At 41.6% G+C, this 288,358-nt stretch overlaps 9 protein-coding genes, 1 long non-coding RNA gene and 1 pseudogene across 14 annotated transcripts; 6 read left to right on the forward strand and 5 right to left on the reverse strand.

Moving 5' to 3' along the window:
- Nucleotides 1-2,173: 2,173 nt before the first annotated feature.
- LOC102528606 (olfactory receptor 9K2) lies at nucleotides 2,174-3,124 on the forward strand. Its single transcript, XM_006203161.1, has one exon. The coding sequence runs from the start codon at nucleotides 2,183-2,185 to the stop codon at nucleotides 3,122-3,124; it is 942 nt and encodes a 313-aa protein (XP_006203223.1). The 5' UTR covers nucleotides 2,174-2,182.
- A 1,529-nt stretch (nucleotides 3,125-4,653) lies between these two features.
- LOC140700097 (uncharacterized) lies at nucleotides 4,654-50,566 on the forward strand. Of its 2 annotated transcripts, XR_012078306.1 has the most exons (4): nucleotides 4,654-4,777; nucleotides 15,618-15,661; nucleotides 49,384-49,789; nucleotides 50,028-50,566. It is a non-coding gene; the product is annotated as an uncharacterized lncRNA (long non-coding RNA). The 2 variants fall into 2 exon arrangements; XR_012078305.1 differs by lacking the exon at nucleotides 50,028-50,566 and having other exon boundaries at nucleotides 49,384-49,895.
- Nucleotides 17,134-18,085, forward strand: LOC102528348 (olfactory receptor 9K2-like; annotated as a pseudogene).
- LOC102532008 (olfactory receptor 9K2-like) lies at nucleotides 27,173-29,943 on the reverse strand. Its single transcript, XM_006203107.2, has 2 exons — nucleotides 29,862-29,943; nucleotides 27,173-28,195 (listed from the first exon to the last, which is right to left on the reverse strand). Exon 2 carries the CDS (start codon nucleotides 28,184-28,186, stop codon nucleotides 27,245-27,247), a length of 942 nt encoding a protein of 313 aa, XP_006203169.3. The 5' UTR covers nucleotides 28,187-28,195; nucleotides 29,862-29,943; the 3' UTR covers nucleotides 27,173-27,244.
- Nucleotides 38,194-39,167, reverse strand: LOC102531772 (olfactory receptor 9K2-like). Its single transcript, XM_006203106.4, has one exon. It carries the CDS (start codon nucleotides 39,165-39,167, stop codon nucleotides 38,226-38,228), a length of 942 nt encoding a protein of 313 aa, XP_006203168.1. The 3' UTR covers nucleotides 38,194-38,225.
- Nucleotides 50,567-53,074: 2,508 nt separating the features above from the next.
- LOC102528087 (olfactory receptor 9K2-like) lies at nucleotides 53,075-54,010 on the reverse strand. Its single transcript, XM_006203159.3, has one exon. It carries the CDS (start codon nucleotides 54,008-54,010, stop codon nucleotides 53,075-53,077), a length of 936 nt encoding a protein of 311 aa, XP_006203221.2.
- A 2,344-nt stretch (nucleotides 54,011-56,354) lies between these two features.
- On the forward strand, nucleotides 56,355-167,205 carry TESPA1 (thymocyte expressed, positive selection associated 1). Of its 3 annotated transcripts, XM_015238032.3 has the most exons (17): nucleotides 56,355-56,563; nucleotides 57,937-58,082; nucleotides 100,016-100,115; nucleotides 104,367-104,475; nucleotides 111,863-111,966; nucleotides 118,541-118,700; nucleotides 132,077-132,230; nucleotides 141,194-141,400; nucleotides 142,300-142,342; nucleotides 149,340-149,389; nucleotides 150,268-150,321; nucleotides 151,069-151,105; nucleotides 151,382-151,480; nucleotides 153,143-153,351; nucleotides 155,088-155,899; nucleotides 157,002-157,095; nucleotides 166,424-167,205. In XM_015238032.3, exons 8-17 carry the CDS (start codon nucleotides 141,238-141,240, stop codon nucleotides 166,630-166,632), a joined length of 1,770 nt encoding a protein of 589 aa, XP_015093518.1. In that variant the 5' UTR covers nucleotides 56,355-56,563; nucleotides 57,937-58,082; nucleotides 100,016-100,115; nucleotides 104,367-104,475; nucleotides 111,863-111,966; nucleotides 118,541-118,700; nucleotides 132,077-132,230; nucleotides 141,194-141,237; the 3' UTR covers nucleotides 166,633-167,205. The 3 variants fall into 3 exon arrangements, with proteins under 3 accessions (XP_015093518.1, XP_072828790.1, XP_072828791.1); XM_072972689.1 differs by lacking the exon at nucleotides 132,077-132,230; XM_072972690.1 differs by lacking the exons at nucleotides 111,863-111,966; nucleotides 118,541-118,700; nucleotides 132,077-132,230.
- Nucleotides 95,819-103,427, reverse strand: NEUROD4 (neuronal differentiation 4). The gene is made up of 2 exons (XM_006203105.3): nucleotides 103,157-103,427; nucleotides 95,819-96,823 (listed from the first exon to the last, which is right to left on the reverse strand). The coding sequence occupies exon 2, from the start codon at nucleotides 96,812-96,814 to the stop codon at nucleotides 95,819-95,821; it is 996 nt and encodes a 331-aa protein (XP_006203167.1). The 5' UTR covers nucleotides 96,815-96,823; nucleotides 103,157-103,427.
- Nucleotides 167,206-180,394: 13,189 nt separating the features above from the next.
- On the reverse strand, nucleotides 180,395-184,181 carry MUCL1 (mucin like 1). The gene is made up of 4 exons (XM_072973905.1): nucleotides 184,072-184,181; nucleotides 183,560-183,595; nucleotides 181,823-181,945; nucleotides 180,395-180,655 (listed from the first exon to the last, which is right to left on the reverse strand). The coding sequence occupies exons 1-4, from the start codon at nucleotides 184,127-184,129 to the stop codon at nucleotides 180,621-180,623; spliced, it is 252 nt and encodes an 83-aa protein (XP_072830006.1). The 5' UTR covers nucleotides 184,130-184,181; the 3' UTR covers nucleotides 180,395-180,620.
- A 79,196-nt stretch (nucleotides 184,182-263,377) lies between these two features.
- On the forward strand, nucleotides 263,378-267,711 carry LACRT (lacritin). Of its 2 annotated transcripts, XM_072973906.1 has the most exons (7): nucleotides 263,378-263,482; nucleotides 264,710-264,742; nucleotides 265,863-265,976; nucleotides 266,364-266,471; nucleotides 266,709-266,798; nucleotides 267,036-267,124; nucleotides 267,574-267,711. In XM_072973906.1, exons 1-6 carry the CDS (start codon nucleotides 263,425-263,427, stop codon nucleotides 267,062-267,064), a joined length of 432 nt encoding a protein of 143 aa, XP_072830007.1. In that variant the 5' UTR covers nucleotides 263,378-263,424; the 3' UTR covers nucleotides 267,065-267,124; nucleotides 267,574-267,711. The 2 variants fall into 2 exon arrangements, with proteins under 2 accessions (XP_072830007.1, XP_072830008.1); XM_072973907.1 differs by lacking the exon at nucleotides 265,863-265,976.
- Nucleotides 267,712-284,476: 16,765 nt separating this feature from the next.
- On the forward strand, nucleotides 284,477-286,708 carry LOC102531280 (glycosylation-dependent cell adhesion molecule 1). The gene is made up of 4 exons (XM_072973908.1): nucleotides 284,477-284,580; nucleotides 285,250-285,294; nucleotides 286,072-286,302; nucleotides 286,538-286,708. Exons 1-4 carry the CDS (start codon nucleotides 284,517-284,519, stop codon nucleotides 286,669-286,671), a joined length of 474 nt encoding a protein of 157 aa, XP_072830009.1. The 5' UTR covers nucleotides 284,477-284,516; the 3' UTR covers nucleotides 286,672-286,708.
- Nucleotides 286,709-288,358: the final 1,650 nt, after the last annotated feature.

A 288,358-nucleotide genomic window follows, 5' to 3' on the forward strand; every position in this document is an offset into this window, starting at 1 on the left:
CTCCAGTCTTTCCAAATTTCACAGGCCTCAATTCACCCAATAGATACTTTCCTGTATAAAAAACCTAAACTTCTTTCTCTTTCTACACTGACCAGATTTTTAGTAATACTATATTATAAGAAGGAGAAGCTCTGGCCTCATATCATTTTTCAATTTATATCCTGAAAAAATTCCAGATAAATTCTAGAAATATTTTTTTAATTAAAAAGGGATTTTCTAAAATCAAGATTACAATTAACTTATGGAAATATTTAGGAAAAAATATCATCCTTATTCTATTAGGCTTGTTAAGTCTCTGGTTTTAATCTAACCTTTCAGTCACAAGTAACTATTAAGGAATGTTTAAATATAAGTCCTGATCTCTTATAAAATATTTCTACTAGAGATTTTAAAAATAATTTTATTGAATGCTATCATTTATTCCATTATATTTTCTAACTGATTAGTATTTAAATATAGAAAGGGGGCAGGTCAGTGGTAGAGCATGTGCTTAGCATGCATGAGGTCCTGGGTTCATTCCCCAGTACCTCCATTTAAAAAAATAAAGTAAGATAAAATAACACTAGACAAATGGATATTTTTAAAAATAAATAATAAATTTAGGAAATCATAAAATTAGCAAAACATCATCTGACTTCAGGTTTGTGATTTACAGGGCATTTGTGTACCATGAAATATATCTGTATCAAGAAATACAGGAAAACCAAAATTTGGAGTGAATTTTTGCATCTTAAAATCATAGCAAATAGCAATTTACTACATAATTTAAAATGTTTATTTATCTAAAACTTTTCTCAAATAGTACAAACTTTTCAGTCTATTTCTCTATGCTTATCAATTCACCTGCTGTGACAGTTATGACGAAGTTTTTCTTTGTCAGTGCCCTCATTGACAACAGCCCTGGAGCCCACACTTAAGTCTCCATAATTGACTCTAAGATTACTCCTCTCCCAGTGGGATCCCTCACAGAGGATGAGCAAAACTTCAGTGCTGAAATACCCTGAAGAAGGTTTCACAGGAGTACAAATAACTAAGGCCATCATTAACACCACTGTTGATGCTCTAGCTCATCTTCATGGACTCTGGATGACACAGGGTTGCTATGGTCCTTGAATAGCCATGGCTACACTATTATCCTTATTAAGACACATAAAACATACTAGAATTTACGAAAGGAACTTTCCTGTAGATATTTTCCTGAAGTTTGCTTGCCCTGACTAAGGAGCGCCATCCCTTGAATTGATGCAGCTCTGGTAGAAAGTCAGTCATTGCACTGTAAGGACTGGAATGTTCACCAGCTTCTCTCTCTGCTTCAAAACGAGGGTGAAATGACTATGGCATTTTTTAAACAATTACTAATGGAAATGAAATATTTGTAATGAGTCATAAAAATGCATTTATTTGGGGGAATGGCTTTGATCTGAGAAAAGGAATGTGTATTTGGAAAAAGCTTTAGAGGGTTTTGTTTTACCTCGGCTTAGTGATTTTTTTATGTAATCAATTTTAACGTATCAATATTGTCTATTTTATTCTATTTTCAAAGATGGATACAGATGGGTAATGAAAGCTAAATAAATAGAGGTATAATAAGGTCAAAATATTTTATAATATTTATTACCATTTTGTACTGATTCAAATATTGATTTGACTAACAACAGCTACAAACACTCATAGATACTATTATGCAATACTCTTTTTAATTAATATTACTCTTATTTTAGCATTTTAAAATCATAGCAAATAGCAATTTACTACATAGTTTAAAATGTTTATTTATCTAAAACTTTTCTCATATAGTACAAACTTTTCAATCTGTTTCTCTATGCTTATCAATTCATGTGATGTGACTATTTTATATAAAGATAATTTTTAGCAATAAACAATACTAGAAATTCATAATGTGAGTAATTTTAGACAAAAAATATGCTAATATCTTACTGAAGTCCTTGCAAAAGTATTATTTAAATAAAATAACCAAAGAACTTCTTTCCCTATTTAATAGAATAACAGTTTCAGAAACCTAGTGGTATCTGATACAAATTCTAGCTTCTTTTTGACATTAAAATTGCTTCATATGCATTAAGCTGTAAATAATCTATTTTTACACTTGAGGATATTTATGTCACTGGAATCAAAGCCAGGATTTGTTTATTTTGCCTGTGTGTTTCAGCAGGTTTCTGCCATGGGAGACAGGGGAACAAGCAATCACTCAGAAGTGACTGACTTCATTCTTGTAGGCTTCAGGGTCCGCCCAGAGCTCCACATTCTCCTCTTCCTGCTATTTCTGCTGGTCTACGCCATGGTGCTCCTAGGGAATGTTGGCATGATGGCCATTATCATGACTGATCCCCGGCTGAACACACCAATGTACTTCTTCCTAGGCAACCTCTCCTTCATTGATCTCGTCTACTCATCTGTCATTGCACCCAAGGCTATGGTCAACTTCTGGTCTCAGAGCAAGTCCATCTCCTTTGCAGGCTGTGTGACCCAATTCTTTCTTTTCACCCTCTTCATTGTGACTGAGGGGTTTCTCCTGGCAGCCATGGCTTATGACCGTTTCATTGCCATCTGCAACCCACTCCTCTACTCTGTCCAGATGTCAGCACGTCTCTGTGCTCAGTTGGTGGCTGGCTCCTATTTCTGTGGCTGCATCAGCTCAGTTCTTCAGACCAGCATGACATTTACTTTATCCTTCTGTGCTTCTCGGGCCATTGACCACTTTTACTGTGATGACCGTCCACTTCAGAGGATTTCGTGTTCTAACCTCTACATTCACAAGAAGGTTTCTTTTTTCTTATGCAGCATTATCATTCTGCCTACCATCATTGTCATTATTGTGTCCTATATGTATATTGTGTCCACAGTTTTAAAAATACGCTCCACTGAGGGGCGTAAGAAAGCCTTCTCCACTTGCAGCTCTCACCTGGGAGTCGTCAGTGTGCTGTATGGTGCTGTCTTTTTTATGTATCTCACTCCTGACAGATTTCCCGAGCTGAGTAAAGTGGCCTCCTTAGGTTACACCCTAGTCACTCCCATGTTGAATCCTTTGATTTACTCTCTGAGAAACAAAGATGTCAAAGAGGCTCTGAGGAAGATCCTAGAGAAAAAACACACTTTAAGTTAATTCTGTTTGAACAGTGAGGTAATAGAGGGACCTGGGCATAATAACAGATTGATGAAGATTGACTCAAGAAGTGCTCTCATTGATTATAGAAATATTTAATCTCAGGAAGTTTATTTTTTTTTTTGAATTCCATATGCTTACAGCCTAAGAATACATTTGGACTATGCTTTGTCTGGCTGTTGATTTTGGATTTGAATGACTTTCCCTGTGTTTCATCTTCATTTTAAGTAAAGATAATGATTGCCATGTAATTTATTTTTAGGGATCGTGTATTCCAGGTTTGCTCCTGGCTCTCTGAGATTGTGGTTTGAGATGGATTGTTTGTCTTGAGTCAGTAACCTATGTTATGTGGACATGTGTGTAACTGATAGAGGTAACAAAGTCTAATGTAATAAGCAGACAAAACAGAATATCAGATTTACTGAAAAAAATCTTTTTGGAAGCTTAGTGACAGAATGAGATACTCTGTAGTGCAGAGTTTGAACGGTGACGTGTAAATGACTCTAAACTGTCTAGAGGCTAAATGCATGACACAGTTATTTCATGGTTTCTCTGCCTTGAATCATTATTAGTCCCTCGCATTTGAATATCTGCTAAGCTAATCAATAATTTTTGAAACTTCTCCCTTTTCACAAGAAAACTGTAATAAAAATAAATGAGAGTAGAGATAATTTGTATTTTATTACATATGCCTTTGTGAGAATTCATTTATCAAATTAATATTCATTGAATTTTGATGTACTCCATAAAATTCCTAGGTATAAACAATTTCTGAACTTGAGCTCACAATAAAAAGGGGAAAACAGCTGGAGAGAGAACTAAAATGTCATATGGTAAACCCAGTGAATAAAGGCATATATAGAAAATACAAAGAGAGTGTAGCTTCTGACGGTGAGTGATCTAAATGACCAGGGAGAACTTCATGGGTACGTCTAAAGTGTAGGTGGAACTAAGCAAGATGAAATAGACAAGCTTCTGTCTAAAGGAAAACAAATGCCTATATGTTAAAGTGCCTGAAGTTTAATATCTGATTTTTAGTGCTCAAGAGAGGGAGTGAGAGATTAGATAGAAAGAAATTCATGGAAATCATGCAGACCTATATGACAAGCCAAGGAAGATGACCTTTATTCTCCAAGCAGCAGGCAGATTTTTTTTTAAGATAATACTGTGTTCAAATTGGCATTTTATAAAAATCACACCCATGGCTTGTGGTGGGTAAGTATTCATGGGAGAAGAATAGTCACAGAAAGTGTGTGATTGTCCAAGTGGGAGGTTCTGGTGGCTTTAAAAATGGCAGTCGTATTAGAGATAGTGAAGAGACGGACTGTCCTTCAGTTACAGGTAAACTAAGCTGAATATTGATTGACAGTTGATAAAATGAGAGTGAGGCAGAAGTGAGTAATGACTTCTAATGTTTAAGCATCTCTGACTGAGGACATGCTACCTCATAAAATGAGGAAGAAAATATGAATAATTGTAGTTCATCATTAAGAGGTAAGAAAAGAAGCTCAGGGCTCAGGCTGAACTCTCAAATTCTGGTTTTGCCTGTGTGCTCGACGGTCAACCATCTTGACTTTACAGTAATTCTTTTTTCTCAGTTTAATATGAGATTCCTGATATCTACCTGGCAAAGACCCTGCACCTGGGATTTAGGTAAGCTGAATTAAAAAGAATTGGGAGCCTCGTTCATTGAAGGCTTGTTCCATTGCAGGACTCAGAGTGTTGGCTAAAGGATTCTGTAGTTTACTCCCAAAGGAGTGTTAGTAAACTATGCCTAATAACTTAAATAGCACACTTGTCTAAAACATTATTACTTCTTTAAACTCATCTTGTGACAGCCTGTTTAACTTATAATTATCGGTGTTTGTAGACTCATGATTAGTAAGGTTTTTTAAATTTAAATGATGGTGTTCATGGTGTTGGATCCTCGTCAGCTGCTCAACACTGACAATAGTTACATTAAAAAATTTTAGCCTATGTTTCACATCCAGATTTTTATATTAGAAGTATCTAAATAAATCAGTTTATTAATAACAATAAATATTCTTTTATTATAAATAATAAATATGTAATTGTTATACATAAGTAAATAATAAATTTTCTATTTCCTTGTGTAGCTTTCTGTTTTGTAGGTGAAAATTAAACTTCTATTCAAAAAAAGATATTTCTGAGTCATTCTCTAAAATGAAAACCCTTGGATCTAAACAAAGATCTGCTCATTTTTTTCAAAACACTTTACTGAGAAATAATTAGTGTGAAATAAACAGTATGCATTCAGAGTGCACAATTTTGTGAGTTATGACAGTTTTTACATCAATGAAAAAATCATCACGGCAAGATAAAGAACATTTCCTTCATTTCCAAAAGGCTTATTGTACCTTTTTTCAGTCCATGCCTCCCTCCAAGCCCATTTCCAGATAACCAATGATCTGACAGATAATGGAGTCATACAGTATGTGCCCTTTTCTCTCAGACTTCTTTCACTGAGTAAAATGATTTGGAGATTCATTCATTTGTTATGTATATAATTAATTCATTTTTGTATTGCTGAGTAGTATTCCATTTTCCATTGCACTCTTTAATAAGCAGGCAATTGATGTGTGTTCAGTTTTTAGATATTGTGAGTAAAGCTGATAGAAATGTTCATATGTATTTGCCTAGACTTGTTTTCCTTTCTCTTTGATAAATTTTGAGGACTGAAATCCTTAGATCTTACAGTAAATGTATTTTGACTTTTGAAGATACTACCAGGGAAATATCTGGAAATAAAGAAAGAAAGAAACAAACAAATTTATGCAACAAAATCTACTGTCTTGCTGGAAGAATAGCGAGAATCTGTGACATTTTAGCCAGGGCCCAGTCCCTCCCTCCACTCTCTCATTGCAGCACAAGAGAAAGTCCTCTCAGGCAAGTGCAGGCAAGAACATAGAGACCCGTCTGCCCCTAGATCTCTGTCAAAGGCTGCCATATTCCCTTGACAGTAGCAGCTGCAAACATTTCTTAGCCCTCCTGCTCCATGTTGAAGAAGCTCTATTCAAGGCAAGAGTAGCTAAAACATCTGGGGGTCTCTACTCAGCCCCTAGTCATAAGGTAAAAGTTCTGCCCTAAGCATGACAAGCCAAGAATCTTGGGGCCCCAGTTTCAGCTGCTCCAGTTCTCTCAATGGACAGAAGTTCTGTGCTAAGAGGCATAAGCTCAGAAGACCATGGGCTACTAACCTCACCCAAAAACCTGCTCCTAAAGTAAGGATGTCATTCTGAGAGAATTCCTGCTCCAATTCCAGAACAGTTGAATGTGGGTTTTACCCAGAATGAAGGCAAAAAGCTAACTGTAGACCAACTAGAAGTTTATAAGGGAGAACCGAGGAAGGAGACAGCTAAGAAAGGCCCTCTTGGGATTGGAACAAACCTCAAAGGCTATCCTTTTCATCCATGGTCCTGCCACAGTCAAGCGAGTGCCCTGCCTCTCCCCATCAACTCCCCCCACTCCCCAACCCCCCTGTGCTGCAGTGACAGCCCCATCACAAATGGTGATCACAGGCATTTCACAGGGGACATCTTTTGGCTCTGGTGGCCAGGGGGAATTTCACTTCTAGGCCCCACACATTATCTCCTACACAAGGCCACTCCTTCAAGACTGGAAGAGGTAGCTGCTTCACCTAATACATAGAAACAGAAAGTCAAGCAAAATGAGGAGATAGAAGGATATGTCCCAATTGGAAGAACAAGATGAAACCTCAGGGAAAAAAAGACCTTAATGAAACAGAGATAAGTAATCTACCTGATAAACAGTCCAAAGTAATGATCATGAAGATACTGACAGACCTCAGGCGAAAAATGAATGAACACCCTGAGAACTTCAACAGAGAGATGAAAAATATAAGAAACTACTGAACAGTAGTCACAGAACTGAAGAATATAGTAGTTAAACTGAAAAATACACTGGAGGGATTCAACAGCACACTAGGTAAGTAGAAAATTGAATCAATGACCTGTGTCAGTGAAAATTCAGTGAACAAGCTGGTGAAGAACAAAAAAGGGAATTTAATCAAGCCAAACAGGATTATAATCAGAGAGACAGACTCTCAGAAAGCTCTGAAAACTGTTCCATCTGTTAGAAGTAGAAAGCACGGTCATAAACATTTTCGAGACAAAGTCTCATACATCAACAGAAATACTGATATTTACTAAAGTTCACCAAAGATGCATAGTCCAGGTAAGCATGTACAAAGCAAGCAGCAAGTCACAATAACCCCCTACAGAGTTGGGAAAGAACGCTATTCTTTTAAAAAGTTACATTGCTAGCATCAGAAGAGAGGAAAAAGATGATTTTTATGGTCAAGCAGGCATTCCTATCTTTGAGGAACTCTGGGTAGTGTGAAATGCAGATGCACAGTGCACGTTAGGGAGGGAGGGAGAAGGCAAAATGGACACGGGGAGAAAATTTTATGTTTAATTTTCCTTGGTAGAACTCAGTAGATGTAGCACAAAGCAGTACAGCTCAAAATGTAAGACTGACAGCGAGCAGCACAGATCAGAATACAGCAGCTCACACTGCTGTATTGCAGGCCAAAACAAGAAAAGAAGGATTCCCAATGGTAGCAGTCACCATCTCGACATCTTTTTCACAGCACCAATTATTGTGAACACCCTCACTCAGAATGTGGTTCTACTACTGAATTAACATTTGAAGAATAAAAAACATATGATCATCTCAATAGATACAGAAGCAGCGTTTGATAAAATTCAACACTCATTTGTGGTAAAAATTCTCCAGAAAGTAGGCATAGAAGGAACATACCTAAACGTAATAAAGGCCATATATGACAGACCCACAGCTAACATCATATTTAATGGTGAAAAGCTGATCATTTCTTCTCTAAGATCAAGAACAAGACAAGGATGCCCACTCTCAACCACTTTTATTTAACATAGTTTTGGAAGTCCTAACCACAGCAATCAGAGAAGAAAAAAGAAATAATAGGAATCCAAATTGGAAACGAAGTAGTAAAACTGTCATTGTTTGCAGATGACATGATACTACACATAGAAAATCCTAAAGATGCTGCCAGAAAACTGCTAGAACTCATCAATGAATTCAGTAAAGTTCAGGATAAAAAGAATTAATATGCAGAAATCTGTTGCATTTCTATACACTGACAACAAAATATCAAAAAGAGAAATTAAGGAAACAATCTCATTTACCAAAAAGAATAAAATACCTAGGATTGAAAGGAATAAAATTGAACAAGAAAGAATAAAATACCTAGGAATAAGCCTACCTAAGGAGGCAAAAGGTCTGTACTCCAAAAACTATAAAATGCTGATGAAAGAAATTGAAGATAACACAAAAAGATGGAAAGACATACTGTGTTCTTGGATTGGAAAAATTAATATTGTTAAGATGACCATGCTACCCAAGGCAATCTACAGATTCAATTCAGTTCCTCTCAAATTACCAGTGGCATTTTTCGCAGAACTAGAACAAAAATTTTAAAATTTGTGTGGAAGCAGAAAAGACCCTGAACAGCCAAAGCAATCTTGAGAAAGAAGAATGGAGCTGGAGGAATCAGGCTCCCTGACTTCAGACTGTATTACATAGCTACAGTAATCAAAAAAGCTTGGTACTGGCACAAAAGCAGACACATAGATCAATGGAACAGGAGAGAGAGCCCAGAAATAAACCCACGCACTATGGTCAATTAATATATGACTAAGGAGGCAAAAATATGCAATGAAGAAAAGACAGTCTCTTCAATAAATGGTGCTGGGAAAACTGGACTGAAAGACTGTAAAAGACTGAAATTAGAATATTCTCTAACACCATATGTTAAATTAAACTCAAAATGGATTAAAGACCTAAATGTAAGACAAGATACTATCAAACTCCTAGAGGAAACATAGGCAGAACACTCTTTGACATAAATCCCAGCAATATTTTTTGGCTCTGTCTCCTAAAGTAAAGGAAATAAAAGGGAAAATAAACAAATGGGCCATAATTAAACTTAAAAGCTTTTGCACAGCAAAGGAAACAGTCAACAAAATGAAGAAACAGCCTACTGAATGGGATAAAATATTTGCAAATGATATGACCAGTAAAGGATTAATATCCAACATATATAAACAGCTCATGCAACTCAACATCAAAAAAACAACCTGATTAAAACATGGTCAGAAGAACTGAACAGACGTTTTTCCAAAGAGGAAATGCATATAGCCAACAGGCACATGAAAAGATACTCAGCATCTCTAATTATTACAGAAATGCAAATCACATCACAAGATATCAGCTTACACCTATCAGAAGGACTATCATCAAAAACAACACAAATAACAAATGTTGGTGAGGATGTGGAGGAAAAGGGAACACTTGTACACTGTTGGTGGGGATGTAAATTGATGAAGCCACTGTGAAAAACAGTGTGGAGGTTTCTCAAAAACTAAAAATAGAACTATGATGTGACCCAGCAGTTCTACTCCTGAGTATATATCCAAAAACCCCCCACTAATTTAAAAAGATACATGCACCCCCAATGTTCATAGCAGCATTTTTTACAATTTCCAAATATGGAAACATCCTAAGTGGCCATCAACAGATAAATGGATAAAGAAGATGTGGTATATACAATGGAATACTACTCAGCCATAAAAAAGAATGAAAATTTGCCATTTGCAGCAACTTGGATGAACTTGGAGGGCATTACGCTAAGTTAAATAAGTCAGACAGAGAAAAATAAATACCGTCTGATATCACTTATATGTGTAATCTAGAAAATAAAGCAAACTAGTGAAAAGAACAAGAAAGAGGCAGACTGACAGATACAGAGAACAACCTAGTGGTTACTAGTTGGGGGAAGGAAGTGGGGAGGGGCAAATAGGAGTAGAGGATTAAGAAGTACAAAGTATTATGTTTAAAATAAGCCACAAGGATATATTGTACAACATGGGGACTATAGCAACTATTTTATAATAACTATAAATGGAGTATAACCTTTAAAAATTGTGAATCACTATATTGTACATCTATAACTTACATAATACTGTACATCAACTGTAGTCCAAAAAATCTTTTGTAAAACATTTTAAAAATACATATATAATTTTTTAAGAATCTATCAAAGAGAGTTAATGTACTGAGAATTTACTCATCTATGTATAAATACACGAGGGAGAACCACCTATGTAAAAACTCTCACAAAAGGCAGGGACAAGACCTACAAAGACAAAAGTGAAAAAGATTCACAAGTAAAGCCCATAGTTTGATTATAACAGGCCTTGATTTACCCATTTAGGCTTGTTGGTTGCAGCAGAGCTTAGTGGGGGAGGAATCTGACCCCAACTCCATTTGTGTTTTTCCTGGTAACTGTGTTCACCTATCCAATTTATTAAGTTAGGTTTTTAAGAACAGCGTATGTAGGATGCCCTTGCTATGGCTGCTAGCAGTGAAGGCAAACCAAAGCAATAGAATAATTTTAATGTTATACAACCTCCTCTTCAGAATTAAAAAAGGAGAAAAAAACTCCATCTTTTAATAATGTTAAGACAAACGAATTCAAAATGTGCTGTAATTAACATGGGGAAACCACATAATACTTTCTTCGACTTGATGATGAACATTTACACAGCAATTCTAAATAAAATCCAGTAAAACCCAGTGAAAATGTATCTTAAGATAAGACAAATTTAGACATAATTGGCACATATTTTCCATTTTCTGTTTTTCCCTTTTTTGAAACAGGATGAGATCTTACAGGACTTATCTTTGGTGAGGGAGGGAACAAAAGATAGGGATGGAAAACAGGGCTGGCAGTGCTGACAATGCCAGAGACAACTTTATCTTGGGAGATAGGGAAATAATGGGGAGCTTTGCACCTTTCTGGTTATTTCCAACCAACTTCCCCTCCTCAGGACCACATGATGGGGATGAAAACAAGTAACTAGGAAGTACTTTGAATTGCTAATCATTGTTCTGGAGGTTCCATTCTGTCACAGTAACAAGGATGTCTGCCTTAGATGCCTTAGAACAGCCACCAGATGGCAGCAAACTGCAGCTGCCTTTGCTTTTGGAGCCAGAACCCTCCCAGAATCCTGAGCAGCTCCACACATCCTTGCCTGGATCATATCACTGACTTCACAATAATTAGGCATTTAGTTTTGGGGAAAAAAATATTTTGAAACTCCTTCTATCAAGTTAAAGTAGGGTTTTAAAGTATAGGATAATTGATTGAGCAGCATATAAAGAGCATACCACGTTATAACAAGGTTGACTGTATCCCTGGAATACAAAGGTGCCTTAATATTGGGAAAATCAACTAGTGTAGTTTACCACACTCTTATAAAAAAAGGGGATAATCATTGTATCACCTCAAAAGCACTTTACAATGTATGGAAGAAAGTTTTACCTCTACGCTCTTAGGGTTTTAGCTGGGCCTGATAATTAAATTGACATGAGATAGGTTAATAGAAGAAAGCATGCAAATGTATTTATTATAAGTTTAAAGTGACAAGGGAGCACTTATAAAGGCATAAGGACCCAAAGGAATGGCAAAACCTAAATGCTTCATAGTAAGTTGAACAGAAAGAGTCAATTGTGAAAAAGTAACTAAACTATTGGGGAGGCTAAAGGAAGTTAAGAATTATTTTCAAAAGGTTGGTGTTACACAGAGTTCTCTCAGTCTCAGCTCCCCATCCTTGATGATAAGGTAAGATAGAAACAAAAAAAATTTGAAGAAGGACCTCAAGCGGCATCATATAGAAAAAGCACTTTTATATCAACTAAAAATTTAAAATAACATCCAAAAAATTAACATTAAAAGTATTTATCTGATTTTCATTGGGTAAGTATATACAATAAATTAAAAGAGAAAAAGACCGATAAATTAAATTATATGGAAATACTGTGCTTCTCTATACCAAAAATGTTGAAGAAGAAACACAGAGTGATATTTGCACAAATGATAACAGAAGAATGGTCAAATTTATTAGTTTCCACACTGGCTCAATATCTACACCTGCATTCACAATGGTTATTTCTACATTGTGAATTTACATTTTTAGAATATATCAAAATATACATTTAAAAAATATTCCATTTGAGAATATACCACATTTTAGAAGATATATTTTGATAATAAAAATTCTGGAGACATACTGATACAGAGATTTGGCTAAACCAAGTTACTTAATCTCAATTTCCTCATTTGAAAATGATGATAAAAATGATGTATGGCAGCAACCAAAGTAATAAAATATCTCGGAATAAATCTAAACAAGGAGGTGAAAGACTTATGCATGGAGAACTATAAAACACTGATTAAGGAAATTAAAGAAGACTTAAAAAAAATGGAAAGATATCCCATGCTCCTGGATTGAAAGAATCAATGTTGTTAAAATGGTCATACTGCCCAAGGCAATCTACAGATTTTAATGCAATCCCTATATAATTACCCAATACATATTTCACAGAACTAGGACAAATCATAATAAAATTTATATGGAACCACAAAAGAACTAGAATTGCCAAAGGATTACTGAAGAAAAAGAAAGAGGCTGGAGGAATAACTCCCCCAGACTTCAGACAATAACATAGAGCCACAGTAATCAAAACAGCATGATATTGGTACAAAAACAGACATATGGACCATTGAACAACAGAATAGAGAGCCTGGAAATGAACCCACAAACTTTTGGTCAACTAATGTTTGACAAAGAAGGCAAGAATATACAATGGAATAAAGACAGTCTCTTCAGCAAATGGTGTTGGGAAAACTGGACAGCAGCATGTAAATCAGTGAAGCTAGAACAGTCTCTTACACCATACACAAAAATCAACTCAAAATGGATCAAAGACTTAAACATAAGACAAGATACAGTAAACCTCCTAGAAGAAAATATAGGCAAAACATTATCTGACATACATCTCAAAAATGTTCTCCTAGAACAGTCTACTCAAGCAATAGAAATAAAAGCAAGAATAAACAAATGGGACCTAATTAAACATACACGCTTCTGCACAGCAAAGGAAACCATAAGTAAAACAAAAAGACAACATACGGAATGGGAGAAAATTTTTGCAAATGAAACCGACAAAGGCTTGATTTCCAGAATATATAAGCAGATCATACAACTTAATAAGAAACAACCAAGCAACCCAATTCCAAAATGGGCAGAAGACCTAAACAAGCAATTCTTCAGGGAAGAAATACAAATGATCAATAGGCAAATGAAAAAAAATGCTCAATATCATTAATTATCAGAGAAATGCAAATCAAATCTACAATGAGGTATCACCTCCACCAGTCAGAATGGCCATCATTCAGAAGTCCACAAATGACAAATGCTGGAGAGGCTGTGTAGAAAAGGGAACCCTCCTACACAGTTGGTGGAAATGCAGTTTGGTGCAGCCACTGTGGAAAACAGTATGGAGATTCCTCGAGAGACTAGAAATAGACTTAGTATATGACCCAGGAATCCTGCTCCAGAGCATATATCCAGAAGGAATCCTACTTCAAAATGACACCTGCACCCCAATGTTCATAGCAGCACTATTTACAATAGCCAAGACATGGAAACAGCCTAAATGTCCATCAACAGATGACTGGGTAAAGAAGAGATGGTATATTTATACAATGGAATATTGTTCAGTAATAAAAATCGACAACATAACACCATTTGCAGCAACATGGATGTTCCTGGAGAATGTCATTCTAAGTGAAGTAAGCCAGAAAGAGAAAGAAGAATACCCATATGAGATCGCTCATATGCGGAATCTAAAAAAACAAACAAATACAAAATAGAAACAGACTCATAGACACAGAATACAAACTTGTGGTTGCCGGGGGGATGGGGGGTGGGAAGGGACAGACTGGGATTTCAAAATGTAGAATAGATAAACAAGATTATACTGTGTAGCACAGGGAAATATATACAGGATCTTGTGGTGGCTCACAGCGAAAGAGAATGTGGCAATGAATGTATGTATGTTTATGTATAACTGAAAAACTGTGCTCTACACTGGAGTTTCACACAACATTGTAAAATGACTATGACTCAATAAAAAAAAAGCATAAAAAAAGAATATATTAATAGATAGAAATTTCCCGGTGTAGGCTAAACAGAATTCATAATGTACATTAAACAGGAAACCAGAAAGCTAGTATCAAGAATGAGAACATATTTCGTCAAGTATAAATTCTCAATACTGACTTAACAGTATATAGGTTATTTTTAAATGCTTGCTATACATCATGTTTATCATTAATCAAAGGTAATGATGCATAGATGAAGTATATTTCATTATTAATTGGTACTAATTTTAAAAATCAAGATATGCTCAAACATATGGTATAGATTAGTTGTTCAATCAGCAAACACTTGCTGAGAAAACATCATTTGAAAGACTCTATGTTGTATCTATATCTGAGGATACAGAGATAAATAAAATACTAGTTTCATTATGGAAAGTCAAGTTTGTGGGGAAAAAACAGATGAATATCAAGCAGTTACAAAGTGTTAAGTACTAGAAATAAATATGCATTTCCATTGGGGGAAAAAAAGATTTTTACAGACAAACAAAAGCTAAATGGGTCACCATCACTAAATTGGCTTTACAAGAAAAGTTAAAGGAATTTCTCTAAGCAGAAAAGAAAAGGCCACAATTAGAAATGGGAAAATGATGAAAGACAAAAGCCTATTTGTAAAGAAAAACATGTAGTAAAGGTAGTAGATCAACCATTTATTGAGCTGGTAGAAAGATGAAAAGGCAAAAGTAGTAAGTCATCTATACCCACAGTAAGTAATAAAGATACACAAAGTAAAAAGATATAAAATATGATGTCAAAACCATTGAGTGTAGGCAGGGAGTGGTTAGAATGTGTTCAAACTTAAGAGATGATACTCAAAAACTAATAGAAAACACATTCTTTTCAAGTGCATGTGGAACATTTTCAAGTGTATATGGATACACTTCCTCGGGATAGATCATATGCTAGGCCAGAAAATAAGTCTCAGTAAATTTAAGAAGACTGAAAGCATATCAAGCATCTTTTCTGACCACAGTGGTGTCAGACTAAAAATCAACTATAAGAAAAAAATATAAACAAACAAATAAAAAAACCACATGTGAAGGTGAAATAATATGCTACTAAATAACCAATAGGTCAATGAAGAAATCAAAGAGGAAATCAAAAGTACCTAGAGACAAATGAAAATGAGAAAAACAATGATCCAAATTATAGGGAGCAGCAAAAGAAGTTCTAAGGGAAGTCTATACTGGTACAGTTCTACCTCAGGATAGAACACAGATCTCAAATAAGCAATCTAACCTTATACGTACAGGAACTAGAAAAAGAATAATTAACAACAAAAAGAAGAATAAACTACTACAAAGTTAGTAGTAATTTTACTGAATGTTATCACTTCTTCCATTATATGGTCTAACTGTTCAGTATTTAAATATAGGAAAACATATCTGACTTTGAATTTGTAACTTCTAGGGCATTTGTCATATCATGAAATATACCTGCATCAAGAAACACAGGTAATGATAATATAAAGTGAATTTTGTATTTTTAAAATCATAAAAAAATGTAATTTACTACCCAATTTTATGTGATTTATTACCCAATGTTTTTATTTAAATTTTTCTCATAGAGTACAAACTTTTAAATCTCTTTCTCTGTGCCTGGTAATATGTGTACTATGATAATAGCAGAAAGTTTTTCTTTGTCAGTGAAGAAAATAAAGTCCAAGAGAAATTTTCCCAAAGCATATACACAACCAGAGAAGGAAAAGTTCCTTGTACTTAGATCATTATTAGACAATTTTTTTTGTATCTGAGTTTCCTGCAGTCCTAATGGACAGTGACCCTGGAGCCCACACTTATGTCTCCGTAATTGACTCTAAGATTACTCCTCTCCCACTGGATGAGCAAAACCTCAGTGCTGAAATACCCTGAAGAAGGTTTCACAGGAGTACAAATAACTGAAGCCATCATTAACACCACTGTTGATGCTCTAGCTCATCTTCATGGACTCTGGATGACACAGGGTTGCTATGGTCCTTAAATAGCCATGGCTACACCATTATCCTTAGTTTAGGATGCATAAAGTATACTAGAATTCAGGAAAGGAACTTACCTTTATGTGTATTACTGAAGTTTACTTGCCCGGACTAAAGAGTGAGATCCCTTGAATTGATGCAGCTCTGGTCATTCATTGCACTGTAAGGACTGGAATGTTCACCAGCTTCTCTCTCTGCTTCAAAAGAGGGTGAAATGACTATGGCATTTTTTAGTGAAACAACTGCTAATGGAAAAATATTTATAATGAGGCAATAAATATGCATTTATTTGTGAGAATGGTTTTGATCTGAGAAGAGGAACATCTATTTGGAAACAGCTTTAGAGAATTTTATCTACTCTTACTGATTTTTTGATGTCATTAATATTAACATACCAATAACATCTATTATTATTCTGTTTTCAAAGATGGCTACAATAATACTGGGAACTAAAGATACTGAGGTAAAATAAGGTAAAAATATTTAAAAATATATTTATTACTGTCATGTAATGATTCAAACACTAACTTAGCTTTCATCATGGTTACAAACACTATCATAGGTATTATATGCAACACTCACTTTTGAACTAATAGGCAATACTCCTATTTTATATAAAGATCATTTTTAACTATAAACATATTAAGACTAGAAATTTAGAATGTGATTAATTTTAGACAGTAAACTATGCTAATTAATTTCTTGCAGATATCCCTGCCAAAGTATTATTTAAATGAAATAACCAAAGAGTTTCTTTCACTGTCTAATAGAATAGCAATTTTAGAAGCCTAGTGATATCTATTGCAAATTCTCACTTCTTGACATTAAAATTTTTTATATGCAATATGTCATTAAGCTGTAAATAGTTCATTTCTGTATTTGAGAGAGTATGCCATTAGAATCAAAGCCAAGATTTGATTTATTTTGCCTGCCTCTCAGCAGGTTTCTGCCATGGGAGACTGGGGAACAAGCAATCACTCAGAAGTGACTGACTTCATTCTTGTAGGCTTCAGGGTCCGCCCAGAGCTCCACATTCTCCTCTTCCTGCTATTTCTGCTGGTCTACGCCATGGTGCTCCTAGGGAATGTTGGCATGATGGCCATTATCATGACTGATCCCCGGCTGAACACACCAATGTACTTCTTCCTAGGCAACCTCTCCTTCATTGATCTCGTCTACTCATCTGTCATTGCACCCAAAGCTTTGGTCAACTTCTGGTCTCAGAGCAAGTCCATCTCCTTTGCAGGCTGTGTGACCCAGCTCTTTCTTTTTGCCCTCTTCATTGTGACTGAGGGAATCCTTCTGGCAGTCATGGCTTATGACCGCTTCATTGCCATCTGCAACCCACTCCTCTACTCTGTCCAGATGTCAGCACATCTCTGTGCTCAGTTGGTGGCTGGCTCCTATTTCTGTGGCTGCATCAGCTCAGTTCTTCAGACCAGCATGACATTTACTTTATCTTTTTGTGCTTCTCGGGCCATTGACCACTTTTACTGTGATGACCGTCCACTTCAGAGGATTTCGTGTTCTGACCTCTACATTCACAAGAAGGTTTCTTTTTTCTTATGCAGCATTATCATTGTGCCTACCATCACTGTCATTATTGTGTCCTATATGTATATTGTGTCCACAGTTTTAAAAATACGCTCCACCGAGGGACGTAAGAAAGTCTTCTCCACTTGCAGCTCTCACCTGGGAGTCGTGAGTGTGCTGTATGGTGCTATTATTTTTATGTATTTCATCCCTGATGGATATCCTGATCTGAGTAAAGTGGCCTCCTTATGTTACATCCTAGTCACTCCCATGTTAAATCCTTTGATTTACTCTCTGAGAAACAAAGATGTCAAAGAGGCTGTAAGGAAGATCCTAGAGAAAAAAATACTTTTATGTAATTCTATTTTAACAGTGACATAAATGACAATCTTGGGCATTATAACTGTTTGGGAAATGCTGATGCAAAAAATGCACCCATTGATTTTAGAAATATTCAGAGAGTTTATTTATTTGTTTGTTTGTTTATTGAATTCCATGTACTTAACATCCAGGGTATACTTTTGGAATATATTTTGTATGGGTGTTGATTTTGGAGTGGAATGACTTTCTCTGTACTTATCCTCATTTTAGGAAAAGATAGTGATTGCCATGTAATTTGTTTTTAGGAAAATTGTATTCCAAGTTTGCTGCAGGCTCTCTGAGATTGTTGTTTGAGATGTATGGTTTATCTTGAGTCAGTAACATGTGATGTGGCTATGTGTGTCATTGGTAGAGGCAACACAATCTAATATAATAAGTAGGCAAAACAAAATATCATATTTACTGAAGAAATCTTTTTGAATGCTTAGTGAGAGAATCAGATACTTTGCAGTGCACATGTGAGCCACTCTTAATTATCTGGAGGCTAAATGAGTAGCACACTTAATCATGATTTCGCCGGCTTAGGTAAATTACTTTCGAAAACTCCCTTTTCACAAGGAAACTGTATTGAAAATAAATCAAAATTAAATTCCTTTATATATATATGCCTTGATGAGAATAATTCATTAAATTGATATCTATTGAACTTTAATACACTCTTTGCCTTATGAAGATTCCTAGGAGTGGATAATTTCTCTACCTAAGCTTGTAATTAAATGAGGGAGAAACAGCTGAATAGAGAACCAAATTCCATATGATAAACCCAGTGAATAAAGATATATATAGAAACACAGAGGGAGTCGCCCCAATTGCAGTTAAGTGGTCTTATTGGTCAAGGAGCACGTCATAAGGGCATATTTTAAATGATAGGATTGGGCATTTGTGTAAAATGATAGAGTTGAGCAAAGTGAAATAGACAAGTTTCTGTGCAAAGGAAAGTAAATAACTGCATAGTAAACTGCATGAAGTTTGATAAGTGATTTTAACGCACAAGACAGGGAGTGAGAGATGAGACTTAAAAGAAAATTCCTAGAAATTATGCAGACCTACATGAGAAGCCAAGAAAGATGACTTTTATTCTGTAGACATGGTGTGAGCATTGGGGAGTTTTAAGAATATAATATAGTGTTCAAATTGACATTTTACAAAAATCACATTGATAGGTTTGTGGAAAATAAATGTTTGTGGCAGAAGATGGTAGACACAGAAAGTGCGTGGCCATCCACTTTAAGAAGTTTTCATAAAATGAGAATAAGATGGAAGTAAATTATGCCTTCTAATGTTTAAGCATCTCTAACTAGGGTAATGTGGCTGCATAAAGTGAGGAAGAATGTGTAAGTGTAATAATCATTGATCCGTAACTTGGGAGTTAAGGAAATGAGCTCAGGAGTCAGACTAAGCTTTGAAGTTCTGTTTTTGCCTATGTTGCTTTGGGCAAGTTAATAATATCTCTGCCTTTTTGTTTCTCATGTAAAATGGGGTACATAATAGTATCTACATCTTTGGGTTCGTTGAAGGATTAAATTATATAAATTTGTTAAATCTATATATTTAACAGCTGCCAGATTTGTTTTTTCCTCATGCCCTCAATAATATATCATGTTAAGTATGAGAGAGGAAAACAATCATTTACTCTGCCCCTTTCCCTTGACCCTCTACCATGATGCAGCCCCAATTCTTCGAGCTTACCTGTGTTTTTATTTCCACTGACAGTTCTTGAGAAACTGCTTACTTTGTTATTTCAGTCTTTACCTTTCTTTCTGCCGAGAACTAACACAAAAGATTGAAAAATGACCAAGGAACAGACCCCCCCATTTGATGCAAATTAGTATCTCATCATCAAATACTATGTCTTATTTATCTCTCTACCCATGTGTTTCTTTAAGAATCTTCTTATACTTTAACATATGTCTCCTCTTTTACCCACGTTTAAAAAAATACAGATTACTAGGGGAAATGGGGACTCACTAGTAGAAAAATTTTATGAAGACTTTGAGGTAAGTGGTCACTGTGCTGAGGTGTTGTCTTTGTTCTCCTGAGAAGAAGTTGAAAGAAGCATATGTTACAGAAACTCCTCTGGGAGTGAAATACAGAATTCTGAGTCCTGTGATGAAAGAAGCCCCTAATTCTTTATAATTCCAGCCCACCTAAGTCCCAGACACAGGGTCTTTGTCCATTGGATATTAGTAATCCTATATTAAAATGAGAAAAAAAAGACTCTAACAATAGAGTTGACCATCGGGTTAGGGGGTGGGGGAATATTTCTCCAAATGCAGCATGTGCTGTACCACCCCCAACCATCAACAGACCCCACACATACACATAAATAAAAACATAATCATAGTCCCTCTCCTCCTCTTCTCCTCCTCCTCCTCCTTCTTCTCCCCTCTCTCTCTCTTTCTCTTTCTCTGTCTCTGTCTCTGTGTCTCTCTCACACACACACTCACACCAAGATACCTTTGAGAGGAACACCAAGGATGGTCACTACTGTGTTACCGTCTAGAGCAATATGCTGAATGTCATCCAGCTGGCTCAGAAAAGAATCTTCAGGCCGAGGCAGAGGCTTTCAGGTCTCACCATGAGAGAATAGGAAGAGCAATTTTTTCAATGCTGACTTTTTTCCTTCTTTTCCTGATGTCGAGTAAGTGCTGTCACTTTTACAGGAATTAAATTCGGTTATATTCCATTTCTCGCTCTTGTTTGGAACTTACTTTTTTCATTTTACTTTTGACTCAAGGAGGATAGATATGCTGTGCTAGGTAAGTTCTGAAAGCAGAGATGAGACTGCAAAATAATAACTAGCATGTTAATATAAATTACTCAAAAGTACAGATAAATGCATGTATATATATGTATATGTATATATAATTCTCTAAATATGACACATGTATTATAAAACTGCTTACAAAATAATCAAAGTTGCATTACAAATTATGTACAGAATCATTTAAATAATATCTAGCTAATTATTTTATTTGGGTATTACTTTTTTCCTAATAATATCATCGGCCAGACCGGAATAATATCCTTATCTAAAACATTAGGCACAGAAGAAAGCTCTTCAAACTCAACTAGTGACATCCCATTCAATTTATAATTGTAGCTGATTGTAGTGTCATAATTATTAAAGTTTTCTTAATTTAAATGATAGTGTTCATGGTGTTGAATCCTCATCAGCTGCTGCTACACTGACAACAATTACAATAAAAATTTTAGCCTACTTGTAACTTTCAGATTTTTATATAAGAAGTATCTAAATAAATTAGTTTATTAATAATAATAAATATTGTTTTATTGTAAGCAATAAATACATGATTGTTTTAAATAAGTAAATAATAAATTTTCTATTTCCTGGTCTAGCTTTCTATTTTGTAGGTGAAAATTAAACCTTCATTTAGGAAAAATAAAAGATACTTCCCAGCCATTGCTCTAAAAGGCAAATCCTTAGATCTAAAAAAAATCTGTACCTAATCTCTCTATTGTGTTCGAGTGAACTTTTAAAAAAATTCTTTCACCAATACAGCAGTGTCTTGATTACTGTATAATCAGTCTTGAAAGGGTGTGGTGTCAGTTCTCTGATTCTGTTCTTCTCCCTCAATATTTTGCTGGCTATTCTGAGTCTTTTGCCTTTCCGTATGAACTGTAGACTCAATATCTAAAGTTTTCCAAAATCCACAAGATAACTTGCTGGGATTTGGATTGGGATTGCATTGAATGTATACATCAAGTTGGGAAGAAGTGACTTCTTGACAATACTGAGTCTTTCTCTACATGAACATAGAATCTCTCTCCATTTTTTAGGTCTTTCTGTGGTTTCCTCCATTAGAGTTTTCCACCTATAGATCTTGTGCATATTTTATGAGATTTATTCCTAAGATTTGACTTTGGAGGGTGCTAATATAAATGTTACTATGTTTTTAAATTTATATTGTACTAGCTCATTGCTGCTGTATGGAAAGTGATTGGCTTTTGTATATTAACCATATATCCTGCAACCTCCTTATAATCTGTTAGTGTTTTGTCAATTATTTCAGATTTTACACATAGACAATCGTCATTTGTAAACAAAGACAGCTCTTTTTTCTTTCGCATTCTGTATACCTTTTTGTATTAGTTTACTAAGGATTCCATTAAAAAATACCATAAATGGGGTTGCTTAAACAGAAAATTTATTCTCTCTCATTTCTGGAGACTGGAAGTCCAAGAACAAGGTACCAGCACATTTGGTTTCCTCTGAAATGTCCATGATGGTGATGATGATGATATAAAAATATCTCATACAGTACATAGTTCTCGCTGTACACTTATTTGAGGTTTATAGAAAGACGCACAAACACAACAGACAAATTTATTAACTGTACAGCATGGTGATTGTTATTCATTAAGTGAAATGGATTACCATAAAGGTCTTCATCCTCTGTCTTCATGTTGAATAGGCTTAGGAGGAAGGGGAAGAGGAGGGGTTGGTCTTGCTGTCTCACGGGTAGCAGAGATGGAGGAGGTGGGGGAGGTGGAAGGGAGGCACGAGAGACAGGCACATTCAGTGTAATTTTACAGAAATACATTGTAATTTCTGTCTGACTTCTTTGTTTTTTTATTTCTCTAAAAATGTTTCTATACATTATAGTACCAGTCCTTCTTGCCCCATTTGCTTTAGTTTCAGTGCCTGTATAATAGAAGTAGTCGTGTCACAAAGGAAGTCAAAAGCCATCTTAAATCATTGGAGCCCTTCTGCCAGACTGTCTAATGTGCATTTGTCTTCTGGCACTGCTTCTCTATGTCTTCTTCCTCATCATCTGGCACTGGCTCGGAAGCACTCATGTCCATCAAATCACCTTCTGTTGATTCCTCTGGTGTGGTGTTTATTAGCTCTTAAATTTCTCCAAGATCCATATCTTGAAACCCTCTACCCACCGCACTGCCATATCCTCAGTATCTTTCATGATTTCCTTGATTGGCTCTGTCATAAATCATGCACAACTTCTGGACAGTTTTCTCCAGCAGGAATTTACTGTTTGGGCTTGATGGCTTCCACAGCTTTTTCTATAACAACCATGGCATCTTCAATGGTATAATCCTTCCATAAATTCACGATGTTCCCTCTATTGGAGTTCTCCTCCATAGGATTGACAATCCTTTCCATAGAGCACTGTGTGTGATGAGCCTTACTTATGATCCAGTGATCTAGAGGCTGAATTAGAGTCACAGTGTTTGGGGGCAAGTAGACACCTTTGGTGTTTAAGTCCTGTGGTTCTAGGTGCCCAAGGGTGTTGTCCAATGTCAAAGAACTTTCAAAGGCAGACCCTTAGTGGCAAGGTACTTCCTGACTTCAGAGAGGAAGCATCCATGGAACCAATCCAGAAAAAAGAGTACTTGTCTAGGCCTTCTTGCTGTACAAACAAAAGACTGGCAAGTGGAGTTTATCTTTTCCGTTGAAGACCTAGGGGTTAGTAGTTTTATGGATAAAGGCAATCCTGATCATAAACCTAAATGCATTTGCACAAAACAGTAGAGTGAGCCTACCCATTCCTGCCTTAAATCCTGGTCTTTGCTTCTCATCCTTACTAATAAATATCCTCTATGACATTTTTCCCCCCAAAATAAGACACTTGTTCAAGGGTCAACTATATAGTCATATACTATAGTACTGGGGTTAGGACTTCAAAGTACGAGTTTGGGAAGACATAGTTCATAATACATAATTTATTTCCTTTTCTTGTCTATTGAATTAACTAATACTTACATTTGGATGTTGAAAAGGTGTTGTATTGGGGGCATCCTTGCCTTGTTCCTAATCTTAGCAAGAAAACATCTAGTTTCTCATTAAATATGATCTTAGCTCTGGGTTCTTGGTAGATGTTATTTTTCACATTAAGGAAATTCAGCTCCATTCCTAGTTTACTGAGAGCTCCTTTACTTTTTATGTGTTCATCACCACACACAGCATTCAAATTCAGATATGATGAGACATACCTCCTTTGGTACACTCCTCACATACTAATCAGTTAATATGTTCTGTGCATTTTACCTACAGTTTTCAAATTAGCCTTTTCTCATTTACAGCAACACACTTCAAACCTCATCAATAACATAAACTGAAACAGCAGGTCCTTGACTCCAATTTTATTCCCTTTAAATGTGTTTTCCACATAGCCCTAAAGACTTTCCCCAGTTTCCAACCATCCACTCTCAGGTAACTTACAGTCTTTATGTTTATTGTTTGCATACGCATCTCTGGATTTTAATTGTCTTTCTGAGGATGTCATCCTCACATTAAATTGTAAGCTCTCCGAAGAATCAAATCGTTTATACGTGAGCCTGCCACAGGGTCAGAACATATTACACAGCTAGTAAATAAAATTAATTATATAAATATTCAGAGGCGTAGTAAGTAAATTTCAGATCACACTCCAGTTTGATGACTGCCTAGTTTCTATACTTTCGTTAAATATTTCTTAAATAACTAACATAGAAAAAAATTATGAAGATCCAATTGAGGTAACAATTGCTCAAAAATGTTTGCATAGCTCTACCTCTCATTTTGGTTCTTTATATTAGGATCCAGGGCCTCAGTGTACTGCACAATGCCTGACACAATGTGCAATTTCCCATGTTAATGTATATAATAAAGATTGCTTACTGTTTACTTCTTATTATTACTTTCTCTTGATATAACACGTATAAAATACTTGATTCAGGAGAAAATTCAACAGTAATTATAAAAAAGTAATAAGCAGAACCCTTGATCAAGTAGAGTTGGAAGATCAAAAGAGGGAGCTCTCACACCCTACAACAAAAGCAGTGCCCAACAGGAAGAAGAAAGAACTCCTCTTCTTTAACATCAAAGACTCAGCCATTGGAAAGCCAGGGGCCCTTTGTTCATATTGCCCCTGACCCTTCTGTCCCCATCCTTTTTTTTTTTTTTAATAGAGGTACATCCCTCTCTTTAAAAAAGTTCTCCTTTCCTTGCCATTCAGGCATTTGTCTCACCATGGTTGCAACCCTGAATTGCTATTCTCAGTTACTCCCAAATAAACCCGTATTTGTCGGAGAAATAGTTGACAGTGTGCCTGTTTCAGGTCCACATTTTGGTAGGCAGTACAGGGACCAGAGAAAACTCCTGGCAGTTCTGGGGCTGGTGAGCTAACAAGTACAGCACCCATATTTGAGCCCATTGTTGCTCACTGCTTTTCTCACCAACCCTGGAGTCTTTCTCCTGTACCCAAGCTTGTACCCTCTGCATTTAAAGCTCTCCAGGCTATGTTTGGATCTGTTTAAAGATTTTTGTCTTTCTGGTCAAGGCGTTATTCTTTAGGCTAGTGCTCATTTGGCACTTTGGTATGATTTGAGATCAGACTGTTCCACTGAAACTGGCTAGCCTTCAGCCAGTTCCCTGCAGAAAAGGGGCTGCTTCTCCTAAGGTGGCTAACCTGCAACCCATTCTTTCAGGAACAGGGTTTTTTAAATTGTTCTCTGAAACAGTGCTGGGGTTTTCAGCCTTTAGTCTATTCTTTTGAGAGGGAGGGCCATTCTCTAGAAAGTGGCTAAAAAAGCCTTTGTCCTGACTGCTCTAGGACCAAGATGTTTCCTTTGCATTGGATAGGATTGGCTTGTAAGCTATTTGAACTGAGTGATTTGTCCGTAAACTGTTTGAGTTGTTTGAAAATTGTTCCTTACTCTAGAAGAAAAACCTCTAGGAGGTGGGATGTCAGTTATCTAAGGATTTTGAGGGTGCCTCCCCACTTGGGCTCTGGCCCATTTTATGTCTAGAGACAGTAGTCCTCCTTCATACACATTTCTAACCAAGTGGACTGATTACTCAAAGGCAATTTAAAATATCAGTGACCATTGTGGGACACTTCTGAAATCCCCAAACTTAAATTCCTTAAAAGCAAATTGAACTACAATAGCTCAAAAATTTTTCAGAACTGGGTGGAATTGGTATTTGGAGGCTTCCCAATGTCATCAGGAGTCTAAAATTGCCTCTCTGCCAAGTAAGATTTTAAGATTAACTGAGGCCAACAAGTGATTAAAGACAGATAAAACGACTCCCAAAGCCTCAGCTCTTCTTCCTCGTCTTCTTTATTTCAGGCTCCATCCTAAACTAGTGGCTAGTTTCCACTGTTATTGCAAAGAGCCAGACACTGGAAAAGATTTTGTTACAAATTTAAGTGTGTTAGGTACCTTCAGGCCTCTAACCAGCCTTTCCTCCCAATTCTCCATGCTGGGGCTCCTAGGCTCTACAGTAACTCTCCCCAGTTCTCCCTCTTAAATGACTCGGAGAAACATTTCTCTAGATGGAGATGAATCTCTTCTGGTCCTAACTGACTCCAGAACCAGACTCTCAGTGTTCAGCCCCACTACTATAAAGTGGTCCCTTCCTCTGAAAACTAAAACAGTTCAAACAGTGGGATCTCTAATGAACCTCAGGAGGTTCCTGTCTCTGAACCTATTCCCTTTGTTTAGGCCCTCTGAGAGGTACTCACTCTTTTCTCCTTAGTTCCCTCTCCCACCCATTTACTAGGCTGAGGTTTCTTAGAGAAATAGCATGCTGAGATGGCTAATTCCAAAAAAGGAAAACAATTCTAGAATTTGACAGTAGTTATCAAAGTAACCCACCAAGTGAATTAAATGGCCCTTTGACATCTTTTATTTGTTCTGTGTCCAGTGGTACTTCTTCACATATTACATCCCAGGTATCTTTTGTTGCAGTATTTTCTCCACAGTAACAATGCAGACCCAATTTCATGGTTAAGAAGTAGACAACATAGCTTTCAAGGCCTTAAAAAAGAATTTGATGAGCCCACCTGCTCTTGGCCAACCCAGTTATCAAATTCCCTTTTTCTTTTTTGTATATGAAAAGAAATGGAATGTCCTTGGGGTATTCATCTAAAAACACAGGGACCACCATCAACTTATAGGGTGTTATAGTCAGCAGTTACATCCTGTGGCAGAGAGAGACACCCTTTCCTTAAAACCATTATGGCCACTGCTCTTTTGGTTAAAACCACCAGGAAAATCACTGTGGAATTCCTTTAGTCAATTAGTACTTCATGCAGTAGAGGCTCTCTTGAGCTAAGTTTCCTTGATGGCCAGAAGGAGTACAGAATAAACAGCCACAACATCATTAATGGAAGAGTAATAATAATCACTGAATAGTACTTTCCTTCTCTAAAAGTTTGTTTATAGCCTCTTTGACATCTTTGTTTCTCAGAGAGTAAATCAAAGGATTCAACATGGGAGTGACTAGGGTGTAACCTAAGGAGGCCACTTTACTCAGCTCAGGAAATCTGTCAGGAGTGAGATACATAAAAAAGACAGCACCATACAGCACACTGACGACTCCCAGGTGAGAGCTGCAAGTGGAGAAGGCTTTCTTACGTCCCTCGGTGGAGCGTATTTTTAGAACTGTGGACACGATACACAAATAAGAAACAATAATAACGATGATGGTAGGCAAGATAATGATGCCAGATAAGAAGAAAGAAATCATTTTATAGATGAAGAGGTCTGAACAAGATATTCTCTGAAGTGGGCGAACATCACAGTAGAAGTGGTCAATGGCCCGAGAAGCACAAAAAGATAAAGTAAATGTCATGCTTGTCTCCAGAACTGAGCTGATGCAGCCACAGAAATAGGAGCCAGCCACCAACTGAGCACAGAAATGTGGTGACATCTGGACAGAGTAGAGGAGTGGGTTGCAGATGGCAATGAAGCGGTCATAAGCCATGGCTGCCAGGAGAAACCCCTCAGTCACAATGAAGAGGGCAAAAAGAAAGAGCTGGGTCACACAGCCTGCAAAGGAGATGGACTTGCTCTGAGACCAGAAGTTGACCAAAGCTTTGGGTGCAATGACAGATGAGTAGACGAGATCAATGAAGGAGAGGTTGCCTAGGAAGAAGTACATTGGTGTGTTCAGCCGGGGATCAGTCATGATAATGGCCATCATGCCAACATTCCCTAGGAGCACCATGGCGTAGACCAGCAGAAATAGCAGGAAGAGGAGAATGTGGAGCTCTGGGCGGACCCTGAAGCCTACAAGAATGAAGTCAGTCACTTCTGAGTGATTGCTTGTTCCCCTGTCACCCATGGCAGAAACCTGCTGATACAGACAGGCAAAATAAACAAATGAATGCTTGGCTTGCATCCTAGCTACAGATAATTTCTTACAGTATTAGGATTTACAAAGCTATTCTATATGCATTGTTTATTTTAACCTTAAATATTTCCATGAGTTAAATTTAAGCAAGTTCCAATTGGTTAGTTTCATTATACCCTATTTCATACAAGTGGTAGGATTAGGTCTTTTTCCTCATAGTTGAATGCAATGCCTTTTCACCCAAATATCTTTCACATTTTCAAGTATTACTTCTGCGTACCTTCCAACTCATGATTTATGCAATAAATTCAATGTCAGGAAGCAGTGACTGGAAAAGAGAACAAATATTTTAAACATGACATTTTGGAAGCAATTTCAATGTCTGGGTTTGGAGATACTTGGGGCTTCAGTAGTCTAGTTCAGGGAAACTTAGCTTGGAGGGTTTAATTTAGAGTACCAGCAGATATAAAGGAAGTAACAGAATTTTAAAACTACTTAAAAAGTGCAGTTATTTTTGTGGATAAATGAAACTTTGAATTTTGATGTAAGTTTATACTCATAAAGAAAAAGTTGTACACAAACAAACAAAAATTATTAGCACTTGCATGGTAGGATTTCTCCAGATGAGCCTCCAAAGCCCTTTTATAAATACAGCTTCCCTGCATTTCCTCAATCAACAGTTCATAGATTTTTTTTAAGATAACACATATATTTTTAAGAATAAGACTTACACATTCTCTAGATAGAAGAATTACCTTAGAAATGGATACTGGACAAAAGATACATATGAAGAAATTGTTGATTGCGTTCTTATATACCCTGGATATAACTTTCACAGCCATCACTAGTTCATCTACCGGACACCTCAACTATGAGTTTGACCTCATTGTCACTCTGTCTCTCCCCTTAGGGCTCTATATGCACAGCTCCACCTAGACAGTAATGATAATAGCAAACATTATGTGGCACCTTTATATGCCACTTTTCTACATGTGCTCATAATAGCTCATTTAATACATACAACAATAATGTGAGGTGGATATGTTTATATTCCCCAGTTTAAGGTGAGGAAGATGAGGTACAGAGAAATGAAGATGCTGAAAGCCACCTATTAGTGTCAGAAGTGGAATCTGAAGCCAAGACACCTGGTTCTAGAACCCATGCTCTTAAGCACTGCACAATACTTACCACCTTTGATAAAGAAGCTGAGAAAAGTGCAATATTTTACCTGAGAAAAAAATGATTCCAGGGAAATGACACAATGTCTTCTTCTTACATTTTTGTTACTCACCAGCTCCACCAAAAATTAAGTATGCAAATAATTATAGTATAAAGGAGCTAGATTTTAATTAGATCATACTTAGGATCTGAGGAACCGTAAGGTATTTAGGCAGAGAAAAGAAACACTCAGTAGTTGTGAAGTGTTTTTTGAAAAATAATACATTTCATTTATACTCCTTTAATCTTACCTAGGGGGAAAGGAAATAAATTGTTTTAATTTCTGAGATTTAGTCTTATCAGACTCATTCTAATGTTAATAAGTTTATAAGTGAAAATATTTATACCTGGAAAAGGGAGGGTTTTTCCCAGAGTAGCCAATAAACAAATAGTCAGTTTGTGATTGAGTATTTGTCAAAAACTCACATGTTTTGAAGTTTATTCTTACCTTATATTGTTTGGTAATTTGTCAGATTCTGTAAAAGGAAGAAGCAGAATTCTGATGTTTTTGTCTTGTTACTGTTTGAATTCTAGAAAGGGTAAATTTAAAGTTAATTAATGACTGTGTTACACTATGAGTACTGAAAAGTCATTATGTCAAAATAAAATGAACCCCTCCTCCTCAAATATCCAAATCCATATTTATTATCCCAGTTTTCTATTCTTCCCATGTAGAAAACTGACTTATTTTTCCTTTTACTCTATTTAAACTATTTCCTTTCCTTTAGCAGTTGATATTGGAAAATGTTATAGTCCTTTGTAGAAGAGAGACAAGTGAATTTTCCAAATGATGCTCTGCTAACACTGAGATATTTCCAGGAATTATATTCTGTATTTCAGTAAAGTGAACCTGAAGGATTCATCTGCAGGACATTCTCTCTTGCAATCTTGGGTGCTTGAATGCTTTTTAGAAGGAAGATGGATTGTCTTGATCTCTAAGTAGAGACTGAGCCGTCTAGAACCTCTGTTAATCTGCCAAAGTATTGGCAGCCGTTGTTCATGATGGTTTTGGCAAAACAGTGTAACTTTTTCAGGTAATTGCAGCACTGAGGTTTCCCTCACCTTCTGGGAGATAGTCCTCCTGAGAGAGAAGGAAGCACAAATTAGTTATTAAGGTTCTCCAGAGCCAAGGTCCACGAGGAACACAGAGACTCTAGATTTAAAGAGAAAAGAAGAAAAGAAACAAAGAAATGGGGTGAAAGGTTCCTAAGACTAATAGGAGTCAAAATACATACAAGAGTTTTTTCCTGCTTGTTGTGAGAATCTTTGCGGTGAGACCAAAAATTTCCTTCAATCTCGATTTCTTCACTGAAAAAGGACATTTCAGTTTATCATTACAGCAAAGTTTGGGGTAGGCAAAGAGAAATAGCATGAAAGGAAATATTATATTATGAAATACAACATAGGAAAATTTTGTTCCCAGCCATGAAGTTCATTTCATTTTCACTCAAAACTCTCCATATTTCTTCTTTAGATACATTGTATCAATAATAATTGATAATAAACAGTACAATAGTATGACTAAGGTGGTGAAAAGCCCAGCCAGTGCTCTCTGATTAGTTATGTAGAAGGTAAATAGTGACTGACTAGATCTAAAGATAGGTTTACTTTGTAACTTCACTTGATTCAAAGATACTGATCTAGGTGTCATGCTTTAAGTTAATAATTTCCCAACAGTCACTTCAAGATAGTTGTTTAAACTGTTCTGTATCAGTCAAAAAAAAATCCCAATCTGTGTATGATATAAATTAAACCCTTAAACTAACTGCCATAAATGATCTTATATAACATAATAAGGGAAGGAGTATGGGTAAAAAGGAAGAAAATAATGGTGGTTCATAAAGTCCTCATCTGAGCAACCTACTGAAGGCAATAGTTAGTATTTTCTTTCCACATTCTCCTTGGTCTCAACAGTAACTGCAGTATCCAAAAGCTGTGTACCTGGTGGGGTGATGCAAACCTTCACTGAGGAAGGATATGAGCCCTTGCAGTCTTGTTGTGTTGAATTGTTGTTTCTCATCAATATTAGTATTAGGAGGCATCCTGGAAAATTCCCTGAGTGACTGTGATACCCCTCCCTGACTCCTTTCTAATCTTGCTAACCGGTATTGGTTACCCAAAAGAATACAAAGTATTTTGTTTACCTGTGGTTCAGTGAGATGTATGCCCAGGAGGCAGGAGCAACTGCTGTGTTTCCCAGTAAAATCACCCCTTTGTTGGGTAGTGAGTATACTAATTCAGCAAAGTCCGGTGTCTCAGGCAGCAAAGAAAAAAATACTGAGTGGGTTACTAGGTTTTATCGTGGTGGTTGGCATTCCGACTGTAACCCATTGTACTTGGAGCAATAATCTCATTATGAAAGAAAAACTAAAACTCACTGTTTTGCAGATGACATAATACTATAGTATCCTACAGATGCAACCATAAAACTACTAGAACTCATATGAATTTGGTAAAGTTCAGAATATAGAATTATATACAGAAATCTGTTGTGTTTCTATACACTAACAATGAATTATCAGAAAGAGAAATTGAGGAAGCAATCCCATTTATAATCACATCAAAAAGAATGGAACACCTAGGAATAAAACTTGTACTCAGAAAACTGTAAGATAATGATGAAAGAAATTGAAGACAATACAAACAGATGGAAAGATATTCCATATTCATGGACTGGAGGAATTAATATTGTGAAAATGACCGTACTACCCAAGGCAATCTATACATTCAATGCAATCCATTTTATACCACCAGTGGCATTTTTCATGGAAGTGCAAAAAATAATTTTAAAAATCGTATCAAAACACAAAAGATCCTGAATAGCCAAAACAATTTTAAGAAAGAATAGAGCTGGAGGTGTCACACTCACTGGCTTCAGACTATTCTACAAAGCTACAGTAAGCAAAACAGTATGGTACTGGCACAAAAACAGACATGTAAATCAAAGGAAGAGAATAGTGCGCCCAGGAATGAATCCACACTGATATGGGCAATTAATCTACAGCAAAGGGACCAAGAATATTCAATGTGAGAAAAGACAGCCTTTTCAATCAATGGTGTTGGGAAAACTGGACAGCTACATGCAATAGAATCAAAGTGGACTACTTTTTGACACCAGGTACAAAAATGAATTGCAAATGGGTTAAACACTGAAATGTAAGGCATGAAAATCTTAAACCTACTAGAGAAAAACAGGCTATACACTCTGACCTCAGTCTTAGCAATACTTTCTGGACATGTCTCCTCAGGCAAGAGAAAGAAAAGCAAAAATAAACAAATGGGACTACATCAAACTAAAAAGCTTTTGCACAGTGAAGGTAACCATAAACAAAAGCAAAAGACCACCTACTGAATAGGAGATTTTGCAAACGATACATTCAACAAGGGGTTAATACTCCAAAATATATAAAGAACTCATGCAATTCAACATAAAAAAAAACCTGGGTTAAAAATAAACCGAGTACCTGTGACATTCTTCTCAAATGCGTTCTCTGCTAGAGCATCTTTGTCTGGCCTACTTCTTCATTCCCTGCAGTATATTTGGTCTTACCCTGTGTTAAATCTGAAACTTCTGCTTTCCTATAAATTCTGTGTGTCAACTAATACCCTTACCCTTCTAATAACTTTTGCCTAGGTTACTTAACTGAGTTCTGTTCTTGCACCCAAAACTTTAAACAAGTATCCAAAATCAGTACCAGCGAGTGCATGGATGACATTGCTTGAGGGAAAACTAGGGTTTGGGAATGGCTTGCATGGCCAAAAATATGATATAAGAAAAAGAAACTTCCTTTTATGTTGGCGATAAAACCTAGATGTTCACATAATTTGTGACAAAATTATCTACTAACTTATCCCATGATTAAATGGAAACTTATACCCACTGAAAGCAAGAGTCTAATGGACCAATACAGTCACCCTTTTGAAATATCATTATAGCATGGTTAATTCAGAGGCTGCAACATACCGTGAGTGCTTCAGATAAGTTATAGCAAAAATTGAGCTCAGATTCTTAAGTTCTCATCTTTAGGGAATTTCTGTCACCATAACAAGGTAATCTCTTATATTTTATAGGTGCGGAAATGAAATTGCAGAAAACTAAACCAGCGTGTCAGCTTTTGGTTTGCTGAGCATACAGATATGTTGATTCATTCCTCCAATATCTCTCATAAAATTAACTCAGGATTCCTGGATGTGTAACATTACTTAAAACATTTCAAAATTGTGATATTTTTGAAACTCTCCCTCAGTCACATTTGCATAAGGAAGTAAACCTCCCTGTTGGGGCCATTCCCTGCTCAGTTTAAGATGCTGCTACTCCTTTGCCTGGGGATGTTTCCTTGAAAGAAAAATTCATAATTCCCCTTTCATCCCACTCCTTACTTTCATTTTATAAGCTCAGTTACTGGCACCAGAACCCAGCATGCTGAGACATAAATACTGCTCCAATGCAGATGCAGAATTTGTGGAAGACTGGCTTAATATTTTGAGTATTTTGTGGGTACTTATTGGCAAAAAGTGAAGTATTTTGGTGTGAATGAGTTTGTAGGGCTCTTTTACTTGAGGGGGAGGGAGATATTGGGCAGAATTCTTACTTATCAAAGACTTGAAAATTACGTGCTAAGTCACATATCTAGAAGTCTGATGGTTGGGTTCACAAATGCAATTCATTAATGAATACTGGCTCTCCCAAAAGGAAGCTGAGACACTAGAAACACTGGGAAAATTGTAGAAAAAATAAATACAATATGTTTAGGAGACTGTAGTGCTAAGGAGTGGTAACCATGGATGTTGTGGTCTCATATATCCTGGTTAAGTGCCCCTGAGATGTCACAAAATCTTTCCTTCACCAGCGACAGAGCAAACATTGAGCAACTTTCCAAGCAGTTGTGATGCTTCTCACTAAAGATGTTTGATTAAAATTAAAATGGCCTTCCTGATTCAGTGAGAATTGGTGTGTGAGAGTGTTGATATTGTGGCATCTGACTGAGAGAGCAAAGGAAGATTTGGTAAACATGATAGTAGCAGCTTTAGCTTATTAGTCCAAATGGGTGGGTATGGTTTGGTGGTCCCCACCTACAGTTATTTAATTATGAGGTGTCTAGGAATAAGTGGACACCCTTCTGAGAGACTGAGATAAAGATAGAGAGATAGATAGACAGGTAGATAGATGGATGGATGAGTAGATAGATAAGTAAGATCTAATCAACAGAGACCTGACTTGAGCCACCATGATTCAGATTATGCCCCATCTCCCAGTTCTTAGACCTGAGTTGGTTCTCACAGAGTCACTGGGATGAAAAGAAGGCTGGACACTCTTGAGTAAGACGTGAACTAAAATGCTTCCGATATGCCTTCTTTGAATGTTTTGTTGACTGATTTTAGGGTGACCAAACACTGAAGAAAACTATATACCCAAACATTTTTGTGGACTTTTGGGGCTATTTAGATCCTGTCTCAGAACTATCCATCAGAGGGACAAAGAGCCTGAAATTTCTTGAAGTAAATATTTCCAGTAGTTTGTATCCTATTTGAAAGTTCCTTGTCTGTTTTTCACTTTCTGACTTCCTGGAATGTTGCCTAGGGACTCACCCTCTGCAGCCTTCCCATCGTATATGTGCAGCCAGAGCAAAACAAAATGTATAGATCTGAGTATCTTTTGGTTAAGTCATCCAAAGTTTATTTATGTAAGTTTCCACAAAAGAAACCTAACTGTAAGATATTCAGTTGAGGAAACTGATACTGATCATCAGTGTCAAACGATGTGAATAAATGAATGATTGTTTAAAAGTTGATAAGGGAAGAAGAAGCTATTTTAAAAATCTAGAAGTCATATTCTGTAAAACTAAGAAATATGAAAATCAGTCTTTGGTTCAAGTATTTTGGAGGGGTTGTCCTTTTTTTTTTATAAAATTAGAATAATTAAGAAATGACATTGAGATGGATTCTTTTGTCACGTTGCTTTCAGTTGCAGGATTCCTTGCTCTTTTCTTATCCCATCCTTTCCCTCTCCCATCCCTCCCTCTCCCTCAGCAGTAAGCAGCTGTGTCCTCCCTGAGATCACTAAGATAATGGCAGATACACACCCAAATGTTTTTATTGATTTTCTGACTTACACTGGCATTATGGGATAGGGCAAGGTGACATCACATACTCACTGCACAAGAGTAAGAATAACAGTCCAATATCAATTCAAATGTCAACATTTTTGCAACATCTACTCAGTTCAGCTCCTCTAATCACCACAACAATTTCAATCTTATAATACACTAAAACTGTCTTAAAGGAAAACAAATGGAGCAAGCTCTGGGTCCTTGTCCACAGATGTTTAATTTGGTAATTTTAACTTTTCCAAGTTTTTGACTTATCATTTGCAATCATCTGAGTCAGAGAATCTTGGCATTCTGGCAATAGAAAATATTATAAATGCCCTCACCAAGGTTCTGCATCAATACGCTAAACATTAGGTAAACATTAAAAATACATTAAATTTAAAGACAAAATGCAGCACATGATGTCATGGGACAATCAATATTCGTCCATGTCTAAAAACTTACAACCAGGGACAATAAGGCAATGCAGTACAAACAAGTTAAGAGTGTTTGAGATGTCTGATGCAATCTTCAGCTTCTCAAGACCATATCACTGTTGAAAGACTTCTCCAGGTGGATTTTTAAGTACAGTTTCAAAGTCCCGTCAAAGTAACAACTTATATGTGATGCAGAACACAATCTTCAGACTCCTGGAATGTGACAATGTTTCATAAATAATCCATTTATCATTGAAAAAGAAAATACTTTCTGAATAAAAGCCAGTGAAAAGCTGGTCAGACATTGGCTTCTTCTGATGGAATCCTGATCCCACACATAATGAGATAAATTAGGCACTAGTTTTCGTACAGAGGCCTGTGAACCCATAAAAAATTTTTTACCAAGGAAAGTGTTTATGGCAGTTAAAGGAAAATAGGAGAGAGCTTAATTTAACACCTTTGAAAGCATTCTGTGTTGATTTTCAATTTCCCCAGATTCCTTCCAACATTTGGATTGGTCTGTGCAATGCTACTTTTGAGGTTATGCACTGCACGGAATACTGTAATCTGTTACGGCTGCAAAACAGAATATAATTCACCACACTAAAACGTAAAATGAATGAATCTAGGCTGTATTCTTATTCAATATTATATTGCCTTTTCCCAATAGTCCTAAATAACCCACGCTTGTCAAACACATCAGAGTGACATTCTAAGGCTAATGGGCATGAAAAAGAATTAAGTAAAACCTGGACTTAAAAAGGGTATTTTCCAGACTTGTAGTAATCAGTGCCAAAGATCAGTTTCCCAAGCTGATTTGGATTCCTATTTTGCCCTCAAATGGTATTTTTCTGAATATCAAGAAGAATGTTAATATCTGAGCACCAAGGAAGATGGTAGGTTACACCTTTAGGGAGGAGATAGGTATAACCTTGGTTTATTAAGTCACTTAGCTTCTCTCTTTTTCTATTAAATAAGAATAATTATTTCTCAAACCTCTTACCCTAATAAACATTAATCCATAAAGATGCATGTTATTGTGCATTCATGGAAGGAGGCTTTGCTAGCTAAACAAAAACAGAAAAATAGAAGACCTAATCAAAGTTCCATATTTTAGGTTTTCACAGTGCCAAATTTAATGGGCAAAACTGGTAATTATATTTTATCCCTTAGCTTTAGTTTTGGTCTAGAATTTAATGTTGTCTAGACTTAGGCACTTTAATTGTTTAGCTAAAGCATTACTTAATTCAGTTGAAAAAATGGTGAACTCTGGCACAACTTTCTCTGGAATTTGGTTTCCTTTAATACCTGTCAAGTCTGGGGGATACCGCGTAACCACTCTTTCCTTCTCAACTGACATCTGACATTTAGGACTAATCACATTATAAGATTACCACGTATTTTAATAATCCAAACACACTCATCCATAGACAAACACACACGTGCATGCACACAGACATGTACTTAGACACGTAATCCAGCTATCCATAGGGGTTATTGTAAAGCCTTGTGAAGTTTTTAACTGCAATTTTCAAATTCACTTCATTTCAATATAGTGATTTCATTAATTGCAGGCCAATAAATTGTATTACCCCAAAGATAAAGAACATGAGCTGCAAACATCATAAATATCATCAAACGTTCTCATCATACGAGAGCATAGTAGGAGGATCATGCCATTCAAGGAGAACCAGACAAAATGTCATAACTTCAACCAACTCAATGCAGTCTTCTCATGTTTCTTCTTCTTTGGCCCCTTTAATTCACAAAAGTCACTGGTTATTTTACCTTTCCTTTTCCTGTTCATCATATGCACATGTTCTCACATCTTTGGCGTGACATCAAAAACAAAATACAACACTGGCATTTATACTGACTGTTGTTTGCGTATAAGCCAATTGGGTCACACGGTTTCCAAGTTAATCCTTATGCTAAGTATTTTCTAAATTTTATTTAGCCATACAGGGAGGAGAAATAGTAAAATATTGTACTTCTGCAGTTACATACATATTATTACCTGGAAGGTGAGAAATACAGAAAATTTTCATGGGTGTCCAGACCTTTAAATTTAACATAGCCTTGAGGAAAAGGGAAAAGTAAATAGTGAAAAGTGAATCTGCAGCTTTCTTTATAGGACATTATGAATGCCGTTGAATAAAATAGTTAAGGTTTTTGGTTTTGCTTTTTTTTCCCCCCCAAAAACCCTGAGCTTTAAATGCCTAAGTCTAGGAGATTCAGAGGACAAGAACAAATGATGCAAGAAACAGTAAACAAGTAGAAGCACATTTAGAGTAAAACTTTTTTCTTCCAGAGGACTTTTCTCATGGCATCTTTAACATCCTTATTTCTTAGAGAGTAGATTAAAGGGTTCAGCATAGGTGTGAATAAAATGTAACATACTGAAGCCACTTTACGAAGTTCCGGGTTATTTGGAGGCGTGAGATACACAAAGGAGACAGTCCCATAGAGCAGACTTACAACCCCCAGATGGGAGCTGCAGGTGGAGAAGGCTTTCTTCCTGCCTTCACTGGAGCGGATCTTTAAAACTGTGGACACAATGTACATGTAAGATACAACAATCACAACTATCGTGGGCAAAATAATGAGGACGGCCAAACTAAGTGACACCATCTTATTGGTAAAGATATTGGAACAGGAGATCTTCTCAATTGGGTTTGAATCACAGTAGAAGTGATCAATGACTCGAGAGGCACAGAAGGACATTGAGAATGTTACACTGATTTGAAGAATGGAACTGACCCAGCCACAGAGGTAGGAACCAGCCACCAGCTGGATACAGAGGCTTCTTGACATGCGGACAGTATAGAGGAGAGGGTTGCAGATGGCAATGAAGCGGTCATAGGCCATGGCTGCCAGGACAAAGGCCTCTGTTACCATGAAAAGTGCATAAAGGAACAGCTGAGCAACACAACCTGCAAAGGATATGGTCTTTTTCTGAGACAGGATGTTGACCATGGCCTTGGGTACAATGACAGTGGAGTAGGCGAGGTCAATGACGGAGAGGTTGCCTAGGAAGAAATACATTGGTGTGTTCAGCCGGGGATCAGTCACAATGATGCCAATCATGCTAAGATTCCCCAGAAGGACCATCCCATAAACAGTCAGGAACAGCAGGAAGAGGAGAATGTGGAGCTCTGGGCGGACCCTGATGCCTGCAAGAACGAAGTCAGTCACTTCTGAATGGTTGTCTCCTCCCTTGTCCCCCATGGCAAATTTCTGCTTAAAGACATAAGAGAAAGTCAACAAATAAAGATTCTACTCTCTCTGCTATCACAAATAACACTTCACATTTTAAAAGGCCTTATGGTTGACATAATACTTCCATACCCATTATCCCATTAAGCTTACACACATGTGCAAAGAAAGGTAAGAGATAGTTTGACTTGCCCAAGGTAACATAACTCATTAAAAATGGAATTTGGACTCAAGGGGAAATATTTTGAATTCAAGTCTACTGTTAATTTCAACACAACATAGTTTGATACTTCTTTGTATCTATCTTGTCAAATGAGATGTTTCATGAGATATCCATGTGTGATATCAAAATATTAAAGTCTGATAAACTCTTCCTAAGAAAAAGACACTTTAAATTTTAATTTATGATTTAATACTCATTTTTTTCTCTGTAATAATACTTTGCTTCAATGCAGTAAAAAAAGAAGGAAGGAAGGAAGGAAGAAAGAAAAAAAAGTAAGAAAGAAAGAAAGAAAGAAAGAAAGAAAGAAAGAAAGAAAGAGAGAGAGAGAAAGAGAGAGAGAGAAAGAAAGAAAGAAAGAAAGAAAAGAGAAAGAGAGAAAGAAAGAAAGAAAGAAAGAAAGAAAGAAAGAAAAGAGAGAGAAAGAAAGAAAGAAAGAAAGAAAGAAAGAAAGAAAGAAAGAAAGAAAGAAAAAGAAAGCTAAAGGTACATTCCAAAATAATATGAACTTTTCTACTAAAAAGAGCTCTTACAATTGCAAGTAAATTACTAAAGGACTAATTGTCTCATTTATAGAGCTTTTACAATGAAATCGGTCTTCAACTTCTGGAACTAGTCTAATTTTGTTTAAATACAAAAGTAAAGTGTGAGTAATACCTTTATTTTTTTTAATCCTGTGAAGTTTATTGATCCTGATTTTTCTCTACATAAACCTGTCAAGATATCCATGTTATCTCAAATTTTCTACATAAGAGAAAAAATTAGAAGCTTCAAAGTTAGGAACCAGTCAAAATGTGACTGTGTAAAAAAATATATTAGTTCACAAATTCTGTTGAACCCGTAACCTGATGGTTAGTACTCAGTAGTTTTTAAAACAAGTAAGTATTGATTTTCTGGACGCATCCAAGATAACCTATTTGAATTTGAGTGACCTGTTAAGCAATCAAGACAACTTTGGTTAACTTGAAATATTTCTGTTATTTCTCTATGAAGCAACAAACTCGTTGTCAGTTAAGTTGTCTAGCAATTAAGGATAACTTTACACGTCTTTTCTTCTTTGGTGGCATTTAAACCAAGTGTCATATATCCTTCCACGGAGTGGTATGGAGAACAAAAAAACCAGCAAATGATCCACAGAATGTCTTTACCAAAATCAAAATGAGTGATTTTGTAATTGTCAAAATTAGAGAGTATGCAGAGTTTCTGTTTGACTCTCAAAATTCCCTCAATTATAAGAGATTTTAATTTTTGTTTTTCTGTGGTCTACAAAAAACCCTTAGATCCGAAAGCCTTCATGACCTTCTTTGCCTGTTTCATTTGTTGCTTCTCCTAACAAGTTCCTCAAAAAAGGACATGCAGTTAATTCATATAAATTCAAATCAAGGGGAAAACATGACAACAAAATAATAGTATTATCCACAATCTCTGTCCTCCCTCCACAGCAAATTTGAAATCCATTCAAATAATAATAATTTTTATGAATTTTTATGGTTTTATTAGGGGATTAGGGAATGAATTAAGTTTGTATACATGACATAACATACATGAAGACAGTTATATTTATTCTAGACCTAACAGAATGAAACTTTTTAGGCACAAAGCTGAATGGAGCAGTTTTGAACATCAGTCATCATGCATTGCTTTGCAGCTGGAAAAAGAAGCCTTAGAATAGGAAGTACTTTTAAAACACACTAAAATCATTTCCCATGTAACTGCTTTCTGTAGACTCACAAGATTAACAGGCCTTTACTTTGTTCCTATTGAAAAAGGAGGAGGAGGAAAAGAGGAAGAAGAAGTAATAGAAGATTTATAAGAATAAATTTAGTTCTTAAACCAAGTCAAATGTTACTTTCTTGATGCAATATCAATAAAAGTAACATGTTACTATTTCCAGGATAACCTAACCTAGAATAATAGAATATAGTAGAGTAACATTATTTATATTGCTTTTATACAAAATTATAGAATATGGACTGTGAAAAGGTTCACTTCTGTTCATAGAAGAATTAGAAAGAGTCCATATTAGGCAAGAAATAATCAAAATAGAGATAATGGAGAGTTTTTATAATTTTGATTTCTTCTAAGAAGTGGAACAAGAGATAAAAAAGAGATAATAAACTACATATAATTAGTATTATATTTTAAACATCAGGTATCATATTACCAGTCTGATTTAAGCATGATCTTCCTTCAAACAATGGAATATGAATTATCAAAGTTTATTTTCATCTTGATATTCTTTCATTCATGGCACAGCACATTGTGAGATATAAGAAAAAATACATGTTTATCATATAGAAAATGTTCTTGGTTGTCTTTATTATGTGACTAAAATAGGTGTGATTATTTTGTAATTATTCTTACCTGAATTTATGTTTCTTTTCTATCTTGTGAGCTTTTTCCTGTGAAATTGCAGAGATCCAAATTCTTTTTATTTCAGTCCAAGTAAAAAGATGTATTGAAGAATAAAAATTATCAATGACAATATCAAAAATTAAAACATTTTTGATGTTTAATCCCCAATAAAATAACACCCTCTTAAGCAAGGCGGGACCAAGTTCTTCATTAGTGCCGTAGTCTACAGGCCCATAATTTTCCGTTACCTATTAATAACGTTTGCTCTTTCTTTAACAGAATTTTGTGTGAAAACCTGTTGTATCTGTCATCCTGGTCACAGAGTGAAAATGAAGGGCTAGGAACCTCTTTAGGTTTTCTTAGAGAATTATGGATATTTTGCTACCAAATTGAAATAGGTGCCTATGAATCTATGGAATCAAACTGCATGAAAATCTCTTGCCTCCATGCTGACATATTTTGCAGGCCTTAGAATGAAGATGGGAGCAAAATGGGAATTTAAGACAAGCCACAAGACTCCCTGGTCCCTTGGGACCAATGAAAATAGAAGCAGCCAGAATCCATGGTAGTGAGAGTTCCTCCCAGTCCCATGAAACTGATTCAGAGAATTGCAGCATAAAGTTTTTCAGTTTTGCAGGAAGAAGTCCCTCCGAGAGGGGACTGACAAATAAGTCAATTATAATTTTTGTAACAAAGGCAAACTCCAGGGCTATCCCGTGAGGACTTCAAGAGGAACACTCAGTGTGATTTCTTCACTTCTGGAATGCTCTTGGGATATCACAGTAATTTTGGACACAGTAATCTACTCCTTGGTAGAAAGGTTTTTTCTTTAAACTAAAGTTAGTTTCTCTGTAGCAAACTTCCACCCATCTGATTTTCAGAGCCTCTTCCCAAATTTCTGCTTTCTGAAGCTATGCTGAGTATCTCTATTTGATCCTCTAAATGACATCCTTTCAAAATGTTAAAGACAAATACATTATTGCCCCATAGTTTTCTCATTTCTGGATTCGGTGTCCTTATTTTCAATTAGGGTCTCCTTTTAGCAGCAATTGAATGATTTCTATCTTGCTAGTGTCCCTTTCAAAAAATCCATTGCCATTGCCAATATTTGACATCAGGCTGGATATAAACTATCCCCTTGAAATATCACTGCCTAATTGCTTGTGGTTTATTCTTCTTTTAAGACTGAAAGTTATTTTGCATGTTGCATCTTATTAATCTTATAGTCAAAAGAAACCTTTAGTGTTGCTTTTGTTTTTGTTTTGTTTTGTTTTGGCCATATGTGAATTGCTACTAAACCAAATGTTCCCTGTTCTTATTCTGTGGATTTCTCCTATGTCTTCTATCCCTCCAACTATTTCTTCCCAATTTGCAGTATTTCATATTTAAGCTCTTTTTGCATTTTTGATGTTGCCTCCATCCTATATTTCTAAGTTGTGAAAAATCAGTTTAAATATATTTGAAGACTCTGATATTAGTGAGTGCTTCATGGCTTGGGACACGTGGGAGTTATATTTTATAGCCTTCTAAGTTTTCACTGAAATAATATTTGAACATGAATGATTCAAGATTGCTTGATAAAACCTCCCGAAAGGTTTACAAAGATCCATTAGTTAATTTAAGAAATGTACAGTAGTTAAAGCACTGTAATTGAGCCTCACTCTCACAAAGACTAAAATAGTTCGTTCAAATAAAGATGTCTTACGAGATAATCTTCTGAATTACTATTACCTTACCCAGAAGAGTTTCAATTTGTGAAGTCTAAGAAGATATCAGGGCAAACTGTTAGATATATTCCAAGCCTTGCTGATATGTATACATAAGTACAAAATTAATGTGTAAGTATATATTATATACTTTATATCAAACATAAATAAAATAATTAAAAGATAAATCAAATTAAATATAAACAAAATTTAGACATAGTATATGTATCTCTCAAACCGTTCCTCCCTAGTTGGCAATATTTTATATTTAACCCCTTTTTTGTGTTAAGCTTTTATGTATGAGTTATTTTGTCTATGGGTAGACTCGTCGTCACCTCAGAAACTGTTCTTATGTGTGAGTTAAATGTCATGGCTCTAATTTGTAAAGCTGAGAATCCAGACAACGCACATATAAGCGTTCACAGTCTGGCTCCACAAGTGTATTTCCAGCTTCAAGCATCCTTACTGTGTGTATCCTTAGCCTCCGTTATACTCCTCCCATTGCCTGAAAAGACCCCAAAGTTTCACGGCTCCCTGTTGTTAACTCACGCTTTTCTTATTGACCTGAATTTCTTTCCTACCCCTGTGTTCTCACTTGTGTGCTGAAATTTCTTGTTAATACCATCATAAATACCTCTAACCTCTTCCCTTCATGTGTTAATTTAGCATTATAACTTTAAATATCACCTTTAATACTCATTTTGTATATAGAATTTAAAACTCAGGTGCCCACTGGGATGTCCTGTTATCATACCAAACAAACTCATGCCAACTCCTCTTTCAATTCTGACTTAATGATGTAGAAATGAATAGGAAAGAGAAGGAAACACTGAAAATAATTGCTTCTCCCAAAGTAAAGGATTTTCATCAATGTAAGGCATCCTAGTGACATGGTGACCATTGGGAAAATCATGGGGAAAAAAAGATATTTTTAGAGTAAAATCAAGAAACCATCTTGATTGAAATACCAGTGTTGAGATAAATGAACTTGTCCAAAAGTTGAAAACATTTTATTCTTATGTGCTTACTCTCTCGGCTATCACACAAATAGTTCTAGCTTCCTGTTCTCTGCCTCCCTCTTATCATACACACACACACACACACACACACACACACACACACACACACACAATCTGCACTGGCTCATGGTGACAACTTTTGATGAGTTCTTGTCCTAGTTGTCAAATTTTTGTGATAAATTATATGATCTTTTATCTAAGAAAATGTTTTTAATCTAATACTTCAAATAATCCTCAGATTTATCTTGTTTTATTTTCACTGCTACATTGAAATAGGGCTTGAGATAGCTTCAGGGAGAAAAAAAAAACAAGTTTTATCATTAGTTTTGGGTCTGTTCCAAAATATAACCAAGTTTTAGATTGACTACAAAGTTTCAGAGCAAAATTTAGTAGACATTTTTTGAACTTGGAAACTTTACAAGTTCATGTTACCGGTTCCTTCCTCTGGTATGTCTACCTTTCTGAGCAGCACGCATTTCTAAATGCCTCCTTGAATGTTAGTTACCAAAAAAAAAAATCTGCAGATGACAGAATGGATGACATTAACTTAAATTTAAAAGAAATAAAATAATTCTGTTCGATTATGTTTAAGATTAAAATCTGATGTGACAAAGGACCCTGAATTGTAGTTAATATAAAATACAAAATGAAGACTTTGTAACAGCATAAACACCATCTCTGGCACATAGATGTTCAGCAAGTGTTCACATAGTTAAAAAAATTTTTTTAAATATGTTGAGATCATGCAGCTTGATGCACACCTGAAGTAAAAGATCGATGAAAAGTCATAGAAAACTGACCATAAAAAATAACATAACTAATAAATAAAGCTAATAAACAGGTGAAAATTGAATTTAAAATCTATTTATGCTGTGTAATCCCCCTTAAATACTAAAGAATAGTATTTATATAGATACAATACAGAAACATTAATGTTAACAGTAAATATCTCTGGAAAATAAGCTTATTTGTGTAATATGTGCTTTATGTTTTGAATAGGAATAGCTTTTACACAGTATACTATTCATTTAATTGTTACAATTAAAAATACTAATTATTTAAAACAGTAACGAATAGACTGGGAGTTCAAAATTTGTAGATACTGATAAGCATATGCAGAATAGATAAACAAGATTATACTGTGTAGCACAGGGAAATATATACGAGATCCTGTGGTAGCTCACATCGAAAAAAAAAGTGACAATGAATATATGTATGTTCATGTATAACTGAAAAATTGTGCTCTACACTGGAATTTGTTTGACACAACGTTGTAAAATGACTATAACTCAAAAAAAATTTTTTTAATTAAAAAAATTAAAAATTAAAAAAACAAGAACCATCTGAAGGCTAAGTCCTAATGAAAATGTCTTCCTTTACACTGTGACACAACTCTGTGCCAGTAATGAAATATTCATTTACATTGGCTAATTCATTACTTATGTTCATAATAAATTAAAAATACATATTTTCAAACGAATAAATAAATAATAAATAAAAAGGCAAGGAAAATTGTAGACTTAGACCCTCCTTGGAAGATATCTCCATGATATTGTATTGTCTAGGTTAATACAGATCTGTAGATTAAAAGAAAGGAGTTTTATATGAATCTAGTGTAATAAATATTTTAGCTGGAAGTACCCACATGATGTAAGCCACATATCAAAGTATGTTATACCATGAGGTAAAATTCACAAAAGAAGTGGGTAAACATCTGTCTCGTGACTTATAACACATCAGATATAGAGAGTTTGCCCAACAGAAGACTCCTGCAATAGCAGATGAGGGCTGAGCTTCAGTTTGGAAATCCTGTGATACCACCGCTTCTCTCCCCTGAAATCTGGGTCCCTCTCCCCCAAGAAGCTGTATTGAACAGCACCTCACATCTAGTCTACAGGAAAAGCCTGTATACCTTGCCCTGAAAAATTGTGGAGGCAAAAGCTGCCCATCTAGTCACATCAGCTTCCTCCACCACAAAGTATTTAGCTTGCTAATTTCTTGCCCTTCAAATGATAGGTGGAGTCAGAAACCGGTACACTGTATCCTAACATGTGTGGGAGATGTATTAGGAGACACATACTGCGCTGTCCAAGTCAATAGGACCAAACTCAATCTTGACTTCAGTTGAAGATGGAAGCACATCACACTTCAAACCCTTGTGGACTGAGGGAGGGGTGCACGACACAGCGCTCTCCTTTCCAGTGCCCTCTCAATGTTGTATCACTTGGCTGTTTTATAGCCTCATCACAGATGAGGGGTTAAGAGCTGTATCACTAAGTTTTAGCCACCTCCTTTTTGAGGTCTGCAGTGTGTGCCAGAACTGCCTTTGGGATACAATATTCTAATGGTGTTTCACCTGAAAGTCAACTTCCACGTCCTGCAACACTGGTTATACGGAGTACATATACATTCCTTGCATAATTCATGAAATTAAGAGTCTTAATATAACCCACGGTTTTAAATTAAGAAAGATAGTGAACCTTAGAAATTATCTTAAGAAATGATGGGATTTCTTTCTCTAATTATGAAGAAGAAATAATTCTACACTTTGAATCTGGGGTCTGTTATCTACATTGATAATAAATTCTTTAGAAATAATATCAGAATAGGTGGCTAAAACAAACAGTTGTGCAATATATTCATTAAGTAGTTTTGGTGTCAAAAGAGATTGTCCAGGAGCTTTTTCAGTTTCAGAAGCGAGAGGAGTTGAGTTAGCCCCCAAAGAGGCACTCGATGCCTGTGTGATAGTCTCCAGTCCTTTGTGACGTCTGAGTTGAAACTACACGTACAGAAGAAGCGTCCTCCCAATCACCGTGCTCTTCCAACTTCTCTTCCTTAAGTTCTGCTGCCTGTAACTACAGCACAAAAACTGCCTTCGTTATCGGTCCTATCAAACAGACCTAGAATCCCCCCCTGGGATTTATTATGCTCATGTTGTTTTCGGGCAGAGACTAGTTCGCAATAGATTTAAATTTAATGAAGTTCTGAGAAACTTTTTTCTGCTCCATTTGGCATAGTGCCTTGAAGGCCTAGTCAAGTTTTGGTGATTTTGTTGTTATTGTTATAATTGTTGTTTCTTAATTGTCATTATGAAAGTGGAAGCAAAGAGTCAAAGACCATGATTAAGTAAACATTTTTTTAGAACGACTTCTCTGACGGCCAGTAACTTTTTCATGTTGTTTTCTTTTCCACAATGTAATTGGGGAGGGGGGAGAATCACACAATCTTTAAATAAAAAGATGTTTCTTTTGCGCTTAGAAAGCACCACGTTCTCATTATTTTTTATCCTCAGGCTAGGCATGGATGCAAAAATGCTTAAGAACAGCTATGTTGATTAAGAATTTACCAGAACTACATATATAAACAATTTGAATCCAAAAAAGAGAAAGGCTCACAGAAGACTAAACAATACTTAAGGAGAAAAACACAGATACATACTATAGTAAAATTTAAGAAGATCGATAATACATAGAAATTTCTAAAACCCTTTAGAAGGAAACAAGAGATGATCTTAAGGGAACCTGTCTACTGTATTTCACCTGTAGGGGCCCAAAGCTCCAAACAGCCTCAGTGTCTGACCCTGACACCCTGGCCTGTCAGGCATCATAGGGTCTGCTGGATCCTGTGGGCCGAGCAGTAGAGCAGCTGATGCAAGCAGCCTGAACCTACTATAGAGCCTTCTGCTCTGGGCCCCACACAAAACTAGCAGCTTTCCGGGTCACTCAGTAAATGGATCACAGTCACACATCCAGATGAAGAATATGTTGTCTCTAAAGTCAAAACAAAAGGCCCACTAGGCTTTGTGCCGCTTTGTTGGTTGCAGGAGGGGCCTGAGGCAGCAGCGCATCCTTCACCTTAGAAGGAATGTCTAGATATGCCCCACACCCTAGAAATTTCACTGCAGTAGAAGGGCAGCCTCAATATGCCCATTCTCCAACGTGTATTTCTGTTTCTGACATCTGAGCAAGCAATTATTAGTAACAGAAACTGTTTCTCAAAACAGTATTTGAATTTTCGTTGGTTTTATCTCCCACCTTCTACCACACAAATGTTTTACCAATAAGTCAAGGGCAGTTGCTACTTCTTTCTCACTACATCCAGTCAGCATAACCTTCTCAGTGTAATGGACCAGTGTGATACCTCATGGAAAGGAAAGCTGGTCAAGATCTCTGCAAGCTAAATTATGGCAGAGAGCTGGAGAGTTGATATACTTCTGAGATAGACAGAATATTGAAGATACATTGCTGGCCATTTCAGCTGAAAGCAAACTGTTTCTGGTTCTTACTAAGAGCTACAAAGAAAAAGCATTTAACCCACTAAATATGTTTTTAAATAAGCTAACCACATTCTTCAGACTTTGTTACTGGGCTCTTCTGGTCTAGTAAATCCAAAAGAGCTACAGCTTTTTGTAGCCTATCGATAGGCTCCATGAGCCAATGATGTGTGCCCCGATAAGATTTCAAATAAAAAGAACCTCAAGTTTGAAGCAAAGTTTTATCTCCCTCAAAAATCAAATACTATTTTGAGAAAAAGTTGCTGGTACTAATAATTGCTTGCTCAGATGTCAGAGACAGAAATATATGTTTGAGAATGCGCACGTTGAGCTTGGCTCTCAAAGTGTTGAACTATAGTGGATTTTTGCGTTAATTTAGTCTGCCTGGTGTTAATTTCCACTTCCTAAAAATATGCTCATTTAAATAAACTTTTTCCTTAAAATAATTTGATATTTACAGAAAAATTGCAGAGATAGAACAGAGAGTTTCTACATTATTTCTTGCCAGGTTTCCCATATTGATAACATCTTACATTACTGTGGAGTATTTGTTACTACTAAGGAAGTAATAATGGTATATTACTACTAAAGGAACTCCACACTTGATTCAGATTTTATTAACTGTTTTTCCCCTAATGTCTTTCTTCTGTTCCAGGATTCCATCCAGCACACCGAATTAATTCTCAGGTCTTCTAGACATCTCTTGACTCTGATAGTTTCTCAGACTTTTCTTCTTTTGGATGACCCTGTTTTGAGAAACATTGATCAAGTATTTTATAGAAAATCCTTCCATTTTGTTTTGTCTGATGTTTTTGTCCTGGATAAACTGACCGTGCATTTTGAGAGGAAAGATCACAGAGACGTTCGCATCACATGAGCAAGTGCATACTCATAACATGACATCATTGATGATATAAACTCTGATCACCTTGCTATGTTTTTCAGATTTCTCCATTATGAATTTACCTCCAACACTTTCCATACTTAAATCTCTGTAAGCAATCCACTAAGAGCACCTCATACTCGAGGGAGTGGAAGTTCCACCCCCTTGAAGTTGGAAGGTATACATATAAATTATTAGAAATTCATCTGTAAAGAAAATTTTTCTCTTCTCTCTGATTTACTCATTTCTTCAACTATTGTTTTTATAAGCACCGTATACTTGTTTTATACTTTGAGTTATAATCCAATACTATGTTCTCTCTGTCTTGCTCAATTTTTTCTAGCTTTAGTCATTTGGAGTTCTTTCAAATTGATTCCTGTGTCCTTTCTAAATGCTCTCTCTCTTTTTTTTTAAAGGACTCTCTTACTTTCTGATACTAGAAGATTCTTCGGGCTCATCTTGGATGGCCCTTGCCTCAGCCCTAGAATCCGCTGTTTCTCCAATGATTTCTAAGTCCTTTTGTTAGAGAATGGTTTTAGTAACCGGGGTTGACTTGCTAGGTGTGCTTGTTACTACTGAGGTATTATTACTCCTAGAATCAACAAACAGCTGGAATATGTATGTAAATGTACATGTGTAAATTTATCTGTGTGTATACACATATCTATAATTATTACTGCATGTACCCATCTGCATCTACATTAAGCTAAAGAGGAGTTGACACTGATGTCCCCAACTCAAATCTCAAACCAGTATGTTCATTCTAGCCTTCTCCTTTGCTAATCTGTCACCCCACCCAATTCCGATGGTGAACAGTCTGGTGATCTCTACCATTCACTGTCCGTTCACTTTAATTTGGTAAATCCCAGTATATATCCATACAATTTTCACAGTTGTCAACCTGTACCCCTGTGAGAAGCAACATTACCAATAAAGCTAGAGTGGTTATGCTCTGTTCCCTTTGTATTTATTTAGTCTCATGGTTTCCAGTCCCAAAGCTATTTTCTAAAGTTACTTGGGCCACGACCTTCTCCCCACCACCAGCCTTTTCAGTGATATTATGTCATATATTTGTAATGCAGTGTGATTCTTTTATCACAGTCTGCATTTCATCTGGGGATCCCCTTACCTCCTAGTTAATTTTTTTTAATTTCTATATGTAAGTTTTCACTCTTTGTGCCATGAAGGTCTATGAGCTTTGACAAATGATAATGTCATGTGTCCACCCCAGCAGCACTGTATGAAGTTAGTTTCACTGCTCTGAAAATCCCCTGGATTTTCATGAGCAGTTTTTACGTGGACGTAAGTTTTTAAATCAGGTGGGTTAATACCTAGGAGCACAAATTCAGGTTTGTACAGTTAGTCTACTTTTAACATTATAAGGAGCTGCCAAACTGTCTGCTGGACCATTTTCCATCCTCATGAGAGTCCCTGTGTTGCTCTGCATGCTCACCAGTATTTAGTATTGTTGAGTTTTTGGATTTAAGCCATTTATTAGGTGTGCCATTATGTTTTGAAGATTCAGGGTTTTTCTGATTAAATAGTCATAGTTAAGGGTCCAGCCACCCTCTAGTAAAGGGGCAGACGTATACCCAAAACCTGGCCTGTATAGTACGTTGTATCAGAAATTAAATTTACAGGAAGGGGAGAAAACTTTGAAGATGCTTGGAGTTTACGTGTTCCAGGTGTAGCATTAAGCGAGCCTGATTTTGGCCAGCAGACTGTTCTATAGCTCTTGTTTCCTCTTTTCTGAGGATGCCTGGGTTCCTACTCAATTACAAAGGCTCGCTCCCTATCTTTTCTATTCCGCATACCCTTCTAATAAGTTCCCCTTGCTTATGTTAGCCAAAGTCATTTCCAGATAAAGCTAACTAGTATGCACTCGATTAAGCAAATAAAAAATGGATGTATGTAGTTGAAGTGTGGAAGATGGTGAAATAATATTTGATTTATTGGAAATATTAGTAAGGAGTAAAAGAATTATTTTTGAATTCTAGAACCATATTCAGAAGATTACAAAAACACCTTTGTCCTGTGGGGAAAAACAAAACACTGATGTAGACTTTGGTTAAGGAATTTTTCTAAGTTGGGGTACCTAAGAATTAGAAAAGAAGCCTATTTTTATTAGTAATACGTTAAATACCAGGGTACTCTGCTCCGCCAGTCCCCATTTCTCCCTGTTCTGCCCTTTCTTTTCTAACCTCTGCAAGGGGTTGTGTTCTAAGACCAGGGGCGAGGCTCTTTCAAAATTATTGGCTTTATTGATACATTCTGAAATTGCAGAACTAGGCAAACACACATCAAACAGTACATCTTATACAATGTCCCCTCCCTTCTGCCTTCTGCATCTTCCCGGCAACAATTTTATCACATAATTCACCAATGAAAGAGATACAATAGGAGCCAAACCTTGACGCTTTCTTCAGCAACATTTTCTATTGGTTTTATCACATGTGGAGAATTGAATACCTACAGTTTGCATCTGAAAGCACAACCTGAATCAGGAAAATTGTGACAATGTGACAACAAAGATATTACTTTTAAAACGGAAATAGCTTCATTAAAGTACACCACCAATGAAACAAATATTAAGAAGACAAAAAGACCACATGTAATTAAAATAGCAAATACAAAGCAAGCAAAAATTGTATACATCTAAATAGCCATTATCAAAAAGAACAAAATAATCCAGTAAACTAATGAAAGTGGTTTGAAACATCTAATGCAGTTTTTGACCCCTCAAAATAGCACATCAGTACCAAAGACTTTCCTTTATGGATTTGTAGTTCCTGTTTTTAGAAGGTTGGATACAGAATTTCTTTCTCCATCTCTTTGATATGATAATAAATCAATAACAATATTTAAAATAAATAACAATAAGATACAATTAAACATCAGTGATTTATTGAGTTGTTCTGCAAACTCACTATGGCACCGACAAAAAAAATCTTATACTATGATTTTTATTCAAAGCCTATAGGCCCAAAATCAAGTCACTGTGAGTAAATTTTATAAAAGAATTAAATATATACAAGTCAGAATCATCCTGCCTTGGGTTGACACTTCTTCCAAATATAAAAGATTATACATTCTGAACTTAACATCCTACCAAAGCAATTTTTCTGCCCACCGTTTAAACAGGGCCCAAAGGAAAAAAATAATAAAATTAAATCCTCTTTTTCTCACTGTCATAAAGTTATACCTGTTTTTTCTGTTTATAGAAAGAGTGTATTTCTGTTTATAGAATGACTGTAAATGTTACTGATGCACAAGATATTACACTGCACTTAGGGAAGAGTGAATGATGGATTGGTACCATTCCTTCACTGAAACTAACTCATCTGTGGGATGATCAATTTAAAGGATCTTCAAGGGACTCAAGTTGATCCTGTATTGAAAGCAAATCAGGATTAAACTCTCAGTGGGCCCAGCCCATTAATGAGAAAATCACAAGAAAACAGAATCAGGATAAAGCTTTTTTCTTCCACAGAATTTTTCCCAAAGCTTGTTTGACATCCTTGTTTCTGAGAGAGTAGATCAGAGGGTTTAACATGGGTGTGACCAGTATGTAAAACACTGAAGCCACTTTACGAAGTTCAGGATTGCTTGGAGATGTGAGATACACGAAGGAGACAGTCCCATAAAGCAAGCTGACCACCCCCAGATGGGAGCTGCAGGTGGAGAAGGCTTTCTTTCTCCCTTCACTGGAGGGGATCCTCAAGGCTGTGGTTACAATATATATGTAAGATACAACAATCACGACTATTGTGGGCGAAATAATGAAGGCGGCCAAGCTAAGAGATACCATCTTATTGACCAAGAGATTAGAACAAGAAATCTTCTCAATTTGGTAAGAATCACAGTAGAAGTGGTCAATAACTCGAGAGGCACAGAAGGACACTGAGAATGTGACGCTAACTTGGAGGATGGAACTGACCCAGCCACAGAAATAGGAACCAGCCACCAGCTGAGTGCAAAGGCGTCTTGACATGTGGACACTGTAAAGAAGAGGGTTGCAGATGGCAATGAAGCGGTCGTAGGCCATGGCTGCCAGGACATACCCTTCCGTTACAATGAAGAGAGCGAAAAGGAAGAACTGGGCAGCACACCCTGCAAAGGAAACGGTCTTTTTCTCAGACAGGAAGTCGACCATGGCCTTAGGCACAATGACAGTGGAGTAGGAGAGGTCAATGAAGGAGAGATTGCCTAGTAAGAAATACATTGGTGTGTTCAGCTGGGAGTCGGTCACAATGATGCCGATCATGCTTAGGTTCCCCAAAAGGACCATGCCGTAGATCAGCAGGAAGAGGAGGAAGAGGAGAAGGTGGAGCTCTGGACGGACCCTGAAGCCTACAAGAATGAAGTCAGTTACATCTGAGTGGTTGCCTGCTCCACCCATGGCAAGAACCTTCTCAAAGGCACACGACAAGGTTAAAAATGGAAGCTTCTGCGTATTTTCTGGAGTCACAGATATCCTTTTCTCTTGAAGAATACATTGGAATTTGTGCTGTGGTCTTCTTTGTCCCATCCTGTTGTGTTGGGTATGATTCGCTGCACCCTTTTACAGGCACTGACTCTGAGCTGTGCTGTAATTGCCCATCAGTACGCAGCACGCAAGGTGCCTGACTCACAGTTTGCTAATGAAATTCTCCAACTCCAGTGCTCTTTCCATTATAACACAGGTGCCTTTCACACCTAAAGCATTGTGTCTTTACACCGGTTGGTTTCTCACTTAATTTACACCAGAAGTCTAATATAGCTGAAGGTTTTGAGAGATGATACGTATTTGGTCTCATTTTTAATTTGCAATTTCAAATTCATTTTATTCTCAATAATACTTCCATTTTACAATAGAAGGATCAAATTAAAGAGTGATTTAAAACTCCATGAATATGCATTAGAGATTAATACAGGTCAATAATGAAACAGTTTGTGAGTGTTTAAAGTAGGTTAGCGAGAGATTTATTGGGGCATCCAAAATGAAAACCTTGAGAAATGAACGCGTCTTCAGTTTCTTGAAGTGGGCAAAGCTCTGACACGCTATCAGAAAAATTCACGGATCCTACAAATTTCTGTACAAATCTGTCAAGAAGTCAATTTGATCTTAAACATCTGTGCAAGTAGGAAAAAAAAAGGAAACTTCACAACGTGTTGACTAAAGTTAGGGGTTAGGAAAGAAAAATATCCATTTTAAAAACAAATTTTATGATGTCTACATTTAAAGAGATATCCATAAACGTATTAAAAATTTCAAAATAATTGCTTTGACTCAGTTCAGCAGCCTGATTTGTTTAACCTATAAATTTGGAAACTTTCTGTTTTCTTCAATGAAGTGACACAGCCTTTTCTTTCTTTTACTCACTTTAAAATCAATGGTTACTTAAACTCACCCAGTAGGGGGAGAGACTGGGTAACTATCAAAAGCAGCAAGTGATCTAACAAGCATTCGTTTTTTTGGTTTGTCATTTGGAGCAGGCTCCCCACGGTCTGGCCTCAACCTCCCTGAGACATGTGACCACCTGTCTTCTTCATCCTCCCCCGAGTCCCCCCACCCCTTTTGTTCTCATCATCTCTTCACCGGATCCTTCTCCTCTCCACCCAACACCAACTTTTCTTAAAAAGTCAGCAACTTAGTTACACTTATTTTTGAGGAGGACACTGGGTGCCCATGTTAACTTCACTAAGGATGTTTGCACATAAATATTATTGTAAAATTAGAGCTAAAGGCATGAAGATTTAACAGTGGAATTTCGGGCATCAGAAGTGTAACAGAATAGAAAAGAAATTAGAGATTTTTAGAGAAAGCAAAAAGGCCTTGTCAAAAATACCAAATTTGTATACTACAGCGAAATATCTGGCAATATTTCAGCAGAAATTTTGTTTCATTTGTAGTTCCCAATTTTATTAACTAAATTACATTGTACTGTATGAAACTGTATCAGCCAGTATGCAGTGACCAGGAAGTAATTATTTGAGATTTTTTTTTCAAGAAAAATATGAATTCATCCAATCATTCATTAAGTCACTGAACACTGTGGGCCGCCTACTGTATACCACCCAGAATAAGGACATATACAAGTATTAGGAAAGAACTTTCTTCCCAGAGTTCAGATACATTGCATTTTCTGCTTTGCCTACCTTCAGTTTTTTATGAAAAAACCAGGATGTTGTGGTTTGTCCTTCAGGAAATGGAATATGATTTCTAAGGTGCATACTAATGTATTTTATCATTTGTAACAAAAATTTTACCAATCATAAAATAATTTTTATACATTAGGGCTCACAGAAATACTCATGGATGACTAATTACTTGACTGAAATAAACATAAATTTATTTCATCTCTTACCTGACTGTTTTTTACTCTACTTCTCTTGAGCAGTTTGGTAACGGTGCATACAAGGATACAAAAGTTATTGTGTTTACTCCTGGAAGTGGATAAAAAGGTTGTAAAACCATAGAAAGAAAATTAAAGACAATGCCCAAATTAAGCATATTTTAAGAACCAAATTTTGCATGAGTTATAAAAATTTTATTTTGAAATACATAACTTTATTCTCCATTTTTAGGCCTGCTCACAGATTAATACCATCCCATTCTTCAATTAAGAATGTCCTTTTCATTTCCTTAGTTGTGGTTTTGCCTGAAAATCCCCTGTAGTTATACACCTCTTCTCTTTTCCTAGAAAGAGGTGATCTGGTGAGGCCTCTCCAGCCCTGTGTGCATTTCTTTACAGAAACTGAAAAGAAAACACGCCCAAACCTGAAGAATCGCACTGCATGCACAGGCCTCCGCTGCCTTAGGACTTACCTTACAGGATTTGGGATGAGAAGGATGAGGCCAGATGGAATTTAAGCAGGGCAAAGATAAAATCACCCGTGAGGAGGGGCAGGAGCCCGGGGGACGCAGCAGGAGTCCCGATGCCCTTAGTTACCTCTATTGCAACGATTTCAGGTAATTACGACATGGATCGGGGGCAAAGAGGTCCCTCTGAGAGAGGCTGAAAATAAGTCAATTATGGGGTGGTAACAATGTTGAGTTCTAGGTCCATCCCATGAGGACCACATAGGGAGAAACAAGAGGAAAGAGTAGAATCTCTTACAGCTCAACTTGAACCATCTCTGGGTATTTTTGGACATGACTTCGCATTAGGAAAACTTGTTCTGGGGTTGAGATAATGTATTTCATGTTCCATTCCTCAATTTGTTCTGCCGTCTCAGTCACACTGAGTTTATCTCTTGACGCTGTTACATGTCACGGTCATGTTCTCCACGTTCATTGTCCCTGTTTTCTCCTGGGATCCTACTCTCTGCTGGATGATTTCTAGTTTGCGTGTTACACCATGAAGTATATTACAGACCATGTTACCTTCTCCCTGCACCGTGGGCTAAAGCTCTCTCAAACCAGTAATCTGGGGCAGTCTTGTAACACTCCCTGCCAGGGACACATTCAGAAGTATTGTTTCAAAGATTTTCTCTAGGTATTTTGGGTGTTTCAGATGACAGGCTCTTGTTACTTTATCTTGGCTGGAAGCTAAAGTTACTGGATTTTTAAATATAAAAGAAAGAAAGACAACTTTCACTTTTTCATTTGTGGATTATTATATATATTGAATGGGATCCTAAAGAAATCTTAGCTGAAGAACTCATTCTTCAGCTGAGAAAAAAAATACATATACATACAATATTATAGCCCATAAGTCAGAGCATTGCTTAAGTAACTTAATAGACATAATCCACACTGCATTCACAGGGAAGGTAGCCCCGACGGACAAGCCAAGGGCCTTCCCATTGGAATTTATTACACTCAGGTTATTTGGGGTTAGTAATTATTTTTGAATAAAATTCAAATTAATTAATTTGGGGGTAACTTTTTAAATCCTTTTGTCTTGCTGCCATGTGAACATATCAGGTTTGATGATTTGATTTTTTTGGCCATGTTCAATGTTGTAATTTTATATTAATTTTCAGTGTAAAACCAGTAACTAAATGGAACCTCAGTTATTCAGCCATGAGATAAACAGGACATTTTAGTCTGTCAGTATATTGTTCACAGAAGCCATTGGAAATAGCCTTTTTAATATGCTAGCATTAAATTATCTTTGAACCAAAAAAGGAGGGGGCATGAACAAACAGCATACCATTTCAGCATTTTTTAAAACTTCTAATTTAGGTATCAATAGAAACAGGTTTCAGATAGCTAAAGTGAAGATAAGAAGGGGAGGGGAAAGTACATTCTTTTTTTTCATCACAAGAAAGATTTATTTATTTGTTCATGTCATGGACTGACGTGGGGTAAACACATTAATCCTTCCATCTGCTCTCCAGGCTACACAGTGGTGAGCAGGACGGCCTATGAAGTATTCCATCTTTCGGACTCAAGAGTGGGTGTCCAACAGTTTGCCATTTAGCGTTTACGTGGTCCAAGTTGTCTTTCTTTAAACCTTAACAATTATCCTTAGAAAAACCCCTTGGTGAGTAATCCTCCTATGCCAAATAACAGCCTCATAAGAATTTCATTGTACTGTTTTTATTATACTATCATTGATTCTGTCACGTAGGCCTCAAAAATGTGTACGTTATCAGAGGCAGAGAATAAATAGAACGCAGAAGTGACTGTCAAGGAACGTCGTAACCATTTCAGTAGAAAGTCCTATCAACATGAGGGTTTTTTTTTTCAATTCTGATTTTAATTATGAATATATGTGTTTATAAATGATTAGCTTGGGAATTAATTAAAATTAAAATGGGCAGCCTGCCCTGGTTCTGCCCCAACTGAGTGGCCCACCCCTGACTCTCGGCTGCCTGCTCAGCTGCTCTTCCTACCTTCCTTTGCTCAGTTGCTGGGGAGTCATGCCCTTTACCTGCCCTTCCACAGCACCCTCAGCCTCCCAGAGGCCGTGGGGGTAAAATTCCATTATTGTAAACCAATCGGGATAATTTAATTTCACTTGCCAGTAACTAGTTTATGTCTCAGTAGATGCTATAATTCTGTCCAACAAAATGTAAGAAGAAAATTTACACTATCCCTGGGAAAGTTTTCTCAGCTTCATAACACCTAGGACATGTGTTATGTTGATTATTATTATGAAAATTAATAGTTAAAGAGGAAAGTTTTAAACATTTATCCTGTCTTTCTGAAAGGGACTCTGTTTCAGGAAAACCAAACTGTGCCACCAAAATAGGGCAGCTAATAACTGTAGAAGATTCTGAAGAAATAATTTACTCAACAAAAATCATCAGTGATGCCAAAGCCATTAGGTGAAAGAATGAAGGGGAATGAGGTATTCACATGGTGTCAAAGAATCACACATAAATTATTCACTGTTGTAACTGGGGGAGAAAAACCCTCACATAATTTCACAATAGCAAGATCAGCTGATATCAGTGACAGAATCTAGCATCACTATTGGAGTATGCACAACATGACACATCTCTAAACTGATGTAACACAAACTTGCCTCTGATGTACTCTTGGCAAAAGGGTTTACACTGAATTGAGCCTTTAGATCTAATTTCCAGTTCACAAGAAATACAATAGGTAGAGGAAAAAGTTAAGAACTGCCACAATAAAACAATTAGACAAATCCAGAATGGGTCATTTTACACACACAAAAAAGGGCCTGGCTTTTACAACAAATCAATATCATGAAACTGGTCAACTGTTAAGATTTAAAAAAAAACAAAACAAAAAACCAACATACTAAATGCAATGAGTGCTCCTTGGTTGACTCTTGGTTAACAAGCCAGTCATAAAGTACATATTTTCAGAAGCCAGGAATTTTTTTTATGAGAAGAATATTAAATGCCATATGAATTATTAGTAATCTGTTTAGCATATAATGAATTGCTTATGTAAGGAGAACACTCAGTTTTTGGAGCTGTGTGTTGAGGGGTTAGGAATGATGTGTTAGAGTTACGCTTCTCATCCTATGTGATAAAGTATGGCAAATATTAATTAAAGTGGTCAGTATATAGATGTGGATTTTACTATTTTTTCCCTCTACTGTACAGTTGCCTGTGTATTTGGAAATTTTTATAATTAAGATCTTGTTTTTTTAAAGATCTACAGGATAGAAAATTCATAGTTTCTTCCTTTAGACAGGAATAATGAATTGATGCCTGGAGTTACTGCAGCCATCATGTGACCATGGGTGGGATAACTGACCTGCTAGGATGGCGGAACCGACAGTGGTGGGGACCTGTGTCCCTTATGAGGCCCTCATGCCAGTGAACCCACCCTGGAATCACAGTGTCTCCAGCAACCTTGTTATGTGAATTACCAGACCTCAAAGTTTAAGCTACTTTCAGGGCTAAATGCTTCTTATTTGATTCAGCACATCTGACTGGAAAGAAAGATGGGAAAGAGTGATTTGAGCATGTAATCTAACAAAAGTGAGACTGCTTGGGGATAACTGAAGTGCTCACAGAGTCAAAATTGGAAGCAACCAGTAAGGTTGCCAAATGCGTAAACTCTGCTTCTGTCTAATAAGTGAGAATAGCATAAAATTGAGGGAATCCACACAAGACCTGAAATGATACACACACACACGAACACACATGCACACACGAACACACATGCATTTACATTTTAAGGCTTAAGCCCACTCAAAATGCTATCCTGTTTACCTTTAAAGCTATTAGGTATAAGATAAGCTACAAGGATATATTATACAACACAGAGAATATAGCAAATATTTTATAATAACTATAAATGGAGTGTAACTAAATTTAAAAATTAAAAATTGACTCACAATGTTGTACATATGTAATTTGTATATTCTGCATCAACTGTACTTCAATTAAAGATTAAAAACAATTTTCAAAGCAATGTGGTAGGCAGTTCCCAGGTGATGAACATGGAGCACTGATCTGGAGTTCCAGACAATTCAAGCTGTCTTTGAGGCCTCTCTTTTCTAGCCTCATCAGAACCAGTCTACACACATCTCCTTTCTCTTCCCCATTGGCTGAGCTAGTTTTGCTCAAGATGCAGGTTTTTTTTAAGACACAGAATGTCTCGGGTTTCTTTTCCTCTGAATGGTGCCGTTAGAGCTCCAAGACCAAGACCCAGGCTTGAAAGGGCAGCTACACTGTTCCAGCTTCTCCAGGACCCACTTCTGCTTTATTATATTATGGAGAAGAGAGATAAGAGATAAATGTGATAGGAGTAAATACGCTTCCAAATATATTTCTAAAGTGCTTAGACCTATTGGAACTTTGGGATTGACAGATACACACTACCATATATAAAACAGATAAACAACAAGGACCTATGGTTTAGCACAGGGAACTATATTCAATTTCTTGTAATAAGCTATAATGGAAAAGAATCTAAAAATATATGTATATATATGTATGTATATGAATAACTGAATCACTTTGCTCTGCACTTGAGGCTAACATTGTAAATCAACTACACTTCAATAAAAAAGTAAAATTAAAGTGCTTAAATCTATACGTTAGTATCTAGATTTTCTAAAGTGATGTTTTTAAAGTAGATAAATACCAGCATGTAAAAAGCACGTAATTCATGTTAAATCTGTTCATTATTGTTCAGACAATAAATACTGATTGCCCACTAATGGCAAGGCCCCATGCTGGTGTAGCTCTCTGTATGTGTGTGACATGGTGCTGAACAGTGTATTTTCCAAAAACTAGTCAGGAAAAAAATCAGCTTATGTGTGTGACAGAAATACTTTGTATTCTAAATTTAAGAAATAACTGACTTTAAATCTCATAAGTTCACAAAATGGATTGATCTTTTTTAATTTCAAAAAAAATATGTTTATAGATATGGTGTGTGATTACTTACAGAGTAAGTCAGTAGAAACAAGTTCATGTGTAGAGTATTGTGTCCTAAAGTTTCCAAATGTTAAGCAAATAAATGCATTCTTTTAGGAGAAACCAATATTAAAATACAGTGTTAAAATAAATCGTAAATTTTCCAAACGCGTGCAGGCAGACAACCCAAAACACCACGAGGTGGCAGCACGTCCCCGTGATATCCCTGCTTACACATTGACCTGTCAGTTGTCAGAAAGAAAACCTTGAGTGAGATGTCCCCATTAAATCCTAAGTGTTAGATTCAGGAAGAACTTCAGGATCAGTTTAGCCTAAGTTTCCCTTCACCTTCCAAAGAGGAAACCGAATTTTTTTTTAATTACGGCATTTTCCCAAAATCAAACAAGCAGTGGACGGAACTGGGATCAGAAACTTACCTTCTAGCTCCCAGGGTGCACTCCCTAACCCTGTGAAAGCCCTTATCATGTCTTTTCTCTACCCTACAGCCTCTAGACAATGTGTCCAGCTAGGAAAAGTGATTATATATAATAAAATATGTAAACTGAGGTAGCAAGCAGTGTTTTCTTGGGTCCTTCTCTTTCCCTAGTCCCAGCTCTCCCTGACCCATGCATCTCCTTTCAGTACCTTCCCACTTTCTAACCCCTCCCTGCAACTAGATGGGAGAGAATCAAATGTCAATTGGCTTATTCATCTTCTGGCTGAACCTCATTTGTTTACTTAACTGTAAAATGAATGTTGCTCATGGTAAAGAAATATTGGGCTATAGAAACAGATAATTTTTTTTTATTGAAATACAGTCAATTTACAATGTTGTGTTATTTTCTGGTGTACAGTATAGTGATTCATTTATACATACACACAGACACACACACACATATATTCCTTTTCATATTCTTTCTCATTAGAAGCTATTACAAGATATTGAATATAGTTCCCTGTGCTATATATTAGGACTTTGTTGCATATCTATTTTATATATAGTAGTGTGTATCTCCAAATCCCGAACTCCCAATTTATCCCTTCTCACCCCCTTTCCTCCCGGTAACCATAACTTTGTTTTCTGTCTGTGAGAGTCTCTGTTTTGTAAATAAGTTCATGTATGTCTTTTTTTTTCTCTTAGATTCCACATATAAGTGATACCATATTTTTCTTTCTCTTACTTAGTGTGCTGATCTCCAGGTCCATCTATGTTGCTGCAAATAGCATTATTTTATTCTTTTTTATGGTAACCTTTAAGCGGACTTTACAGTCAGATTCTTCCTCAGGCTAAATGCAGTCAAATGACTAAACTTCCTGGTTTGCCTGGGCCTGAGGGGTTTCCCAGGAAGCAGGACTTCTAGTTCTAAAACAGGGCAAGTCTTGCACAGGGAAAACGAATAGGGCTGGTCACTCTGGCTCCTTTACATGGGGCTGCGATTTGTGGTACTGTGAACAACGGGATGGGCTAGAAGAAACACAATGCACCCCACCACCCCCTTTTCTCTCTCCTGCGGTCTCCCACTTCTGTCCAGCCCAGGTACATAGAACTCCTGGATGGGAGGCATGATGCCAAGCCACAGGAATCCGCAGGCTAACGGCCTTGAATGAGGCAGCAAATATGCGCACAGATAAGATTCCTAGATAACCTTTTTACTGTATTCACTTCAGGGAAGCTCCCACACCATAAATACAGCTCCAGTTATAAAATATCGCTCCAGTAAATAAAACATGTACGCACCATTTTTATGCTTATTCCTAACAAAACCTAGTCACTTTCTTAAACCCAGAATGTGTGTAATAGTAACTAATTCTTTTCCCCAAGTGCTTGCCAATTTCATGGAATTCTGCTGTTTGACTCATAATAACCCTTTGACAGAAAAATCTTTTATTGTTCTCATGCTTCAAACCGGTGACTTGAGGCTTAAAGAAGATACGTAAATTACGCAAGATTATACAATTCATCGTGGGAAAGCTAGATTTCAACCCAGATCTGTTGGTTCTTGGAGCGTATGCCCTCATCCTTGTCACCACCCATTTCTCATCCAGAGGGAATCTCGTTCCCTCTAGAGCTTACTGCATTAATGAAGTGTTGTGTATCTGCTCTGTCCAGTAGAGTAGCCACTGACCACATGTGACTATTGAACAGCTGAAATATGGCTTATGTGACTGAGAAACAGAAATTTTATTTTACTTCATCTTAATATCCGCATGTGGCTAATGGCTACTGTGTTGGACAGCAAAGATCTAGATGTGTTACATCAACATACAGGCACATCTCGGGGGTAGCGCAGGTTCAGCTCCAGACCACCACAGTATAATTCAAATACCACAATGAAGCAAGTCACACAAGTTTTTTGGTTTCCTAGTAAAAATTAAAAATTATGTAAAATTATGTTTACACTATGGTGTAGTCTATTAAGTGTGCAACAACATCATGTCCAAAAACCACAATGTATATACCTGAATGTTTAAATATTGCTTAAAAATGCTAACATCATCTGAGAGTCAGCAAGTCATAATCTTTTTGCTGGTGGAGGGTCTTGTCTCGATGTTGATGGCTGCTTTGACATCGACACTTGGTTGGTCAGGGTGGTGGTGGCTGAAGGGTGGAGTGGCTGTGGCAATTTCTTAAAATAAGATGACAATAAATTTTTCCATACAGATTGACTCTTCATTTCAGAAATGATTTCTCTGTAGCATGCAATGTTATTTAATAGCATTTTACCCATAGTAAAATCTTCCAAAATTGGAGTCGGTCCTCTCAAATCCTACCACTGCTTTATCAACTAAGTTAATGGCAAGTTGTAAATCCTTTGTTATTTCATCTATCAATCAAGTTCACCGTCTTACATGAACGTGATTCGTGGTGCCCTCAAACATACTAATCATGAAAAAGTTTGAAATATTGTGAGAATTACCAAAATGTGACACAGTGACACAAAGTGAGCATATGCTGCTGGAAAATGGTACAAATAGACTTGCTTGACTCAGGGTTGCCACAGACTGTCAATTTGTGAAAAATGCAATGTCTGCAAAGCACAATAAAGTGAAGTACAGCAACACAAGGTGTGCCTGTGGGGTGATGAGAGGAGAAAGGACCTCGGAGTCAGCCACTGGCTGTGTGAACTAGAGTAACTTTTTTTGCTTTAAATCTGAGATTCAGTTGAATCACATGTAAAATGAGGATGTAATTATACCAGACCATTGTTGTGTATTAATTAGATATATAAAATATTCAGCACGAATAATCACTAAACATGTTCCATTTGCTCCTTGAAGATCTACAGTGTTTGGGAAGGAAATTGCATAAGCTCCACTTAGCACTTCATCCAATGTTTGACAATTCATGTCAGAAAGCTCTTCAGTGTCTCTGCCATTGAAATATAATTCAGGTTCTTTCACTATGTTCTCTTTTAGGGTTATTGTTGGGTTTAAACTTTTAATGACAAATGTAAAGTACCCCACAGTTATATCAGTGAACAGAGCACAGTAACGTACAATAATACTTCTTTTCCTCCGTGCCTCCCTTAGGACTTGGAATAATTTGTCTTTTAAACCCCACAAAACATCACTGATGAAAAGGGTGGGGATGTGGGGAGTGAATAACCTATCTCTACTTCTCTGAGGTCAAAGGATAATTGAATTGGCACTTTGGACTCAGGCATGTTTGAGAAACAAATGCTATACTATCATTTGATAAATGAGTCCAGTTGTCCTTCTGAATCCACAGGGGATTGGTTCCAGGACCAAAATCCATGGATGTTCAAATCTCTTGTATAAAATGTAGTCGTATTTGCATATAACCTACACACATCTTCCCGTATACTTTAAATCATCTCTAGGTAATTTATAATACCTAATATAACATAAATACTATGTAAATAGATGCCAGAAAGGGGTAAATTCAAGTTTTGCTTTTGGGAACTCTCTGGAATGTTTTTGGAATATTTTTGATCTACAGTGGGCTGACTCCTCGGACGCAGAAATTGCAATACAGAGGGCCAACTGTGTATATTGGAATGATTGAAAAACAATGTGATAAGTCTAATTTCATTTTGACCCTGACTTGTTCTGTGGTCATTTGGCATGTTGTGCCTCAGGTTTCCCATCTAGAAAGTGGGTAGAAATCTCAAATCTCCCTGAGAATTATGTGAGGATTAAGATCCTTAATTATATAACTCCTCCTGTTAGTCTAATTTACATTTTCGTATCAGTAATCTCTCGTGACATCTACCATAGCGCCATACATGATGTAAGTTGTAACTTCCGTAAAACACTTTCATAAACTGTAAAGCACTAATTCTTCTAATCATTGCATAAGGCAGAAAATATCATCTTCATTTTACCAGTCTGGAAATGGATGTGCAACAGATTAAGTACTTGCTCAAGTCACACTCAAGTCCAGTATCCTTGACCACACAATCACTGACTTAATCACTCTTTCTCATAAAAAGATGCTTAAATCAATCCCCAGTGTATTGAATGAAATTAATAGGTTTAGTCTTTCACAGAAGTGATGTGATGGGTCCTTGAGAAGAACTTGCCTGAATGAGATGTTGTAACACATTGGCCTGGTGAGGGTGAGATGGGTGACGTCTCTTGTCATCACTCCCTCCTGTTCTCTCTTCCAACATCCTAAAGAGAAGGTGATTAAGGAACACGGCTCTTCCAAGCTGCTGTTCTCCTCTGCAGCCACTAGGCGGACACCGCGTCTAATCCCGCCGCGCTGGTGTAACAGGCTCAGGAGGTCGAGGATTTGCAGAATTCATGGCCCCAGAGGGAGGGGCTCTCCCCAAGGCTGCACGTGAGTGAACAGACTCAACAGCATGGTGATTAAACCCTGAGGTTTAATCACTTGCCCAGAGAGAAACTGGAAACGACATCATAGCAACCTTGTCCAGCCCACACCCTGGCCGTTCCTGCCACGCCAGGGCCTCGGGCCAGGCGTTCACATCTCCGCGGCTCCCTAGCATCCGTCCGGCCCTGAGAGTTCAGCGTTCGAGAGCTCTAGCCCCAGAGCTCAGGTGGCGGGTTAGGGCCTCAGCCCTGGGCTTGAGGAAGCTGTTGGCCTCTTTCCAGAACCTGTTGAATCAGGAAAGGACCCTGTCTGAGGTTACACAAGGAGGCTGACCAGCAAGAGACAGCAGGGAAAAGTAACCTGTACAGAGGCTTCTGAAGATGGTGGGGAAAGTGGAAGTTAAGTCAGTGTTGCCCAAGAAAGAAGTTTTCTGTTTTGTACTTGTATCCTTAGTCCAAATCTGGGAAAGCCTTTCTACAAAACAACCCCTGGTATTTATACCCCGCTGGGGTCTTGTCTTCTACCTCTTACAAAGGCCCTTCTCAGAGTCCCCTCTCTGACTCCTTCCTCAAACTGTTGCTGCTGCCGAGCCATCTGTCGCCTCCCAGCATCCGCAGCCCCTCCAGAGAGCTGAGCCCCAGCAAGCTGGGGCCGGGCCGGGGCAGGATGCCGCAGTCACAGCAGGACTCCTGCTAACTGGGGAGGGCATCGAAGGAAAAGAGGCTTGATCTGAACTTCACAAAGCAAAGCAGACTTTAGGCATTTGTTTATGATTCAAATAAACAGTTATAAGAGAGATTCTGTAAGACACTCTTTTTAAAGGCTAGTCTCTGCCCTCTGACGATCAGAAATTATGCCCTTAGTGAAGGAGGTAGAAAGGATTGTAGAATCTGGAATACTTTGTCAATCAGTCATACGTGTTAAAGATCATTGAAACACACCCCTTTAATTTTACTTTGAATAAATTAAGATCCAAAGCTGGAAGATGCAGAGATACTGAAATTCACTCACGTACACACACACAAACACACACACTCTCTCTCAAAATATATATAATTTGAAGTATATATTATCTCTCCCCTAACTAGTAGGAGAGATATATTCTTCACGTATAGGGGTCTGGTGGGATGAGGATGGGGGTAAGGTTAAGGGGAGGCCACCCACTGCTCTAATGAGAGTCTGGACTACACTTGGGAAATTAATAAATATGGTTTTTAAAAAGCTGTAAATAACACCAGTGAGGTAAGAACTGTCCTGAAGACTTAAAGGAAGGAACCCAATCCCATCTGACTGATTTTAAGAAATCAGGCATGATTATGACAGGTTTGTAGAGACAAGAAGAGAAGGAGGAAGAATACATGAATTCCCAGCACAAGGATGCACAGGAGCAAAAGCACTGTGTGAGCAAGTCCAAAAGCAGAGTCCATATTGATGGAAAATAAAACACGTGGTCCGGTTTGGCACGAGTGTTAAGTCTATGATCAGAAAGTATTTGGAAAAATGATTATAGTGGTAGATTAAGACTGGTGGAGGCTTTGAATGTCAGACAGTTGTCAGTGTTACTACTTAAATTCAGTAAGAAATGGGGAATCCCTTATACTTTCCAAAAAAGGAAGTGTTTTAGGGGGAGGGTATAGCTCAGTGGTATAGCCCATGCTTAGGATGCACAAGGTCCTGGGTTCAATCCCCAGCACCTCCATTAGGAAAAAAAAAATGAAGCCTTTTTTTAGTTAAAAATTAAAAATAAAATTAAAAAGGAAGTGTTCTAGTAAGATGCTGTCAAAAAATTAACACTAGGTAAACTATAAAACAGTCCCTGGTATTTATACCCGCTTTGGGGTATAAATAAAAACTAAAGGAAGGGCAGGGTTATTCTGTGTCTAAGAATCAAATTCCTCAAATCAAATAGAATCATCAAATCAAATAAAAACCTCAGCTGTCTGAGTCTGTCCATTCGCTCACCCTCTGGTCCCACTCCCAGCCCCCATCGCCACCCACATTGCCCCTTGGGGAGAACACCTGGGCCCTGGGTCTGTCTCAGCTCCAACTGATACAAATGTCTCAGATGGGCAGGAATCTCCCTGATTTCATAACATCAAAAGTTTCTCTAATAAAGACAGCAATTGGGGATTTAAAAAAAAATAGTCTCTTAGTAATTCATGTTTGTTTTCTTTGCAAAAATTTGGAATGGGGAAGTAGAAGGTAAGGGCTATGGACAAGGTACACTTAAAATTTTGGATGTCTAACAAGATGTCTAGGAGATATAAATATGATAAACAGATATTGGTGGCTAATTGCAAAGTAATTCTAATTTAGTTTGAAAGTAATGCTGAAGTATTCAGAGCCAATATCCAGATGAAGTCTAAAAACAATTGTCGAACCTGCAGACGTCTTGTCTGCACAACACTGACATTCTGGCAAACATCACTGAATAACCAATTTAAAAGAAAAAATAACTTTATCCATCTCTGTCCAGCAGGACAAAAATAAACAAATGACCAGTAACTTTACTTGGTGTTCCGCTCGCTTGGGGGGTTCTTGATGTAATAGTAAAACAAATGAGGTGTCTCTTTATCCCACTTTCAAGCTACACCTTCATAAAATTAACATGCTAATAGTCAGGATAGCTGGATATGAAGTTGCCTCTCAGTTTTCAGGACCCTCGAAATCTGACCTTCTCCGCAAAAAAAAGTGTCTGTGATGTAGGCAAGCGCTTCTGTTGTTACTGCCTTAGCCTTTTCTACCCTAAACCACTCTCAGTCCCTGTGGGTTTTGGGTTTCGCCTCTCTTTTCCTGTCTCTTTCTCTCTCAGGCATATGCGAAGGACTAGCCCTCCCCAATCCCCGTCCTCCCTGGAAGAAAATGAGTATAAGAGAGCAGAGCTCTTCCCCCGGGGGCTCCACACGCCTGATTTCCATAGGAAACAATTGAGGGGACTCTGGCCCGATTGTTTGGGTGTCGAGGCTGGGTGAGAGGGAGGTGGAGGTAGCCCTGAAAGGGGCTGCCCACCACTCTAATGAGAGTCAGGGATCATGACAGATGGGGTATGAATACCAGGCTGGCACCTTGCAGAAGTTTCTCATGAGCCTGCGGAAGGGTGGGAGAGGAGTCCAGGTCTGCGGACAGAACATCGCTGGGCCCTCTCTGCCTCCGACTCCCCATTTATCAAAGAGGCTCTGGGTCATCTGTGTCTCTCTAAATCCGATTCAGAGAAAATAGACCATCCTGAAGACTGAACAAAAATTCCTCCGGAATACATCGGTTTGTTAGGAACATCTTCTCCAACATGGACCAATCCCAGGGCCAGGAGACCAGCCACTGACATGGAATCTTGCCACTTCTCTGTGTGAAAATGCCAGTCTCCCTATCACCAGCAGGCCCAAGTCCAAACACTTTTAGGCTGGCCACTTATAGTTTACCAGAACTCATCCTTAACCCGTCCCCTCCACGCACACCACCACCCAGCGATGCAACTCGCTGATCCCTTAGAATGTTCCTTATTCCCAGGGCACCTAGATTACTTTCAAGCTTGTCTTTTGCCCTGGCATTTCCTGTTGCTTGGAATGCTTCTCTCTATTTTTACCCCTTAATGAATGCCTTAAATGTCTTTATAGCAGTCTCCATCTTCTCTCTGTACCAATTTCCTTGCTCTGCGACATGCAGTACTGGGTTGATACTTTTATGCTAGCAAATACCACACATTTTTGTGGTCATGTAAAGTCTGTCTCTCCCTAGAAACAAATGCCCCTGAAGGATGGAACCGCGTTTCATCCTTTTCATTCCAATGCTAGATCCTGGAGGCACTTTTAAAAAAGCGCCTGTGAACTTGATAATTCCCACACTGCTGCCATGTCTGGCTCGGATGCTTTCTGTGTCTCTTCAAGTTGTGTTTTCATCATGCCTTGCAATTGCTTTCTTTATAACCAGACATGTTGTGCTGGGTAAAAGGAACGGCTGCAAATAGACCTTTAGTAATGTGGTTGTGAGGGATGGGTGTTACCGAACCAAACTTGGGTCTGCTCACCCACGCACAGTGAAGCCAATCTACTGACACCGGGTTGTGGTGAAGGGAAGTGCAGGGTTTATTGCAGGGCGCCAAGCAAGAAGTCCAAGGCAGCTGGTCCTCAAAACACCTGAACTCCCGGGTGGGTTACAGGGAAGCATTCTTAAAGGCAAGGTGAGGGAAAGGAGCCCCAGGGTATGTGAGTGGCTCATGTGCAATCTTCTGATTAGTTGTCGGTGAGGTAACAGGGCGGTGTCACAAAGGTTAACATTGTCAATCTTTAGGCTCCAGGAGGTCTGGGGGCTGCAAGCTCATGGTCAGCAAGTACGTAATTTCTTCCATTTGATGGGGGTTTTGGCATCTGTAAAACAACTTGGGAAATGTGCATCAGATACTAATATCTAGGTACTTCAAAGAGGAGCTAAAGCAGAGGGTCCGGGGGAGGGGTCTCTCCCAAGAGAGCCCTGTAGGGGGCTGCTCAGTACCTGGGGGGAGGGAAGCCTCTGTAGTTCTGTGATCAGGTCTCAGGCTTTTAAGAAGCCGATGCCTCTGGACTGTGAACTTTCATAAATCCATCCTACTTATCAGTAAAATTGAAGGAACTGAACTAGAAGAATCCATAGTCAGTCTAGATGTATGATCGCATTAGGTTCTAGTCCGCTTTATTCTAGTGTTCTCTCATGTATTGTAATGATTTCCCAGGGGAGCTTGGAAGTGCCTGGCCTGTACGTCCTAAGAACTACACAGAGACGTTTTGAGTGACTGAAAGTGAAGTTATCAGCATTAGCAGTTGCTCCAAGTAGGCTGAGCGGGCTGGAAAGCAGAACCGACTTTGCTGTTTCCTTTCAGGCTTAAGAGGAGTAAAGGAGCCAACTGCAATTGAAATAGTCGGGGTTAAACATCTAGGAGGAGAGGATGGATAAAAGGTAACCGGAAAGTACAAAAACTCAGAAGGGACAGGGGAAGTGTGGACTGAAGGAAGTGCTTTATTTCAGAGCTGCCAAATACCTGTAGATCCAATGTTCCCGTCCCCACCCTCAGCTTCTCAGGATAGGAAAAAAAAAACTTCACCATAGGAAAAGAAAAAGAAACTGCCTCATTCTTAGAGCTTTTGAAAAACAAAGATAAATAAAGGAGGTTAGAGCCTCATCTGAGCCCGATTTTCTGCAAAGCTGGCTGCATTAAATGCTAATCCTTCAGGCCTTTGGGGGCTGCCCGACTCAGTCTATGACCCCTAATCCCCTCTTATGGGTCCCCTAGAGGAAGTGATACTGTGCTAAGTGCCCGGATGGGACCCTGGCCGCATCTGGTCCCAGGACCCTCTGCTCTGCATGGAAATAGAAGGATGGATAAACAATTTGGACTTGTCTTATTCTCCCTTTGAAGGGTGCAACCTTATTACCCAAAGTGCTGAGCTCCTGACTCAATTAGTCTGCTAATGTGATTATATGCTAATCTGGGTTTTATTTTGCATCTGATTTTCATGTTATTTGCCTGATTTTAAAATAGAAGCCCTCCCATGCATGGTTCCCACTCCCTAATAGAGTGATGAATTCTTACTCCCTACACGCCCCAGGTGTTCTTCAGTGCAAGTTAGATCAGTCTCATGTGAGAACCCATGTAAGCTCACAAGTCCAGCTCTCTTTTCTGACATTTTATGAATCCTCAAAATATTCTTGGTTCACATATGGACACAAATGTAGCCATTGAAAGAAAAAAAAAACTTTTAGCCACTTAAAAAAGAAAAATTCTCCAAAGAAATCTGGACACATGGTAATAGATTATGAGTGACTCTTATAGATATATTTTTAATTTTGCTTCTTTGTTTTTAATTATTTTTGAAAATAAAAATAATAAACACAGCAAATACTTAAATAGCATTTGCTTTACCGCACAATGTTTGCACAAAAGATCTTTGAGGAAGGTCCAACTATTATCCTTGTTTTAAAAATAAGGGAACTGAGGCATTGAGAAATTTTGTTTGCCCAAGATCATATTACTAGTAAGAGAGAGTGCTGGGATAAAGGATACTTTTATTACTTGTTTAATGATAGGTTAAAAAAAAAACACATATATAAAGAATATTGCCACAATTCCATAAACAGTCTTATAACTAAGTTCATACAGCAAAAGCCATATATTGCTCTGGGACTCCCCAAAGTTATACTTTAAATTATAACATTTCAAGTTATAATTCAAGTAGAAGTCAAATTCAGGTATAATTCAAATATTCAAGTAGAATAATTATAATTGAGTCAAGGGACAAGGGTCTTCCCTTCCATGCAAGGAAAAACAAGACACTTCATTTTTTGTAAAATTCACTTTGTTTTTTTAACTGGCTTGCTCGGTGTTCCCTTTGGAAAAGGAAATTAAGCAAAGCAGGGAAGAAGGGCAGCAAAGAGGTAAAGGAGACAGAGAAGACAATCTTTCTCAAGTATGTATTCTTCTCAGTAAGCTTGTATGTAATGAATATTACATGCTAATTAAAGATGGGCTCAGTGCAGAGGATATAGGGATTGGTGGGGGAAAAAAATCCCTGAAATCAAAGATATTTAGCACAGTAAAGAAGGTAAGAAGAATGAGTAAAAACAAGTATGCAAATATCTCTAATGCAAGGCAAAATAGGACAGATTTCACTGGGAGAGTTCCACCGTGTAATGCAGATTTAGGAGAGAGAAACAGATATCTATCTCTGAGAGTCTTCTGAGGGTACATCCTGAGGAAGTGCAGGAAGCTGGACTTTGAAAGATAGGTATAATTTTGGACTAAAAATACAGGAAGAATGAACGTCCCGGAGGTTTGGGGGCAGGGTTTGTAAGGGTTCCAAAAGAATGAGATCTTTCTTTCTTTTTTTTTTTTAATTTAATTAGAAAATCCATAGTTCACTAAAGTACATATATTTTATTGATAGCTCATGAGGACATTATTATAAACTTACTTAAGACACAGAACAAAATTCACAGTTAGCTTGACATTTAGTACCATAAACCTTTATGCTGAATCCACTGACATTTTTGTTGATGAGGTACACTTGAAATAATTCAGACTACCAATCAATTGGCATTTAATGTATAACCAAGAACTATTGGTTTTACAGTATGTCTAGTAACCGATTATTTCACCAACAAGTTAAATGAGAGAGCCGGTTGGAAAAGACTGCTAACATATATCCTTAGTGAATGAGATCTTTCTTAAAACCCAAAGGACAGGCTGTTCCATTGCCTAAAGCTTTGCCATTTAGGAAGAGGCTGAGAGGTGAGGGTCCAGGAGTCTTTGATAGAGAAGAAAAAGCCAAAGCCATGAAGATTCTGGGTATACCTGGGCTTTATGTGAGAATTTAGTGTAAGAAAACCAAAGAAAACTTTCTTTCCTCTCTGGTCTTGTGCTGAAAGAAGACAAAAATCTAAAAATACTTTTCTCCCTTAAAAAAAAAAATCATTGATATGAGTTCTGTTCTCTCCTCATTGTGTTCAAGAAGCTCTGGCCCAGCCCCTAACGGCAGACCTTGCTAGCACAGATGGGGCCTTTCAGCCTAGCCTGAGTTTCCATTCTCTGGCTAGCGCCAGACTCCAGCCAACACAAAACTCCCTTCTAATTGTAATTGAATCCACACTTTTATAGTTCATTACCTCTCTGATAGATTAGATTAGATTAGGATGAAGCTGTGGCCAGCCCAGCCATCGCCCAGGTTGGAGCACAGAGGACAGAAAAGCCGGAGGGCTGAGACAGAAAGAAGGCACCTGACAGCATGATCCGTCTTTCCTCCCAGCTATTAACACATCTCTCTCCACTACAGCCTTCCCCAGCTCCCGTCCCTGCCCAGCGCACGCACTGATCCACCCTGTAGGGATTAAAGGTTGAGACCCTGTAAAATCAGAGATGGACAGAGATGTGTGGGACCTAAGGTCACCTAGGCAAGGCCATTTTGTTTTTCACACGAAGCCCAGATAGGGAAGGAACTTATTCAAGTCACACAACAGAAAACCCAGGTGTGGTGCCCGAGGAAAGAGGCTACTGGGATCTTCTGCAGAAGAACCTACCACAGGGAGCGTGGCTGGCTGACAGCCCCAGCTTTCATCCCTTCAGATCCACCACCATGTATGCCACGCTATCCCTGGGGTGCTCCCAGCTAATGACTAAGCACAGGCCAGGTCCCGCCACATGCAGGACTCCTCCCACAGACCATCTGGGGACTCATCACTGACACAGCCAGAACTTTGTTAGAACTACGCTGCAGTTGGAGTCTTTTCTTGCACGATCCTGCTCCCCTCCTCTCTGCTTTCATAGGTACCAGACCTGCATCGTGGTCTGAGGGCTTTCTCCTCCCACCCTTGTTCCCTCCCCCCAATCCCTCATAGGCATCTCTCCCCATAAAATCCCTGGCTTGTCTAATCATATCTCAGCATCTGATTCTGAAAGATTTCAAATTTAACATACTTGGTCTCTTGGCTTTCAGTTGAGTGATGCCCTCTTCCCCACACAAACACAATTCTGTATTTACTCGGTGGCACTGTCATCAGAAGGCCCCCTCTATAGGCTTGTGTTAAAATAACCCTTCCTGCTTTTATCAGTTCTTTCTTGGAGTAAAATTCTCTAGAGAGTCATGATGGGCTTTATTTTGTTCTCTTTTCCCAGGGTCGCACGTGGTGTAATTTCAAATGTCTCCCTAGACACAGGTGGAAGGAAGGTGACTGTTAGACCCTTTCCACCACAGCAGCCTTAAGTTATTCAAGAATGTTGATCAGAGCTCTTGCTGGGTTCTTTCCTGGGACTATTTCAGCCCTTTAAACTCCGTATTAACACACTGTCTTCCAAAGAGCACCGCTCTGATTGCAATTATTGGAGGGATTGGGCCAGAATTTAAAGAAAGGATTATTGCTGTACAAATTCTGATTAAAATGGGCTCCCTCAACCTCAGCTGAAAAGATTAACAACTGTCCAATCTCCCACAGCCAGCAAGTCTTCGTAAATAACTCCCAATCTCTCTACTGTGAGTTTATCTGCCAAGGATTAAACTGAGAGGCTGCTCCCAAACCCTGTATTAAAATAACCACAAAATATAACCCTCTGGTTCCTGGCAGCTGTTGAGTTCAAAGTGAGGGACTTAGAAATCTCTCTCCAACTGGGTCTAGAGAGATGGGGGTGTGAGGCAGGGCCGGGAGGAGAGGAAAAGGGGGCTGCCTAAACTAAAAGGTGTCTGGAGGGATGTAAGTTGTAATTCGTTACAGGATACAATCAGAAAGATCAGGAAAGCTCTGTCTTCACATTGTTTTAATGGAAAACATCCCAGCAGAGTGGAAAGGATAGGAAACTTGTAATCAAAAGACTCGTCTGATTTCAAAGTCAAAATTGGCCGCTTGTCACGTTTGCCTATTTTCTCACCTGAAAAGGGAACTAATACTGACAGTGTTCCTGGTCTCACACTGAGAATACCATACGATTCATCTGCTAGGTTTTAGGAACTATAACTGGCTGGTGGGGAAAGCCATTGAAACTCACCAGTATCCGCCTTTCTGCTCTGACCTAGACTGTAAGGTGAAGCTGGCCATGTGGTTGTTCAGCGTCCTCACAGCTGCGGGTGGCGCTGTGACCGAGCTCAGGTCGCTGGTGTCTGTAACTGACAGATCGCACTCCCGTGCCCACCTTTTCCTCTCTCTCCCACACCTCCTCCCCACATTCCTTCTGGCTGGAAAGTGACTATGATGGGAGGAGAAAGAGTAACCGTCTTAGAGCTGAATGAGAGCTGCCTGTTTAGGATGGCAGAAAAACAAGACGGAAGGATCCTGAGTCTCTGATAACCCAGTAGTTACCCTATTGCTCCTGCTCACACTTTCTAGACTCTTTGTAAGGGAAAAGGCAACCTTGTCTCTTAAATCACAAATATGTTGGATGTATTGATATAATAACAAAACTGATATTCTAACCACTATACCACTCTATAAATACAACTTGTTATCATTACTATTATTCCAGTAGCTGGGTGTGAGCAAGGGCATCTCAAAGCCCGTACGATCTACATGGTCCTGAAGGTCCAAATTTCAGGCTCTCAGCTCAACAACTTCCATAAACCAGGACTGTTTTCATTTTAATTCTAGTTTGGTCCCCGCCCCCCGAAATTTAAGAGTATTATTTTGAAATGGTTCTGCACCCTAAGAACTTTCGCACTAGAGGGGGACTGCCAAATTCCTCCACCTCAGCCTTCATCTTCAGGTTTCCAGGACTTTTTTTTCCCCACAAGTCATTGAGCCCTTTCATTCGCAAAATCCTCTTCTTTCTTCTCTCATTTAACTGCACTTCTCTTTCCTCCTTCCTCTTCCCTCCATTAGCAACAAGTATTCCAAACATTTCTCCCTATTAATCACCCCCAGTATGTTTTTTAATCTGCTAAATGAATAGCCTCAGTCTAAAACCCTAGGAAATATTTTTCAATTTTATTGTCACTGGAGTTCTTACCAAAAATGCACACATTCCAGAGTACTCATGGCTATTAAATAAGAATCTAAGGTTTTAGCCCTAAAATTGGTATCTTAGCAAGCTCTTCTACCCTTCACACACACACACACACACACACACACACGCAATTCTGATGGGTGCTGAAATTTAAGCACCACTGAGCTCTCTGAAAACTCTCCATGAAGTACTGCCCACTTTCCAGTATCTAAAATTAAAAATTCTAGTGAACAATCTTAGGGGAAACTATTGCAGCATTAGGGTGGGGAGAGAGTGTATCAGAAAAGAAGAGTATGGAGTAAAGAAGCTGGTTTGATTATGAACCAGTTTGAAATTTTTGAGTTCATTGAGTCATATCTAATAATCCTTATATTAAAAAAAAAATAAAAACACTCCACATCTAATTTTAGTGACTCTTTTGAAAGGTTAATCTTGTTCCTTCGCTGTAGCCCTTAAAGCTGACTGAGAACAACAGGTTACTCTTTGGGCCTTAAAGGAGTGAAGGGTGGCTTTCGGGCCAAGGGATGCGATGGAGAGAGAGCAGGGGTGCCTTCTGGACCTGCACCTAGAGGCAGATGCGATTTCCTCTGGAAGTGAAGCACGTTTGCTGGCAAAGGGGATCTCCCTCCAGGGCAGGAAGGGAGGACAATAGAGCCACGTCACCACCCACCATCTGTCGTGAAAACAGACACCAGCTGACAGAGAGGGCAGCTCAAAATCCTGCCGCCACCCCCACACCCACGTCAGCACCCTCACGGCCTGACCTCCGGAGGGGGGGGGCCGGGAAAGAGAGGTAGGGATTAGCCCGGGGCTGCAGGGATCAAGTTCGGGGTCACCCTGCCCAGATTGCTGCAGGTCTGTCACTAGGCCCTCCAAATCATCTAATCTTCACTCTCGTCTGGGAGATGAAGGGGAAAACCACGGCAGACAAACAGAGATCCGTGAACTCGCGCCCAGAAAACAGTCCCGTTCCTGCGTGGCCAGCCTGCCCTGTGTCTGGGCAGCCAAGGCCTCAGTGGGACACGGAGACACGGGAAAGGGAACCTTGGATAACTGGCAACAGGAGAAATTTCCCACTGTCAAAGCCTCAATCAGACAAAAACGGAGGGGCACGTAAAGAGAAGTCCCAGAGTAAAGGTGGCGTCCTATAGAGGGGGCCTGCAGAGCCGCTCCTGAGGGAAAAGGCTTGCTCTTTTGGTGACCATTTTATGCATAACTGTGTAGTGAATAGAGGCGGGGGGCCCTAGGTTCTGCTATGACTGAGGTATGGCCAAGGGCAAGTTCCTTCCTCATTTAAGAACTAGGTCTCCACTCATTTAAAACTATGAGGTGGACTGGGAGATCTCAAGGTGACCGCTCTGATTCACGAGGGACCCAGGCAAAGGCTCCCGTAGAAGCTTCCATAATGCAGAAGGTACTTGAGGGTCTGTGACAGAGCCACAGAGCTCCCAAATCTGAAGAAAATAGACAAGTTTCGGCCCCCTCCTCCCAGTACAACAGTGCAGCGCTGTAATTTACAAAGCGTTCTCGGATCTGATGCGACTAGATCCTCACAGCGGACCTGCCAAGGAGCTGGAACCGTCACTGGTATCCTCGCCTGGCCCGAAGCCTGCTCAGAGAGGTTAAGTGGCACGACCAGAGCCACAGAATAACTTTCAAAGGAGCTGTGTCTAAGAGCCAGCAGGGCAGACTCTCAAAGCAGGGCAAGTTCAACTAAGTCATGGGTTATCTGCGACCTTGACCAAGACAGCCTTAACATTCCCATCAGCCTGACTGAAGTTTGGACAGGCATCTGCTGACCCTGGGTCCCTGGCCTCCATTTTTTTTTTTAGAAGACTTGTAATTGTAAATTCTTTTTCTGCCCTTTGAGATGCAGATACTTGTAAAGGCCTCTTACCTAGTTTTACAATCCAATACTGTTTTTCTTAAGGACCCAGAAGCCATCTCTTTGAAAGGCAGTCATCAAGGAAGAGAACGCCCCCTTTCCCAGTCCTTGGAGGGAGGTAGGAGCCTTACTTCAGTGGGAGGCTTGCCTGCTCCACGTTGCAAAACTACCGTCTTTTCTTAGAGCTAGGAGAAGCTTGCTTTCACTTTGGATAAAGTTAATTACCGAGCAGATGGTTTATGACTTCCCCCCTAATGTCTCCCTGTACTGTTCCCCTAGATCACCCCAATGTTTAAAAACCCTCCCGCTCTTTGTTTTAGTAGAGTTGAGTTCAGACTGAGATCTGGCCTCTCTCCTCTACTGCAATACCCTTGAATAAAATCTTCCTTGTCTGATGAACTTTGTCTAATACAGTTGTTGCCTTGACAACCTCCTCAGCACATTTGCTACAACCCACTCCATGTCCCCTAGTTAGAGTTTATGATTTGCTGTACTAATCAAACGTATGATTGAAGTTTTTCATTTACTGAACAAATACTTATTAAATATCTAGGATGCATTAGGCATTGATCTAAGTTCCAACTTGGGTATTTTTCTATTGCAATATAGTGTTGCATGACGTTATGGCAGGTATAATCTATGACAGAGTCTTTAGAAATTAGACCAAGATTTTCTCCACTTAGCCTGCGTTACCAATGCCTAAGAGCCCATTTAACCAATTATCTACTGAATTCATAAACTACACATTGCATCTTCTCTGCACCAGATTTTGTACTAGATCCAGAGAAATATAAAGATACAAAAAAAATAAATCATATCTCTGCCTTCACTTTAATCCAAGGAGAGAGACTAAATGCTAAATGAGTTACAACAACCTTTTCATTACCATCTGGTAGAACTGATTTCATTCTAAATGGGGAAGGCTCTGTATGCACAACAAGCTGTTCTAAACCCTGTTCACTGAGGGTTGGGAGAATACAGAGCACACATACACACAAAATAAAAACGTTAAACTCAGTCTTGGATAGACATCAAGTTGTTTGCCTCACAGAGAATTCAGGGGCTAGAGTAGGATTTGAAGATAAGCTGAAGGAGTCTTGTGTATAAAATGGGCACAGTGTGGAGAGAGAGGGATATCCTCCTTCACCTATGACTTTGTAAATCTGACCTTTCCACAGAACCTGTGGAAGCTGAAGTCATTGTCATATCAGTGTGAGGCAGTAGCTTCTCCACAGATGGGGAAAAATCCAGGATTGGACCTTAAGAGTGGCCAAAAAGAGCTAGAGACCAAATAAAGATTACCATGGGTCAGAGATCCCAAACTCCTCAGCCAAAATTGAATCAGCAATCTTAAACTAGGGAAACTGGTAGAGTTATGGGAAAATAATTATTGATAGTCAGTAAAGGGGAGAAGAGAAGAGAGAAACTTGGCTATGTACAAGACAAAGTGACCTGCCAAAAAACAAACAAAAGGAACCCTGAAATCATCATTAGAAATAAAGAAGTAATGCAAAGTTCCCTTAAATATTAGACCGTTATATATAGACTGCTTTTGATTTCACACACACACATCAATGAAAAATGTATTTGAATGGAACTAAAATTCAGCCTATAATCTATTCATTTGACAAGTATGATTGAACACTTAACAGATATCAATTACTATGAAGATGGCTGGTAATATCAAACACTGTTGTTAGTTGCCGCTACATGCTTACTGACATGGATCATTAGAAGCCATCTCTTGCATGACTTCAAAATGTGATATGGATATTATTGATATAGGTGAGCAGATTGTTTGGAAGCATGAAGGCAGCTGGAAAGAGTACCACAATCTTTTCTTTGAACCTTAGTCATTTTCCCTGATGTAATTAGCTGTCCATCACTAGGATAATAACCACCGCTGACTGCCTAGGAAAGCAGTTGGGAGCCATCCTTCCCCTACTCTAGAAAAGCGCTCAGTTATTATTGGACTAGTCTGCCTTGGTATGGAGGAACAGAGATTCATTTCCCTCCTCCTCCATTTTCCAGGATGGAAACCGAGGCATTGGGAAATGGTGGGATACGACCAATATCACCAATTATTGATCACAGAAGTTTTAAAAATGTGAAGTCATGTCAGAGTAATTACATATATACAGGTCTGACTTATTTTAAGGAAGCTCCAGTGTACAATTAGCTCTTTTAAGAAAGGAAAAAGAGGGAAATAAAGAAGGTTGTCTTTAGAAGACTCTGCCTCTTTTAAATTTTCCAAAACATTTGTCATTCAAGTGACAAATTAACTACTGCTTATTGAAAGTATAACTTGGTTTACAAAACTCCATTTGTCTACAACACCCTGGAGCAGGAACAGGGAGCACCTGGGAAGAGAGCCAGACTTGGAGACGGAAGGCAGAGGTGAGGCATTGGCAGGAGAGGAGGTCCTAGCTGAGAGCAGGTCGTATGTCCTCCTGATCAGAATCCCTAGCTTCCAGCTATTACCTGTCTTCAAAAAACTGTTCTCTTGCCCCAGGGACCCAACAAGTTGTCCATTTCTCAGCTCTGGGTACAATTCAAATGCAAAAGTGGAATCTGAAGATTTAATTGTGTAAGCCCCAAGTGAGGCAGCAGCCTTCCCCAGAGAACAAATTATTGAGGAATTACCCTATTAATTGCGTGGCTGCCTCCTTGAGCCACCATGAATATGCAGGCGAAACTGAGACCCCACAATCCTCTCTGTTGGGAACTGGAAGCGAACCACCATGCTCAGTTCCTTGTCTTCTTTATTTCCAGCAGAAACCCCCTCTTCTCACTTTCCCCACAACTTGATGAACTGGTCAGGATCCCTTGGTGACAGAGGCCGGAGCGGGCAGGGGGGCGAGGGAAAAGATGGCTAAGTCTGCAGCCAAGGCTAAAAGTTTAGAGTTGAATTTTTACTAAAGATCTTATTCACACATATCAGTGCCTTGAGGAGGCTTGGAGAGCATAGCTTATAAACCAGACCCACTTCAGGGACTAAGTCCACGTTAGTGAGTATGTCCTCTGCCCAATGAGAAGGCCTGTGAACTTCAGAGTGCGGGCTGTAAAGGGCAAGATGAAGGCAAGACAAAAATCAAGCGCATAAACACTTCTATTTAATGGTGAAGGTCTCTTGCTGAGTATGAGGGCCATTTATTACTCGGCATTGGTATGGGTGTTATCGGAGGTGAGGATAAGGCACGGCTGTGAAGGATTTAAATGAGGAAGTGAAAGAACCTAAAAACTGGTCTTTTCATAAATCTCTCTACCTTCTTAGGTCTCTACATAATCCAAGCCCAGGTAAACACGGATTCCCTTTTCCTTTCGTGGAATCCAGGGAGATGAAAAGCCTTCTCTTTTAAAACTGGGAACATTCATCCTATTATCTAAAGTTCTCTGTTCTCCCTTTCAGTCTGTGTCCCTGGCACTTGCATTATCATCAAAACTTAACAATCCATTAATCAAATTTAATTGAATATTTAATAAATTTTAATAGACAGATCATATAATGTAAAACCACAAAAGCCAAGTCTTGGTCCTACCACCTGTTGGCTGTATAATTCTGGGCAAGAAGTGCAGGGTCTCAGTTTCCTAATCTGTAAAACAGGGATGGTAATATCCCTGCAGTGGGTTACCGGGGGGCTTGAGCTAAATGAAGTTATGAGGGTAAGCTTCCTGAACTATACGTGGTACATAGCATCTACTTCCTACGTGTCAAGCCCTGAACTAGGTTTGTTGGCGACACTCCGCAGACCACTGTCTGCAGAGAGGAAACGGTGGATCCGTGATGTGGGGGAAGAACATCAAAGTGCTCGAAGGGGCCGCAGGAGAGAAGAGAGATGCTGGAATTGGGAGAGGCTATCTTGTGGGTAGCGCTGAGGATAACTTCGAATGATTGAACCAACATTTGAAGGTCTCAGATGATGTGGTAGTGAGAGTTTTGCAGAGGGAGGTGACCAAAAAGTTCAGAATTGGAATTGGTACTTGGAGATGATTTCAGCTAATAGCACATAGGAGGTCTGACTGGATAAGGATACACACAGGACTGCAATAGCCCAGAGGAGAGACCTGAGGGTTTTTCAGAGAAAAGATGTGACTATTTTCTCTGTTTAAGCCTCTGTCCAGCCATGCTGATCTTTCAGGCCTCCACAGCTCCTGAGAAAGGGGGTTGAAGCCTGTGGGAGGGGGCCGGGGACCTACAGAAGGGGTCGGGAGTGGTGACATCAGGCCTGGCTGTTGAGTATTCCAGCACCTGCCAGGGATGCCCTCGGGACACCAGGTCTGCCCTGCTGGGGCCCAGCTGCCACCCGGGCCCTCCTGATACGTAACAATGGGCGGTTGAGAGGTCAGGAGGGAGGAGGGCAGGCAAGACAATGAGATTCCGATGCTATAGAAAGAGGAACAATTGGGGCAGAGGGAGAGAGAAGCCAAGTGTTTTGGAACCATGCGTGATGGGGGGCCAGTGGAGGGGTGGAGGAAAGGCAACTGTGAGGATAAAATTAGAATGACTGGAATTTTGTGGGGGTGTTGGGGAATGAGGAGGCGAGAGTCTGTCCTTGATTATTCTGTTTAAAATAGAAAAGGTCAGCGCGGCCGGGGAGCAGGCTCCCTTGCTCCTGGCCTGGGGGTTGGTCTGTCAGTAGCACTGAGCTGCTCTGCCACACGAATCTGATCGTGTCTCTAGCTCAGTCACTTGTTCTTCTGTCCATCCAACGAATATGTATTAAACTCTCGCCGTATAGCAAGCTCTTTGCAAGGTACCAGGGACAGAGGTTTGTAATTTATCTTCCTACTATTGATGAGTCAACAGTGTCAGGGGAGAAGGATTTAGGAACACAGCAGCGGAGTGAGTTAGACGCTCCGCAGAGGTGGGAGGAAAACACTTGGTGGGCGTGGGCAGAGGAGCTGTTGGCTCACAGAGCAGGGGGCCCTCACCCAGCCTGGGAGATAAATGTGTGTGTTGGGAGCAGGATCAGAAAAGCTTCCCAGGGCAAGTGACATTCAGGCTGAATCTTGAAAGGCAAGTAGGAGTTTGGCAAGCCAAAGACCGCGGGAAGGCAGGGGAGCTGGGAGATCCTTCTGCCGAGAAAGAAGCAGCCAGTTAGGAATCAACTAGGAAAATACTGAAATGTCAAATAGGAAAACGTCATAAGGCCTTGAAGCTTCCAGAGGCTTAGGCTGATGCCAAGGTAGGTGATTCAGATGATTCAGGCTCAAAACAAAACCCTGGTTTGAGGATTACCTGGAGAGCTGTTACTTTCCCTGGGTTTGCAGGAAATAGCATCTCCCTCATCTCAGATCTGCTGATCTCTTTCTGGTGTGCAGAGATGCACCGTGGATGCTGGTAGACGACTTCTTCAGCAATGCATTTAGAAAGAAAAAAAGGTTCCTTTGTCTCCATTCATATTTGTTGACAAGAGACCAGACAGCTAGGGCAGCAGAAGTAACTTGGATTTGGCCGTTAGAGAAAACCGGTTAAAACCTTGAGTACACTGCAAAAGTTGGGCCCCCCAGATTTAGACTTACGGAATGGGAAAGATTATGTGGGTGAAGAACAACTTTTGGGGGTACCACTGATGGTGAGGAAAGGAAGCAGTGCTGCTGGAATGCCTAAGAGCCAGAAGAGATGTCTTCTGTCCCTCCAGTGCCTAAACGTGGTACTTCCTTTGGGTGCTGTCTAGAGCCTAGAGATGGAAACCACATTCTTCTCAAATGAAGAGCCGGAGTCCTTCACAGCGACTGCCTAGCGTCCTGTGTTGTGATGGATTCTGAGGAAGGTCCAGGCTCAGTAGGAAAGAGAGCCCTGCTTGATTAATGGCATCCATATGGACAGGCATGGAGGAAATGGTGGAAATCCCGTCACACATTCTCCATCCCTATGTGCAAACCCACAAGTTGTAGATGGGAAAAAACAATAATAACTAAAAACCATAGAGCTCTGTCTCTCTAGAGAGACAGTATAAAGCTGTGCTATCCACTGTATAGCACCAAACCGTAGGAGGCTATGTAAATGTAAATTAATTATAATTAAATAAAATAAAAAATTCAGTTCCTCAATTGCACGAGCCACATTTCAAGTCCTTGATATTATAGACCATTTCCGTCTTTGCAGACCGTTCTATTAGAAAGCTCTGCTAGAGAGTGAGAGAGAAAATACAGGCTCAGATGCCAAACTGTTGGGGTTAAATCTCAGGTCTGTCACTTGCTTGTTACGTGACCCGGTAGAGCTGCGTTCCCCTCTGTGCCTCAGACTTTCATCGGTAAAATGCAGATAATGTTAGCATTGGTTTCATATTACTGTACTAAGATTTGCATTACTTCATGTATGTAAAAAATGAAGACCATTTCCTGGCACCTGGTTAGCACTCCTTTGGGGTCAGCTGTCATGATTGTTATCTGCCCTTTTTTATGCAACAATCTAGGAGCAGAAATGGCCAGAAAGTTCTTGACCCCCGATCTAGCTCTCTCTACTCATCCATCAGCCTGCGTCCGACTGAGCATCATTTCACACAGAGCGCCCTCTCCTTGCCACCCCAGACCCCTCATTTCTGTGCAGTGGAATCTCCCAGCCTGGGAACCCAGGGCATCGCCCCACGCTTGCCTCTCCCTCCCATTTGCTTTGCCTGATGCCCACTTTCCCTGGGAATCCAGGCTTCTGAGAACAACTGCAGCTGCTCTCCCTGCTTGCAGCTGCTGCTCACAAACAGGGCAGCATGGTTCAGCGGTGCTCCCTCCCAGGACTGATTTTTTTTTTTCACTTATCCTTGAAAATCTTGTTGGACTGTGCCAACTGTGGGCACAGTGTCAGCTGCCCCCTGTCTGTCCCTGATGCTTCTGCTTAGGGACCCTTTGTACTCAGGCTCCAGCTGAGTCACACACTCCAGACTGCGACCCAGTAGTTCCTCCTGATGGTTTTAGCCATTACGAACACTACTTGTACCCCCCCGGGTCACCTGTTCTCATTTCTCTGCCTCTTCTTGGTCTCTCTTTCCATTAACCCAGTGTGATGGAGATCTCACCTGTGCAGCAGGGAAGGATGCTGCTGATGATAATGATGACAAAGTACCACTTATGGATCACTAATAAGGTGGCAAGCCTCATGTATGTGTATTATAAGAATTATATTTAATGTCACAAAAATCCTGCAAGATACTGACATCATTTTGCAGATAAAGATTTTGAAGTTCTAGGAGTTTATGAATCATGTCCAAAGTCAATGATAATATGTGGTAAACCTAGAATTCACACAGAGTTTGTCCAGATCACAAGCCCAAAACAGATCATGAGACCTCCATGGCTGTGTGAGCTAGAGAAATTGATTCATCCACAACATCGGTAACTCTTGTTTTGTTTGCTGTCATTAAAGAAGATAGATCCAGTGACCAAATGGAAACTCTCCTGTTGAGGCAGAAGTCTTCTGGTGAATGGGTGCACTTGGGAGACCTTTTCCTATCTTATTCTGCAAAATGAGTTATGGTGGCAATATTTCTGTTGCCCTGAAGACAGATAACCAGGGGCAACCTTCAACGAGGTTTGATGGCAAGTGTAGTGGTGCCCAGCGTGTTGGGTGGCAGGAACCAATACATACGGCTCCTGCCTGAGACACACAGAGACAGCAGCTGCCTGTTTCCTGAGGTGGACCTCACCTTCCTCAATGCCATGGAGCCCCTGGGCCCTCTGGACAGTGTCCAAAATTACTTGAGATATGCCACTGGAAGAATTTGCACCCTCACTCCTTTTATCTTGCCTTTATTCTGTTCTTTTAGACTTTCTCCCTCAGCTTCCTTCTTTCTCAGACTCACTCAGCCTTTATGACGGCTCATTTTCTTTTCCTCTGGTTTTGCTGGTCTCTAAAACTCTCCTCCTTAAGCAAGTTTTATCCATCTCTGTATTTCACTCCATACTATTTCAACTGGCCTGTCTGGCTTCGCCTTATAAATTTTTTTTATAGTCAAGTTTTTGTTCTGTTCCATGGCATAGTAGACACTGGGCAGACAAAACTCATGAAGTGTTTGCAGTCTTTTTCACTCACACGAATATTGGTGCAAAAATCACTGACAAAAAGCCATCACTCCCTTCTTATGAGTTGAATAGATTTGGACAATATCTGAACCTCCTTTCCATCATTTGTAAAATGTAAAGAAATAATGCTTTTTCCCCCAGAGTTGTATGAGTTCATGGGAATGTAAAGTTAACATCACAATTCCCAGCACATGATCAAGTACTCCGCAAAAGGGAAAACAAAATGATTTATCTTCTACTTACTATGTGGAAAGGACTGCACTGGGGGGTGCTAATGTAACAAGAGGATGAAATGGCCTCTCTTCTCAAGGAGCTTATAAACCAATAGAGGAGACATAGGTGGAAATAGTAACTTTACTTGTAGAATCAATTATCATGATTCCCTAAACATCAAAAAGAGGGAGGCAGAAATTAATATAAAGAAAGAACAGGCAATAATATAAAATAAACATAAAGATAAATAAATAAATAAATAAATAAATAAATAAATAAATAAATAAATAAAATAAAGAAAGTTGCAATAATTATTATAGGGATATTCAGTAAAGGCTTTATCAAAGAGGAGTTTCCAGTAGGCTTTGAAGGATAAATAGAATTTCCCTCAGTCAAGATGGAGGAGAGAGCCCTCCAGAGAAGGGCATTGCCAGGAACAAGGCAAGGGAGCAATTTCACTTCGTGTTGATTAGAGGAACAGTAATCTAGAGAGGCAACACGTGTAGATGGGGTGGCTAGATGGTGGGGAGAGTGGGACGGGTGGCTTCTGAGGAACTGAGGGGAGAATTAGTGATGTGTATCTATCTATATCTATATCTATATCTATATCTATCAATCTATCTATAGACATACCAAGACCAATTTTGGTTGACGGAGTTTAAATGTTAGGCGGGGAAGTCTGAACTTCATTCTATAGTGGTTGAGGAACCAATGCAGGATATTAACCAAAGACATGACATGGTAGTCATGACTAAGATAGTCAATCTGTCTATCGGAATGGATTTCTGAAAGGAGGAGTCATTGCGTGCAAAAAATTTAAAAGAACACTATTGCACGAGTCCAGACAGATGCTGAGGGCCCAACCCGGGGCAGCGGCGGTGAGGGTGGGCATGCGTGATGGGAGAGTGAGGAATTAGGAAGGGGGACCCGGTACGCGCAGGCTCATGCTGTCTTGCTCTCTATCTCCGAGTCTGTGTCGCCCTCTCTATGTGGGCTTTCCTGGAGCTCTGACTCTCCCAGATTCTGTTTCTTTCCATACTCATCTTTACTTGCTCTTGTGGAAACCCAGACACTGGGTCAGTGCCCTTTCTCAGAGTGTGTGCTGGCAGTGAGGGGGTCTGGGTTCTTTCTCCCAGAACTTCTGTTCAGGTGAGGAAACAGCTTGCCTGGGAGCCGCTTGAAGAAAAGGAGACTTTAGAACTTCCTTTTAAGCCTGGCCCATTATCCAGACCCCTTCCAGCGCTTATCTCCTTTGCTCCTCCAATGCTAAACAGCTCTGAATCCCCCTGGTCCTCCATCTGTCTGCATGTGTCCTAGATCTCCCCGGGCAGGGATTAGGTAATTGTGCCATTCCCATCAGCGTGCCCAGGGGTCTGGCAGGAGGGAAGCTGCCGGCTGGCAGCAGTGGGCTGAGCGGGAGCCAGGGGAGCGTCTGCTCCAGAAGTCCCTGAGCAGCTTGCGGCTGTGCCTGGCCCTCCGCGGGGCAGCCACGTGCCCGCCTGCCCTGGATCTGCCTCGGCTCGGAGGCCAGCTCTCAGAGGAGAGAGCACTTACCTTTATCGGGCTGCCCTTCCAGGACCAGCCCGGCAGAGACACTAGACCCTCCCCCTCTTCCTTCCTGCCGCTCTGCCTCGCGTCCTCTCTCCAGTGCCTAACCTTCTAGCTCGGTTAGTAACACGAAGTTAATGGAGGAAAGAACTCAGGCTACAGACGTGCCAAAAATCAAACGATCCAAAAAGTGTTTCTGTTTGACTTTAGAGTACGTTCAAATGTGTGTGTGTGTGTTCTCAACATGTACCAATATGTATGTGTTAAATATACATATCTTTGGTAGGGGAGGGATAAATTAGGAGTTTGGGACTAACAGATACACATCACTATATATAAAATAAACAACAAGGACCTACTGTATAGCACAGGGAACTATCTTCAATATCCCGTAATAACCTATGATGGAAAAGAACCTGAAAATGAATATATATATGTATATGTATAACTGAATCACTTTACTGTACACCTGAAACTAACACAACATTGTAAACCAACTATATTTCAATTAAAATCTATATATACCTTTAAATATATATACACATACATACATATATATCTTGATATGTTTATTTAAATATAGATACATTAATATGTGTGTATAAACACACGGCACCACACACACACACCCGCACACACACACTCACACACACCTAAAACTTGGAATATATTAACCGTCATAGAGAAACAGGCTTCATATGAAATATTTTTCATCAGTCGTCTACAACAGGAGTTATTCATATGGATAACAGAGAACATGCTATATTTGCAATCAAGTGAACAACATGACAACATCTTCCTACTCTTTCCCAGTTAAGGGGGAGGGGGCAGGGCATAACTCTAAGAATAACACAGTTTCTCGGTTTGACTGTTGATTACTTTACCTTAGCTCAGGGTAGATTCTGGGCCTTTCAGTTGCCAGACATGTTGCAGTAGTTGTCTCTAGAGAATAAGTTCATTGCCTATAAAATTGTCATCTAAATGGATAAATTGAACACCCAGTTCCTTAAGACATAAAGCACCAACACAAGCTTGATTTTAATGTTATGTAGTCCACTTTGGCTTCATCTATTAGCTTTTATTCAATCACCACTCATTCACTGTTTTTCAAAATATACATAATCTGTCAGAGAAAATGGGCATTTGCTGCTCATGAAAATATTAAGATGAGAGAAACTTCAGGTGTCTAATGGCACAATCATCTCATTTTACAGATGAGAAAAAGTTCAGAGGGTTTACATGGCTTGCCATGGGCTCATGTTTAGTTACATATTTCTACACAGGCTTTTATCTGGAACTTCCTTCAAATGGCTAATTTTGAAGACTGACTTAATATTGAGAACCTAACTTTGAAATGTATACCTGGTTTGTATGCCCAATAAACAACAATTTCTTCTTCCTTTCCTTGAGTTTTAGCCATTGTTTTCAAAAATTTCTGTTCACATTTAGCAAATTAATCCATTCATTACATACATACGAGATACTGACCATTTTATTTTAACGTGTATTACAATAGCCATAAAGAGATTCCTTTGATTTTATAATCAACCATCTCCCTATTTCCTAGGCATCTCAACCTAACCTTGGCTACAATTTTCTTTGCTTTATTTAATACTTGTAGTAATTAATTTTAGCAATTTTAGCAAAGCGACTGAGGCTCTGAGGGGGTAATTCATTTACCCAAGGTTAGTCAACGAGTAAGTTATCCAGAATTGTCATAAAAATCCACTAATCTCATCCCAGAAAATGGGTTTTATTTAACCACAAATAGAACAGGATGTTACTTATCTAAAACAAGCCAACAAACAGAACATTGTAATCAGATAGTCTCTGTCTTAACTTCGAACTCATTGCTTGACCTAGCTAATCAGTAAATGTCTCAAGTATCAGCTCCTTCCTCTGCCAAACAGCGTCTGTAATATTTGAACTGCTCGCTCCACATTGCTGTCGATATTGAATGATAATAGGGTAGAGATGCTTTATTAATTTACACACTGTCAAACTATAAACCTACAAAGCACGGTCATATATTCATTTCTGGATTCCCAACACTTGGCTTAGTGCCTGGCCCATAGGAAATGCTCAATAACTATTTGCACAATTGAATTGAAAAGAAATATATGTATGTACATGTCTGACTGAAACATGCTGTACACCAGCAATTGACACAGCATTGTAAACTGACTATACTTCAGTAAAAAAGAATGTAAATTTTTAAAAGTAATAAAATAAAATAAATAAATAAAATAAAATAACAAAAAAAGAAAAGAAATATGTAGTACTATGTATTTGGGAGATAATAGTATTCTTTTCCTCCATAGTCCTAGGTCAGATGACAGCAAAAAGCTATACCACAAGTCTTCTTTTAGCTCTATGCCAATTTCTAGAAAACAAAGAAAAATACAGTGCTGCTTCTTACCCAAATTCAGGAAGTTTGCCTTTGAGGGTTTCTGTGTAAGGTGTCTTTATGATGAGTTAGAAAATAGCACATTCCAGTGGAGGGAGTTTTAGTCAAAAGCCTTGGATTTTGATATTGGCCCCAGTCAATGATTTACTGTATAAATTCGAAGGATCTTCTTTGCTCTCTTGTTCTCAATTTCCTCATCTCTTCCCAGCTCCTCTCAGTAATAAAAATTATAACAGTAGTAAATTTCTTCCCTTGTGCCAGAACCTGAGATAAACCTTCACTGGCATTATCATCACCTCTAATTCTCATATCAACTATGAATTTGGTGGAATTTTTAAGCACTTTTTGTAAAGAAAAAAAACTGAGACATTGTGATGCTGAGTAAATTGCCTAGTTAGCATCTAACTCAGCCAGTTAGCTTCAAACCCAAGTCTGATCGACTCAACTCTCTTAACTAAAGAACTCTGTGGATTCCCTAAGCCTGCTGCAGTCCCCATCAGCACCCCCTAGGCATACATTGGAGACAGAGAGAAAAGCCAACATGAAGGTAATCAAATAACAATGAGTAGTCACATGGATGGTAATAAATACCACTTATTAAATACTTACTATATGCTTTGGGCATTTATCTCAATTAATTCATCAGTATAACCCTGTGAGAAGTCATTACTATTATTGCCATTTTAAATTTGAGAGAACTGAGGTTTTGCAAGGTTAATCAATTTTACAGAAGTTATTCAACCAGTAAATTATATAACTAAAATATCATTTATTAGCTCCTGAAGTCAATGCTTGCCATTAATGCACCAAACTACACTCCAAAGTTAGATAGAAAAGAAAAAATCTTGAAATAGGATGCTCCTATGTTGATAAAAGATTTTACTTTCATATTTATAATTCCTTGTTAAATTTTTTTTTCTAAAACTCTAAAGCTATGTGAGATGACAGCAGTGAAATGGATTTAAGCTTTCTGGTAGATGGGCACTTTTAAGGAACAAAGCATTGATCTGTGAGCTAGCCTGTATTTATATAGTCTACGTAGGCAACATACAATTGAAAGTTGAGCTTTTGTCAATAGAAAGAGGGTCTTCTCTCAGATTCTAATTCAGAGCTTGGGTATTGGCCAGACTGGGTCATACACACCACAGGGTGTCATATGTCATATGGACAATTTGAGGGGTGTCAGAAAGTACCTCCACTTCCACCAGCTCTAGCCTTGTGCAGATGTGACATCCTTATGTCCCTACCAGGCAAACGACCACTGAGATTCATTTCAAACCTTTTGGATAAACCAACTAGTTCAAATCCTGGCTCCACGATTCACCAGCAGTGTGACTGTGAACAGGTTACTCTATACCTTAGCTTCATAATTTGTAAAATGAGAATGATAATAGTGTCTCTCTTATAAGGATTGTGTGAGGATTAAGACATGTAAATCACTTAGAAAAGTGGCAGAGCATGGTAAGCATTCTTTAACAGCTAGATGTGATTGTTGTTGGTACCTATCAGTTTATCTTTATTCCTCTAGAATGTTCTCTGCCAAGTAAAGTTTCTCTTAATACACATAAATGACATGTACATTCAGTACTGCAAAAGATCAGAAAAATCTAAATTTTGTCATTTAATACCATAACTTATGGTTTTTGACATGGAATTTAACCAGCTATAACAAAGAATTAAGAAACTTTGTATGACATATGAAAATACCTAAATGTATGTGTTGAGGTAAACAAAGTATGCAGAACTGTGTTATATTATGCTACCAGTGATAGAAGGAAAAAGAAGAGGATAATGTAACTTAATATTGTTACCTACTGTACCTAATGTTAATATTTGCTTATATATGCATAAAAGATCTCTGGTAACTAGTAAACTAAAAATTCAAAAGTGGTTTCTAGTTGGAGAGTGGGTTCTGAACAGATGGAGGATGGGGTGGGAGGGTGACTTTCATTCTGAGTTTTTGTTTCTTAAATATTTTAAACCAATTTTCTCCCTTGATTAACCAATTCTACCTTATTAAAACTTATTTTTATCATCATTATTATTATTTCTTTATCATCATCAGTTCATGCGTGTAAGAAGGGACCCTAGAAAATTTTAACTAGAGAAATCTGAAAGAAAGAAATCTAGAGAAAAAGATATTAAGAAGCAGTTGCCAAAGAGCATGCTTGAAAGTTGTTTAAAGAGTTGGCTGGCCCACCAAAATTTTGGATAACCGTTCATCTTCCTGTGGTTCAACCTCTCTGTAAGTCATCTAAGTAATATGTTTGATGATTTAGAATGCCCATAACCCTAGATTTCTGTAAATGAGAAGATGTTTTTTTCTCAATTCCAGATTTCACGGTTGATTATGTGAGTGGCAGAGATCAGTGTTTCTAGGCCTCTAGCTACTTGGTTTAGGCCTTTCAAATCTTCTGGCAGGATCAGTTGAAATATGAGATGTGCAAATCCTCCTGACGGGCCAGCTGGTCTTCTGCTGCTGCTTATGGGACTCAGAGTCCAAGAAAATTAATAGATGAGAGTCAGAAAAACTTTGAAGACTGACAATGCAACACAATGTCTCGTAAGACTCACAGCTTTATTTCTGCTAGGAAAAAAAAAGGAGGAAAAACTTTTTTTTTTTTTTACAAAATGTTTAAATAATTGCTTTGCATTATCGGAGAAGGTCCCCCAGAAGAATAAGACCACCCTGGGTTGAAGAGTGGATTCTCTCCAGTTATACAGCATTCCCAAATTTCATTCAATTATAAATTGTCGCTGAACAGTTCCATGCTGGTTCATGGGTACCATACTCCCCACAAGTATAAACAACAGATTCCCCCAAAATAACTGGCTCATCTTAGAGTGAAGGAAAAATATCTAAAAATATTAACTTGCATAGCCGTTCAAGTTATTGCTGTTTTTTTTATAAAATCATTACAAGTAACTCTGCACTAACTTTCTCCTTTGCCCTCACCCCACAACTCAGGAATTCCAAGCCAAATGATGAGCTACTTTTCAAGTGAAGTCTTAGGGAGGGTTTGCAAGCACATGTGGAGAACTCAAGGAATTTGCATGAAAGGAAGGGAGAAATAAATTAAATAAATAACATCTAATAAATAACTCAGACAACACTCATTATCTACACACTTAAATGCCGGAAAATGGTAGCTTCAAGGAGAGATACCCCTGGTAGTCTCTAACAAATGTGAGTGCCAGTGTAGACTCAGAAAGCACGCAGGATGGCTTCATAGATCATTTTACTTGTCTGTTCCCTCTCTAGGACAAGTCATGGTGAGGAGAACCACTTTGACGCCTGAGGGGGTTTAAGATCTCTCTGCAAGGATACTTTCAAGTGGATTTATAGACCAAGGGTGCAAAATACAACATGGTTAGTGCTGCAAGCAAAATGGAAAGAAAATGGCTTAGACTATAAGGAGACAATAAATAGGAGGGTAAAAAAAAAGTCAAGATACACAGATAGTTTGGCAGGTTTTAGGGGATAGCTGAGCTGTCAAAAATGACATACTAATCTGCCTTATCAATTTTATTCATTGGCCTATTTGTGTACCCTGCCTGCTTCCTAAACTTATCCTTTCTGGCAGGAGCAGGATATGATCTACTATCATGTAAACCATTTAGGCTTTTGGTTTGTTTTAAATAATTGTCCTGGCAGATTGAACAGGACAGTGAAATTTCTCAGGTCATATTTCCCTGGAAAAAAACAAACTTGACAAAATGATTGCTGTTATAAACGAGAGAGGAGTTACATGGAGAAAAATAAACATCCTGCAAATCAGGATAAACCTGGGATGAAGACATAACTTGGTAAAAGCATTCACTGACCTTGAACTGGATTTCTGCATCCCTAAGTCTGGTCAGTTGAAATGTTACCTGCAGTTTGTAATAACGTATTTCAGAAGTGAGGAAGAGGTAACAGTCAGCAGGGAAGGAGATAAGTGTTGGATGTGTGTAGGAAACATTCAAGTTTGGTCCATAAATTGATTGGCGCTTGTGCTTCTAGAAAATATGATACTAGTGTCACAAAGGGCAGTGGTTTTAACCATGTTTTCTTTAACCAAATGAAATTCATCTTGCCAAAGAAAATCCAGCAGTTTTCCTATCAGGGGTGTGAGCTAAAGGGAGTCCCCAATCTATAGTTAGCTAGTATCCAATAGCCATTGTATTGCTCTCGAATGTGACCTGGTGGCTTGCTGATTCCAATAGCAGCACCTTGGCTTCTTCAGAATTTCTATTGGCTTCTTCAGAATTTCCAGGGCCCTCTGGTTATAGAGGCCAAGAAATGGTTCAGATGACTTCTCTAAGTCCCGTCGTTCATAGGAGTCTGAGGTTTCAGTGACTTGCTTGCCCCACCTCAAGTACTGAGCAAAGTGCTTTTGAAATGTTATTAAGAATCAAGTTGGTACAAGATCTCTATTAAGGTTCTCAAATTACTAAGGAAGATGAGTTCAGCTTTCAGCCCAACAAGAAATAGAGCCAATCTCTTAAAAAACATTATTCACAGTGACAGCCACATTAGAATTTTAGCCTCTGGAAGCTATTTTTAGGTTGATGCAAAGAAGTACCATCACTAAGTCCCCAAGAGACACGCACCTTATGCTCCTTTGGCAGCTCCATTTGATCATTCCACACACAGTGTCCATGTCATGTTATTCCTCAATCTTTCCAGCTTCACTAAGTTTATAGGAATAATCACCAAAGTCATAGAATTTCAGAACTGTGAAGGACTTTGGAAATTATCTAAACTTAGAACTGTTGCCTGATTTTATCAGTAAGGAAACAGAGGCCAGAAATGAAAAAAATTGGCATAGATCATTCAGTGAGTTTTTGGCACCACTATACTAGGATCCAGGGCTTCTGCTCTATTTTCACTGATTATAAACATTCAAATAACTTTGCTTGAGGACCCTAAATAAAGGAATCAATGCAATTTGAGAAGGCGATGAGAAAAGAGGGCGCCAGATGTTGGAGGGCCTAAACAGACTGGGACTGTGGTGTTTCATGTATATCTGTAGGGTTCCATTAAGGTTGCTGAATCTTCAGCTCAACCACTTGAGTTATGGGCTGTGTGTCCACATCATGCTTTGAAATGTTGGCCTTACTGCCCTAATCAGTGAAGATTGTATTGAGTTGGGCTCCAATGCCATGGTGGGGGTAGGAATCATAGGACATATCTATGGGAACATCATAGCGGGGGACACCAGCCTGAAAGGGGGTTGAATGCACATGCCCTGAGCTTAGACTTGCAGAAGGGTAATGTGGCATGAAGCTGTAGGATTTATCCAGGTCAGGGGAGCCATCTTGCTTCAAGGAGAAGTTCCCACTGATGCTCAGAGGTGGAGTAAGTGGGCCTTCATAAGGTGGTGTACTGCAATCAGGTGGATGGCTCCCAAAGGATGATTCTCCCAAACTCTTGAACACAGGGGGTTTGAGATTAATAAGATGTGTTTCCATGTGGCCATAAGGAGGGCTGGGGAGCCCAGGGGACTGATAGTTGAAGTTGTGGACAGAGATGGCAGAGTCACAAATAGGAGATTTCTCCTCATGCTTCTCCAGGAGGACAGACTGAGAGCCCAGCTGGAGGCACCCAGCCACCAGGTTGCTTGTGGGCTGAGAGAGCCCTTTGCAGAGCATCTCCACGAAGCCCTTTCCTTCAGGTGTTTGTCCAGTTTCCAGGACCTCAGACAAAGCCCAAATATAGTTCCTGGCCAGTCTAAGAGTCTCTATCTTGGAGAGCTTTTGGGTCTTAGAGTAGCATGGCATGACCCTCCTCAGGTTGTCCAGAGCATCGTTCAGGCCATGCATCCGGGTCCGTTCTCTAGCGTTAGCCTTGACTCTTCGAGCCCTGAATCTCTCAAGGCGTGCTTTCGTCATTTTCTTTTTCTTGGGACCTCTTCTCTTGGGCTTCTCCCCATCCTCGTCCTCCTCTTCTTCCTCCTCAATACTGTCATGCTCTTCAGCCAAGCTGCCAAGCAGCCCATAAGCAGCTGGTCTTCTCTCCTCCTCCTTCATCTCATTCTGAGACCCCAGACCCTTGTCCATCCAGGATGCTGTGTTGACCAACTCTGTCATCTCCTTGGGTTTCACATAAGTTTTTGCCATTTCCAAACCCTGGAAAAGGAAGCAGCAATGGTTAGTGCCTGTTAATTTCTGATTTGATTTAAAACTAAACTTTCTTTTTATATCTTTGATATAAAGCACAGAATTTGCACTGGAATTCAATGTATAAGTGTCTAGTCCTAGTCCTCCATTCTGAGTAACTAATGTAAGACTCAAATAAATGCCCAGGTCACTCATTTATCTATGGCATATTATAAGAAAATCAACTATAGAGAAAGGAAATTGACTTGATTATTCATTGTAGAGCCAGTACTTAACTCTTTTTATTCTCAGGTTCTTTATCTCATGGATATTTTATGCAAAAATAACTGATATACCATTCAAAACATATTTTTCTTTCTTCCTAGAATTCAGATCATAAAGGGAGATAAAATGAGCATATAAATTATTGTCCAAATAGAAAAACTAATGAAAGGGAAAGAAGATGCTAACGTAGCTATAATTAGATGATATGTAAATAATAATTGTAATTATTGAAAAAATTTTAAAGCATACCAAACAATAAAATAATTAAACTGTTGTATATTTACACCACACACACACAAAGAAAAACTCTAGTGAGATCATTCAGACTACTTTGTACATCTTCTACAAAGGATGACTCAGTCTCTATTAGGACGTATCACATACATCTAACCTCTACATCCCATGTTTCCCACTGACTCTGCCAACTGTTGGCTTCAGGCATCTCTTAGGAAAGAGCTGTGCCACAACGGTCTGGTACACCACCTGATCGTGAAATATTTCTCTCTCCATCACCAGGAGAGCATTTTGTTTTTTCAGTAAGCACATCATGGTCTGTCTAGTTAGCGGTGTTAGAGGTGTTCGTGATGTGGTGTCTAGAAAGAATCAGGAAAAGAGAGAGAAGTTGCCGCTGATCATCTTTCAAATTCACCCACGTGTTAAAAGGGAGAACTCTTTTCATTGAACATGCATCTCACACCCACCATCAGACAAGTATATGGCAGCAGCTAGAATTATGAGCCAGAGGTCTAGCCAACCTACTTAAGACTTTCCATGCAACTACTATCATAGTACTTCACTGAAAATGAAAAGTCTGGAACAGGTTTTGAACTTAACAGAACACAGTGACTGCAAACATAGCAAAGACGGCTTTAGACAAACACACAAATAGACTGCTTTCATTCACTTGCTTAACAGATACTGTTTAATCAGAATTCTTCTACCAAAAAATTTGCAGTTAGGACACTTATTTGAAAACCAGAAGAGACTGGTTGTTTAGTCAACATTTTGCATTTAATTCTGGAGGAGTCTGAATTGTTTTGAGATTTGTTGAGATATTTGTAGGTATATAATTTACCAAATAAAAATATCTGATAAACTCCATCGGGGGCATCCAGGTTCATCAGCTACTCTCTGAAATGTTAAACCCTCTGTCACCTTTGTATATCAGAAAGGGGTGAGCATGATAAATGTTTTTTGATCCATGAGGCTTGAGCCACAAATCAATGAATGCAGGAATTAGTACATAGCTTTTAAAAATATAAATATAGGATTTTATTTGTTTCTGGTAATCTGAGCTTGTTTTCCTTGTAACCTCATTTACCTCCTATAAATAATTAATGTTACTGCTTTGCAAAAACAGCCTAGGTTTCATGTTAATCAGCACAGAAATCATGTCAGCTTGACTTACTCACTTAATAAGGCTTCCTGGGTAAGCAGCTTTATTGAAAACACACGTTGGAACCTATTGGTCAACTGGCTGCCCAGGCCAAGTCAGAAAATCCCACTTTTAATATGGATGATGGGGCTTGTGTGCTGAGCTGCACTTCTAACTCAGGCAGATATCCAGAGGGAGGGTGAAGGACCTAATTAACTTTCTGTTAAAGTAACACTGACCTTTCAGAGGCAGGTGCACTCTGAGGCCAAAGAGGATGGAGTGGGCTTGGGAAACCTAACGTTCCACATGCAATTATAATAACATTTGTGCAGCCTTATAGCAAAACTTTGGGAAAATGGGAGTGTTATGCTCATTTCATTGTCAAGGTCAGCGCAGTTCAGGTAGATTAAGTTACGGAAGTGCAAAGACATTGAGCTGGTAGAGCAGGACATACAACCAGTTTTTCTGAATTCATACCCTAGGTTTTACATTCTTTCTCCTTTCTCCTCTCATCACAGCCATAGGAAGAAAGAAAGGCACTTTGACACTGGGAGCTGGGGCTCAGTGGTGCTAAGTCACCAGGAAGTGATCATTATCCAAAGGGAGGCTAGTGTACGTGTTCTCTGCGGTGCTTTTAAACTCATATTCCAAGATTCTTCCCTCTTCCATATTTTTTTCTTGCTACTTTCACCCATTTATTCCTCTCTCTCTCTCTCTTCTTTAACCCTGTTTCCTTCTCCCTGTCCTGTTCCTTCTCTTTCTCTCATCTCTTCATCATCATCACTATCGCTGGGTCATACTTCCACGCATGGAGAGGAGAGAAGAGTCTCCTGAATTGCCCCTGAAACCGGACACCAGCCTGGCCTCAGTATTTCAGCTTTTTATCATCTTTACCTCCGCACCTCTGGACACTAGCCAAGCTCTGTCAATCCTCACACTCATCACAAAGGGGGATTATAACAGAGTAGACTACCCTTTGCCTTTAATGTAATTTGATGGTTTCTGTAAGGGTCAAAGAGCTGCTTTCAAATCAGCAGTATAAAGGAAAAGAACCAAATGACTGGCAAAAATAATAAAAAGGGCAACCAGTTTTCATCTTTGTTCTGTTACTAGCTATGGAAAGGATGTAGATGGCTCCAGGTGAACTTTCTCTTTTCCCGTAGGTGCTGGTCCATTAGCTCTGTGAGAATCCCATGAATATGTAATAGTGGTTTCAAAAGCATGGAAGCTGGAATAACACACACTCTCGTCTCAGCTGTTTGCATTCCTGCTTGTTAATCTCAAACACATTGCATAAGCTTTCAGATCTTTCATTTCCTCTTTGATAAAATAGAAATGATATATTTTATATGGTTTTTGCAAGACAAAAATATGAGAAAGGATTTTTGTAAACTTTAAATGCTGTAAAACATTATCCGTATATTTATTTGTCTTGTGTTTCTTCTTGGGTTTTCTTATCTAATCTGTTCACGTGTTTGATTACTCAAAATAAAAATTATTTCTCATGGGTGAATAGTAAAAGGAGACTGTATTAATTACTGTGCCTCTTATTACCTGGACAGAACCTCCTCTGACTGGCTCAGAAGAGCATCTGACGATTGCCTGATAACCTTCTCTTTTCGCAAGCGTGGCTGGACAGCACAGAGCCTGGAGTAAGATTACGTAAGCTCAAATTTCAGCTTAATTGCTTACTAGCTATGTGACCTTAGGCAATAATCTTTCTGTGCCTCAGTCTCCTTCTCTTTAAAATGGGAATAATAATGGTCTTACCTCATTGGGTTATTGTGACTATAAGATAAACTACTATATTTGAAGACTTTGAATAGTACCAGACATCATAAATGCCATGTAGGTGTTAGGTATTATTGTTCCTAAAGTTCACCATGATTTTTTCTGGCCACGTGGACAAAACAAGTATAATTACAATCTATCCTTAATGTTGATTTTATGCCAGCAAAAGCCAGCGGCTCTATTTCAATATCCATTTCAAAAAATTGTCTGATAAACCCACTCCCCCCAAACTCCTAGTGAAATTAAATACCAAAGCTCCCATTCTGTTACAAAGGCTGGGGAAGCAGAGCTCTATCCGCTGCCTCTACTGGACTGATTAAAACCCTGCCGCCATGTTCTAGAAGGAAGTTAGCCTCTTTCATTCGGTTGTATAATTGGGAGACAGTGGTTGGCCAGGCTCTTCACATGAATTTTCAGGTTCATAGAGTCTCTGGTGGAATGAAGACGACCCTCAGCACTTGAATATTTTTCCTTTTGTTGCTCATTAAGCAATATTGGGGATAAGACTTTCCTACCAGAATCAAGTGCCAGAGGTCTGAAGTGGTGTCTCTCAAATAGAAATAAAAGCCAGAACTCCTCAAAGATAAAGAAAAGAACTTTCCTTTGACTTTTCCCACCTAAATACCTTCAATGCATCAAATGGTTAGCGGGGAAAAAAAGACAAACATCCAGTTTTCGACCTGAGAGTTGAAAATGTGTGTGGTGCAGTTCTGAGCTTTGATCAAGAAAACCAACCTGAGTCTTTCCAGAACAGGTACCTAATTCTGCCATGGCCTGTAGCCTGTTAATGAACCAGCTCAGAGGTGTATTGAAAGAAGCATGAAACTGAAACCCTGTTCCATCACTCACTTATTAAATGAACACAAAATAATTATTTTAATTCTTTTACCCTTGGGGCAAAATGGAAATAATATTTTTATCTTTCATATCTTATTTAAAAGTGTTTATGAAAAACAAGGAGACAGTGCAACACAAGAACTTTGTAGAGTTATTATGCAAGGGTAAGGGTTGGGGATTGTTTGATAGATGCTTTATGACAAAGTCTATAGCACTATTTCACAAAGTATCACGTTGAGATTTCCATAATCCCTAGAAAAGAAATTAGCTCTCAAAATATACATGAAGCGGACTCCAGTATGACAAAGATCAATAAATACTGGCTCTGAAGGCACAGTACAACCCCCCTGCACCCCCTGAGCACATTCTGATCTTATAAAGTTCATTTTATTCTTTGACCTTGGAACCTGGATTTCCTTATGCATCTATACAATATAACAGAATGTTTCCCTTTCTTTAGGATCCTTTTGTGAAATTTCAAGATTAGCCAATTCTCTCAAATTTGAAATTCCCTTCCCCCTTTTTTTTTAATTTTTGATCTGTTTTAGAAAAAAATGCTTGTGCAGTCAAGGATTATGACTACCCATACTTTTATCACTGGGGCTGAGGTCACTGGGCATTACTATGGTGTGGAGCTGTCCTGGAATTCGTCCTATTCTTTTACTAATTTTTGAGTTGCAGAGAATTTTCCATTGGTGAATAAGTGAGTCCGGAGCACTTGTGTGTGTGTTTGTGGTGATAGACAGTGTCTTTCCTTGTGAAAACTGATTGTACTAACTTCACCTCCTGATCCTATGGCCAAATCCTATATACAACAGGAAGAGGACTATTCAGCCCAGTTTCTAGGGAGCCTAAGGACCAGACAGACCGAACGAACATCTTGCTTGGAGTTGCAGAGTCTGTTCACTAAAGACGGAATGCAGACCAGGGTGCTCACAAGTTGGGCTACCTGGAAGTGGCCAGAGGCTGTTCTGTGCTCGTCCTGTTCAACCTTATATACTCTGCTGCTTCCCTCTTGATCACACACACACACACACCCCTTATCCAGCATAGCCATATCATCCTTCAATTTTCATAGCCTCAGATCCTAACTGTTAACTCTGTAAACTGAAGTTACTCAGTCCTTCAGTTTTCCCTCCTTTTTCTTCAGCATTTCATCTCTGGTCCCTCTGTCAAAAAACACGAGGCATAGGGGAGGGTATAGCTCAGTGGTAGAGTGCATGCCTAGAATGCACACGGTCCTGGGTTTAATCCCCAGCACCTCCATTAAAAAGATAAAGAATTAAAAAAAAAAACCTAATCACCTCCCCCACCGCAAAAAAAAAAAAGGTAGAATGTTTTTTTTTTAAAATGAGGTGGGCATTTTACATTTTTTAGTATTTTTCTGAATACATTTTGTGGGGTGGGTGGGTTGATGAGAGGCAGAAGAGGCAAAAATAGACGTGGACAATCTTTCTCTTCTGATTTCCCATCTGAAAAAGCTGAGGAAAAGGAAATGTTCCCTCATCCTATGCCAACTATCTCGGGATTTTGAGCAGACCAAATGAGGGCAATGGTAAGAATATATCCCCATGGTTTTTCAACACCTTCTCTCATTCCCTATTCTATTTTCATTTCCCTCCCCGCCACACAACACCCTTCACGCCTCGTGTAGCCTAAAATGCTGTGAGCAGAGTGGTGGACTAGCTCAATTCTTCCAACATATTTGCTGAGCCACTTTGGGAAAGCAGTTAAACTTTTTGGCTATTTTCTTCTGCATTAATAAAGTGGAAGAATGGGTTTGATGGGAATAGGGGTATATATAATTTGTAATCTCTATTTTATAAAAGTGATCGAGAGTATCTCAGCTTTACTTTGGGTGATGGGTGCTATGGGAATTAGTGAAATTATTAAAATTTTAATATCTGCCCCTAAGTGTCTGACTCTCTCTACTTCTCTGTTCAACTTTTGTAAATCCTACTCCCTCCTCTCTTAGCCCAGAAGAGACTTGCCTCACCCCAGCTTCTCTTCTAGGTCTGTGAGAACTACCCACAGAAACTTTAGGAGTCCCCATACCACCCCATCCGCTGGCTCACCTCTGTCAGTGGCAGTCCCTGGCGTGAACTCTGTGAATCTGTGTCCTGGAGGAGACTCAGAGAAGCCAAGTCTCCCTGAGCATCCAGATCATAGGAGGAGATGCTTTTAGCGATCCATGTTAAACCGGCCACTGCCTCTTAGGAATGTTTTCTCTGACTGCTACTTATTCTGCTCCTTCCTTGAAGTTCTGTGTGCTCCTCCAGGACGCCTTTGGGCTGATACCCCGTTGCAGCTGGTTTAGTCGGCCTTCAGTACCTCCTCTCTCTGGTTAGTTCCCCGGAGTGGAGCTTTCAGGACCACAGCCTCTGGGCAGCTCCTGCGCTCTGGCCGGAGTCTCCGAGTTGCAGCAGTTTTGATTGCTTTCCCAGCTGTCCAGGGCGGAGTAGTGCTGTCCGCAGCCTAACTCCTCCCCTTCCCCAGCCGAAAGACACGCCTACTTCAAAGGGCTCCTCTGGTCAGGTCCAGCTTAGCCATTCATTCGTTGGTTTAAATGGGGATGAAGGTTGATAGAGGGGAGTACGGGAGGAGAGTTGTTGAAGTTGAGAGGTAAAGAAAAAAGAGAACTGGAAATCTTTGTAGTTAATATGGTAAGAAATGGGAGCTGATCAATGTGGACAGGATGGAGAAAGAAACTTGGAGACAGACTTGGAGAAAGAGCTAATAAAGGCAAATGAAAATATTGGTCCACATCTGAAGAGTCAAAAAATGAAAAAGATACAAGCCCAGGACACAGCATCACTGACTGTTGCCTTGCACATGTGGACTTTAAAACTTCTGAATTCCAAAAGTAGAAGGAATAAGAGTCTTCCTCTCTCTTCTTTTCAACCTGTCAAACTTATTCCCATTTAAAATCCTTTATTTTAATTAGTGAGTATAGACAATGTTATAGCTGTATTCATTGTACTATTCTTTCAATGTTTCTGTTTGTTTGAAATTAAAAAAAACACAAATGAATGAAATCTTCCATTCTGAGGATGTTTAACTCCTCAAATTACAATCTGGGATCTACTACTCTTTTTCAAAAATATACCATTAAGCATTCAGGTAGAAAAAATTCACCTGAGTGGTCATGAACTGGAAGGAAAGAAGGGTCCTGTATAATTCCTAAAACTCTAGTGGCATTATGAAGTAAAATTAGATTGCTAGAAGAGAAAAAAAAACTACATCTGAAAAGATTGAGAGAAAATATGTGTATATGCTTTATTACAGAGCACCGTGGACCAGGCTACCAAGTCAAAGTGTGGCTTCTTCACTGTAGAGGTCGTCAGATTTGGAACACTGCCTTGTGTGAAACTTGACCAAGATCAGATAAATACTTGTGAGTTCATTTTAAGGTGTAAAGGATTTTGCAATCTTCTAGTGATTCTGAGGAGGAAAGGGAAGGGTGATTGGGTTAAGTAATTGATTGCTTGATCATTAATAGTTCAACTTCACTTTCAGCATCAATTATCACATCTGTAAAATGACCCGATCACTTAAGATTTTTCCATCAGCAGCAAGCTAGAATTCTGAATCCAAGCTCAACCTATTTTTGAAACTGACTGAAGGCAATTCTCCAGGCTTTTTGGAAATCATGCACTCTATCAGTGTAGCTAGCACATGTGTCTAATAGAGATGAAGAATTATAAATACACCTTGTTGCAAGGAAAGGTACAAAAGGTTAAAACAAAAGAGAGTGTTACTGCCAATAAAGTTGAAAGGAATAGCTTAGGTTTAAAATAATTAACTTTTTTTCTAATTCTGCTATGTCATATGACTTGTCCACAGAAAAGCAGAAAATAGAAATTAATACTTTTTTGTCAGTGTTTATAGAAAGTTGTTCATAGGAGAATCTCTAAGCTCTTACTGATTTTTTTTGCAACCCTATCCAGGAAATATCCGCTCAGCAAAATAAACTTCATTTTCAGAGTCATTTAATAACACATGCTAGGAATGGTGGATTTCTAAAACCCAAATCAGAATCCACTACTGAGCCAGAGGAAATTTATCTGTGGAGTAATTTGTGTTTAGAATAGAGCTGCAATGAGCACGGGTAGAATGGATAAGTCCCCTGTTTGTGTCTTTGACGTCACTGCCTTGGACATTTGAGAGCTGATGATACTGGTGTTGTTGGGATCCTGCCTGTGAAATGTTCAGAGGGCAGGGAGGAGTGGATTAGCAGAAAGGTGAACATATTGAGACAAAGATGAGGGTGGGGACAGAACATTCTGTGGGGCTCCTTGCTTTCTCGGGCAGATGTAAGGGACTGGACACAATAGGATTAGCTCTCAAAACACGTTCAGTTGGGTCTGCGTGTGTGTGCCTGCGCGTGAAGCTTCGGTAGGGAGGCGAGGAGGGCACTGAATTTTCCTTGAGAGCTGCCTTTTTCAGAGGGATGGATGGACTCTATTTCATCAGGGTCACCCTCATCACAACTTCTCGATGGTTATACAGTTGGCTATTCAACTCGGAGAGTGCAGGAAGGGCGGGGGCAGGGTGGGAGACGGGGGGGGGGGGGTGCCATCCCCAGAAGCAAGGGGGTGGGGACTGAATGCTGGGCAGTTGCCCTCAGTCTCCTTCCCCCACTGGGTTCCTAGGCCAGAGGGCCAATCCCCAGTCCTTCCTTCTTTCTCGGCTGCTTTTTTGTAAAGCTCTGAGCTAACCTGTTAGAACCATCTGCTGGGCGGGGAACAGGCAACCAGCGCTCAGTTGCCGGCCCACAGGCCTGACGCCGGGAGCCATTGAAGCAGAGAGAAGGGGGGCAACAGGCAGATTTATGGGCAGCAATCTGTTACCCTCCCCCCCAAAGCCCCTCTGCCAGGAGACAGCTTGATAATCCATCAACCCCACTAATGAATTAATTAGTATTCCCCGTAATCCCGACCCCCAAAGGAGACTGGCCTGCGGGCCCCTAAGGGGGCTGGAAACCGCCTTCTTTGACCAGACACTGAAGACCTGGGACCAATGCCTGACATTAGGCCCCAGGGTGCTGAACCGCCAGTCACAGACTCTGTTGTTAACGACCCCCAGATGTCCTTCCTTCTCACCTTCCCTTGGGAGACCGCTAGCTTTTGCTGAATTAAAACCAATACCACCAACAAATGGAGTCCAGAGCCATAAATTAGGGACTCTGGAGAGTAGGATGGTGAACTTCCAGAGAGCAAGGATGCAGACTGCCCATATTCAGGATAATGCAGGGAGATCTTAAAGCTGTTCTCCAAGGATTAGTATAGGGTTGGGGTGGGATAGCGATGGGGGCAGAAGGTAAAGAAACACCATTCCTAACCTCAAGAAGCTCAGTGCCTCGGTAGGGAAATGATCCAGGGTCAAAAATCGTTGTGAAACAGGTTGGAGCAAAGTGATCTGTGACATGAATCTCTACTGAGTAAAGACAAGAGTGAAACAGAGGTGTCAGTTGAGTTTCTGAACAATCTGGAAACTGACATCTGGGAGATTCAATAACTCTCCCTTGCAGCTGCAAACTCCTTCGTCCTTTCACAAAACTCTGTGACACAGTAGGGTGAAAAAAGCTTGGAAGTAAGGAAACTCATGTTTTTATTATTAGTAATAGTATTAGTATTATTATTATTATAGTATGGGCAGTTTACAATGTTGTGTCAATTTCTGGTGTACAGCATAATGTTTCACTGATATATATACATACATATATTCCTTTTTATATTCTTTTTCATTATAGGTTACTACAAGATATTGAATATAGTTCCCTGTGCTATACAGTGGAAATTTGTTTATCTGTTTTATAATTAGTAGTTAGTGTCTGCAAATCTTGAACTTCCAATTTATCCCTTCCCACCCTCTTTACCCCCTGGTAACTGTAAGTTTGTTTTCTATGTCTGAGTCTGTTTCTGTTTTGTAAGTAAGTTCATTTGTGTCTTTTTTTTTTAATTCCACATGTAAGTAATATCTTATGGCATTTTTCTTTGTCTTTCTGGCTTAACTTCACTTAGAATGACGATCTCCCAGTCCCTCCATGTAGCTGCAAATGGCATTATTTTATTCTTTTTATGACTGAGTAGAATTCCATTGTATAAATATACCACAACTTCTTTATCCAGTCATCTGTCGATGGACTTTTAGGTTGCTTCCACGTCTTGGCTATTGTAAATAGTGCTGCTATGAACATTGGGGTGTGTATATCTTTTTGAATTAGGGTTCCCTCCGGATATATGCCCAGAAGTGGGATTGTTGGGTCATATGGTAAGTCTGTTTTAGTCTTTTGAGGAATCTCCCTACTATTAGGAAACCTGTGTTCTTAAACCTTGGTCTACCTCTGACTGTGTGGCCACCATGAGTGATCTAAGCCTCACATCATCAGTCAATAATCAGGTTGGATTATGACCTCCTGGGTTCTTTCCAGCTCTACCATTCAGCGATGATGACATAGTTAAAAGTTACAGTTCTGCTTTGAGGGCACCTACATTTGTTGAAATCTGTTGGGAAACTTCTGCATCTTTGAAAGCTCTGTGCCATCTGCCTCCAGCATCCTTCTCTGCTCTTGATCTCCCCACTTACTAAGAGCAAAGACCTCTAGGATGAAGCTGAATCCTTACATTGCCGTTTACAAACCATGTGACTTCAGACAAGTTATTTATCTCTCTGGGCCTCGGTTTCTTCATTTGTAAATTAAAGGTAATAATGCTTATCCAGTAAACTTGCTGTGAGGAGTATATTAAATTTGCTCTGAAGAGTTTATATCTCATTCAATATGAGCTAGCGTGTGCAAAGTATCTTATGTAGAGTCCAGTACTTAGCAAAATGCTCAGTAAGTGGTAGTTATTATTGGAACTTTGTCTTAACCATTTAAATCTGGCTTTAAATTACTTAGAAATAAGGAAAAAGTAAATATAAGATTACTTTATAGAAGTCTTATCTCTGCGCTTCTACCTCAGTACAAGTAACCCTTTTTTATAATAATGACCACACTATGTTCATTTATCTAACAAATGTGTTTTATGTGCATATAAAGTCTTAGGTGCTGTACAAGATTCTGGGAATACAGAGCTGAATAAGATTTCTCATTTTTTTTTTCAAGATTTATTTTTTATTGAGGTAACATCGATTTATAACATTATGTGTTTCATGTGTACAACATTGTATTTCTACTTTTGTATACCCGACAGTGTGCTCCCCTCCAAAAATTTAGTTCTCATTCATCACCACGCGGCTGATTCCCTTTACCCCACGTCACCCTCCCCTCCCCAACCCCATCCCACCCCACCCCCACCTCACTCCTTCCCCTCTGGTAACCACCACTCATTGTCCGTATCTACGTGTTTGTTTTGGTTTTGTTTGGTTTGTTCGTTTATTGGGTTTTTTGTTTGTTTGTTCATTTGTTTGCTTGTCTATGTTCCACATATGAGTGAAGTCATATGGTGTTTGCCTTTCTCCATCTGACTGATATCTAGCATAATACCTTCGAGGTCTATCTATTTTGCTGCAAATTGCAAAATTTCCTGTTTTTTTAAGGGCTGAGTAGTGTTCTATTGTGTATATATCTGCCCTCTTTAACCATTCATCTGCTGATGGGCATTTAGGTTGTTACCATATCTTGGCTATTGTAAGTAATGCTGCAGTGAACATAGGTGTGTGTGTATCTTTTCAAATTAGGTGTTTTGGCTTTTATGGATTTATACCCAGGAGTGAAATTGCTGGATCATATGGTAATTCTATTTTTGTTTTTTGGGGGGGAACCCCTCTATGCTGCCTTCCCTAGTCGTACCAAGTTACATTCCCAGCAACAGTGTGTGAGGTCTCCCTTTTCTCCTCATCTTCGCCAACATTTGTCATTTCTTGCCTTTTAGATAGCGGGTATAGGGTGATATCTCACTGTGGTTTTGCTATGCTTTTCCCTAACAATTAGTGATGCTGAGCATCTTTTCATGTACCTGTCGGCCATTGTATGTCTTCTTTGGAAAAATGTCTGTTCAGCTCTTCTGCCCATTTTTTTAATCAGTTGTGTTTTTTTGTTGTTGTTGTTCTTGTTGTGTAAGTTCTTTATCTATTTGGGATATTAACCTCTCATTAGATATATCATTTGCAAATATAGTTTCCCATTCAGTAGGTTGTCTTTTCATTTTGTTGATGGCTTCCTTTGCTTTGCAGAGGTTTTTTAGTTTTATGTAGTCCCATTTGTTTATTTTAGTTTTTGTTTCCCTTGCCTGAGAAGACATATCTAGTAAGACATTGCTAAGACCAATGTCAAAGGTCATATTGCCTACGTTTTCTTCTAGGAGTTTTATGACATCATATCTTACATTCAGGTCTTTAATCCATTCTGAGTTAAATTCTGTGTGTTGTGTGAGATAGTGGTCTATTTTGCATGTGGCTATCCAGTTTTCCCAACACCATTTACTGAAGAGACCATCCTTTCTCCATGATAAATTCCTTGTTCATTTATCATAAATTAATTGTCCAAATGTGAGTGGGCTTATTTCTGGGCTCTCAATTCTTAGTTAAGTTTTCTCATTCTTAACCAGCTTTCAGTGTAGTGTCAGAGGCAGAAAACCAAATTATATCATTTTATATTTCAAAAATTCCACTTCTCCATTTCTTTCTAACGTAATTACATATGTGTCCAAGGAACTGTGTATGGAGCAGATATGCTTATTGCAGTATTGTTTTTATAGTGAAAAAGTAGTTTGTGAATATATTAAGAAACCAACGATTTAGCCAAATAATGGAATACTATTTAATTTGCATGAGTTGGTCTGTATATATTAAAAAGAGATGTACTTTATGTATTAACATGCTGTGGGGGAAAATGTAAATCAATTTTTAAAAATATAGGTTCAACCTGATACACTTAATTTTTTAAATGTACACACATATATTAAATAATAGATATATTATACACATACACACAAATTGCTAACTAGTAGACTAAGATTAGGTGGTTATCAAAGAAGATTATTTCCTTTTCATACAAGTATAGCATATTCATGTATAACTTAGGAAAGTAAAATTGATATTAAAATATAATACGCTATCTTTAAAATCCCATTCTGCACTCATAGAAAAACATTTTTGGAAGGATCTAATAGCTCTCCTAACCCCAAACACTGGAGTATGTGGTGCTCTGACTCTTCCATGGAAAGATTACTACACCAGCTCCCACCACCTCTGCCTTCATATACTCAGCCCCAAGAGCACCCGTCCAGTCTTAGTAGCAAACTTTAGGGTGATTTTATGAGGCTTCGGTCATGTGATTCTTAAGCCCTGAGAAATATCTGGTGGAAGCTGTGGGGTTTCCTAAGAATCCAGCTTTAATTTGTACTCCTTGAAGAGAATTAGAATAATGAGGTGAATAAGACGAAGCCTTCTGGGAGGACCAAGCAAAGCACTGCCCTTGGCGTGCTCAGATCACAGCCAAAGCTCAGTTACGCTAAGTGGACACTGTGCTGTTACAGAGGTCATCAGTCTCCCTGTGTCCATAGTAGCTTTCAGCGTTCTGCTCCGTTAGGCCAGTGCACCAAGCATGTCACGTCTCCTAAGCATTCATCCGCTGAGTGAGGTAGAGGTCAACGAGAAGAAACTAATTAGTAACTGTAATTATCACAGCTAATCCTTATAGAACACATAGCTTATGTTAGATGCTCTTGTAAGTGCTTTGCATGTGTTAATTTATCTTCATCATCACAACAGCCTTATGAGGTAGGTTTTATTATTATTATTTGTTGTTGTTTTAAAAATAAATTGATCGGGGGGCAGGTATAGCTTAAGTGGTAGAGCGCGTGCTTAGCGTGCACAAGGACCTGGGTTCAGTCCTCAGGGCCTCCTCTAAACATAAATAAACCTAATTACTTCCCCTACAAACAAACAAACAAAGAAACAAACAAACAAACAAAAGGAATGTCCTTTAAAAAAATACATAAATAAAATAAATTGATCGAATACAGAAAGGTTAAATCACTTGCCCAAGTTCATGCAGGAAGTGATGGTGTACTAAATGATATGGTCCTGGAATTTGGATACAAACAGTCTACTTCCACCACACGATACGGCCTTCCTAAAGCAGAGAACTGATCTTTAAGTATACACCCAGAGTCTACCCCCTGGATGCTCCAAGAGGGACACAAAGTAAAATGACTAACGGTGGCCTTCCTGGTGTCTCAGCCTGAAGCACCTGGCAGGATGGCATTCTCTCCTGGTTCCACCTTGTCCAGGATGTGTTCAGAAGAACCATGTTTTTCCCACAGTACACTTGTCTGAGATTTAATTTCAGGAGAGACTTTTTACCACTACAACTGATAACACAATATGAGGAGATGGTCGTATCTTGGTCCCTAGAAACCCCTACAATAGGAGAGAAACTCCCCACTCACCTGGCCTTCCCTGAGCCCCACTCTATCCCAGATCTCATGCTCTGAGACAGTACTTTATGACTCCAGAGCAGAAAGAATAACCTCTCGTGAAAATAAAACCATTGTGCTAACCAGAGTATCGAAAGAAGACCATTGTGGGCGCTAGCGGTAGAACCAGGCTGTATCCTCTTCACCAGCCTGAGACCTGTCTTCTGGGTGGGGTTTTCTCTTTCTCCCACTAATTTTAAGGGAAAATAGCAAAAGAATACAAGCAACATCCTCATAGCCCAGTTCCCAAACTCTAGTGTCTCCTTCCTCAGTAAATGATTTTTCAACCACAAAGGTCTGGTTGAACTTCTCAGACATTTTCCCCTTCCTCCTCCTCTCCTATTCTCTCATCTACAGTGACCTTTGTTTCTGGATGTTTCAATTCCTAGTACAAGCTAGGAAGGCAGGGAATCAGGCAACAGAGAGAATACAAAACTACACTGGCCCTTTAGGGTTCAAAGGTGAGTATTTTAAGACACCAGAATTATAATGTGGGGAAAAGGTAGGGATAAAGGAGGAAAATGACATTTGCAAAGTGTCCATACTATACAGTTGTTGAATCAGTAGTCTGCATATATTGTCTTCTATAGAAATTCTCACAACCAGCATTTTCTGAATGTTCACATTGAATTGAGAATTTTACCTACATTACTTCATTTAATTGCTGCAACTCTTTGGCATAGGAGCTATTGTTATCACATTTTTTTTAACAAATGAGGTCCATTAATTCATGCATTCAATAAATATTTGACTGCTTCTTACATGCAATAGACCCTGGGCTATATCAGTGAGCAAAACAGAAAGGACAAGTAACCTGCCCAAGATCACACAGCCAGGAAATGGACGCTGTGCTCTGAAAGTCTGCTTATTGTTATGTCCCTTTTATTTATTTTTATTACTATTTTATTCTTTTAATCCTTAAACACTAGAAGGATAGATTTGAATGAGAAAGGAGTAAGTTAAGACTCCACCTCCTCCAAGGAGTCATATTGGCTAAGTAAAGAGAAGTAATGATTTTAGGCTGTTGCCATAAAGATTCTCTGTGACGAGCTGAACAGTTTCTACATCCTCCCTTGCCTTCCCCTCAAACACACGCATGTGCACACACACTCACACAGAGGCAATACACAACTGTAGAGTTCCATGTCAACTTATTCATGTCCAGGGTGACCGTAAGTTCTGGTTTGCTTAGTGCGGCCACAGTTTGTATCTGATATAGAACAGTTAATGCCTGTTAATTATTTTGCAGGCCCCTTTCACATTAAAAAATATCCCAGCTTTGATGTAGATTGTTTGATCCCCCTACTCACACTGTATATTGAAGCTGCAGACTTGTGCCTTCCTGGACTTTAGGACCTTAGTTCTCCCCGTTCTTTTTCCTTTACCCCATCATTGAAGTGGCCAAGGCTCCCCTCCCTTCCCCAGGCTCAAAAGATCACCATACAGGGAGGTAGAGGGTTGTAGAGATATTGGAGGGTGGGGGCTTTATAAATAAAAGATGACTAAAATGAGAACTGGGAAAGGTGAAGTGAGGGAGGAGAGGTTAAAAAGCAAAGACAAAGACAAAACCTCTCTCTTCTCCATCCAGTGACCCCATGAAAAAATATCCCCAGGCTCAGCCTCTCGATATTCGGCCCCCACCCCTCCCACCTTCACCCAGCTGAATCCAGGAGTTAGAAACCCCAATCCAGCTTTAAGGGTGGGAGCCATTTATTCCCCTAGGCTAGAAGGGATTTAATGTCTTTAAAGGCTAAATTAAGGCTCTGAATATTTTCTGTGGGTACCAGCTGAGGCCAGGCTGAAACCACTGTGCTGGCCTCGAAGAGCCTCCCACAATAATTGGTGGGGAGAGCTGCCACCTATTATTAGGGGTGCTGATGGAGTCCTTCTCTAGATATTGCTTCTCCCCTCACCCACCACCCCAGACAGTTACCTATTGGTGGTATTGAAAATTTAATCTTACCTAGATTTGAGAATCATTGAAATGCTCATTCAAGTTCCCTGAGGTCTTGGGATATTATGACGCTCTGACCACACCCCAGCCCACCCCGTCCTCATCCATCTTTCCCCTTACTCCCCAACTCTTCCAGAAAAACACTAGCCTCCCGAGATGTGGCTTCCTTTCCCTTTTTCTCTCCCTCACTAGCTCGCTCTCTGCCCTTCAGGCTCTAAGAGGGTCTCCCTCTCGCTCTCTCAGCCCCTCCCTACTGTGTGCCCTCCTCCCCCTCCCATCTTTCCTCTTCTTTTTGCACATGTTCCTCAATTTGATTTACTTCTGTACATTGTGTAGCTTTGCAACGGTTGGTCCTTAGAGAGCCCTCAAAGGGAGCACTCCATCTGTCAGCCTTTCGCCATCCCCTCCCTGGCCTCCAGCCATCGCCCCTCCCTCCCCCTCCCCCTTCCCAGGGGCAGTTTCTCAGGGAGCTGGGAAAGATTCAGGCAAACTTCTCTTACCCCATTTCTTCCCACCTCAGCCTTCACTTGAGTGTTCTCTTTTCCTGCCCTCCCTCACCCTCCCTCAACTTGATTCCTGCCATCCTCTCAAGGAAAGCCTTTGAAGTCACAGAAGTCAGTGAGAAGGTGGGATCCAGTGAAGTCGCTTTGCACCCCCTCTGGGAAGCCTGATGCTATATAATTAAGACTTGCTGCTCCAACAATACACTGGGTTATCAGTAAACTCAGGATTAGGCACACCAACAGTAGGGAGCAATGGTGCAGAAAATCCCAAACTGCAGATAATCCAAAATTATATCCCATTCAACAAATATCTATTTGTTCAAATCCTATAAGGTGCCAGAGACACAAACATGAACAAAACAGGAACACTCCAGGGATTCCAAGGATTCATAGTCTAATGGAGGCGATTCACACGTGAATAACGTTAATCAAGAAGGATGTTCAGGGCAAAATGTGCTCTAGGACTCTGGGAGAGGGGGTCCTGTGGCTCAGGGAATGGTTGCCGTAGGAGGTGGAACTTGAGCTGTGCCTTGAGACAGACAGACTTGGCTTTTGAGTGTATTCCCATTAACGCAGCACCAAATGGGAACTGGGCACTTACGTGCATTTTTCCCTAAAGCACCTCATAATCTGTTTTATACACTGTGTATAAGTAAAATCTTGGAGATTTATCTATTTCAGGTGAAACTCTAAGATATTTTACTTGTTTTGTTTGTGATTGCTGAGGAAAATAAACAGATTTACTCATTCTATCATTTTTGACTGGGGTTAATAATTCAATAACTTTTTTCTGGGAGATGGGTTGCATAATTGTCATAGATTTTAAGATTCTGACAGTTTGGAGCCATAGAGAATAAATAGCAAGCTCATATTTACAGGGAGCTCTAAATATCTGCCTTATTTTTCCCTCTCTTGGGTAGAAAGGCTAAATTATTTTGTGCATGGGGGGAAAAAAAAGAAAAGATAGAATACCCGTAGGGAGAGTGAACTTGAATGAGGTTGTCCACTGAGATGGCTTGACTCTGATGACTGGAGCTTATCTGGAAACAACCAAAACAAGACCAAAAACCACTTGCAGCCACGTTAGCGTTCAGATCTGACTACAATTCTCGGATCCCATCATATATTTAAGGGGAAGAAAACCTCAAATCAGAAATATCCTTGTGTATAAGTAAATTCTTCCCTGTGTTATATATATATATATATATATATGTTAAAACAGGAAATAACTCAATTGGGCTCAGTGGAATAATGAATTCAATTTAGGTAAGTTTGTGAGATAAAACTGCAGTTTTACCCAGTATTTCAAGAAGGTTTTGAAGAGATAGAAAAATGGCAGAAAGTGAATAAAAAGAACATAAGATACAAAATGTACACAATGTGATCTCAATTACCTGCAAGGTACGCTAAGAACTGAAGCCTTTCGACTTGACTTCCCTATTCAGGAAGTTCTTGCCCAGGAAGGCAGTTGTTTTGAATAACTTTACTGTTTATTTCAGAAATTTTGCTGGGGAAAAAAAAAAAGCTTAAGTGAACATTGAATGATAGTATATAGTGACTGTTTACCAAATTTCTCACCTCATAATCCTTGTCTTGCTTTCCTTCTCAATCCTGCAGTATTGTACCATAATCTTTATCCGGTCATCTTCACACCTCATGTTGAAACACTCTTCTTAAACTATACCTCCAAATTATAAATATCCTGAAGCCTGTGTCCCTCTAAAAACAAAACAAAATCCTCTTAAGATTGACAAGATAGTAATCTTCCTTGCCATGGAGAGCAAAAAAGTTAAGATTTGCCTTATAAACAGAGGAATCTAGCATTTTCAAATATTCAAAGAAAAAAGGCAAGAAAGAAATGCAACAGGTAACTTAGTTATCCCTTAGGCTATGTTTGATTTTTATTTTCTTTATTTTTTATAGTAAAAATGTTATGTTTACCAGTTTAAAATAAGTTATTAGTCATATGTATATTTCTTATAACATCCCTCCAATTTTCTTGAGATACGTTCCACACCATCAGGGCACAGAGCACATATGATTATTTTGAAAGGAATCCAACATGGTGGTTCAAAATACAGACTTTGAAATCCCAACACTTTCTAGCTTCCTTTTATAATTTACTTTTCTGACTCTATACGAACTCTACTAACACTAATCTACGTCTTAATCTCCATGATTATTCTTTAAAGCCATCTTTGCCATGGTGATGTCCAAGTATGTATCTTCAGTCCAGACCATCCCCTGGACTCCAGACCCACACATCCAACTGCCACCTCAATATCACCAAGTTACAACTCAGAGACATCTCAAACTTAGCTTGTCCAAAGCTGAGTCCTTATCTCTCCCTCAATCTCGTCCTCCACCAAGCTTCCACATCTCAGTTAACCACTGGCAAAAGCCCTCTTTCCAGGCTCTCTGGCCAGAGAGCTTAAGGTCATTCCTATGTCCTCTCTTTCTTTTACACTTTCATCAATCAACACATTTCTGTTGGTCCCATCTTCCAAGTGTATTCAGAATCCCTCCTATTCTGCTACTACCCTGCTCTGAGTCATCATCAGCTTTATCTGGGTCATTGCCATAGTCTCCCCCGTGGTGGCCCTGTTTACATCCCTGATCGTTATAGTCTGCTAGTCTGTTCTCAGCCTAGGAATGAAGTGAATCAAGTCCACTGTTTGCTCAAAAACCTCTAACAGCTTCACACTTGACTCACGAAGTCCTTCCAGTGTCTCACACGTCCTTCCCCCTTCCCTCGTCCCGTCCTGTTACCTCTCTGACCTGGTCTCGGTTCCCCTTTGCCTTGCACTCTCTACTGCAGGATGACTGGCTTCTTTGCAGTTCCTCAAATACTCTGATCTTCCCATGCTCCCTCCTTCAGCTCCTCCAACCCTTATTCATATCCGAATTATATTCAGATTAGATTTTTCTGCCTCCCAATAAATCATTGTCACTCTCTGTTAAAACCCATTCACTCTCCCAGTGCACGCCACCTCCTTAACGACGTTCCTTCTGAGACTGAACCAGCCTGTCCTTCCAGTAGGTAAAATAAACACTTTTTATCTCTATCATAGCACTATCGTCATCTGCTGCATTATCACAAGACGCGCTTGTGTTCATTTCTCCTGTAGAATGCGTGGTCTTCTCCTGCTTAAAACTTGTCTGACTTTTCAGTGTCATCTCTGTGACACAAAACGTAGCACAGTTATTACACTTGTTGAACAGAAACTATGAGAGTTTATCTCAAGAATCCAGCATTATTGGCCGGACCGCCTGACATTGTTACATAAACTTTGACTAAGCACCTATGATCGTCAGACACTGTTCCAGCCTAGGGATCTAGTGGAGAACTGAATTAACAAGTTTCTTTCCAGTTAACATGATATTATTGTTTAAATAAAAACTGGAACGTTTTTAAAAGCTAGTAAATTTAATTTCACAAGTGTTCTAAGGAATAATCTCCTGATGTTTAAACGCAGGATGTTCTACCGTGGTTTCAACCCGTTCTAGATTTTTCTGCTCTGAGAAAAAGCTTATTTTTCTTTCCAGTGAGATGTTCTTGTTGAAAGGCCTTGGGTTTCAGTTCTGAACTTTCAGTAACTCGCCCCATGACCTCTAACACCTCACAGCACCTCTCTGGGCCTCATCTGTGAATTAAGGACCACGAACAGTATGATCACTAACCGCCCATTTCTGATTTAACTTGCTAAGATCGCATTGAGAGGACACTGAATAAAGAGATTTAAAAAATGTGAGCTGAATTGTGAAGACCGGCCTCCTGGAAGAGGTGATGCAGCAGAGCTAACAGCCAGGATCCAGATTAACCTAGGCTCTCTACTCCTCCGCACACCGTGCTCTTGGATAACTCATGCTCTGGCCGGGAGGATATGTGGTGGGGGAAGTGGCCAAGAAGAGCAGTGGAGGGATGAAAAGGGCCCAGACAAAGCAGCAGGTCTAGTAAACTGCAGAGGTCTGCAGCAGTTTCAGAGTTAGGAAGAAATAAATTGTATGCTCCTGTCATATTCTGCAGGCCTTGCCAGTTAACTGAGCACTTAATCATTCACATTGTTTCGCAGTTGTTTCTCGGTGTTGTTGGAAGTAGCTGTAATATTCATCGGCCCTTTGTAAGGTAGTTTCTTGCAGAAACATATTTGAACTGCCTTTATTTACTCTATTTACAAGCAAACTGTTGGGTGTCTGCTCTGTCTCAGGTCCTGGGGACACGGTTACAAAGAATTCTCATGAATCATCTATGCTCTTAAGGAAATGGAAAGGAAATTAGCACATCCCTAGGCAACTTCACACCATTTTCTACTTCAATATTTATTTGTGATAGTTAATTTTATGTGTCAATTCGACTGGGCTAAGAGATGCCCAGACAACCTGTGAAACATTTCTGGGCATGTCTGTGAGGGCGTTTCTGGAGGAGATTGGCATTTGAATAAAGAAGGAAGAAGATCATCCTCCCCCATGCAGGTGAGCATCCTCCCAGTGCTGAGCACCAGAACAGAACAGAGCGGTGGAGGAAGGATGGATTCGCTCTCAGCCTGAGCGGGGTCGTCCATCTTCTCCTGCCCTCAGGCGCTCCCCGTTCCCGGGCCTTTGGACCTGGACTTGGACTTGAATCATCAGCTCCCCTGGTTCTCAGGACTTCCATCTTGGGCCGAATGACACCATCAGCTTTCCTGGTTCTCCAGCTCGCAGTCAGCAGATCGTAGGACTTCTCCACCTTCCTAATCACGTGAGCCAATTCCTATAATCAATACATAGATATAATTGGTTTTGTTTCTCTGGAGAACCTTGACTGCTACAATATTTCAAAAAAAATTATGAAGAAGCATTATTTCATCTTTTGTAGGTAAGGACGGAGCAGTCAAGAAGAAAGTAAATAACCAAATGACATATGTACCTATTCAGTACCATGGGGGCCGCTAACCCACGCTGACCTGACTGCAAGGTTCATAATCTTCTAACCACCCGGAGACGATAAGGAGATAGATAAGGCCTGTGTGTGTGTGTGTGTGTGTGTGTGGAAGTAGGAAAGGCAACTATAACATAAAACACATGCTGAGGAAGTGGCAGCATCTTCAAGGACTATGGAATTTCAGACCCACAGCATCTCGTTCTGATACAGTCAATCACTTATGCTGAAGGAGGGCCTTACAAACAAGGGTCTGGCTGTCCAGTCGCAGCCTTGATCTCACGCGGACCTACAGCTCCCTGCCCCACTCAGACAAGTCCTTCGACCAGCACTACGAGTACCAGCATGTCACGATGGTACCCAGCGCACTTCCCACACAAGCACCCCAAACCCATCTGATGTCTGAAGAAGAGCAGAGGAGACTTGGTGTCTGGACAGTCCTGTTTGGGGTCCTCACATGATTCATGAGCCAGAACCACGTGTTCTCTTTAGACCACACCTTCTAAAAGATCAACAACAAAAGAAGTACATCTGGGTGGGAGCAGTTAGATCTTTTTCAAATGTAATGTACATGTGTGCAGAAGATAGTGTTCAGAGAACCCTCGAAGGGTGCAAATTGTGCATCCACACCTGTGTGTGAGCTGCGCTCACAGCAGCAGAACTCAGCTAAAGGCCACTGCAAGCAGGTTACTGTATGGTGTTTAAGATCAATTTTCTTCTAGTCAGTTCTTCTCTTAATGTAAGTTTGACTTAATATCAAGCCTGTTCAAATTTACCTATTACTTTTGTTAAATAAAGTCTGTACGTTGCATTTATTTAAGCGTCTGCTAGGCCCACTGTCCCTTTCTGAGAATAGTGGCTCATTCTCCCTAAAGTTATAATTCAGGCTTCACCTGAAAATTGAAGCTCAGCAATGGAGCCGATTGTACCAAGGGTCAGAGGCAGACTTTGTGTCGGTTACGGGCGAAGGACGTCAGTCCCCTCTGAAGGGCCTGGGGCAGAACCCCAGTGGGACGCTTCATGTCAGACGTTGGTGAAGAGATCCAATCTTATCCTTACTTAGGGGATTTCTGTGAGTTTTCCCTTATTACCTGCAACACCCTCCCTGAAGCAACGGTAAAGATAGTTAAGCAGGGGGCAGTGAAGAGGGCTCAGAGACAAGTAAACGGCATGAGTCTAGGTGCATGACTTGGCCAACAGAGCCTGCTCAGAGTCTTCGTGCACTAAACTTACCTTCCCATCTCTCCATTCATTCAACCTATCAGGTTCCACATGCACACTGCTGTATCAGCTGTCGTGCAGAGAGCTGGGCATATGGAGATGCATAAGACAGAGTCTCTTTCCTTTGGGAATTATATTTCCCTGGAAAGTCCAGAGAGGATGCCCATGCCAGCTCTACCACAGGAGAGCTGTAGGAGGCCATTTCAGCCACAGAGAAATAACCATTTTCCTCATATCACACTTACTAACAGCCCAGGCCACCATTTTTCTGTGGTCAGAGGAGTAACCCTCATAAGTGAAGCACAGTAGCACATCTTAATACCTCTCTCTATCTGATCCAAGCACTTTTCATGCCCATAATTCACTGCTTTATTGACGAATATTTGATTCTATAGCTACAGGAAACTCTTCACACTTTCCCGGTCCATTCATGCCCTTTCTATATCTTTGTGCCCCTTTTAATGTTATTTCTTCCATAAGAATGTCTTCCCTCAGAGATCCCTTTTGACTAACTCTTACTTGGTTTTCTTAAATCAAAATTCAGTTTAATCACACCTCTAGGAAACCTCGTGATGCCCCTGGGAAGAGTTAGGTACTGGATGCAAGTCGAATTGTGTTCCCTTCAAAAAAGATGTGTTGAAAAAAAAAGCTTCAACACACACACACACAAACACTGTTGAGTGAACAAAAAAAAAAAAGGAGGGGAAATATAAATTAAAGAGAGCATGCATAATTGAGAAAAAAAAGATATGTTGATATCTTAACCCCCTTAGTGCCTTAGAATGTGACCTTATTAGGAAATCAGCATCATTGAGGATGTAATTAGTTAAGATCCAATGAGGGGGTGGGACCTTACCCCTTGTAAGGAACCCCTGGTGTCCTTATGAGAAGCCGGCCACACGAAGACAGAGACCGCAGGGTGAGCGCGGAGGGTGGGAGGAATGCGCATCCAAGCCAAGCAATGCCAAAGGTTGCTAGCAAACCACCAGGAGGTAGGAGCAGAAAAGAAGGACCCCTTCACTGGCTTCAGGGGAGCTCAGCTGAGCAGACACCTTGATTCTGGACGTCTAGCCTCCAGAACTGTGAGACGATACATTCCTGCTGTGTTAGGCCACCCAGTTTCAGTGCTTGGTTACAACTGCCCTCAGAATCAAGCACAGTGCTTTCCCTCACCACACTCTCTTTTTAATTATCTGTGTTTCAGTTTATCTTCCTCTAGACGGAATTCCTCAAGGGGAAGGACCATCTTACTCATCTATGCTGGATCATTTCTAGGAGAGTTCTTGATAAAGGGAAGGGCCTGGGAAGCCATGTGCTAAATGAACAAATGAATGAACGGAGAAGTAGAGATTGATGACGACGTGGGAAAACATCCGTGGTCCAGTCAGAGGTTTTTGCTTTGTTTTTGTCTTGTTTTATTTTATTTTTAGCAATTCTCCTGCCAGAATTTTTGCCTGCAGTTCTTTAGAAATCTTAGCTTCCTTTTTATAAACGCATCTCTGAAGGAAATAGTCATACAAGAATAGGACATTTTTTGTGGTGGGGACGGAGAATTATTACAAGCAAACTTGAGGAAGAAAGTTGGTAGCAAAGGAAAGGACCCCAATGGGGGGACCTCAGGTCACTGAAACGCAGTGTTGTTCCCCCTGAGCTAAGAAGACGTGGAGTGGGGGCCCCCAAAGATCCAGACATAAAACATTCTTCTACTTCTCAAGACTCATCCTTTCGGCCAATGTTTTTGGTCTTATTCCTTACGCTTACAGGTCATGAATGTTGATGCCTTTCTCCCCTCTATATTCTCTGATTTCTCTTCCCAGAATTTGTGTCGTAACTTTCATGATTTTTCTGAACAACTTTTCAAAACTTCACTCCAGGGTCCCCCCTGCAGTAAGGCCTTTGCTGACGCCTATCCCCAGCCTCTGCACCGGCGCTGCATCAGGCACAGGTTTCCTGAAGGACTTACCTGCACGTCTATGCTCAGTTAGACCGATCACAAGGCCCTGGTCTTCTTCAAAGCAGAAACTACACCCTTGCCCTCTTTAACATCCCTCTCACTATGGGGCGTGTGGTGAGTGCACGTAAGTGTTCATGGAATAAGGAAGTGAAAGGCTGGCAGACTTTGTCTCCAGGCAATTTGAAGTATTTGTTATGCTCCAGCCATGAATGAGGAGAGACAAATCTGGAGGATAAGCTGCGAATCAGTATTCTGTAAGGAAAGTAGCATCCTTTTCCACGAGACAGAAGGAGAAGGATTTAGCAGCGATCATTGCTGACGGGTGACAAAGACTATTTGGAGAAGAGACTCTGGAGGGGGGACAAGGGGAAGGACTCCCAAGGGTGGGCATAGCATCTCCTTCTTGGGAAAGAGTTTTGTGCCATTCTTTCTTCCTTGGCCTGCAGAGGGTGGCCAGGCACAGCTGAGCCGGCCGGCAGGAGGATAGATGGATTGAGGAAGGTCCTTTGAGTAAAACTCTCTTCTCTCATTCTGGTCTAATCTAATTCAAGGGGCCCAGATTGGTTGGGGAAGACAAAACCACCCAGGCAAGAAGAGTCAGATATCCTCAGCAAATATTGGCAGTGCTCATTTACTCCTCGTTGGCCCGGGACCCCAGAGGTGGGGGAAGAGAATTCCTGGCCCAAAATATAATTAGTCAGCCTGCTGGTTGGGGCTCTAATTTAATCTGGGCAGCTGTGCCAGGAGCCTGTATTAGCATGACACTGGGAGGCGGAGAATATAATTACTGAGCAATAGAGTAGGGGAGGAGAAGTGGGATGGTGACCGGTTTGTGCCTGTGTTAGAGGCTGGGGGTGGGAGGGTGATCTCAACGGAAAGTGCAGATTCCCCTGGGAGAAGGGAATAGGAACGAGGCTTCTGTCAGTGAATGGACGGTGACTTTAATTTGGCTTTTGAGAAATTATGTGTGTGGTGCGCAGGATGTGTGTGTGTGCGCTCGTGTGTTGGTGTGTTTTGGGGGGGCCGGGGTCCTCGTAGCTAGAGGCGAGTCCACTCTGCATGACAAAGGTGAGACTGAGAGTTGATGGATGGGCCTTATTGGTTACCGCAGTTGCCCGCTCCCGGAGGGGAAGGGGCGAGGTTTAGAGAGTGTAGGAGCAGGTTACCGTTGAATTCAGGGCAAATCTTCGAAGATGCTTTTTCAGTGAGTCTGTCTAAATGGGGAAAGCAGAGTAAGGATTTTCAGTTTGCACACTCATTATCTCCTTTTTGTCTTAGGCAAAAGAGATGTGATTGAAAAAAGCATTTCTTAGGCAATTTCATTTAGACCAAAAAGCTACCAGCTACTAATTTTACTTTCAGGGTGCCTACTTTGTGCAGAGCTCTGGGTCAGGCAGCTCGTACTTTAATGTCTTAAGTTGTCCTTAGAAAGCTCAACAAGGTGTTTGGTATTATAATCCCCACTTAAGAATTGAGGAAACCGAGGCTCAGATGTGAATTACAATGCTCACATTCACACAGCCAGTTAAATGTTGAAGGTATAATTTAAATCCACTAACTAAACACTATGCTATCAACCAACAACCCAAAATAGGCGTTATCCTCTCCATTTATATTTGGGGAAACTGAGGCTCAGGGTGGTGACGTAATTTGCACTAACTCAAAACGGGAGTTAGAATCACAACCGGAAATAGAACTTGGCTCTCTCACGAAACTGCCTTTTTGCAAAGAGGGCGCTTGGGGAAAGAAGATGTATTTACCAGGAAAAGAACTGGGTATCTTGAAAGATGTAGAAATAAAAGAATGGTTTTCCTCACCCTCAACCCAACACTCCTTTCATTGTAAGTAAAAAGTGTGATAAAAAACAACCGACTTCCCTGCTCAGTTACCACGCGCTAGGTGGTGTTCTAAGCTCTGTGCACCTCTCATTTCACTCCACAGCACCAGCAATGGGCGTGATTGTTGTTCTGTGTTCTGTGAGACAACTAAGGCTTCGAGGCTGCGCTGTTTGCCCAAACTCAAGGAGCTGGGGAATGGCAACAGCCCCACACGCTCTTAATCCCCATCCCTCCACTCCTTCAGGCATCATCACATCCATCCTTCCGTGTCCCCGATGGACCAGCCAGGTTTATCCACCCGTAAAAAGTGACATAAAACATCGAAGATCCACAGAAATCTTCCTTTATTTCAACCCTAAGCCTGTCCCTTTAATGTTTCAGCCTGTTATCTGGGGGAGTGGGAAGACATACAGGTATTTATCAGGAATCTTTTTTTTTCTTCACTCTTGGAGTTAACTTTCCCATTGGCTTTTGACCTTTCCCTTCCCCTGCAAAGTACCGCCAATTTGTTCTCTGTCCTATCCCTGGGACCCCTTGTCTTTGAAGTGAAAAACAGAGGAGAAGCCTGGTTCTTCCTTTTCTTTTGTGCTTCGAGGTTCCATCACTCCTTCAGCCCTATTTTTCCCAGCAAAGACTTCCCACTGGGGCCTTAAGAGCCACTGGGATTAAGAGGGGACAGAAGCCAGCTCTTGCATCCCGAGGGAGGAATGGAGGGAGGCTAAGCTGGAGGAGGTGGCCCTGTTTGCCTGCCCAGTCCTGCTTGCTCAGCTGCTCAGCATCTGCCCTGCACCCGGGAGTGGGTCTTCTCTAGGGTCCCTGCCAATCTCCTGGGCTCTGGCAAAAGGAGCCAAGGAGGGCGCAGATGTGTCCTGCATCCCAAAGCCTGCGGGTACCCTGGGGCAGCTCGAGAGCCCACGTCCAGGAAGCCAGAAGAGACAACTTGACTTCAGAGGTCTCCCCACCCCTGACATCCTCCCCCACTGCAGCTTGTATTCCCCACATCCTCTTGCTCCTTCCCCCAAATCCTCTCCCACCTCCTCAGAAGGCTTATGTTATAACGAGAAAAAGCTTTTGCCTGACAAAGAGGTTCATTTTGTCACTAACTGTGTGGGCAATATCTTCCCCTATAAAGTGAGTCAGACGGCATCTGGCCTTTATTTCCCCCGAAGCTGGGAGGACAATGTGTATTAGGAAGCTGGTTCCATCAGTTACTGAGGCAATGACAAGGGTTTGCTCTTGGTATCACCATGGCGATGAGCGGAGTTACAAAGCAGCAGAAATGAGTCAGGTTCCGTAATCAGCCAGATCAAGGGTGAGATCCTGGCCTCCCTTGAGGCAGCTGGAACTCAGTTTCTTCATCTGCACCTTGCAAATAATGATGCCTGCCTTGAAGGGTCACTGCAAGATTGAAGTGAGGGGATGTATAGTGAATCATCTAGAGGAGAGGTAGGTGGAGAGTGAGAGCCTGACAATGTTTGTCTTCTTCCAGATTCTAATGCCCCCCAAGTCCAAGCCAGAGCTGCAGGCTCCTGTGCTTATCCCTGGGCGGGCTGTGCCTTGCACGGGGGTGTCTGCCCGAGGGAGCACACACAACCGAGGTGCGTGCTCTGACATCACGCAGCACTGGCCTGGAAGAAGGGTGTCTTTTCCCCTCTAACCTACCAAGGTTGTCATGTGCTAGCTCAAGGTTACAAGATTTCTTAAGGCAGATGAGGACTTGAGTACCAGACTTCTAGGCAGAAGGAAGGCAAGATATAGGAGTTCAAGATAGTAAAGTCACACACACACACGCATAGACTCAACCTCCAGAATGTTTCTAGCATGTCTCTGATTATACCCTACCATACTCCGTACAGTTTTGATGTATTTTTGACTCTCCATCATTAAGAAAATATAATACTAAAACTAGTAGGTGAAATTTGAGAGTTTGAATATAAATAGGCTATTTATATAGGTTCAATATATTTAACAGGACTTATTAGTTAAACAGGAAAATTATAAATTTAACAGTAAAATACAAAACAAAACAAAAAGAGAATGCCATCTTATGTTACCAATAATGGGGAAATTGATGCCACGTGCTTCCCGACGTGGAGCACGGAGAAGGATGCCACATCACACACCTCATCCTGATCCACACGGGGTTTCTGACCCAAAGTTAATTACACGAGCTGCAAACAAACCACCCTGAGGGACCCTCCTCAGAGCAGAAGGACTATACTCTCCCAAAGTGTCAAGGTCACGAAAGAGAAAGGGAAGCTGAGGAGCAGTCCCAGAGGAAAACAGACAAAAGGGACATGAAATCTGTGTGCCGTGTGCGATTCTGCACATTGTGGGGAAAATCATGAAATTTGAATAAGGTCTAGGTTAGACAAGAAAATTACCTCAATGTCAAATTTCCTGATTTTGTACTAGACATGTGAAAATCGTTATCTTTAGGTGAAGGGTAAAGGGGCATGACATTCGCAAACTATTCTCAAATGGTCCAGGAAAAAAGACGGTGTGATCAAGCAAAATACTGACCATTGTGAATCAGAGTGGCAGATGTCCTGGAGTTCTCTTTATTCTTCTTACAGTCTTTCCATAAGTTTGAAATTATTTCAAGAGACAAATTCACAAGCTAAAACAAAGTTCAAACCCTGAACTGTGACATCCAAGGATTTCTAATCTAGCCTCAACCTGTCTTCGCCATCTTGTGGTCCACTCATTCTCTGCCATACAACTCACTTTGCACGGCTTGAGTTTTCCCAAACATAACCGGTATGTCCCATCCTGAGATTTATGCTCACTCAGACCTGCCCAGCACAGCCTTCATTTTATTCCTTACCCTTTTGAGACCCCATTCAACTTTGACCCAAATAAAATTTTACCTAATCTGGGGAAGAAACCCTCATTTACCCAGTTAACCCCTATATCCATCCAGTCTCGTTTGGGTTCAGTCAGCCTTCTACGCTGTGGGCTAGTCACAGAGCCCACCTAGATAAGGAACCGCAAGCGGAACTCAGAGAACCGGTATAGGCTGCCACCTGGTGGTCTGTAGGAAAAGAACAGTTTGAAGAGTTCATCTGTGAGCACAGAGGCTTTTGCAGGATGGGAAGCAGCAGGACACGCAGATTCTGCGTAATGTCTCATTTAATTCATCTGCGAGTTACAAAATCCACTCTGTAGATTGCTTTGGAGACTAGAGATAAGACATTCACTCAATAATATGGTAGCTAGTACTATTAGCAGCATCAAATATTACACTGGAAAGAACCTTAAAGACCATTTATTTTCATCTAATCATTTTATAGTTAAGAAACCTGAAATCCAGGAGAGACACAGAGCAAAGCCTCAAAGACAGGTTTTTTGGCTCCTCAGTTCTGTGCCAAACGTAAGTCAGAAGAGACAAGTTCATTGTGAGTTTAGCAAAAATTATAGTATGTAACTGTAGAGCACTTGGCAATAAATCTCATTCACACCCACCCCCTCATTCATGCCTACCTTCAAAGGTAGGCCTGGCCGGCTGCTGGCTCCAAGTAGGTAAGGGCAGGAGGGGCTCCAGGAGAGGCAAATGTGCCCTCGGGGAAGGTGGGGGAGGAGCAGGTGCCTTTGAAAGATGAGTGTTTCCTCCCTGAGGTCGACCAGAGCCTTTCGAAGTTTGGGTGGTTACCCTCCAGTTTTAGTTTCTCTTGCGTGTGAATCACTTCCTTTCACAGTCTGTCTCTGGGCTTCTCTCTGGTTTGGTTTCTCGTCTTTCCTCTCCTCCACTTCTTCCTCTTTGTCTCTAACCTTAACCAGGAGAACTTTCCTCCGAGCCAAGACTCTGGCACAGACCGAGAGCTGGGCTCGATGCTACACCATCTCTCCCCGGGCAGCTCTGCCTCTGATCAGAAGGTGACGGTTATCCCACTTCCTCTGATTAAATGACACAACACTGATGAAACCCTGTAACATGTTAACATCTTTCCAGAAATCCTGGTCAGTCGTTCCCAGCCCATCACGGGGTTCTGTCTTCTGCGTCACTCTCTCCTGCCCCTGTGTCCACTCTGCCTACCAGGATGGTCCACTGCAGCCGGAGACAGCTGTCTAACTTTGGTGCAACGGCCTCAGGGCTTCCCTTTAGCAGAGATGAGAGAAGGATGTAGGCTTAGAAAAGAGCCCCTTGCCCCCCGCTTCCTCCAATCTGCTTACTTCTGCCTCCTCCTCACTTGTAGAGAACCCCAGTTCTCATGTTCTGCCCCCAAACCCTAATTCCACAATCAAACCCTACATTTTTTCCCCTTATACCAAATCTACAGCAGCCTCCAAATCCTACGTGCTGTTGGGACCTTTAATACCTATCCTTTTTAAGGTTTTAGAGTCCTGAACCTGAAGACCCCAGCTTTAAATGTTCCCTAAATCCATGAGGTCACCTTCCTGCTGGACTTGCTCCATCGTTTCTCTAAGGTTCAACCCACCTTAAATACTCCTTCATCCAAACTCCTTCCAAGAGAGTTTCAATTCAGATCAGCTTATTCAAAGCTTCAGGGAGCTGTGCCTTAAAGAATCAGGTTTTGCTTGTGTTAACCATGTAGCGCCCCAAATTATTTGATCACCCAAGAGAGTAAGCCCTCTGAAGGGTAGCATTTGATATTGTCTCTCTGTATATTCCCCTGGATCTAGCTTACCTCTGGAACTTAGAAGGCACCCAAGTGAGTACAATTTACATAGAATTCTAATTTCAGATCTCTAAAGGAAGACTCTCTGCAGACCCATGACATACTGCTCTTCAGTTCTGCTAGACCTTCCAGAAGGAAGATACAGCAAAACAGAACGAAAACCTTTCTTGCAGTTGGGTTGAGTGATTCAGGAGAACGGGTCTGTTAGAAAAGTTAGCAAACCCCATTTCTTGGAGTCCTGTACTTGCAGAACACAGAAGAAGAGAAAGGGGCGTGCTCACCTTGGTGGACCCCTTTCTGTGTGGAGAAAGTTCAGAGAATCCTTGATCCTCCTCCCCTAGAACTCGTTCCATACTCTCTCCCCACTTTTGAGCCTTGAGGTACAGGAAGGAGACACATTCACTCAAATTCCCACATTAGGAATTGGAAGAAACAGACTCAGTGAAAAACGGCTGTTTGCAAACGCCAGGATGTGAAGGAGGAGAGAGCTGAGAATTGGAATGGAAACAGATCGCCTGCATCTGGGCCTGGGCGGAGGGGCCCAGCTGCTCGGCCCAGAGCAGGGCCGTGAACAGCAGCTTCTCCACCGTGGGACAGCCTCTCTGGGCGGCTGTCCTGGCTCTGCCCCAGGTCTGGCTGGGCAGCCTGCCAGCTGGCTCTCAATTCCGTGCCCAACTCCTGCTCATCTGTCTGATGGACACCTCAGTGCTCAGAAACTGTTCTTACTTCTCTGTGTCGTCAGGTGACGAGTCTGGAGGATAATATCATTCAAAAGCAATTTTTACTTATCTTTGCAAAGGACAACAGTTTTTTTTCCTCCAAACTCGTTCTATAATACCTTGCTAATGATTTCTTAGCAAAGATTTGTCACATAATGTTTTCGTTTTCCATAATAAACCACACACAGTTTCACGAGAAAAGAGAAAAAGAGTATGTGTACACACCATGGATTTCTAGAGCCAAGACAATGTTAGAAAATACTTCTCTCCTTGTCAGACGATGAAACTGATATCCAAGGAAATTAAGTAATTGTCATATAGCTAGTGTTAAAGTCAAATGACTTTTTTTTACTCCTGGGTCAGTGTTTTTACAAATTTCATAAAGCCAGGGGGAAGCATACTAGAACGGCAAGCTGTCCAGGTGATAAGGCGTTGAACCGCCAAATTGCGTAGGCAGTAGAGAACTAACTCAACATCTCAGCAGTTTAAGGGGTTTTCTTTTGAACTAGGAAAAAAAATGAACAAAACCTCATTAAAAAACAAACATACGAAACAATCTCTTGAAATCCTGAACTCATCTAGCAGAAAAAGAACAACTGGTTAAATTTTCAGGAAGCCCATGGAATATACAATTAGAGAACTTCTCGATGTCAAAGACATAGAGGCTCTTCAAGTCGTCAAAGGACAGAGGAAGGCAGGTGAGAGAGAGAGACAGAAAACTGCTCTGCAGTCGGGGAAGACGACAAACATAGAAGACTGCCCTGGGCTTCCTCGTCCTCCTAGGAGTCATGGAGCCTTCATCCTGATCTGCTTGTAAAGAAGAAGACATTTCTTTAAAAAAAAAAAAAGTCACAAAAAGAAATTTTCTTTTTTTAATTAACAAAAAAAAAATCTCTGGAAATTTACTTGTGAAATGGCTTCTTTAAGGACTAAAGTCATTTTGATAAAGACAGATCTATAGCAGGCTGGACAAGTTGAAAAAACATTGTATTAAAGAGCCTTTTTTAAATGGCCAAATTTGTTGAGCATTTGCCACGGGTTAAGCCCGGAACTAAACACTTTGCATCCCTTTATTCCTATAGCTTTGCAACCACCCCTTTAGGAAGATTATCCTCATTTTGCAGATGGGAAGCTGAGTTCTGGAGATGTTGGTTAATGTGTCCAGGACTACAGAGCCGCCTAGCATCAGGGTCTGACTCCAAAGCCTATTCGTCTAACCATGAAACTACCCATGGTTAGCAAAGTGTTGGCATTTTGGACAGAGCAGCCACTCCTGATGCTGAACGGTCCTGTGCCTTCCAAGACTTTCGCCATCTTTGGTGCTCAGGTGCTAAGTACCAGAAGCAGCTCCCTATCACTCTAAAAAATTTAAATGCTCTATAGAGATGCTACTTTCCCTGTCCCCAACTCTTTGAAAATAACTGTTAAGAAAAATGGTGAATCTCAGAAATTTTAGGGTAAAAATAATTTTAAGAGTTCCATTAGTTAGTTTTTGTAGTTAATTGGGGCAGAAAAAAAAACAGTGTTAAAGAGATCAAAGGAGCACTAGGTTTGGTTTTTTCACTTGTTGATTTTTGAATTAATTCTCAAAAACAGTATTATATTTAGCACCTACTATGTACTGGAAAATATGTTAGACATTTTTATCCCTATATATAACTGAATGTATCATGTGTGTGTGTATTAGAGAAAGACAGACAGAGAGAATTATTATTTTAATCATATTTATCCTTAAGGAAAATAATATTTAGAGAAATTAATTTACTGAGCAGAAATTTTATTTAGGCTTCTTTCCATGACGCTATAACTATACTGTAAATACCCAATGAAATCCTATTGGCAATTAGAAATGGAATTTGAGAACACGGCAGAAAGAGATCCAACCAGTCACAGCCATAAAATTCAAAAGAAAAGAATGAACATGTGAAAGTCAGTCACAGTTAGCACATTCGAGGTGTGTCTTGTACGATAAGTGTTGTGATAAATATTCATAAGTAAATGATAATGGGGAGGGCCCAGAATAGCATCAGGAAAGAGAGAGAGGAGATAATTGAATGGTACAACATCAAACAAAGAAGACAGTATTAGGAGATATGGGGGAGGTGGGGAGAGTTATGCTGAGGATGCTGAAAGCTGGTCAGGGCGAAAGTGATAGAGAAATGGGAAAAAAACTCTGAAGTCTAATATGTCTTCTTGGAACAAAAGTCAGTAAGTTGAAGACATCATCAGGGTGTGAGAGATTTTTGAAAATCTTTGGGAAAGCAATCACTCATTTAAAAAGAGAAATACTTTGAATTGGTTTGAGCATAAAAACTAAAACATTAAGAAGTCAACCCGGAGAAACAGTGGCTTACGATGGTGCAGTATTTGAAAACAAGCCTCTGGGGAATTTACCAGAGTGTAAAAGAGTCATGAAAATAGAGACTCTCAAGTGTGTGATGGGGCTGTAAGCATCTTCCCCGAGATAAATGTGAGATAATTTTCGGGAGAGAGTGTTACTATTTTTAGACACCTCTCCTTCTGGGGACAGACACTTGATTTGAGGCACTGAGATGATTTGAGGCTGTTACCTGGTTAGAAGACTGCACTATACACACATCCTTAAATGAGCTGAACAGGAGAAGATCTCCTGTTGTTTTGGAAAGACCAAGGCAGCTCTCTGATGGGAAGGGCTCCCTAGTGGTGAGCTCCAGGGACTTCAGATATTTTGTTCTTCAGCCGATCTGAGCTACAGGGTAGAGGATGTGGCTGGGGAAGGAGGCGGGGACTGTACAGATGTGTGTATCTGTGTGTGTGTTTTCTCATTTCCGCTTCCCCTTTCAAGCTGGCAACAGCAGTTAAATGAGGACAGAGAGAAAGGTACAATATGCAATATGATACTTTCTCACTGTCCTCCCCTCCAACCCGATACCCGGGAAGGGCGTGGTCCAGCTTGGACGGCAGCTTTGCTTCAACCTCGGCTCTCTCCTAGCAGACAGGTGAGTACGACTTCCACCTCGATTTTAAGGCTGTGCTGACTTAGGATGGTGCTGGGAGACCGAAGGAGACAAATCAGAGAAAAAGGCTGTGGGAAAAGGAAAAATTCAGGAGACATTTCTAACTTTAACCTTCAAAAGTTCATCACTGTATCTCTTGGAACAAGGAGGTCCCTTGAACAATTCACCTTTCTCACCAGAGAAACTCCTCTCTGTGTCTAGCTGTCCCCACTTTTGCTGTCATTTCAATCCGACTCAAACTTTGAAAAGTTCTCAAGGAGAAAAGTCTCTTAGCTTCATGCAGGTCGCATGCTAGTGTCCATAACTCTGGCTGTTGGGAATACCTAGCCTAAATCAACTTTGCTTTTTGTGGACATGACCTCTTTCTTCAAAAGCTGCAGAAGAAAATTGTTGAGGAGATAAACTACAGCCACAGACACTGGGTTAGAGATGAGGGAGAATTTACACAATTGGACGACACCAGGCCAAATGAACTAGCAGGCTCGAGATAAATAACCACCCATCAGGGTGGATTTTCCAGTCTCAGAGATGAATAGATGAATATATTGACCATGTAGTAACCTGTGTAATCACTGAGGGGAAGTGGGCTCTGCTCCTCCAAGACACCTTGTCTTGGTGGTGGCCAGGCCGAGCATGTCACCACCTGCATGAGTTTTGGGGAAGGTGGAGGAGTGGGAAGATGCTTTACCCTGGGGTTTTCCCGTCCCTGCTTGCAACTGAACTCATCAGTGGGTGGAGGAGATGAGGCTGGTCCCCTGTGCAGAACAAGGACAAGATAAAATTGCTCCACAGAAGTGGCTTGATAAGACCACGAGGGTTTGGAAGAGATACTAGTGACTCTGTCTACCACCAGTGGCCCTGAATAGAGAGGCAAGGGAACTTTCTGGACAGTCCATGGCAGTGCCGAGGATGGGAGGTTGGAGATTGCAGGCTTGCGACTTGTGTGTCCAAACTTCAGACTTAACAATTATTAGGCTTAGGTGATTCGAGTTCAAGATCTGGTATAATTCTCCTGTAACATGAAGCATCATTAAGAAGAGGGTAAGCCAGGTTTACTGTCTCACTCTACCGAGGATACTGTCAGAGCTAACATGCTGAAGACGTGACAAGAGGGATAGAAAGAGATCTCACAAATGATTTCTTATGCACGGACACCCCAAGGAGTTTAGACACTCTTTACAACAACTTTATTAATAACACTTTCTTATAACTCCTTTGGTCCCACGGAAGGTGAGACAGAGTCCTGTGATTAGGCATGATGGAGCGGAGACCCAATACAGTCATTTTTAGTTCAAGGTATATGATTCGTAGCTATTACAAAATGGAGAGGAGGTTTGGTCCCAGCCCAGATTATGATTCGCACAGTAAGCAAAGAAGATTAGACATTTATCTAGGCTTGATAACTGCCAACGATTCTGTTTTCTGCCTAAAGGACGAGATGATGTAGATATTGTGAAAGTAAAAGAGGGAAGAATAAACATAAGGGACAGAGCTTCATTACCAAGGCAATAGGACTGAAGAAGTGAAGACAAGCATTCACAGAACTAGCTCAGTGATGGAGAAACCTACTCACTCTCCCCCGTTACTAGACGGAACCGCCTGTAAACCAGGCCCAGTGAACTCATGTCTCTCATTCTTGCTGCCGCTATAGCCCAACCAGACGAAAACATTTAGTGTCTCCCAACACGGAGAGCACAAGATTCCTTTTTTCCTGAATGTAAAACTGTAATATTTCCTGTAGGAGTTGACAAGCTTTCCATAAAACTCATCCACATCAGAGAGATGGACGGAAGGAAGAAAAAGAAGGAGAGAAAAAGCGTAGATGGCCTTCTCTCAGGATTTATTTGGCTAAACTTATTTGTGAAAGGGAGAGGATGATAAGAGAGGGAAAAAGAATTATAAAACGAATTAGCATTCTTCTTGGTGTTATTTATCAAGTATCATCTGCCCCCCCAACTTTTCTTCCCAAATAGATTGAACTATTAAATCTGTTAGATCAGAGAAGCCTCAGAACACAAAAACGCTGTACTCGGGGTAATTTCTGTTTTGATGATCTTCCAAACAGCCGTGATATGAGCGAGGGTTAGAGATTAAGAAGACATTCCCTATCTGAGGGAATGTGAGAGCCTGTTGCAGGTTGGGGGTATGTAGAATGGGGGGCAGTCAACTGCTGGCTGTCCTGGAATTTCCCACAACCCTTTGCAATGGCGATGATGCCTGGCTTGGCTGTGAACGCGGATAAGATGCATAAGATGCGGAAGGTCTTGTAGGCCCCATCATGGAAACTCTGTTTCCTTTTTCTCTCCTCCCACGCTGGTTTTCACTCTCAGTCCCAAGTCACAGGCACTACTTGGGGGTGTAGGCACAATACAGACAGACGAGAAGAGAGGTCTGTCTGATACATGTCCTGGGAAGAGGCCCAGGGTGCTAAAGAAAGACCCAGGACTGGGTCTTAGAAACCAAGAATGCAGGAGGAAGGCTGTGTGATGAAGGAAGAGAGCACATACGTGGGACTCAGAACTTGTGAGTGTGCATCTCGCTGATGACCATTGATGTTCTATGCGATTTCAGATACGCCTCTCTCTCTCTCTCTCTCTCTCTCTCTTTCCGCCTGTGTCTTTCTCCCTCTCCCTCTCCTTGTCTCTGTCAGCTTCCTCAACTGCAAAACGAGTGACCAGGATTAGATGATCTCTCTGGTCCCCTCGGGTATTAGATAAGAACGAAGGACCGATTCATTGCCTGTTTTTCATCTCTGCTGAACAGCAACATCCCTCTTTCACCATCTGGCACCCTTCTGTGCCTTGCTGCTCACCCCTCTTTCCTTCCTTATTCCTGAAAATATTCCAGATTTAGTGAATGGTTTAGACTGAGGGAAAATGAATAATAATAATAATAATAATAATAATAATAATAATAATAACTTATTTATTAAGTACTTCCTTTATACATCGGGGACTTAATATGCATTATCTGATTTTAAACCCCAGTAACCCAACAAGTTTGGTATATTATCTATATTACGTATGAAGAAACTTAGGTTTAGAGGGGATAAATGTGCTCACCGAGGACGCATGTGCAGTAAGGAGACAGTATGGTGATTTCAAAGCTCACTCTGATTCCACCGCCCATACTCTTTCTACAGTTTCCCTTCTCAAAAGTTGACCATCCTTTCTCGGTCCCTTAAAAATGTCCCCATAGTAAGATATCTGTAAGTAGAGCTGATACTTGACAGGTACAGATCAGTAGGCCCATTGTGGTTGTTAAAATATTAAAATTTCCATATCAAATTATAATAATATTCATTGCTCCAAGCCCTCTGAGTGCCCATCACTAACCCAGCTATCCCAGCTCTTCCCAGGAGACTCCCCAGACTGGCACCAAAAACTCAGGGCCGTGCTAGCCGTGTACGTGCAGGACTGTGACTGGTGTCCCCCCCGATTTGCCTGTGCTGCGCCATAACCATTGCCAGATGTTCTGAAGGCCACAATGATCAGAAAATAATGGGGAATTCCAGGCAGACAGTCTCCCCTGAACCAGAATCTAATTGGCCCCTTGCTGCTAAATCACGCCGTGAGCCCCGGGGCAGCAAAACTGCTTCATAATCATCTAGTTGGAATCAAGAAGGAAAGTGATGCTAATAACCAAACAAAGCAGCATCTCCTTCACCAAGATTGTCACAGAGTCAAGTATGAATTACTTTTGATTTATCTGCCTCCTCTATACTGGACTATAAAATGGAGAGTTTATGTAGCGGGTGAAATAGAAGGCTTACTAAAATAGTTTCTCCTTCTATTTTATCCTAATTACATTTGCTGCGGACACCTGGATGGTCATCTTAGGTTATTTTCTTTCTTTCTTTCTTTCTTTCTTTTTTTTTTGTCTGAAAATAAGTTGTTGGGTTTCTTTTTTTTAATTGAAGTATAGTCGATTTACAAAGCTATGTTAATTTCTGGTATATAGCACAGTGATTCAGTTATATATATTCCTTTCCATATTCTTTTTCATTATAGGCCAACACAAGGTATTGAATATAGTTCCCTGTGCTGTACAGTAGGACCTTGTTGTTTATCTGTTTTATAGACAGTAGTTCGTATCTGCAAATCCTGATCTCACAGTTTATCCCTCCCCACCCACTCTCCACCTTGTAACCATAAGTTTGTTCTTCTGTTACTAGTGGAAAGATCATACAACTAGAGTCAGACCAATCTGAGTTTAAATCTCAGCACCATGAGATCCTAAATACATGATCTTGGGCTAGTCACACATCTCCCCGAGCTTCAGATAACAATAATTAGCTCAAAGGAGATTGTCAGGATTAAGTGAAGTGGTTTATGGGAAGGTTTTATGGATAAATACAAGGAACTCAATACGTCTCAGTTATTTTAAGTACCCATTGCTTCGACTTGCCCATGTTAATATAAAATGAATTTCTGAGTCTCCAAGAAAATGGAGACTAAAAGTAGGTGATGTTCTCAGTGTAGTAAAAATACACTCCTAAATGTTTTCTCTGCTACTAATGTTACTGCTTCTGCTAATGACTTTTGTTGGAAGATATTCATTTCAAAGCTCTTAAACAACTCCTTAGCCTGAAGCCACTATGGGTGATTTCTTGTCTAACTTCAGTCCTGTCTGCTGCACTTTCTTCTTTTAACGATAACATCCTCAAAACAAAAAGAATCCTCTCCTGCTCTACTTGGTTGTAGGCAGATTCCAGACCACTTGGCAGATGGTGGAGAAATATTTGGGGAGTAAGCCTCTAGGGAAATGTAAGAAAGAAGAAAGGAACAAGGACTGAAAATGATAGCAGAGGGGGAAAGAAGGCTTTGGGGTGATTCAGGCAAGTAGCAATAGAGCCAGTGTGGCATTGTTGTTGGTTTTTTTTTGGAGGAGGGGAGCATGGCTAGTGGAAATGTCAGGGAAGATACATCAGCAGTCATCAGACGTCTGTCCTCACAGAAGACAGGTAAAATATTATATTTTACTATAAACTAGCATCAAGAAAGATGGCATTCCAATTCCAGAAGGAACTTTCGACCAAGGAATAAAAATTTACAATGGAAAACTCTGGAAAATATTTTTTTTAAGATAGGAGAATTTGATAGTTTCGGCTTATAAATTCAGCCAGACTTGTGTGGTCCCATGTTCCATCAACAAAGGATTGGTATAATTATGCCCCGAGCCTTTTTCCTCTCCACTACAAGGTATACGAAATATTTACATTAGGCTTTGAGACCGTGTGGAAAGTCAGAACACCTGTCCCATGACACCCCCTAGAAGAGGATAATTTTTCAGCATCAGTGTGATTCTTGCTCCTGTGCAGATACAGTATTTACAGAACGTCTTCTGTTGCAAGGTACCCTGCTCTGCCCAGAGACAGGATTTACAGGAGAGGTTCCAAGTGATGGTGGATCACAGCAAGATAGGGGGCCACTGGTGTCTTGATTAGTGGGGTCTAGGCGCATGTGCTGGGTGCTCCAGGTGGGGAGGAGAAAGGAGATGACTTGAGGACACCTTCAAAGGGTAGGTAGAATTTGTTTAGTAGAGAGGACAGTGAGTGAAACTGTATAAGCTAAAGCAAAAAAGCAGAAAAGTCCAAGATGTGCTGGGGCTCAGTCAGTGAGCTCTGCTGATTGACTCACCCTCCTTCAGGCACCTTCTCAGTCTCCATCGTTCAGGCTCCCCACTCTCCTGGATCACTGAACGCTGGAGGCCCAGGAACCCCGGAAGTCAGCGTTAATTTGCAAGGGAGTTTGTTACATGGGCAGGAACTCCAGAGGCCACTGGACTGGTTCCTAATTCTTCCGGGAATAATTACACAAGTGCATTTTTTTAACAGATATTATTTCTGCAGATATTTCAGACTCAACTAGGATAAATTCATTAACAGTCCTGTTAGAGACAAACTTCCACGACACTGAGTCCCACCAGTTCTTCTTCTAGAGAATGAAATCAGTGCCCAAATAGAAAACCAAACTGGCTGGTCGGAAGTCAGTTAATTGGACCACAAGGTCGGAAGAAGGCCCGAGGCTCCTGGCGCCCCGCCAGTGCTGTCTTCACTGCGCCAGACTCCGTGGTGCAGAGGTGCGTGTCTTTGTATGACTTGTTTGGAGGAAATATCTCCATGACCTTCTCTCCATCACAAGCGCCCCCCAAGGCCTTCGAAGGTGCCACCTCGACAGCTGTGTGTCCCCATCCTTCAGTTCTTTCTAACACGCTCACTGCTGATGAGCTTGTCCGACAATCATTTGCCACTTCCTCCAGATTTCCACAAAGAATATCCAGTTTCTTATCTCCCAGCAGCACGGCATCCTTTTACCACTAACCAGACAAGTCTGTATCTCCCCACCTCAGAATATTGCCGGACTTATAGTGTCCCCATGCAGTGCCCCACGAACAAGACTCTATAACCCTTGTGTGGCAGAGACGGAAAAATCAGTTAGGTCCTGTTTTAGGCAGCAAGGACACAGCAGTGAATGACCCAGACAAAAAGGTCTGTCCTCATGGAGCTTATATTTTAAGAGTAAACAATAAATGAGGTTAACAAATAAAATACAAAGTAGGTAGGGATAAGAACAATGAAGAAGAGAATTAAGCAGGGAAGGAAATCATCTGTAGGCTGTGGGAACCGGGCCTGACTTCAGGGAGAAATTGGTGAAGGGATGGGCTTTGCAGGTTAAGAAACCCAAAGGCTGCGGGAGAGGAGGAGGGAGGGGGAGAGAACGTGAGAGAAGCCTAGGGTTCACCGGGACACACGCATTTTCAGGGAGCCAGAGGGGAAATTAGCGTGTGTGTGTGTGTGTGTGTGTGTGATGTATTTTGTAGGAGGAACATAGGGTAGATTCATTGCTGAAACCTGAGCAGGGGCCCCCATCACTCATCTCAGTGAGATTCTGGCACTGTGCTGTGACATCCTCATTAAGAAACTGAGCCCAGAGAAAGCAATTGAATTTTCCGAGGTTATACTATTAGCAAGCGGCAGAATGAACTGTCGGAGTCAGAAGTTCCTTCTTTCCTTCCTTCCTTCCTCCCCTCTTTCCTTCCCTCTTTTCTTCCTTCCTGGCTTCTTCATGAATTCCCTTAATCACCAAAAGAAATTCTTCCTGTGAGCTAAAGAGTTCTTGTGATTTAGATGAGGCCCATTTGCCCTGGAAATTAAAGACAATAGGCAAGTCAGCCTTTGACATTGTCTTCCCTGGGCTGGTCAGTATTAAATATTCAGCAGGTGCAGGACAAGGTAAATGCACTCTAACAAGGCTTTTTAGACTCTTCCTAAATTCTTCACAGTGGCAGTTTCACCCTTGTTTTATCACCTTGCAACAGCTCTGACCAAAGGACAGCAAATCACCCCTGCCACCCTTCTTTGTGGCTTCACTGTGTGTCACAGGATTAATTCAATCATTCAGTTCCCCCCTAAAAGGCACAAGCAGTGGACAAAGGGCCAGATGCCCAGGGTTCATAAGGTTTCATAATGCCAACTGCTGTCTCTTCTTGGGGGAAAAAAAACAAACATGTCCTAGGCTGGACCTGAAGTAAAAGAATTCAGATCAGGCGGCAGTAGTTACGTATGGCTTCTCTCCGGATGTGTTTTGTTTGTAACAGGCGGCGGCATCCAAAGCAGTTTTACTGCCCTAGGAATGTGCTTTATGTTCAGGATGTTCTTTTCCAAAATAGCTATTTTAGTGCCTAAATTGTTGAATGCTTCACTGATGAGTTTAAGTGTTTGAAAAACAGAAGTCTCTGGAACCTGGCACTCTTCTTTTCTTTTCTTTTTTTTTCCCCCCTTTTATTTTCTCTTACTCCAGCAGTTAATGGTATAGCTGTGAGGCTGAAGCATTTATGGCAGCTCCAGGGAACAGAGGGCTAAGACAGTGAAGAGCACTGGTCCCGCCTCCACCTGGCGGCTGTGATGGGTTGTGAGCGCAGATGTGGGGAAGAGGTGGGAAGACAGCATATCCACCAGTGAGGGTACATTGGCCTCAAGCTCTGTTTTTAAATATAAGCTCTATTTGGGCAACTGAATTATTCACCCCCTCTGTCTTCCTCTTTGAATAAGTGGCTCCGGGCATCAGAATGTCTCTTCTGGCAGAATCCAGAGGTGTTGATGAAGCAGTGTTAGATGAAATACCAGCACAGCAATGAACTGGGGGATTAAGTAACAGCTCTAAAGAAACGCAAGCTGACAAATTAGGAAGTGATGATCCTCAAACACATCGACTATACATCGATAAATAGATAGATAGATAGATAGATAGATAGATAGATAGATAGATAGATAGATAGGCAAACCAAAAAGAAAGTGATGATCCTGAAGGTGGAGACTGCTAATTGCTTCAGGCAAAGTCTCCTTGTTGTTTTCATTGTCAGAGTCTTCCTCTACCCCATGCCCCCTGCCGGAGAGAGATCTTATGTGGAGCCCTAAAGTATTAAACAGGAAACAAAACAAAATAAGACCAGAGTGATGATCGTTAAGAGTGACATCCTGGTTGTGGGACCTTAGAAAATCCGTTTAATCTTTGAGATCTGAGACTTCTTCAATATATCTTTATGAGGATCAAATAAAGTGAAATGTATGCATTGGAAATTTAAAGATACTTCAATTTCAATGGAAGATTCTGGGAGACAACATTCTTAAAGATTAAGGAAAATGTTTTCTAAGATAGTATTTCACTTAGCATGAGAAGTACGATTCTTTAAGTCAGAAGAGCTTTCTCAATGTCCCTTCAGTCAGATGATGCTTGAAGTTTATGGATTTGAAAGACTTGCCCTGGTGGTTAGATTGTTCAGAGCGTTTCTATTTTTGGAGGAGGGAGGAAAAACCAGACATCTCCTCCCTCTTCCTGACCGGCAGAGGGGTGATGCTCCTTTGTGCAGAGCTGGGAAGACTCAGGAGAGTTGACAGTTTCAGAACAGAGGATGAGGGTGTATCACTGTGTTCCACTTCTCAGGACAGCATCACTTTGGCGGGAGGCCCTGAAGTCTGAACAGGACCATGGAGGGCTCTGTGCTGAGCCCCACGTCCTGGGAGAAACGACGGGCCTGGCTCCGTCAGAGCCGGCACTGGCAGACCCAGGTCCTGGAAGAGGAGGCTGCAGCCGCCCTGCAGGACGTCCCGGATCCTGAGCCTTCCGGTCTGGATGATGTTTTCCAGGAAGGTAAGAGGCAATTATACATCAAACAGACTTGCACATTGTGCCGTGCATGGTAGGAAATGCGGCAGAGGCACCCGTCTGCAGTGCGGGCAGCGAGGTCCTCAGCCAGGCTCATTTTGGCTGGTTTAAAGGAACTGAAGAGAAGACAAACAAAGTAATGTAAGATACGAATTATGTGAAAAAGAGACAGCATCAGCATTAGGAAAAAGGAAGAGGCACACTTCTGCATTGTCCTGAGCGGCTGCCTGCGAGTATCTGAGGTCAGGGTTCTCTACGAATGTTTGGAACATTTCTGTTTTGTCTGTATGACAAGGTTACGTTCGGTCTCAGTGCCTGGACTGGCTGTAACTCAGCCGTGTGCCGTGACCTGTGGCCAGTCACTCACCTCTCTAGGACATATTTGCCTTGTTGGAGTTACTAGTACCTGAAGTAGTAATAGTCCCTTTTCTACAGGCCTCTCAGTGCTTCTTTTAGGTTCAAGTGACACTGCAGACGTAAGAGGAAAATATAAAAGATAAACTGAAAACTAAATCTTATAGAAATAAACCTATCCTTGCTTATCTGGTAGGAAACAAAATGCACAAAAGTAAAACTGGTGTTTTTTTTGCTTTTTGTTTTTTAACTTTTTTTTTTTTTTTAATGAGGATCCACCCCTGTTCGCAAACTTTGGGGTATTTTCCAAGTTCCTGGGAGAAGGGGGGCAGGGAGGTAGAGAGAGAAGAAATACCCACTATTTGTAAACATGGATATATTCCTCTTATGTTTTAAAGAAAAGTTTGATGGAAAACAAAGGATTCATGACGTGGCCTCTATAAGGAGAAAATTGTGGGATGGGGTGAGTTTCAGGGAAGAGGTCTGATCTCCTTCAGGTCTCACGGTGATCTGATGTCTGACTTTCCTAGGGAATCCAATCAACAAGATTGAAGACTGGCTGCAGGATTGTGGGTAAGCACTGGCCGGGCCAGGGGATAGAACATGGTTGATGGTTGGATGTGCCAACAGGCACCGACTCTTGGGAACTCAGAGACAGGGAAATGAATTTGAATAGGGCCTGCTGATTAGAAGTGAGGTTGAGAGAGAGTGGAACCATAAAGATTTGGGGTGAGTGTGGGAGTTGGGGCTGTGAACCAAATGCATCCTCTGGAGCCTAAGGTTGCTCACCATCAGCCAATCAGAGGATTGCGCACAGCTGATCACATACCCTGGGACACCCTTCCCCGTCTGGCCTTTAGAAAGGCTCACCTAAAACCCTTTGCGCAATCTGGGGCTTGGGGGGCTTGAGCCACATGTCCTCCTTGCTTTGCCCAGGAATAAGCCTTTCTTTGCTAAAAAAAACAAAAAAAAAAACCTTAGGGTGAAGGTCTGGAAACATAGAATGGACCTGATCTATAACCAAGGAGGGAAATCTGTAGCTAGAAGGAATGAGTGGGCTAAATTCCAGATGCCTTCTCCGTTGCTTTTCCCCTCAGACTGGAGTCTTACACTTCGCAACAAAAGAGGAGTTAGAAACATAATTGTTCTTCGGATCAGAGTAATTCATCACCATGAATCATCATGTTGTTTATTTCTACTGCAGAGCACAGGAAGAGGGGCTATGGGTTTACCTCAGTCATTCAAATTGCAGCAGGCACTTCAAGGCAAAATGTAGTATCTCTTTCCTGAGAAACACTTTAAAATTTGAGAGCCTATCAGCTGCACCATTTTAGGCTCTTGCCACCCAGACACAGAGGGAAAGCTTCCGTGACCTATTTAAGTGTGATCATTTGTGTGATAATGAATTCCCAGAATTTATAACTCCTGCCTGCTCTTTATTTCCCCTGCAGAAGTGTTTCTAGCTTTATATAGCTTTTAATCTAAACTGATTTATTAACACATAAATAAACCCATCCTGGCTTATTTGGTAGGAAATAAATAGCATCCAAGGTTGTTCATTTTAACTCTGCGCTGGAACGTAATGCCAGGAAGGATTTATTTTGTGTTTTTGTTATTTACAAAACATATTGTCATTATTGTCCTAATCTGGTCTGAAATTTATTGACTTCAAAGTCAATTAAGGGTAATCAAAGCATCAGGAAGGAAAGGGATGGTGCTAATGGGAAGGTCTGCAGATTTGGGTGTGAGAGAAATGTCCTAGGATTTAAAATGCTTCACCAGATACATACAGGAGAACCAGTGGGCTCTGTTACCATCTTTATCCCATTAACTACTCTTGAGTCTTATCAATTCAAGTCAACAATTATTATTGATGGTGCATTTGCTAACTGTCTGGTTGGCTAAATGCCAGGTAGTTTCAAATATGCTCCCTGACCTCAAATATACCACATTCTAGTTGAAAAGATTAAATTCACAGAAATCCAAGGTTGTAAACTCCAGAAATCACCTTTCCCCACCTATATTCTACAAAGATAAACCCTGAACCAAAATTTATGATGCAAAAGTAGTCTGATGAGTGAAAAGTCTCCAAGATTTGAGCCTAATTCTTATGCTGTCTGTGTACCCAGCTGTAAGCAAACAATTGAAATTCTCAGTCTCCTCGTCTGTAAAGTGGAGAACTGTAGGGAAAAGTTTCAACAGTTTCTTGTGAGATTAAATGAGGTGATATGTGCACAAATATTTTATGCTCTGTAGTAATACGTGAGTAGTGAGTGTCAGGGAGGAAGAAATTTTCCTGTACCCTTCTAGATTCTTCTGGCTGGTCTAAGAATTAAATTGACAAGAGGCCTTAACAGGAGGAAGTCAAACAAAAGTTTAATAACATGTATCCGTGGGTGAGACTCAGGAGCAGTAACTCACAAAAATGCCATCCTCGCCTTAAAAATCATCCTCGGCTAACGACAAAAGAGGATATTGGGGGGTGGGGGGACTTCAGAGGGGAGGAAGGCAATTCACATGGAGATGGAAAAAGAAGTGTTTGGTAAACAAATGTTTGGTGGGCCACGTAAAGACAAAGGGACACAGAGTGGACTCAGATCTCTAAGTTTCCCGCACCACACCTAGTACACCTTCTCCAGTGGTATCTCTCTTCCTATAACAGGCCCTCTACCCAAAATCTTTAGACAGTTGAGGTTAAAGTTTCTTCCTAAGTCTTTTGAGCCTTGAGTCTTTTCAGCTTTTCAGCTTGAAATAATCCGCATGCCAGACAGACATTTGGGGGGTGGTAAATTTTGCCCCCCTACGTGAGGTTTGTAATGGTTGGGCTTTATGCTACTTTAAAAATCTCGCAAAATTTCACAAAATTTCTGTTTATCTAGTTTTACCTATCTGTATCTCTTTATTTATCAGGGAAGTGTGTTCAGACATGATACATATCAACTCTAAGAGCTACCTCTAGGAAGGAAGTTAGAAGGAATGGGAGCAAAATGAGGCTTTAGTTATATCCTTAATATTTTATTTTGTAATTTTTTTTATTAACAGACATCTGAAGCAAACATGACAAAATGTTTACACGTGTAAAACTAGAATGGCAGTACAAGGGTTATTTGTCATGTTTTCTTTATGTTTCTGTGTCCTGAAAATTTTTCAATATTTAAATTTCAAAAAAGCCACAAGAAAGCCTGTTGACATGCCTTCTTGAACATTTGTCTCTGGGAATGGAATTATTAGGTTCCTCAAAGATTTCTGGAACATGAATGTGCTATTTGTGAATCATCAGAAGTAAGATTGGGAACCTAAAAATCATGTGTGGACATTAGCTTAAGTCTTGTCAACGAAAAATTAATCAAGAGTCAATCTAAGGAGAAACAGAAAATTGAATTCATGCCAGTCTGAGAATTATCACCCTCATGACAGTCTCTCAGGGAACTCTGAGAACTGTTCCTAAAAGGTAAAGGGGGAGGTCAGTCAGTAGATGTGTGATTTTGGAGAAGAAGGTACAAGAATGGAGCAGACATGATAGAAGTTACTGCCAGTCACGAGGAACGGACATCTTAGTTAATGGCTTTCGCGCTTCTTTTCCCTTTTTTTTTTTTAAGTCCAAATATGGGAAGATGCAAGAATCAGGTTCATAAAATTTTCTCATAAAAATATCTAACAATCTGAGGGCCAGTTCTGTCAGTTTTCCCAGAGCACGAAGTGCCTCGTGCTGATCTTCGCCCTGAGTTCCTTTCAGGGTATGTATATGGCAGGTCGGCGACTGCACTGGCTAATGACTTGGTTCTTGTAGGACTAGAGGGTGGGCAACACTCTTTATTTTACAGTCCCTTCCCTTTCAGTCTTCATTTCAGCCAAGGTTTGGGAGGCCTTTCGTGATCAATCTGTCCCATGGCACTAGGAAAGGTAGTTCCCAGGCCAGGCAAGGATTTTGTTGATAGGCTGCTCAACGGGCAATTACTGGCCTGGGCCCCGTTAACAGCAGCCCAAAGCCCTGGACTGCCTATCCTACTAGTCTGTTATGGTCCAGGGAATGGCTCCCTCTTGTTGCTTCTTCCCATATCTAGAGTTATACTATCACAATCATTGATCTTATAGAAACTCTATATTAGATCAATCAGTTCAAGTCCTCTAATCATTAACTTGATCTGAGGCTCAGCAGTACATTTAGTAATGCAAGAAACAGTAATCTTGTAAAAGAAGCAGAATACAGGTTGTAACATTAACAGATCGTAAGTATTTAAGCTAAGACCTTCTATTAGGCACTGCCCAGCATCTCCTAGGTCTGTTCTGCACCAACTGCTGTGTTTAAGAGAAATGATATTCTGGCATTGTACGAAAAGTTCACAGAGATGTCTGCACGTACAAGGCAAATGGAGGTCCCCCATGACCTCTTACAGGATGGATAAAGGAATGTCATCTTCTGAGGAGTTCCGTGACTGGTGCCAGAAGAGAAAAATTGCTCTTTATGGTTGAGCGGGTATTTCTGCCACTGGGGAGGCCTGGTTAACTCATAATGCAGATGCACAATGCACACTAGAGGGGAAGGAGGAGGCCAAAACGGCAGAGAAAATTTTTGTATTTAAATGTTTATCTTGACTTAAAATACGAATTTTTATTTCATCAGTCTCTGCAGGCAGAATCTATGGAGAGGACTGGAAGAAGCTAAAAATAGCCATATGCTGCTTCTCAAGCCCCATCCTCCTCCCTGCTCTGGTTTATGAACTGGGTATACAGGAAGAGCAGTAGCTTGGCTCTTCTGTGTAAGACTTGAAATGATGCTGAGGGGCCTTTCAGTGCCGATGTGGAGAGAGAGGAGCAGCTGCAGACCTAGTCGCTAGGCATCGATTTTATGTCCTAAGCAATAACCCATGAAAGGCCTGGGGCTTGGGTGAGGACCGTGAAGTTTCAAACCATCATACTCAGTGTGAGGGCACCAATAGGTCCAGGCCTATGTCCATATTTCTGTGGTATGTCCCACGTACACATAGAAAAGCACACCGTCCCCAGGGTCAGCCTGAGCTGGTCCTCCCTCATACAGAGACTATGGAAACGCCCGCTGGGGCACACCTGGAAAACAGAAATGTAGCGTGCACATCCGACAAAACCTTCGGTCTCATGAATGGCACTGAATCCTGCTTTGGACAAACGGGGAATTTTATCAGTCCTAGTTATTAGTGTAAATTCTTTGAAGTATCACATACATGTCAGTAGCATTTTTTAATATAAATTGTAATACAACTCAATGGATGTAAGTGTCAGTGATGCCCGATGAGTAAGTTCCAGCAGTCTGCTGTGCAACAGAGTCCCTGTAGTTAGCAATACGGTATCGTGAATTTCAGAATCTGTTAGGAGGATAAATCTCATGTTAAGTGCTCACAGGTAAACAAGGAAACCCTGGGGGTTGTTGGATGTGTCTGTTACCTTGACTGGTGATGGTACTGTAAGTGTTTAAATACGTCCAAACTCAAGTTGCCCACATTAAATATGTGCAGTTCTTCATATATCAATTATACTTCAATAAAGCTGTTAAAATAATGGCACTATAAATCGTACTGAAGTGTAAAATATTTACCGAAAAATGAAAGAGTGTTAAATATATGGCTCAATAAATTATCTCAAAGGGAATATACTGATGAAATCTCAAGTGGAGCATTGCCAGCTTTCCAGAAGTCCCTTCTGTCCCTTTCCGTTCACCACCCTGCTTCCCAGGGTGACCAATACCCTGACCTGCATCATAGATAAATTTTATATTTTTTTAACTTTATATAATCATACAATAGGCACTGTTTTATGTATGTTTCTTCTGTTCAGTGTTATGTTTGTGCTATTCATTCATCCATGTGTTTGCATCCAGCAATAGGTCATTCTTTTTCATTGTTGTGGAGCATCATCTATTGGTCATGTAATTTATCCATTTTACAGTAACGAGGGTTTTGGGGGGCGTCTCCCAATTCTGAGTTATTATAAATATTATTTGGTTTTGGTGAACATAGAGGCATCTCCATTGATTGCTTTCCCAGAAGTGCAACAGGAGTGTGTTTTATTGTACTTATAGTACAAGTAGGCTTCAGGAGTTGCATGACTGTAGCTGCAGCATAAGCATTAAATGCAATAGTAGATCTCAGCGATCTAGTAGTTGACTGTCTCGGCTATCATAGTGTTTTTTAGTAGTAATAGGAAATATTGATTTATACTAGTATTTGTAATGTTATATTTACTTACACATGTTCATAGTATTATAATACATATTTTATTGAATTATATATTAGGAAGAGAAGTATATATTTGTAGTTCTACTCATGTTATTAGAGTTACCCACTCTTAAGTAGCTTAAGTCTCATTTCATATTTTATAGCATACATTAATGTACAGTTTCTTTCATGAGAAAATGTAAAAATCCAGATTTTAGAAAATATGGTCAATTTTTTTCACTATTGAAAGGAAAGTACCAGCAAAAGATGTCTATATATGCAGTGATTTCTTTTGTAAAATTTAAACACAGCTTGATCTAAAGGTGATGAGTCATTGAGCCCATTTTCATTAGTAAACATTTCACAAAGCGCTACTCCAATAGCGTGAGAGTTGCCTGGATCGCTGGGGGCTGATGGAGAAGGGTCGTTTAAGACCAGCTCCAATGAATGGACTCCAGTCAGCCTCTCTGCTAACTCACTTTAACATCCCTTCTCTGTCCCACCTCCATTCGAGATTATACTCAAAAGCATCAAGTGCCACTTCCATTTTTGAAACTTTCAGGAAAGCAAAGTATAAAAACTCACAACACATCAGTGCTTAAAGTGAACTTGGGTAACAATTTAATACCTAGGCATCTAAATCCCCTTACTTAATGCTTGAGAACATAGCAGCATCAAGGGGCCAGGACTGGGAGGCAGGCGCTCTGGCCCCAATTCAAAGCTTCTTCACAGACCATGTCATTCATCTGTCTAGAAAGCGAATTTCTTCCTTGTGTAAGTTGTTTCTCACCACCACTTGTGCTGATTTCCGCCTGATCTCCTGATGCAGATAGTAAGTGTTTGATAAGCCCTTATCTCAAAATGTAAAAGTGTAATCTCTAACTAAGATGCAATTTCTGCTGCTTCCTGAAAGACACGATGTTCAGCAAGAATGTAGCTCAGAGACAAGGAAGGAGGGGTGGATAGATAAGATGACCTCCTGAAAGTTAATTTTTTTAATTTCAGTATTTTGTAGTTGTGATGTAAAAATTATGGCACCCAGACCCCTGCTTTTATAAATATATTTCTCCAATTTTGTTTCCATATTTTTTCTTTCCTTTGTCATCTAGCTCCTGAAGAATTATTGCTAGGCTGATTTTAGACGTGTGGTCAACACAAAGGCAGCACCGTCTACAGTACAGTGCACTCCAGTCCCAGCTGCCCTCGACTACCTGAGAACTTGTCAGTCAAAATCACCACTTAGTTTTCTTCTACGTAAAAGCAATTGAAAGACTACCAACTCTCATTGAAAAATTATGAGAATTTGTGGGAGATACTTGAAGAAAAGCTCCTTGGGAAATTTAGTGATTTAAGCCTATGACATTATTTTTGGTTTTTAGATATTCTGAAGAAGGGTTTTTTGAGGAAGCAGGACAGTCGATCTGCAACGGTAAGTTGAGGCGCTATTCTTTCTTCCGTTGTTCTTCTACCTCAGATCGCGATATGACTCCTGTGTGTGTGTGTGTGTGTACGTGCACACACGTATGTATGCATAAGGATGCTGACTGTCTTGTAACTTCCTGCAAAAGACCTTATTCGTGGTCATGAGACAGTCCGGGAGGCCCAGAAGATAGAGTAAGCTATGGCTCAGAGCTACAGGCTGACTAGTCCTCAAAGACTATCTTCTGTTAGTGGCTGCTCAGCTGACAATCACAGCTGTGGCAAAAGAGCTTCATAAAATGTGTGCGTTTATCTATACTTAGCAACACTGTATTATATTCTTGGCAGCTGCCAAGAGAGTAGATCTGAAATGTTCTTACCATTGCCAAAAGACATGACAGTTATGTGAGGTGACAGAGGTATCTGTTTAACTCACTTTACTTTGTGGTCATCATTGCACATTATATACATGTGGCAAATCATCATGCTGGTGCACCTTAAAGTTATACAGTGTTATATGTCGATTATATCTCAATCTAGCTAGGAAGAAAAAAAAATATATATATATATATATATATAAAAATAAATAAAAAGTGTGTGTTTATATGTGTATGTTTACATGTTTACATCGTGCTTATTCTTTGGCAAAGGATTGTGTACATGACTGTGTGATATAGGGGACGGGCTAATTATAGATGGGTGTTTATGTGATTATTTCTGAATCAAAATATGAATGTGATTTCTGAGGTAGTAAAGGTGTAGCTGGGGGTAGTTTTGCAAACATGTGGATGTATGATGTGACTGTGCAATTGTAGATGTGCATATGGGTGGGTGGGTGTGTGTGTGACCAAGCCTGATTTTCTGTGATCTTTGCCTTATTATTGACAGGGTGCCCCAGCCACGGAACCAGCTTTGAAGATGACTTGACCCTTGGAGCAGAGGGTAAGTGGCACAGCTCTGTGAGGTTAGGATCAAGGAAGAGGCTATCTGTTAGATGAATTAAGGATGGACTGGAAGGGGAGAACTGCAGAAAGGCAGTCTATCCCCAGCGTCTTATCTGTCGGGAAAGAGCAATCTCATATGATCTCATGTAAAACTCAGAAAGCATCACTTACCTAGAAATACTTCCTCACTAGCCTGTCAAGATATCTGTGGGTCCATCACTGGAGCTTTCCTTTGGCCCCTAGGAAGATAACATATAAAATTCCCACAACATTGGCTGCCCAGAGAGCCTTGAAATGGTTTTCTGAAGAGGAAGCGCAAAGCAGCCTGAGTACTGGGTGTAAGAGAGAGACTGCATTGCAGGAAGATCATGGCTGGAAGAAAGAATGGAGGTGCCCCAACCTACCAGTGTCCCTGGGACCTGTACGGACTTGTGTGGTGGGAGAGGCAGGAACACTAGCCTGGAGGGCTGAACGACTGTCTTCCTCAGGACAGAGAAACTCTTACCTAGACACCAGGCGTGGTTCAGAAGTTCAGAGGCTCAGGGCCAGTTTTTTCCTGCCATTTCTGTCCCCCTTCCAGGTCTGTGTTTAATCATCTTTAGTTACATCCGTAAAGGACAGAGTTCATGGGGTTCAGGAAGCTGGCAAGGGGGAACTGAAGGGGAGGGGCTGAGTTTTAAGTTTGAAAGAGATGATTTTCATTTCCCCTTCTAACGTTCCCTTTGCTTTTCTGTTCCCTATCCAGCCACACTGTTGGCCGCCAACAGCAAACTCTTCTCCAGGTAAGTGTTGTAGGTTCAGCCAGGCTGAATGATGACTCCTTCAGGAGCTGCTGAACTGGGGTAGGTGTCAGGGTCAAAGAGATTAAAAACGAAGAACTGAAGAGTCACGATAGAGAGTGAAATTTTCCAACCATGAATGAGACCATAGATTGAGTTTTTAACAGTAAATGGTTCAAGGGTACCCGGCTGGGAGTACGTATGCCCAGCAGGGCATGTCTTGGAGCCAGGGTGCACACTGCTTACAAGGTTAGTATGACTTACCTCTGATCCCTGCAGGAGTTTCCTGGAGACAGCCCGGCCAGGCCAGCGATTCAATCTTGGCTGCAGTTTGGCTTCCAGCAGCATGACCGGTGGGACCAACAAAACTAGTTCAAGGTAGGTATCGAGTAATTGTGGGGAAGATGAGAGGCAGGAGAGAATGGAAGTGACCATTGCCAGTTTTTTTTCTGGGATGTCTGACTAGAGCTTTTATGCAGCCACATACTTGAGAAGTATGACCATATTTGCTTCAAGAAGAGCAGGGGATGCAGAGGAATCTACTGCTCAGAGCTGGATACCACATGTAAAGTACAGGTGGTCCCCTCTGCTGAGTCTTGTACCCAAGGAAGTGTAGTGTTGGTTGGTACCATCACAGTTCCTGGACTTATAATAAGTGCACAGTAAACAATAAATAAGTATATTGATTAATTGATTGACTGATTGGTTGAAACAATGCAATATTGATTTATGCAAGCAATCTTGTATCCCCTAATGCAGACCAGGCAATGACTACGTGGAATTTGAAAAAATGAAGCAAAGAGCTTGCTCTTGGGAGCTCAACAATCCTATTAAGTGAACAAAATACACATACAAAGAATTTTTAAACCGGATGGAAAGTGATGAAAACTAGTGTCGTATAAGAAAAATCGTTTGGAATTTGGAGTCGAAGTTTGAATTTGAGACCTGTTCTCAGGCTTATTAGCTTATTAACTATCTCAAGTGGTTTGTCCTCACAGAGCCTTAGCCTTGGCCACACCTCAGTTCAGTTAACACAGAACCTATGGAGATGAGACTCAAATATCTGCATTTTTTTAACGCTCCCCAAGGTGATTCAAAAGACACCCTATGTCTTTTCATTGGAGAATTTAGTCCATTGGCATTTAAAGTGATTATCGATAAGTATGTGCTTATTGCCATTTTGCTGCTTGCTTTCTGGTGGTTTTTGTAGTTCTTATCTGTACTTTTCTTCTTCTTTTAGCTTCTTCCCTTTTGGTTTGATGGGTTTTTTTTTTTTTTTGGTCTTTGTTTTTTCAGTGGTATACTTGTGTTCCTTTCTCTCTAGTTTCTGTGTCTCTGTTACAGGTTTTTTGGTTTGTGGTTACCATGGCTTCATATATGTTGACCTATAACTATATTTCCTTGTTTTAAACTAGTAGTCATTCAAGTTCAAACACATTCCAAAAATCTGTATTTTTTTTACCTCCCCTGCATTCTGTGTTTTTGATGTCATGTTTTACATCTTCATATGTGCCCCTTAACTGTTTACCTTAGTTATAGTTGATTTTACAATTTTTTTGTCTTTTAATCTTCATATGGCTTATGTCCCTTACACACTCGTGGCCTCGTTGTTCCACACAACTACTGATACAAGTTAGGTAGCAAGTTACAAAAGCACTTGGCAAAAGCCAGCCATGTCATAGTATGTGCCAATGGGAACTGACTGGTTAATAATACAACCACAAGATTTATTTGCATTCATACTGCTTTTGATTTTTCAGATCCCTCTCATAGCAAATTTTCATTCATCTGGAATCGCTGTGATCAGTTTTCAAAATACTGTGATAGAATCTCATTCAATTTTTAAACCAGGGCTAGATTGTAATTCTCATGTTTCAGACAGAGAGTTTAGGTTCAGAGAAATAAAAGCTTTTCTCTGTCATAGTGGAAGGGAGAGAAATGGCCAGAAAGGTATCTCAGTCTCCTGACACTTTGATTAGATACTCTGGATTACCCTGTGCATCAGAGTTGCCCCTGTTTACTCAAACTCCCTCTTTTCAGCATCTCAGAGATTCTGGACAAGGTGCAAGAAGATGCAGAAGATGTCCTCTTCAGTCTGGGCTTTGGCCAAGAGGACCACAAAGACACTTCTCGGATTCCTGCCCGATTTTTCACCACCCCTTCTCAGGCCAAAGGCATTGATTTCCAGCTCTTCTTGAAGGCTCAGGTGCGGAGGATTGAGATGGAGGACCCGTGCCTCATGCTGGCCAGTGAGTGTTACCACGATCCATACTCTGCCTCTCTCCCAGCCTCCAGTCGTTCACAGCAGGGATCATTGGCTCTAAATTGTACCTCCTCTTGGTCAGCTTCACTCGATCCTTTCTCTTGGGTCTATTTCTTCCTATGCTGTCTTCAGTAAAGAGCGAGAACTTTGATTTCTGCTTATCTCTCTTGAAGACTCTCTCTCATACCACTGTTACTTTCTTTAGGCCTTCTTTCCTTTAGCTGAATCACATCGTAACAGTGTCCTTAAATCTTATCCCCATTTGCTGTTTCTCAGTTGGAATTATTGAATGTCCCCCACTTACAGCCACTACATTAAAATCATTTCCATTTAGGGCAGTGGTTCTTAGTTAAACATGTTAAGTTGTTGGGGAGGGTATAGCTCAGTGGTAGAGTGCATGCCTAGCATACATGAGGTCCTGGGTTCAATCCCCAGTCCCTCCACTAAAATAAATAAATAAACCCAACTACCTCCCCCCAAACAAAATTGTTTTAATTAAATTAAATTTAAAAAATAAATAAATAAGTAAAAATAAGTTAAATGTTGAAAAATTAAAAAATATGTTTGTTAAATTGTGCAGGAGTTTATAAAACATTCGTATTCATAGGCTTTTCTTCCAGAGAAGGTGGGGCTCAGGAATATTTATTTTAAACAAGCACACCCACGATTCTTATGTGTAATCCTTAGAGCACGTCCTTAGACCACACACTAAGGAAAGCTACGAGAAGGCTTCTCTACCTGGATCGGGGGTAAAACACTCTTTGATTCTATATGTTAGAATATATTTCAAATTATATTCTTTTACAGCCCCCTAACATGATGGTGTTTTTGACAGTGTTGTTTCAGATTCTTTGTATCAGTTCAACTTAAAAGTTTGTTAACACTACCCTCCTGAGCTTCACCTGCTGAAACAAGGATTTTGAGTTGGAGTATTTTGACAAGCACTTTAGATGAATCTTATGCACACTAAAGCTTGAGGATGATTTATTGAGTTTATTTTATGGGCCAGGTACATGATTAGATGTTACATTCTGAAAAAACAGCAGCTAAACAACAGGAACATGATTTTTGCCCTTAAGACACTTACAGTTTAATGGGCATGTGGTTTATCACAGTGCTTTTCAAACATGGATGTGCATAAGAATTACCAAAGGGTATCGTTAAAATGCTTGGGACACAATCTGAGATTCTGCATTTATAGCAAGTTCCCAAGTGGTGCCGATGCTACTGGACTACTGACCACACATTGAGAAGCAAAGTCTAGTAAAAATGATACAGTCCGTGTAAATTTCCCTATCCCTGTCCATTGCCTAGTAATTGTCATCCCTCAAATTTGCTGCTATGAGAAGCTTCTGTAACCCTAAAGTTCTCTTACTTTCTAAGAAAATAATGCTAGTTTTGCCCTTTTTGGCATGTTTGTCACCCAAAGCAAACACAGTGAGAGAGGCTGTTGTATACTGGAAGCAGAAAGGATATGCTAAACCAAGATAGAGGAAAGTTTCTCATCTTGTATAGAATTAATATTTGGACTACTTGAGATCGGGAGTCAAAAAGTCAAGGAAGGGACTCCTGGGTGGGAGAAATCTAAATGGGAGAAATACTTGTGGAGACACTGCAACTTCTTTCTGAATGTTGAGCTTCAGGAAGGCTACTGAAGGGAAAGATTCAAGAAATAATTTGCTGATGACCCCTAGACTCACCGTCTTCAACTCTTGTACCCAGGCAGGTTTAAGCAGGTGCAAACACTGGCCGTCACTGCAGATGCTTTCTTCTGTCTCTACTCCTATGTGTCCAAGACGCCTGTCCAGAAGTTCACACCATCCCACATGTTCTGGAATTGCAACCCGTCTGATGTGCCATCCATCAATATTCTGGCCCCTGAACCTGAACCTCACTCACCCAGAGAGCGCCTCCGGAAAGCCATCTCCAAAATGTGCCTGTACACATGCCCCCGAGATCGGCTGTCACCACCCAACGATACCCCCAAAAGGAACAGTCTAGACCAAGTGGTGTGGGAAGTGATGGACAGAGTGAGAGGGGAGAAGATGGTCCTCCAGCAAGACCCTGGGTTTGGGCCAGGCCCACACGGATATCCTGTGCCCCCTCTCAGGGGTACAAAACTGCCCACTTCTTCCTGTCCATGTGTCCTCTGCCCTGAAGAAGAAACACAGCAGGGGATGGCCACCTGGGCAGCATCACAAAGTCTGGAAACTCTGGATTCTAATCTCAAGATACCCTGTTGCACACATCTGCCCAGAGCAGATCGGCAGTGGAGCACAGACTCTGCACAGGTAAAGAGAGAACTGTGGGGTCTCCAGGCCACCAACAAGGAAGCCCATTCAGCCAAGGATGAGATCTTCTGCAAAAGAAAGAGCAAAGCAAGAAAGAGTCTCTTTCAGAAGAATCCCCTGGGCAGGAAGGTTAAATCATTGGATCTGTCCATCGTTCAACAGAAATGGAAACAGAGCCAAGGGGGAGCAGAACTGCACCGATCCTATACCCAGCAGCTTCAGGACGCACTTGACTTGGAGGAGGTGAGTGGGTTGGAGGTGAGGGAGAGGCTGGCAGAGAAAGGCCTTGCGTAAAGGAAATCCAGGCTCCCTTTCCCTTCCAGATATACCAACTCTTTTAATTGCATTCAGAAAACTTTGGGCCTGGGCTAGTATAGAAGGAAGGAGAAAGAGAAATGGGCCCATTTTCTTAAGAAGGTCCAGGTTTCCAGCATTATTTTTTAACTCCTCATCCAACCTGATCTTCACTGAAGTTTCTCATCAAGCATGCTGTCATTTTTGCGATCCACGTGAGTACAGATAGAGGTCAGTTATACACTAAGTGAACCACTATTAAATAAAATATCTTCTCCACCTTGACAAGTGTGTAACCAGAGAGACTTGGAAGTGCAGATTCAGATCTAGAATTCTCACTCTTAGAGGACTTCAGTGCTAGAACGTGGCAGTGTGGGCAGAGCCACTCCCCAGCCCCTGGCCTGTCCCCTTCTCTTCCCATGCCCAGATCTGTCCTGCACCATGAGGGATTTTGCACAAACATGTGTGAACACCCCAGCCTGTGTATCCAAATGCCAGTAACACCTTACCCACACAAATAACCATCCATTGGTCATCATGCAGGCCTCAGAGTGCATACACTAGGAGAAAGGTCTGCCCTTAAGAGAACAGACACCAGGCAAAGCCAGCACATCTCCCCGAAGCAGTCTTGGGGCCATTTGAATAGCATTTTGGGGGATTCTGGGTATGGTCTAGAAGGGGTAGTGCAAGATCAAAGAGGACACATCGCCTAGCATCACCAATTCTTCATCTCACAGACTCTCTAAAGCTCAGGAGTCCTCTTGCTTGGGTCTGTAGACAGTACTGCCACCAAGTGCCGGTGTCTCGAAGAAAAGCTCTCAAATCCTTGCCACAAAGACAGGCATGATGATTTGCAATATGATTTGCATGTGTGTCACCCGTCATTGAATGTCGAGCTGCTCCTGCCTTTTTCACTAGCAGGTTCCTACCACAAAGAGAAGAGGCCAAGTCGCTCAAGTACACTCAGCCTCTTTCTCCTACAGCTCCCTGCCATCCTGCACCTTCCCCCACCACTGGTGCTGACTGAGTTCTGCCGGCGTCTTGGTTACAGGTGCACAGCAACTGTGAGGAGGAAGAGAACCACTGGCCCAGCAGATGCCGGTCCCCCCACCTCTACCAGACTTTTGCTGGCAAAGACTCAAGAAGTAAGTGGATCGATCTCTCTCTCTCTCTCTTCTCAAACCTGGCTGCACATTATAAGCATCTGGAAAGATTTTTTTTAAATACTCACAATAAAGAGTCCCATATCTTGCCCCCTAATTTAACTGGTATGGCATGGAAACCAGGGACTGATATTTTGTTTTTAAGTTCCTAAGGTGATTCTATTATGGCTGGATAAATACTTCTCTAGATCAGTGGTTCTCAAACGTTAGCATCAAAATCACCTGGAGGGCTCATGAAACTTCAAATGGCTGGGCCACAACTCCCAGAGTTTCTGCCTGAAGAGGTCTGGACAGGGCCTGAGAGTCTGCGTTTCTGAAAATTACCCAGGTGATGTTCATGCTCCTGGTCTGGCGATCACAGTCTGAGAGCTGTTGTTCTGGGGGAAATTCTCTATAACCTTAATTTCCAAAATGCAATCTACAGACCAGCAACATTAGTAATCACTTAGGATTCTGTTAGAAAGGCAGAATCCCAGCCCCTCCCCACCCCTGACCTGATGAATCACAATTTTATTAAGATCCTTAGGTGACTCACTTGCACGCTGAAGTTTGAGAAACATTGTAGTTTCGTAGCAAGTGAGGACTAACCCTGGAGGCTTATACCCCTGCGCCTGCTTGTAGCTACTTTCTAATCAGCCCACATCATGGGACTTCGCGAAGACGTCTCAGTGTCTCTCCCAGCTATGCTCAGTTAGGCTCTGAATTCCTTTCTGCAGCCGTGGGCTGATGTACAGGGCTCTCCTTCCCTCCTCAGAGAAGCACAGTGAATCTCACGTAGGTCGTTGCTGCAGTTATAATGTCTTTCTTCTAGATGTGAATTTTGAGTATTAACTCTTTCAGAGGTATCCTTTACTTTTTGAACATTTTGGCTGAAGATTTGTTATTTAAACTAAGCAGAAATTAGTCTCCTGGTGTTTTAACCACCTGTCCTCCGGGACCACAGAGAAGACGACGTCAGGGTCCATAATTTTTGCGAGATAGTAAGAACTGAAATCCCTCTTGAATAAACAAATGATCGTGCTTGGAGTTCCCTCCATTTTAAATGTCTTAATACTATTTACTGTACTTCCTGGCCTGACAGCATTTGGGTTAACACCAGAATTGCATTGTTACTGGTCCAGAATCACAAAGGTCTTTATGATTCTAACTCCTCTCATTCTAGTTATCTGTGGTTTTAGGGCTCTCACCACTCTTCTCTCTCTCTCTCCTGTCTTACCTTACTCATCTTCAAGTATATAGATGGCATGTCTCAGTCACTCACCACAGAGGTAAATATCAGAAGGCGGCAATACACTATTTGTAGTTGAAAAGTTTAGTCTATGGAGTCGAACGATCGACCCATACTAGCTCAATAAGCCTGTGGAAATCACTTAACTTTTGCTTGTCCCTGTGAAACCTTCCACGGAGCACGTGAAGGTAATGTAACGTGCTGGAATAACTGTTGTGATGCTGCTCCTGCTGACTTTAGAAAGTATATTCATGGGCATAAAATATTTAGATCAGTGATTCCCAATCTTGCAAGCTTTTTGTTTTTTAAATTGCTACTTCCTGAACTCCACCCAATAGAATTAAATACAACTCTCTTGGGTTTGGACTTGGATATTATCATTATTCTTCTGTAAAAGCTTTCCCAGTGTCATCAGTTATCTATTGCTGCAGAGTAAACCAACCAAAATGTAGTGGCTTAAAGGGAAATTTATTCACTATTCCTCACTATTTTGTAGATTTACTTAGATTCTTCTACTTGTCTCATGTGGGTTCACTTACGCAGCTGCTTTTGGCTAGTTGACTGGGCTGGACTAGAAGGTCAAAAATGGGCTCCCCCTACGGGTGCTGACTCTGGTGCTGACTGTCAGCTGGGCGCTCTCTCCATGGGGTAAGTCATTCTTGGCTTTCTTACATGGATGTTCAGCAAAAACTCAAGTCACAATGCTTCTGTTTAAGGATGCGCTGCAAGTTGCACATGTCTCCTTTACCACATGTTATTGGTCAAATCAAGTCACAAAGCCAACCCAGATTCAAAAGGAAGGAAAACAGACTTTACTTTTTTAATAGGAATGGCAAAGTCACACTGTGAAAAGATATGTGGAAAGGAAGGGTTGTTGTGGCCATCTTTATAAACAGTCTATCACAGACAGTGATTCTAGTGCCCCATGGGGTTAAGAACGACTAGTTTAATTAAAGGGATTTATCCTCACATATTAAAGATGCCTTGAGGGTAAGCTCTCATTCTAAAGCTCACTAAAACTCAGCCACAGCATACAAAATTTGAAAAGGAAATTAACTGCTGGACTTCAAATTCAAATGGAAAATGTGGAGTATATACTCCACAGCTAGATTTTCCTCCCCCCAAATTTAATTTACTCTAAAATGCCAAGCTTTGCTCAAGTGTTACTTGTCCAGCAGATGTCAGCCTCACACAAGAAAATGCCAGGATGTCCAGCAAAGCAGGTTGTGCAGGATCCATATGATTATATCTTTCTGGACAATCCACGTAATACCCAGAACACCATTTCCTTTCACAAATTTGTCCCATCTTTGATTAAATGTCAGTATACAGAAAGGCTGAAATTGAGTTGCAGGGAGGAAGTTTCCAGGAGTCATACATTTCAAATAAGTAACTAGATTCCATTTTCTCCCAGGGTGTCAGGATTTCATTACAGCAGGAGTTACTGTGGTTAGAGATGCTGTATTTCACTTACTCTAAGATGTTCATTTTTATTTTAGTGAAATAGAATTAGTATAACAATTGGCAATGTCAGCCAATATAATTGCATATATATGTATATGTATACATAACATATATATTTATATTTGCCTCCTTAGTGGAATATAAAATAATTGTAAGTCAATGGCTTATCAGATTCCATGAAACACAATACCTTTAGAAATTGAATGCATTTATCCTCTCAGGAAAATGAGGAAGCGATTCTGTAGGTTTTCCTTTTCTGATTTCTTAGAAGAATATGAGATCTCTTTGCTGGCACAGCCTTCAGCCGAGGCAGGGAGAGGGGGTCACAGTGGTTCCCAAATCATTCCAATGTTCTGTGAGTTTGTTTAATAACCTTTTCACAAATCTGTTAACTACCTCTCTCAATCCACTCCTCCATCATCCTTTAAGAGATCACAAGGAGTGGGGAATAGCTATGAAAACAGCTCAGTACGGCCAAGATTAAAGACTGTATGAGAAACATCGGTGGGGAAATTCACTCACCACCATCAAAGGCAGAACTAGATGGGACAGTCTTTCAGATCTACTGCCCCTTCCAGAATCTGAAATTATCTCCCAGAGATTCATTGTCTCCTGGGGTCTCTGTGTCTAGTCCCAGGTGTTAACCTACCACTTGTTATCAGGTATAGGAGAGGTGAAGCATGGACAGAAAGTGGTTGCATCACCCAGCCAGCTACCGCGTCTAGTTGCAAGGTCCTCATATGTACAAAGTCACTCCTCACCTGAAGAGGAAAATAGAGGTTGGAATCCAATCTTCAAAAATCTCAAGGGTCTTTGGCTTCCAAAAGGGAGTTTCTTTTTTTTTGTTTGTTTTTTTCCTAATTTATCTACAAAAAGTGAGTGCCTTTCTGTAAATAGCACAAGAGTTCCTTTTCTGTTAGAAGAGTATCTGGTCCCCAGCTATGAGCTTTCTTCCCTCTCACTCTATCATTTTAGTCTCTGCCAGAGAAGAAGTCTTAATCTTCCTCCAAGATCCTGGGAAAGAATGACTCTCATCATTCCTCATAATGTGCACCAGGCTCAAGATTTTCAAATTCACAGGCCTTTTATTGGGGTCCTGTTGCTGAAATTTAAATCATTTGACCTTTACCACATTTATAAGAAGCTTTTATTTTTTTGTTGCTGTATCTTTTACTAGACCTGAGGTGGCACAGGCCCATATGTAGCCTATTTGTGAAGTGATCTTATCCAGAAGTGGGAGAGCAATTCTATTGGCAGCAGTGGGAGAAAAGATGGGAAAGATTAGGCGGGGAGGCTGGTGCAGAGCATGAGATAAAGAGGAAAACTAGTCTGAGATAATCCTACATGGTGGGTAACTCAACACACTATCTGTTTGTACTTAGTGGAACCTCTGTGAGCCAAGTAGCTACACACTGGCTCTATGATGAAAGATTTTACCATATGATAATATTAACCATAACAAATACTTATATATAGTGGTAATTACGTGTCCCACACTATCCTTAGCACTTTATGGGAATTAAATCATTTAATCCTGTGATGCAAGTTGTTCTGTTGTTCCCCATTTTCTAGATGATGACTCTGGGCACAATTATTTTTATACCAAATAAATTCTGAAGTTATACAGGAAGTGGAGGGAGAGGAAAGGGAAAGAGGACATGATGAGAATGTGATGATTATTTTTCTGCCTCATTTACAATTCTTAACAAGGTTGTTTGTGTCTGTTGGGGAAATACAATTAAAACCAAAATCTTCTGCCACCCCAGAAAACCTCTCCAGAAAGGTATAAGAAAGAAAATAGTTTTGGTTTTGAATAAGCAGCAAGACAGAATATGATGTGCGTCACAGGCAATTCACTAAAGAGACTGCAAAGACAGGAAGAAATCGTACCCTCTCATATAGCCAAGGAGATACAACCCTTGACATGCATGTTGTCAAAATAAACAATAACCAGTCCTCAGGCAAGAGGACTTGACAGCACCATTTTCCACACAAAGTTCATCCTAGATTCACCTGGTAACTGGGGTGGCCAACTGTGTTAGCTAATTGCCTTTATCAAAGAAATAATAAATACCTCTCATATTTTTATGTCAGATGGTAGTTTTGCAGCTGGAGCCAGGCACCTAAGTTAGATCCCTACCCTTCCATGGAGACTGGGAGATGGGGATGCTGTGATCCCTGATGATTACATGTCAAAGCAATGGCTTCCATATCCTTGAGAAAAACATTTCTGAACTGTAAAGATGATAAGAGTTTTATTTGGCCTTTAAAAAAGATTTACATACATTTCAAAGAGACAAAGAATTTACAAGTTTTCTATAGAAACATACTTTAACTGGTCTTTGTACTCTCACTTGGCCTTGCTACAGCCTACTGATACCTCCCAGAAAGGTACTTACACAATCATCTGGAGCCCAGAATTTTGCAACATTCACTAAGGGAAAACCTCCAGGTTCTTGGTCTGGAAGCCAGCAGTGTCTATAATTGCAGTCCTTTAGGACTGTATATATTTGCATATCTTAAAAGCTGTGGCTGAGGGTCTAACTTCCAATGAGCCCAAATTAGGTGTTGACTGAGATCCCTGCCTCTGGAATACTCACAGGTTGTGGTACACCCTCAACAACTGGGACCTAACAAGAATAAATCCAGACAAGCACAAAGTTTTGAGGCACAACCAAGAGCTAGGGCAAGGTTAAATGATAAGGTTTGTCTCCTACACAAGGCTGTTCCTTCAAGATTGGGAGATACAGCTATTTCACCTATGTTTCTATACATAGAAACAAAGAGTCAAGCAAAAATGAGGAGACAAAGGAATGTTTCAAATGAAAGAATAAGATAAAGACTCAGAGATAAAAAGCAATAAAATGGAGATAAGGTATTTACCTGATAAAGAGTTCAAAGCAATGGTCCTTTAAGTGTTCACCAAACACAGGAGAAGAATGGATAAACACAATGAGAACTTTAACAAAGTTATAAATAAAAAAAGAAAGTACAAAAAGGAAGTCACAGATGATAAATACAATAACTGAACTGAAAAGTACACTGGCAATGCTCAACAGCAGACTAGATGAAGCAGAGGAAAGCATCGGTGATCTGGAAGACATGACAGTGGAACTCACCCAAACAGAGCAGCAAAAAGAAAAAAGAATTTTAAAAAGTGAAGATAGCTTAAAGAACCTATGGGACAACATCCAGAGGAATTTGAAGAAATAATGGCTGAAAACATCCCTAACTTGGGGAGGGAAACAGACATCCAGATCCAGGAAGCCCAGAGTGTTCCAAAGAAGATGAACCCAAAGAGACGCACACCAAGATTATTATAAAAATGACAAAAGTTAAAGATAAAGAGAGAATCTTAACAGTAGCAAGAGAAAAACAACTTGTTAGGTATCAGCAAGCCCCATAAGACTATCGGCCAATTTCTCAGCAAAAACTTTGCAGGCTGGAAGGCACGATATAGTCCATGTGCTGGAAGAAATCAACTTCCAACCAAGCAATACTTTACCCAGCAAGGTAATCATTTAGAATTGAAAAAAAGATAAAGAGCTTTCCAGCCAAACAAAAGCTAAAGGAGTTCATCACCACTAAACTGACCATGCAATAAATGTTACAGAAATTTCTTTAAGATGAAAAAAGGGGCACCAATTACTAACAGGAAAACAGATGAAAGTAAAAAATCTCACTGGTAAAGGTAAATATATATTAAAGGTAGTATGAAGTTTAAAAGACAAAAGTAGTCAAAATAACTAGAACTAAAATAATTAGGTAAGGGATACACAGAATAAAAAGGTGTAAAATGTGACATCAGAAACAAAATGGGAGAGGAAGGTATAGCTCAGTGGAGCTATAGAGTGCGAGCTTAGCAGGCACAAGGTCCTGGGTTCAATCCCCAATACCTCCACTAAAAATAATGCATAAATAAATAAATAAAAAACACAAAATGTGGATGGGGGTTAAAATGTAGGGTTTAGATTGCATTCAAACTTAACTTGCTATCAGCTTAAATATATATCATTTATATATACATAAATAATTTTTTTCAATAGCCAAGGTATGGAAACAACATAAGTGTCCATCAATGGATGAATGTATAAAGAAGATGTGATATATGTATACAGTGGAATACTATTCAGCCATTAAAAAGAAATCTTACCATTTCCAGCAACATGCATGGATCTCAAGACTATTATGCTAAGTGAAATGAGTCTGACAGAGAAAATAAATACCATATGATTTCATTTATATGTGGAATTTGAAAACAAAACAACAAAGCAAACAAAACAAGGGAAAATTGATTATACAGAGAATAGATGGTGGTGGTCAGAGTAGGGAGGGATTGGAGGGTAAGTGAAATGGATGAAGGGGATCAAGAGGTACAAACCTTCAGTTATAAAATAAATAAGTTACTGGGATATAATGTACAGCATGGGTACTATAGTTGATAATATTGTACTGCAAATTTGAAAGTTGCTAAGAAAGTAAATATTAAGAGTTCTCATCACCCTCCCCTAAACACACACACACACACACACACACACACACACACACACACACAAACATGCTTTAGAAAGTGTGGGGGTGGAGGTGAAGCCTATTTCTCAACAGGGAAGTTTAAACTTCTTCTTTTGAATTTGTATTTGCCATTATGTTTTTTTGTATCTTTGTCTCTCTTCCTTTGCTTTCCCTTTATCTGTACTGCCCATTTCCACTTACTTTGGAAAGCAGAAAAGTAATTTCTATGTGCACCCCATAATGTTCATTTTCTGAGTTATAAATTTCAAATGTTCCAGTGGATTACCAAGGCCATATCCAAGGATGTCAAGCCAACAGACTCACAGCTTCAGGTGTCAATATTCACATAGACCGTAGTGTAAGCATTGCTCCTAGAAATATGCAGAGCAGAGTCCCTGGCTCCATCCCCACGATCTCACCCAGCCCTTCAGGTAGATATCACCTCCAGTGATTATATGGCATTTTCAGAGATACTATCTCATACACATCTTATAACCATACAGAGAACAGAAACCATTTTATGCTTAAGACTCAGAGAAGGAAAATTTCTTAGCAAGATTATGTAACTTGTTAGTCAATATCAGAATCAGAACAAGAGCCTAGGTCTCCTGACTCCTGAACCAGTGCTCTTCTCATCAGAGCACACAGCCCTGAGTGTGCGGAAGTTCAGACTGCAGCTGTGGATCAGAGCAAGCCTCATTGCCTGCACTTGGATCTGACCATCATTAACTGTGTGCCCTGACCCTTTGAGCTAAGCACCAAAAACCTCACTACCTTTGTCCCACTAAATTTTGTTTGCCTTCTTGTAAATTCACTGGCAAGATGAGCTTTGTGCCCTCACAGGATACTTAGAGCTCCTAGGTTATGAAAGACATGAAAGGAAAATCAATAATTACTTTGATTTAATTTCATTAAATGCCATGGGGACAGAAGAATGAACTTCCCAGAGAGTGTGTCCAGGAGAGTCTGGACAGATGAGTAAACATTGAATAGGGGAAAGGCACTGGTGGGAGGGAGTTAGAAGAAGAAACAGGGCATTGCTATCCCAGGTAGAGAGAAAATATGTTCAAAGGCAAAGAGGAACAGAATATCACAATATTGTATCTCAGAAACTACACCTTGTGCCTAGTGGGAGAAAGGGGATCTAAGGGAGATCAAAATTAAGAATAGGAAAGATAAATAGAAATCAGATTATGAAACAAAGCCTTCTGTGTTATTTTAAGTGTTTTAATTTAGTCTAGGAAGATAGGAAACCAGTTAAAAATTTATAAGGAAGTGACATGATTAGATTTATCTTTTAGAAAGAATATTTTAGCAGAAGTATGGAGACGGACTAAATATGGAGCCAGTGGAATAAGGAAAATCATTAAAGGGTCTACCACAGTAGTTTGATACAGCCACTATGGAAAATAGTATGGAGATTCCTTAAAAAACTAAAAGTAGACTTGCCATATAATCCAGCAATCCCACTCCTGGGCATTTATCTGGAGGAAACACTAATTTGAAAAGATCCATGCACCCCAGTGTTCATAGCAACATGATTTACAATAGCCAAGACATGGAAGCAACCTAAATGTCCAGATGACTGGATAAAGAAGTAGTGGTACGTGTATACAGTGGAATACTACTCAGCCATAAAAATGAAATAATGCCATTTGCAGCAACATGGATGGACCTAGAGATTATCATACTAAGTGAAGTAAGCCAGAAAGAGAAAGACAAATACCATATATCACTTATATGTGGAATCTTAAAAAAATTACACAAATGAACTTATTTACAAAACAAAAACAGACTCACAGACATAGAAAACAAATTTTTGGTTACCGGGGGGAACTGGGGAGGGAGGGATAAATTGGGAGTTTGGGATTTGCAGATACCAACTACTATGTATAAAATAGACAGACAACAAGGTCCTACTGTACAGCACTGTAATCAATGTCTTATAATAACCTATAATGAAAGAGAATAAGAAAAATAATATATATGTATGTATAACTGAATCATTATGCTGTACACTAGAGACTAACACAGCATTGTAAACCAACTATGCTTCCATAATTTAAAAAAAAAACATGATGTGGTTCTTTCTAATTCCCATTGCAGGCTGTCACCACCACCAGAGCAGCACCTGCTCTGACAGCAGTGGCTTCATAGAAGAGCCTAATTCCCACCTCTTCTTGCAGGAGGTTGTACAGCCTCCAACATCCAGCTGCGGCTCCCTGGCCCTGCAAACTCCCGATCTCAGTAGGAGAAAAGCAGCGTGGCGCACCGGGCAGAAGACCAGGGTGGGAGACTGGGAATCTGCGTCCTGATGCTGTCGTGAACGGCAGGCCCAGAGACAGACCTTAAACAGTCACTTCCTTTCTTTGGTTTTTCTACTATGCGGGTATTAGATTCCATGCTCTGCATGATGTGGACGGTGTAAACTGGACAAAGACTTAATTTTCTCCGCAGCTTTGACACTGCCTAGGGCAGGTAGAAGATTTAAAGATGATCCAGTTTGAGGAACAAGGGTTGGAACTGGAATATTCTCAGAATGCTCAAGCTAAGTGAAAAAGGACCAAACCTGCTTTCAGACTCTGAAACCTTGGTGCAACCTCAGTGGGACTCCCTCTGAGCCTCTGCTCATCCCTACATGTTCCCGTTAAATTCCAGGAAGTCTTCCACCACATCAGAGTCCTGTTTCCCTTCTTGAGGCCTCATCCAAGGAAATTCAGATGTAACCCCCCCCTAAAGCCAGCTTCTCTCTCAGTCCCAAATGTTGTATCTTCACAGTGAAAGAGATGCGTGGGATTCAGGGTCCCTCCTCTTGGCCACTGCAAAAAGTTCACAGTATTTTCTGCTGGCAGAAAACAATACAAATAAAAATATGTTTTTAAACCTTGGCATTTTTAAGAGAGAATGAACAGTTGTGATTTGGGTCAGATGGAAAATATTTTGTCAACCAGTGGGGCTTAAGCCTCTACAGTGCTCTACCAGGCAGTATGTGGTATAGAGAATCTTATACACATGCCGCCTCCAAGAAAATGTCAGTAGAGGGGGAGCGGTTTCTCAGTCTCTCTCTCTCTCTCACACACACACATTGCACACACACACACATTTACAGGAATGTATAACTTGCTTGCCTAGCACATTGCAAAACAACCAACACCAGGAGAGAAGGACTAGAGGGAAAGCATAGCCATGAGTGTTAAAGAAAACCATCATACCAGGCATGATGAGTGAACAGAGGTCTGTTTTATTTCGCTGCTGTGGCCAGCAGTAGCACTTAGAGCCTAGGCCAGCCTGGTTGCCTCGCCAAGTGGAAACAAAGGGCTGGAGAGTTTTTAAGAGCTGGAGTGGCAGGCATCTTAGGCCGTCTGCATTTGCTAATTGGCCCTACCCAATGGCAAAGTAAACTTTTCCGGTATCTTCTTGACAGGAGGTAGCTTTGTGACTTGGAGCCAGCCCTCCTCCTCCTCACCCCTCAGTTGGGCTCCTACCTCCCACAGAAACTGGGAGATGTGGGTGCTAATTTCCTTGATATTGACATTTCAGAGAAATGGTTCTTAGGTCATAGAGAATGCGGTTGTGAGAGTGGAATGAAGCTGGGAGACGACTTCCACCCCAAAGGGACAGAGAAAGATTTACAATAGCAAGGTTTCTAAAGGAAATGCCCTAAGAAGAGAGGTCAGGTCCTGAGGAAGGAAGACACCTGTCCAAAGTTTAATCCAGCTGAGGGGAATAGTAAGGCCCTTGATTATGAAGGAGACCTGAAGGATCTGAGATTATTTCATTTAAAGAGCCTGGGAGACTAAGCACATTTGACCCCATCTCCTTGAAGAAATGGCTTGGGTGCTGCAGAAGGAGGCAATGCTCACATTCAGCTTTGCCAGAAGCTGCCATTAGGATCAGGAATGAATAATTGAAGACTTCTAGAGAGCTCATCTGGAGGGACATGGGGACAGGATTCTGGAGGCAGGGTATGGATGGGATAACCCTCTCTGTTCCCTGGGGCCACGTGGGGCTCTGGTCCCTCAGGCCACACAGCCCAAGAGCTTGGAGTAACTGACAGATCCACACAGGCCACACCTCAGAGGGAGGAAGAGAAGCGTTCCCTTTCTCTCCCAGGCAGACTCTGAGGAACTGGGAAGGTGAATCAGGATCATTTATGGAAGATTCTATTATTAACCCCAGAAACAAAGCTTCCCCTGCTCCTCTCACGCCTTAGCTCTCTCCCGCGTCTGCCTGGGCTCCAGCTCCTGCCTTTGGCAAGCGAAAGAATCAGGCCCCTCTCCCAGCCTCCTCAGCCGCAGCCATCCCTGCCGTGATGGTGACGGGGGTCGGGGCGGGGGTTCACACTTCTAGGCTTGTTGCAGCCGGACGGACCTGCTAGTTGTCCCTAGGCTGGTCTGCAGTTGTCGCCTCTAAACAGTGGTGAGAGGGGTGGGATGTGGAGGGCAGAGCCAACGAAGCATTTAGGAGAAAGGAATTTGTAGCAATTCGTGGTAATTCAGTGGGTCGTTACCTGGAGCACAGCCATCGAAGTCCCAGTGGTGCTCCCAGATCCCGGCTGTACTCCTCTTTACAAGCCACCCCCCCCATCAGGACGGCCAAGCTGCTCCATCCCTGTGAGCCCAGCAGGAAAGGGGTTAAGATCTCCTTTCCCACTGACAAAACTGAGGCCCGAGAGTCAGAAGATCACAGCTTGAAAGGATGAGTCCAGTTGTCTGACGGTAAAGAAACAAAGGCCCAGAGAAAGGAGCTGAATGTGCGAGCAAGATCACGCACTGGCAGCCCAGGCTGGAGCTCCGGTTCCCCGACGGCGAGGGTGGGGACGTTCGTCTATTAGGTCCACTCACTAGCCAGCCATGTGATGTAGTGAAGGAGTTTAACCTCCCTAAATTCCCAGTTCTAAAGTTACAATACTAATACCTGTCCTGTCTGGTATATCGGACTGGAGCAAGGAAAGTAATGGTATAAAAGTGTTTTTAACACAGCAGTGTTCATTCTAGGAAGGAGTCTGATGAGACAGAAAGCTCTGACTCATAGCATCAAAATGGCCATAACCTGAGGAGGCAGGACTCGAATCTAGCCGCTCACTCACTGTGTGACCTTAAACAAGTTACTCAGTTTTTCTGTGCCTCAGATTCTTAATCAATAAATTGTGGGTAATGTCAAAGTAAAAACTGTATCAAAGTTAAACAGGCAAGAAAGACTTTATTCGTAGCCATTGCAATAGGGGAGAGAGGCCAGAACTAAGACTGAGCTCAACACTGCTGCAACAGGATCGATGGTTTTTAAGGAGAGGAGTGAGGTAATGAAAAAGCACCTGACGACCTCAGGAGGCGGTCATAGGCCATCTGACTTTCCAGACTGGCTTTATCCAAAGGAAAAAATCCCTCTCACATCTTTGTGGCAGGAGATAGGTTTTCAACTTGGGGTTAAGTGTCCACTGAGGCTACTGGCAGGCAGGGTGCTAATCTGCTTTGAGGATTCCACGCTTTGATGAGCCTTTCCAAAGAGATGGCTCCCAGGTCCTTGTGAAAGACAGCCCTGAGCTGTAAAACTAAGAGACTGGGAGAAGATTTACATCTCAAAGGGGTACAGGAATAATTCACAACGGCAAGTTTTCTAGAGGAAATGCTCCAAGTGGAGGTCAGGAGCCTAGAGTCAGGAAGAAGCCTGCCCAAAGCTTAGTTAAGCTGAAGGGAACATTAAGGCCGTCTTGTTCCATAACAGTAATAATGCTCACTTCATAAGCCTGCTGTGAGCATCAAATGAGTTTTCTTTTGTAAGAGCAGAGCAGAGTGCCTTGCACTTACTGCTCATGAGAGAAGGGTTTGAAATTATTACTATTCTAAGTGATGTCTGAGATTTCTTCCATTTCTGAGGTTTGTTCATTCTTTAGGACATGCTGACTTTAATACAGGAAAACAAAATTTTTTCATGAAACAACCGTAAGTCTCGGCATCGGTTTGTATTCTTAGGCAGTTTCCCAAGGTAAACGCTCAGTCTGCAGTCACTGTCCTGCCCTGGGTCCGCACACATTCTGCTGCCTGTTCTAACACATGCACACGCCCTGAGGTCTCGGGAAATATAAACTGACTCCACAATCTTTATAAACCAAACCAAATTTGTGACATGAATCTTCTAGGGGTGCAGAGGACTACTGTTCAGTGCTTATTAAGATCAAAACCAAAATGACTGCTGTGTTAACAGCCGATTGGCACCATTTCCCCGAGTCCCGCCTCTTTGTTAGTGTGAGGACGGGAATTAACAGGATGAGGGTCTCCTGGGAAGACCTCTGCTTCACCCATTCTTCCTCAGTCCTGTCTCCATGAGGACGTGCTTCCGCTCAGGGCTATGATGGGAGACCTGAGCGTGGATAGCAAATGGCTCCAGAAAATCCCAAGGACACTGTTTTGTAAAGATCTTTTAATCTAAGAGCATTTCTTTCTCAGATGTTTACTGCATGATAAAGTTACCATTCCTCAACACAACCTTCTCCCTCCATACACGCTACTATGGCTGTTCTCGGTCACCGGTTAACAATCACACACAAGCAGATGTTTTCTATGCGTGAAAGCAAACGGTCACTGTGGCCGCAGGCGTCAATTCCCCTGGGCACGTTACCTTGTGCACGCATCGTCCCTCGATCAGGCTGGTTAGGGGAGAGTTCCTTAGTCCCAGCCACAGAGGCTACTTACTGCTGTGTGAACTTTGCCATTTACTCTCTACAGACCTCAATGTCTTCATCTGTTAAAAATGGGAATCGTGTGGCGGCTGCTTTCCTCTCAGGTGGTGGTTGTGAAGATCAGATGAAAAATTAAAAGCATCAGTTGCAAACTGTAAATCATATATATACTAAGTTCTTTCCATAAGTTGCAGTTTGAGGCACAGCTATTCCCTTTTTATATCCTACCACTTCCCAAATGTAAAGTCAACTTTTATACTATATTCAAAGTCAAGGTGACTGTATTTATAGTATTTTAAGAAAGGTGCATTGTTCAGCATTTTTCCCTGCTGACTCTCATCAGTGTGAGTCAGGACGCAGTAACCTTTATCAGAGTATCTTCTGATCTTGGCACACGCACGGGGAATAGAGGACTTGGCCCAGGACTGAGAGTGAGAAACCTTGGTTTGTGCCTCATCCTAGGTCTACGCTGCTGCCTGACCCTGGACAAGTTTCTTTCCCTCTCAGGCTCACAGTCCTCATCCACTTCCTATCACTGCTGTAGTAGCCGCTTTAATCCACATCCCCCTTTCCTGCTATAATTTTTCTGTACAGAATTTATGCTATTGAGCATTCTTTATTTACTTAGTTAATTTGTTTAATGCCCCTTTTTCCTTAACAATGTGTAACCTCCATGCAGGAAGGCACTTTATCTGTTTCATTCACTGTGCTGTCCTCGGGTCTAGAAAACCATCTGATGAATTAAGAATCACTCTATTTTTTCCCATTTTTTTAAATTGAAGTAGAATTAATTTACAATGTTATGTTAGTCTGTGGTCTACAGCATAATAATTAAGTTATGTATATAAATATATACATATTCTTTTTCATTACCAGTTACTGTAAGCCATTGACTATAGTTCCCTGTGCTATACCGTAAGACCTTGTTTATCTATTCTGTACATAGTAGTTTGTTTCTGATAATCCCAAACTCCCAGTTTATCCCTCCTTCTCCTCTCCCCCTCTGGTAATCATGAGTTTATTTTCTATGTCTGTGAATCTCTTTCTGTTTTGTAAGTAAGTTCATTTGTGTCATTTTTTTAGATTCCACATGTAAGTGATATCGTATGGTATTTGTTTTTCTCTATCTGACTTACTTCACTTAGTATGATAATCTCTCGATCCATCCATGTTGCTGCCAGTGACATTATTTCATTCCTTTCTATGGCCGAATAATGTTTGATTTTATATATATATATATATATCACATTTTCTTTATCTAGTCATCTGTTGATGGACATTTAGTTTACTTCCGTGTGTTGGCTATTGTAAAAAGTGCTTATGAACATTGGGGTGCATGTATGTTTTTTTTTACTGGACAGGTTTTATTACTCTTCCCATCTAGTACCACTTCTTGAAACTCTGTGCTACTCGTAACACTTGGAACAGGCAATAATTCATCACTTTCTTGGCCAACTTGGCCTGTGTCAATCCTGATTTATATCTGTTCCAGCTGTAATTATTTTTTAATTCTATTTTTATATAGTGGCTAACATTTGTAAATCTCAAACTCCCAAATTTATCCCCTGCCACTCCCTTTCCCCGGTAACCATAAGATTGTTTACTAAGTCTGTGAGTCTGTTTCTGTTTTGTAGATTAATTCATAGTGTCCTTTTTTTTTCAGATTCCACATATGAATGATATCACGTGGTATTTTTCTTTCTCTTTCTGGCTTACTTCACTTAGAATGACGGTCTGTAGGTCCACCCATATTGCTGCAAATGTCATTATTTTATTCTTTTTATGGCAGAGTAGTATTCCATCGTATAAATATACCACAACTTCTTTATCCAGTCATCTGTCAATGGCCATTTAGGTTGGTTCCATGTCTTGGCTATTGTATATAGTGCTGCTATGAACATTGGGGTGCATTTATCTTTTTGCATTAGAGTTTACTCTGGATATATACCCAGAAGTGGGATTGCTGGATCATATGGTAAGTCTATTTTTAGTTTTTTGAGGAATCTCCATACTATTATCCATAGTGGCTGCACCAAACTGCATTGCCACCAACAGTGTAGAAGGGTTCCCTGTTCTCCATGGCCTCTCCAGCATTTATCATTTGTGGACTTTTGAATGATGGCCATTCTGACTGGTGTGAGGTGATACCTCATTTTAGTTTTGATTTGCATTTCTCACATAATTAACGATGTTGAGCTTGTTTTCATGTGCCTGTTGGTCATCTGTTAGTCTTCTTTGGAGAAATGTCTGTTTAGGTCATCTGCCCATTTATTTTTACTGCATTGTTTGTTTTTTGAAATTGAGCTTAATAAGCTGCTTGTATATTTTGGAAATTAATCCCTTATCAGTCACAACATTTGCAAATGTTTTCTCCCATTCCATAGGTTGTCTTTTCATTTTGTTTATGGTTTCCCTTGCTGTGCAAAAGCTTATAAGCTTAATTAGGTCCCATTTGTTTATTTTGGCTTTTATTTCCATTACTCTAGGAGATGGATCCAAAAAAATATTGCTGCAATTTATGTCAAAGAGTGTTCTGCCTGTGTTTTCCTCTAGGAGTTTTATAATATCCGGTCTTACATTTAGGTCTTTAATCCATTTTGAGTTTATTTTTGTATACAGTGTTAGAGAACATTCTAATTTCATTCTTTTAAATGTTGTCCAGTTTTCCTGGCACCACTAATTGAAGAGACTGTCTTTTCTCCATTGTATATTCTTGCCTCCTTTGTTGTAGGTTAATTGACCATAAGTACGTGGGTTTATTTCTGGACTTTCTATCCTGTTCCATTGATCTGTGTGTCTGTTTTGTGATATTACTGATTACTGTAGCTTTGTAGTAAAGTCTGAAGTCAGGAAGCAAGATTCCCCCAGCTCCATTCTTCTTTCTCAAGATTCTTTTGGCTATTCGGGGTCTTTTGCATTTCCATACAAATTTTAAAATTCTTTGCTCCAGTTCTGTGAAAAATGCCATTGGTAATTTGATAAGGATTGCACTGAATCTGTATATGGCCTTTGATAGTATGACCATTTTAACAATATTGATTCTTCCAATACAAGAACACGGTATATCTTTCCATCTGTTTATGTCATCTTCAGTTTCTTTCAACAGCATCTTATAGTTCTTGGAGTACAGGTCTTTTGCCTCCTTGGGTAGGTTTATTCTGAGGTATTTTATTCTCTTTGATGCGACGGTAAATGAAGTTGCTCACTTTATTTATCTTTCTGCTATGTCATTGTTAGTGTACAGAAATGCAACAGATTTCTGAGTCACTCTTTCTTAAATAAACAAGAAAATGAGGAAAGAAGAGATCAGATTAAATGACTGCAAACCTCAACTGTTGAATCTTTGACTTAGTCATGATATATTTCACCATTTGGTTTCATTCCACTTTGTATCATCCTCCCCCAAATGAACTGTAATAAATATTTCCACAATCTCATGAACTTAACAATAGCAACAAAGGTTCAGGTTAGATAGATATAAAGCCCATCTCATACATTCAAATAAATTCTATCTTAGCTCTAACACCGGGAGTGGCTCCCAATGTCTATTAAAACTACTAGAAGACAGGCACTGGGAACTTCTCTTCATCTCTACAACCAAAGGAAAAGGGTAAACAATTTGAAAGTAGGACTTTAGCGGCTACCTGAAGAAACAGTATGAGGGACGTCTCCTTGGGGATCCTAATACTTTAGAAGGAGGAAATAATACTGCTTTTCCAGGCAGGAAGTGATCCTGCGCAGATGCAAAGAGATGGGTGAGATGGATTTTCTAAATTGTCTGTTGCCAGAAGTGCCTTTAAAATAAATTGGACTGTTTCAATGTGTCCAGTGGGCATTAGGATGATTCAGCTGAAGAGAGAGAAGACTGAGTGAGAACTGAGTCATTTCTTACGTGTCTAAGCCACGTTGCTACCTGTGGAGAATGGGGACCAATTGTTCTTCCCTGCTGAAGAATGGAAGGAGAGAAATGAGCTAAGATTTCAGCAGAACGAAGTTAAGACTAAACCCAAGGTGGGGCTAACTGTCAGTAATAACCACAAAACGACATAGCAATGATGACTGAGCAAGATGCTGCAATAAATTTCTGCTCTGGAACTCCTTGCAAACAAAAACAAACAAAAATTCTCCAAAGAATTCAAAGGACTGTGAACTCAGAGAAACGTTAAGGATTCATGGCAATTAAGAAATGTCCTTAAAGATCGTAGATGCTTATATCGGGGAGAAGTATTGGAAGTGGAAAGGGGTAATTAATGCCAGATGACTAATTTCCCAGGTCTTATCCAAGAAAGAAAATTGATTGAAACCCCTTGCTCCCTCAGTGTGGCTGTACCCCTTTAGGATGCCTATGCAGGAGCTGAAATATGAGAGAGGGTTTTATGGTACATGAGAGAAGCATCAGTTGTTTAAATGCCAAAGGGGACACAGTCAAGAAGCCAGGGGTCTTCCATTGAGACATGAAATGTGTGTTTGCAGGTGCTGGCAATTAAGAGGTGAGCTGTAGGCAGGTAGGAAAGAGAAAGCTCAACTAAGTCTCATTCGAACCCATGCTCAGGCTCCTAGGTCACACCCACATTCATCCACAACCTGAAGACAAAAATGATCATCATTTTCATTGGTAATGTTTACTATTGTTGTACATAATAATAACTAACTATTATTACTAATAGAAAAACATTTTCAAGACAGATACCTCTACCACATTCCAGTCACTATTCTACAGGCTGGTAAGTGCTTTTTTAATGCTTTATGTTTGTACAACATTGTACACCATAGAAAGGGTTTTAATTGTATCAAAAAATCTCAAACTGTCTAAAATATTAATGGAAATGTATTGTCTCATGTGCCCAGAAAGTACAGAGGTAGAAATGTCTTCAGGTGAGGCTTGAGTTTGCAGCTCAAATGATGGGACCAAAGCAGTTTATTCTTTCCATTTCTTGTCTCTGCTTCTTTGATGATGGTTCTATTTTCAGTGAGTTTTGCCTTTCATAGTCCAAAAATGGCTGCCACTCAGTCCTGGGCTAAATGCTTCCTCAAGTACATATGACATGAAGGGTAGATCTCTTCCCCCTATTTCAGTACAAAAGTTTTGGGCTTCAGTCTGATTGATTCAACCTAGGTCACTTGCCACTCAACAATTCAGACAACCTAGAAGAAATAGACAAATTCTTAGAAATGTACAACCCCCTAAGACTGAACCAGGAAGCAACAGAGAACTTGAACAGACCAATTACCTATCATGAAGTTGAATCAGTAATTTTAAAACTCCCAACAAACAAAATCCAGAACCAGATGGCTTCACAGGTGAATTTTACCAAACATTCAGATACAGGTAATGCCTATCCTTCTCAAACTACTCCGAAAAAGTTGCAGAGGAGGGAATGCTTCCAATGAAGCCAGCATCACCTTGATACCAAACCAGACAGAGATATCACAAAAGTATCCCAGAAGTAAATCCACACATGTATATTCAATTAATCTACAACAAAGGAGGCAAGAATATACAATGGAGAAAAGACAGTTTCTTCAATAAGGGGCATTGGGAAAACTGGCCAGCTACATGTAAAAGAATGAAATTAGAACATTTTCTAATACCATATACAAAAATAAAATCAAAATGGATTAAGGACCTAAATATAAGATTTTAACCATAAAACCCCTAGAAGAAAACACAGGCAGAACATTCTTTGACATAGATATAGGCAGTATTATTTTGGATCTTTCTCCTCATGCAAGGGAAACAAAAACAAAAATAAACAAATTGGGCATAATTGAACTTAAAGCTTTGGGACAGTGAGGGAAGCTACCAACAAAACAAAAGGCAATCTACTGAATAGGAGAAGATAATTGCAAATTATATGTCTGAGAGGGGGTTAATATCTAAAATATATAGAAAACTCATACAACACAATATTTAAAAAACCAAACAACTCGATTTAATATGGGCAGAGGACTTGGGTACGCATTTTCCCAAAGAAGACACACCAATGGCCAAAAAGCACATGAAAAAAATGCTCAACATCAGTAATTATCAAGGAAATGCAAATCAAAACCACAATGAGATATCACTTCACATTTGTGAGAAAGGCTGGTGACAAAAAGACAAGAAAGAAATAACAGGCGTTGGCGAGGATGTGTAGAAAAGAAACCATAGCACACTGTTGGTGGGAATGTAACTTGGTACAACCGTTATGGAAAACAGCATGGAGGTTCCTCAACAAATGAAAACCAGAACTACCATATGACCCAGGAATTCCACTCCTGGGTATATATCTGAAGAAAATGAAGATACTAATTTGAAAAGATTTATGTATCCCAATATTCATAGCAGTATTATTCACAGTAGCAAACATACGGAAAGAACCTAAGTGTTCATCAACAGATGAATGAATAAAGAAAACGTGCTATATTTATGCAATGGAATATTACTCAACCGTAAAAAGAATGAAATTTTGCCATTTGCAATACATAGATGGACCTGGAGGGGATTATGCTTAATGAAATGAGTCAAAGCAAGGCAAATACTGTATGTTTTCACTTATAATGTGCAATCTAAAAAATAAAATAAATGAAAAATATGACAAAACAGGAAAAGGCTCATGGAAACAGAGAACATACTAGGGGTTACCATTGGGGAGAAAGGTAGGGGAAGGAGTAAAACAGATGAAGAAGATTAAAAGGTACAAAATAAGTTGAGATACAAGGACCCGATGTACAGCACAAGAAATATACCCAATACTGAATAATAACTTACATGGCATATAATCTATAAAAATAATCGAATTACTGTGTTCTCTAACTGAAACTAATATTATATTGTAAGTCGACAATACTTCATTAAAAAGATTTTTAAATATTAGTCATGTTAAAAAAAAAGAAAAAAAATCTCAGCAAACCAGGAACAGAAGATAATTTTTTCAGTCTGATGTATGTCATCTACAAAATAGTACAACTAAAGGTATATATAATAGAGAAGAACTGAAATCCTTCCCTTAAAATCAGGAATTAGCTTTAGTAAGGATTTCTGTTCTTATCAATTCTGTCTAATATGTTTCTGGGGGTCTTAGTCAGGGCACTAGGCAAGAAAAAAAGTAAAAGACATGTAGAAACTTCTATCACATGAACCGTCAGATCCTATGGGCTCATGCCTGGGACCGGTTCTCAGTAAATTTTAAGGTTTCTAATTAGGGCCTAATAAAATTCAAATGTCTACCTGGTGATTTTGTGCGAAGAGGCTAACAGGATTCCTAGATCAGGAGTACAATTTTGCCAAAACCAGAGCAGTGCTGCTGGTCTCGGACCTTCTCGCTTACTAGCGTGATCTAAAACGCATGACCACACGCGGCAGAACTTGGGCAGTGACTCTGGTTCCTCCAACACACGTGGTTCCCAGGAATCTCACAGGTGGAATTAGGCCTTGAATATTAGCTGAAAACCACTACCCTCTAGTTATCATATGAATAGTAAAGGCCTTAATCATTTTGAGGTTATTCCTCTGAGGAAGCAATTATCATGCTCTGTACTAATTTGCCCTTAATGGTTATTACTTTTAAATCTTGTCTGACTAGATTATGGAAATGTGCTAATTACTCAAATATTCCTGTGGCAAAGCAATGGACGTAGAATTCCTTCAAGGAAAATTCAAACTGTGCGTGTGTGGACTGAGAAAGTATTACGGAAAAGAAGGTGTTACCTAAGTCTGTAAGGGTGCGCCAATCCTGTCATAGGAAAGAGCCAGTCTAACTTCACATTGGCTTTGTTTCTTTTACTTTAACCTTTGTATTAAATTGCCTTTGCTGCAAGTTAATCACTAACAGGAGGCCGCCTGTAGCTTAAAGCAGGCATCATGGCCCATCTTAGGGGACCCTGCCCCCCCACCCCCATGCCTGAACGTGAAGCTAAAATTCCATTGTTTAGCTCAGAGCAAACATCCTGACCTGGCCTACCTGTGAATGGCTGCAGGAAAGAAGAATTTTGACACATCCCCTCCAGAAACTAGCATCACAACCCGGACAAGATGGCTCTTTAGGACTTCGGTTGGCCATCTCCTCGGTCCGCTGGCTTTCAGAATAAGTCGCTGTTCCTTGCCCCAGCACCTCATCTCTCCGCTGACTGGCGTACTGTGCAGCGAGCAGTGAGGGCTTGGGCTCGGTAGCGGTCTGTTGCACTTCCTAAATAGACTGTGTCATATCAAGTGCAGCCGAGACATTCGGGGGACGCTCCTTGTTTAGCCCTAATAGCCTCCACTACCTGTTATTAAATGGCATTTAAGACAATCGTTTTAAAAAAGGAAAAAAAAAGATTTAGTAAGCGTCAAATTCCAACCTCAGTCATTTCCTTAACCAGAGTATTAATGTTGCTCTTCTTGAATTTTGAACTGCTTTGTATACAGCTGGTGAGAACTCAGGCAATTTTAAAGGTTCCCAATGAACAAGACTTTCAAAACTGGGCAAATTTGAACCTAGCAAATGTCCAAAGTGAGAAGTACAAAGGTAACACCTTGTTCTTATATAATGTCCATCCCAATCATGTGTTCAGGTGTCAAAGCCCTCCAACCAAAACCACGAGGAAGAGAGCAATAGTGGAAAAGGCTGGGTTTAGTACCCACTGCAGTGGGGAGAAGTAAACCACAGGGAATCTCAGAGACGTGGTGCCTTCGTCCCGGGCTGAGAGACAGGACTCGTTACAGGATCTGGCCTATGTGAAGCAATTTGCGGGATGCTTTAGGGAAACAGTCGTCAGCGCTGGATTGGATGCTGTCAGGGAGCAGGAGTCATGCTGTGATGGGCGGCTTAACTAACCTTATCTAGAAGGAGAAGGGACTAGAGCGATGCTAACACTGCACTAGGTGGTGAACTGCACTCACTCATTGTCTGGGAGAGGGGGTATTTGGTTATGATTTGCACACTAACCTTGTTTTTGTGTGCACTGAAACAAAATTATGAATTGATCAAAATTATGAAACTCACAGACTGCCTTGAGTGATGTTGGCATTTTGTGAGATCAGTTGTGTCCCACAAGAGAGCACCACTTCCAAGCTGTTAGCCTAGGACAACCCCTAACAATTCTGAAGCCCACGTGTGTTCGGCCGGTTCCCAGACCTCAGGAGATGCTTCTGTCTTTCTCACCTGCTAAGTCACTGCAGATAAGAGAATCATTATGGGTCAGGTAATAGTAGAGTCTGGTGGAATCAAACCGAACATTGGTACCTAGGAAATGCTGATTAGTGCATTCACATAAGAGAAAGTTCTAGTCATGAGTGACTTTGCTGATGTCATGAGTGGTATACCAAAGGATTCTGTCTTGTTTTTAAAAAAAATCGGATAACCATGTAGGAAGTTCATTTATTAACAATAACACAAGGAAGAACTAGGTAAAATTCAAAGTATCTGTCACTTGAATTGACTAAATTACTGGACAACCACCACCCAAACCCCTAAAAAAAGACACTATTTTGATGCTGCTCATTATTATTTTATATTTGAAAGCAGATAAACTGATTAGAGATAAGCGAGAGATGACAGATCTGGAAAGTAGTTGCATTAAATCAAATCAAGGGGCATTCTGGCCCAGCCCAGCAGGATCCAGTGCAGAAGGCTGAGGCTGATTCCATCTCAGTGATTCCTCTTAGAGGGTAAATCGCTTAAGCCAGTCGAACAAATCTGCAAGAGAAGAAAGATACAATCAAGAGGATTCCAAAAAAGGATCAAGGGTGTGGCTTCATTCTCCAGAATCTGTCAGGAGACTAAAAAATGTCAACAGACGCAGGATTCAGTGGAGTCAAAAAGACCATGAGATTTATCTCCCTGGAAGATAAATGACTGACTCCTGTCCATGAGAAACTGGATGTGCAGCCCTGGGTGGAAGACGAGGTAGGCTAGAAGCTCAGAGAAAACAGTCAGAAGACCAATACAGATTAGTTTTCCATCTACTAAGGCACAAAGCAATCCAGCCTTCTTCTCAGAAGAGACAAATTTTCCTTTTCTCACCCACAGACCACTTAGGACAGACCCGTGAGCCCATGTCAAGCATGGCTCAGACTCTGAAAGAGAATAAAGCGTTATTGCAAAAGATTCCTCAGGCCTTTCGTCATTTATGTCAAATCCATCGCTTTTCTTACCCCCTATACATCCAGGGGAAAGTTTCTATAGTAATTTTTCCATTTCTTTGTCTTAAAAGTGTTCATTTCATAGAGTTACTATGAGATTTAAATCACATTATATGTGTGAATTTTATACCATGATGCCTGTCATATATTCAGAATCAGCAACTTTTGTAATTGATTTTACCTGAAAGTTGAAGGAGAGAGAAAAATGAACCAGTAATAGGAAGAACCAGTAGCAGGATCCTCAATGGATTTCCAAATTCACAGAAATATTCTGAATCACGCTCAAAACATTCTGCCTCAAGGAAACGTCATTTTGAAGCTATTTTCTATTTTTTAAAAATTATTTAAAGGGAACAAAGAATGTTCTAGTAAAAAAAAAAAAAAGAACTAATGAAACAGATTCCTGGCCAAATGGAGGCACATATATTGATCTTTTTAGTGACATTTCTAATAAAGATGGATTTTCCTTATTAAGTGTCAGTATTTCAAGAGTCATGCAGGCAAAATTGGTAAACAAGATGTTGCAAAGTCCTGGCTCCTTTGATGTCTCTGTTGACTTGACTATTAAGTCCACAAGGAATTAGAGAATAATTAAAAAAAAAACCATTGCTTTTTTCATGGCTTCCTCTCCCTCCCCCTTAAGTGTAGTCCACTGTGAGGATAGGGGACACAGGGAATCCAGGATCTCCCTAAGGAAAGCACTTGGATGGGGTGGTCTTACTAAATCGAGTGGTGGTGCGAGCAGCTGTAGTCACGGTGGGAGCAGCGGCAGTTTCCACGGCGGCAGTCGTGGTGGCAGCGGAAGCGGTCGAGGTGGCGGCAGTCATACCTGGAGCTTCGGTAGCTGAAATCAGGAGGAACCGTTCCACTCAAGATATTTGACTCTCCCTCAGGGAACAAAATTTGTCCCCTCCAAGCCTGAATGTGCCTTCCTCATTCTGAACTCACCTCTACAAATGTCATCAGTTCTGCCCCACATTTACCCTGGCCACCCACTCTCCTGCGGCCTCATTCTTCCTAGCCCTGTGCTTGGCGGTGCAGAAAGAATGTAGGGTCTCCCCGCAAGGGTAATGAGACAGGCAAATCCTTCCCCGAGACAAAAGACCAGGTCCGCATGTGTCCCTATTCACAGGGGCTACTGCTCAGAGGCAACAAGGAAACCCCTCGTGGACGGACATTCTGGTAACTTCCTACTGAATAACACTGAATGGAATGGTTTCCACTGCAGCATGGGTGGGTGGGAGTGGAGGGGCAAACCCTAGAGGAGAGGAGGAGAGGAAAGAATGAGACGATGCTTCTCAGGTTACAGCACTAGTATCTCCTTTCTTTGAGCGCACTAAGATCCCTTCCCGCAGGGGCTGGCCTGAGAGGAGGCAAATTTGTCTCACTCTAGTGTCCATCTGGGCTCCTCCTATTACACCCCAACTGTCAGAGCCATGTTAGACATACTGGGAGAGATTGGTACTGTTCTGGTAATAATAAAAATAAGCAAATGCTCCATCAGCCACCCCATATCCAAAGGGAACTTGGCAAGATTTATGACAATGATCACTCCCTGCAGAGCTACTAGCAAATAGCAAGAGTCAGACCCCACGACTGTGAGTTAAATCCACCTCAACTACTGGGCAGCACCGTCTCCACACCCACACTGTAGCCATGCTGTCTCAGCCTCATACAGGAAACAGAATATTTTAAAATTTATCTACATGGCAGATGGGACACAGGGCCCAGCTGTGAGGTCTGACCAGAGTCAATTCCCTGAGGACCAGAGGACAAGAGTCCCCGAGCTCTGGAGGCTGAAAAGAGAGGTCTTCAGAAAGCCTGCGTGAACACAACGCACGCGGCATAGAATGGGCAGGACACTGTGGAGGAGCCCAAGATTGACTGGGAAGTTTGGTCCACAAACTTGGGTTTCAGGTTAAAGAAGAAAACAAACTTCAGCCTGGGAATGAGGCACAGATGCCGTTACAATGAGCAAAGCTTAGCGCCCTTCTCCTGCTGGCCCCCACATTCCGCAGCCTGTATCCCACCCTCTTGTATGGTCCTAAAGCCCTCATTTCTGCATCACCTTCAGGAAGTACATTCTCTTCCTTCAGTCTGGGGCCAACTGGCTTCTCATTTAAACACTGGCCATATACTCAGCCCTTCAATTTAGAGTAACCAGAGAGACTTTACAGGCATCTCCCTGTAAATTCTCAGGCCACATCAGACCACATTCTCTTATTCTTCTTGCTGGAAGAAAATAAATGATTGACCCACAATTTACATAAATCCACACCGGAGATTCATGTTCTCTCATAACCTGTATGAAATAAGCAGATATATAAATCTGGAATACCGCTTTCCGAAGCTTGTGCTTAGAATTCGTTATAAGCTATCCCTTATGGAAGCTTTAACACGAAGCTGGGATTGAAAACGGTCCTTGCAGGAAAGAAAGAAAGCGCAAGTACAGACTCACCAGCAGGGGTGTCAGGTGGAGCATTTGTTGTATCCTCTGAAAGAGAAAAAAGTAGGATGTAAGGTGAACACCAGTTTTGGATGTGAGGGGGAAGAAGAACATGGACAATGATGCAGACTTTCACAGCTGAATAACTTTAGTCTTTGGTGCACAAGTCGAGGGAGAAAAGATGCAGAGATAGTATAAAACCCCACAAATACATAGTATGTGGTTACTTTGGCTTTCCTGAAATAAACTCTGATTTACATTCTTCAACAGATTTTACTGACTCTAACCATGAAGCTGGGTTCCAAGTTTAGAAATGAACAAAGATCTGACTGAATTGGGAAAAGCCTAAGGGTAGAGTCAACTCCATCATGAACGGTCAGTGAAAATGGTGATGGAACAGGGGAGTGGACTAGGGGACAGGAGGTGCCAGCGTTCCAGGCTCCCCGAAACCCACGTCCACACCGAGTTCACATCCTGATGTACAGTCCTCCAAACTGCACTGTCAGCTCAGAATTTTTACTTACGGCCAGAAACCAGGAAGGTGGAAACTGCCACCAGCACCAGGATCGCCGAGAGCTTCATGATGGGAAATTGAAGCAGGGAGCACAGATGGGAAAGCTTCAGAGCCCAGAAGGAGGCAAGACTCGGACCCCAGGTTTCCGCATCCTGACATTATATAGGCAGAGGGCACCAATCAGAAGCTGCCAGACCTGAATCCTGGTTAGTTAATGCCAGGAATGTTGGGACTCAGAGAAAACACTGGAGAATCAACAACACAGCCAGAGGCTTTTGGAAAGATCAGAACTTCAATCCAATGATTCTGACACAGGCTCTAAATCAAGAGTTTCCCATATGATATATTTCACAGACATCAGCATCGCTTCCAGGCTTCCTCTTACTTTGTGGACAGAGCGGCTCCATGACTACCAGCTCTTCTGCCAAGCTGGAGAAGCCCTTACCCAGCCTTCCTGATTCGCTCTGATCTGCAGTGTATCTTTCATAGACTTTCGTAGGAAGCTTACTCAGCCCTGTGTCACCTCCAAGGGGAATAATCAGGGTAGGGCAGCCTGACCAAAGAAGCATCTTCTATAAGTCAGCTGTGCATTCCAAGCTATGGCCTCCCTCCTGCCCATGTGGAGAAGGTCAGCTGACACTCACACAGAGAGAGCCCAACACTTACATGATTTCTCTGGATTTGAGTATGTCTTGCAAAATTTTTCGAAGTCAAAGAGAAAGTTTATTCATATATCTCAATATCCCTTACCCCATTCCAAACTTTGCTAACATTGCATCATGTATACAATTTTTACAGTTAGCAAAGTGTTTTAGAATTCTAGAGCTTCTTTCTTGGAAGCCCAGGACAATTATGCTCTAAGACTCTCTCTGACTCCTTGTCAACATCCATCTGATACCGTGCCAGGCTCATCCCGGAACACTTCAGAAAGCCCCCTCCCTCCTAAAATTCTTCTACCCTCACACTTCACCTGTCAGTGTTCGATCATCTCGTTTGCTGCAGGATACAGGTAGTTTACTCTGCACCCTGCCAAGATTTTTCTACAAACTGCCTCAGGTGCCATCAGATATTCAGGTTGTTTTTCTGTCGTCACTGCTGATCCTTCAAAAATCATAGAAAGGATTACAGGTTTCACTAAGAACAACTTTTGAAGCAAAAGTCATTCCTAACTATCTAGGAAGCGCCAGATCACATCTCTAAACAGAAAGTCTGCACTGCACCAAGTCCTGAGTATAGAATAATTTCATAGTAAGTTTAGGGAACAGATGTATTTATTGGAAAACTACATAAATTGGCCTCATAAAAGTTAATCTTCTACCCTGAGTAGGACTGGGAATTCAACTATGGCTGGGAGTATATGAAAACAATATATCCTTGGTGTCAAAAGCTAAAGCCTGAAAAAGATATTACACTAAATTACAAGACAATGATTTTTATGATCGTAAATGTAAAAATCCTAAATCATGTACTGCCAACCGAAATCCAGTTATAAATAAATAACAATCAGAGCACAGTGCAGCCAAATTGAATTCATTTTAGGAATGCGAGATAAGATTGACCCTAGAAAGTCATTGATGTCAGTCATCTAATTAGCAGAGTAAATCAGGAAAAACATATGATTGTCTCAAGAGATGCAGAAAATTTTGGCAAATTCATCAAACATTAGTTTTCAAACATTTAGAAGAATATAAATAGGAAATAACTGTCTTAACCATTAGCAAAAGTCTGCTAAATGACGAGGTATTGAAAGCATCCCACCAAAATGAGAAAACTTCAGCAAGAACTAGAAAGAAAAGAAATTAGGAGTGGAAAGGTAATCGAGAAACATGTTATTTCTCATAGATGACATCACTGAATTTATAAAACATACCCAAAAAATCTGTCAATAAATTATCAGAATCAAAAAGCAAATGTATCATTGTTGCTGGACACAGGACAGTATACAAAAATCAACTGTATTTAGGGGGAGGGCATAGCTCAGTGGTAGAGCATTCGCTTAGCATGCGTGAGGCCCCGGGTTCAATCTCCAGCACCTCCATTAAAAAATCAGTAAATAAACAAACAAACCTCCTCCCCCCAAGACGAATTAAAAGAAAACCTACAAATGAAAATCAGTTGTACTTACATTAGTAACAATAGAAAACTAGAGCTGCTTATATGATACCATTTAATACCACTAATAAAATTAAAAACCGTATTAATCCACTTAAGGCAAGATGGACAAGACTTCCACACAGAAATTATGACCAAGAAGTGGAGAAATCAACCATGTAAACAGCCTGGAAGATAGAATAGTGTAAGGATTAATTATCTCCAAATTGATTTATAGATTTGAAGAAATTCCAATCGAAATGTGAACAGCTTGTTATTTTTTTAACTGACAAGTAGACTGTAAAATTTCAAGGGTGTGGTAGGGAAAATTTTTTAAATGGCCTCCACAGATGGGCCACCTTCATCCCCAGAGGCTGTGAATTTGATGAGCTATCACACCTGTAAATAAGTTAAGATGGGCAGATGATCTGCGTGGGCCTGATCTGATCACAGGAGCCTTTGAAAACAGCTTTCTCCAGGTGATGGCAGAACAGAAAGTAAGAGAAAGGGAAGCGAGAGGAGTACGCTACAAGCCTTTGCTGGGCTGCAGATGGAAGGGACGCGTAAGAAAGGATGTGAGTAGTTCTCAGTTCCCCTGAGAACCGAGTGGCCTGCAGCTGACAGCCAGCAAGGGAACAGGGACCTTCGATCACAGCCACAAGGAACGGGATTCTTCCCGAGAGCTCCTAGGTAGGAGCCCAGCCAGCGAATGCCTTGCGTTTGGTTCTATGAGACCTTGAAAGGAGGATTCAGTTGTGCCATCCCAGACTCCTGACCTAAAAATCAATGGTATGATAAATACATATTGCATAAGCTGCCAAATTTGTGGTTATTTTTTATGCAGCGAGAGCAAATGAATATGGATTTAGGTACCTAGAGGAATGGTACTGCAGGAGCAAGTGCCTAGAACTGTTAGAGTCATTTTGGAATTGGGCAGTGGGTGGACACTCAGAGGTTTTTGAGAAGCATGATAGGAAAAGCCTAAACTGCCTTAAAGGGACTCACTAGAAACAAGAATGCAGAAGAGGCAGCTGTTGAGGACTTAGAAGAAAGTGAGGAACGTGTTATTGGAAACTGGAGGAAGAAGGACCCCCGTTCTGGAGAGGCAGAAAGCTTAGCGAAATTGTCTCCTTCAGTAATGAAGAAAGCAGGATTTGTAAACAATGAACTCAGATACTTAGCTGAGGAGATTTCTAAGAAAAGTATTAAAGACACATCCGGTTTCTTCTTGCTGCTTACAGTAAAATGCAAGAGGAGAGAGAGAAATTGAGGGAAGAATTATTAAAGAAGGAGAAACCAGGAATTGATGAGTTGGAAAATTCTTGCCTACCCACACAGCAAAGATCCAAAGATTAAGAGATTGTTCCCAAAGCAGGCATAGAGAAAAAGCCGATTGTGTGACTGTACAAATCTTTGCTGAAACCTCAGAAGGACCAGAAGTTTGGAGCATTCGGTTACACAGAATCCTTCTAAGAAAGTAAAAGTGTTCACCACAGATCTCAGCTTCCCTTGTAAGGGGAAGTTTAGGAGCCCTGACCTTCAGACATCTCAGCAGAAGCCAAAGCTAGAGAAGGGGTTATCTCAGAAAGATTTGTGGACGTGTCTTCGTACTAATAAAGTGGGTCCTCATCTGGATTGGTAGCTAGGCTATAAAATTGTACTCCTAAAAAATGAGTAAGAATAAACAAATAAATAAGCAACAAGGTCCTACTGCATAGCATAGGGATCTATATTCAATACTTTGTAATGGCCTATAATGAAAAAGAATATGAAAAGGAATATATGTATATATATGAATGAATCACCATGCTGTACACCAGAAATTAACACAACATTGTAAATTGACTATAGTTCAATTAAAAATGATAAGAAAAAGACAGATGATCCAATAGAAACATTGGGAAAAGCTTAGAATAAGACTTCATGGACTGACTATACCTCAATAAAAAAAATTTTTAAAAAAAGACTTCATGGGGTGGGGAGGGTATAGCTCAAGTGGTAGAGCACATGCTTAGCATGCTTAGCATCCTGGGTTCAATCCCCAGTACCTCCAATTAAAATTAGATAAATAAACTTAATTATCTTCCCCACCAAAAAAAATTTTTTTTACATTTTTTATTGATTTATAATCATTTTACAATGTTGTGTCAAATTCCAGTGTAGAGCACAATTTTTCAGTTATACATGAACGTATATATATTCATTATCAAATTTTTTTTCTCTGTGAGCTACCATAAGATCTTGTATATATTTCCCTGTGCTATACAGTATAATCTTGTTTATCTAGTCTACAATTTTGAAATTCCAGTCTATCTCTTCCCACCCCCTACCCCCTTGGCAACCACAAGTCTGTATTCTATGTCTATGAGTCTATTTCTGTTCTGTATTTATGCTTTGTTTGGGTATTTTTGTTTTGTTTTGTTTTGTTTTTTTACATTCCACATATGAGCGATCTCATATGGTGTTTTTCTTTCTCTTTCTGGCTTACTTCACTTAGAATGACATTCTCCGGGAGCATTCATGTTGCTGCAAATAGCGTTATGTTGTCAGTTTTTATGGCTGAGTAGTATTCCATTGTGTAAATATACCACATCTTCTTTACCCAGTCACCTGTTGATGGGCATTTAGGCTGTCTCCATGTCTTGGCCATTGTAAATAATGCTGCTATGAACATTAGGGTGCAGGTGTCATCCTGAAGTAGGGTTCCTTCTGGATATAAGCCCAGGAGTAGGATTCCTGGGTCATATGGTAAGTCTATTTCTAGTCTTTAGAGGAATCTCCATACTGTTTTCCACAATGGCTGCACCAAACTGCATTCCCACCAGCAGTGTAGGAGGGTTCCCTTTTCTCCACAGCCTCTCCAGCATTTGTCATTTGTGGACTTTTGAATGATGGCCATTCTGACTGGTGTGAGGTGATACCTCATTGTAGTTTTGATTTGCATTTCTCTGATAGTGATATTGAGCATTTTTTCATGTGTCTATTGATCATTTGTATGTCTTCCTTGGAGAATTGCTTGTTTAGGTCTTCTGCCCATTTTTGGATTGGGTTGTTTATTTTTTTCTTATTGAGTTGTATGAGCTGCTTCTATATTCTGGAGATCAAGCCTTTGTCGGTTTCATTTGCAAAAATTTTCTCCCATTCTGTAGGTTGTCTTTTTGTTTTACTTATGGTTTCCTTTGCTGTGCAGAAGCTTGTAAGTTTCATTAGGTCCCATTTGTTTATTCTTGCTTTTATTTCTTCTAGGAGAAAATTTCTGAGATGTATGTCAGATAATGTTATGCCTATATTTTCCTCTAGGAAGTTTATTGTATCTTGTCTTATGTGTAAGTCTTTGATCCAATTTGAGTTGATTTTTGTGTATGGTGTAAGGGAGTGTTCTAGCTTCATTGTTTTACATGTTGCTAAAAAAAATATTTTTAAAACGACTTCACACACAAAAAAATCCAAATAATCAATAAGCATATGAAAAAGTGCTCAAACTATTATCAGACAAAAGTAAATTAAGACAATAAGATAACACTATACTTCATCGAACGACTAAAAATTAAAAGATAGAGAATACCAAGTTGGCAATGAAGTGGAAAAACAAATATATGTGGAACACATCTACAAGGAAACTCTTCAACTTAAGGAGTATGAATAATGGAAGCCAAAATACATAGAGAAATATTCATGAACTGGAAGGCTCAGTATTAAAAAGAGATCCATCTCTCCAGTTCTGCCCAAATTAGTCTGCACATTCAAGGCAAAGCTAGTGAAAAATCTCTGAAGATTTTTTGGTGTGTACCAAATGATAAGCTTTTTCTAAAATTTAAGTTATAAGACAAAAGACAAAAAAGAGCTAGGGTATTTGTAAAGAAAATCGAACAGGGGGAACTGCTCTGATATCAAGGTTAATATAAAGCTTTAATTAACAGCTAAGACAGTGTGGTGCTGTGCAAGAATAGGCAAATAGGAAAACACAACATAAGGCAGACAAATAAAATAGAAGAATTATACATTTTTTACCACAAAGATGGCAATGCAGAGAAGTCAGAAAATAATGTGCATTTGTGTGTTTGTTTTTAAGTAAGTGATGCTAGGACAATTGGCTATCCATATGGAATAAAATGAAACTTGGCTTTTACATCACTGCTCACAAAAAAATAAATTTCAGGAAGATTTTAAATTTAAATGTGATGGCAAACAGAAAAGCTTCTGAAGATAGAATAGAAGAATATATTCACAATTTGAGATGGGGACCTTAAGAAGGCAACAGAAACATAAAAGGAGGAGGGAGGGGAAGCAGAGAGAGGCAACTGCCCAAAGGCTATCTAATGTGGTATATTACTCGGCTGGAATATTACTTGGCTATAAAAAAAGAATGAAATAATGCCATTTGCAGCAACATGGATAGACCTAGAGCACATGCTTAGTGAAGTAAGTCAGACAGAGAAAGAAAAGTACGATATGATATCGCTTATATGTGGAACCTAAAAAAAAAGAGAAATGAACTTATTTACAAAACAGAATTAGACTCATAGACATAGAAAATAAACTTATGGTTACCAAAAGGCAAAGGTAGGGAGGGATAAATTAGGAGTTTGAGATTAACAGATACACACTACTATATGTAAAGTAGATAAACAACAGGGACCTACTGTATAGCACAGGGAACTATATTCAATATCTTGTAATAGCCTATAATGGAAAAGAATCTGAAATAGAATATATGTATAACTGAATCATTTTGCTGTACACCTGAAACTAGCACACATGGTAAATCTACTATACTTCAATAAAAAATGTTTTTAAATAAGGCTATCTACAGTAAAAAATAATAAAATAAAATAATATACAAATTAAAAAATAAATAAATAAAAGAAGCCTACCTAAATCACATTCCATTTTAATTTAAAGGTGACCCAGTAGGAAAAAGAAGTTAAAATGTTGAAATAACTTTGGTCTCCAATTGTATTTGTCATTAAAACAAAGTGAATTCTTTCTGGAAATTAACAACACAGCCTCCCAGACACTATATGGCATCATGCATAGAAGCAAATGGTGTCAAACAGAGTAAGTTCTTTATTTCTGTAATGCTGTCCTATAATTTACTTTCATTTTTATTTTACAATCCCAAGAAATAAAACTTTGTGCTACCAACTGATGTGTCAATTGCATTATGCACAGTGTAACTGCTACATTATTTAAAGGAATGTAAGCCAATGTGAGTCTCCCAAAAAATGAGAAATCAGAGTTTCTGTCTTTCTAAAAAAAAAGAAAAGTAATTAATTGAACCAAAGAAATGCAGTGAAAGCATAACCTATCATCAAGAAGTTGATAAAGAAAATGGAGACATACAGAAAGGCTTCTAGAAAGCTAGAAGAGAACCTAAGGCGTATCTGGAAAAGACCTCCATGCTGTTTTCTTCCTTCCACTGACTCTAAGCCTCAGCAGCCATTTGTCCTCACGTAACACACTTTGATCCGTGTACGTGCAGACTGTCAAAAGTTTGCTTTGCTAATATTTCCTAGTGTTGCCCAATCCTGGCAGCGATGAACTAGGGTAAATTTGGGTATGAATTTGGTGGACAGAGTGGTTCCCTAAGGTCACCCGAAGCCGGAGGGCAGGCTTCTAACTCTTCTAAGCCCTGGGTCTGTGCTGATGTTCTTGAGCTTGAGAAATAGAGAACTAGAAAAATTTGCGTCAGCCTCTGGTGTGACTTTGTTCAATCAACGTTTGTCAAATAGAGCCCCGGGGTATGGAATGCGGAGCTGTGGTTCAACAAAAGGCCACAAGGGAAATTGAAATAGAGTTTATTACAGGTCCTGGAGGAAGGACACAGCACACCTCAAGGCGCCACACAGGGAGGCCAAGGCAGGATACAGGCAAAGAGGGGGCTGCAGGACCTGCATTTGTGGGAAGAGTAGTCTGGGCTCCCCGGACTAAAGCCAGACTGGCCAATTCAAATCAAAAAGCGCAAGGTTTTGGTAAACTCTACAGGGACACCAAAGGAAGGGCTCTCGGAGGCAGGGGCGGCTTGCTCAGCGGGGCTGCAGGGAGGGCCTCCTCAGGAACTTACGTTTGCTTGCGGCTGTTAGCTCAGGTGTGCATTTGCGGGAGCGGTGAACGTCGGTTCAAGGACCCTCGGGCTGCCTGGCCACACACGGGGTAGTTAGCTAGGCTCCCACCCATCCACCTTGTGATGCCTGGCCCCAGGGATAGCCATCACTTGTGTAGCAGACATATTAAAAGACAGAAATAGTGTTTTCTGAAGCTTTCTCCACTTTTCACCAAGGCAATAATGTTGACGCCTAGATGAATAGACCCGCTATGGTTTGAAATCCAGTTCTTAGCCTTTTTCCCCCAGGTGGATGGAGAGTGCCCTGAGAACTAATCAGGAACCCCAGGTGAGACAAGGGGAGGGAGGCAGGGCACAGCCATTCAAGGAAGACATAGCAATTAACACAAAAATGGTGGAAGATTCAACTCCCAGTAGGCCTTGAGGATCAAGATGGCGGGAGATTTGACTTCCAGTAGACCTTGAGCTTCATTATACACTCTTTATAATATATTAGCATGATAAATAACATGCCCACAGGCACCATGACAGTTCCAAGGCTGACCATAAAAGGTCAAAGAGTGGGTGGTGGCCCAATTCCTGGGAATCCCAGCCCCTTCCCCGGGGTAGTTGGAATAGTCCTCCCACTTGTTGGCTTGTGAAGCTACCAAGCCCATAAAAACTGGCAACAGTGCCTCACAGCCTCTCTCGCTCCCTTGTCTTCGGAGATGGCCCGCACTCTGCCTATGGAGCGTGTATCTACTTTCATTTTAACCTGAGCACCCAATCCCCATACCTCATGGCCTTTCTCTTGTCTTCTGAAACAGCCTACACTCTGTGTAGTATGTATCTCTCTAAATAAATCTACCTTTACTCAACTGTGGCTCGCTCTTGAATTCTTTCCTGCGCAAAGCCAAGGACCCACACTTGGCAGGGCACATCCCAGGGACTCAACTGAGACCTGGGACACAGCCCCCCTCTCGCCCCGCATTCGTTTTTCCTGTATCACAGGGAGTGTGGGAATTTGTTGAAATATTTGAGTTTTATTATATACAACCTGAATATTTTGAGACATTTTCCGGGGGTTGGCCTGTGTGTGCCAAGTTGTTAATATACATACAACAAGAGGATCCGGTGAAGAACGGACTCCACACTGTCAGCCAATAGGAAATCGAAGGCCAGTCGATTATCCATCACCATTTGTGCTAGTGACTCATGCTGCTGTTGCATCAGATGCAAAAGTATGGTGTAGTGTGTGCACGTGGCCGGACGGGGTGGCTAATCATCGCTGGATCGCTTTTAATATTTGATCTTTCTGGGCTGGGGCGTTAGCATCTGTTGCAAAGCCTGCCGGTCCAGTCCCAAAAGGACAGGGCTAAGAATGGCTCTTTTGGAAAGGTGTCAGGAGAGTAAAAGGTGGCTGGAATATTCACAATAACAATGATGCGATAATAGGGGTCACCTCCTCAGATAGCTTGTGGGCAGGACCGGGTCGAGAGCACTTGCCCCTGGCCCCTTGAGCCACAATAGAATCTGAACAAGGCATTCTTTACTGTTACAGGGCCATGAGAATGCAGGGTGTGGTCGAGCCTTTGTGTCCTAGTACAATTGGTAGCCTTTAGATAGGACCGCTGTAGGCAGTTAATTATTTTGATGCTTACTCACAAGATACCTTGTTCTGAGTGGTAAGAATTTGGTTTAATTCAGTTGAGGCTCAAGGTGTTTTGAAGGGAATTAACACAAGGGGCCGATCACTGGGAAGAGCTGAGGGATAGGTAGCTACCTGTGGCTCTAGGTCTGACCCTGTGTGAGGACAGATCCAACCCTGTTTCATTCTGGGGAAGAGGGTGGAGTTGGCAATTCCAGGTATGGAAGAGGCACGGGCGGTAGTGGTGGGAATGACAGGAGAGCAGAGTCTGTCTTGGATTTGTCCGGGGGGGAGCCGACGCGGTGATCTAGCACACTGAGCAGCGAACACAGCAGGAAGAGCTCCCTAACCATGAGGTCTAAGCAGCTCAAGTTGGGGTGCTGGGAGGAAGCGCCTTATTGTGGTGAGGGTGGTTCAGGATACAGTGTTCGTGATATCCGGTGCTGCTAGGCAGTTGGCAGGAAACTTACTCACAGTTTTGCCATTATCATAGAGTTACCGTAACATCCCACGACTCCACTCCTAGGTCTCTACCCAAGAGAAATGAAAACACGTGTGTGTGACGTACTATCTCACTGTGGTCTTGATTTGTGGGTTCCAAATGACTAATGATGTTGCACATTTTTTTCATATGCTTTCTTGGCCATGTGGACCTCTTCCTGGAGAAGTTTCTGTTTAGGTTTTTGCCCATTTTCAACCATTCTGCAGTTGAGGTCTTTCCACATTTAAGCATTTGTACAGCATGCAGTTCGCTATTTGAGAAAAATAATGTTCTGTAGGGTCCTGAGGTTCCATCAACTGGAGGCATTTAAGCAACGCAGCCTCTAGGCTGGCTGTCACGAGTCATTTCCCTCCCGGTGCAGAGGCCATGAGGTGGGGGTGGGGGGGCATGCCAATATCCAGCAGGGCTGGGGCGCTTTGTCTCCCTCATCATTCTCCTGGTTGTGGCATCACCATCTGAGGCACAGTCATCTCCAACAATGAGCTCCTGGATGACGTTGTCTGAGGCACTGGTGTCCTTGGGAGTGATGGAGGCCAGCCTGGGGGAGGGAGGCCTTCCTGGAAGGAGACCCCTGAAGGGCAGGAGTGGCTGGCTGGCTGGTGTTAAATTCTGAGTGTACACGACAGTGGCCTGGCTCAGGGTGGGATCACTGCTCGCTGAGCAGATCTCAGTGTGTGCTCATCAGGGTTGCACCCTGCAAAGGAGCAGGCGACGTCTGTGACCGAGCTTTGTGGGGACCCCATCCACAATGCATCTAGATTCTGGGCACACTGATGGGCTAGTACAGGGACACTCTGTGGACAGCAGCTTTATAATCCAGAGATGGCCCCATTAAAACTATAGCAGGATCATTGGAGCACAAACCTGCCAGCCAGATGGATCTGCTTTGGTTACATGGGGAGGGCCCTTCTGCCTGGAACATAATTTGAGGCATTAAATACAGAAGAAGTAAATCCTTCAAGCATCACTTCCATTGGCAACATTTAATGTAGTGGGAGGTACGCTCTGGGTCAGAATCCACACCCTGTGAACCCTGGCTGAAGCCCTCAGTTGAGAATTACTGTCTTCAAAGGATATATTCTTTTTCTTTTTTTTTCTTTTAATTTTTATTGAAGAGTAGTTAATTTACAATGTTAGTTTCAGGTGTACAGCAAAGTGATTCAGTTATACATATACATACATACATATTTTTTCTTTTCAGATTCTTTTCCATTATATGTTATTACAAGAAATTGAATGTAGTTCCCTGTGCTGTATAGTAGGTCCTTGTTGTTTATCTATTTTATATATAGTAGTGTGTGTCTGTTCATCCTAAGGAATATATTAGTTTTCTATGGCTGAGTAAAAACCTCAGTGGTACACAACAACATAAATTTATCATCTCACAGTTTCTGTAGGTCACAAGTCTAGGCTTGGCATGAATCGTCTCTGCTCAAAGACTAACTGGGCTGAAATCAAGATGTTAGCAGGGTTGCAATTTCCACCTACAGCTTGGTGTCTTCTTTGGAGCTCAATGACTGTTGACAGGATAATTCATACCACTTTGCTTAGCCAGTTCTCTGAGAACTAAAGCTATTTCCTTAAATACTACTGGTAAGCTTTAATATCATTACTTTTCCTCAAAGCTTATTGCCACTTAGTATTAAAGGTGGATAAGTGAAGGGGAGGGTATAGCTCAGTGGTAGAGTGTGTGCCTAGCATGCACGAGGTCCTGGGTTCAATCCCCAGTACCTCCGTTAAAATAAATAAATAAACCTAGTTACCTCCACCTACCAAAAAAAGAAAAAGAAAAAACTTTCCAAAAAACACCAAAACATATTCTTGGGGAGGGTAGAGCTCAGTGGTAGAGTATGTGCTTAGCATGCACAGGGTCCTGGGTTCAATCTCCAGTAACTCTGTTAAAAATAATAATAATAAAATATAAAAACAAAAGAATAAACCTAATGACCCCACACACACAAAAAAAGAAAAAGAAATTTAAAAAAAAATTTTTTAAACAAGAAAATTAGTGAAGCAGTGGGGGTAGGGTATAGCTCAGTGGTAGAACACATGGGTTCAATCCCCACTACCTCTGTTAAAAAATAAATAAACCTAATTACCTACCCCCTGTAAGACAAATTTTTTAAAAAGAAAATTAATGAAGCAATGTTAGTAAAAGCCTCCTCAGAACTCAGACTACTTGACTATGGAGCCTCTATTGGCTGTGTGCACCGTGTGTCCAAAACAACTACACACCATCTCTGTGCATCCATGTCTACTTCTTCAGAATTTGCTACTTCAAAAAGCTGGTGTGAGATTAAACTTGTATTTATTGTGTGAAATATGGAACACGGTGCCTGGAAGAGTCTGAGATTAACAAATGTTTATACTAAATCAATATGGTGGTGGGAAGAGAAAAAGTAAACCTTCAAAGCAGACCTAAATCTTGACCTTCGATAAGATTTAAATATTTGCAATGTACCTTGAAAGACCCTCAATATTATCTGGTCCAGACTTTTGCCCTGAGGAATACCCACTATAAAGATGCCTTCTATTCCTTAGGAAATTCTCCAAAGGAAAAGCGAATTCACTGATTGTAGCTACCACGGCTAGGTACATGGTCTTTACAGCATGACTTCTGCTAAGGAGGAAGTTGGACAGACTGCACGCTAAAGGAAAGAGTAAGGCAAGGTGGTAGCCAATAAGTACGTACCCCGTGGTCCCACTACTTTCTGTCTACTGCTGGGGAAACCGAAAGAAAGCGGAAAGCAAGGAGAACACAGGGAATTTCTCACATTTCTCCTGCCTCAACAGACATAGTCCACTGTGAAATGGGGAACCCAGGCCATCCAGGAGCCACATAAAGAAACCCACTCAGAATGCTGGTGTTAGCAGGTAGAGTTGTGGGGTTTTTTGACAGCAGTGGAGATGTCTACAGAAATTGCAGACATTAATATGAAAAGCTCAGGGTGTAACTTTCGATGCTTTTCATGGAACAGGAATTAGCCCCCACTGTCTTAAGCAGACGTCTCTCATGCATTCTCTCTGTCACCTTGGCCAATATAGATGCAAACCAGCCCACCGAAGCCCTTGTGTAACACATTCTGTGCAGAGTATGATACTGACAGCAGGAAGAAAATAAAGATTAAAGACGTGTGTCTCAGATCAAGTTATAGTTTCGCCTTCCTTCCAGTGCCGTGTGTATGTATGACAGCTTCTAAAACAGTTGAGATCCCTTTTATTGCTCAGCAATGTAAGAAGAATGGTGAAATTAGTACTATGAGCAAATACTAATCGCCCACCAATCGCCCCAACTCATCAGAACCACGTCAAAGATCGGTGACAATCATTAAGCCCTTTATCTTACACTGAGACTGCGGCACATAGCAACCCTTAACAAGAAGCCCTCACCTTCTAGATAACCCCACATCCTACACTTGAGCCACGTTCTCTTAGGTTCTGCATCGGGAAAGAGAAGATTTTTTTTTAAGTGGACCCTCACGCAGTGAGACACCTGACACCGTTCCTGAAGTCTATGGCGCGAGCTAGTGCTCTCATGACCCTCCGGGTATTTTATAGGGAAGGGAAGAAGAGATTTTATAATCTCTGCCAGCACAGCACACACACCAAGGCACGCTGAAGACACAGGGGGAAAAATCCAAAATGATTGGAGTCTCCGTCAGCCACTGTGGCTGCCAATGGCCGTCCTCCTCCTGACTGGGCTGGGTACAAGCACCAGGACGAAGAGAAGCGGTGGCTGGCACGGCAGGGAACTTAAACATAGACGTCTTCTTACACCTGAGCCCCCAAACCCATCTCCCACCCCACTCTGACACATGGCCCTAATGCTCTTGAAACTGTCCTTCATCTCTACGTGACATTCAGGAATTTTGTCCGATCCCTCACTCTGGAAACAATTTGCCTCACTTCACATAGTAACTATTTGTTCAGGCCTGCAAACGGTGGTCAGGGAAACACAAAAATCATAGCAAATAATACTGTAGTAGTTGATTATTATTAAAGGTCAGTGGCAATTATTCAAATTATGAACACGGGTTAAGCATGACTTAATACTATATGCAGATCTCAATTTAATGATCCCGGATTCATGTATTTTATTCCTTTTCACAGTATCACTTGAGAGATGTAATAAACCCCCTCTCTGTTTCTTCTGACAACTGATACCTCACTTTTTCTCTGGGAGAAAGAGCACTGCTCTAATTGGTCAGATTTTTGAGTAAGTGTGAAGATATGTTTTTTTGTGTGAATAAAGGCAATAGAGAAATCTTCACTTTGGCTCTTTCTTCTTGAATATTTGTAGGTGTAAACTCTTCATCCCACTTGAGTAGTAACTTCCAGGATTCAATCTTGGGCAAGGGAAAAAGGGGGCCATCTGGCCAGGAGTCAAAGAAGATATCCAAGGGTGTAGCCCAGGGATAACTAACATCTCACTCGTAAGCACCCTAAAAAATTATGGGAAAACTACATACCCTCTCACACAGTTTTAAATCAACTTTTTAAATTTTTAAAGAAATTATTTAAGTTTAAATAGTCATAAGTGATAGAACTTCCAGCACATTAAAATGCTGACATTTTAAATAGCACTGTTATTTCACTCTTTTAAAGGTATCCAATGGAATCTAAATGCCATGGCAATTTGACACCCACTATCAAACATTTTGAAGACAAGATACTTTAAAGTTAGAAACTTTACAAAATTCCTTTTTCTCCTTAACCTGTATTTATACCCAACTCCCCCACAGAACTTCTTCCTAATGTATTCTTATGCTTGAAAGCGTTTTATTGATCACTTTATCATATTCTCCTGTAACACACATATGTATATTATTTAAATCTTTTCTGTAGCCATAAAATTCCCTGTGTTAAAATTTTACTGCTGAATTTTGTTATTGTTACAATTTTAATTTATTCACCATTGATCAAAATAGTACCTGTAAATTCAAAATCTTGACAAATACCAAACGTAAAACTATATCGTTGGAAATGCATTCTATAGATGGTCTTTTTTCCAATAAGTTCATGTATCCAAGAATGAAAATTACTTAATGCTGCAGGGTTCAGTATCAATACTATTTATATTTTTTTTATTTGTGAGTGCTGATAAATTTTTTCAAATAAATTAGTTGATGGAAAAGGATAAACTTTCATTTTAACAATGTCACCCAGTTCTTTGAATTTTTTTCAGTTATATGTTTAAAAACACATAATCATCTATTATCAAAAAATTAATAATGTGACAAATATTTAGAAGCCACTTGATTTGGAAAATGATTGGCTGTTCAGTTATTAGGTCATTCACTTTCTTCGCACTGGCATCATATTTCAGATATCCCTGTGTTTAATGCCCTAAAGTTTTTTTTAGACATCAGGTTAATGCGTCTGTTCTGCATGGATGAGAAATAAGATTTTCTTTTTCAAGTAAAAGGGTCATTGTGAAAAAGAAGGTGAGAAAAGGCAAGCCTTCAGGATTCCTTGACCACAAGCCGGTTCTCAGGCAAATACATTTTTGGGAAGAACTGTGGAAATTGAGAATCTGGAAATTTATTCCCTTGAAACTATCTGTATATTTCTAAGGTATGGTGTCGGGATTATTAATCTAACCCAGTTTACTAGATAGCTCTAATTTAGGAAGGAAAAACTAGATAATAGCCAGCTCAATTGATCTAATTCAATAACTGCTTACTAACTGACCACTAATTAGCAGGTTGTAAAAAATGGACAACGAAGAATAAGAAGGATCTAGTTTGGGCCCCTCCAGAGTGAGGTAGTTAAAAGCTGTCAAAGGACAAATAGAGGTAAGAACATTGGGTGATGGTGTCAGAGATTGAAACCGAGAGGATGACTGTGAGCAAGTACCCAAGTCCTCAGCGTGCGACGGGGAAGTCTGAAAATGAGGACAGTGAAGGCTGGTACAGGTAGATGAAGATGCTGGGTTTGATTATGAATCACGGGATCGTGAACAGCCTCCGCCTGGGGAGGCCACGAGAATAAGCCACCAGAAGACAGAGCCAGGTCTCAGGTTAGGCGCAGGGAAACTGGCGTTAAACACAAAGGCATTTCTTAACCACTTACCAAAACCCTTGTGGCTTTTGCTTTTCTTGCTTTCTTTGTAGATTTACCTCCCTAAGGAGCTCCGTTTGAAGAAAGGTGGCTTGACCAAGGCAGAATATTCTTGAGTTTCTCTGGCATAAAAAATCCTTCTCCTTAGAGGCTACAGCAGCTGCCGTAAATGACAGGACCAGCTTAAATATCCTCAAGGGCTTTCAGGAAATGGAGAAGCAGAATGCCCAGGACAGGCTGTGGGCAGCTTGAGATGGCGGTGGTGTCGGTCGATGGCACCCACACCGACCTGGGCACCCAGATGCCTGGACTCCTGGAGCCCAAGGGAAGGAGAAAAGCCAGAATTTTAGGTCTCCTCTATGGGCCTTAAGGGGGAAGAGGAAGGCCTCAGGAAAAAAACCCTGGGGATGCAAGATAACCATGTTAGTACCTCAGATGCAATTCTTTGAAAAATGAAACACTTTATTCTCCTAATAATTAGATGTGTTTAAACAGTAATTTTGATGTAGATGCTGAAAGTTAAACTATAACCAGTAGAGGCCCAGGCCAGGCACAGCTGCAGAGGAAGCCACCAGGTTCCAGCCAGGCCCTGGGAAAGAGTCAGGTGGCTGCAGGTGAGAAGAAGAAAAGGAATATTCTTGACAGTCAATTTCTCTGTGGGATCAAAGGGCAGAATGTTCAATTTAGAGACTTTTTTTTGTAAGGAGGCATGAAAATGGAAGGAAACCAAAATTGTCCAAATCACTGGCATGGTATTAAATTGGTTTATACTGCCATCTGGTGGTCATTTTAAAACTGTGCAGTGACCACGCAGACACTGCCTCCCGAGGTAAAAACTGGAAGAGGGCGGGTGGAAGCAGAGGCAAATTTTTATTGCATTGCATTGGAACCAACCGAATTAAGTTCTACACAATTCATAAGCTTCTCTGGCAACATCAGAGAAGCTTATGGTCGGTGCTTTGGTCTCAGGTGGTATATATGTGATCGAGCACTGATCTTCCACAACATTAGCAACCTCACCATCAAAGCCAGGCTGCCTGCATTTGAATCTCATCCTGGGCCCTAGGAGATCTTAATTTCTCTTGACCTCAATTTTCCATATCTAAAGAATGAGGTTAATAACAGCATTAATAATTTAAAGGGTAAGTTTAAGAATTAAGTTAATTCATAAATGTAAATTGTTTAGAACAGTGTCTAGGGCATAAGTGATCAATGCATGTTAACTATGACTTCTCCAAGAGGCTGGTCATAGGTTTGTTCAACTCAAAAGAAAAGATGGAGGTGAACAATCTCCACACCACTCTTCACTCTTGCCCAGAAAAAGAGAGATATGGTTAGCATTGGTCAGATTTCAGGACACTAACTAGATCCGTTATCTAGAAGACAGAAAATTAGCGTATAAACAAGCTTCTACTATTAAATGCCACTAGTTCCATTTCTACTGATTATCTCAGTGTGGTTTTGCATCATCAGAGTCCTTACTACATAGCTTTAGGCTATGGAGGACCCAGTTTTAAAACCTGCAACAGCTTCTCTTTCTCACAAGCCTCACGTGATGTGGCCTCCGGCTACTCCTCTGATCTTATCCATTCCGTCTGCCCCTCCCTCACCTCTCCCCAGCCACAGGACCAGATCGCTCCTCCCAGGATATCCACGAGGCTCCTCCCTCACTTCCCACAGATAATCACTCAGAGAATTCTTCCCTAAGGACACGAGCATAACAGAAAACATCATCTTCCATCTGACCTGCCTTTCTTCAGCCATCTGGCCTACTCTAGACTTACATATTTGCTTGTTTGATTGTCTGTCTTCCTCCACTAGACTGGAACCTCCATGAGGCCAGGAGCAGGATGTTCTGTTCATTCGAACAAAGCCAAACACAGATCTTTCCTGTTTTGCCCGAACCTGCTGACAAAGCCAGACTCACAACCACCAACTTCTCATTTCTGCCTCCTAACTGATGAGCTAAGATTAGAACCATGTGTCCCTAAAAGTATCCAACCACAGAGGAAAACATTTCCTGTTCAGATAACCGACTGGATTCCCCCTTCCTTCACAATGACTTCAACTGTGAATTGCCCCATCTGCAACTCATCTCCCCCTCCCGGTAAGAGCTAGAGCGAGACCACCCTGCTGAGACACTCTGACCTTAAAGTCTGGGTGTGCTCCTTGCCACAGCCTGAATGGACTCAGTCTCCTTACTGATCTGGCTGCTGTGGACGACACCTCCTATATCTCCATCATGTAAAAAGCTTAGGGTACATAGTTACACTCAATGAAAGTTTGTTGAAGGCACAAGCTATGGGAGAAAGAGTTCTCCATGAGATTCCGCCCAGCTTACTGGAGTTCTGTCCTGCAGTTGGCCACCAAACCCTGGTTCATTATGAAGAATTGCTTTGATCTGGGTTTTGATTTTGACTTGACCTAGCTTTTGCATTTGTTTTTCTTCTCTTGTGTACAGATAACCCCATAGTATCTCCAAGGACTGGAGGAGTGACTGGATTGACATAGAATTCTGGCTTTGCTGATCCTCCTCACATAATCGCATCTTAATAACACCTCATTATTTCACCATTCCAAAAGGTGAACTGATCTAAGAGACAGAGAAGTTATTTTAAATATTCTAGTAGAGGTATGTACCTGATGTATATCAGGGGCGCTTTTTTTTTTATCACCAATCAAGTTATAATAAAGAATACAAAGAGTATGAATAAACCAGGAAAATGTTACAGGAATCCTTTGAGAAGCATTGGAAAAAACACATTATGTTCTCAGTAATCAAACTTCAAACCAACAGGCTTTACAAGAATAATTTCAGAAGATGCTGCCTTATAGTTTTGAGTCTAAGTCAAAAATTTTAACAAACCTGTTGAAATGATTACTGTGGGCTGATGACCATTTGCAGTTGTTAAAATTTTTTTAATTAATTTATTTATTTTTAATGGAGGTACTGGGAATTGAACCCAGGACCCCATGCATGCTAAGCCGGAACTGAGCTATACACTCCCCCGAAGAAGGATTTTTTAGATTTTTCTCAAACTTAATCCTGGATAAGACGTTCCTTCTAGAAAATACGCCACTGGATTATATTTTCCTGGTGCTAATCAGTGTTCTGCTTCAGTATCTGATGCATCTGACACCTGGACAGCAAGGTGGGTCGGTGATAAATTCATCTTGCTGTCCTTCAGTTGCCTTCAGAGAGATGTCTGGGTCTCACGCAGCTATCAGTGAAGTTAGTTGCATAAACAGGTTTCAAGTGTAAAAACAATAAGGAAATTTACGCAACTGGAACCACCAGGCTTGGTTCATGCCCTCCTGTTGTTTGTTCAGAAAGTAGTAAAGCACAGTGTAATTAACATAATTACTGGCTGAAAACCGAGAAATAATGAGCCACTTTTCACCATTTTTCTGTCTGTCATAGGAGATACTTTAGAAGTTCTTTGTCATGTAATTATGTTCAAACAAAATGGAAAACAGCTATTATTTGTTCTTAAAAGAGCCAGGACTAACTCAGTGGAGGTGGAAAAGTAAAGGGCAGAGGAAGGGTGAATGAAGAACACAATATTGGATACGTGGATTCTGAGATGCCTTACAAACGTAGAGGAGGAAGAAACCAAGTATGTTTATGTGATGCCCGTGAACTCCACTCACAGATCGTGGGTCTGTCTCACGGGCAGCAGGTAACACGCCCGCCCCCTCTCCCACAGGACAGCCTACAAGTAACAGCAGATACTAAGCTTACCAAGAGCTGCCAGAGCATCCCTGCCAGACGAACGGCGGAGACTAAACCTTGGGAGGGTAGCACTGGAGAATCAGGCAGACAGTAGACTCTCCTCACTTCTTGTCTGGAAGTTAGGAAATAAGAATTAAGAAAAATTATACAAAACATGGAAATAAAACCAAAGGATCACTGTGCACCTATACAAGGTCTTACTGGGACGTTGTCTAACAAGCCCACTTCTGGACCATCTGATCATTAGGGAGGATAGTGTTTCGGGCTTACTATGTGTTATGGGGAGGTGCCCAGGCTCTGTACAGTTAGATGTTAATTTGGAGAAGATTGTGTGAATAATTTTCTATCCCATAGAAAACATAACCCAAAGACTGAGTCCTGGACGTTAACCAGTTTTGCATCTAATTTTGCAATCTGATGGTACTATTTTTTCTTTAATGTAACAAATGTACTAGCCCCTCCTATCTTGCTGTTTCCCTCATTGACGAGTTAAGTAAATTATTTATGTGTTCTCATACTGTATCGTATGAGGGTCATTTTTTTTTTTTTGAACTTTTTTAAAGATATAGTTTGGTGGAAGGAAAGAAGGAAGAAAGGAATTTCCTTATCCGGTTACTCTCAGTAACAAGTAACCCGGACACCTTCCTTCGCCCTCACCACGTCCCTTCTCCCTTTCCATCTCTCCTCCAGTCTGCAGGCTCTCCCTAGTAAATCCGTCAGACAAATTGAAGAGTAATACAAAAGGCACTTCCTGCTGTAACACTACGGAGCTCCTGAGACCTTCCTCTCACAGGAAGGATTCTCCATGCCTAACGGAGCAAGAAGAAAGCACGGGGCATAATCCTAAAGGCAGCACGTCCCCTCTGGGCTGCAGTTACCTCCTGTGTTAAATGAGGCATCTAACTGGAGAGGCTTTGCCTAACTGTGCCCTGGGCGTTCCCCTGCGCCCCCTGCAGGAGCGGAGGTCAGACTGGGGCGAAGGCTGTGTGAGGGGGCTCTGGGTCCTCACCCACCGGGGCTTGCGTCAGAGGAGCTCAACTGTCAACTTCTTCAAATACCGCACTTCTGAGTCAGATTTAATTTGAAACAAAGGATATGATGGGGCTTTATTTCCATATATATTTGAAATGTTTATGACATTTAAGTGCTTCAAATATTACTTTCTATGAGATTTTTCAATGTGGTGTAATAATTCCATTTGACTAATGCATTCTGTATAGAGGATTTTTAATCTACGTGGAATACAGACACATCTCTAATTAAAATGGCCAGCACCATATTGCTGTTATCAGATCTACTTTTATTTAGTATCGTAACTGGACTAACAGCTTGTTTAAGTGCATTATTTATGTGCTGCCACGGAACACTGAAACACTGAATTCACCTCTTCTGCCCATTTATAAATGCAGTATATGCCTGATGTTGAAGAGAAGCTTGTTCATCACAAACACAGAACACTGGAGAAACCGGACATCACTGGGGACAAATTAAGCCAGTGTCAGGGACATGGCTGTGTAACTGCCAGTCAAGTTGCAAAGCAGCCCCATCCCCAAATCCTAAGGAATCTATCACGGGCTTTTACTCAAATAAGATGGTCTCTCAGAGGAAAGAAAACACAGCTTTGTTTGCTTATTATGTCTCTTGACAGTCAAATTGAATACAAACCATTACTCAAATCCACACTTTCATCTTCTCTATATACTGCCTTCTCTTCAAGTTGTTTCCTTTGGACGTTGCTGTTGGTTGGCTGGTTGGTCGTTTAAAAAACTGCTGCAGTGGGTTTTTTAATGATTGTATAAACTGGGGAGGAAATGTCAAGGTTAGATCCACAAATACATTTTTTTCTCTCACATAAGCATAGGCAAACCATGGCGGTACTGGGGCCCCACAGGTCCCGGTAACCCAACTGCCTTCTGTCTAGTTACGCTACCATCCCCATTCTGTGGCTTCCACATTACCTCCTGGATGAAGATGCCTCTTCTACTTCCAGCTCACATGCTTTCATTCTGGCCAGTGGAAGGGAGAAATGAAAAAAAGAAAGGCACGCCCATGCTCCCCTCCCCGGACGATGCATCAGCCTCTTCTGTGTACATCCTCTTGGCCAGAACATAGTCCTGCAGCTGTATAGCCCTGGTGGGAGTTGGAAAATCATCTCTAGGTCCAGCAGCCAAGTATCCAGTTAACATATGGAGATTCTGGGACTGAGGAAGAAAAGAAGAATGGATACTGGGACTAACTTGCAGTCTCTACCACCATCTGTCTTTTTGGCCACCCCACTGTCTGTGTAAATCCTTCCTCTCCCTGAAGGACACACACACCCACTCTTCAAAAAAGACAGCAGCCAAGTCCCCACCAGGCACAGCCTCCGATAGAGTCTGGGTGATGAACTTTTTCACAGTCCAGTCCAGAGGTGGCGACCGATAACTGTAAGACTTCATCCGCTCCAAACACACCTAAGATGCAATGGAGGAGTAAGAAACAGATTAAATCTACAATTTAGTAAAGAGGAGCAGGGAAAATACATAGCAGTTGCTAGTCCATAACAATTCATTAATTCCATCGTTCTTTGGTAGTAAAGCCCTTTTTTAAATTTTAATTTAATTGCAGTATAGTTGATTTCCAATATTGTGTTAGTTTCAAGTGAACAGCAAGTGACTCAGTTATACATACACAAAGGTATCTATTCTTTTTCAGATTCTTTTCCACTATAGGTCATTACAAGACATTGAATACAGTTCCCTGTGCTATAAACTAGGTCCTTGTTGTTTCCCTATAGAGTAAGTCCTAGTTTTGACTAATTTCCTCTGGGTCTGGTCCTGGGCAGTAACTCCCTTGTCCGCTGTCCCATTCAGTCTGTCCTTCCTCACTCATCATCTTCCTTCGCCAAGAGCAACTTTAGAAACTTTAGAAAGCGCCACCTTCTCAGGGGCTGCACAACTTCCCGCTGTTTGTAGATTTTCCAGGTGGAACAATCATGGGCTTTTACAGCCAGGCTCATGGTTTCTTTATCAGTATAATTCCTTAAAAATTTAGTAGAGACCTGATCTGTTTGTACCTGGGAAGTTCCAGATATCCCACCTGCAAATAACCCACAAAGAGCTTTTAAATCTGAAGACTGGTCTGTACTGACTGATCTTTCTCCTCTTCCAGTCCTCTGTCTATTAAGTAAACGGCCACTAGCTAGAAGTGCTCAGAAAGGAAAAAGTAGTTTTAGCATAAAGGCAGCATCCTTATTCTGATCTCTGCTGTTGCGCTGGGCTCCTATTATCTGGCAGAAAACTCTTTCTAGAGGATGCTAAAAAAGGCCTGGGGCCACAGTTTTATCTCCCGCTTTGGCTGTTTCTTCACAGCCTCTGATATAACTGCTTTATTTCAAGATATTCTGCTGATGATCATTTCCAAACTTCAAGACTGCAAATTCCAGACTTTCAGTCAATTTAAATCGAAGGCCTCAGGCAGAGAGCATCTCCCAGAACACCTTCTCCTATCGCTGCTTGCAGACTGATAAGCTCTTGCCTGAATTCATCTCTCCTCCAGGACTTTGATGAAAGTGGCAAGAAGCAGCCAACCCACACTAATGCTGCATTTTCCCATCATTTTCGCTAATGCCGCACACCCACAGTGGGCAGGCGGTTAGCTTTCCAACTCTGGCAGTTTCCTTTTTGCAAATGTGTTGCCACTGAATGACAACGGTCATCAGACTTCCCCCTGCAAAATCGGGTCCTTGCTGCCCACTGGTCAGTCACCAAACCAAGGTCATATTTTTCGTTTCTGTCTGATGCATCTTCCCATTTCTGGGTACCAAAATACAAATTAGTTAGGGTTGGATCCAGCAGGAAATAAACAAATAAATAAACAGTGGCTTAAACATATTAAATATCTCTCTCTCCCTCTCCCCCCTCTCTCGGAAAGTCTGTAGTTGCCATGACCAATCCATCATCACAAGGGACCTGGGGTTCTTGCAGGGGGAGGGGGGGCTGATATAGAGCTATTTTGATGGTAGAATCTAGCTATGAGGGTGAATATACATTCAAAAAATCAGAAAAAAATTGATAACACAGACTCTAAGGAGGAAAGGAATTAATTGACCTTTAGAATGATTTATGGAAAATTATATTAATCAAGCCCTTGTTATGTGCAAGGATCTATATTGAGTGTGTTTACATTTATTATTTGATTTTTAACTCCTTAGTTAATGCTGTCTACTGTTTACATCCACCCTTGAGTTTAATTTTTGGGGAGGGGAGCAAACAAAGTTTATTCTAGGAAGAACAACTCATTGAGAGATAAAACCATTTGTCCTTTGGTCCCGCTGCTCTGCCATAACTGGGCATGCCGAACCTAAGTCCTCCCCTCACCTCTCTCTTGAAAGTAAGTTGCTTGCAGAAAATACGCAATGCACTCTGCTCCTTCATGTTCCAAATTTTGTGGAGATATTTTCCGACCTGGAGAACCATGAGAGCTCAGTGCTGCCTAAGACAGCGTGTAGATCTGTCTCACCCTGGAGACCAAAACTGGAAAGCCCACTTGCCGATACATATGTCACATGCTCATAGCAACTTTATCAATAATAAAGCTAATAATTTTCTCTCCATATGTCTAACCTTATCTTTCTCTAACTGGTTCAGAATCTGAGCCTATAAAAAAAACAGTACTATTTATTTGACCCATTTTCAACACAGCATAAACAATGGATGTTCATTGTGAAAATTTCAAGCAATAGAAGCAAAAGTAGGGAAGAAATTAAAGATCGCCAGGAATCCCAGTTCCACCATTTTAGGATTGCCATTATTTTCATTTTTACGGCCATGTTTCATATGTTTTTATGCACCTGTTCACACACATGTATGTATGATTTCACACAAATAGGCTATCATACAGTTTTTCTTTGGTCATGATTTATTCACAAGTAACCAACTGGAAAATCACACTGGGCAAAGTTAAATAGGCAAGAAAGACTTCATTCAAGACCCTTGCGATAGAGGAGGGAGGCCAGAACTCAGCCTGAGTTCAGATCTGCTGGGGGGTGGGGAGAGGAGCCTGTCATGTCTAGGCAGGCCGAGAGGAGCACTGGGGCCACATCGGTCGACGCTTTCTCGTCCTTCTCCACAGCCAGATTATCATCACAGGAACATGCTTCATCATTCTCAACTGCTGAAGCAAATGAGAAACAAGGCAAAAAAGGAGGGCACCTGGAAATCCAGTTTCACTTTTGTCAGTGATAAATTGGAGATATAGCTTGCATTTTTGAGCAAGCAATGAGAATAACCCCAGATTTAGACCCATCACTAATTATCCCACCACCCACATGACTGCCCGTCAGAATTCTGACACGGGACTGGAGCAGAGAACCCGTGCTCTCTTCAGGGAGAGCTGTTCTCTGACATTTTCTTACAGCAGCTGGAGAGTTGACAGAGCCACAGTCCAGGACTGAAAGAAAAGGAGTTTGAACTTAGAATTTTATCCAGCACGTTGTTGCAGGAACCATAATAAAAGTACATAAACACATTTTCAGGCATCACTATGCTGTATGCCAGAAATTAACACAACATTGTAAACTGACTATACCTCAATAAAGAAAATTTTAAAAAAATTCAGGCAACATGGCATCAGAAGATTGCTACACAAAGATCCATAAAGAAAACATCTGTAGAGGGAATAGTCAAATGAAAAGAAATAAATGCATGAGTATGATACAGGAGATAATGGGAATTTTAAAAAATCAAATACATTGTCAAAGTTTATTATTGACTTAATAATAATAAGCTAGGGAAGGAGCCATTATATTAATAATTTTAATTAATTAATTTATTAATTAATAAGGAGGGAATAAAATAATATATTCACTCCATTTCTTTCCTCCCCTTTACAAAAAACTCCTCAAAGGAGTTATTTATTCTGGACACAGGTTAAGCAAAAAACCAGGTTCCAGTATATATATTCAGCTACTCCCTTGACATCGGATCAACATCTTTAATCAAACTATTCAAGTCCAAACTTCTAAAAGACACTTCTAATAAAGTTATCCAAAACTAAATTTCTGATTTCCTGTCAAAAATGAAATCCTGCCAGCCACGCATTTCACACGTGAACATCTAGCCGACTAACAACGCCCTCTGCTGCTCCAAATAGGCTATGGCCAACAATTTACAGGGCAAAATCAACGCTGAAGCCAGAAACGTCTCCCACACACTTTCTTCCACTCTTGCAGGAAACAACTTGTGCACCAGAAATATCATGTTTAAGGAATCCAGAGAATGTGGCAAAAAACATACAGTTTTGGAAATTATTCTCTGCAAGGGGGTTCTCCCAGGCAAATGAGGAGCCAGTAGCTTGAAGACAGTTACCCACAGGGCACACACCTGGAGAGAAGCCTGTCCGGGACCTCTGTGTGTCGGTGTGTCTAAGGTAAGAGAATGCAGAGGAGGGAGTCGGGCAGAGAGGGGCAGGACTGGATGAAGATCAAGGCCAGGATCTGAGTGGCCAGTGGCCTGAGAGAAATCGGATTCAAGCATTTTCTTCCCAGTGACGAGTTCGAGTTTCAAAGAGGAAGAATCTCTCTTCCAAAGTCGCCCAGTGACTTGGAGCCACATGAAGAAGGGCTCTCAGGGCAAGCAGGGACCAGGCACATGGTGTTGCTCCGTCTTCATGCAAGAGCCCTAATCAAGCTCCCTGATTATTTCCATGGTCGCCGCCCTCAAGCCCAGTTCACCGGCTCCCCTCCCCCGCCGTCTTCACCATCTGCCACCTCTAGTGCGTCAGGGGGCTAGAACAGAGGTGTCCTCCCTTACCAGGTGAAAGCTCAAAACTGCTTAGGGTTTTGCACTGGGGGGACAGCCTCCCCAGGCAGAGGCAGCTGGGCGGACAAGCCTGCGGAAGGGCTTGCCTTGTGCGCATTTCCTATTGCTGCTGTAACAAATTACTGCAAATCGAGTGGCTCAAAATCACACCAATCTTCCAGTTCTGGAGATCTGATGTCTGAAACAGGTCTCACCGGGCTAAATCAAGTCACCTGCAGGGCTGTATTCCTTCTGAAGGCTAGAGGAGCATCCATATCCTTGCCTTTGCCAGCTTCCAAAGGCTGCCCACACTCCTTAGCTCGGGGCCCCCTTCCTTTTTCAAAGCCAGCAATCACTCCAACCTCTGCTTCACATCTCCTTTTTTGACTCCAACTCCTCTCCTCCCTCTTTCACTCGTATGGACCCTTATGATTATACTGGACCCACCCAGCTACTCTAGGATTACCTCCCCATCTCAGTATCAGTTGGGTAGCACACTTAATTCCACCTGCAACCTTCATTCCTCCTTGCCATGTAATGTAAAATATTCACAGGTTCTGGGGATTAAGATGAGGACATATGGGAAGAAGGGGAGCATTCACACTCACTCACAGCCAGAGCTGCCTTGAAGAAAAGCACAGCTCAACTCATGGTCTCCTCCTTAACCCTCCCTGATCTCAGTCCTTCCTCTCTCTCTCTTACACACACACACACACACACACACACACACACACACACAGAGTCCAATTTCAGAGCTCAGTGCTGCACTGAAGAGGTATTGGAGTCCCAGGAAGGAATAATTACCTCTGAGCCTGCAAGGCTTGGAGAAAACACAGAGGAGACGGCTGTTACGCAGGACCTTGAGAATGGCTAGTACTTTGATAAAAGAAGAAAGAGGAAAGAGCATCCCCGAGAGACAGGGTAGAACAAGCCAGGGTGAGGAGACGGGAACATCCTTGGAAGGTTCAGGAGTAGTTGAACATGCAGTGGAGAGAAGGGTGGGAAACGAGGCGAAATGAAGTCTGACTTGGGCTGTGACAGCCTTGGCTGTCGATCTGAGTGGGCGTCCTGACTTCTGCTGTCTCTGTATTTCCTCACTCCTTCTTATTGCTGAAGCCTGGCGCAGGGGGCTTTTCAAGACAGGAGAGGACTGACTGCAATTTCAGGAAGGGATTCCTGCTCTGCCCTTGGTAGACGAGGCCCGCGCCCCAGGCCACTCTGGCTGCTTTGGGTAGGATGGCTTCCCTGAGTCCCCCTCCCTCTAACTGGGCCTATATCTATTTTGGAGCTTGTCACTTTCTTTGTTAATTACTTCTTCGGAATTGGAGGTGGAATGCTGCATGGAGAAGGGCAGGAGACAAGCGGGACCCAGGCTACATGGCATGGTGGGAGGATTTCTGGACTCAGTTGCCACCTAGAGTTCCAGGAATCATAAAAGGCATCAGAAGAAGTTGCTTCATCTGTGCTTTATCCCCACGATCCTGATGGGACCACCATGACATTCTGGCCCACTCTTTCTCTTCTCAGGGCTCCCTGTGGCATTCCCACCCCACTCTGCCTCTCTTACTCCTGCTGACAAGCTCCTCATCAATCTTTCCTCAGGCCTCTTCCTCCATGAGTGGCCCTTCCCCACACTCTCGAAAGTCTGACGATTCCTCTGGGCTCCCAATGATTCCTTAGGACTTAAAATTTTAGTTTGCAACAAGTCAGCTAAGGATATTGTCTCTCAGGGAAGACGGGCTCCTGAGAACCTTGTGTTCTGTTTGAATTTCTGTTTAAATGGCTTCTGCTTTTATATCTATTAATTTCCTCCTTTTTGGTTTATTCTGCTGTTACATTCTAGTCTCTAAAGTTAAATGTTTTGTTCCTTTACTTTCCATTCATCTCACTTTGCAATAAAAATTACCAAAAATGAAGATTCTCTGAGAACCACATTGTATTGAATTATTTTGGAAAATAGAACCTGTATGTTTTCAACCCTCTGGATTTATTGAGATTTTCTTTAGTGCCTAATATTGATCAGTGTCCTATATTTAAGGCCCCATGGGAATTGAAAATAATCTTCATTCTTTGATCATTGTGTGCAAAGCCATAATAAAGCTTCTTTGTCCTCGTTCTTAAATCTTCCACGTTGTTGAAGTTTTTTGAGAAAAGCATTTTAAATGTCTCCTGCTCTGACTGTTGTGTTTTTTCCTTATATTTCTGACATGTTTTATTTGTCTCGGTGCACAGTAGTTTTGATATATAAAAGTTCGTGACTGTTCTAGCTTCTTGGTGAATGGGGCCTTCCCCCCACCACATATATAAAAGGCATTCTTTGTTCCACTTAACAATCTTGGCCTTGATTCCACTTTGTCTGATACTTACGCGGCTAACCTTGTTTTCTTTTGGATGGCATTTACCTCACATATATTTATCCACCCATTTATTGTTCAACTTTGCTGTGTTCATTTATTTACAGAGCATTTCTCATAGAAAACATTCAACTGGATTTTACTTTTCAACTCTGCCATCTATCTTTTGTAGCATTTTTCCCTTTCTTTTTTGTATTTTTCATTTTTTTCCATATTGACCATGACAAGATCAATTGAACGTTGTTGCTGTTGACGTTTCTATTTTTCTTCCAGTAGCTTCAAGGATGTCTGCATCAATTAGTACTTGATTCCAGGGAGTAAAGCAGAAACCCTAAAATAAGAGAAGCTTAAGAACATTTATTCTTACTTGTAAGAGAAGCCTGCAGGGAGGCAGTCTAGAGCTGAGATGGAGGCTCCACCCCCTCAGGAACCCAGGCTCCCACTCTTTCCATTCCACTATTCACACAGAGTAATTCTCATTCTCCAAGTCATAAAGTGGCTGCTGGGGCTCCCACCATCGTGTTCAAGTTCCATGTAGCAAGAAGGAAAAGAAGGGAAGGGCCAAAAAGGGCATGTCTCAGCTGAATCAGCTCTATTGGAGAAAACTTCCCTGAAGTTTCACACAGCACTTACCTATAATCAGCCAGAACAGAGTCATGCAGATGTGACTCACCTATTTAGTATATACTTGGTATATACCCAGCTGCAAGGGTGGCTAGAAAATGTGGCCTTTCAGCTGAACATAATAGCATTTTATTCTATTCCAAAGAAGAAGGGGATAAAGGTACTAGATGGGCAACAGAAATCTCTGCCAAAATCTATGTACTCTCGCCATTCTGTTAGCCATTACACTTAATTTTTTACCAAGCTATTTAAACAAGCATTTCTCTATAAATATTGATAAATCACTATGTTCTCCCCTCAAAATAAGATATGTAATATGTCTTTAATGTTCTGTCTTTCCAAATCATTCCTCCCAAACAATAGTGAAGTATTATTCCTATATTATACTCAATTATTATACTATATTATTACAGGAATCAATTCTTAATAAATGTATGAAATACAATAGTAACCACAATTATTATTAAATTTAACTATAAGTTATAGTAGTTTCCTTGTTTACCAACTGTGACTGTAATCTATATTACCTTCTTTCGTGAATTTTTCACCTGTTGGTCATTTTTTCAGAAGTGGTGTATGTGGCCAGTATTTTTACCTAATTCCTGTATGATATTTTCTAAGTACAGAAATTCAGTTTCTTGATTCTTCTTCCTCAAAACCAAGTGGCCTCTGCCTACTTATCCACTGGCATTTAATTTCGTAGACGACAAAGCTTATGCCATTCCAGTTGGTTTTCCTTTGCATAGTTTTTTCTTTTTTCTGGAAACCTGTAAATGATTATTTTTAGCCCTAAAATTCAGAATTCAGAGGTTTCACCTCTTTCTTCCTACTGTGAGTAGGCAGTTTTGATCAAAAGTATGAAGTGTATCTTCTCTTCTGAAATTTTTCTTCTCCTCCTCCTTTTCCTTCTTCATGTTATTTTTTAAAGTTAATTTTATCTGTTTATGTATTAGGGTTTTTTGGAGGGAAGAAGTAATTAGGTTTTTTGTTTGTTTTTTTTTTTTAATGGAGGGATTGGGGATTGAACCCAGGACCTCATGTATGCTAAGCACGCGCTCTACCACTGAGCTATACCTCCCCCCAACTCCGTCATATTCTGATCTGTTAATCTAACTTCCTCTGAAATACAGATCTGATCTCCTGGACCCTCATGTCTCTTACCTTCATCTTCATAATTTCTATCCTCTTGTCTTTTGGGCCCACATTATGGGAGCATACCCTGATTTCCAAGTCAGTGATTTATTTTATTGCATCCTTCTAATATTTAAAACTTTCTTTTGATAAGCTGTTGTTCTAACATGAAAGAACTTTTTTGTCTATGATTGATTTATGAGCATAACATCCTCTCAACATTCTCTGATGATCGTAATTATCATTTTTGAATGTTTTTTCCCTGTTTCTTTCTTCTTAGCTGGTTATCACATCAATTCTTCTTGGCCTTTCCTTTTAATGATGTCAACTTTCCTCAAATGTTTGCTGATGCTTAGCTTCAAGGGAAGTGCTAAGTTGCACGTATAGTGCCCGGGCATCGGATCCTTCAGCATTCGTACAGGAGGACTGTCTGACCAGCTGTGTGTGGATGGAGAGCTAGCAGACAACTCGGGGACAGTTTTGCTCTAAGGGGCTGGCTTTAGTATATCTTGTTGCTCTATAACACAGTCGTTTTTCCCTCTGTGACCACCTTGAAGACCCAGAGTTACATCAGAGCGTGTCCGCCTTTCTCTGCCCTCTCTCACTAGCTGTTCCCTTTACATCGGCCTGGGAGCAACCCTTGAACCAGCCACTCCATAGACAAGTGAAGGGAGGAAGAGGAGAGATCTGGCTGTCTCAAGGACACGTATTTGCTGAATCACCCTTAAAACACCCCCGTGGGTTATAAGGATGGGGAGATCCTCCTCCCTGTCCTTTCTGATGCCTGACTTAAAAACTTACCCAGGTTCCTCTGTCTTTTGATATTTGTAGTATCTTCTGACATAACTTTTAAATCTGTGCATAGTCATCAATGCTTGTTTTCTTTTTTTGTTTCTCTTGGTTTTATCTCTTGTATAAGATTTTTTCCATCCTCCACTAAGGTATTTTCATATTCTCATAAGTGTTCATCTTTTTGATTTGTTTTTGGTTTGTATGTATGTATGTATGTATGTATGTATGTATTTATTTATTTATTTATTTATTTATTTTTGGCCAGGGAAGTAAGTAGGTTTATTTATTTATCTTTAATGGAGGTACTGGGGATTGAACCTACGACCTTGTGCATGCTAAGCATACCCTCTACCACTGAGCTACACCCTCCCCTGTTTTTGCTTTTAGATTTTCAGACAATGTGGAATGTACTTTACAGCTAAAGCAAGGTTAAAAACTACTTTCTTCTAGTCAAAAAGCCAACCATACTTTTATTTATGACATGAAATATAATTATTTATGACATGAAATATACAACATCATATGTATATGACATTATTATGTCATTTATTATGTGATTATTTTATGCACTGAATTCCAACTACCAGGTGTCTGTTTATTACTCTTTTGACATTTTGTGCATCCAGCCTGGCAAAATTACTCAGGGCTGGTGGTTTTCTCACCAGAAGGCAGGATGGTTCCCCTGCCGTGAGGAGCCGAGACACTGGTAAGACATGTTTTTAGCTCACTGCATCGTATTACTGAAATCATCACGAGTGGTAACATGGGAAGGAGAGCAGGTGGAGAGCAAGGAAGGCATCAGGGGATCAAGTGGCTTTGGCACTTAGTTGCCATCATAATGATGATGTTTTATAAATACCACAGAGTCACCTGGTTTCTTCTTGCAGTGTTAGAATGGGTACTTAGGAGAGCGTGGAGGAGACAGAGAGACAGAGACAGAGATGTTATGAATCTACAACTGAGAAAACAGGTGGAGAAGTGAAGGATTTCAGCTTTGAAGGAGTCTCCCACTTCCTGGAGTCCCAGGGAAAACTGGGCTGAGGACCACGACAAGGGTCTGGTTGGAAAGGTTTCAAAGCTGCAACAGCAGTTGAAAGGTCAACGCTGCCAGGTCTCTGATGCTAAACTTAGAGGTGGGATCTTGGTGTGAGGATAGTTGAGTACGCATGGTTAAGACCAAGAACTTTGAACCTTCAGATCTCCCTGAATCTCCTTGTCAAATAAGAGCAGCTTCCTGCTCATCACTCTGGTCTTAGCTCATGGTTTGTTTGAGGAGTTTGGCCTCTTGGAGAATTCCTTGATTTTTGCTCGCCCAGTAATGCAATAAAAATTATATATATGATCTGTGCAGGCTCTGCTTGTTTTGTTGGGGGGAGCGTTCAGAATATCTGCTCTATAATATTGTCCCCCATTCTTCTTTGAGTTCACTCTAGTCCCCCAGTGAATACCCTGGGGAGGCTCTTGTCAAGATCATCAGTCGCCTTTTGATCGATTCATCCCCGCTTTGTCTTACTTGACCCATCAGCAGCATATGACACAGTTCATCACAGCCTCCCTGACACACTGCATCCCCGAGGCTCCCAGGCCACCTCACTCTTGGTTCTCCTGCCTCCTCACCGGACACTGTTGCCCCGTCTCCTTTGTTAATTCCTCCCATCTTTCTGACCTCATCCTCTCCTCTCTCTGTACATGTTTAAAGTGATCTCATCCAGTCCGTCAGCTTCAAATATCATCCAACCCAGAGATATCCCCTGAACTTATATATCAAACCGCCTGCTTAAAAGCCCCACCAGCATCTCTAACAGTCCTCTCAAATTTAAAACGGCCAAGACAGCACTCACGATTTTCAACATCACCCTCACCATCTGGGCTCCCTCAAAAGTCTTTCTCAATTCTGTCCATAGATACTCCCGCTCTTATCGATGCTCAAGCCAAAAAATTTGGCGCCACCCTGGACTTCTCTCTTGCACAAGCACAACAAATGATTTTCCAGCAAATTTTGTCAGATTTACCATGAAAATAGTATAGAATCTGAACACCTCCAACCATTTCCTTCACAACCACCTGGTACAAGCCAACACTATCTCTCCCCTGGATTATTGCAACAACCTCTTAACTGTGTGGGAGGGGAGATTAATGAGCATCCAACTTCCATCCTCCCTTTCTTCCTTGGTGACAAAAACCTGAACTATACATGCAACAGGTAAGCTCTATTTCCCAGCTTCCCTTGCAGCTAGGTGTGGCTGTGTGGCGTAGTCCTGGCCACACAATCAGAGGTGCTGTGTGGTACTCCTGGGAAGACTTATGAAAAGAGAATGAGCCAGCCCTTCCTCGTCCTCACTCCTCTGCTGCCTGCGGAGTGCCCAGCGGCTGCGGCTTCAGCGTTCATTACAGAACGTGATGCGTCTGTGAGGATGGAAGCCAGGCACTCAGGACAGTGGAGCAAAAACACAGAAGAAGCTTGAATCCTTGATGGCTTCTTGGAGCTGCCCTACCAGCCCTCAACTGTGTGCCTCTGGAGTTTTTTAATATGAAAAAAATAAACCCATTTTAGGTTTTCTGTAACACAGCAAGCATAGCTGTTAAAGTGCTCTCTCTGCTTTACAACCTGTTCTCCCCTCAGCAGTCAAGCTGATCCTCTTATAATCTAAGTCAGATCATATCACTTCCTCATTTGAAATCCTCCTGTGGCATTCCTTGTCACTCAGAGTGAAACCGAAGTCCCCACAATGGCCTGCAAGACTCCAAAGGATCTGCACCCCGCCTGCTTCTTCTCTGGATGAATTTCCCACTCTCACTGCCCACGTGCTCCCTCGACTCTGCTGTTCTGCTTCTTGCTGGTCCCCAACGCGCCAGGAGGCGCCAGCCTCAGGGCCTCTGCCCGGCAAGCTCTTCTCTTCACCCTCTTCTGCCACCTGTGCTCCCTCACTTCCTGCAGTCAAATGTCACTTGTCAAAGAGGTCCTCCCTTACCACCCGCCCCCAGCAGGTACTTCTCTGTCACCTATCTCCATCACAGGTATCAGTACCTCTCGTATATCATGTGTGTTTGTTTATTTTGTGCCCCACTCCCCCTCAACAAGGAAACAAATTCCTTGACTACAAGCACCTCATCTGTCTGATCACTACTCTCTCCCAGTCAGGGCTCACCTAGGAAAAGAAAAATTAATCTGATTATTTAAAAGAGGGAATTCAAAGCAGGGAATAATCACTCAGATGAGAAAGAGGTTGAGAAACCACCCACAAAACAATGAAAAGGAGAGAAGAAGTTGAAGATACTTGATGGGTGAGTGTCAGTGAGTTTGCCCCGGGCTTCAGCCATGGCTCCCAGAGAGGGAGGCAGTTTGGGGAACCGGACAGCAAGCCCTCGGAGGAGCCATCCGCCCTCAGGCTTCCAAGGAGCATCAGCAGAGTTGCTTAGGTCCTTCCACAGTGTGTGTGTCTCTCTCAAATCCAGAGAGAGCCTGCTGAGGGAGCCACACTCAGAGTGTCAGCTCCAGATCACACAGACAGGGGCAGGCGTGCCCAGACTCCGTCCATCTCACAGCTACCGGTGGTCAGTTCTCAGCCATCCCTCACTAACCCTCCGAGACATGGAAACCACCTGAGGCTCCATTCCAACCTCCACCCCAGCCAGGATCCGTACTTCCCTGTCATCAGAGTAGGGAGGCATCTCCCTGAAACCTCAAACTCTTCCCTCCTGGGGACAGAGGCTGGGTCACACCCCTGGGAAGAATGCCCCACGCCGTCCCCACCCTACATTCTCTCCTCTGGCCACGTAAAGCCCACTGCCTTTGGTAGGTTGTCTACTGAGACTCAGTTCTAGCCTAATTCCCAGGGAGCTTGAGAAGCTCTTCCAAGCTGCAGCCACCAAGGTTGACCAGTCTTCCCTCCGTGAACCCAAACGTGAAGAGGAGGGAGTTTCTCAGGACAGATGTGTGTGTTTGTGTGTGGGGGGGTGGTGATGGGTTTATTTCATGATGTCTTAAATGATGCAATTTATATTCTCAGAAGGGGAAAATAAATATGTTATCTGAGTATAATATATTCCATTGCTGATTTGAAGTTCAAAGTGGTGAACAAGTTCAATCATCAGTATCATTAACAATAAATCATAGTCAGAGACAGGCAAGGAGATTCCTTTGAAATTGGGATGTTAGTGCCACTAAGACAATAAATAATCAGCATCAGAGGACAACTTCAGACGGGTCTGTCTGGGAAAAGGATAGGACTTTTGATGCTGTCATTCACCGACTGACAGAAGTCCTAATGAACACTGCCATGACACGGGGATGCTGTCACTTTGTAATGTGACTCCGAGAAAGTTCCTTTGCACACTTATTCCCCTCGTGCTCTAAGGACAGAGTTTTTATTGTCTCCTTCTCTGTCTGAGTCTCCCACTTTACGTCTCTCAACTGTCTCTCCAGATCGCCCCCTCTCCCTGCTGGGCTCTTCCTTCCCACCTTCCGCTGCATGCAGCTGTCACAGCCCTTGTGCGCCTGTGCCCGCCACCCGCTAACCCCTGTTCTTCTCTCTCCCCTGATTCATTCAAACGTTCCTGCTATGAGCATGCACTGGTCGTTCCAAAACCTTCACCCAGAAACCTGAGAGTCCGACCCCAGGGCCTCAGCAGTGAAATTCAGGGAGACCTTCCTCATCTCCCTGACAGGGCTCAGACCCCCTGGCAGAAAGACCCCTCCCTCAGTGCCCTTCCTCCTCCACCCTTCCCCCGCCCCCACACCCACTGGTCCACCTTCTGCTGCCCAAGGATGTTGACTCTGCACTTTGTCAAGTGTTTCCCGGGGTCCCTGCCAGCACCAGCTTGGTATTTACTTTGGCATTGCTGCTGCCCTGCAGTTCACTCTCCCAAGGTCACGGTGCAAGCGGGCTGGGGAGGGGCAGGGGCAGTGGCATAGACTGGACATCGTTTGAGAAGGTTTTCCCAGGTCACTTGGGGGCCCATCTCCTCCGTAGAGCACCCACATGGCCCCAGGCCCTAAGCCCGGAATGCTGGGATATCGGGAGGTAGCTGGGAAAACATGTGGATGGGCTTCCTCTGGACTCAGTCCCTGGCCCTCCCTGCAGGTTCTCCTGGGCCCAGGGGCTGCTTACAGATCTCCTTCAAGTCTGATCACTTGCCCTGCTCCCTGAGGCACTCCTTCCCCTAAGACTGGCCCTGGGAAGTTTAAATTAAATTAAATCAAACATACAACCTGTGCACAAACTCAGAGACAACAGATAAACACATACCACACACAGAGATACCATCCCCCACACACACTTACAATACACACACACGCACAACACACACACACACGCACAACCCTCACAAACATATAAGATGCACACACATCCTCAGACACAACACACACACACACACCCCACCGCCCTCCCCACACCAAACCCTCAGGCTGACAACACTCCCCCCCTCCCGTCTCCCCTCGTGGACACCACCACGCTATCTAACGCACCCCCCCCTGCTCACGCCCGCTGTCCTCAGACCATAGCAGACCCTTCGTGTCTCCCTCCTCATGCACGTTCCAGGCTAAAGTCACCTCCAATTCTCGAGGGAACTTTAATCAGGCCTGGAGGGTGAGAACCCTGTGGTACCCATCTCTCAGACTCGACAGCCAGGGTGTCTTCAAGGTCACTAGCAAACAAGGGGCAGAGCTGGAACTCAAGCCCAGCCGCCCGAAGCCTAGAACCTGTGCTTTGTGGCCTCATGAACTCTCCTTCCCGGGGTGAGCTCGAAGCCACCCCGGCCAGTTCCACCTCCTGCCTCCCTAAATGGCTGAGCCCAAGCTGCCCTGAAAGGATGGGCAGAAATCCCCCGCCCCCTATCCTGGGGACTCTCTTCCCCCCTCCACCCGGGAGCTTGTCAGTGACACAGTCTACTCCCCTCCAACTGCCAAGAGACCCTTGCCCCCGGCAACGGCTCAGCTCTGTAGCACTGGTCCTTGTGAGAAAGTCGATCAGAGGTCAGGAAACTCCTGGGGACCCTGGGAGACGGGGAGGGAGAGGCTCTGAGGCTGAGCATCAGACCCTGGCTGTGAATGTATGTTGTCTGCCACCACCTGGAAGGATCACCCCTCCCTGCTCTTCCCACCCAGCCCTACACACACACACACACACACATACACACACACTAATATAGACCCCAGAGAGTAAGAAAACTCTACAACAAAAATAATTATCGCCTCCTGTCTTAGAGAAGAGTGACAACTTTCATCCAGGAGCAGATGCTTTTGTTTGTCTTCTTTTAAATAGATAAAAAACATATCTGAGGACCTCTGAGAGATCTTTTGTCGGAAAGGTGAGGATCTCCTCAGCAATAAGACAAAGAGAACTAGACTCACCAGTGTGCAGACTGGTGCCTGGCACATGGCAACACTCGACAAACACTTCTTTCGTGAATGAGTGAGAAAAAAAGCTGTGAAAATAATTGGGGGCAGGAGGGGACAGGGTGGCCTCAGAAGAGACACAATAGCCAGGGGCAGTGGAGGTCCAGGAAGGCAAGCGCTGTGGGAAGACGAGAGACCTGAAGAGGAGGCCGGATGCTGGGAAAGCCTGCGTCCACCGCAGCCCGTGAACATATGGTGTGGGTGATTCATCCTCAGCATAAAATTGTCAGCCGTGATGTCACCCAAACCTTCAGCCAGAGTCTGTCTCACACAATAGCTTCATGTTGGTGGTGCTGGGGGGAGTTCGGAGAAAGGGGACCACGTCTTGTGTTTGGGGAGAGTCAGAGCTGATAGAACAGCTTCTGAGAACAAGAAACCAGTGAGATGGCAGTTCTGCAGGGAAAGGAAATCACAGGGACAATGATCGTGACACTGGGATCCACTGATACTTGGAGGCAGGAGCTCGACCTCCCCCATCTGTTATCTTTCATGTAGTAACAGAAGCCATTAAAGAAGGCTGAGAGCAAGGAGGCTCGCAGCCTTGAGATAGATACATTTCTAAGTATCCAACCATAGCACACAGCCAGAGAGCAAGGTTACACACGCACAGCAAAAGGTAAACCCAGATAAAAAATGACCCCTCATCCCAGCTCCACTGTACACAAGACGTGGCATGTCTGTTTCCCTCCTCCCTGCCGGTCTGGCCGATGCCTAAGCCCCTCCCCCTCTGAGCATCTCTGGGCCGTTGAGGAAGCTGAAGTCCTCCGTGTATCCAACCACCCTGTCCTCGTTGCCAACTCAGAACAGGAAGAGAGAGCGTGGACTTCTTCCCAATACAGAACCAGGGGGAACCAGGGACTGTGGCCATGTGGGGCATTTCAGGACGCTATGGCCTCCCATGGTTCCCGGAATCTCAGCAGGGAACAGGAACGCCTGTGTCCTTCATACTCCACTGGGCAGCTCCTTCTCCCCCACCCTCTGCGCACACGTGAACTAACCAGAACATAAAAATTCTATTTGTCCAAGTCATTCCTATGAGTTAATTGGCACATCATGTACCTGGGCTTGCCTCCCTGGTGCCTCCAAGGATTAAAGGGATGGGTCAGGAGAACTCCAGTTTGGCAAGGACCCAGATCGAGCTCAGGTCCCATTAGTATTTTAGACCTGGCTCCAAGTGCCAAAAGTAGAGAAAGTCAGAGAGTAAGCTGGTAGCCTCTTTCCTTCTGTTTACAACTCCATCTTATCACAGCCTCCCATAAAAATATCCCAGTCTTCAAGCAACTCCCTTCACCTCACATTTATGTCACCCTTCATTTATAGGGGTTCCCAAAGTCAGTTCCATAAAGCTGATTTGTCCTGGTTTTACCTTCTATATCCAAGACCCACAATAAGCAGTCTCTAGCTTGATGGCCCTGATGTCCACCTGCCCTCCTTTCTAACTCTGCCTCATAGGTTTCCTCCTTCGGGAAGTCCCCCGAGATGCAATACCTCCCTCGCAGTTTCCCAGAGTCCAGTGATGCCTCAGCTCTCCATCCCTTTGGGGCAAAGGAACTTAGCCTTCACTAAATATCTCAGTGGCCTTGCTGAGTAAGACCAAGTCCAAGATATGTGATGACAAGTTGAGAAGTACAGGTTTGTCACAAACAATTCAGAACTTCTCCATAGAAGTGGCCATTAATTACCCCCTTTAGACTGGTCACTCTGAGAGGCAAAGCACTTATTCCAAAAGAGCATCCAATTATCACTTACAAGTGGAATTTTAAAAAGTCAAACTCAGAGAAACAGAGAGTAGGATCCTGTTAGCAGGTGCTGGGGGAAATGGGGCCATGTTGGTCAAAGCGTATAATTTCCAGTTGGAAGATTAACAAGTTTGAGGATCTAACGTCCAGCATGGTGATTATAACTAATCAAACTGTATCATATCCTTGACTGTTGCTAATAGAGTAGATCCTGAATGTTCTCACCACAAAAAAAGAAATGGAAAACGATGTGATACGATGGAGGTGGCAGTTAATGCAATGGTGGTAATCGCTTTGTAATACATACGCGTGTCAAAGCAATACCTTCACACCTTAAACCACCTCAAACTTACATGATATTACATGTCAATTGTATTTCAATCAAGCGAAGAGGGGCTAGAGCATTCATTGCTCAAAAAACGCCTGTGGAAACTTCCCTTGTAAAATGACCTTTGGAAGCGCTTTTGCAACCTATGCAAACCAGAAAGCCTTGTTTTGGTGTCATCGAGCCCTGTTTTCAACCTAAATCTCTCTACTCATATGTCTCACTGTTGGAGCTTAATAGCATTTGACTATTTCCAAACATCAATTCAGCCTTCATAAGACTGTGATGTATCACACGAGAGTATGCAAAGCCTGAGACATTTATTCTAAAGTGTTTTTCTGGTAAGACAACCTCTTTGCCTTCTGGCCATACCTGGTGCATTGGACCAAGGTGACTGGTCAGCTTGCATCTACTCAGGGCAACAACTCGTCACTGTAGTGCTCACAGGGGCTTGGCAGAAGGACCAGGGAAGTCAAAATGGTCAGGGTAAAGTTTATACTTGGGGCTTGGAGATGCACATGCCTCCGCCATCGTGCTGGGAGCTCCTGAAGGGATCTGGGTCATCCTTTCCCACTGGGTTCTGTGTTCTCCATCCCCCAGTCCCTGGGACAGGGCTCTGCACGCAGGTACAAGGACTAGAAAAAGAACGTGCTGGACATGAAGACTGTCAGACATACAATCATTAGGACCTTCCACAGGAGGTCCAGGGAGGACAGCCTCTCAAGTCACCCAAACTCAACACAATATGTTTATTAACCATCTCAGGAGGAAAAAATAATAATAATTGCCCTTTCTGGAATAACCTCTACCATCCTATGCCTTCCCACTCCGAGCCCATTTTGAATGAACATTAAACTTGGGCCACTTTTTAAAAATTAATAAGAAGGTCTTTATCACCCAGATCTCTGCCCTTCAAATTTGAAATTGTTGACACCTTTAATTCTTTTCTGTAGACCGTGATGTTTTAAGTGAGAAAATACTCTCTCCACAATTGCTGGAGTGCCTGACAAACTCAGAAAATTCTGCCAAATAGAATATTCTATCCTAATTTTTTTTTCTTTTTGAAATGTGTAAATATTTCAGCCCAGAAATGTTCACAAGTAACTATCTTCTAACCTGTTCAGAGTAGCATTACTCGGCAAATATTTTTAGAAGACAAAAAGAATTGGCAAGTGCTCCTCGAATGTTTCACCAGACTGAGATTCTGCACTATCATAGGTCTCCTCAATTCCAAATAGTTCCAGAAGAGAAAATCAACTTGTTTGTTTAAATATAGAAACTCTATCAAAACATTCTTCCCACAAGGTTGAGATATTCTAAAAATCTCAAAATTAAACCTTCCAGACTGTTTGAGTGCTCATCATTTGATTTGTTTGGTTTTCATTTGCTTCTGTGGAGATAAATTTCAATGTCTTTCTGCTTGTGAGCCTTATTTTCCATTACTGCAATTTACTAAAAGCTTCAAATGCTGACGTTGTTGGCATTTCATTTAATGAATATTTTGATTAAAGATTTCCAATGAACGTTAAACAAAATGCACTCACATTCACAGGTCAGTGTTCATGAATGTATACCAATAATAACTATTCTGCCTATTTTTAAAAAGCTTTAATATCCTTGTAAAACTTTAAGGTTGATGACTCAGCTTTCTTATAAATTATCTTTGTTCATACATATACAGCTTATAAATGTATACTTATGTATGCATGTTTATTATGTATATATGTATGTTTACACATATAAATTATGTATATGTTTGTAATTTAAATATTTGTACAAATTTGTAAATTTATATATTTGTAAATTTTTACAAGTATAGCTCTCTTTGGATTGGTAGAATATTGTCACTTATTTGGCCTCAATATTATAAATTATACGTGCACCACAGACACATTTCTACTTCATAGTTTTTTTTTTTAATTTTGAAACATTTTTACCACAACATGTGACCTACCAAAAATTGTATTCACATTGTCACCACAAAAACAAATAATTTTATCTTCAAACCTAAACTGTTTAACTAAGTCTATGATAGCATTCACAATAATGGCAAATGGATTCCCAAAACCTTATTTTGATTCCATGCACTAGATGGGAACAAAATCGAATTATTGGACTTAATTGATTTTGTACTTGAAATATCCAAAGACACTGATATAAAATCTGCATCTTTTAAATGTTTGCAAATTTCTTTTGTTAATAGTGCTAATAAAGTAACAGCTACAAGTTCACTTTTGACACATGCGCAAGAAAACTTGAAATTCAAAATTAGCAAAATTAGTTTAGGACACTGTTTGATCTCAGTGAAGAGTCATGATTCCACAGAGTAATACAAGTATGTGCCTTCTGCAGCGGTGGGCATTAAATCATTGTCTCTGAGCCCAGTCTTGTTAAACAACTAGTAACTTGAAGAAGATAATCCTGCATCTTCAGCAGACGTATTTCCTGGCTTTCATGTGGTCAGCGATATGACAAATATGTCTTAGTCCGTTTAGGCTGCTAAAGAAAAATACCATAAATTAGGTAGTTTATAAACAACAGAAATTTATTTCTGACAGTTCTGGACGCTGAGAATTCCAAGATCAAGGCACCAGCGCGGTCAAATTCCAGTGAGGGCCCTCTTCCTCATTCGTAGCGGCCTTCTCACTGTGTCTTCACATGGTGGAAGGAGCAAGGAAACTTCATGGAGTCTCCCTAAGAATTTTAGGGGGACACGAACATTCAAACTGTAGCATTGTGGTCCCTAAAATGGATAGCAAATGTCAACAAAACATTTGGTACAAGTCTCATGTTCATCAACAACTTTCTCTAAGAAATAAATATCAAGTACTCAATTTTTGTGTCTTTTGTTTTAGTTCATTGCTGTCAAAAATGTTCAAAAATTAAAAAGCAGTGCCAAACAATAAAATAAGTAAATGAGATTTGTACCATAAAATAAATGACAAAAACCACCGAGCAGGGGAAGTCAGGCTATTTACTGTACGTCTTTTGCAGAACTGATCAGCCTCTGTCCCCCACAAATGTCTCATAACTTTCCAATTTTCCTGCTGACTCTGTCATCTTGTGCCCTGATTTTTTGTTGCACTTCACAGGTCACTTCACAGGCCATTGAACAACTGGCTGACACACCAAATGGCCCGGAGGAAGAACGGTGTCAAAAATTTCTACCACCACTACCCAAGACCTGAAGGAAGTAATTGTCCCTAATGCTTCCAAGTGGGTGCATTATTTTTCATCAGGAAGTGCCCTGCGAGCAGTCCTTGAAAGGGAGGTGTTAGTCAAATTGCATCTGTAAAAGATAAGAAGGAAAGGTTATCACCCTCTGCCTTTCAGATTCACCCATGTGTTAAAGTGAGAACAGGGGTTTCTCACACTTCTCAAGGAGACCATGGCAGAAATACACAGTGACAGTCTACCGGCCTATCTCAGCTTATCGTAATGTAGCTATTAGCAATCATATTAATAGCTTCTTCAAATACGAAAATTCCAGACTCACATGCTAACCCAGACTGAACACTGGGAGAAAAAAAAGTTCTAGACTGGGACTGTCCCAGGCAAAGCAGGACGTATGGCCACCCTACTCAGTACCCACTTTACGTATTTTATACTGTCTGCTTCCACCACAGAAAATATAACATTCCACAGCAATAATCAAATTCCTCAATGTAAAAGAAAACTTCAAATAAGGGGTATTTGTTAAGAATATGCCCAAACTGAGTAAGATGCCCAAGTAGCATTGCACTAATAGAGTTCAAACTTATGTCTCAGTGTCACTGATTAAACTTCTCCACTGAAGGATATCCTTGTATTGGTCTCTAGGGGGAGAAGGTCAAGGTCCATCTTCACTCTTTCTGAAGGAGAGGAAATGCTTGGCGGCCAGAGCAGATTGCAGACCCACACTGGGCCGTATTTTCTAGCTGGGGTGGTGGGCATCAGGGAGGATAAATATCTGTGTACAGTGAAATGCTCTCTCTGGCTCATTTTCCTTTGACATTGATGACTGTGGATTTCATCTCTCCTGAGTGGAAAATTCAAAGATTTAAATTTGGGCTTAACACATGGCACCATTTATGACACTAAACCACACAAAATGCATTTCCCATATGGTCCAATTAAGCTTCCTAAAATTTTGCACTTTGCCTTGAGGCCAAAGATTCAGTCAAATGATTGACTCAATCCAACAAAAAACATACTGAGTGATTCTTACATGCTAAATGTGTTCAGATGCCAGGAATTCAACAATGAATAATACAGTCCTCGTCTTGTTGGAGGAAGCAAGAGTAGAGAAGTTCAGGAAAGTAAATCTCTTCGTATACTTTAAAATGACAAATGCTATGAAAGGGTAACTATAGGGTGCAGGTAAAGTCTATTAGAACTGTGCCTAATCAAAACTTAAAGGATAGGAGAGAATTTCCCAGAAAAAGCGATATAAGATGAAAGATGTAAAAAGCATTACTCAAATATTGGGATTGGAAATCAAGGGGAAGGTGACATTTCAGAAAGAACTGAACAGCATGTGCAAAACCCCAGGAGTACGTGAGACAAGGCATGCTCGAGGAACTGAAAGAAAATCTACCTGGCTTAGGACAAAGATGGAGCGGTGAGAGGAGTTTTTTTAAAAAAAAAAAAAAAAAAAGCCCGCCCATGGAAGAGACCAGATCATGAAGGACCCTGTAACCCTCAGAACTCCTCAAAGGAGGGGTTGTTAGTGACACGTCTGGCCACTGCTGCAGAGTCCTAACTGGTCCCCACGTCACCACACTCCACTGCTAACACACGTCAGAGGGAAAGGGAGATGCCAGGGGAGAGCTGGGATTGCTTCTTTTGAAATTTAGTTAAATAATTTCGTGTTTATATCTGTTAATTCCTTCCTCTCCTTTTTTTTCAGAGCATCTGTTTCGCCATTTTCTAGGCATGAAACCTGACTGTATTTTAGCTAGGTATTTCTTTCTCATCTAAGCACTAGACACCAGGGAACTTTTAAAAACTCCATTGGCTTCAGTCTAGGGGAAGATGTGTACGTCTTTGTGTTCACATACCCCCTTTTCCAATCATAATTTAAGGGTCAGTTTTCTTTTTGACCCCAAAATTAAGAAGATTGTTCTTTTACCCCTGTGGTTAGTTTTTTAAATTATTGTCAGTCTTCTTTCATTTTTAATTTCTAACTTATACTCTCCTATGGTAAGGGAATGTGGCCTTTTAATTTCTTCTTTGGAAAATTAATTCAGAGTTTCTTGGGTATGTAGTATTTAATCAATTTTGTAAAGACCTGTGGGTGTTGAAAAGAATGTTTATTCCCTTTTCATTGGGCATAATATTCAAAGCAAGCATGTCTATTGTGTTATTCAAACCCTCTATGTACAAAATTCTATTTGGCCCACATAAAGCATCACTTCCCAAGACTTTCTACAAAGAGTGTGGTTTTGTCAGATATTTTTCATATTTATAAGTCTTTGCTTTCTTTCAATGCCAAGTTCAGTGCATGATGGTTTGTGACTATTTTATCCTCTTGGCAAATTTTGCCTTTTTCTATCTGTGCTATTTAAATAATGCTTTACATCTCCTTTAATTATTTTAGCCTTGAATTCTCTTTTGCTATATATTAATACTGCTGTCCATTTACCTAACATTTCTCTCACCATCTCTTTATTTTCAACTTTTGTGTGTCATTTTATTCTTGGTGTGTCTCTCACAAAAGAAATCTCTGACTTAAGTTCACTTCCTAACCCTGCCATTTATTTTGTTTACTTGTTGCTGGTTTTTTTTGCCTTGCCCTTTTAACCTTCACTGGATGGATCAAAATTTTTGTTGTTGCTCCTCTTGTCCCTCTCCCAGTTTGGAAGATCTATAAATCAGTTGAGATTCAGTTCAGCTGCATGAAATAGAAACTCTGAAATAAGCAGCTTAAAGACACAAGCACTTTTTTTTTTCCGAGCCAAAGAAATCTAGAGAAAGTCGATCTATACCAGTTACATCAGGACTAATATCAAGGCTCTACTGGCTTCAGGAATTCAGCCGCCTTTCCTCTTTCTGCTCCACCACGCTTAGAACATAACTCCCATTTCTAAAGGTCACAGAGCAGCTGCTCCCGCTTTAGCCATCGTGTACATTTCCAAGCAGTAGGAAGAGAGAAGAGAGGAAGGCACAAAGGGCAAGGATCAGCTGAACAAGGTCCTTTTGAGAAGCCTTTCCTGACATTTCACACAGCACTCCATTTACACTGATGTGACCACTACTTACCGCAAGAGCGGCTGGGAAATGCTACCTTTGCACGACACCTTCGTAAATGACTTCCAAATTCTATTTTTAAGAAACCAAGAGTGGACACCGAGTAGGCAAGTAACACACTGCCACAGCTATGTTCTATTCTCATTCTACTAGTGAAATATTTACATTTCTAGCAAACCTATTTAAATATTTTTGTATCAGTATCAACAATTAATATCCATGACTTCTCCCAAAAAAATGAGAACTGCACTGTGTATAATTTTACAGTTTACCTCTTTTTCCTATTCAGTCTTCCAAAATTCTGATGAAATTATCTATAATTTTATTTCAGATATTGTAAATTTTTGTTGTTAAATATATAATAGGTAGCAATGTATTATTTTATATATAATTCTATATAGTTAGATATTATATGTTATTAAAAGATACATATATAATAATACAATAATTGCCACCTAATAGAAACCATATATTTCAGGAATCATTTCTTAACAATTGTATTAAACGCAGTGATTACAAGAATTTTTTACATTTGATAATATGTTCTGTTGTTTTCTCTGCTTACCAATCTTTCTTGTATATCAGGTTCTCCTTTCTTGAAATTGTATTTTTTATAGACCAATGTTTTTCAAAAAAGGAGCATGAGTGACATACTTTCGTAGCTCTTTATGTTGCCCTTCCAATATCTAACTGGCTACCGAACCCCAGCGCAAAGTGGTGGCAGGCTCTGACCCACTGGCCGTTAGCTTTCTGGGCAGCAGGTAGGACCCGGGTGCTAGTCTGATTTGCTTTCCTTTGTGAGTGACTCTACAGGATGGGGATGTTGACAGAAAGGTTTCTTACTAAGGTATGTGGATGTTACGGAAATGGAGTCAAAAGGCAAGCCAGTGTCCCTCCTGAGGAACAATCCTCCCTTTCTTTTCTCCTCTGTGACCATCTGAAGGCCCAGAGTTACTGCAGGTCCTCGTTCACTCCTCTCTGTTTGCTCACTCCAGGGCAAACCGTTCAGCCAGTCACTCTGTAAACATGAGGAGGGGAAAGGGAATGACTAGCCCGGCTCTTCCGGAACCGTCATTTGCTTATTTGTCTTTGTGATTACCCCCCTTGATCAGTTTCTCCTCAAGCGTATTGATGCCCGGCTTCAAGGCTCTCCGGGGTTCCTGGGGGAAGAGCAGGCCTCGTTTCTGCAGTAGACTTGTCCTGCTTCTATTTCTACTTTGAGTTCCTCCATCACTTGGTCCCAGAAGTTTCCTTTTTCTTTTAGCTTTTTGATTGGAAATGTATTTGGTAAATAAGGTAAATATTCAACAAATATTTATTGAGTTCCTTTTCTGGGCCCTGGAGAGACAGCAGGGAACTTTCCCAGATTGAAGGAGGAGAAAGAGATATGAAGACCAAATATCATGCATGATCCTAGACTCAACTCTGGAAAGAAAGTCAAAGTAGAAAAAAGAAGATTTTGTCATTGTTGTTGCTGTTGTTTTGTTGTTTGTTTTGCTGCAAGGGGTGTGACTGGGACAATTGGCATTATTTGAATGTGGATTAGATGGTAGTATTGTGTCAGTGTTAATTTTCTGGTTTTGATGGGCATATTGTGGTTATTTAGATTAATGTCTTGATATTTAGGAAATATACACTGTATATTTAAAAGTAATTGGGTTTCATGTCTCAAATAAGAGAATAAGGCAAATATGGTAAATTACTAACAATTGGGAAATCTGGGTGAGGGTATATAGTTTTTGGTTGTTTATGTGACTTTTATTGAAGTTTGAAAGTATTTCAAAATAAAAAGTTGACCGCTTTTTAAAGAATGTGATAAAGGATGATCAAGATAATATCTTTCCTGCTGATAAGTCTGGTAGTGGAGGATAAAGCTCATATCTACATGAAAGGAACTTTCTACCACTGGATCTCAGAATTAAATACAGTTGCCCACGTGCTCACAGACAGCACGGGGCCACCACGGGCCATCCCGCTCAGGAGGCCCCTGGCTTGAAGAAGGACAGCAGGACATGTGCTCTCCAAGGGCAGGTTGGGTCCCAAGGGAAAGTCAAGAACAAGGCGCTTGGCCAACCACACCTACCCAATCTCTTCTTCCAAACTCCCTACTCATTTTAAGTCACTTCTGTTGGGATGAAGAGAGACCGTGAGTATGTTATGCTTGGAGTTTTCCTAACATGGAAAGCACCATTCTGAATGGAGGAAAACTGCTCACTCTTCCAACAGCATATAGTATACAAAACGTTAGTAATGAAAATATTTTAAGTGAACATATCACTTGAACCAGCAATTCAACTTCTAAGAGTCTATCCTTCAAAAATATTCACACATGTACACCTCAGCAATATTAATGTAGGGGGAAATTAAAACCAAGCCCAAAAATCTATCAACAGGGAAGTAGCTAAATAAAAGAGAGGACATTCATTCTTTGAAATACGAGGCTGCTGTTATTTTAAATGAGATATGGTGATATGTGCTAATAACATGAGGAAGATATAAAAATGAGAAGTCAAATCATTAAGACACCGAACTGTAAATATGATCCTATTCTTAATTTTTAAATCTATACTTAAGTTCACAGTAAAAGATTTGGAAGGATACATAGAAAATTAAAATGGCTTCGTCTAGAGAGGAGAGAAGAATTTCAATGGTAAACGGGAACTTTCACCTTTCCGTGTTTTCTGAATGTTGGGGGGCAGGGGGTGGTCATTAGGTTTATTTATTTATTTTTAATAGCAGTACTGGGGATTGAACCCGGGACCTTGTGCATGCTAACCACACACTCTACCACCGAGCTATACCCTCCCCTCCATATTTTCTGAATTTTTATATGAACATATACTGCCTTTGAATCTTTAAATAATTAAAATGGAAAATATATTCCATTAAGATAAGCATATGGATGTAGAGTTATTAACATTGAAAAATAGTACAATATAGTGTCCTTTCAGAAAAGCAGTATATATATCACATGACAATATTTGTTTGAGTGTATCTGTGTCCTATGTATGTAACTGGCTGTTTTAATGGGACCTTTTTGAATCCTGTTTTGGCAAAAGCCCCCAAAAAGAAAAAACCGTATGTGGGATCTGCTACATCTAAGGGTACCAGCACGAGACTACACCCGTGTTAGTTGTGTGGGATCTGTTTTCCCACATCTCTGTTCCAACTCTGGGAGAGTCAGCTGCAGCCTTATGGACAGAGAAGGGGTAAAAGAACAGGTGGTAAAGGAGGCTGAAGTGGTCCAAGCCCACCTCCCTGACTACGTACTTCCAAGCCAGAATCATCCATAAGGAAAGGGAAAGATTTTAGATGGATTAAGGTTTAGAGTTTTCTTATTAAACTCGGCTTTTTATTTAATGACAGTGTTTGGAAAAGGTATAAACACCGTTTGCAATTTCATCCAAGGGTGGAAAGAATGGTTTTACAGAGCAGGTTTCCAAAGATGGTGGTAAGAAAAATATTGTCTTCTTTCCTCGTACCAAGTCCAGCTCACTCAATGACCAGTTTACATATAGACACACTGGCAGTGATTCCGCGGCTGCGCTGGCTCATATGGCTCTGTATGGTTACCTGTGGTCCCGAGGCGAGGAGCCCTCCTCAGGCTCAGCTTCATCACAGATATGTGAGTACACCACTGCCTGCCCAGGGGGGCTTCGGAAGAGTCCAGGATGGTTGTAGACACTTGCCTCCAGCATCAGTGGAGGGGAAGGTCCACATTCAAGCACTGGCTCAGCACTGAGTTCTGAGGCTGCTTCCAGGTCCTCAACATGGAATCCAAGGACTCCGATCCCTCCTCTTCTCCAACTCCACTCACCTGCTCCTTCTCCTCCAGCCCTGCCTTGTCTGGTCTCCTACAGAGGAAACCCTAGCTCAGTAAGCACGTAACTGTATCTCAGCTTGAATTTAAGCTGAGATTTAAGTATTTGCATCTGCTTCAGTGTGGACTAGGGGAAGGGGAGAAACAGAACTAGTCCTTGAGGTAGTGGTAAGAGAACGAGAGGAGAGAAAACCCTACTGTATCTACATGCAAATATATCCCCCTAAAGTGAGATGTTTAATAACAGCTATCTCTCAATGGTAACATTACAAGTGATTTTTTCATTCTTATTCCTTTTTTTCCTTTTGACTGTTATATATATATATTTATTTTTCTAAAATTACCATGATGTATATACATGTATAGAAATTTACACTGAAACATATCTGGATGTGTAAGCAAAGAAAAATTAACAGTGTTAATCTTCAGGATTTTTCATCAGCATTTAAATATAGTCAAGTCTGCACCTGCACCACAATGTTCACAACAGCACTATTTACAACAGCCAAGGCATGGAAACAACCTAAATGTCCATCAGCAGATGACTGGATAAAGAAGATGTGGTATATATATACACAATGGAATACTACTGAGCTATAAAAAAGAATAAAATAATGCCATTTGCAGCAACATGGATGGACCCGGAGATTGTCATTCTAAGTGAAGTAAGCCAGAAAGAGAAATAAAAATATCATATGATATCACTTATATGTGGACTCTGAAAAAAAAAAAAGACAGAAACTTATTTCCAAAACAGAAACAGACTCACAGACACAGAGAACAAACTTATGGTTACAGGGGGTCATTGGGGTGGGAAGGGATAAATTGAGAGTTTGGGATTTGCAGATACTAACTACTATATGTAAAACAGATAAACAACAAATTTCTACTGTATAGTACAGGGAACTAAATTCAGTACCTTGTAGTAACCTGTAATGAAAAAGAACATGTATATGTGTATGTAAAACGGAAACATTATGCTGAATACCAGAAATTGACACAACGTCGTAAACTGACAATACTTCAATTAAGAAGAATGCAAATATAAATAAATAAATAAAGTCAAGCCTCTCTGATCTTGGAGAAAACCCTCCCTCAACACCACATCCCTGCCCACTGAGATCTGTCACCAACCAGGCCAAGTTCTTGAAAGTATTTCTGCTCTCCGTCCTCACTTCTTCATTTCCCATTGACCCCTTTATCACCTCACCAGGAGAACCAGCCTCTAATCTCCCTTCTTGGCTAAACATCGTAGGTCAGATGTCGTCTCAACGGTGACTACTGCAGCCACAGATGAGGAGGTCCAGGGAGGCCAAACCATCTACTGAACGTGACTGAGGACATTGCCCTCACCAGATACACCCTTTCAGTCAGGGATTTCTGTACCCTTTCAATCAGGACTAAGAACTAATTTTTTGCTTCAATGTCATATGACTGAGATTATTAGTTTTGCTTTCAGAAAATCCATTGGGAGAAACAGTCAAGCCACAAGGTCCAAAGTGGGGAGAGCAAGTTAAATCAAAAGGCTGTGAATTAAGGGCAGAGAGTATAGCTCAGTGGTAGAGTGTATGCTTAGCATTCTAAGCATGAGGTCCTGGGTTCAATCCCCAGTAACTCCTCTCAGAATAAACAAACCTAATTACCTCCCCTCAACCAAAATAAAATAATTAAATAATACCGTAACAAGTAAAATATTTTTAAATAAATTTTTTTAAAGACTATGAATTAATCCCTGAATAGTTGGGCAGGAGCTAGAAGAATGTGCATTAAAATATAAGCAATTTTTAAGGCAAACAAACCAAGACAGCCTTGTATCCAAATTAAGAATAAGACAGACAGACACTGAAAGAGGAAGCACTGTGGAGAGGTTAGAGTGTGGACTCCAGAGACAGGCAACCCAGATTCAAATGCCATCTACACCACTTACCAATCTGAACAAATTGCATGACAGCTCTTGCTTTAATTTCTTTATTTGTAAAAACATACAGATGTTGACAGGACTAGATAAGAAAATAAATTTAAAACTGCCAGCACAGTATCTGATACATACTAATATTACTTTCGTCATCACTATACTGCCAGCCCAAAATCTCTCCTGAGTCCCATAACTATATCTTTAACTGCTTAAATAATATCTTGGATAACACCCAGCCAACTCAATACAACATTCTGGAAACCAAACTCATTATTGCAGTCCACTCCCAGCCTACAGTTCCTCCAGTGCTCAGTAAATATTTTTAATGAGGATTTTGTTCTCTTCATTTTGCTTATCCAAATTTCAAATACTATAATGAACTGGTGTAATGAAAAATAGTGAATACATTTGCTTCTAAAAAGGAAACTAGTCGGCAAAATCAAAGTCATAAAAGAAATAATAAATTAGGATTAAAGGGCTTTTTTTCTGAAGGAGTGTTAGAGCAGAATCCAGATAAATGGATGTAAGAGTAAACGGAGAGGTAAGGAATAGAATAAAAACATGGAGACATTTGGGTAAAAGGTTAAAAAGTGACCGAGCCAGTAGAGGGGAGCACAGGATTAAAAGAGAGATTTCTCTACAAAGAAGGAATAAAATAATGTTTGTGGGCTGGGGAAAATGCCAGGAGAAGAATAAGGTCAAGATGCTGCAGAAAAATGTGGGAATAAAATCAAGGTTTTAGGAATAATGCTTTATCCTCTGAGATTGTGGGGCAGGGGGAAGGATGTTGTGACTGAAGGTGGGGGAGAAAGAGGAAACATGGAGACAGATGCCACGATGTATGTACATATGTGTGGGAAGTTGGGAAACATTATTTCCCAATATCTGGGCATCATATGGATAATGAAACGACCTCAGAGAAATACAGATGAAGACTCTGAACCAAATGCCAAAGATTTTGATGAACCTGAGAGACCCAAGAAATCGTTGGATAAACAACAACTCAAACGCTAAATGAACTTCGAGTTCTAACCAGAACCCCAGATGGCTGGGTAGAAGTTGGGTCTGGAAATGTGTTCTCCTCTTGTCAGATGACTTCCTCCTTTCAAAAAACCAGACTCTGCTGGAAAAAAAAAAATCTAATTACTAGTCTCTCTGGCATTAGCTGAAATAGAGAAAGAAGAAACAGACCTGTGTTCAGTAGATCAGGATCTCTGAGACGAGAGCATGGACTTGATCATCCATATAGATAGTAAAGTCAAGATGCAGGAAAGTAATAATCCGGGTGGGAGGAAGGCTGTGAGCAGGGCAGCCTAGGCATGACTAGGGTTCCCAGAATTCTGCCCTGCCTGCCCTGCCTTCCTTCCTGACTGACTAGCTGCAGTCCCAGCAGAACCCTGCAGAAAATATCCTGAAATATAAGACCGGGCAAAGGATCAGGACCTCATGCTCCAGTCCTCCACCCCAAATCTGATGGAATAGGCTCTGTCCCCATTGGTGGAGTTGTCCCAGCCTGTTCATTTCTCCCACTCCAATTGTCCTCTAATTGGCTGCTGTGACATCCAATAAATTCCAACTTGAAGTGAACAGAACTGTACTGAGCTGGATCTGGGTCCCTCTGATGAGCTCCTAGGTTTTCACACAGACTGTAACACAGGGAGTCTTGAATAATACTTGGATTTAAGGGTAACAATAAATTCCACCCTACTCCACCCTCTCCTCCCCACCATGTGCCAGATCAGCTGAGAAACTGACAGAGGAGTAAGGCAGTCCCAAAGGAAGGCGGCTGTTGAAGGGAAATTGTAGCTCTATGGTCCGGGAGGCACTGGGGAGAGGGCAAACAGGTGAGGACAGGGTGTGTCAGCCCTGTTTCCTGACCTCAAGACACAGGAGACTGTGCGGGGAGGACGAGCGGCTTCATCTCCAGAGGGCTTGGACAGAATAGAGCAAATATTTTTCACCATCAGCATCCACAAACAGGTAGGGGGCACGTCCTATGGTCAAGGTGTGTCACCGAGTGCTTAAATGGTTTATCTCACTTCATCCTCACAACAAAGCACGAAGAAGATGCTACCACACTGTCTACTCTGAGTGAGAAAGAAACGAAAATTTAGAGATGAAGGACTTCCTTGCAGTCATATGTCTACTGAATGATGGGACCAAGACTCACGCCCGACGCTTTCTCTCATTTAATTCTCACAGCCACTCCGACAGGAAGTTGTGTCATCTTACTCTTAGAAATGAAGAAACAGACTCAGAGAAGCTAAGTCGCGGTCCAAATCATAGAGGAGGGGAGACCACACACCGAGCCTGTCGGCGGAGCCCAAAGTGGTCACACAGCGCCCCCTGCTGCCTGCTCTGTCGCCTGAAGGTAGCAGATAGTTAAAGCCGGGAAGTGGAAGAAAGTTCCAGAGAAAGGTTCAGCTGTAGAAGAGATTCTTGGTGACAAAATGTGGTGTCAGGAGAGGGTGAAGGAGGGCGCCGAGAAGAAGTCTGGTAAAAGAAGGGTTGGGAGATGTAAGTAAAAACAGGTTACGGGGGAAAATGGGAGGGGAGGGATAAATTAGGAGTTTGGGATTTGCAGATATACACTACTATATATAAAACAGATAAACAACAAGGTCTTACTGTATAGCACAAGGAACTATATTTAATATCTTGTAATAGCCTATAATGAAAAAAGAATATGAGATGGGATATATATATATATATATATATATATATGTGTGTGTGTGTGTGTGTGTGTGTGTGTGTGTATAACTGACTCACTATGCTGTCTACGAGAAACTAATACAACGCTGGAAATCGACTATACTTCAATTAAAACTTAAAATTAAAAATTTAAAAAAAAATAACCTGCCAAACCAGAAAATCTTTCCACAAAAGTAGAAGACAAGGAAACACTTGTATTATTAAATAAGCATTAAATCAGAATGTGGTGCATATCACAGGCCACTCACTAAAGAGACTGCAAAGACAGAAAAAAAAACACCCTTGCATTAGCCAAGTACACGTGACTTGCATACACAGTCTCCAGATAAATGATAGCTAGTCCTCAAGTAAGAGGACTTGACAGCACCACTTGTCACACGTAGTTCAGCCTAAATTCACGTGGTAATTGGAGTGGTCATGCGTGTGAGCTAATTGCCTTTATCCAAAGGAAAATACACTTGTCTTATCTTTATGACAGGAGGTAGTTTTGCTACTGGGAGCCGGGCACCTGAATTAGACTCCCAGCCTCCACTGGGACCGGCAGGTAGGGATGCTCTGGTCCTTGACTAGATTTCAAAGCGATGGCTCCCAGGCTCTGAGAAAGATACCCCGTGACTGTAAAGCCTACAGGAAGCTTTTTGAAAGATTTACCTCTTAAAGGAGCAGAGACAGGATTTACTGTTTCAAGTTTTCTAAAGTAAATGCTCTAAGAAAAGGGAGGAGGGGTACGGCATGTGGGAGAGAAAGTTTACCTAGACTGAGAAAAGAGGGAAACATGGATGCGTTAGCAAGATTGCTCCTTGAGCTGTTGCTGTGAGTTGTGGGTTCTCAGTGGTACTTTAGTCCGGAGTCGTTTTGTGTCCTGTAAGTCTGTCTCTCTCAGGAATGTGAGGCGGGTCTGCCAGTGGGGTTACACACAGATTCAGATACAAGTTACACAGGCAGGTAAGGTACACACAGGCACAGGTAACTGTTCTATACACAGTGAGCACTGATCATTGTCAGCTGCCCCCCCAGAAACCCTAGAGAAAAGGGAGAAATCACAGGACTCATTTTTAAGCACCGCCACCCTTCCAAAGGAAGGTGCTATCATCACCCACTTCAATTACCAAGGTCTTTACTTCCATTATTAAAAATAGGGAAATGTGTCTCTTAAACCCACGTTCTGTTCCATCTAGCACTGTCCCCCTGGGGGTTGGGAGGCAGCACCTCACCCTCAGTGGGATGATTCACCTGTCCCACGATGGACATGAACGGGCATGCAGAGCAGGACATGCATCCTTTAAGCCCCAGCAGAACATCCTTCCAGGAAGCCCTGAGATGGAGTGTATTCTAGACCTGTGTCATATACAACAAGGCAAAGTTTCCCTGTCTGGGCTACCCAGATCCCTAGTGGACATGAGGGTGATAATGTGGACCCTCTAACTATTTACAGCCTTTCAGTGACTCTGATAATCATTACACATGCAACTAATAAGGATACACAGGAAAAACATAAAATATCACCCCTTTTATTTTTAATTATATAAAATCAATGTGCCAACCCTAATTAGCTTATGCTGAAGTTACATGTGTCTTACACAAATACTAGAATTGATTATTACTTAGATAATGGGATGCTTAGGAACACAGCACTTAAGATTTCACCAGTCCCTTCTGTATCTAAAGAGAGTGGGTCACCTCTGAGCAGATTTTCGTTATTATGGTAGAAAGCACAAAATAGTTACCTTAATCGTACAGTTACAAGGTGGGTAGGTATCCTCTCTCTGGGGGAAATGGTACCATCAGACCTTTTATATGTGACCAGACAAGGCTAGTTTATTTAAGATCCTCAACATCTAGAGAAAATCCCTGGGGTGAAATATACAGAGTCCAACAAGACTTCTAAGAGGAAAGGGCTCAAGACTCTGAGCCCGTCCCCCTTGGGACTAACCAGTAACACAGACACCTCTCGTTGTCTGGATTATCCCAATGGGGTCTGTTGACAGAAAAGGACATAAGGGGCCCCCAAAAGGGAATTCACTACACAGGCCCAGGGTGGCATGTTAGGGGAGCTGGCTCCAGCCCGACACGTGGCTGTGATCAAAAAGTCGATTAACCCAGGAACTCTGGCCTGGTGCAGGGTTTTTGGAACAAGGACAGGACACGAGGTCAACGGAAAGAGCCACGATTCTGCGCCTGATCGGGCCTGGCACTGCTGTCATGCTGGCCGTTCATCATTCTCTACACTCACTGCCAAATTACATACAGTGTGTCCTTGCCTGAAGTTGAGACTAAGAAGCTTAGCGCTTCCCAGAGAGCCGAGAGGAAGGAGAGCAGTGCCAGAGACCACAAACTCTTAAGGAAATCAGTAGAGGGAACCCAGTCCTAAGCTCCAAAGCCAGAGGCCCTCAGAGAAGACAGGGGTCTCCACGAATTAAGCAGGTAATGAAAGACCTCAGTCTCACTCACTTAGCGAGCCCAAGAGACTGATCGCCTAAGTGGTAACGGCTGGACCAGGCAGATTTCTGAATCAATTTGGATTATGAAAGAAGAAAAATGTACTGCCACGGAAAGAGCCAGAACTCAGAATCAGCCAATCTAAGGTTTAGTGCCAACTTTGTAATTCATTAGCTAGATGACCTGGGAGGGTTATTCTAGGCAAAAGGAGCAGCCAAACAAAGTTATGGTGGCAAAAAGAGCATCGAGCTGTCAGTGCTCAGAATGGGGACCCAAAAGGGTACCCAGGGACTGGAGAATGGGAAACAGAACTTTCTAGAAAAGGATTACTTTTATTTGAAACTTTTTATTGCCAAATACAGATACAGAAAACCACTCAAACTAAATGTGTATTTTTAACACCCATATACCCCACCACCCATGTCATAGAATTTTACCAACCACTGTAGAAGCCTGTCTGTCCCATCCCATTCATAACTGCCTTCCTCCCGACAAAGGTGACCACTCTCTTGATGTTTATAGTAATATTTCCCTTGTGTTTGTTTATGATTTTATCACCCAAGAGTGCATCCCTGTCCACTCTAAGTTTAAAACTCCTTTTTTAAATTTTTGTAATGTTTTTAAGTCCCTTTTCATCTAAAGGTTCCCCCTTCATCCTTTTATTTTCCTTTCACTGTCTATATGGAAGATAAACCTTTGACTTGTAGATAGATATTTGTATAGTTTTCTGATGGTCTAGATTTGGGTTGATTCCATATTTATGATTCAATTCAACATATTTCTCTCCTCTGTATTTTCAGCAAACTGACAATTGAATCCAGAGCCTTGGTCAGACTGATGTTGGACCCTTTTAGTAAGACTGTCTAGGCGGGGTTGTGTTCTTTCACCAAGAGTCAGATGATATCTGATTCTTTCTTTTGAGTGTGTGACATTAGCAGTTATAGCTCAGTGGAGGAGCACATGTTTAACATACACAAGGTCCTGGGTTCAATCCCCAGTACCGCCTCTAAAAATAAATAAATAAGTAAACCTAATTACTTCCTCCCCCAAAAATTAAAAAGAACACTCCTTCACACCATCCACAAAAATAAATTCAAAATGGCTTAAAGGCTTAAACATAAGACAAGACACCATAAACCTCCTAGAAGAGAACATACGCCAAACATTCTCTGATATAAATCATAGCAATGTTCTCCTAGGGCAGTCTAGCAAAGCAACAGAAATAAAAACAAAAATAAATACATGGGACCCAATTAAACATATAAGATTTGCACAGCAAAAGATACTATAAACGAAAGGACAACCTACAGAAGGTAGAAAATATTTGCAAACAATGTGACTGATAAGGGCTTAATTTCCAGAATATACAAACAGCTCATACAACTCAATGACCAAAAAAAACAAAGAAAAACAAAAACCCATCAAACAAATGGGCAGAAGACCTAAACAGGCACATGAAAAAAATGCTTAATATCACTAATTGTTAGAGAAATTCAAGTCAAAACTACAATGAGGTATCACCTCGCACCAGTCAGAATGGCCATCATTGAAAAGTCCACAAATGACAAATGCTGGAGAGGCTGTGGAGAAAAGGGAACCTTCCTACACTGTTGGTGGGAATGTAGTTTGGTGCAGCCATTATGGAAAACAGCATGGAGATTTCTCAAAAAACTAAAAATAGACTTACCATATGATCCAGCAATCTCACTCCTGGGTATATATCCAGAGGGAACCCTAATTTGAAAAGATACATGCACCCCAATGTTCATAGTAGCACTATTTACAATAACCAAAACATGGAAGCAACCTAAATGTCCATCAACAGACAACTGGATAAAGGAGCTGTGGTACATATATATATATATATATATATATATATATATATATATAGTGGAATATTATTCAGCCATGAAAAAAGAAAATAATGCCATTTGCAGCAACATGGATGGACCTGGAGTCATCATTTTAAGTGAAGTAAGTTAGAAAGAGAAAGAAAAATGCCATGTGATATCACTCATATGTGGAATCTTAAAAAATGACACAAATGAATTTATTTACTAAAGAGAAACAGACTCACAGACATAGAAAACAAACTTATGGTTACCAGGAGGAAAGGGAGTGGGGAGGGAAAATTTGGAGTTTGGGATTTGCAGATACTAACTACTATATACACAACAGATTAACAACAAAGTCCTACTGTACAGCACAGGGAACTATGTCCAATACCTTGTAATAGCCTATAAATGAAAAAGAATATGAGAAGGAATATATAAATAACTGAGTCACTATGCTGTACACCAGAAATTAACACAACATTGTAAATTGACTATACTTCAATAAAAAAAAAATTTTAAAGAATAAAACAAGACTATCTGTTTTCCCCATGTTGGTTTATATTGTACTAGAGGTCCTAGCCATTGCAAAAGTGCAAGGAAAAAATGTAAGACTTAGAAATGGAACTGTCATTATTCCCACACAACAAGATTACAACAAAATTGTATGTGCAGAAAACTCCAAAGAACTTGCAGTCAGACTATAGGTAATTTAAACAAGGTCACTGGATATAAGGTCAATTAGAAAAATAAGTTGTATTCCAACACACAAAGAATGAACAATTAGAAAATAAAATTTTTAAAACCGCATTTACAACAGCATGAAAAAGTCAAATTGTGGAAATAAATCTAAAAATTTTTCTGTACAGAAGCTACAAACCATTATTGTTAATATAATATTACTAATTAACAATTATTAATAAATGAAGGGGCAGATCATTTTCATGATGGAAAGACTCACAATTTTAAAGATCTCTATTACCTCCAGATTAATCTGTAGATTCAATGTTATCCCGATAAAAATCCCAGCGAGTTTCTTTTTCAAGGAATATAAAAAGAATCCTAGCTCTTAAAAGCACAGGATGATGGAACTGCCCCATCATTACTTATTTATATTATCCTACATTGTACAACAACAGTCTGAAAGTGACAATATTACTGCTACCACCTCCAACACTCAGAATCGTTTTTTAAATTGTCTATGCACGCTCCTCATTCCAGTAACCCTCTATCTTAATTGACTGGATATATAACCATTTTATGTGATATCATTATTTTTAACTCTCAGTGAGTTTCATTTCTACAAGTAATTATATTTTCAATGCATAACGAATGGTGGCTTCTTCTGTCGTCTACACATAGTGTTAAAAAATATATATATGGCGGCTCACTTTCTGAGATTTCCCAACTCTATTCCCCTACGCCACCCTTACCTTCTCTTCTCTATCTTTTGTCTCTTTTTGTCCTATCCTGCTCGACTTTTATTCCACTCCCAGGAGTTTCTCCCTGGAAGGGAGCCTGGATGGTCTCATGTCAATAGATCCAAGGGGTTTGCTCCAGCCAGCCAGCCCCTCAGACCCACCACGGCCCCTGGTACCCATCCACAAGCGGAGGGAGGAAAACCCTTCCCATCCTCAGCTGCTGTTCGCAGGTTGGTCTGCAGTGCCTTCCAGGGAATACGTGCTGGGTATTTGGGGGTGGTTTTCTGCTCTTGAGTTTGCAAGGTTTCCCATCGCTTGTCTCTGCTCTCTCCCTTCTAGACAACAATAACACCCTTTCATGTCAGAAGATGACTTGCTTCTGAATAGCACAGGGAATGATACTCAATACCTTGCAATGGCCTATAATGAAAAAAAATATGAAAAGGAATCCATGTATGTATAAATGAATCACTATGCTGTACCCCAGAAATTAGCACAACACTGTAAATTGACTATACATCAATATAAGTAAATAAATAAATAAGAATTAAAATCACATGGATTCTTAGCTTTAAGGAAAAAAACGGTGACTTACCCTCATCCCTTTGTATTTTGGAATTTATGAGGATACTGTCACCTTGTTCTGTTGTAAATAAGTTCATGAGCTTGGGATTTTGCCATCTAATTACTGTCTTTAAGTGGGAATTCAGAAAAATTCTAAATCTGTGCCACCAATGCTCCATGGTCTCAGAATCTCCTAAAAAGGAGTTAGTTAAAAAAAAAAAAGGCCTTAATGCCACACAAAGGAGTTTAGACTTCATCCTGCATGTAATCAGCTGACAAGGATTTTTAAAGTAAAAGCTGGCGTGATGATGCTTTTCAAAAAGCTCCTTCTGGCAGAGCCCTGGGGGAGAGAAAGACTGGAGGCAAGGATATCAGTTAGGAGGTTACTGCCGTGGCACAAACGAGAGTTATAGCAGCCTGGACTTAGGAAGTGACAATGACGAGAGATGGAATTTAGAGAATCGATGTGTCAGTGCCCCCAACAACATGACATGCATATTGCTTGCATGTGTTCCTTCCTAGGAAGTGTATACCCTTTATTTTCAGGCGCTACTACCAACAACAGCAACAAAAAGGTGGGTTTTTTTAATTGAAGAAAAATATATCCCTTTGTAAATAATCAAGCCACAGTTACACAGTTACCCGTCCAGACTCACCTCCCATTGGCCTCCATCACCCTTTCTGTATTTTGAGATAATACCTTCTCATGACGTCTACCACCAATCCCCACTAACCCCGCTCTCAGCCCCCATGGCGGGAATCACCTGCCGCCTCCCCCTGAAGTCAGCTGTATCCTCTGTCTGGTCCACGAAGCCGCCTCACTCCTCTTGTTGATCTTTCTTTCTTGCGCCCGGTGCCTATGCTCAGCACATCACAGACCACCTCTGAAGGACATCATTTCATCTTCCCTCCACACTGCTCACCCGCAAGCTCCCTAAAAGCCGATAACAGTCCACTGGTGGACACCTGTGGTGCTCAAAGAAAAGAACGCACAACCCAAACAGCCTTGGGGGTGAGCGGCGCAGACTGCAGAGCACAGGCCAGAGCCCCACCCTCCTTCACATCAGGCCTGAGCCCCAGAACCACCTGGAGAGGAGGACGTGTCCCCACGACCCCATGTCCTGCAGGACTTCCGTCCCTTGGTTACCCTCCCACCAGAGACAGCAGGACAGCCCCACCTTCCTTTGGTGCCTGGTCCTGGTCTCAGACTCACTGACCCTCTGTCTATGGGTCTCCTTCTCAAAGATGTTCTTGAAGTTGAATGGAGCTTCCTGGGACTTAGTCAAATAACGAACAGAGCGTGCACACAACCAGAATAGTGATTTGAGACTGCTGCGCAGGGCTCAGCGCTGCCTGCTTCCATGTCTCACTACTTGGAAGCAACAGGCCTTAGAGTGAGACCTCAGTATCCCCACCAGGCTGGAGAGAGACCCATAACCAGCTGGGGTAGGAGCGCCTCTCCTTTGTCCAGAGAAGTGGGAACTGAGAAGAGATTTTGGTTTCTTTCCATCATTCATTCATTTGACAAACACGCCAAGTTCCTTCTGTGTACAGGGCACTGTGAAATTACAAAATTGCAACAAGCAGGGGCTGGACTGGGCTGGAGGAGGGAGAGTCTGGTTAAAAGGCAGGGGTGGCCTGAGATGACCTCTGGAGGGAACGGAAGGCCGTGGGGACCATCAGGCTGCTCCCACAGCGCCCTGTGCTGTCTGCATCTGCTGTGGCCGTTGGGTCAGTGGATCGCGGGGATGTGCCTCCCCCAATCCACTTCCATCCTCCTTCAGGGGAGGGCAGCCTCCCCAGGACCTGGGAGCAGCAGTAAACACACCAAGCTGGTAGGAAACTCTTCTTAATCCAGCGCTTCTCTCAGACAGAAGTGTCCTGGGCCTGGGGGAAGAGAGGAGGCGGGGCGAGGGTGAAGGGGAGCGAACGCTGGCAGTCCAGACCAGGAACGCAGAATCCTCCCTGGAAAGGGAACGTCCCACGCAGGCAGCGATCCAGTCCCCGAGTCTCAGGTTGTCTTGCATCAGCCAGAGAGCCCTGGGGGAGCTGGCAGGGGCCTGAGAGGGGTCTAGCAAAGCCCGCTCGCTTTACACAGGATGGGGCAGAGGTGGTGGCTTTCCAGAGCCACCCAGTGAGTCAGTGGCAAAACTGTGAGAAGAGTCCAAGTGGAAATGTTCCCAGGGCATGGCATTCACAGACCAATGGTGAGCCAGACTTGTGGCGGGAGGCTTCCCTTGGACGTGATATAACCAGGGGCCAGAAATACACAGCTTACAGGCATGAGCTTGGGCAAAAGCGAAAAACATTCCAAGACAAAGGGAAAGGAGGCAGAAACCAGGTGACTCTGCTTAGCAGGTAAGGAAACCCAGGCTGGGGCTCTGGAGCAGGACACATCCACAGTTCTGACAGAAACCACCCTGCCCTGTGGGTCCCTTCCCAGCACTCTTACTTCTCACCCCGATTTTCTACTCAAATGAGGCTAGTTTGCGTGCCGTCCCCAAAACCCCTGACCCTCTTTGAATCTCTGTCCTTAAATGAGCCCTGGATATAGACATTGTCCTCTTAACTCTAAACTCGGAAATGCTAAGTAAGAGTTTTATGCTGGAAGAGAGGAAAGAGAGCCAGGCCAGGCAGCCAGAATATGTCCCCATGGATTGTTCTGGAGAATGTCCCCGCCACACCACCCCATTCTGGCCCCTGACATCCTCCCAGACTCAGACATGGAAAAATACCATTTGTTTAATTCATTTAGCACCACAGAAATAGTCTGGGGTGTTCAGCATGATTTTACTTAAGGAAGGTAAACAGAATTTTAAAACCAAAAACCAGGATTCAAAAGGCCCGGCTAACAGAGTCCTGACCCTACCAGGGAGGGCGCTGCCAGGGTTCACCTCCTGCCTCTACCTCCTGCTTCCCCAGACTGCTGCCCAGGCTCCTGAAACGCCTGGCAGGAATCTGCAGGCACCCCGCCTGAGTTCTCATCCTCCCCGGTCCCCAGTCTGTGTTCACTCTAGAGAACTCTTTTCCTCACCGTCACCCAGAAACATATCAATGATATTGCTAACTGCTGCCTCCCATAAACCCAGGAGACCCAGAATCGGCTAGCCGGCTCGGGTTTCTGGGTGGCAGTCAGCCAGAAAGCTGGAGCGGCTTGTGGAGGGGTGGGACGGAGGAGAGGTAGAGACCCTGAGAGTCCGTGTGTCAGGACCAGCAGGGATCTGAGGGTCAACCGTTGCCCAAGGAATGACCTCAGTCTTCAGGTGGGACCCTCCTCCTTCTCCCCAGGGCCTCCTTATATAAACCAAATTGCATCATTCTTACTATAAAATAATTCATAACAAAAATACCTGGCTAGAGACATCCTGCCCTGTGAAGTAATGGCATAATGTATCCATGTGTACATCTTTTTGTGAGAGAATATTTTAGTGAGTTCTGGGTAATGTCAAAAGAAAGGACCTCTTAGGGGAGGGTACAGCTCAGTGGTAGAGCACATGCTTAGCATGCACAAGGTCCTGGGTTCAATCCCCAGCAACTCCATTAAAATAAATAAATCAATCAAAATACCTCCCTCTCCCCCTCCAAAAAAAAAAAAAAAGAAAAGAAAGGAAGGAACTTTGGGTGATGTCAAAAGCAAATAGAAGACTCAGAGGCCGATTTCAACATTTAAAATAAAGTATTTTTATTTGCATCATGTACAAGGAATTCCTTTAGAAGAACTGGGCTCTCTGAAGACACACAGACGGAAAAGGAAAACAGTAAAGTAACAGCTGGTCTGTTCCTTATTTCACTGGCAGAAAAACAGCAGTTCCCCACATGATGAGCATACCTACAGGGGTCATTATGTGGTCTGCAGCCATCAGTGTTGTAAAGGCAGAGATGCGTTTCTTCTCACTAGTGAGTCAGCAACTCATAGGATAGAGGGTCAAGATAAAGCGCTTGACAGAGCTGTGGTGTGTCATGGTTCATCATGACATACAAAGATTTCTCTCCGACTGAGGTGTGTGATGTGATGTGCATGCTTGGTCAAAATGGTGGCATGGCCTGGTACCAGTTTTGTGTTCTCAGTGGAGAGAGGTGGGGTTCCACTGGGTGGTAAGAGAGAGGAGAACTAAACTACTTAAGCTGATTAGTGAGCAGTGCGCATGGTAAATATCAGCAAACATTTACTGAGTGAACAGATGAAGAATAGTTAGGTCAATGGATAGAAAGTGGCAGAGGGAAAGAGTACGTCTGGGGGAGAGTGAAGTTCCAAGGACGGGGAGATGGTGTGAAGCTCCCCGAGGCAGTCAGGGCCACTGAAGTTTGCAACAAGGATGATTAATAGTCACTATTACACTGTTTTTGTGCTAGAATTTAACCCCAAATTTTCAGCAAAGTCAAAACCTTCTGTTGGTGGTGCTCAGAGAAATTCAGAGAAAGGGGTTGTATCCCATTTTGAGGGGCTGATGGTATTCAAGGCTCAAAGAACAGCTCAAGGAATTAAGACAAATGACACACAGTTCAGCAGGAAGAGGACATTGTGGGGATCAAAAGGGTCCTGGGACTCCACAGAGATATTGACAAGAAAGCTGCATTTCTCCCAGTGAGAAGGAGGGTCAAGTCTATTTATTGTGTATGGAAAGTTAAGTGATAGAGAAAAGTGGAGCCGGAGCCTTCCTCCACTGCCCCTGCATGGAGAAAGCTGGATGAAGTGCGTGAAACAGAGAGCACTGGAGACGGCAGAAATTACACATCCACAGTACATTTCAAAGCCTAACGGAAGGATTCTCTCTCCTTTATCCCCTCAGCTTGGTGCATTTGCCTCCTTCTCGCTGCCAGTAAGATGGATATGGACAGAATGACTTCTCCCTAAGACCCTCCTCGTCTAAGTGTCTAAGGAGGTTAAATGTTCCCACTTAGACTTGCCCTTAACTCAGAACAGGAAGCAGGGAAGAGGTTGGAATTCTACCCGGGAGAGTGCCAGGGGACCAGAGGGAGCCAGGACTTGAGGCCAACTGGGGACACTTCAGGACAGCAGCCTCCTGCAGTTCCTAGAATCTCAGCAGAGAACAGGGCAAGTTGCCTCCTGCAAACCTCAGGCAACTCCTTTCCTCCGCCTCCAGCCCCGCAGTGCCCCAGGCTCACACATGAGCAAGTGAGAACGTAAAATTCGTTTGTCCAAGTCATCTCCTCGAGGAAATTGGCTCTCTGTGCAGCGGGGCCTGACCCCTGGCACCTCTGGGGATTAAGGAGGTGTGTGACAAGGACCGGGGCGTGGAGAGGACCCAGGCCCTCTTCAGGCCGCATGGAGCACTTTAGACTTAGCTCCAATTACGCAAAGGCAGAGAATGGCATGCCACCGAAATGACCTCCCTTCCTTCCCATTTAAAGCTCCATTGTGAAGACCTACCTTGGCTTTCTACCAACAGCCCCCCTCTCAACTCTGTTATTCCCTAGTTTTAAGGTTCCACAGTGAACTCCACTCAGTTTACAAGCCCCAGTCCTGCATCCAAGCCTTAACCAACAAGTCTTCAATATTGAAGGCACATACTTCCATCTCCTCTCCTCCAGCTTCTTGTCCAGGAAGTTTCCCCAGATTGATTCCCAGCCCTGAAATTTCCCAAGGTCTGATGACTTCTCAACTTTCCAGCCCATCAGGATAAAGGAATTTAGAATGTACTGAGTGTGCCAAAAACCTGGCTAAGGCCAAGTTCCAACTTGATGGGAATAGAGAGAGAACTTCTTTGTCTCAAATAAACCAGAACTTCTCCCTCTAAATGAGCATCACATTCTTCAAACACATCACCTTGGGAAGGCATACTCATCCTAGGCAGATTTCCATCGCTCTGAAATTGTCTCCCCTTTTGAACTGACTTTTAGAATGAGTTCAGGAGCCAGGCAAAAAGGGAGCCTTGTGATAAAGTCACCAAGTTCAGTTTTCAACCCAAATCTCCGTCCTCTTTTTTCCTCATCGTTGATCCTTAGTGATAATTGATCATTTCCAAATATTAACTCACCTTTCAGAGGTACATGATGTGTCACTCTGAGATTGTTCAAAGCCTGGGACGTTGACTTGGAGGACATTTTTCTGGCAAGCATATCTAAAATTCAGCCAGTTTACCTTCTGGTTTTACCTAGTGCCCTTGACCAAGGTGACTAGTCAGCTTCTACCAGCTCAGGGAGACAACTCGTTACTGCAGTGCCCAGGGGTGCTTGACAGGAAGACCAGCAAAGTCCGGGCGGTCAGGGCAACCAGGTAAAGGCATCTTCTGTCCGTGTCTTAGATGTAGAAAGTATCACTCCATCCTCTTAACAGAAGGGCCACCTCCTCCCTCTGGATTCCACATGTCCTACCCTCCTGTAGAGAACAGGGCTCCGCACCGAGGTAGAGAAGACTGGAAAAGAAGATACAGGATGGGAGGAGAGCCATCAGCAGCCCCACAATCAGAAGGATGTCCAGCCAGGCATTCAGGGACAATCGCTCCCTCAAATAACCCAGATGACCGGAATGTGCTTTTCTTTAACCACGTCCAAGGGAAGATGGCCGCTGTCTTTCAGGCATCGTCCCTGCCCCTGCTCCCATCCGGTGCCTCCCCTCCCTCTCCATTCTGGGTAACAACCTAAGCTTGGTAATGGATCATTAAGGACCTGTTTTAAATTTATGAAAAACATCTTGTTTTAAGTTAATGAAAAAGTCTTTACCATACAGATCTCTGACCCCTCACCCACCACTCCTGGGAGCACCTGCCCCTTTAATTCTTAAGGTGCAGAAAGTGGAGGGAGTCAGGGGGACAGGCTGCTGCAGAGGCTGTGGTTGGCAGCGCTGACTCCAGCCCCCTGAGGGCTGACTTCCTCCTGGAAAAGACTTGTGCAAATAGCAAGAACTGTTCCTGTTTGCTGTGTAACGATCTGTCCAAGATGACTTTTGGATTGAAAAGAGAGTGTCTTCCTCTGTCTACACATACGTCCCACTCAAACACACACACACACCACACACTGTACACTACACACACACCACATAAAGACACCACATATACCACACCCCACTCACCATATACACACCACACACACACACACACGTACCACATATACACACGTTGCATACACAGGCACACATCACATACACACCACACACACCACATACACACCACACATACACACAACATACACACCACCCACGCACCCCCCACACACACACACACACAGAGATCCCTGTGCCCGCCTGTAGCTGGAAACTTCACCCCACCCCACGCCCTCCCCAGACCCTCTCCACTCTTGGCTTTTTTTTTTAATTGAAATGCAGTCAGTTACAACGTGTCAATTTCTGGTGCACAGCACAATGTCCCAGTCATATATATACATACATATATTCATTTTCATATTCTCTTTCATTAAAAGCTTTACAAGATGTTGAGTACAGCTCCCTGTGCTATATAGAAGAAATCTGGTTTTTATCTATTTTTATATATAGTGGTTACACCCTTGGCTTCTGATCTCCAGAAGGCAGCAGGTCCTCTCTCACTCTCCTGCCTAGAAGGCCTCTGACACTTCATCTAACATTTCAGCTCTTCTCCCTGCAACAGCCCTGAGCTACTTCAGACCTTCATTTTTCCCTCTTCTGGGTACTCCCCACGGCAGGCAGTGTTAATAGCAAATTCTTTCATTTATTTTATTACCAAGCCTGCAAGGTGAGTGCCATGAGGTAGAAACCCCATCACACTGATCTCTCTGCTGCCAGTGTGCCCAGTGTTTACGGAGGCACTGGAGCCCCAGCCCACCTTCCTCTGAATTCTGCCCACTCTTCCCCACAGGGGCCTCCTCATCTACCTTTGACATGAGAACTGATTCACCCCCGACGCCAACTTTATTCCTACCCTGGACCACAGGAACTCCCTGACCCCTCCTCCGGAAGACCCTACTGGAAGCGGTCAGTGAAGCCAAGCAGCCCCATTCTCTCCCAAGCCAGTTATCCCCCGGACCTTCACCTATCCCCGGGGCCCTTCCTGGGGAGTCTCACCCTGGACTACTTAGGAATTTGAAGCCCAGTGCCAGCCCTCTTCACCACGAAACCCCAAAGAGATTCTCCGAGCCTTTGAGAACCTGCCGGCTCTCTTTCCAGACTCAAGGAAGCTTCTGTGGCCTGGGTCACCAGGTTTCTGCAGCACAAGCCCACCGAGCAGTTCAGAGAGAGGGGTTATCAGGCTAGGTTCACTGAAGAAACCTCACAGACAGCCCAGCAAAGTGCACATCAGAACAAGTGGCTCGGTACGTAAGAGGATCTCCTGGTTTCCAACACATTCATGTTGCTAATTAATCTAAGTTTGGTCCACCCATTCCACATCCCTTCGGCCCAGATTCTGAAAACACGTAGTTCCACTCATTTATTCTCATTCCATCAAAATATGCTGCCTTCTCGCTGTGTGTCGGGCATCTCAAAGTGGAGGAGGGCACTGTAGACAGTACATGGGGGAAATACGTGAAAAAGCAGAGGTAAGGAAAAATAAAACCTACGCAAGAAATTGAAAAAAACTTGATGTTTGAGGGAGGATTCAGATGAAGGAGTGAGGAGGGGTTGAAATTGAAGGGACAGACAGGAGCCCGTTAGTACAAGGACACATGTGCTCTGCCACAGAGTTTGTGTTTGAGAAATCACTTTAATAGGTAGATGGAAGCCGGGACTCTGAGAAGAAAGATCAACAATGAGTCTGTTTCTTGCATGGAGATAAGAAATGGGGAGGCCCTGCAGAAGCTCTAAATAGACATTTCTCCAAAGAAGACATTCAGATAGCCAATAGGCATATGAAAAGATGCTCAATATCAAGAATTATGTGAGAAATGCAAATCAAAACTACAATGAGGTATCACCTCACATGGGTCAGAATGGCCATTATTAAAAAGTTCACAAATAACCAATGCTGGAGAGGATGTGGAGAAAAAAGGAACCCTCCTACACTGTTGCTGGGAATGCAAATTGCTTCAGCCACTATGGAGGACAGTATGGAGATTCCTCAAAAAAAAAAAAAACTAAAAATAGTGGGGAGGGTATAGCTCAAGTGGTAGAGTGTATGCTTAGCATGCACAAGATCCTGGGTTCAATCCCCAGTACCTTCTCTAAAAAAATAATTAATAAATCTAACTTCCTCCCACCCCACCACCCAAAAATACTGAAAATAGAATTACCATATGATCTAGTAATCATACTCCTGGGCATATATCCACAGAAAACCATAATTTGAAAAGGTACATACACCCCAGTGTTCATAGCACATTTACAATAGCCAAGACATGGAAGCACCCTAAATGTCCATTGATAGATGAATGGATAAAGAAAATGTATATATATAATGGAATATTACCTAGCCATAAAAAAGAATGAAATAATGCCATTTGCAGCAACATAGATGGACCTACAGATTATCATACTAAGGTAACTCAGTCAGACAGAGAAAGACAAATACATGACATCTCTTCCACGTGGAATCTAAAAAATGACAACAACGAACTTGTTTACAAAACAGAAATAGACTCACAGACATAGAAAACAAACTTATGGTTACCAAAGGGGGAAGAGAGGGAGGGATAAATTAAGAGTTTGGGATTAACATATATAAAAAAGGTAACTAACAAGGGCCTACTGTATAGCACAGGGAACTATATTCAATATCTTATAATAACCAATAATGAAAAAAAATCTGAAAAGGAGTAGATTTATGTATATGTGTATGTATAACTGAGTCACCTTATTGTACACCTGAAACTAATACAACATTGTAAATCAACTATACTTCCATTTTTAAAAAAGAAAAAAATAAAGCATTAGTAGCCAGACGAAAGAAAGAGAGAAAGAAAGAAAGAGAGAAAGAGAGAAAGAAAGAGAGAAAGAAAGAAAGAGAGAAAGAGAGAAAGAAAGAGAGAAAGAAAGAAAGAAAGAAAGAAAGAAAGAAAGAAAGAAAGAAAGAAAGAAAGAAAGAAAGAAAGAAAGAAAGAAAGAAAGAAAGAAAGAAAGAAAGAAAGAAATGGGGAGGCCCTGGAAAAGACAGAAGGGCAGCATGTAAAGAGGGAGACTTGACAGGCCTCCAGGTCCTTGTAATGTAGCTGTTTAGGGAGATGGAAAACCATAAAACTACTCTCAGCTCTCAATTTAGATTACTGGTGAATGTTGATGCTTCAGAACAGAAAACAGTGGAGGAGGATGCGCAGATGATGGGGAAGCGGGATGAGGCCAGTTTTCAGCTTGTGGGGTTTGATGGGTTTGTGGTACATCCTGTGATTCCCCATCAGCTGGTGGATGTTAATGTTCAGGAGAGGAATCTGGGCTGGAATGAAGATGTGGGAGTCCTAAGTGTGACTCCAAGGATGAGTCACACAAGAAAGTCTTTAAAGAGGAAAGAAGAAAAGGGCTAAGAATAGAACAGTGGAGAACATTGAAGGGGCAGAGAAAGGAGAGTCAAAGAGGGGTGAAGGGTGACCAAAAACGGGAGAGGGGAGAGAGAGAGAGAGAACACATCCCAACGTTTCAAAAGATGAGTGCTTAGCAGGGTCACAAATCAACAGGCTAGAAAGTGGGGATTGTGTTTGGGTACTCTTGGCAAAGACTCTTTCTATTCCAGGGATGGTGGTGGGAACATTACGGGGTGGTAACAACATAAAGTAAAAGGAGGATTTTGAGGCAAAAAAAAAACTTTAAAAAAAATGTAGTTTTTTCTAAAAAAAAAAAAAGGTTGGTTGTGAAAGAATTGGAAAGAAGCTAGAAAGGAATAGTGTAAAGGAAACAGTTTATTTTTAAGATGTCTCTGTGTTGAAGGGAGCGAGCCAAGAGAGGCTCAGAACCATCCAAGCAGGAGAGAGGACCCGTTGGACCTTCACAAGTGCACTGGAGACAGAGGCAAAGAGTCAGAGAGATTGTGTGACAAGGCCAAAATCACCCTGCTACTAAGTGTCAGGGCAGAACTTCGCCCTTAACCTTGTGAACTAGGACGGGCGAGCTTTTTCTTCCTGGATGTGACATCTCCTGCTGTTCCCACCCTGTACCAATTGTTTCTGCATCTGGCTGGGGCCCTTGCCACTGTACTTCTCTCAAGACAACACCCCAACCTACACATTTTTGTCTGCCTGAGCCCAGCATGGTGCCCGGCACCAAGAAAGCACCTCAAGAAATAAAAGTCGATCCATTCTCACCATGGCCCCAGGAAATGGGCCAGGGCAGAATCCACTCCAAGCAGAGAAGACGTCTCAGAGAAGTCACTGGTTTTATCAGGACCAGAAAGCAAAGTTTCAGGTTATCTTCAGCTCCCCCACCTTGGGCCTGGAATGGAAGGAGGAGGAGGGAGAGGGCCCATCTTAACATATGTATTCCTCAATAAACCTGTAGGATAAGGACTATAATTTCCAATCATCAAGAAAAACAGTTGAAGTGGGGCAATGAGTTACCTCTCCCAAGGCCACATAGCTAGCTAGTAAATTACAAAGTTGAGTCACTAAGCCATCTCCCCAGGGCTGGTTCTGTCGTCCCAAAGCAAACACAAGTCCACAGGAAGGGATTCTGAAGCAGCCAGAGCACTTTTGGATTTTCCACTCTCCTGGATTATCCCACTGCTGGCCACCCTCCGCATCAGAAGAGCCAGCTGGGAACTGACTACATCCCTGGCTACTTTACTAGGAGATTTTTCCAGAGCTGAGAATCATTAGCTGAGACTGAACACCTTAGTCAGGATCTCCAGCGGCTGGGAAACCGGTTACAGTGCGGAGATCCCCAGGGATGATCCCAGCATCTCCAGGCCTTAATGAGGAGGGGGCTCCAAATGTTATTACATTGAAATCATCAAACTTGGAGTATGTGTGTGTTTCCCTGGAGGAAAGGTGGGGTGAAAAGCCTGGCCAGGACCCCACAGGATGAAGGAGCCCTGTGAAGCATCAGCAGGGCTTTCACCCTGAACCACAGCGTCCAGACTCAGCCTTCCCAGAGAGCACAGGTCCCAGCGAGTCCTTTGACTCACAGCCACCCCTCAACCAGGTCTGCAGGGGCTCAGCCTGGCTGCCGCATTCCTCACTTCCCCTGCCCAGTGCTGTTTTGCTGTGCATCACGGTGTTGAGTGAGACTTTCCCCATGGCCCTGGCATTGGCATTGGGCCCACGGCAGGAAATCACAGGCCCTCAAAAGCTTCTCCCATCCAAGTCAAGTGAGGGGATGTGGGCATCGCTCGCAGATTGGAGGTTCCAGTCCAAGAGGAGACTAATCTCCCTCCCCCAGATGGATGCCGTCTCCAGACTGACAGGGAGCTGCCCAGCCTGGAGCACGACAGCTCTTGGGAGAGCCTGTGTCCCCAGGCATCAGAACTATATGAGTTATGGCTACTGTAAACAACATCCCAGCATATAGTGGCTCAAACACATTGGGAGTTTTGTCTTTCTTGTGTCTCAGATCTGGAAGAGAATCTCTCCATCTAGTCATTCAGGGGTTCGGGCCACCAATGGCTCTGCCATCCTCAGTACCCGGCATCGAGGTCATTCTCTCATCTTCATCACTATTCCAACAACAGAAGTGCAGAAGGTGCAAGGAACAGATGGCTTGGAGGTCTACTGGGGCTGGTTCTCCTGGACCAGCAAGTGATGCGTGTTGGTGGAAGAACTTAGCCTCGTGGCCACACCTAACTGCAAGGGCTGGGGAATGGCTGGCAGGGAGATGATCAGAATGAATGTTGGTGTCCCTGTAGCAACTTCTGCCTCAGGGCAGAGTGAACAAAGAAACTAGCACCTGCTTGTCATCTGAAATTTCAGGAGGAAGCTTTCCATGGTAGTGCATGGAAAAGATGCAAGAAGACCCTCCTACCTCAGTCTCCTGAAGTCTTTGGAGGGCAAGGAAGAGAACCCAGAATTTCCCATCATTCCCATGAATGCATTTAGAAGAGAAGTCAAAAGCCAAGGCTGCGCTGGGGATTTCCTAACCAGATCAGAAGAGGCAGCACCTGGAAGGAGGGGCGTGGTGTGGCCCCTGGCAGGGCCCAAGGAACTGCCCCTCTTGAAGGACTGCACAGCAATGAAGGGGACTGGGTGAAGCTGAACCCCATCCACCCGGAGACCACCCTGCATCAGTAGAGGCCCTCAGAAGAGCAGATGAAGGGAGACCAAGCCAGAAGGAGATCAGGACTTCTCCTCTCATTGCCAGTGACCAGAGACCTTAGAAGATCTCTGCCATCCTGCCCCACCTCTCTTGAGATCCAGAACCAGACCCTGCCCCCTTGCAGGTCTCTCTAGTTAAGCGTCTGCTGGGAGAGGAAAAGAGGTAAGATCTTAAACTGGATGCGTTACTGAATCAAACTTGGGTTGGCTCATCCAGTGCACAGCAAAGCCAATTTCCTGACACCAGGTTATGGTGAAGGAACGGCGCTTACCGCAGGGCTCAGCAAGGAGGACGGGTGCTCATGCTCGAAAGACCCAAACTCCCAGTGGCTTCCTTTTCAGGGAAGGGCTTTTAAAGGCAACATCTGGGGTGAGGGCTGCAGGGTACATGACTTTTTTCTGATTGGTTGGTGGTGTGGTAACCGGGTGATGTTTCAGGGATCTTAATCACCAACCTGCTGGTTCTAACCAGTCTGGGGTCTACGTGCTTGTGGTCAGCGTGTAGTCACCATCCTCTGCCTGAGTGGGGGCCTTAGTTCCTGCAGAACAACTCAAAGCTCTGTGTCAGATTGTTATGTATATCCCTTGAGAAGGAACTAGGACCCTAAACTATTGTTTCTTGACTGCTTTTCCTTTGTTTCTGCATTCCTTCACTTTCCTAATTAGTAACCACCTGCATCTGCTCTTTGGAAATTATGGAAGGCCTAGGAGACCAAAGCCTATTTCTACAAACAAGAAACAAGGGACACAGAGGGGCTTTTGTGCCCAGGAGAGCCCCACAGGGTCCTGCTCAATTTCAAATGAATTCTTTCTTAATAACCAAAAAGGAACTAAAAACTGTGGAATCTACTCAATGTGTCACTAAAACTGGGAAAGGGAGATTGGACAGGTCACAGTTGGAAGCACTGTTTGCAGAAAAAGAAAACTCCACCAAATCCTGACTGAGCCATAAACTCTTGTTTCCAAAGATAAAATTAAACCACAAGGACCAGGATCTGCCTTCATGAAGATTAGTCAAGAACTTAGTGCCCAGCTCTGAAGGGGTCTTCCCTCATGTCTGCTAAAAATTCAGCTCTAATTCTCAGAATGTTCAGGAAAACCCTGAAGAAGAGACAAGAGACAAAATCCAAGGATGACGGATCAAGCATGAATAAATGTTAGCATGTGAGGACTCCAGTCCCCAGTGAACCTGGGGAGCATAAAAGGAGATTCTTGGTACTATTTTTGCAAATTCCCTGTAAGTCTGAAGTTATTTCAAAATAAAAAGTAAAAATAATACATAAAATGTATTTTTTTAAAAAATAAGAAGAAAGCAAATCAGATTTCACATGGGAATGCAGACTTCCAATTTTTCCGGAAGAATTAGAATGTCTGGCAAGAATCAGCCCAAGGGAGGGGCAGCCGACCACTGTGGACAGGACAGGCACACTACAGTTTGCTCCGGCTCTACCACTTCCTCCCGACTCCCTAACTCTGAGGCTGAGGGTCATTTATCATTGCATCTCTGCTGTTGTCTGCCTTACACCTGGCCTGCCTGTCTTGTTTATATAACCTGCTTGACTCTTGCAGGCATTGAAATTCGCAACCCTCTACCTCTACCCTTTGATTCCAAGTCCCCATCTGGACTTTGCGAACCGAAGTAGCTGGACCACATGGGAGCTCTGAGAATTCCTTTTAATAAGACCACAGCAGGAGGGCCAGCTGCTTGGTCTTCTTTGTGGACTTGTCCTGCACTTCCCTGGATCTCACCACTTCACCTGTGAAACCAGGAATAGAAAAAGAGAGTCTTTCACTTTAAGTCTGGAAAAAGCTTTCTGAAGTTGCACATAACATGTCTTTTTCCCTCTGGGCCCCACCCAATGTCCACTAACCCTTCCAAAAGCAAAATATTGAAGGTTACTGTAATGGTTCATTTTATGTGTCAACTTGGCTGGGCCACAGTGCTCAGATATTTACTCAAATATTATTCTGGCTGTTTCTTGGAAGGTATTTTTATATGAGATTAACATTTAAATCAGTGAACTTTGACTAGAACAGATTGTCCTCCATACAGTGGGTGGGCCTCATCCAATCAGTCGAAAGCCAGAATAGAACAAAAGACTAACATCCTCGGAGGGAGAAGGAACTCTGCCAGCAAATGGCCTTTGGATTGACAGCTCTTCCCTGGGTCTTTAGCCCAAAAGCCTTCAGACTTGAACTACAGATTTTGGACTTTCCAGCCTCTATGATCTTGTGAGCCAATTCCTTAAAATCAAGAAATAAATATATATACAAGTATTTTATATATTTATATAACTTATTTATAAATTTATACATAAATATATTTGTAAAATATTTTTAAATAGTTTATAAATATATAAATTTATAAATATTAATTTTAATTCCTCAATGTTTTATATTTTATAAATTTTTAAATTATAATTATAAATTTTATAATAAATGTTTATAACATTTTATAATAAATGTTGGGCCTCTGCAACATTAAGTTTTTCCAGTCTTAACTAATCAGTACCTGTTTTACTCAGGGTTCTCTGATTGTTGGAAGTGAATCACTAGGTCCAGCCCATGCTCGGGCAGAGGGAATTACACAAGGGCATGAGTGCCAGGAAGTGGGGACCATTGGGAACCATCTTAGAACATATGCCAAAGCAAGGAGGGAGCAGGTGGAACAAATGCCCCGACCTCTCTCTTCCCATCCTCTGACCTCCCATCAATGTCCCCCATTGGCCAAACTCAGGTGGCAGCTAGAGGGTAAGGGAGTCCAAGCGATGCAGCCCACAAAGTGCATCCTCCCAGATCAGTACAGAGATGGGCAGGGAATAGACCTGAGGGAGGGAGACGGGGGAGGGACGATGGATGGAGAATAGCCAGGATGTGAGAAAAGACACAAACTGACAGACAGTCATCATGGAGGTACCCTAGAAGATAGGACATCACTGAGAACCCCTCACCCAGACATATGGGGTGTGTCTCTCTTCTCTAAGCCCATTCTTTCCTGGGCTCTACAATGTGGGGTAACATTGAACCTGGGCACATTTATAAGGTAATGAAAATTTTCTATAGAACAAATGTCCCTCCCTTCCATCTCATTCCTCTTGATGTCAGTACCTGCCTCTTTAATTCCTGAGGCCAGGAGGAGGATTGGGGGAGGAAAAGGGCTGAGCAGTGACATTTGGAAAGACCCTGTTCTGTGACAGCTCTAATGTTGATGCCAAAATTCTAATTTCCTGTTCGAAAAAACTTGTGCAAATAATGTAGTTTGCTCCTGTTGGCTTTTCTGATGTGCTCATTGAGGTTGCTTGGGGTCTAGAGGCAGAGCTTCTCCTGCAGTGTACACACACACACACACACACACACGCACACACACACACACCCCAGGGCATCGATGCACTCAACGCTTTCTCCTGTAACTCAGCCCTCCCATCCCAGTAGAGGCCACAACCACCTCCAAGGCTCCCAGGCCTGGACCCTCAGGCAAGCAGGCAGTTGTCAGGTCCTGTCCCCGCATTAGTTCAATGAATCCCTCTTCTTCACCTACTGGCCACCATTAGGTGCCAGAGAAACCTTAAACATCAGATCACACAGGGAGTTAGTGGGGGACCCATACTTTAACCCCATTCCCACCCTCTATGTCTGGAGCAGATCAGCTGCCTGAATGTGATGGACATCTTATCTGGAGGCCAAGGATGGATGAAGTGGCCTGAAAGTTCTCCCTCTTCATGCCTATAATGTCCCACCCCATTAATTTTCTCTTCCTTAATCCCCTAAAGAGATTAATGTCCTGAACCGAGACACCCCAAACACCCTCATGTCAAAAGTTCCCCAATACTTGTTTTCCCACGCTCATCTGCAGAGCAGCCGTGAGGCAGAGAAGAATGCACGACCTCCTGGTCCTGCTGAGGGGCAACGCCAAGCAAATAGAGCATCACAGATTGGTATCCAGTGCCCTATTCCCACCCATCAGCCCCTCAACGGGCTCCTGTTTCCCCTTGGCCCCAGTCTGTTAAGCTTCTAGCACCAACCTGAACCAAACCCTCCCACCCTCTGCGTGGTTCAGGAATCCCACACATTCCATAGAAATGGATCGTCTAACGGATTCTTGGCCATATGTTATTTCATTTACTCTCCACTACTGTCCTGCATAGAGGAGCCCAAACTCCTAGATGACAAATGAAAACCCTGCAGTTTTCAGTATTGGACAGTATACTGTCCTGTGTATGTGACAAAGCCAGAACTCAAAATCCAGGGCTCTTGAATCCCAGCTCAGGGAGGGGAAGAAATCTCAACTCAAAGAGAAGCTTCTTCAGAATTATCTATTTTTCTGGGTTGTTCACACTATGGATTAGCTCCCCACTTGAATGGAGAACCAAGGTCCAACTTCAGTAAATTTAGAGAACCTCTCAGAAACATGGAGTCCTGTTGGTTGGGCCTGAAGATAGAGGTTGACAGAGGCCCATGTGGAGCTGGGGCAGTGCCTCATAGGGGTTAGATAACTTCAAGAACAGAAGACCCCTCCAGAGAAGGCACAGTGCCTTCAAAGCCAGCCCCTCAAGGGGAGAGAGGAGCCATGAACTCAGCCCCCAGGTGTCCTGAGCGAAGCCTCCCCGGGAAAGGCTCACATAGTCTGGGGAGCCAGGGTTGCACTGAGCTCCTGTGGGAATGGAGGCAAAAGGCGGACGTGATCTCCTGAGCCCCCAGACTCCCCTTGGAGAGATGCCAGAACCCCAGTTCTACCAGGACCCTCAACAGACACATTCCAGAATCACCCCAAACAAAACCTGCTCTGTCTCTGGTCCCTGTGACCCCAGGGATGTGACCCAGGGGGGCAGGAGGGATGGAGAAGGGAGGGAGGGGGAAAGGGATGGCTGGAAGTCAGGAGGGAAAGGACCTCCCTGTACGGATGCCAGGCGTGGGTCAGCCCCACCTAGCCCTTGTTGACTTAGCAGGTGACAGTTTGGGGAAGAAGGGGAGGAGGATGCGGATGTCACACCCCTCCAAGCTTGATTCCCATTGGCCAGTGACATCCTTAAAAGGGCCCAGCAGTGTCAGTACAGGCATTCTCGGACCCTCAGAGGATTGTGCGGTTACATTCACTCCTCTTCCCAAGGCCATGAGATTCACGGCTCTCCTCTTCTTGGCAGCTCTGGCTGGGATCCTGGTCTGTGCCCGTGAGTATGGCCCTTCCCCTGCACCCTACCAGAGCCCTCATGGTCCAGGGCAGCCACCCCTCCTGTCTTCCTGCCTCTCTTTCTCTCCCAGTGCTGTCCTAGCTCCGCCTGCCTCTGCAAGTGACTCGTGCCCCCAGGTCTCCCCCCGTGGCCTGACCCCACTGGTCAGGGAGCCAGGACACCCCAGCCCTGCCTGGTCCACCACCTCACACACCATCCTCTACCCATTACGCTCCTGCCCCTCTGGCCTTCTTGTAGGGCCTCTGGGCCACCGCGTACAGCTGGGCAGGTTGTCCACTGCACAAGAGTGCCAGGCCAGGGGTGGTGGGGGCTGAAATCTCACCTGCATTGCACGTGCCAAGTGGTGCCCCCTGCCTCTGATCACGTCTCTCAGGATGCCTTTTCCAGCCTCACAAAAGTACTGTCTGGGCCAGGACAACACTGCCATTCCTTGAACATCGAACATCAGAACTTTCCTTCTTGCCCTTCCTTCTTGCCCTTCCCTCCACCTGGAATGCTTTTCCTCCCCTGTCCCTTCCTCCAGCTCTGAGCATCGCCTGGCCAACACGTTTTTTATCTGTCAAATCTCAGTTTAGATATCAGCTTCTCAAAGGAGCCTTCCATGAACATGCAGAATAAATGAGGCCCCGTTTGCCCTGATCACACCCTGTACCGGCCCTCCCTGCATAATCACACCGGGAACTAAGTAATTACATCGTGGACTATCAGCTCTGTCAGGCAGGGTCTGTCCACTTTCTTCAGCACTGAACCCCCTTCAATTAGCATAATTAGCTTTGCATAAATGTTGTGTTAAAAGAATGAAGAGAATGGGGGGTCCAACCCTAGAAATCACTGGGGTGTGGCCCCGTGGCCCCCGCACTGTCCTGCTCCATCACAGAGAGCCCCTCCGACCACAGCCGTCCCCGCTACGGGGATCTCAGGGAACCTTCACAAGCTAGAAGCAAGCGGGGAGGAGGGCAGTTTTCAGAGGCATATGACACTTTCCCAAGGAGAGCCTGCTTCAACAAATTGCAGGAGGAGTTAAAATTAAACATCAGAAAGAACACCCAGGGGGACCTAGTGATGTGGCCACATTGAACCTACAGAGCAGTGTGTCCCCCTGCGTCCACAGGCCATTCCAGGAGCCGGGGATTGGGAATGGGAGGGAGGGAGGGTGGCTCTCGGGGCAGGCTCAGTGCTCACTGTCATCTCTTTCCTCCATTACAGAAAATTCTACTCCGGTCCAGGAACCTGTGACCCGTGAGTTCTCTCCCTCCTCCTGCCCTGGGGGGAAGTTTTAATTTAACAGCTGGGGATGTCTGTGGGGGCTGGGAGAGGAATCCAGGGGGAGGGGACTTGGGTCCTGCTCTTGATGGTGATGGGAGGAGCACAGACTAGGGTGGGACAAGGCTGAGGAGAAACTAAGGCTAAGGCCATGGGAAGTCTGGGGAAAAGATTTGTTGTGAATAAAAGGGAGGAAAAGATGAGGATAAATGACAAAGGAAATGTCACACATGGTATTAATACTGTCACCCGCAAACACCTCCCCTAACTCCCAGCTCCTCAGCGAGGTGCCTCTTATTCAGCCTCAGACCTCGTTTCCAGCCCTGTGTTCCATGCCTCTCCTTCCACTACCAGCCACATCAGCTCAGCTGAACTTGTTTGCACTCCCCACACCTGCCCCACCCATGCCTTCCCCCAAGCTCTTGCTGACTCACTTCCTGCCCCCAAAGAAGCCCCTTTAGAACATCCTCCCTGCCAGACTCCTGCCTCCAAGACCCAGCTTCTCTCTGACATGCCCCCTGATTCTCCCCAGACCCCACCCCATATCCCTCCCCAACTCTGCCCACTTTCCAGGAGGCACTGTCTTGATCCAATCTGGCTGCTGTAACTAGCAACTAGGCTTAAACAGCAGAAGTGTATTTCTCACAGTTCTGGAGGCTGGAAGTCTGATATCAGGGCACCAGCCTGGTCAGGTTCTGGTGAGGGCCCTCTTCCAGGTTGCAGACTGCCAGTCTCTCATTGTATCCTCACATGACAGACAGAGTTCTCCGGGGTCTCTTTTATAAGGGTGCTAATCCCACTCAGGGGAACCCCACCCTTGTGACTAATCTCATAGGCCCCCCTTCCCATCACATTGCTGGGGGCAGGGGGGTGGGCGCCACTGTTAAGATTTCAACATATGATTTGAGGGGGACACACACATTCAGTTCCATAGCAGGCACATTGTGTGTTACCTCCCTAAAGAGGGCAGAGTTCATGCCCTTTCACTCTTGTTTTCTGGCACCCAGCACAGAGAGGTATCCTGGGGCCCTCTTACCCCTTCCAAAGAGGAAAAAACACTGATTGTGCTAAATTCAACAAATTGGTTGGTTTGTAGCTAAAGCTAATAAGACGACGACATGTGTAGTGGAATCTGCTTCACCCCAAAAGACAACCCAGGAGACTTCGGCAGTGACTCAGGAGAAAACCACCTTAGTATTCAAACCCCTGCGTAAGTCTCTGTCTCTACGCCAGATAACAACCTAGAGAAGTGTCTGGCGGCAGGCCTGCATGACGCCTCCACCCACAGAGACAGGCCCAGGGAGAAGCAGGCAGAGCCATTCACCCGGACACAAAGGCACAAATGGGGGTGCACCCTGCACCCCCTACCGAGAGTTTCTGCAACAGTAGATGTTGCTGCCTGCACCTTAGGTGGTTTCTTTCCCCTTCCACCCACCTTCTCAGGAGAAAGAAACTGGGCCCCTAGGCAAAACTTCTCCACTTAAGGAATTTGTCCAAGAATAATAATGTCCGGTGGGGGGTGGGGTCAGGGGAAGGTGGGAGTCCTCTTTAAAGATATGACTTTTCTGCCCATGTGATTTTTCTGCTCCAAAATTAGGACTCGGGATAGGAAAAGGTCTTGGGGTAGAAAAAGGTCTCGAGCTAGCCAAAGGAGCCAGAGAAAAACTACGTGAAAAATTTGAAGATGGAAAGAAATTAATCGAAGGTGAGTATTTCCCAAAGCAAAGGCTCGTGGGAGTGGGAATTCTCACCACCCACGGGCCAGGGGTGGGAAACGGACAGAACACGCCACCAGCAAAACTTCTCCACTTTAGGAATTTGTCCAAGGATAATAATGTCCGGTGGGGGATGGGGTTGGGGGAAGGTGGGAAAGTGGGAAAGTGGGAGTCCTCTTTAAAGATACGACTTTTCTGCCCATGTGATTTTTCTGCTCCAAAATTAGAATTCGGAGTAGAAAAAGGTCTCGAGTTAGCCACAGGAGCGAGAGGAAGACTACGTGAAAGATTTGAAGATGGAAAAAAATTCCTCGAAAGTGAGTATATCCCCAGGCAAAGGCTCGTGGCAGTGGGAATTCTCACCACCCACGGGCCAGGGGTGGGAAACGGACAGAACACGCCACCAGCAAAACTTCTCCACTTTAGGAATTTGTCCAAGGATAATAATGTCCGGTGGGGGATGGGGTTGGGGGAAGGTGGGAAAGTGGGAAAGTGGGCGTCCTCTTTAAAGATACGACTTTCCTGCCCATGTGATTTTTCTGCTCCAAAATTAGGTCTCTGGGTAAGAAAAGTCTCAGGCTAGCCAAAAGAGCGGGAGAAAAACTACGTGAAAAAATTAAAGTTGGGAAAAAATGAATCAAAGGTGAGTACATCCCAAAGCAAAGGCTTGTGGGAGTGGGAATTCTCACCACCCACCGCCCAGGGGTGGGAGGCGGACAGCACACGCCACCACCTGCACCCCACACTGAGTCCCTGCACTCCCTGCAGAAGCTTCCCTCATGATGTCTCCAATTTCTCGCCTACATGCAAACCACCATGGTTGCCCCATATCAGATTTCCCCTGGGGTCTGACCTCCAGCCTTCCTCTTGTCCACGGCCTGCTTGTCTTCCTCTCAGTCCTGCCCGGGTGGTGGGAGAGGGCAGGTCCCTTGTCCTACGGTGACTCTAACCGCCGTCCCTCTGATTTTGGTACGAGGCCCCTCCAGGGGCTCAGTGAGGCTGGGAAGCAGAAGATGGAGCAGAGGAGGAAGGAAAGGGTGGAGCTGGTGCCTCCAAACTTCAAGCCTCATTCTCCTCTCCACTATACTCTAGATGCAGCCGAATTTGCACAAACCCTGAGGAAAAAATTCACTTCTCCAATATTTTCACTCTGAGAAACTGAACAGAATGGGTCTCTGGACTTACCGCCTTAAACATGCTTGTAGCCTAGAGAGATTAAACTGAAAGCATTCAGCTTGCGCTTGTCTGTGCTCTGTGGGGTGGGCCCTGGAGCAGAGCAGGAGGAAAGCCATGCCTGACCCAGGCTCTCAGCCACACACAGCCTCTCACAAGCCCTTGGATCCACACTGAGCCACAGCCACACCTGCTGGATCTCCCTCTGGTCCAAATGCCACTCTACTTCTGGTCTGCCTCCTTATTGTTTTGGGGTCAGGAGAGAAGGGGGAAGTAATTAGGTTCTTTTTTTTTTTTTAATGGAGGGACTGGGGATTGAACACAGGACCTCGTGCATGCTAAGCATGTGCTCTACCACTGAGCTCTACCCTCCCTTCCTTATTCTTCACACATGGCTCCCAGGGACATTTGAGCATTCCCAAAAAGTAAATCAACCTCCAGCGAAGCAGGATTTATCATCTTGAAAACAGTTAAAGCCTGAGCCCTTGTTATTAAAGCCACTTTCTCATGCTGGGCCACCCCCTATTCATACTTTCTACGCTGGGCCAAAGTGAATGGCCACGGCCAGTTAGATCACAGAAGTAAAATAATGAGCCACTGCAGTGATGGCTGGTGCTTGACCAAAGAGACCAATTGAATCTGTTACAATTACCCACGTACTAATCCTGTATCCCCCGCTTTCCCCCACCGCAGGCCAGGGCTGCGCTTTGCACACAGATGAGCAGGGAAGGACACTCATGACTGTAGAGAAAGACAGAAGCATCAGCTCTCCCACCAGCCCTCTCCCCAGGCCTGGCGCACAGGATGTCTGCTCTCTAACACCCCTAGATCACTGATTCTAGACTGTCCTTCCTTCCACCCCATCAGATTCCCTCCCCTTCTATCCTGGGGTTGGGAGGCATTCAACGTAGACCCGGTTTTGAATGAATGGAGTAATGTATCCTCCTACTCAGCCTACTCACCACCACACATCCTGCATTTCGGAGAACACTACCAAGGAACAGATCCCCTCGGAGCGCTGATTATGATCAACGCTGGGTACACAGGGCATTTCACACTCAAGTAGCCTGCCACCCTGTTCATGGGTTGAAGTGTGCCCCCCAAAAAGACCTGTTGAAGTCTTCACCCCTGGTACCTCAAAATGTGACCTTACTTGGAAATCAGGTCATTGCAGATGCAATTAGTTAAGGTCACTCTGGAGTAGGGTGAACCCCTAAACCAATATGCCCGCTGTCTATAAGAAGAGAGAAATCTGGACACAGACACACACGGAGGAAAGATGATGTGAAGACACACAAGGGAAGATGGCCATGAAGTGATGCATTTGTAAGAAAAGGAAGGCCAAGGATCACCAGCAAACACCAGAAGCTAGAAAGGTGGTAAGAAAGGAGTCTCCCCTATAGATTTCAGGGGGAGCATGGCCCTGCTGACACCTTGATTTCGGACTTCTAGCCACCAGAACTGAGACAATGAATGTGTGTTGTTTTAAGTCATCCAGTTGATGGCACTGTATTATGGCAGAGCTAGGAAGCTGATACACACCCCATTCCCAGATCCATCCTCTCATCAGGCTACTGGCTTCATCTTATAGCCAGAAGTTCAGACCCTGTGACCACCATCACCCATTCCTCCCACCTCCCAGCCCCTGGCAACAGCCAATCTACTTTTTGTTAAGACGAGTTCAATTTTTCTTTTTTTTAAGATCCTCATATAAGTGAGATCTTACAGTATTTGTCTTTCTCTGTCTGATTTATGTCACTGAGCATAATACCCTCGAGGTCTATCCATGCTGATGCAAATGGCATGATTTCCTTCATTCTCATGGCTGCATACTATTCCATTCTGGCTGATATGTATATAGAGGTCTTACAGTTTTCCCTGCACAGATTTTTCACCTCCTTGGTTAAATTCATTCCTATACTTCATTCTTTTTGACACTATTGTAAATACGATTGCTTTCTTAATTTCTCTTTCCTAAACTTTGTTCTAAAAGAATTTTTTAAAACTAAATATACTTTCACACGTGCTAAAGCAGGCACCTAGAATTTTTTACTCACGGTTTAAATTGCAAAAGATGTATATCAACATCTGGCATATAATGTAATGGCTCATTCCCTCACTTCCATCAGATCTTTGTTCAAATGCCACTTTTTCAGAAAGGCCTTTCCTGGCCAGCCTGTCTAAAATTGCAGCTTCCTTCACAAAGTCCCTACTTTATTGTTGTCCTTAGCATTTTTTGCAGCTATTCGAGGTATATTTAAGGTACAAAAAAACTGCACATGTTTCGTGTATACATTTTGGGGAGTTTGGACATAAGCACACACCTGTGTTACCATCACCTCCAAGAATCTTGTGTCTCCTTGCCACGTGTGTGTGTGTTAAAACCATTTACCATCTTAGCATGAGATCTACCCTCTTAAGGTTTTAAGTGCACAGCACCGTATTGTTAACTACTGGCATTATGTTGTACAGTAGATTTCTAGAACTTCTTCAGCTTGTAGCATTTCTCACTATTATCCAATATACTGTGTTATTTACTTATTTGCCTGCTTTCTTCACTAGGAAGTAAGCACCACGAGGGCAGGGATTTCTGTTCCTTTCACTGATGTATCCCCAGGGCCTAAAACAGTGCCTAGAACAAAGAGGCACTCAGTAAATATTAGCTGAATGTTGAATGACTTCACCACTTCTGCCCACCTCTCCATTCTCATCCTGTGAAATTAATTTCTCCATCCTCTTGTTTGATGCTGATCTCAGCCTATCAATAACCAATGTTGTGGCTGGACCAGCCCTTGTGGTTTTTATTATGACTGCAAGATGCCCTTCAGCAATAATTACCAGGACACTATGGAAAGGGTGGGGGGAATGTATTACTTACAGGAGCTGGAAATTACCTGGCACACCTGGGGCCACACAGGCATTTATGGTGGGGAGGCGGAGGGGGGGTGGGGGGAGTACGCAGGCCTGGGATGCTGTTTTTATTGAGGTTCAGGAGGCAGGTCTAGGGTTTCCAGGGTCCACTCTTTATTAGTGAATTTAAAACATAAGAGAAAGAATTTAAAGCATGGGAAGAGAAAAACAAGTGACCCAAAAGGTCACTTATCAAAACCAGCCAAGATCTCTAAAACAAAGGAGCCTCACTGTGGGGAAGCAGCCTGGCTTTTTATCTAGTCGTGTGGCTGGCAATTGTTGTTTATTAAGATAGCCATCTTTGAAGTGGATGCCCCGGCAATCAAAGCTTAAGTCAGGCACTCATGTTACCAAAGCAGGAACCAGCTTTGTTTGCCCGCACGCAGTAAGCTAAATGCCGGGATGTCAAGGTGAGCAGCCGAGAAAGCATTTATTCACGAGGCAGGCATGTGAGGAGAACAGATCTCAAATCCACCTCCCGGAAGGTCAGGGGCTTGGAATATTTGTGGGATAGAGAAGCAGGGTGGTCTTAGGAGTAGGGAAAGGTGACTGGAGGTAGGGGAAACGTGAGGTAATTTGTGCTCTGTGCAGGAGCATCCAAGTTACATGCTTTTCATGGGATGCATGTTCAGAAAATGGCTATGTTAGCACGATCTGAGGGTAGACTTTCTGGCCCTCTGACATCAGAAGGTCATTCATTGGACAATTGTGCAAAGCCAGTTTGAGAGTAAGTGGTCCCAACCAACCTTAACCAGCTCAAACTGGACAAGAGCTGACTCCAAGTTCCTGAAAAACAACTTAAGCGACTGTTACCATAGTGACCTAGATGTCAGAGGTGGTCTGCAGGGGGTGGTTAAGGAGTCTTGTGATATATTATCTAGGTTACATGAAGCTTAGAGGGTATGCAATTTGCAAAAATAATTAAAGCAAGCTTAGTCGGTGAAGATAAGCTACAGGATATTATTTATTAAGCAAGTTATAATTTAGGGATTGAAACTGATGACTGCCCTCCATTTCATTTGCTTTACAAAAAAGAGAAAGCCCAACTGCCAGGGCTCACACTATGCCTCTCTGTGCTCAGAACATGTTTCTTGCATGTATGCTACCTCTTCACCAGACAGGTAACTCTTTAGAAGCAGGTCTGTGTGAGAGTCATGTCAGTATCCCCAATACTCAGTGGGTAACAGGTGCTCAACAAGTGGTCCATATTGAAAGAAGAAGATTCATGCAGCTGGGGCTCATACCTGCACACAGCACTCCTCTCATCCTCCGCACTGCCGGTACCCACCCGGGCTCCTGAGACGTCCAGCACCCCAACACATCCCAGGTCCTCCCCCCACCCAAGAGGGGCAAATGTCAACCATCTCACATCCAAGCATCTGTGCCGAGAGAGGCACAGAGATCATGACAAAGCCGGACGAAGGGGAACAACTTCTCCAGATACTGTTTCAGAGGAAACCCCAGCTGGGGTAAAACCTTTTTCAACCCCGAAGGCAATGACAGCAGTGCAAATGACCTAGACAGACTACGGTCGACCCTCCCTATCAACAGGTTCCACATCCACAGATTCAAGCCACCACAGATTGAAAATATTCAGGAAAAAAATTCCAGATAGTTCCAAAAAGCAAAACCTGAATTTTCTATGTGCTGGCAACTATTTACATTGAATATACAACTATTTACATAGTATTTACATTGCATTAGGTATTAAAAGTCATCCAGAGATGATTTCAAGTATATGGGAGGATCATGTATTACATCATTTCATATAAAGGACCTGAGCCTCTGCTGGTATCAGGGCAAGGGTTGGCGGGAGGGTCCCATCCTGGAACCAACCCCCTGCAGATACCTAGGGAGGACTGTACAAGAGAAAAGAAGCAGCCAGCTCCCCCTCGTGGTAAGGGTCTGTCCACCGGGACATGTTACTTTGAGGGGGGTGGTGGGGTGCAGGGCACAGAGAGTGGTCTACGGGACAAACCACTAAAGGTACGTACAAACACATCAGTGTCCAGGTAAAAGGCTATGCACAACTTTCTGCCTCCCTCCCCACCCTAAATTTCATGAAATGAAAAAATAATTGTTTAATTAAAGATAGGCTTATTTCTGGGTTTGCTGTTGTTCACCTGCTTTCTGAGGTTATGGAAGTTTAATATCCAGAAAAGGACATGGAAAAAAAAAACAAAACACTCACTAACACCCTTCCAAATGTAAGGAGTGGGAGTAAAGATACATCTACCTACTTCTTATCTCTGACAGAAATTGAATTGATTACAACAAGAAAAATAAATACAGATGTGTAAATTCCATCCCGGGTGAAAACAGAAAGCACTTACACCCCCAAATAACACTTTCTATGAAGAACTTTGGCCAAATCCAGTGAATCTGGAAACAAATTTGAGGGAGGATGCTGACACAGCATCCCCTAATGAAAGATCATGGGCAGAATGGGCAAAGGGCAACTTCTCTGAAGTACACGATACACTCATAGGAGCAAAATCAAGGACACCTTATTTATAACCAGATCCACCATATTTATAATGACTGCTCCTGAAAAAATGAACTGAAACCTAGAAAAGAAAAACATAATTGAAGACAGTGTTTCTTAAAACTTAAAAAGAAAACTTGAATCTGGCTGGGGAGAGGGGAAAACAGGAAGCTGTTGTTCTATGGATATAAAGTTTCGGTTTTGCAAGATGAGAGAGTTCTGGAGGTGGGCTGCACGACTGGACTGCATACCAAAAAATGATTTAGATGGTTGTCACCTAAAAAAATAAATAAATAAAAGCACAACCTGAAAGTTGAGAATTATGTTTAATTCAGCAAACTTGTTGAGGACTTAATGAATTTGGCACTTTTCTCTGTATAGGAAGATGCAAGAGTCTGGGCTCTTTGAAACCATTCCTTTGATACGCACCTTAACTATCTAGGGCCAATATCCGGTTCCTGCCTATAACGAATCTCCTCAGGGTACACTGTTGGGGGTGCTGATGGCTTGGTGGCAGGCAGCCTGTTTGTCACCTTGGGGGAAGGGGGAGGGGCACAGCTGTAGTGCTGATGGCTTGATGCTATGATATTCTTTGTTTGCTGATGCGGCAGGGGGCATTCGTTGTCCACACAATAAATTCTATGTTATTGGAGGGGAAATTATAGCTCAGTGGTAGAGCACATGTTTAGCATGTATGAGGTTCTGAGTTCAGTCCTCAGTTCCTCCATTAAAAAATAAACTTAATTATCTCCCCCAAAATTAAAAACAAATTTTTAATTCTGTTATGTATATTTTACCACAATTAAAAATTGACATTAAAAACTTGAATCCACAGATTGAAGGAAAAACTAATTCAAAATGACCAACGCTGAGACTGGCTGAGACTGAGCTGATTCCTTCTTGAAGATAAAAAAAGAATCATTGGGGATTCAGGCAAAACTAACAACACACTCACTGAGGCCATGTATGCATTCAGGCTGGCTCCAGATTTCAATAACAAAGGACAGTGGAGAAATCCCTGCACGTTCTTCTGGGAGAACAAAAGTGAGATCAAAGCATTTTGTACTTAAACTATTTTACCAGGCTAAAGGCAACAGACAAATAGGTCCAGCAGGCAAGAATTCAAGGAATTTCATTCCTATGAACCTTTCAAAGAAACTATTAGACAAGAAACTCTAGCCAACCAAGAGATAAATGGAGAAAACCAAGTAAAAGGATTAGCTGTGAGTGTTAAATCTACTTTAAGGCAAGACAAAAGCTAAAACTGCTGTGGGAATTACAGTTACAAAGTAGAAGGTAAATGTTATAGAGTAGGAGAACGTAACAAGAGATCAGACTAGAAGTGGTAGAGACAGAAGACAGAGTGGGGCTGATATAAGTAGGCAGATTTATACAACTTTTATAGTTGGAAGACCAAAAACTACTTTTAAACTGCTAAATCAAGTAACATTTAATATATTATTAAATATATACTATTAAATATAAGTACATTTAAAGATATAAAGGAAATTAGTAGGAGAATTAATAAAAAATACTATGATGATTCATGAAAATCAGATGGTGAACAACAGGGGAGAAAGGACAAAATACACTTTTTTTTTAACTGAAGTATAGTTGAATTACAACATTGTGTTATTTTCTTGTGTACAGCAATGTGATTCTGTTCTATGTTTTTTTCAGATTATGTCCCATTATTCATTATTAGTAGATATAATACTGATATTGAATATAATTCCCTGTGCTATACAATAAATCCTTTATAGCAATTGGTGTATACTAGTTTGTATCTGTTAACCCCATACTCCTAATTTATTCCCTCCTTCCTCCCTTTCCCCTTCAGTAATCATAAGTCTGTTTTCTATGTCTATGAGTCTGTTTCTGTTTTGTATATAGATTTATTTGTATTATTTTAATTCCACATGTAGGTGGTATCATATAATATTTGTCTTCTTCTGACTCACTTCACTTAGTATGATATTCTCTAGGTCCATCCATGTTGCTGAAAATGGCAATTTTTTTTGCCTGAGTAATATTCCATTGTTTACACATATATACCAGAAAATACAATATTCTATTCATTGCCACTACAGGGAGTCAACTCTAAATATAAAGAATTGAGTGTAGCATTTGAAGCTACGGTTTATAAAGATAATCAACAGGATTATAAACAAACTATAAATCTTTTATATTATCAGAAGAGCTACACCTAAAAAAGGAAAAGGAAACACAGATCACATAGCAAAACACAAACAACAAAAAATTGTTAAAACAGAAAGACAGTATTAAGGAGGTAAAGCTAGTATCAAACATACCTTCCATATGAATAAATAAAAATAGCACAAATTCATCTATTAAAAGCAAAAGATTCTCAGATTGGGTCACAAAGCAAAATCAAACTATTAAACAATGGATTAAAAGATATATCAATAATAAAATAACTAATTCTTTTTGTCTTCCTTCCCACTTGCCTGCATTCCTGCCTCCTCCCCAGTAGTTCAGTACAAAAGCCCATAGGTAGACCCCAGCAAAGCAGGCATGTGCATGGGCAAGGGCAGGGGTTGCTGGAAAGCCGGAACAGGGTGTCGGAACTGGAGTGAGACAAGGAGGGTGTCTGCCGGGGGTACAGGGGGCGGGGAGGGAGAGTGGCCTGGCGCATTCCCTAACTTTCATTAATGGGAGGGGCCGGGAAGCAGTGGCATTCCCAGAACAAGAGCACACCCGGAGCCTATAACTTTGTCTCTAAATACTACTAAGAGAACAGAAGTCCTTGGAGAAAGGGCGCATGGCAGGGTTAGGGTAGAGAAAGTACAGAATGAGCCTGGAATGCCTTGTTGTGCCAGAAAGTTAAGAAGTGTTCAACGAATGATGGAGACATGTCAAAGGAACACAAGAAGCTAACCAGAAGGCTGGCTCAATCTCATTACTGTCAAATTGTCTCAGACTAACCAAATTCAATGGGAAAGTATTATAAAAGATTACAATTATAATGATCATCATCATAATAATGACGATAAATAATGACACAACAGCATTACCACTCATTGACTAAACAGAAAGCCCTTAGTCCATGTTGATATAAATAAATGAATAAACAAACGGGGAAGCGAGAAAGTCTTTCCTTACAGCAGAATGGCAGCTAATGAGTGGAGCAAGAATGGCTGAAGTGGAAAATCACTAGTTGGCAACCGTCACAGGAATAAAGAACTCAGCCAGGAAACATCAATGAGTGCGAAAACCAATCAATAAAAGTTTGATGAGGAAAAGCCTATTTACACAGCCTCAAAATACCTTCCCACAAAATATTTATTAATTACCAAGAAGAAAAAGAGTAACTCCCCAGTGGAGGAAACTGTCAGATATCACGTTAATCAGTGATCAAAGTCAACGTCACAAAAATGGGACACATCAAAATTGAACATAACATGAAGACTACAGTGTCACGTCTTGATATTCCTGACAAGAAATGCAGAACCTAAATCTAATTATGAGGAAAATTCAGATTAACTCAAATTGTGGAACATTCTACACACTGGCCTGCAATCTTCGAAAGTGAAAATGCCCTGAACATCAAGGAAAGACCGAGGAACTGTGACAACTAAATGTTATGCAGAATCTTGGATTGAATCCTTTGTCATAGGGGACATTCCTGGGACAACGGGCAGCATTTAAATGGGGCCTGTGGTTTAGATGGTATTAGGTATCAATGGTGTAGCAGACGGTAACTTCCTGATTTTGCTGGTTGTATCGAGGTTATGATGTGGATGCCCTCATTTGTCAGAATTACACAAAATTCAATAGAAAAAAAAAAGTAACTCAGAAAGATTGAAAGTCCAAGGATGGGCAAACGCACTAGGCAAATTTTAAAAAGCAGAATATTGACCTTAGTATCAGATAACACTTATGTCAGTGGAAGCACATTAAGTGAGAGCAGGAAAAGTATTTATATGGATAAAGTACAATTCACAATAAAAATTTCAACAGACACCAATATTTCTGCACCTCCTAAAGTAGCACCAAAACTTGAGGAAATTCAAGATTAGTAATTGGAGAGGCTCTGATTCACCTGTCTCAGTCCACAAAGGTCAAGGTCAGAAAATTACTGTATCTAAGTAATATAAATAGTAAAATAGAGCTAATTTAATACTCTTGAAAAGAGAAAACTTCCTTCATTTCAGAAACTCTAAAAAATGCATCAAAAATCAAATCATGACAAATAACCACAATAATGATTATGGCTAACACTCCTATAAAACTTAAAAATGTGTCAGGCACTATTCTAAGCGTTTTGCAGATTTCAGTTTTTTTAGTCTTCATAACAATTCTATGACGAAACTTGAGCCAGAGAAGTTAAATTAGGTCACGTAGCTAATACTTGGTAAAACCAGAATTTGAACTGAGGCAGTCTGGCTCCAGAGTCCACACTCTTAGCCAATACTTAAACTCTAAAATGTGGAAACAATGCAAATGGACATTTTCTGATCATAAAAAAAAAAAACTAAAAATTAAGACCAGAACTAGATAATCCCTTCCAAAAAAATTCTTCTCCAAATGGGAATTTATAACCCCGTTAAACAACTATTGATTTAAAGAGGAAAATGAAACCAAAGTTACTTAACATCTAGAATGTAACAGTAATAAAAATACTGCATCTCCAAATCTGAGCTACAACTGAAACAGTGCTCTCAGGAAATTTCAAAGCCTTAAATATTAACATTAATTAAAGAAAAGGTAAAAATAAATTACTTGAGCAACTAACTCAAAAAATTAAAGACCAGCTAAATTTAATGAAAACAGAAAGAAGAAATTAGTCAAAGTAAAATCAGAAATCAACTAAATGGAAAACAGAAAATTGTAAAACCTAAACTGGAAAAAATTCACGAGCTGATTATTTAGGGGGAAAATGAGATAAACCATTATCTAATTTAACAACAACAACAAAAAGAGATGGGGTGTGGGGTAAGAGAAACCAGAATAAGAAATGAGAATGGGGCATAACCCAGATAAAAGGAAAGTCAAATAATTAAAAGATAATGCAGTTTCAGTATCTATTTTTCAACCTGAATATATATTTCTAGCCTGAATAAAATGGATTATTTTCTAGAAAAATAGCCAAGAAAACTGACCCCAGAAGAAACTACATAAACAAATTACTATAGAAGGAATAAAAAACTGCATAAACAAATTACTATAGAAGAAATTAAAAATATCAAGAGTTACACAGATAAGCACCAGGCCCAGAGCACTTCACATGTGAATGCTACCATCCCTGTAAGGCACCTGATTCCATGTAAACTGTTCCAGAACACAGAGAAAAAAGGAAACCTCACAAATACTAAAATAAAGCCAGCAGAACAGTGATTAAAAAACCCAAGAGAGTACTCAAGGGTGGAAAAAAAAAAAAAGAAGGAAAGAAAATACAGATCAATCTCTCTTACTTGCAAACACTGAAACAAAATCCTAAGTGAGATACAATAGAATCCTAAGTAAGCAATAGAATCTAGCACTGAGTGGAGTCCACATCAGGAGCAAAACAATGGTATTATACTAGGGAATGCGTGAATATAATTTTATAAACCAGTGATCAGCAAAAGAAAAGCATATGGTTATATCTCAAAACTCCTGCAGAGGAATTTGACAATTCCACATTCATGTTTTTTAAAGATGATATTATCATTTAAATGATATTGATAATAAAACTACACTCAGAACTTTTGCCACAAAAACTTCCACTTAGAAAACAATCATGGAAAAAGTATTCAAGTAACTCAGTCTAGGAAGATGTGTCAAGAGATATGGAAAGTGAAAATCAATAAATAATTGTCTGAATTACTAGGGAAAATTAAAAAGAACTAAATCTATACTATCATAGAACTAAAATTCTACACAGCATCAACATGATAGGATGTGGGAAAAGACCAAAAACACAGAGCAGCACAAAGTATTTGTCTTGCTAGAGAGAAAATGCAGATCTTGAGCACCTCATTCGTTTTCACCAAGAGTTCAGCAATTTTCCCCACGTTCCTGGTCCTAATGATAATTGAACAATATCTATGAACTACAAAGCCATTGATGATGGAGAAGTGATTTACTGCACAGTACAGTCCTGGGTAGGGTCAGTGGGAAGACAGGAGGAACTGTAAGGGACCAAGATGGCATCGGTTATGCTAACAGCCACATGGAAGAGCCCGTAACACATAGATGTGACCATGGTGTCCCACAACCACTACCTATTAGGGTTTTCCCTCGCTTGACAGGTGACATGATTCCTTCCAAATCCCAAATTCCATAACTTTGTGATCCTCAGTCGGCCCCAAGAGCAGCCGCCATCCCTCCCCACCCCGTGCACTCTGTCATTCTCACTTCACCTCTCAGTGTGCAAGTGGGGAGGACAGCTCCCCTGGCCCCCAGGGTATCTGACCTCCAACCATCCTGACTCTTGGTAGCCCCTTCCCACAGCCTCCAATCCTCACGTTGAAATAAAACCTTACAGATCAGAGCTAATGACAGAAAACATTCAACTTAGGATACTGTGCTTGTTGTCTGAGGGATGGTCCACAAAGGCTTTAAGATGAGAGGGAAAATGTCTGCCCAGAGCCCCGGGGCTGGGGGGGGTGTGAGTGGTCCTGAGGCAGCCCAGGAACTGCAGCTTTCAGTGCAGCTGGTCCCTCAGCTGCCACACCCGCAGCGGGCAGACTCCCAGGACAGCGCGCCAGGCTGTGTGGCAAGCAGGCGGAGGGGCGCGCTGAGCAGGAGGCAGTGTGGGTGACATTCCTGAGGCCCCGTCTCCCCACAGAGAGCATTTTCCACTGGCGTCCCAGATGGAGCCAAGTCTGGCTCAGACCTTCCTGCAGAGAAACTGGATATGGCTGGAGTGGACTTGTCAGCAGTGACCTTGAAGAAGACAGCTGGAGACTCACTCTGGAAGAATGGCTGGAGCCTGACTGAGAAGTAAGACAGAAGCTGCTCTCGCCTCCCCACCTGCTCCGGGTCCCCTGGGAGCGGGATCTTTCGGCACTTGGCTGCCCCCGGCTGACTCCCACCTGACCCCCCGCACTCCCCCTCCTCCAGCGTGGACCAGCTCCCTCTGACTCTGTTACCCTCTGAACTCCCCTGTCCAAGGCCTTATTTTCTCCCTGTTCTAGTAACAGGCTCCCTGCTGCTCCTGGGGAGGAGATGCAGTCTGGGAAGGGTTTGGAGACAGAAATGTTGATTTCCCGGGATAGTCAATGGATTTGTGGGAAACAGCACAGATAAGTGAAACAGAGCCCCGCTGGGAAACCGAGGGATTCCGGTTGCTATACTGTGGGGTGGGCTCTGGTGGTGCTTGGGGTAGGGGTGGGGAGGGCATTATGGGGAGAGCATGGGAATCAAACAGATCTGGGTTCGAACCTCAGCCATGCCAGTTGACAACTATGTCACTTAGTACACTTACTTAATCTCTCTGAGCCTCAATTTCGGGCTCAAAAACCTCAGTTTTCCCATCTGCCAGAGGCTATTAATACTACCCTGCCAACTACTGTGAGAATTAAATCATCCTGTATCTGGCTCAAGGTCAGACTTCACAAACTATTAGTCTCCTTCTGCTCCTCCGCTCCAGCCCCCATGCTCCAGGCCAGCAGCCACCCTAGTAAACACATACACATACACACACACACACACACACACACACACACACTCACACTCAGAAGAATAGACTCTCTGCCTCCCAAAATCCTTACCAGAAAAAAAGTTTGAGCTTTTGCTTAGAAGCCATTCTGTCAGCCAAAAGGCATGAGATCCTCAGTGCCTCCACATCAGAACTGCCCAGGACTCTGGCTTTTAGATGCAGATTCCTGGGCTGCATCTCAGACCACTACTGGAGAGGAAGGGAGGGTCCCCAGCTCTGGTGTGTACTGAAGTTCAAGGCTAACCAGCCCGATGCTGTTCATCTTCTTGAAATGATTGTCTCCAAAGAAGCCTCTACCCCTGACCCAAGGGGGTGTCAGATCCTGGAACAGGGATCCTAGAGATCCTTGGAGATCCCCCTAGACCCTTCCTCTCCTTGCTGAGGAGGAGAATGAGGCCCAGAGACAGGGAGTGGCTGGCTCACGGCCACACAGTGAGGTAATGGCATACTGACCCTTGGATGCAGGTGCCTGACTCAAAGCGAATGCTCTTTTGAACAAAGTGGTCTTTTTCAAGTTTATAAGACTCACTCAGTTTACATCCAGTGACACTGGGAAGGAAGGATGATCAGGAAAGCATCTCGGCAGGCCTCGTGCCGTGCTGTGCAGGGTGAAAGCGTGGCTGGACCGTGAGCCCCTCCAGCTGCTCTGGCCACAGTCACTTTGCCATAACGTCAGCCCCAGGACATGTGTTACACATGTATTACCTCTCTCTGTCTTGTTGGCATCTCTCTGCCGCCTCCTCGCCTCCACTGCACCCACTGCTTTTACATCTCATTGCATTTTCCTTCTCTCTGTCTCACATGCAAAATTCACTGAGCAGGATCTCGTTGACTTGATTGGGGATCATCCAGTAGGAGCATCATAAACAGACACGTCTCCCACCCAGGCCATTTCAGAAGCCACTGGTCTTCCTTATGTCCAGCCCATTGGTGGTTCCCTCTGGATGAGACCCAGACTTCCTCACCCAACAGCAGTGGCCAGAGTAACACGGTCATCTGACCCAAAGTCAGGAACTTGAGTGTAAAGAACCACTGTGAGTTATTTTCTCAAAAGGAAGCTGCAAGTGTGGCACTGGACACCCCTTCTGTCCATCTGTCCCCTCCACCTGAGCCCCTAAGCACACAGGAGGAGGCTGGGTCTCAAAGAGACAGATGGTGGAGGGTGGTCTGGAGTCTTGGGGTGGGATTGCCAAACCTGGCAAATAAACAGAACATTCAGTTAAATGTGAATTTCAGATAGGCAATAAGCAACTTTTTAGTGTCTGTCCCATACACTGAAACATGTACTAAAAAAATTATTCACTGCTTATCGAAATTCACACTTAACTGAGTAACTTGCATTTTATCTGGCAGCCCTACCTGGGGTAGAAGGGCCACAGTCTGTTTTGCTCCCTATTGAAGCTCAGTCCCCATAGCGTGCCTGGTGTATAGCAGACACCCACACATTATGGTTATTTAATTGTTGAAGAAGGCCTCTCAGAGGTTCCCTCCCCGCTAAGGGTAAACACATCCCCCAGGGGCCAGCTTTGAATGGACAAATTGACTCATTCGATTTACCAGACTGGAGCCCTTAGCAAGTGCTAGGATCTGTGCTAAATAAATTAAGATACAAAGATAAACTATGGCTCTTGTCCACAAAATGGTAATTGACCAGTACGAACAATCGACCTAAATAGAGAGTTATAATTGAATGTGATAAACACTAGACAACATAGGCCATCAGGCCAGGGCCGGGCGATTTTCCTCACCATCGTATCTCCAAAACTTGCAACACGGCAGGCCCTCCAGAAATAGTAGTGGGCAGGGGAGAAGGGAGGAGGGCTCAGTGGCAGAGCTCATGCTTAGCATGCACGAGGTGCTGGATTCAATCCCCGGTGCCTCCTCTAAAATAAATGAATAAATATACCTAACTACCTCCCCCTACCAAAAAAAAACAAACAAAATTATTTTTTTTTAAAAAGAGAGAAAGAAAGAAATAGTAGTGGGATGGGGATGGAATCATGAAAAGATGAAGATATGAAGGTGTTATGGGACTGCAGAGATGAGGTGATCAACCAAAGGAGGTGTCACGGTGAGAAGGTGGGTTTCACCCCAGGGAGGAGGTGACATCTGACGTGGGTGACGAGGTAGGAACACAGCAGGCAGATGGAGAGGAGAGAGCGTCCCTGACAGGAACAGCGTGAACAGGTTAAGACCTCAGAGAGCAGGGAAGAATTCAAAAGGGCAAGAGATAAAGTCAGAAAGGTGAAGGGCCTCAAACACGTGGCCAAGGGGTTTGGACTTTATCCTGTGGATCGTGGATGGTCATTAGAGGCTTTGAGTGTGAAAGCGGCCTGGACTTCCAGGATTCCTCCAGCATTAGCACGGAGAATGGATTGCACAGTGGGGACAGACTGGAGGCCAGAAGAACAGTGAGAAACACTGAGAAACAGCCCAGCCTGGAAGTGAGGGAGGCCTAAACTTGCAGATTATTAGGGGTAAATAGGAAATATGCCTGCAGGGCTGTAACCACATCCTCCAGGATGCCCTGAATGCCCTCCTCTGTCCCTGCCCGGTTCCTGAGCGCCCTGGCCTGTGAGAGGGGACATTGCCCATCAGCGGGGGAAATCCGGGGAGGAGGGGGAGGTAGGAGGCAGCCCAAGATAAACTTCCTTCCCTTCACAGGCTCACCTAAGGAGAGAGCAGCGCTTAGCAACTGGAAGATGACAGACAGCCCCAGGGCTCTTCCCTCCTGCCCCGGCTCAGTGGGCACAGCCCAGAGAGGGGGCGGTCTGCAGGGGGGACCTTACCCTCCGTGGGACCCCCACATGCGCTGGGCGCCATGCTCCCTGCTGAGTCAGGAGGTTCAGTCACCGGGACAGCAGCCCTCGCCTTCCTGGAGATGATCCAAACACAGGTTCCAGAGGGGCCATCAAAACCTCCAGCCACAGCAGAGCGCAGGAGGCCAACTGGCCCAGTCCTAGGCCGGGGCCAGGCCTCAGGTCCTGGGCTCAGCCCCTGCGGCCTTTCCGGGGGCCTCTTGTCCCGCTGCTCCATCTCACCCACATGCAGGACCTAGGATTGGGAGTTAGCCTAACCTGGGTCCAAATCCACCCAGATGTGTGATCTTTTATGCAAGACACCTCACCTCCGTGAACATGTTTCTTTGCTTGATAAATAACACACACCTCACAACCCTCATGAATTAAATAAAGAGCCCATGTGAACAAACTCAGGACAATGCCTGGCAGGGGGCTGGAATCCCTTTAACTGCCTGACCCTTCCACTCCTGAACACGTGGGGAGCTTTATCTGTAGCCTAGAGGACAGCCTAGCCCTTCTTTATTCATTCATTCGCTCTGCTAAGATATTCCGGCCCCTACGACATGCGAGCTCTTTTCCCAGGCGCTGGATAAACAATGCAAGTAAAGCAGGTGTAACCCAGGCACCGTGGAAGTCTCATTCTCCCGGGGAAGGTAGCTATTAATTAAATCATCACACAAATAAAAGTAAAATTCTACTAGTAGTAAGTGCCAAGTCACTGCGGAGCCTGGGGCAGGCGCCCCAGGCACATCCGAGCCCGGGGGAATACTAATGGCCTTGCTTTCCTATTAATTGGTTTCCCAGAAGCTCCAGTTCCCAAAATCAAATGTATCCAGAATAGGGAACTTGGGAGGGGAAACCTGGAATGTCCCCAGGTCCAACCCTGAACCAGGTTCCCAGAGCCCATCCGTACCCCGAAATAAATAAAGCCCCTGCCAAGTGTCCTCCTCGCAACACCAAGCAGCCTCCCCGGGCAGACAGATCCTGCCCCAGCCCCACCATGAAATTCTTCGCCGTCCTGCTGCTGGCCAGCTTGACCTCCGCCTCTCTCGTCAGCCTTAATGGTGAGTCTGGCTTCCGTCAAACTCCCCCTCGGTTCCCTGAGCTGTCAGCCAGAGAGACCTCAGCATTCTGAAGGCCTTTTTTTAATCCTTGTAATGTGCTGTGAGGAGAGGTGGGGAGAAGCAGCACCAAACAGCCACACCTGAGATGATAGGGAGGGGGGACAGGGGACAAGGGACAAGGGCACATCACTCCAGGAATCCTGGGCCTTAGAAAGCCTGGGGCTGGGGCCAGAGGAGCCGAACTGGACCCAAATCAGGGAAGGCTATGGGTCAACAGTGATTCAGATTAGATTCCAGCTTCAGAGGGTGCTGAACACCCCAGGCAGAGTCACTACCCCTCTGTGGACCTCCCTGCCTCCCTCTGTACTGTGAGGGGAAGACATGCACACACATGCCTTCAATCGCGTTCTACTGAGCACCTGCTCTGTGCCAGACTCATAGTTCTAGGTGCCTGGGAACACTTTCAAAACAGAGACCTCAGTCATCACTGAGATTACATTCTAGAAGGAAGAAACAAACAATAAGCATGTGAAATAGATGAGAGTGTGTTAGAAGCGCTGAGGAAAACAGAGCAAGATAAGGAGGGTGGCGAGTGCTGGGGCAGGAGTGGAGGATCTCACGTGTTAAATGTCTTAAGATTGCTGGAGACTTTAACCCCTTATTTTTCAGAGCCAAAAGATGAAATCTACATGGAGTCTCAGCCCACAGATACCTGTAAGTCTCATGTCAGCATCCTTTAGAGCAAGGTGGTGGTGGTGAAACATTGTCCAGGGAGTAAGTGATGAATTCTCCATCTGAGGAAGAAGTAAAGCAAAGCCAGTCCCTCCCAGTGTGGGACTTGAATCCTTCCTGCCTCACTAACTGGCCAAGTTCTGGGGGCCAGAAACAATATGAACAGCACTTCATGCTGGATAGTCACTGGAGATGGGAGTGGGGGACTACATTGTGTACCCAAATGCTAGCGGGTAAGGAGTTTCAGCTCACCCCAAGGTGAGGATGCCGCAGGGGGTCCTCTGCCCCGAGCTCCCCACCCACACATCCCCAAAGCCATGAACATTGCAGGATTCCACTTCGTGGATTATTTGTAACTGCGGTTTATTCTCAGGCTAGCTTCCCCCAATTTACCTGGCAGAAGCCAGAGAAGGCAGACTCAAGCCATACCCAAAATTCAGAGGAAAAGGACCAATACTTATTGAGCCCCCTCCAACGCACCAGACCATGGGACAGGTGTTTGCATAGTCAACCTCTTTTAGTTAGAAAGGCAAATTTGCTAGAAGTGCAATTTCTATTCAAAGGCATCCAGAATCAAGGTGTGCCCTTTAGGTGCTCATGGATTTGGATGCTGGCATGGGACGTCAGTCCTGGTCTACCCTAACTGGGTAATGACGCGACCCTGATAGCCTCCATGTGTGACGGGAGATGACCTCGCACTGGCTGGCTACTCCTCAAGCATGCGCTCTCTCTCTGCCCTTGCCTCCTGCATCTCCTCAGTCCCAGCTGCCCAGGTCATCATGAGCAACCATCAGGTCTCCAGTGAGGACCTTTCTATGGAGCCTTCCATCTCCAGAGAAGATCTGGTTTCCAAAGACGATGTTGTGATCAAATCTGCCAGGAGACACCAGAATCAGAATCCCAAGCTGCTTCACCCCGTGCCACAGGAGAGCAGTTTCAGAAATACTGCCACTCAGTCAGAAGAGACCGAAGAAGTCACTCCCGGGGCTGGTAGGAGCCAGGGGAGAGCGGAAGAGGCTGGGAAAACATTAAGCAGCCAAAGGCCGAGGGGATAGGGGAAGAGTTGAGGTTAGAAAGAGAAAGGAAGCTGCAGGGGGAATTAAAGGCAGGTCAAAGCACACACTAGTTGCCTTTGCCAGCACTGTGGAAAATTGTTGCTGGAGCGGGGGAGGGGGAGAGTCGGGGGCCAGCTTTGCTCTGACATTTCTCTCCCAATATTCCCCAGCAACAACCTTAGAGGGAAAACTGGTGGAGCTCACTCATAAAATCATAAAGAATCTGGAAAACACCATGAGAGAAACCATGGACTTTCTGAAAAGCCTGTTCCCTCATGCCTCTGAAGTCGTGAAGCCCCAATGACGGGGATGCTCACGTCCCAGGCTGGACAGCAGCAGGTGCCTGCAGCACCCTCACCGCTCACCTGACCACTGCCGTCTCTCAGCCCCTCACGTTCCTTATTAAAGCATCGCATCCCAAGCCTGGCTCTGTGTTGGCTTTGTTGTGCCAGAAAGGAAGGCTGGAGGTCCCCACTCTGTCCTTAGTTACCCCTTTGATTTTAAAACCCTCCTCCTCCTCAGCTTACAAACGTTCAATTCTCCACGCTCCAGAATATCCTTTGTGAAATCTCGGCCGTCCTCCAGCTGCCCCTCCACCTCCTGGCCTGCCTGTGCCCGCAGCCCCCAGCGCCCGAACCCACCAGGTACTCACCTGCCTGCAGTCTGCCTTTCCCCCCTACCAGCCCGCAGCAACTGCTCTCCCAAAGCTCACTGACAACAGCCAACCCCGTGACTCTTTCGCAGTCCTGACTCCCTTCTCTCTCTGTAGACCTGCACACAATTGCCCCTTCCAGAAACATTCTCCTCACGGGCCTTCCAGGATGCTGCACTCTCCTGGTTCTCCAAGCTCCCTGTTCCAGTCCCTGAACATTTTCTGACTTGCATGCTGTGCTCCCAGGGCCCCATCCTCTGTCCTCTGGCCTCGCCCCACCCTTCTTCCTCTACATCCTCATCTGCCAAGACTTCCACTTCACTTCAGGGTAGCTGGCTCCACGTAACCACTAAACAAGCTTCACCAAGTGCTCACCATGTGCCACACTCGCCTACCTAACGTGTGCCAACTCCCCCCAACCCCTGCCAGTTTTCACCAAAAAGGCATAGGGGCCTCCATGGGGGGAGAAGAGCATGGAAAAAGAAAATTCTTTTTTTTTTTCCTTTACAAATGGCGGGAAGACTGTTCACTCACGGGCAGGTAGGATGGGAGGAAGGGAGCTGTGAGATGCTAGAAAATGTACATCTTGGTCTCTGTCCCTAGTTCCTGGCACGGAGCTCCTGATTTCCTAAGTGATAAGAGCATTAGCCGTAACTGAATTTTGGAAGCTTGGAATTTCCAGCCCTGCCCACCACTTCCCCAAAGAAGGGAGAGGGCTAGAAGAGGGTGAATAATAGCTCACGCTTACCTGAGGAAGCCTCCATAAACTCCCAATAGAACGGGGTTCAGAGAGCTTCCAGATGGGGAACACGTCCACATACCAGGAGGAAGGTGCACCCTGACTCCATGGGGACAGACGTCCCTGACATCAGGACCCTCCCAGGCCTCGCTCTACGTATCTCTCCATCAGGCTGTTCATCTTTTTCCTTTATCTTGTCCTTGAAAAAACTGGTAAATATGTTTCCCTGAGTTCTGTGAGCTGCTCTAGCAAATTAATTGAACTCTACTAGGGGCTCATGGGAACTTCTAATTTATAGCCCATTGGTCAAAAGCACAGGTGAAAACCTGAACTTGAGATCAGCATCTGAGGTAGAATAAGAACAGTCTTATGGGCCTGAGCCCTTAACCTGGGGGACCTGACACCATCTCCAGGTAGATAGTCACAGAATTGAGTTAAATTGTAGGACACTCAGCTGGTGTCACAGAATTGCCTGGTAGGGGCGAAAAAAACCACACACATTTGGTAACCAAAAGTGTCAGAAATGAAGTGTTCCACGTGAGACTAAAGACTCACAAGTGGAAAACTGAAGTTTTCCAACTCAGGAGCCATCTCTGGTCT

Source organism: Vicugna pacos, chromosome 12 (assembly GCF_048564905.1).
Source record: "Vicugna pacos chromosome 12, VicPac4, whole genome shotgun sequence".
In the NCBI taxonomy this organism is placed as follows: Eukaryota; Metazoa; Chordata; class Mammalia; order Artiodactyla; family Camelidae; genus Vicugna; species Vicugna pacos.

Bases quoted from the DNA above. Each gene is read 5' to 3' on its own strand.
- NEUROD4 (XM_006203105.3), bottom strand. From the start codon at position 96,814: ATGGCAAAAACTTATGTGAAACCCAAGGAGATGACAGAGTTGGTCAAC.
- TESPA1 (XM_015238032.3), top strand. From the start codon at position 141,238: ATGGAGGGCTCTGTGCTGAGCCCCACGTCCTGGGAGAAACGACGGGCC. The intron at 151,481-153,142 runs GTAGGTATCGAG...CCCTCTTTTCAG, and splicing joins ACCAACAAAACTAGTTCAAG to CATCTCAGAGATTCTGGACA. The intron at 155,900-157,001 runs GTGAGTGGGTTG...TCTTGGTTACAG, and splicing joins ACGCACTTGACTTGGAGGAG to GTGCACAGCAACTGTGAGGA.
- LACRT (XM_072973906.1), top strand. From the start codon at position 263,425: ATGAGATTCACGGCTCTCCTCTTCTTGGCAGCTCTGGCTGGGATCCTG. The intron at 263,483-264,709 runs GTGAGTATGGCC...CCTCCATTACAG, and splicing joins TGGGATCCTGGTCTGTGCCC to AAAATTCTACTCCGGTCCAG. The intron at 266,799-267,035 runs GTGAGTATATCC...CTCCAAAATTAG, and splicing joins TGGAAAAAAATTCCTCGAAA to GTCTCTGGGTAAGAAAAGTC.
- LOC102528606 (XM_006203161.1), top strand. From the start codon at position 2,183: ATGGGAGACAGGGGAACAAGCAATCACTCAGAAGTGACTGACTTCATT.
- LOC102531280 (XM_072973908.1), top strand. From the start codon at position 284,517: ATGAAATTCTTCGCCGTCCTGCTGCTGGCCAGCTTGACCTCCGCCTCT. The intron at 284,581-285,249 runs GTGAGTCTGGCT...CTTATTTTTCAG, and splicing joins CTCTCTCGTCAGCCTTAATG to AGCCAAAAGATGAAATCTAC. The intron at 285,295-286,071 runs GTAAGTCTCATG...GCATCTCCTCAG, and splicing joins GTCTCAGCCCACAGATACCT to TCCCAGCTGCCCAGGTCATC.
- LOC102532008 (XM_006203107.2), bottom strand. From the start codon at position 28,186: ATGGGTGACAGGGGAACAAGCAATCACTCAGAAGTGACTGACTTCATT.
- LOC102528087 (XM_006203159.3), bottom strand. From the start codon at position 54,010: ATGGGTGGAGCAGGCAACCACTCAGATGTAACTGACTTCATTCTTGTA.
- MUCL1 (XM_072973905.1), bottom strand. From the start codon at position 184,129: ATGAAGCTCTCGGCGATCCTGGTGCTGGTGGCAGTTTCCACCTTCCTG. The intron at 183,596-184,071 runs GTAAGTAAAAAT...TTTCTCTTTCAG, and splicing joins CACCTTCCTGGTTTCTGGCC to AGGATACAACAAATGCTCCA. The intron at 180,656-181,822 runs GTAAGACCACCC...CTTCTCTTGCAG, and splicing joins TCGCACCACCACTCGATTTA to ATTTGTTCGACTGGCTTAAG.
- LOC102531772 (XM_006203106.4), bottom strand. From the start codon at position 39,167: ATGGGGGACAAGGGAGGAGACAACCATTCAGAAGTGACTGACTTCGTT.